Below are 288,358 nucleotides of genomic sequence, written 5' to 3' on the forward strand. Positions count from 1 at the left end.
CCTTTACATAGAAACCTGTGTTTTCTAATCAATGTCAAAGAGCTCATAAAGTGAAAACATATGGTAAAATTAGTGAAGGTGAAACTCATTCTTTGAAAAAATGCATCCCATATCAGGAAAGGCTGGCTGCCAATTTTTGTGAACTGGTCTCTAAGCACAGTGAGAGCATGTGTCATATCAACAGCATTGAACAGTGCTGGGCTGGCAAGGAAGGCCATGAACTTCAGCAAGTATCAGTACATAACTGTTGAGAAACTTTGAGAAATTGACCTGTGTCGATACAAGAACCAAACCAAACCAAACAAAAACTGGAAATAAATGCTTAGAAGAGTAATTACTGCCATTCATTCTATAAGCCTTTGTACAGACAGCTCTCTTTTACTTTTGCAAAAAAAGGAAATAATTGGGTGGGGTAGCCCCAAATCATCTGTCTGCCGTGGGAAAATTTCAGTAGATAATGTAGACTAATCCTGTTTTCCTGAGGCTACTCTATTAAAATCAGTTTGCATTTCTTGAACATCTGCTAGCTAACAATGAGTATTATGTAATGGAGCAGTCTCTTTAGAACATCTCAAAAACAGAATTTTTACACATTTTGCTCATATTTGTATTAAAAATGTAGCTTAACTAGAGCAATATATATATAGTATACCTAGTAGTTACAAAATACTAGGTACTATAGAGGATTCAAATTTGAGTGTGTAGTTTGGATTCTCAATCATTTGTAACTAAATACTATTTTTGACATGATGAAGTTTTATCCGTCTTGCTCTGTTCTCTCTGGCATGTAATAGGTTGGCTTGATCAGTATTACAAAATCAGTACCAGTGATTTTATTCTTCTTGCATATGATATAAATATATTTTAAATGAATGTTTTTTCACATTTGCATTTATCTTCAAGAGAACTGTTAGAACAAGTTGCAGAATTTGAAAAAGCAGAATTTACATCTTCAAATAAAAAGGTAAGTTTTGGCCATCCTAAGTCATATATTAACATCTAGTATGTAAAATCCTCAAGCCACTCATAGCATTCAGAGGTCAAAGTGAAAACTCTCTAAGTAAACCCTTCAACTTGAGAGAATTAAAAAAATTGCCTCTAAGATTTTCAGGCAAAAGAAAAAAGTTTTGGAAGCTTAACAATAAAAGACTCTTTCTGTCTATTATGACCTTCCCCCTACTCCCTCTCCTCCCCAACACGGTCCCTGCAGTCCAATCTCAATGCCAACCAGAGTTTGACTTTGGCCAAACCTGGGTGTACATCCTGACTCTGTCACTCCCTAGCTGTGACCTTGAGCACACAATTTGAGCAGGCTACCTGACATGGTTGAGTCTTGTTTTCCTCATCTGCCAAGTGGCCACAATACTAGTAGTTACCTACATCTTCTCTTTCTAATCTTTCTCATCATTTGCATAGGCCACTTAACTTTCCATTGTATGGATGCACCGTAAGTATTCCCTGCTGTTCCATATAAAAACTGCTGAAATGAAGCCAGATACATCCACATACAAAACAATTTTCCAGTGATTGCTTTGGGGATATATTTCTGGCTAAGCAATTTCTAGGTCAGAGGTATAGGATTCTTTTGTTTTTAATACATATAGCTAAACTGCCAAAATATTTGTGCTAAATTATTCTTCACCTGTATTGTGTGGTATGGTATGGTACGGTATGGGTGTGGTATGGGTGTGGTATGGGTGTGGTATGGTATGGTACGGTATGGTACGGTACGGTACGGTATTTGTCTAGACCCTCACTGATCTTAAAAATCTTAAAAGGTTTTTATGTTCCTTTATTCAGAGTCTGAGGTTCAGGCAGAAATCTGTGTTCCCCCAGATTATAATCCCAGGCTCTATATGCTAGGTTCTGCTTAGGTCTGGTTTTGAACTCCATCCCTCCTTCCTTCCTTCTTCCTTCCCTCCCCTTGTATATGTATTTTAAGATATATATGTAGAGGATTGGTTTCATTTTTATCCCTAATGTGTATTGAGCATTGTGGCCAGGAGTTGTCCTAGGCACTGGGACATAGGAGAAAACCAAACTCTGTCCCCTATTTGCAGAGCTGACATCCCAGTGGATATGTTTATGTACAGTGTCTTCCACTTAGAAAGTGCCCTTAGGAAGCACAAATGTTTAATGTTTATCAGTGCTTTATTCTGTGGTGATTTCAGTTTGGTTTCTTACTTTGTTTTAGCCTATCATAGATATTGTAAAGCCAAAACTTGCTCCACTCAATGAAGGTGCAACAGCAGAACTCCTAAACAAGGTAATGTCGTCATCATTTTGAGAGATGGCAAACCCTCCAATTTTGCCCTCTCATTGCCTACACATCTCGGTGATAGCAAAACAGAGGTGGAAAGACGTTGCTTCAGTCTTTAGTCTACTGAGGGTAATTAGTCCATTGCACTAGTTTTACTCACTGGCACCCAGAGGGGATGAAGCAGCTCTTGGTTGTACTTTTTTATGGTAAAGTGAAGAGTGTGGAATTTTGACATTTGAAATTTATGATCTGTGATAAGAGTTTTTTTTTAATAAAGAGGTTTGTAAAAAGTATTTATCATATGCAAATAGATATTTTAATACCTCCTGTATTCTCAACATTGTGCCAGGAATTATTAGAAATAAGAGGCAGTATAATACCTGATCCCTTGCCCTCAAAAACTTACAGTCTCATTGGAAAAGTGGAACTAATGTTCCTGAAACAGTATCAAGTTTAGCTTGATTCCTGGTGCCCTGGTCTCCAGCATGGCAGGTGAGAACTTTGCCTGCTGAGCCACTGTGGCCTGCCCTTTTTTAAAAAAAAAAAATTCATTTACTTATTTATTTTGACTATACCCTTTTAATTAAAAAAAAAATCTAAACAAAAATAATTCCCAATGCAGAGTTTTGAAGAGAATTCCTAATTATTCAAATGTTCCAACTTCAGTTATCACTGAGAATTAATTTGGTTCATTTCACACAGGGGAAATGCATCTAGGAAAGGGGTAACGATCATCATGGAGCTGCTTATACTTAACAACAGGCAGCTGGTCTAGGCTCAGTCCCAGCAGTGGGGTGGGGTGAGTACAGGGCCAGAGTATTGAAAATTTGAAGATTGTGTCTTCACACTTAGGATAAATGGCAGTAATGTGCAGTGTAAGCTGAGAATAGACCCAAGAGTCACAGGGTTAGCTAGGTGGGAGATAAGACAGGAGTTGGAAAAAAGCTGAGAACAGAGTGCCAAAGGAGGAAAGATATGTCTAAGAGACTGTGAGAGAAGGAACTAGAAATCTTAGAACTAAAGATCAGTCACTGGTGTTGAGGCTGGTAGGCTGGGGGAAGTTGGGATAGTACTAATAACCAGGGCATATAGACTTTTAAGCTATTATGTAATTTAAAAAGTGAGTTTTTAAAAGAAACAAGTAGTAGTTTAAAGTATTAAAAATATTTTGGTTGTGGGAGACCCAGGTTCAATTCCTGGACCATGCATCCCCCCCAAAAAATTTATTATGTATATATATTCTGGTTAAAATAATAAAACTCAAATTTGCTCACAAAGGAAATTTTAAGACTTCAAGAAGAGAATGAGAAATTGAAGTCAAGGCTAAAGACCATGGAAATACAGGTAACTGAGAAATTTTAACAAAATTATTGAAAGAGTTACACGCAGATTAAATACTGAATGTGTTTTGTTTAAACTTGATAATAGGCTACAAATGCATTGGATGAGAAGTCAGAACTAGAAAGAGCACTGCACGATTTACAGCTCAATCAAGGAAATCAGAAGGTGAAAAAGTTTAGCTATTTTTTCACATTTTTTAAGTAGAATAAAGTTTTAAGCTTAAAATTAAGTATTAGTTACTGTTCATTATGGCCCCCTCTACCTCCACTGCCATGCCCCAGACAGAAGCCACTGTTGTCCTGCATTGGGATATCCATGCCCAGGAAAGGCCAGGTAAGAACCAGTGCCTTTCTCTCAGATGCCCAAAGGCTGTCCATTCTCCAGGGCAGAGGGGCAGATTCACAGTTCAGATGCCTAACAGATCCTGAGATATCATTGCTATGCAAGATAATATGAAATTTTTTTTAAGTTTTTCTTCCTATCACTTTGACATTCTAATTACAATGGGAATAAAAGGAATAGAAGAAAGGTAAAGTTTTAGTTAATTGGGTTTATATTTGAATTTTACTAGACTGAATAATGACTAAAATATATTTAAATTTTGATACAAATTACATTGATTTCATTAATTTTTTTCCATCTGTATCATTTCAGAATTCACCAGGATTTTTTTTTTTAACTTAATTTTGCAAAATGAAACCTATTTACCATGCCACCTCTATAGAAGACACAACCTTTCACATTTAGGATCACACTTCACTCCTGCTCTTTGACTGGAATTTCAGCAGTTCATAAATCATTTTATGTATTTGAAATTCAGTAACCACTGGGTGTCTGCGAGGTGCAGGACCCCATGCACTGAGGATGGGCAAGGTGAAGTGATAGCCCCAGAGGAGCTAGCGCTTACCCCAGCTGGTAGCAGGGCTGGCATACAGGCATAGCACTGGACCTAATTTGTTTTCAGCTCCTATGAGGTTGACTCAGTATTCTAACCCGGTTATTTAGCATGTCAATGTGAAGTGATGTGTTTTTATTTTTCATAGGATTTTATAAAGGCTGAAGACTTAAGTGACTTGGAAAATACAGTTGCTGCTTTAAAGAGTGAGTTTCAGAAGACACTTAATGACAAGACAGAAAGCCAGAAGTCCCTGGAGCAGAATCTAGCGACAGCCAAGCATGACCTACTCAGGGTTCAGGAGCAGCTGAGTTTGGCTGAAAAGGTGAGAGGATCATGTTTAGGGGATTTGTCTGTTCATGTCCAATTAAATGAGAAATGTGGAGGGACAGATATAACTAAGGTAAATGCTAGACGACTGCAGATTCAGATTATTTTTTTCTCAAGGTATTAGCCAATATATATTCTAAGGATTTGTAATTTTTAGGCACAGGGATTTTTCTGTCTTTGGCACTATAATATCTATGATATAAAAAAACTCTCCTCTCCTTTCTATAGTGTGATAAGATACTCGCCCATGGCAGCTTACATCTAGTGCTCTGTGCTCCTGGGTTTTTCTTCTTGTTTCTCCCTCCTATGGCCTGGCAGAGAATTGGGTGACCTTTTTATTAAGGAATTCTAACCCTTTTTCATAATTTATATGTAACAAGTAGAAGGGAGCTAGGTTCTTCTCTTTAGGGATTTGATTCCTTGCCTCTTAAGAAGATGATAGTTAAAATTTAATTAAATTACAACTCCTGCTCCTAAAACTACCAATACTACTTTAGGATTGGAAAAAGAATCACGTTTATTTTACCTGAAAATTAGTTTAATATTTCAAATATTCAAATATTTCAAATTCATTTACAATTTCCCATGTCTAGAGCATGCATGTTTGAATTATTTGCTAATACTGGACTTGGAAAAATGTTTGTTTTTTGTTTTTGCTTCTTATTTGAAATAATGTATTTTTAAAACTTAGATTTTCTGAACTTTATATAAAAAGTGTATTTTAAAAATAAATTAGATGCTACTGTAGACAATGCTTCTGTAGAAAGCGCTTATGCAGAAAACACTACTCTGATAGAAGAGACTACCCCTAAAATGCCTACCTTTAGGAATTCTTCCCCTGCGAAATCTGCTATGACTGCAGACAACTTAATGTTAACAGTGAAACGAACCGGTGAAACACAATGGGAGTACCATAACTTGGGCATTGACTTACCCTCCAAGCCCAATGGCTCCACTCTCCCACTTCTCCCATCCCCAGGTGATAAATTTGAAACTCACCTAAACCAGCAGCTACAGAATCTCATCCCCAACAACAACATGAGAAGGCTCATTTCTCATGTTGTCAGGACTTTGAAAATGGACTGCTCCGAGCCCCATGTACAACTGGCCTGTGAAAAGCTCATCTTCAGAACAGGCCTCCTAATGAAGCATCTCAGTGAACAGCAAGAAGTAAAGGTGTCCAAGGCAGAGTGGGACACAGACCAGTGGAAAACGGAAAATTATATCAATGAGGGCACAGAAGTTCAGGGTGAACAAAAAGAGAAAGGGTTGAGTGAGCTTACAAAAGAAGTTCCAGGATATGGCTATAACAACAAACTCATCTTGGCAATATCTGTCACTGTGGTAGTGATGATTTTGATTATAATTTTCTGTCTCATTGAGATTTATTCTCATAGACTAGCATCAGAGGAAGATAAAGGAGCCCCAAGATGAGGAAGCATTTCTAGTACACACAGGAGGAGCCTTCATGAAGGCATTACAAGCCCAGAAAAAGAATACCAGCACTGAACTGACTATTGAACCAGAGAAAGCATTCTCTGACAAAAATGGCATCGATTTGTCAGTTTTCATGAATGAACAGCTAGCCTTTAATGATGAAAGTGATGTTATTGGTGCACTGAATTACATATTGCCTTATTTCTCAGAGAGAAAGCTAGAAACTATAGAATCAATATGATTACCATTCATTAAACTGCTTTTGTCAAATATACAAGAAGGAAATAATCCCCTGAACTCAATTAACAATACAGGGAAGTTCTCTCTTAACCATGCACCTGACAACGCAGCTTACAAAAATAAACTGAGGAAACTCCATTTTCTGGAAAATTTGATAGATGCAAAAATTCAAGAAAAACTTGATGAGTTTAAGAAGAGAGAAAAACTTGCCAAGCTTATGCACGTCAACTTACTAGCTACCAAATTGAAATGCCGAATCTCTCTAAAGAGATTGAAAACTGTCCAGCCACGGGAAAGCGGCCTGGCAAAGATTCAGAGAGCAATTGCAGGGAAAAGGCTGCAGCGAGTGGACAAAGTCATCAAGGGACCAACGGGAATCCAGAGAAGGCACTTGAAAGAAATGAGAAAAAAGAGCATCAGGAGGAAATTGGGTGCCCAGCCATTCGTGGAGAGTATCGACAAAGAAAGAAGCCCCAGGATGCCAACCCCAAAGGAGCTGGGATAGCTTCACATGGTGCAAAGGCCAAGGAAGTTGGTGGGAAGCTCCTTTGACACTGAGCCTTCATTCATAAAGGAGCATAAGGCAGCAGTCTCTTCTTTCCTGAAACAATACTTGATGGGCAGGCCCTCTACCTCTACCCCTCTAAGAACTGGACCTCAGGTTAGAAACAAATCAAAAGACTTAACCTACACCATTTTTGTTTTAGAAGACGCAAATGCCAGAGTCAAACACATGAAGGCTCCTGAACTAGTCTCCCATTCCAGAAAAAAATACATCTTTCATAAAGCTCGCTCTCGTATAGCCAACAGAACCCTCAAGGCCAGACAACGTCGGAAGTTCAGAAAGAAAGCTTCACTGTATAGACTTATGCTTAGAAAGAAACCTCCATTCTCTGCAGTGAGGAGCCTCATCAATTCCCCCACACGAGAGGCTTTTTCAGCTTCAGGAGAACTCGGTTCTCAGGAAAATCCTTTTTCAGAATTATTTGGTCTTGCAGAACCTCCTACAGAAAATGCTGCTGTAGACAATGCTTCTGTAGAAAGCGCTTATGCAGAAAACACTACTCTGATAGAAGAGACTACCCCTAAAATGCCTACCTTTAGGAATTCTTCCCCTGCAAAATCTGCTATGACTGCAGACAACTTAATGTTAACAGTGAAACGAACCGGTGAAACACAATGGGAGTACCATAACTTGGGCATTGACTTACCCTCCAAGCCCAATGGCTCCACTCTCCCACTTCTCCCATCCCCAGGTGATAAATTTGAAACTCACCTAAACCAGCAGCTACAGAATCTCATCCCCAACAACAACATGAGAAGGCTCATTTCTCATGTTGTCAGGACTTTGAAAATGGACTGCTCCGAGCCCCATGTACAACTGGCCTGTGAAAAGCTCATCTTCAGAACAGGCCTCCTAATGAAGCATCTCAGTGAACAGCAAGAAGTAAAGGTGTCCAAGGCAGAGTGGGACACAGACCAGTGGAAAACGGAAAATTATATCAATGAGGGCACAGAAGTTCAGGGTGAACAAAAAGAGGAAGGGTTGAGTGAGGTGAGAATAAATCCATAAACATGGGACTTGGACTCTTCCATCAGAGTTTGGGACATGCTGTTAGAGCATCCATGCAGGAAGTCCAGGGGTTCCCAGCCCATATCTTGTCTTGGCTATGTAACTTTGACCAAGACAGTTTCCTCCCACTTTAGAGAATTGGCACCACTATTCCTAGAGTGGATAGGAAGAGGATCCAACACATAAATTATAGAAGAATGCTTAATAATATTACCTAACACATTAAACTTGATACATTCATTAAAAAACTCGAAATTAGACTCACCTGGAAGAATGGGGTTTTTGAAACTGAATAGTTAGCTTCCATCCTTTCCATTGCTTCCCTTAAAAAAAATAAACGAAACTGTTCTTCCTTTTTTCTGCTTACAAAATAAATAAATAAATAAATAAATAAATTAGAAAATAATATGAGCAGAATATTTGTAATCTTAGAGCACAAAATATGCGTTTTCATTAATTTATTTCTTTCCTTAACTATTACTTAGTAATGCACTGACATTTTTCACTAAGCAGGAATTAGAGAAGAAATTCCAACAAACAGCAGCTTATCGAAACATGAAAGAGATTCTTACCAAGAAGAATGACCAAATCAAGGACCTAAGGAAAAGACTGGCAAAGTATGTCTTCACAGCTCTCAGACTGCATTGATTTTGTTCTCCATTCAATCTAAGCTGTGTTCAGAGAAGTCAGGCCAATGGATAGTTGCTCTGTCATTGAGGACAAAATGAGGAAAGCAAAGGAGCTTTGGCTTTCCCTAGCCTTAATACCAACCATGACTTCTTAGGTTCAATTAGACCTTTAGGCTCACTCACGACTTCAACAATCTTCTCCCAGCAGCAGATTAACTCAGCAGTCACTTGAATCTCTGTCCCTATCTTCACCTTACTCTCTCCTCTTCTATTTGGGTCTCCTCCTCTCTGTCTTTAAGGATGGGAAACACAGCAAACTAGCAGCGCAGCATTAGGTCTTACCCTTCTGGGGGTGTCCTCTCAGCAGTCCAAGAGCTAGTCTTTTTAAATATATATTTTTATTTTAATTTATATACATTATTAGAGAAGTTGTAGATTTATAGAAAAATCATGCAGAAAGTATAAAATACTTATCCCATATACCCCTCCCCCCATTATTAATGCCTTGCATTAGTGTAGTATATTCATTATAATTGATGAAGGAATATTATAATTTAGTTACTATTAACTAAAATCCATAGTTTACATTAGGGTTCACTGTGTTGTAAAGTCCTATGGTTTGTTTTTTTAAAAAGTTTTATTCTAGTAACATATATATAACCTAAACTTTCCCCTTTTAAACACATCCAAACAAGAGCTGGTCTTCTTGTGCCAGAAAAAGAGCTCCCTGCGGTTGGATGCCATAGCCAGCCTAGTTGAGCAGTCCATGTCCAGGACTGGTATCTCTTGTAGCAGTCACATGCCCAGTTAGGAACATGTCTAGTTATGAGGACTCACTGTACAGAGGGAAGATCAAAACTGTGGTATTATATTTCATTCACAGTTGTCCTGAGCCAGATATCATCAGCAATCAGGGTCATTTTTACCATCAGTGATACTGCCTGATAACTCAGCTGACATTTGTCATTTATCAGGGTTCCAGGGTATAGTAGTTTCTTGTGGCTGCTATAAAAAATCACAGACTTGATGGCTTAAAATAACAGAATTTTATTCTCTTACATTCTGGAGGCCAAAATCCAAAACCAAGGTGTTGGGAGGGCAATAAGGGCATTCTTGCCCCTTCTAGCTTCTGCTGACTGTCAGCATTCTTAGGTTGTGACTTGTCACTTGAATCTCTGTCCCTATCGTCACCTTACCTTCTCCTCTTCTATTTGGGTCTTCTCCTCTCTGTGTTTAGGAGACACCTGTCGTTGGATTCGGGCATAACATTTTGAGGGGCCACCATTCAACCCAATACACAGGGGAAAGAACTAGAAAGTGAATTCAACATCAGATTTGTCCTTATAGAGGAGGGCTTGTTAACCCTTTACTCACATAGCCATATTAGTTATTTGTTTTGATCTAACAATTTAGATAATTATTGAATTTCTACTATACTAAGCTTTCATGGATTTAAATGCCTAACTTAAAGATCTAAAAATCTGAAGATATTTTATCAGTAACCTGGTCCATCCTCCCACCCAATATAGGAATCCCCTCTAAGTCACCATCATAATGCCTTGAATGTATCTGACTTCTACCAATAGCTGTGATTTTAACTGAAAAGTACAGCTTTACTAGTTTGCCACTGGAGATGTTTCAAGTAAACTCATTTGGTAATGACAATAATAAAAACAACCAAAAAAAATTATCATGACATTATTTTAATTTTTATCTCTTTCCAGATATGAACCTGAAGATTAAAAATTGAGAAAGTTTCATTTGGAAGCAGCCATAATGTGAAAGTTTAAGCCATTTTTCACCTCACGCATGTATTTTGAAGCATTTTGTTATATTCCCTCCCTTTATTTTTCTAATATTCAGACTTTTCTCTTCCTTCACCCCCCACCAAAGAACTCCTGTTTTCATTTCCTAATTGTGAAAAGAGAAAACCCACTGAATATTGCTGATCATCTGAAATATCTCTCTGCTGAGTGCTTCAAAGTCTGTCTTTGAATAAACTGAGGATACTTTACAGTAACAGAGATTTTTGGAGTGGGAAGAAGTCATATCCTTTTGTATTAATAGAAAGGATATATACCTTTTTAATAAATGTTAAAGAAGCTTACAATGTTTATACTTGCACCTTCCCCAGGGTAAAAATAAATATAGTAGTATTGAAGATAGATGGTTCAAATAAACCTTATTTTTATTTCTAAAAACAAAATCTAATTCATTTTCTCTATTCAATCATCAAAAAATATATGAATTCATTGAAAATGTAAATACCATATATTATAGGCAGCGTTTTTACCAATTAGAAGGAAAATTAACAGCAGTGAACAGAGGTTTCAGTTAACTCCTTTGCTTTCTCTACCTAAATGCTGCATTTATTGGAGAAGGTTTGGACATTCTTTGTAGCATGGCTCATCATGAGTCTATATTACTGATGGAGAATCAGATCCATGCTGTATTTCTGTGGTTTGGAAAGCAAGTGGACTCAGAATAAGTGTAATCTTTATATTAATTTTTCCAGAATATTCTTTTAAATTACATGTTAAATAACAACACTTTTAAAAAGACATATTCCATAAAAAATCAGCCCCACCAATCCTTAGATTTGAACCTTTAATTAAAATTTATTTTTTATGTGTATCTACAATGACTACATTTTTAAGAGGTTTTAATTATATTTCCATTTTTTCTGCTTTTTCTTGGCTGATTTTGGGTTAAATAATTGGAAATCAGGCATCATACCTGCGCTGGGGTAATGCAATGATATAGTTTATACAGGGATAAACAAAAGTCCATAAAGCACTAATGCCTCAGAAGGAAAACACCTTTTTATTTGATAACATGTATCTATAATGTAAAATTTGCTTTTCAACCTTTTTTCTTTTTTCTTGTGTGCTGTATAGTAGGGTCATACTTCATTATTTTTCCATGTGAGTAACCCATTATTGCAGCACCATTTTGTTAAATTTTTGTTTGTTTGTTTTGGGAAGTTCATGGACGAGGAATCAAACCCAGGTCTCCTGCATGGCAGGTGAGAATTCTACCACTGAACTACCCTCATACCCCCGCCACTTCAACCATTTTAAAGTGTACAACTTAATGACATTAATTACTTTTACAATATTGTGCTACTGTCACCACCTTCCATTAATAAAACATTTTCATCTTCTAAAACAGAAATTCTTTACCATTTAAGCAATAACTACCCATTCACATTCCCCCCAACCCCTTGTAACCTTTAATCTATTTTCTGTCTCTCTGGATTTGGAAAGCACTTACTTTTTAAAAAAAAAGAAGTTGTAGGTTTACAGAAAAATCATGCATAAAATACAGAGTTCCCATATATCACCCTATTATTGACACCTTGCATTAGTGTGATACAATTGTTATAATTCATGAAAAAATACTTTTATAATTATCCAATTAACTTTAGTCCATCACTTAAGTAGAGTTCACTATTCATTATAAATGGTTATAAAATTTTTATTCTAGTGTTTTTTTTTAATGTTTTATTCTAGTAACATATACAACCTAAATTTTCCCCTCTTAGCCACTTCAAATACATAGGTCAGTGCTGTTAATTACATTCACAATGTTGTGCTACCATTGTCACCATCTATTACCAAAACTTTCCCATCAACCCAAATAAAAAGCATTAACTCCCCATTCCCTATCCCTACCCCAGCCCCTGTAACCTATATTCTAGTTTCTAATTCTGTGAATTTGCTGATTCTAACTATTTCCTTTCAGTGAGATCATACACAGTATGTGTCCTTTTGAGTCTGGCTTATTTCACTCAATATGATCACTTCAAGGTTCATCCATGGTGTCGCAAGTATCACAACTTCATTCCATTTACAACTGAATAATATTACATTGTATGCGTATACCACATTTTATGCGTCCATTCATCAGTTAATGGACATTTGGGTTGCTTCCATTTTTTGTCAATTGTGAATTATGCCACTATGAACATCGGTATGCAAATATCTGTTCCAGTCAGCTTTTTGGGGAATTTTGGGGAATGCCTAGAAGTGGATTGCCAAGTATGCTAATTCCATACTTAAATTTCTGAGGAACCACCAAACTGTCTAACACAGCAGCTGTACCATTTCACATTCCCACCAGTAGTGCATGAGTTTTCCTGCTGTTTTTCCACCTTCACATCCTCTTCAACTCTTGTTATTTTCTGTTTTTGGTTTTTTTTTCTCTTTTACATGGACAGGCACCCGGAAGCGAACCCAGGTCTCCAGCATGGCAGGCAAGAACTCTGCCACTGAGCCACCATTGCCTGCCCTGTTTTCTTAATAGTAGCCATTCTGGTGGATATGAAATGGTATCTCATTGGGGTTTTGATCTGCATTTACCTAATGGCTAATGATGTTAAGGCTTTTTTCATGTGCTTTTTAGCCATTTGTATAATCTCTTTGGAGAAATGTGTATTCAAGTCTTTGCCCATGTTTTCATTGGGGAGTTTGTCTTTTTATTGTTGAGCTGAAGGATTTCTTTGCGTATTTTAGATATTAAACCCTTATTGAATATGTAGTTTCCAAATATTTTTTCCCATTGAGTAGGTTTTTATTTTCTGGTTAAGTCTTCTGATACACAAAAATTTTAAGTTTGATGAGGTCCCATTTATCTATTTTTTTCTTTTGTTGCGTGTGCTTTAGGTGTTGTCTAAGAAACCACTGTCTAACAAGATCCTAAGATGCTTCCTTATGTTTTCTTCTAGGGGTTTTACTGTTCTGATTCTTATATTTAAGTCACTGATCCAGTTTAAGTTGATTTTTGTAAATGGTGTGAGGAAAGGGCCCTCTCTCATTCTTTTTCATATGGATATCTAGTTTTCCTAGTGCTATTTGTTAAAGAGACTGTTCTTTTCCAATTGAATGGTCTTTTCCCCCTGGTCAAAAATCAGTTGGTCATCAATCTGAGAATTGATTTCTGAACTCCCAGTTTGATTCCAGTGATCTATATATCTGTCCTTTTGTGTGTATTGTGCTGTTTTGATTGATTACTGTGGCCTTGTAGTAAATTTTAAGACTGAGAAGTATGATTCCTCCAACTTCATTCTTTTTCAAGATGGCTTTGGCTATTCAAAGTTCTTTACCTTTCAAATAAATTTAATAATTGGCTTTTCCATTTCTACAAAGGACTTCTACAAAGTCCTTTACCTTCCAAATAAATTTAAATTGGCTTTTCCATTTTTACAAAGAAGGCTGTTGGAATTTTTATTGGGATTGCATTGATATGTAAATCACATTCGGTAGAACTGATACCTTAACAATATTTCATTTCCTAAACCTTGAACATGAAATGTCCTCCCACTTATTTAGATCTTTGATTTCTTTTAGCAATGTTTTATAGTTTTCTGTGTACAAGTCCTTTATATTCTTGGTTCGAGTTATTCCTAAATAATCTGATTGTTTAGGTAAATGGAATTTTTTCTTTATTTTTTCTTCAGATTGTTCATTACTAGCATGTAGAAACACTAATGATTTTTGCATGAATTCCTTCACTTTGCTAAATTCATTTATTAGGTCTAGTAGCTTTATTGTGATTTTTTTCAGGATTTTCTGTATATAGGATCATGTCATCTACAAATAGGGAATGTTTTACTTTCCAATTTGGATGCCTTTTATTTCTTTTGAAAGCACTTCTTTTTTTTCTTTTTTCTTTTTATTTTTTAAGCATAATAACATACAAACATGAACATTCTTACCATATGATCATTCTATTCTTGGTATATAATCAATAACTCACAATATCATTACATAGTTGTATATTCATCATGATCATTTCTCAGAACATTTGCATCTATTCAGAAAAAGAAATAAAAAGAAAAACTCACACATACCATACCCCTCACCCCTCCCTTTCACTGATCACTAGCATTTAGATTTACTAAATTTATTTTAACATCTCTTCCCCCTATTATTTATTTATTTTTAATCCCTATGTTTTACTCATCTGTCCATAAGGTAGATAAACGGAGCATCACACACAACACTTTCACATTCATACCATCACATTGTGAAAGCTATATCATTATACAATCATCTTCAAGAAACATGATTACTGGAACACAGCTCTACAATCTCAGGCACTTCCCTCCAGCCTCTCCATTATACCTTAACTAAAAAGGTGGTATTTATATAATGCATAAGAATAACCTCCAGGATAAACCTCTCTACTCTGTTTGGAATCTCTCAGCCATTGACACTTCATTTTGTCTCATTTCTCTCTTCCCCCTTTTGTTCGAGAAGGTTTTCTGAATTCCTTGATGCTGCATCCCAGTTCATCCCAGGATTTCTGTCCCACATTGCTGGGGAGGTTTACACCCCTGGAAGTCATGTCCCACGTAGAGTGGGGGAGGGCAGTGATTTTGCTTGCTGTGTCCACTGAGAGAGAGAGGCTACATCTAAGCAACAAAAGAGGTCTCTGGGGATGACTCTCAGGACTAATTTTAAGTAGGCTTAGTCTGTCCTTTGCGGGGATAAGTTTCATAGGGGTGAAGCCCATTGAGGGCTTGGCATATGGATTTGGTTGTCCCCACCGTTTGTGAGAATATCAGGAATTCTCCAAATGGGGAAGTTGAATTTTCCCCCTTTCTCGCCATTCCCCCAAGGGGACATTGCAAATACTTTTTTTATTCAGTGTTCAAATCACTCTGGGATTTATCAGGGCATCACTCTGGACAAACCTACAAAATTTCTTGCTCTACTCAAGGTTCCATGTACTTATGGTGTTCAGTTAAGCTGTCCACAGAAGTTATATTAGGAAATGCACTAGTCGAAATATAAATTTTGTACCAAATAAACATTTTTGCTTTAGTCTCACACATAAGTTAAAGTTTTTAAATATTAATTACCATCTATTTTCAACACCCTGCATTATTGACATTCCTTTGTTCTTCCTCATGCAAAACATTTTAAAATTTGTACATTTAGTCACTATCATTATATACTCTAGGGATTCCTAGATTATACCATCTCAGTCTTTATCATCCATCTTTCCTTCTGATTTCATTTGTGCCCCCATCCCTCCTCCCTCTATCATTCTCACATTCAGCTTCATTCAGTGTACTAACATTATATTACAGTTAGGTAGTCCTGTGCTATCCATTTCTGAATTTCTACAATTAGTCCTGTTGCACAATCTGTATCCCTTCAGCTCTAGTTACCCAATATCTACCCTATTTCTATCTCCTGATGGTCTCTGTTCTTAACTGAAATTCTCCAAGTTCATTCACTAATGTCAGTTCATATCAGTGAGACCATATAGTATTTGTCCTTTTGTTTCTGGCTATTCTCAATCAGCATAATGTCCTTAAGGTCCATCCATGTTGTTACATACTTCATAATTTTATTCTGTCTTACAGCTTCATAACATTCCATCGTATGTATATACCACAGCTTGTTTAGCCACTTCATCTGTTGATGGACATTTTGGCTGTTTCCGTCTCTTGAAAATTGTAAATAATGCTGCTATAAGCATTGGTGTGCAAATGTCTGTTTGTGTCCTTGCCCTCATGTCCTCTGAGTAGATACCTAGCAATGGTATTGCCGGATCATATGGCAATTCTATACTTAGCTTCCTGAGGAACTGCCAATCTGCCTTCCACAGCATTTGTACCATTTGACATTACCACCAACAGTGGATAAGAGTGCCTCTTTCTCCACATCCTCTCCAGCACCTGTCATTTTCCGTTTTATTAATAATGGCCATTCTGGTGGGTGTGAGATGATATCTTATTGTGGTTTTGATTTGCATTTCCCTATAGCCAGGGAAGTTGAGCATATTTTCATGTGCCTTTTAGCCATTTGTATTTCCTCTTCTGAGAAGTGTCTGTTCATGTCTTTTGCCCATTTTGTGACTGGGTTATCTGTCTTTTTCTTGTTGAGTTGAACAGTCTCTTTATAGAAAGCACTTACTTTTTTAACGTTCTTTTATTATGAAATTTAACATATAGAAAGAAAAGAAAAAGCAATAATTTTCAAAAATATACTTCAACAAGTAGTTACAGAACAGATTTCAGAGTTTGTTATAGGTTACCATTCCACTATTTCAAATTTTGCCTTCCAGCTGAATCCAAAACACTGGAGGCTAAAAGAAACATCAATATAGTGATTCAGCAGTCACTATAGAACATAGAAATCCTATGTTCTCTGTTGTAACTCCTCTTTCTCCTTTGATGCTTCTCCCAGTCTATAGGAATCTTTAGGCAATGCCCATTCTAACTTCTTCGTGTTGAGAAGGGGTGTTGACACTTAAGGATAGGGGGATGTAATTAGTTGATAATCTTAGAGAGGCTGGTCCCTCTAGGTTTCAGGATTTATCTGGCCTAGAAAGTCTCTGGAAGTTAGGTGTCAGGAAAGTAAACTAGGTGCATGAAACTTTTTATAGAGTTTCAGTTACAGCCCTAAGTGTTTGTAAGAGTTAACAGGAGTGATGTTGGTTGGGGTTTGGCAAATCATGGCTATTAGCAATATCTAGCTGAAGCTTACATAATAGAAGCCTCCAGAATAGCCTCTTGTCTATTTGATCTTTCTTGGTTACTGATGCATTTTTTTTTTCTGATGATGATGATTTTATTACACTTCTTTCCCCCTTTTTGGTCAGGAAAGTGTTGTTGATCCCATGGTGCCAGGGCCAGACTCATCCCTGGGAATCATGTCCCATGTTGTCAGGGAGACTCTCACCTCTGAATGTCATGTCCCATGGGGGGGTCAGGGGGGATAATGATTTTCCTTGCAGAGTTGGGCTTAGAGAGAGGCCATATCTGAGCAACAAAAAAGTTCTCCTGGAAGCAACTTTTAGGCCTCATTATAGGTAGTCTTAACTTCTCCACTACAGAAATAAGTTTCATAAGGGCAAGCGTCAAAATCAAGGGTTTGCCTATTTTCTTGGGAGTCTCTAATGTTTGAGAAGGTACCTGGGGGTTCCCAGATAGGAAAGTGTAATAGTTACATATTTTTTTCCCTCAGTCCCTCAAGGAATCAACCAATACTTTTTAATTATTGACCCACTATAATCTAGGATGTATCTGGGTATTACATTATGCTATACAGAATTACAAGATCTTGTTTTTGTTCTGGGCTCTATGAGTTTGGGTTTTTTAAATGAGCTATACAAACAGTATGACTTAGAGTGTGAGTTACAGAAAATTTAGATTCTAGACACAATAAACCTTTGGTCTCATACAGTAAGTGAAAGTCTATAATATATACACTATCATCTTTTACCCTGTATTCTGATTTACCTTAATTCCAGCCAGATCAGCTTCGTTTTTATCTCTAATTGAAGCCTGATCTCTCAGTTACTTTAATTGTTAACAGTATGTAGCTATGTTAACTTTTAGGACTACAGAACTCTGAGTCTTAGGTGTCAGAGTTACTCAAAGTTCTAGGGAAATACTAGTTAGATCCATATAGCTCAGTGTCTCAGAATCTAGAAATACACTTAATAACTTCAGACTAAGTGTGGCTGCTATAAAAGCTTACAATCTAGGCCCCAATTTTCTTGTAAGTATTTTCTGAATGAGACCATAGCACTTTTGTTCTTTTGTTTCTGGCTTATTTTGCACACTTATTGTCTCCAAGGTTTATTTAGTTCATTGCATGCCTCACAACATCATCTTATTCCATCATATATATTTATCACAGTTTACTATTCTGCTTCTCAGCCATTGTACCCTTCAGCCCCCCCCCCCATCTATTGGGCATCATGGATAATGTCCAAAATAAACAGATCATGTCTTACAGTGTCCTCACTTAGTTGTACAATCAGCAGCACTCTCAATTTTAGACAGTTTTCATTGATCCATAGAGACAAAGAACCAATTAACATAACCTCACCAAATATCAAATCAAAACTTACCGTTATCTCATGTTCCTCCACCCCAATTATTTATACCTGCTAGTGCCGTGGTTTTGTTTATGTCTTCCTGTTAACTATTTGCCATTAGGACTCTTTGTACAATATCAAACCTTTGGAGTAGTTCATGTGAGAACTTATTTATAATTGTAGTTAATCAGTGGGATACATGGCACTATACATCCCCTTTCAATCATATTCACCTTCAACATGGAAACATTAGTTATAACCCCACTAATTAGCTTCCATCACTTCTATCCATTACCTTGCACTAAGTTCAACCTCACTGGGTAAACTTTCCCCTGTCTCTAGCTTCTGTGGACCTCTGAAAGCACTTCCTTTTTTTTTTTTTTTTTTTTTTTAAATTATGGGTTGTTTTAATGGTGCTTGGCCGGGAAGAGTCAGGGAAATAGCCGGAGCCAGAAAGGGCAGTAGTTGTGGGATGTAGCCTGGAATCCTGTGTGTGCTTACATATGCCAAGCACTGTTCAAAACTGTGTCGGGTGTTCTGACTCAAAAGTGAATAATTTAGGGTGCTTGGCACAATGCTGAGGAAAGCGTTCCATTGTCAGCACTTGTTCTTATGTTTTAAAACTTTTTTTTATTGTATAATAGAGCATACACACAAAGCAAAGAAAGAAAAAAGCAATAGCTTTCAAAGCACTCTTCAACAAGTAGTTACAGGACAGATCCCAGAGTCTGTCATGGGCTACCATACCATCATCTCAGATTTTTTCCTTCACGTTGCTCCAGAACATTGGAGGCTAGAAGGAATAAATATATTTTTTTTTATCACAGTAGACTTTTTTCCTGAAAAATAACATGTATACAAAAAAGCAATACATTTCAAAACACGTTGCAACAAGTAGTTGTAGAACAGATTTCAGAGTTTGGTATGGATTACAATTCCACAATTTTAGGTGTTTACATCTAGTTGCTCTAAGACACTGGAGACTAAAAGAAATACCTGTATAAAATGATTCAGCAATCATACTCAATTGTTAAACCCTTCCTTCTCTGTATAACTTCTCCATTACCTTTGATGTTTCTATCCCACTCTTTAGGGGTGTTTGGGCTATGCCCATTCTAACTCTTTCAGGGTTAGGGAGATGGAACTAGCTGTGAAAGCACTTACTTTTAACACATGTAGTACTTAGTATTTATTCCCATCCGCAAAAGCAGAATGCAACTCACCCTAAATGAACACCGCCTGCTGAGAGGTCATTCCACCTCCACAAATAAAGATATTCTTCCCAGAGAATAGTTAGTTCTTTCAAGTTTTTAATACTAGGCTTGAATTTATTGTTTTTCTTATAGGCTTTATGCTAATATATTGAAGAAAAATAATAAAGGGTAATTTCCTCCCAAAAGGACACAAAGGCATTCTTAAGAAGTTGAATGAATCAGAGAAGGAGAGAAAAAAAATCCAATAACAAGTCAGAATTACTGCATAATCTTTCCTCACCCATCCTTTACCATTTGGGTCACTCATCAATTTCTTTGCCTTTTAGAGCTTTCACGAGGGCTCCATTCCTACCCTATATCTCTTAAGCCCAAAACTGATACTTCCTCCAAAACTCTGTCCATTACTTGTGGACCAGGAAATTCTGCATAATTCAAAAGCAGATCTCTTGATTAAATAGTTAGCACATCCTTTGGAAACTATTTTCGCCCTACACCTTTCTTCATTTGATGCCAGCTGGGAAGGAAGGTATGCTGAAAAAACTTCACTGCTAAGGAGAATTTCAGCCTGTTTTTTTTTTTTTATTTTGTAGCAACTTTGAAATATTCTGTATCATATATAACTGTACCCAGCAATAAGATAAATATGATGTTCTTTGACATCAATCCACATGATGATTCTTTCACATATAAATACATTTGAATGCTTCTGGTTTTATTACTGTTGTGTTTGCTTTTTTTAACTTGTACCCTTAGCAGTTTTAAATTTTTAGGATTTTGTTTATATATTTTGGTTTCTAAGAATGTTGGTTCAAGTGAACTTGCAGTCTGCTAAACTATATACACAATGGGGTAAGCATTGGTGGCTGTCATAATGCAGCTTTGGCTTAATTTAAAAATTCAAGGCTCCTGCTAAATTATGGCTCAGACTTTTGTGGACTGAAATAAAATGTAAGGTTTTTTTTTAAATTTCTTCTGTTCATCATCTAAATGTTAATTTTGTTGCATTATGTATTACATTTTGAGTCTGCATTCATTAAGTGTTTAAGTGATCATTTGCTTAGGTCCTGTATAACTCATTATAAGGAAAACATTGCTGTACTATGAATACATAATCCTATTTGATAAAGTCTTTGCTATTTATACCCATTCTGATGAACTGAAAAAGAGATGTTCACATTTTAAATGCTTCGTGCTTTTACTGGATTGTAAAAAATTGACATTAGTGATTTTCCTCTTTATTTCCCTCTGCTCACCTACAGCTTTGCCATTAGAAATTCAAGACATGATTTCTCCTATATATTCAAGTCTCTCAGAAGGAAACACCATCTCAGAAAAATAGTATTTAGTGTTTAGACAAATATGTTTAGACAATAGTATTTAGGCAAAACAGTTTTCAATACCAGATAGGAAAAAAAAAGTTTCAGTATTTCCTATGGGACAATATTTAGTTAAAGACAAATAATAACCTCTGCCTGGAAGAAAAAAGATGTGTAGAGTGATGATAGCTGGTTTGGGTACTGTCAAGGGGGAAGCGGTCATGGCATCTTTCACATCATGTCACCAGCTCCTCCATCAAGTGAGTGTCAAGAGCATGAGTGGATGAGAGAATAGTGAGTCTTACATTCTATAAAAGTATAACTTCTCTTTGTAATACATCATTTAACTCTTACAATAAAAAACTGTTATTAAACCAAAATTGACATATGAAAATACTTTATAGTTTTAAAAAAGTAACCCTGGGCCTGCTATCAAATTAACTTAACAGTGTATTAAATAAATCTTTAAAAGCATGGGTCTCCCCAGCCAGAGGTCATAGCAGACTAAATTCATTTGTCTTTTAAGAGTATGAGAGACATAGTATATCAGAATTTCATCAAGGTGCTTGACAAAAACCTCGTGGTGACCTTATTAAAAAGGGTCTTAGTTGGGTTCTCCCAAATACAGACCCTTGGATAAGGATTTGCATACAACTAGTTAATTTGGGAAGTGATTCCAGGAAGTCCTGCGGGAGACTGAGAACTGAGATAGAAATGAGTGAGTCACCATTGTGGGAAACTGGGGTTCAGTCCTTCTGGGGACCCTCTGAGACACTGTGAAAACACTCCAAATTCTTTCACTGAGGGACAAGAAAGCTAGAGTAATTATTGATCACTTTCTCATCCCTCTCTTGTTGAGGGTCAATCCTGAGATGTTAATTCCTTGGCATGTCCAGCCTACCCTGCATAGGGACCAAGTACACTTTCATAACCAGAGACACACAAATATGGGACTGGCCTGAGTAGATGGGGTGTGGCCACTAATGGGTATTGGATTTCTTTGGGGGGTAATATATTCTAGAATTAGATAGTGATGATAGTTATACAACTTTGTGAGTAGATTAAACATCACTGAATACTTTAAAGGGTAAACTTCATATATGTGAATTTTATCTCAAAAAAGAAAAAAAAAACAACTGAGGTAGACTGAGGGACTATGTCGAAACAACTGTCAGCATCTCCTAGATATATATCAGTTATAACCCCTTGAACTCCTATACCAACTTGTTTCCCGTGTCAAGTCCACTTGTCCTGTCACTGATTCCTCAAGGTGGTGGTCGGTCACAATTCCTTAAAAGGTGAATAACAAAAAAGAAAAGTCAACAGGAAGGTTAGAGGGACAAGCTATAGTCCTCACTGTTGCAGCTGATACTGAAGCCATAATTAACATTTATCATCTCTCCTCAACCATTGCTTCTGCTGGTCAGCATTGCTCCCCCAGTGGAATGACCTAGACCTTCTCTGAAGGATCTGGGCCTGTGATCATTTTTCCCTTGTCATGCTATATAGTTGCTGAAATGTCCCATTTATTGCTATCCCCAGGCATAGAATCACACACCTGGGAATCCTAAGGCACATAATCCTCCTGCCCCCATTATACAGCAACAACCCTAGCTCCTCATGATAATTAGGGTCAATTACCCTTCCTAATATGGTAACTTCTTTCCTTTCCTGCTGCTACCCTGGCCTGAAGTGTCCAAGCAGCAGTCATAGCTTTAGGTTGAGTGGAATTCTTACGGAAGCACCCCCTTGGAACCAGAAACACTAACCCCACACAGCATAAATCTGCAGGAATAAGAAGCATATAATCCCCGGTAATAGAATGATGATGAGAGGAGCCACTCCTACTCCCACCCCTTGGTTCCCAAACCTGTGTGGTCTGATTCTTAGTTGAATGTAGATGCCATATCTTGACGGAGAGTACCTCACCCCCACAGGGCATCCCTCCTTTAAAAGGCAATTCCAACATTTAATAACCTGATTGTTTCCAGATGATGCAATATGTGATAGGACCAGTGGACCCCATGTCCATGTACCCATTGTCACATTTTCTTTGAACTTCAAGTGGGTCCCTTGGTCTGAGATGATGTTATGCATGATCCCATATGAGCCCTTGGATAGCAGTACTGGCAAAGGCATCATGGGCAGGCAAGACAAATCCATACTTGAAATATATATCAGTTACAACAAAGATTATATTGTGATCAACTTGCAACCAATTGGCCGTTGGTTCTCCGAGTGATAACACTTTAACAAGGGCTCAGCATAGATTGCTGCTGCTAAAATGTTGGACAGCAGCAGTTGCCAAATAAGCATGAGGTGAGAGCCCATGCTATGAGGTCCACGCATAGTTTCCATCCCTGCCATCATGACTACTGCACTTACAGGTTAATTGTGCAAGTACTGACTGAGATGGTTAAGGGTTGAGACTGGCTGACATGTATGGACAAGTCATTCTGTACACCTAGTAGTAGTTCAGTATCTTCTCTGCAGTGGATGTGCTCCAGTGGGTACTGACAAGATAAAAAGAACACACACACACACCCCCATACACACACACTCTTTGCTTACGCCCAGAGGTCTGTCCACATGCCTCTTCCTCAGATACACTTGTCTCTCCTACTCCAAACTTCTCACTCTAGGACCTTAGCCCTCTGGTCAAAATATTCACCATTCCCAGGAGGCCATATGTATATATTCTTACTTCCAACCCCTGCTCCCTCCACACTGAGCTGATCAAGTATACTGCTTGGAGTTCTGCCCACCAGGAGAATTTCCACACAACACTGTCTTCCAGCCCCTGAGTGGGGATGTATAGCAGCAGCAATCTATTTTCTGGTTGCACCCAGAGATTGAGCCCATTTCTGACTCAAAGTCTGCTTCCCGTGGGTCCTGATCTGCAACAGTCATGATGTACTGGCCTTTTTATACCTTGCTGGTTATTATTAGCTGATATATTATTATTTAGGGTTTTTGCAACAATTTTCATGAGATAGGTGGATCTGAGATTTTTCCTTTCTTGTAAAATATGCCATTTGGAAGGTACCAGTAGTCATTCTGAATCAATAACTGATTAACTTTTTAAAAGTTTGATCCTTGATCATACTCAATATTTGTTTAATGAGTGTTTACTTTGTAAATAAAATCAATTGTTTTTCATCATAAACAAGCCCATCCTAAAGGACATGGCAGTTAGGCAGTGAGGAGAGGCATAGATAGATAGATGAGAATGACAGACAATCACCAGGCTCACCAGGCTCCCTGTTACACAGGGTGGCTTTCTTGCATGACTGAGGCTGTGGATTTGTGTTCCAGGGGCTCTGTGCAGCCAGGGAGAGCTGTTGCTGTGCGGTGCGCAAGGTGGACTCCAACAGTATCTACTTGGGTATGAGTCCTTTGTAAATCTCCCAATGATTGGCAACTTCCTGCTTTCTGTTGTTTGGGTTTTATATCTTCTGCTTCCTTGTACTGTACACTCTTGCCACATATTTTGGACTCCAAAAGAGTAACTCTTGAGACCTTCTCCAGGACCTATAGTGGGTGTTTCCTTTAGATCATTATTACATTATTCCAAATAATATGCCACCTTATTTTGAAATAAACCATCTTATTTTTATCACCTTTTGAGATATCTTTTACCACACATTTATATACAATGACATGGAGTCAGTCTGATACATTTTGACAAATCTAGATAACCACATAGCTACCACCACAATCAAGATATGGAACATTTTCACTGCCCGCAAATGTTCCTTTATGACCTTCTGCAGTCTCCCCTACCATGGGCCCTAAGCTACCACTGGTCTGGTTTCTCGTTTTATAACTTAGATTTGCCTTTTCTAGAATTTCATATAAAGTCCCTCTTTTATGTCTGGTTTCTTTTACTTAGCAAAATGTATTTAATATTCATTCATGTCTTAGTTTGCCAGCACTGCCATGACAAATACCAACAATGAGTTGGGTTCAACAATAGGGATTTACTGCTTTGTGGTTTGGGAGGGCAGAAGTCCAAAATCAAGTCTTGACAGGCCATACTTTCTCCTGGAATTCACAGCATTCTCGGTCTGGCTTGCCACAATCCTTGGGGTTCCCTGACTTATAGCTCTGCCTCTGTCACAAGGTGATCTGCCTCTCTTTGTGTCTTACTCCTCTTGTTTCCAGTCATTTCCAGCTTCTACCTTCATATCTAATTTCCTTTGCTTGTAAGAGCTCCAGTAATGGATTAAGGCCCACTCTGTTGGTCTCATCTAAAGAAGTTCTTTGAAGATACTATCAAATGATCCATACCCTGATGATTTATCTTATCATATTCTAAGAAACTTTTCAAATGAGTTCACACCAACAAAATGGAGCTAAGACTTGAACATGTCTTTTGTGGGGGCATGATTCAATCCCTAACAATCCATATTGTTGCATTATCAGTAGTTTCTTTTATTATTTAGTAGTACTCCAACATATGGATATTACACAATTTGTTTATCTATCTAACGAAATCTTAGAATACTTTAATTAGTATTTACTCCACTTCATAAATAAAATCAATTATTTTTCAGTCTTGAGTACCTACCATGTTTCAGGTACTGGTATTTGAAATATATCATGAACAAAATAAAGATTTGTGCCTTCATAGAGCTTACAGTGAGATATAGAAATAAACAATAAATATTAATAAATTATGGAGTATGTGTACTAGTTTTCTATGGTTGCTATAAAAAAAATACTGCAAACTTGGTAGCTTAAAACAACAGAAATTGACTTCCAGCAAGATGGCGGAACAGGGGAGGCTGAGTTCACCCCAGCTCCATACAACAACGAGAAATGGAACTGAAAATGTTGCATCTAGGACAGTGGTTCCAGGGTACAAGTGATTATAGAGGGTCTTCCACCCTATGTAGGGAGGCCTTCAGAGAAGAACCAGGGAAACTGGGATGGAGAGAACAGGGTAAATGTACTCAGTCATGATTCCAACTACTGCCAAGCTGGCTTGGAAAGATTTCCCCTTGGGCTCCATATATGGGAGTTTCTGTGGTGAACCTGGAAGAAAACAGACATGGTTTTCCTGTACACAGACTCCACTTGGTCAAAGTGTTATGCCTACTCCCTACCCCTGTGACACGCTGCTGTGGGGGCACCAAGTTTTTTGGCAACGACTTCCTCCCAGGGAGGAAGGGAAGACATAGGGTGGTGCTGGTCTGACATCCAGCCAGTAAAAGAGACTTGTTTGGGTCAGTTTTGAGACGCCTCTTAGACATCCAAATGAGGATGTTGGGAGATGTTCGACATATGAGTCTAGGTCTCTGGGGCATGGTCTGGCTGGAGCTATAACTTTGGGAGCCATTGAAGATAGATGGCTTTAAATGATGAAAGAGAGCACCAAGGAGGTGAGCACAGGTGAGAAGCCCTGACATGCTCCAACATCATGAGATTGGGAGAACAGGAATCAGCAAAGCCCACTGAGAAGGAGCTATCAATTTGGCCACGTGGGGTCCTTGGGGCACTAGGCAAGAGCAGTGTCTTTGGACGGGTGGTGGCAAGGCCTGATTGAGAGGCTGTAAGAGGTAATGAGAGGAGACAAAGTATAGACATTTCTTTTGATGAGTTTTGCTGTAAAACAGAGTGAAAAAAACAGGGTAGAATCTGCCAGGGGAAGTGGAATCAAAATGGGAGAAATAACAGCATGTTTTTGTCCGCCTCTCCCCCTAGAATTTATGCTCTGTGAGGGCTAGGATCTGGGGTTGTTTTGTTACTACTTTATTCCTGATACCTAGAACAGAGGGTTCAATAATTGTCTTAAGTGAATGAATTGGATAAGATAAATAAGAAACACATAGAATGTGTTAAATAATGGTAAGAGCCCAGAAAAGAGGGTATAAACTGTTGGTAGAGATGGCAACAATTTAGAGAGGGCTAGCAGTAAGGCTCAGAGAAGGAGAGTTTTGAGCAAAGATCTGAAGGAAATGAGGAAGCTGGCCATGGGGTTATCTGCAGGAAGGGCACTCCAGAAAGAGGGAAGCACATTCCAGGAAGAGGGAACAGCCAGTGCAAAGGCCCTGCACAGGACCAAGCTGGAGTACTGAAGAAATGGCAGGGAAGATGCTGTGCTGGAGTAGACTGAGCAAGAGAGAGTAGGAGGAGACGAGGTCGCAGACACCATGGGGGTCCAGTCTGTGCAGAGCTTTGTAGATCACAAGGACTTTGCCTTTGGGGTTGAGTGAAGTGAAGAAGCCATCTCATGGCTTTGAGTAGAGGAGGGGTCTGATTTGATTTATATTTGACAAAATTCAAATCCATCCTCGATGATATGTCAAATGTTTACCCTTTGATCCTAGGATCACAATAAGGTCACCTGTCATCCCCATTTCTATTCAACATTGTTCTGAGGTCCAAACCAAAGCACTGAGGCCAAGGGGAAATAAAATGGTATCATATTGAAAAAGAAGAAGCAAATTTGTCATTATTCATAGATGTTAATAAGTGTATACATGGAAAAATATGCAAAAATTTGCAGATAAAGTATTCAAATAAAAAGGAATTTAGTACTGCTAGGGACAAAAAGGTCACTCCATACAAAAAAAATTTTAATTCTCTAGGACAATATAACAGTTTAAAGCTTGATTGGATGTTAATAGCTTCAAATTCTATAAAGATTCACAGAATTAAAAGAAGCGCTAAACAATTCCACAATCAGTGGAATATTTTAACATACTTCTCTCAGTGACTGATAAAACAGCAGACAAAAAAAAAATAAGATATAGAAGACAGGAACAATAGGATAGCAAACTTGTCTTAACAGACAGATTAAGCTCTGTCCCCAAACCGAAGAATTCACATCCTCTTTAATAAACACATACAATTTATGGAAATTGGCCATTCATTGCAGCACAAGGCAAATCTCAACAAAGTTCAATAGACTGAGTCACACAAAGTATGTCCTACTAAAACTTTCCATAATATTATCTTCATAAAATTGACTGTCAATGAACAACAAAAACACAATAATTATAGCTAAACAGAACATGGATGTGTCACACGAACAGAACATTAACCAAAAGAAGTAAAAACACACAAAAAAGAAAAGACACTATGATCACATGAAGTTCAAAGCCAGGCAAACCTAAGCTACATTTTTTTTTTTAGGATATGTGGATTGGTAGTAAAATTATAGTAATAGCAAAGAAGTATTTACCCTAAAAATTAGGATAGTGGTCATCTCTGGGGGAGGGTGAGAGAGGCTGAAGAACTGCAGTAAGAAAGGGGTTGAGTATACACTTGTGTGCTGGAAGTATTTTATTTTTGTCAGGACAGGCACCGGGAATCGAATCCGGGTCTCCAGCAAGGCAGACGAGAACTCTGCCAGTGAATCTCCGTGTCCCGCCCTGGAACTATTTTTATTTCTTCACTTGAGGGGTTAGACTGGGCACTTACTTTATAATCATATGTTAAACTATATGCATTCATGCACTTTTCTAGATGTATGTCATATATCATAGTAAAAAAAGTGCTAAATAAATGAAAACAAAACATGGCAGAAGGTGGCAAGTGTTTCAAGACTGGTTACATGCTAAGGAATGGAAACAAAAAAGACAGAAAAGAAACTTTAGAAGCAAGTATTAGAGGGCATAGACTTAGCAAAACTGCTCCCAAAGGTTTCCTGAGCTATTTTCAGGCAATGCAGCACCTTGGCAAGCAGGGAAAAGTTTGGCATCCTTAAGCTTATAAAAGTAATTCTTTGGAGCATATAAGACAAAATTATCTTTAAGTCCTTTTTTTCTGCTGACTCAATGTATTTTAGAGAAGAAATTTAAAAGGTGGGGAAAGAGGAGGCAGAAGTGGACCACAGACAAAAGGCACTGGGGAGGGAGCGGTGGAAAATGGAAAATGGGGGTGGGACCCCATGGGGAGAAGCTACAAAATGTTCATAAAATGAGCGGCAGAGCCAAGGTGCTGAGGCTTTTCTCGCCTAGAAAAAGTGAGCTTATGCCAGCCTTGATGGCAGCTTCTCAAAGCCGAACATTTAAGAGCCTCCTTGGCCAAGGACAGCTTTTCATCACCACCAGTGTTTTAAAATTCCATAGATGATTCTCCTGCACAGCCAGGTTTGAAAACCAAGTGTATTCCTGAGACTTGGACGTGCCGACAAATCCCCTGGGGGTCTTGTTAGGGCAGATTCTGATCCAGCAGGTCTGGCGAGGGGCCTGAGATTGTGCATTTCTCACAAGTTCCCCAGTGGCCCTAATGCTGCGGGTCCACAGACCGCATTCTGATTAGCGAGGAGTGCAAGAAGGCAAATAGAATTCCAACTACTGAGCTTGTGAAATGAAGCCTATGTGTTTTTTGGCAGAGGTAGATTCATACAGCTTCTCCTGTTATGAAATGAAAGAACAGGCACAAAACAGCACAGCAGGACACAGTCGAAATCCTTAGGAGGCTACTAATTGAGGCAGTGTCCCCCAGGTATACTCTGACCCTTGAAAATATTTTCACAGGGCTCTGACTGTGTTCCTCTACCAGGCTGTGCTTTCTAATGGGTCCTGACTGCTTGTTCCCAGGAAAAATACCTGAGGTGAAGAAATAAATTTAGCCAAAACTAACAAAAAATGCAGAAGGATTAATCACTGCTCTCTGGGCCCCGTGTTTTTCCAGAGCATGGCTGAACCTTACTTAGCACAGGTGATCAGCTGAGTGGTCATGGTGAGAAGCCTCAATATTTTCCAAATAAGCTCATTTCTGCATCTGTTCTCTCTGACCTGAAAAAATGCCTGTTTGGTCCATCTGGGCCTTTCTAAACCATATCCACTCTCTGCTGTTTACTCAAATTAGGTATTTTTGATAATATAAGCATAAATTTACAGAAAAGCACTCAGGCTACTCTATTGAAAGAGTCATCCTTTGGACGTGGACATATGGACAAAAGGACACAGTATATTCACTTCATTTTCTTTAAGCCTTACTCTGAGTTTGAAGAACTCCTGAGTATTTATCAAACACTTATTTCAGCATTCCCTACTTTGTTTTCCACACAGCCTTCTTGGCGTTAAAGTCTTAGATTTCTTTTCATTTTCTTTTCCTTTGTCTTGAAGCCTCCATTGAGGTCTTCCGTGTCCCAGTGGTTTGTTCCTGTCTTAGAGCAGAAGCAGGCCTGGGCGCAGATGTGTCGCCTGCAGCTGCCATCCCAGCCCCAGATCCAGGCAGCCACCTTGCTTTCGGTTCTGCCAAGTAATTCCTCACGGCCTTGGGGATTTTTCAGGTACTCCTAATTACATGGAAGTGCTCAGTAGAGAAAGCCAATATTGCCCGCGACTCCCCATTTTACACACGAGAAACGTAACCGCAGAAAGGTTACATACTCATTTTTTCCAAAGTCAATAAATAAGAAATACAGTTAATTGCCTAAGTACAGACACAAGGCTATAAAAAGTATATACGATATAAAGACAATTGAAAACATTCTTCTCAACTTACAGGGAAAAATGTCAGTGTTAAATAACACCAAAGTAAACAATCAATCAAATCCTGAATGCAGGACATTTTGCAATTCAGACACTTAGCTTGGTCTCTCTAGAAAGTCGGTGTCATAAAAATAAAAAGATGGGAAAACCGTTCTAAATTCAAAGCAATTCTTTTTGTAACAATCAAATGTAACATATAATAAGTCCTGATTAGATCCTGGGTAGCTACAAAAGGCATTTTGGGACAATTTCTTAAAATTTTTATTTTGTAAACTTTACAAAGTGTAAAGTTATTCACCTCCTCAAGTACATTTTTACTCTTATTCTCCTCCTAACTTACACATTGATTTAAATTCTACCTTCCCCCCCAATCCCACAAATTAAACATTTCTCTGTCTCTCCATGATGTTCTGGAGAATAAACATGATGCATTTTGATGTATGTTTCTTTCTTTTACTTTTTGACACAAGTAAGTGTCATTAGGCTTTATGAATTTGTGGTGTAAAATGCTTAGCTTTTAGTACTTTAAATACTGCCTCTCTCTCTTCTTCTTTTAGAATTCTAGGTAGACGTTTATTTGGTTTTATTGTCCTACATATCTGTGCTGGTTTGAAAGGAAGTATGCCCCCAAAGAAAAGCCATGTTTTGATATAAATCCCATTTCTTAAAGGTAGAATAATCCCTATTCAATACTATATATTTGAAACTGTAATGAGATCATCTCCCTGGTTGATGTGATTTAGTCAAGAATGGTTGTTAAACTGGATTAGGGGATGACGTGTCTCCACCTATTTGAGTGGGTCTTGATTAGTTTCTGAAGTCCTATAAAAGAAGAAATATTTTGGAGAATGAGAGATTCAGAGAGAACAGAACGACATAGCCCGAGAAGCAGAGTCCACCAGCCAGCGACCTTTGGAGATGAAGAAGGAAAATGCCTCCCAGGGAGCTTCACAAAACAGGAAGCCAGGAGAAGATGCTAGCAGATGACGCCGTGTTCGCCATGTGCCTTTCCAGATGAGAAAGAAACCCTGAACTTCATTGACCTTCTTGAACCAAGGTATCTTTCCCTGGATGCCTTTGATTGGAAATTTCTATAGACTTGTTGTAATTGGGGCATTTTCTCAGCCTTAAAACTGTAAACTAGCAACTCATTAAATTCCCTTTGTTAAAAGCCATTCCGTCTGGTATATTGCATTCCGGGAGCTAGCAAACTAGAACAATATCCCATCTATTTATCTTAACTCTTTTCCATATTTATACCTCATTATTTCTGAGTTATCAGATTTGAGTTCATCACATCTCTCCTCAGCTGTGTTAATCCACTTTTAAACATATGCATGGATTTTTAAATTTTGACTATTGTATTTTTCATTTCTAGGATTTCCAGTTAGTTCTTGTTCTAATAACCTAGATTGTTATTTCTAATTTCCTGTCCTTTTTATTTCCTGATTTATTTGTCAATAATAGGAAGGAATATAGAAATCCCCATCATGATGAGAGAGAGGTCACCTTCTTCTTGTAGTTTTATCAATTTTTGCTTTTTGTTTTTTGTTTGTTTGCTTTTTGTTTTTTGAAGCTATTTTATTAAGTGCATTCAAGTTTGAAAATGTTATACCTTTTTGGTAATATACATTCTCACTATCACTAATGACACTTTTGGTTTAAAGTCTTATTTGTCTGAAATAATCCAGCTATCCTTAGTTTTCTCTTGGATAGCATTTCCTTGGCATATCCTTTCCAACCTTTCACTGTAATTTTTTCTGTGATCTTATGCTTTGGGATGTCTCTTGCATATGGCTTGCACCTATGTATGTGAGTTTTTTTATTCCAGTATGACAGTTTCAGTCTTTCATTTGGTCTTTTTAATCCATTTACATTTATTGTAACTATGGATACACTTGGAGTTACTTATTCTACCTTAATTTGTGCTATCTATCATGAGTTTTAATAAATATCTCCTTTTTTGCCTTTTCATCAGCCATGCAAGAACGTAAGCAGCAAGTACTCTCACGTTGTCGTAGGAGTGTTGATACCCATGTGAATTGATGTGCCACTTTAGGGATCATCTACCAAAGTGGAGAACATATATACACTCTGTTCCAGGAAATCCAATCTACTGAAAGGTGTACTTTTCTATGTGTACCAGGGCACATTACCAGGATGTTCACAATAGCCCCAAACTGGAAATCATCCATGGCCATTGATAGTAAAATGAAAATATATATTTTTTAATAGTAAAATAGATAAGTAAATTGTGGTTATAATCATCTAAGGAATGTAATAGAATGTCAAAACAAAGTCACCTATAGCTATGCATCCCAACTTGGATGAAACTTAAAAATATATAATATGGGGTGGGCCATGGTGGCTCAGCAGGCAGAGTTCTCACCTGCCATGCTAGAGATCCGGGTTCAATTCCTGGTGCCTGCCAGCCCTGGACACGATCACATAGACGCTTCCTGGGAACTCTAAGACTTATGGGCACAGTTTGTGCGGCACCACTGGGAGGACAGAGTTGGCTTGAGGCAGCACTGAAGAGTCACATTTTTAAAAATTTTGATATTTATTGATTTATCTTAAATGCACTAGAAAACAGTAGCTTTATATTTAGGATAATGAGGTAAAGTTTCATTTTTAAATGTATTTAAGTGGAAGAAGTGAATTAAAGAAAAACACAAAGGAAGAAATAATACCCCCTGTGGTGCACAAACATGGCAAGCAGGACTAGTCTATGGGCAGGCCTGGTCTGGGGCTTCGGGGCCTTGGGGGACAGCATCGGCATCCCCTGGGGGCTCCTTAGAAAGGCAGAGTGTCAGTCCCTGCCCTGCACCTCCTGAATTAGAATGTTCATTTTAACAAGGAGCCCAGGGGATTCATGGGCACGCTGATACTGCAACTCGAAGGGTCTTTTCAGCTGTAAGGCTCCAGTGTTCTGAGGCCAGAAGCTTCACTCGCAGCCAAGAGAATCCCAGGTTTCAGGGAAAAGTGATGGGGTGCTCCCTAAGTGCATGGGAGCCCCAATGCAGGGGCTCACCTGGGCTCCTGGGAGGAAACCGCTCCTTCCCCACCTGAGCTGGGCCAGGATCCTCAGCAGCCCCAGCCTGCCCTCTGCAGAGTCACCTCTGTTAGCCCTGCTTCCACATTCCTCTTTACACTCTGTCTCTGTTCTCCACTCAGGAGAGAGAGCAGGTGTCTTGGGTGGCAGGGAGGTGAGAGACAGTCATGTTCAGAGATTTTGCCTCATGTTCCAGAACCTAGTACTCCTAGCACATAGTAGGTGTGTAATAAAAATTTGAATGTGTTGAAGAAATGTTCTGAAATGCAGATCTCTCAGCGCTGCTGATGCTACGGAACAAGAATGAATTCATACTTGGGTGCTCAGATGCTGGAGCAGATTTTTCATTCATCCAACTTTCAGCGAGACTCACCATGTGCCTGCTATTATGGAGAAAAGAATGAATAAGACATGACACCAGACCAGTGGGGCACACACATTGCACGCTCCATGACAATGCAGTCCTGCAAGCGTCCTAGTCCTGTAATTAGGCCTGTGCCAGGGCTTGGGGGGGCAGGGAAAAGAGCACAGTATATTCTGGCTGGGGTAGGGTGGTAAAGGCTGAAGGTGCCAGGCATTCTTATAAAGGATAATATTTCATCTGGGTCAAGAACGGTGAGGAAACTACCCGGAGGTATAAAAACACGGTATTTTCCAGAAGGTGAAGCCTGGCTTCTCCTGGAACCTAGGTGAGCAAGGGTCAAATTCCTCAGGGCCTTACACACCAGGCTAAGGAGTTTGGACTTTACCTTGTCAGGGACAGGGATCCACTGATGGTCATTAAGCAGCAATGGAATCACTTGGCAAGCAAATTATTGAAGGCTGCATGGCCTTGTGGCCTTCATAATTGGTAGATAAGCATCTGGAGTCCTGACCCAGGCCCACACAACTGAGTCAGGGCTGTTCCCTCTTTTCTCCACCCCTTGCAGAAATCAGATAACTCAAGTACATACCAACCTTCTATTCTTCAGAAATTGTGTTCTGACCGACAACATACTGGCACCGTGAGACAGGACAGACCAGCCCACTGGAAGGCCTCTTCCATCCAGTGGCGGTGGACGTCTCCGGGGAGCTCTCGCAGTGGGTTCGGCAGGCTGAAAGCCTCTGCTCCCCTTGCACACCCGACCCGCTGAGAACTGAACTGGCTCCCCTTGCCTCTGCCCCACGGAAGTGGCTTCCCCAGCCCCCAGCCCCCAGCCCCCAGCCCCTAGTGGTAAGTTGGAGCCAGCTCCCATACATGTGAGAGCCCGAGGACACATTTGCATGAATCGGTGAGCTGTGTTAAACACAGCTATTATTTAAAATTAGGTTACATAAACTTAAAATTAAATAAATGATTAAAAACAGAGGTAAAAAAATGTACCTCTTGCCAACTACGGACCAGAGTTAGCAGTAACATTTTAGTACTCTTTCATCAACAGTAACAAATATTCCACACCAACACTATGGGTCAACAATGGGGAGGGATAAGGAGTATGGGAAGATTCGGGTTTTATTTTTTATTTTTTTTATGAAGTAATGAAAATGTTCTAAAATTGATCATGGGGATGTACGCACAACTGCGAGCCAGTGATTGCATACTTTGGGCAGTTTGATGGGGTGTGAATATATGTCAATAAAATTGCCCAAAAACACAAAAACAGGGAAAAAAGGAGGTAGTAAATACTCAGAACCCACTACTTCCTTATTATTTCCACCCTTTATTGTTATCCATGCCCTTGAGGGTCTCTACACCTCTTGGGGCTGTCGGATGGAAATACTATCCGCAAGTGGGCTCGGGCACATCTCCCCCCAACCCTGCATCCCGTGAGGTCGTGTTGGTAACTTGAGTTTGGCATGTGTGGGAGGCAAACACTACAAATCAGAGCTTCATCTGCCAAAGCCGGTTGTTAAACATTTGCCAGCCCCTGGTCTCCACTGCCTGCTTTGCTGGCTCCCTATGAAGCCCACCCAGCCTTTCCCCTCTAACAGCCCCAGCAATGAACTTGGTCTTGTCGGGTGAGAGCTACTGAATGGGTTTCCAGAAGGCGCTGGGGCCTTATCAGGAGCCCTGACTGCCCCATTTGCATTGACTTAATCCTGCTCTGAGACTATCTAGGTGAGGCCTCTAGGTACCCGCAGTGCCCACAGAGCCTCACACACTGGAAGGGCTTCCGGGGAGACCGGCAGGATGATTGATGGGAGGCGCTGGCCTGACCCTTGGGGTGGGAGTTGAAGAGCAGCCCACGCCCATGTCAAACTCCTAGCACACTTGAACAGCGCTGCAGGAGAGAGGATATCAAGTGGCCCAATGAGCATGTGAAAAGGTGCACAGCCTTATTAATCATCAGGTAAATTAAAATTAAAAGGCACAATGAACTATCATGACACACCCAAAAGACTGGGTAAAATTTAAAAAACACAATGCTAAGTGGTGAGGTTACAGAGTAATTGAGACTCTGCAGGGAGTGTAAACTGGTAGCACTGCTCTGGAAAACAGTTTGGCAATGTCTACTAGAGCCGAGCCTACACCTACCTTATGCCCTAGCAACTCCCAGCAATGGGTGCATACATCCACTGAAGGACATACACTAAAACGTACATTACAGTTTTTTCATAACAGCCACAAACTGGAGACAACACAAACGTCCATCTGTAGTAGGACAGAGTAGGCTCACACTATACGGCAATGAGAAAGAACAATCTACAGCTACACACTACAACGTGAATGAATCTCACAAACAACGTGAAGCAGATGAAATCAGATACAAAACAGCACATCAAAGCAGTCAAAACTACCCTATGGTGAGAGAAGCCGAGATGGTAGATTCTTTTGGAGAGATGGCAGAGGAAAAGCATATAGAATCTGAAGTTTAAAAAGTAAAATAAAGTCTCCTGCATTGCAGGCTTTCCTCTGCTTAGTGTTTTGGAGGTAAAAAGTAGGAGGACAAGCAATGTTTGCAGGAGCACCCATCTTCCTCAGTACCACCACCTTTCTTCTTTGCAACCAGCCTCAAGTAAGATTTCCTCTAGCATCTCTGCTTTTTGTTCCTTTTAAATTTCTATTTACTTAATTTAACAAGCAGTTTCTTAGCTCTTACTATGTGCCAGACGTTGTTCAAAGTGTGTCATTAATATTAACTTCTTCAATGAGTTACCCATTCATTCAGCCCATTGGGGACTGATAACAATAACAGCCTCTTTGTTGAACACTTACCATGTGCCAGGGGCTGCCCTAAATTCTCAATTCTCACAAGAGCCCTTCAAGAGAGGTATGTTTATTCCCACTACAGATGAGGAAATGGAAGTTCAGAGCGGTTAGGTAACCTGCCCCAGATCACAAAGCTGCGTCAGTGGCAGAGCTGGGATTCAAAACTAGGTCCTGCATTACTCCAAAGCACCAGGAGTAGCTGGTCCAGAGGCCGCCTTCCCCAAATCACCTGGCAGGGTTGGGAGAAATATGAGGATTCTTAGGTTCTCAACCCACGAATGAGAATCTCTTGCCCAGGCTGGCTTGAGCGTTAGAATCCCCCACAACGCTAGTTGTGGACATATCCTGGAGATATCCTACAGATCCCTGGGCATATCCTACAGAGCCAGACTCCCTCGCTTCAGGGAGTGCCACGCAGGATGCAGAGGGCCAGGCTTTTGAGTAGAAGGCGGGAGGCGCCAGGGTCAGGGGCTGCCTGAATGGCGGGTTCTCCGCGTGGCGGGGCTGGGAGCGTCCCTTATTTCCTTCAGGCCTCTGGGAAACATCCTCTCCTCTGAAAAGTTATCTCAGCGTCCCAAACTTTGCTTGGCCTTCGTTGTCTTCCTTGCATTCCGCAATCCTTTTAATACGGATTAGGTTAAACCATATGAAATCGCCCTTTTTTGTTAATCAAAAATAGTCCCCAAACAGTTGAAAATGGGAAATTTCATCTAGTTCAACTTCAGCGTCTCCCTCTTCGAGCATGTCAACGCCAGGAGGGTGGGGATGTTTGTGTCATACACCCCAGGCCCTCGGACAAAACCTAGCACGCAATAGGCACTCAGTAAATGATTAAATGGATGAGGGAACGTGGCGGCTCCAAGGAGTCTCCCGGCCCACGTCGACTCCCCGCCGACATCGACCCGGAGGGCCCCGCACGCGGAACTGGACCCGGCAATCTCGGGCGCCTTCCCGGCCGCGGCGGCCGGGCGGGGTGGGGTTCGCCGTCAGCCATTTACCAGCCTCGCCCCTCCGACGGGCGCGCCGTTAATGAGATTAGCAATTAAAAAGCCGGCGAGCTGCGGCCGCGGCGGCGACGGCGGCGGAGGTGGAGGTGCGGGGGCCCCCCCAGGCCAAGCCGGGGCGGGACCACGCGCCTGGCGGCCGCGCACCAAAACCGCCGTGCCGGGCGTCCCAGTGGGAGCTGAGCGCGGAGCCCCGCGGCCATGGAGAAGGCGCGGCCGCTGTGGGCCAACCCGCTGCAGTTCGTGTTTGCCTGCATCTCGTACGCCGTGGGCCTGGGCAACGTGTGGCGCTTTCCCTACCTGTGCCAGCTGTACGGCGGAGGTGAGTGCGGATGCTCGCCGGGCGCGGGCGCGGGCGCCGGCACCGGCCGCGGGGCTGCGCGGGTCCCGGGCGGGGACGCGGCCGGGCGCTGTCCTTGCGCAAGTTCATTCGGGCCTGACGCGCTTGGGCCCATTTTACAGACCACGAAGCTGAGGCTTAGGGTGCGGAAGTGATTTGCCCCAAGTTACAGAGCCGAGATTCACATCCAGGTCGTCTCATGCCAGGGCCGGAGCTCCTGTGCAGCCCTCCCTTCCCCCGTGCCAGGGGCAGCCAAGACCCCCACCCACACTCTTGTTTGGCCAGGCTGCCCTCTTTGAGCTTGGGTGGGGGTTGGAGAGGTGGCGCGGGGGACATTGTTTAACCCCTCGAAAGGAGACCTGATTACGACTACGCTTAGTTGTAAGAAAGCGAGTGGGAGATTTTGTTCAACGGCAACACGTTTTACAACTCTCAGATTCCAAAGTTTGAAATGCAGGTTAAAATGGATCTTGAGCCATTTCTTTAAACTTTTTATTAAACGTTTGGTTTGCGTTTGGAATCATAGAAGGCAGGAAAGGCAAATTCGCCCTGTTTCTGTTTTTTACAAAATTTCCCTCTAAAGCATCACTGCACCCTGAGGAGTCAGACGGTGGCACACTGACACGTGTCCCCTTACACGGAGCTGGGAGCAGTTTCTGTGACATGCCAAAGAGCCTTGGTGAAGGCCAAGTTAGTCTGGCAGTCTATAAGTCGCTGGTGAATTTTTTTTTTTTTACCTCATTTCTAGAATTCTATCTTAAAGAAATAATTGGAGATTTAGACTGACGGTACAAAATAGAAGGATTGTTACGGTCTTTTAATAAGAGCAAAACACCGGAAACTACCTATACCATTAAGTACAGGGACTTGGTTCAATAAATTATGGTACATCCATGCAATTATGCTGCACCTTTGTAGCCGTTACAATAGTGCTTTCAGAAACATGCAGAAGAGTACTTTCTTGAATCATTATATATTAGGTGGAGGGAGGGGGAGTTGGATTCAAAGCTGTATAAAACGGTTGATCTCAGTTATGTTTAAAAATATGCGCAGAATAAAGAATGAAAGAAACCACCCTGTTAGCAATAGTTATCTGGGGGTGATTTTTGTCTGCTGCCTTCTACTGTGTGTGTCTTATGTCTTCTATAAAATCAGCATGAATGATTTTTTCATCATAAAGGACAAGAAATGTTAGACCAAAGATGACCAAAACCTAAAACCCTGCTCTCTCTTCCCCTTACTTCTACCATCTCAAAAATAACTCTACAAATGGTTAATCCACAGAGTTTTAAAACAGGTAGTTTTAATTCTCTGATTTCTGATTATAATTTATGCATAAATACTTTGCTGAGAGTGTTGTGAAGGGCACATACTTCACAACAGTGTATGCTCTAGCAGTTTGATGACTGATTTGAGAGGATTCCTTGTCAGGACAAAGTATCCACTTCATTCTGTGCTCAGCACAATTAGCCGTAATGCCTTTTTCCCGGATACAGGTTTCTCAAACATCAGGCCATGTGTGACTCCTGTCACATCATTGTTTAATTCCTAGTTTATAACAATAGCATTGCCTGAACAGTCTGCAGGTGAACACAGGTGGGGCTGAGTAGCTCTGACGTAGGACATAGACCAACGAGTTGCCAGGGAAACCTCAAGCCTTGCGGGCCTAGGCAAAAGAAACAAGAAGAGTCTTGTGCCTGGTACTGAGTATGCTTGACAGATTAGGAAGGCAGATAGATAGATTACAGCTAGATGCATGGATGCATGGAGGGATGGATGGTTGGATGGATAGACAGACAGACAGTCAGACAGAGGATGGTTGAAGGATGGATGGGTGATGGGTAGAGGATGGATTGGCAGGTGGGTGGATGGATGGAGGGAGGGCAGGTGGCACCCTCTAAGGGATAAGTGTCTGCAGAATAAAGACCAAAAGCTCATCCTGGCACACAAGGCCATTGACCGCCTAACACCTGCTCATGTTCCCACCTCATTTCCTGCTACTTATCCTGCTACATTTGCCCCCAGATCCAGCTATTCTGAACAGTTCTCTGGCCACGATGCCTACCTCTCTGCATCAACACAGTTGCCCATGTGTTTTGCACCTGGATGCTGCCCTTAGCTTGGAGACCACCCACTCCTCCCTCAAAGTCAGGCCAAACATCCCCTTCTCTCAGTTGCTCTCCAGATGAGCCACGCAGTCAGAAGCATTGCACATCAGTCAAGAGTGACTTTGTTTCCCCACTAGCCCAATCTCTGAAGTGGCAGGGTGATGATAGGAGGCACCCAGTACATCTTTGTTGAATGAACGAGCAAGGTCTGTTAAGAAGAGCCTCCAAGGAAACGAGGTGGGGGATGCTGGTGGTTTTCCTCAGCTTTTTGCTTCACTTCTTAATAAGTGATTTCTGTTGTCCGATTCCCAGTAGCTCAAACTCATCCTTTCCCTAAAGGTAAAAGGGTAAGCCAACCACACCAGGAGAGAGTCAAAGGGATGTATGTGACTTCCTGAGGAACAGAGCTGTGACCCATCACCCCCCGCAAACAAAGAGTTTGCTTATAAACTGCGGAGCCTGGGTGCGCCAAGGTGATTCCCAGAATAAAACGGATTAGGGCCCGTGCTCCTTTCCACGGGGCTCTGCCTGTGACTGGGGAGGCTTGTTTCCTTCCTGGTCTCTGGGCCAGGCCCAGCACGAGGAATGTTAATTCGGAAGCTTGCATTCCACGTTCCAAACATCGCTGCACGGCATGGGCTGCCCGCCTGGAGAAAATCCGAGGCAGCTGCAGGAGCCTCAGCAGATCTCTTTCTGACAAAGTCAGCAGGTCTGGGGCAGCCATGTCCAAGTCTAGGGCTGTAGTTAGCTCAGGAATAAATCAGGATGCAAATGGTCTATACACCAACGAGCAAACAAACAAATTTTACTTTTATGTATATATTCATAGGCATTTTATATCAATTTGTTTTATTTTTTGGATTTTTAACTTTTTTCATGATATAGTATAACATATATACAAAGCACAGAGATAAAAAAGCAATAGCTTTCAAAGCACTCTTCAACAAATAGTTATAGGACAGATCCCAGAGTTTGTCATGGGCTACCATATGATCCTCTCAGATTTTTCCTTCTAGCTGCTCCAGAGTATAGGAGGCTAGAGGGCTTAAATATTTTTTTATCATCACAATCGACTTTATTCCTTCTTTTTTTGTGTGAAAAATAACATATATACAAAAAAAGCTATAAATTTCAAAGCACAGCACTACAATTAGTTGTAGAACATATTTCAGACTTTGACATAGTTTAGAAATCCACAATTTTACTTCTAGCTGCTCTAAAATACTGGAAACTAAAAGAGATATCAATTCAGCCATCATATTCCTTTGTCAGTTTATTTTTATATAAACTTATGCTGAAATAGTGGAAGAGAGTGGAGAAATGAGAACGGTTGTGTGGCTGGTGGGAACATGGACATTTTTTTCCCTTAAATTTTCTCTATATGATTCTTGAATGATAAAGAGGGAGGAGTCAGGACACTTGACCGTGACCCTCTGGTTCCAGACCCTCCTTCAACACAAAGGCCCTTCTGCTCCTGCCTGGGACAGAGGCCAGAGCTTAGAGCGATGCCTCTGCATTTCTAACAGCCTCCCCCACAGTGCTGCTGCCGCTGGTCTGTGAACCACACTTTGAGAAGCCATGGCTCCAAGGAATTTTAAAGCTCCCCGTGGGATTCTACCGTGTCGCCATGGCTTAAACCCCCTGTCTTACCTCCTTTGTGAAATAGGAAGGAGCGTAGAGCAATTAAACAATAAACAATATAAGCCTTACAGGCACTTAGTTGAAGTCATTCATTCAAAGTTCATTGAGAATCTGCTACAGGCCAGGTCCTGTGCTGGTGGCGGTGGGTGCACAGAGACAGGGATCACCCTCAGTTAAGGTCAGGGCAGCTGTGCAAAGGTCCCTTCAGCACAGAGCAGGAAGAGCTTTAACAGAGAAACATTCCGAAGATTCACTGAAACATCTCTGGAAGAACTAACTGCCCAAGGGACTCCAGGAAGGCTTCCTGCAGTGGGAATGTTTAATCTAGGTTTTGACATGAGTTCAAGCTCATCAGGTAGAGTTAGGGGTGAAACATTCCGGGCGAAGGAAACCACGTGTGCAAACGGCACTGACGGGCGTGCACGTGGGAGGAGCGGCCCAATATTCTGTGTGACAGTGACGTGGGGGCTGGGGACTGGTGATGGCAGTAATGGAGACTGGAGGTGAGGAAGAGTCAGCATCCTGAAGGACACTGGGTACCAGGCTAAGAAGATGGAATTTTACTCGGAGAACAAAACCAGGATTCTAAGCAAGGAACGGCCTGGTTAGAGCTGTGATTTACTAATTGCCAAGTAGGAGACATGCTGGGTAGCTGGTGAGGTGGGGTTGGCCAAGGGATGGAGAGGGAGGGGAGAGAACAGGAGAGGAATTCTAGAAGTTTTAGACTAATGAAGTCTGGGGATCAGAGTGAGTGAGGATGACTTTCATTTTCCCACCTGTTTTTTCATTTCCAAAGCAGTGACTGGATGTGACTCCAAGGTGGAAGGTTGCGCATGAGGAAAAGGAAAGCATGAGGAGGCAGGGCAGGGCGGGGGGTGCTGGTTGTAGAGAATACAGCATTGGAACCCGCAGTGTGGCGGTCCCCAGAGCAGCAGCTTCACAGTACCTGGGAACTTGTGGTCCTCAAATTAAGCACACATACACATACCCCAAAAAAGAAAAAAAAAATCAGATTTTGAAAAATCCCTGTTGTGCTCTTTGTAGAGGAGAAAGGTATGTAAATGGAAGGAAGTTCGAAGCCCGAGTGTGTGCCGCTGATAGCAGCTGTCTCTTGGTTCTCAAAGCCCTTGCAAGGGATTGAAAGGGTAAATTTCATACAGAAAGCAATTTCTCTTCCAGAGAGATTCTTGAGTTTAGCAAGTAGATAAGGAACTGGCTAAGGTAATTAGAAAAATAAATAACAGTGTCCTCTAGAATAACATATTGTATGTGTTTTCAGGTTACACATTTAATACATGTTTGTGGTAGGAAATTTGAAAAATACAGAAATGTACAAAGGCCAAAATTACAAAATCATCCTAAATTCCACCACTCAGAGACAATGAGTGTTACCTTTTTTTTTTTTTTGCTTAAAAAAAATTAGAGGTACATTTTATATATAATTTGTTATCTGACTTTTTAAAAATTTAATCTATTATAAGCATTTCCAAAGTCAATTGATGTTCCCTGAAATACAAACTTAAGTAGCTCCATAGTATTGAATTTAAAGAGGTAACATAATTTATTTAACCATTCTCCAATTATGGAACTTTAAGTCATTTCTAGTTTTATGCTATTATAACCCAAAGGGTCATTATCTATTAGTGGAGGTGTTTGATCCATTTATATTTATCATCATGTTATGCTTGCCATTTTTCATTATGCTTGGTAGACAGGAATAAGAGCTTACATGCTAGTTTGGAAACAGACAATAACTGAATAAACAAATCAAATTATAGCATGATTTTGCATAGATAACTGCTCCAAAGGAAAGTTAAGTAGTGTGTATTGGTTTCCTATTGCTGCCAAATGCAAGATACCAGAATTAGAATGGCTTTATAACGGGAATTTATTTCAAGTTTACAGTTCTAAGGCTGTGAAAATGTCCAAATTAAGGCATCAACAAGAGATTACCTTCGTTCAAGAAAGGCTGATGCTGTCTAGAACACCTCTGTCAGCTGGGAAGGCATGTGGCTGGTGTCTACTGGTCCTTGTTCCCAATTCCCCTGTTTCCAGCTTCTGATACCAGGAGATTCCTCTCTAAGCATCTGTGGGCCTTCAGTTAGCTCTCCAGGACACAACTCTGGGTTCTGGCTTGCTTAGCACCTCATGGGATGGCACAGAGTGACGTCTGCTGGGCTCTACCCATGTCTAGGCCTCTACTCTCTCTGTTGGCACTGAAAGCATCTCCAAACATCTGTATGTCTGTCAGCTCTCAACCAACTCTTCTCCAAGTATCTGCATCTGCTCTGAGCTTTCTCCAAAATGTTTCCCCTTTTAAAGGACTCTGGGAAACCCTTCAAGAACCACTCCAAATGGGTGGAGTCACATCTCCATCTAATCAAAACGTCACACCCACAATTGGGCGTGCCAGATCTCCCTGGAGATAATCTAATCAAAATTTTCCACCCTGCCATGTTAGATCAGGATTAAAAGGGCATGGCTTTTCTGGGGTACATAATAGTTTCAAACCAGCATGCAGGGTAAGAAGTTAAAGGGTGACCCTTGGGGGCTGTTTCAGCTGGGGGAGACAGGGAAGGCCACTTGGAGGTGTACAAGTTTGGACAGAAACCTGAAGGAAGGGAGAAAGGATCCAGGCTGAGGGAGCAGCACGGGCATCTGTCCCGAGGCTGGAACAGCAAGAGGGGCATTGGAGAGGGGCCTGTGAGGGTTGGGTTCTGGTGTCAACTTGGTCAGGTGATGATACCCAGTTGTCTGGTCAGGTGAGCACTGGCCTGACCACTACTGCAAGGATATTTTGTGGCTGGTTGACAAACCAGAAGGCTGGTTTATTAAATTATCAGTCAGCTGACTGCGGCTGTGGCTGATTACATCAACGAGCCTCCCACAAACCAGATAATCTAATCAGCCAGATCTAATCCAATCAGTTGAAGACTTTTAAGGGAGAAGAGAGAATTTTCACTGCTTCTTCAGCCAGCGAGCCTCTCCTGTGGAGTTCCTCAAGACCCTTTATCAGAATTGCCAACCTCACAGCCTGCCCTATAGGTTTTGAACTCTTGTGTCCCCACGGTTGTGTGAGACACTTTTATAAATTTTATATTTACAGCTATCTCCTGTTGGTCTGTTTCTCTAGAGAACCCTAACTAACAGAGGGGTCAGTGGCCCTGTCCCCAAGAACCTCTGAGGCCCAAGGGACGGAGGGAGTGTGGCTTTTATTCAAGGTGTAAGGAAATGGGAGGGGAGTGCAACCAAGTGGAGATGTGAAGGTGGATGCTGGGGAGGTGGTGGTGAGTTAACCAGGCTGAGTTGGCTTTATATCTTCTGAATCCTTCTGTGACAGTAAATGTCCCCCACCCCACCCCCATGCCGGATTGCACAAACTAACACATGGCAAGGACACACTCACACAGGGCTGGGTGTGTGCGTCGGTTATCTATTTGAGGGGTGGAATTAGAGAATCACCATTTGGCAACCATCATAGTAATCATAGTTTCAGGCAAGAATCCTCAATGGATGCTAAAACTGGTGGGCAAAGTATGATGAGAAATAAGAAAATTGCCTACTGTCAAAATAGCTCCCTAAAAGATACTTAATAATTTCAGAGGGGGAAATAGTAACTTTCAGCAGAGAAACCTGGCAGACACCACCTTTACCAAGTGAACAAAAATTGACGTCACCAAGAATGGAAGAAATTGACTTCATATGCCTCCTGACAGGGATACAGGGTCACTTTAGTGGTATTATTGCTAAAACCCAAAATAAGGGCATTCTACAGAATAACTGGCCTATACTCTTCCGAAGTGTCAGAGTCATGAAGGACAAAAAGATGGAGGGGCTGTCCCAAAAAGGACACTGGATAACTGGATGCAATGCTTGATTGTGACCATGAACCAGAAAAAGTACTTTAGTGGGGCAACCAGTGAATTTTTAATATGACATATAGGTAAAATAATGCATTATATCAATCTTACTTTCCTGATTTTGCTAAATGTACTGGGATAGATAAAAGAATGCCCTTGCTTTTATGAAATACACAGCGAAGTATTGAGAGGTTAAAAAAAAAAGTAGTGGCTTCAAATGGCAATAATCATTTCTCAAATTCTGTGACTGGGCTAGATGGGTCCTCCATGGGGGTTCACCTGGGTGGGCTCATGCCACTGCATTCACAGGAGGGTCCCTGATGGCCCCCCTCACACCTGGCAGGTGGTGCTGGCAGCTGGCTGGGGCACATGGTTCCCCTCCACGTGGCCTCTCAGCCTCCAGGAGTCTGGACTCCTTATGCAGTGGTCTCAGGGCAGCACGAAGGTGGAAATGGCAAGACTGCTTGAGACCTACACTCTGAAATACGCAACAGCATCATTTTCACCACATTCTCTTGTTCAGAGCAAGTCATGGTCCACCCAGGTTCAAGGGCTGGGAGACAGACTCCACCTCTGGATGGCAGGAGCAGCAGAGAATGCGTGGCCGTGTTTAATTCACCTCAGTATGCCCATCAGGATACATGGCAATAATTGCATCCCTTTTCAAGCCCCATCAGCTTCTTCCTGATGCCAGTGTCTCCTCAGGCAGTGCCGGCATCAGCATTTTTATATCAAAAGGGCATGGCAAGGAGTCCAGTTGGGAGGGGGGTTGGTTAGTGCACTTGTTTTCAAACTGATTGCAAAACACATTTTTCTTTTATTGAGATATATTTACATGCAGTAAAATTCACTCTTTTTGGCGTATGCTTCTAAGTTTTAACAAATGCACATGTATTAATTTGTTATACTTCCAGAATGTTCCAGAAATGGAGTAGCTTTTAAAAAAGGAATTACATGAGTTGTAAGTTTATAGTTCTAAGCCTATAAAAATGTCCAAACTATGGCATCCAGGGAAAGATACCTTAATTCAAGAAAGGCCAATGGGTCTGGAACACCTCTGTCAGCTAGGAAGGCATGTGGCTGGTATCTGCTGGGTCTTTGGCTTCTGGTTTCAAATAGCTTCCCTGAGGGTGTTTTCTTTCTTCCTCTCCAAAGGTCTCTGACTGTGTGGGCTCTGTCACTTCTGTTCTCCAAGCATTTATATCAACTCTGAAGTTTCTCCAAAATGTTTCCCCTTTTAAAGGACTCCAGTAAACCAATCAAGACCCACCTTGAAAGGGTGGAGTCATGTCTCCAACTAATCAAAAGGTCACACCCATGATGATATTGTAAACCATTGATTGTACGCTTTGGGTGATTACATGATATGTGAATGTATAATATATATCAAAAATTTAAAAAGCAATAAAAAGAGTCTGTTCAATTTTGTGTTCTCACTAGCAGAACATGAGAGTTCTAAGTGCTCCACATACTTGTCAGCACACAGTATTATCAGTTTTTTGTATATTTTTATTTTTATTTTATTTTATTTTTGTATGCTGTATAGTGGGGCTTGCTTTTCATTCTATTTCCATGTGAGTATCCCCTTATTGCAGCACCATTTGTTGAATATTTTGTTTGGTTGGTTCTTTGTTCGTTTGTTTGCTTGCTTGTTTGGGAAATGCATAAACCAGGAATCAAACCCAGGTCTCCTGCATGGCAGACAAGAATTTTCTACCATTGAACTACCCTCGCACCCCCTTGTATTTATTTTTGTGTTTGTTTTGTTTTTTGCCATTCTCAGAGCTATGTAATGGCATATCATCATGATTCTAAATTGGATAAATACTGCCTAATAAGGTTGAGGCTCTTCATGTGCTTATTTGCCATCTATATGTCTTCTTTGTTGACGTATCATTCAAATCTTATGTCCATTTAAAAAATTTTTTTTCAAGGAAAAAAAAGGTCACATCTACATTTGGGCATGCCCCATTTCTGTGGAGATAATCTAATCAAAAGTTTCTGCCCTACACTATTGAGTCAGGATTGAAAGAAAAGGCTACCCCCACAAGATTGGATCCAGATTAAAACATGGCTTTTTTGGGGTACTGCCAATCAGTTTTCCAAAGTGGCTGTACCATTTTACATTCCCACCAGCGATGTGTGGGAGTTCCTCCACATCCTCACCAGTGCTTGGTATTGCCAATATTTTTTATTTTAGCCATTCTAATAGGAATATAGTGGCATCTCATTGTGGTTCGAATTTGCATTTCCCTAATGACCACTAATGTCAAGCATCTTTTCATTTCCTTCTTTTCATTCATGTGTCTTCTCTGGCATAATCTCTGTTCAAAACTTTTGCACCTTTTTAAAGGGATTCTTTGTTTTCTTTTTATTGAATTTTGAGAATCCTTTCTATATTCTGGAGCCGAAGTCCTTGTCAGATGTGTGTTTTGTAAATATTTTCTCCCAGTCTGTAGCTTATCTTTTTATACTCTTACAGTGTTTTTTGCAGAGCAGAACTTTTTAATGAAGTCCAGTTTATCAATATTTTTCTTTATGGATAATGCCTTTGATGTATCTAAGAAGTCTTTACCTAACCCAAGGTCATAAAGATTTTCTACTGGGTTTTCTTCAAGAAGTTTTATGGTTTTATAGTTTTAGGTCTATGATCATTCTGAATTTTCTTTTTCTCATTTTCTATAAAATGTGAAGCATGGATCGAGGTCCTTTTTTTTTGCATATGGATGTTCTCAGTTGTCCCAGCACCATTTGTTGAAAAGGTAATTGCAGAGCAAATTTACCTGGGTTGTCTGTATATTTGGATGAGTGGCGGCAAGGAGGGTGGGGAATGTGGAGTGGTGGAAATTACGGATGGTCAGGGCTGAAGTTCCCCATTCCGCCTTGGCACCAGACCCTCGGATTTCCACCTTAGGCAGGGGCAGTGGACAGTCTAAAGAGATACTCCTTCCCTGGACCTGGCCATCCCTCGTGCAGTTACTGTTTAACACCTCGGGTGAAAATGAGATTATATTATAACCACTGAGGGCTTGACTGTTGCTCAGAGGAAATTGTCAGAAATCTCACAGTGGTAGTTGTGATAGCCTTGCTCTTTGACAACCGAGAGGAACCTTGAAGTGGCTGAAACAAGTTTCTGCAGAAAGAGAGCATGCCTAGCAGAGCTTTCCAAACAGAATTGAGAAATGAGGGGACGTGATTTCATTCTAGGACTATACATGAGCCAGTGAAGACAAAGGTGGGAGAACAGAGCCCTGATCACCAAGGACCCACAGGAGACCAGTCAGCCAAATAAAATGCTGGGGGAGTTGAAACACCCTGCAGCTAGGCTTCTCCACTCTGGCCTGGCCAGCAATTTATAAAGAATGCCTGGGGGATGGGGACACGCTCCTAGGCACAAGCCAGTGACAGCCTTCCTTTCCAGGGCATGCTTGCTTTTTGCTTGGTCATTATCCCAGCACTTCTGCTTCTGGGATCTCTATCCTAAGGAAATAACCAAACCGGCGAACCAGACTTTGTCCCTCAACTTTGTTTATGATGGCAGTAAACTGGAAACAGTCTACATGCCCAGGCATCGAGTAAATTAATTCGGGGTTCATTGTCATAGAACAGACATTTAAAGGGTGATGCAGAGGTCCATTGCGTGTTGGGAGAGCGTGTTTGTGCAATACCGTGGGGTAAGAGAATTGGATCACAGGATGACACGTATGTACAATGGATGCATTTTGGGGAGCAGCATATATTTTTGTAAGCACATGTATTTCATTGTTTACCTTTACCCCTCATGTGCAGCCTTAATCCCTGCAGTTGTAGTGGCAGGGTTTTATTTTAATCAGAAGTCCTGCCTTCTTCTGCCACTGGACTTTTCTTCAGGTCCACTGCCAAGGAGCTGGGTACTGGGGGAGGGGTGGCCGAGGGGATGACAGGAGAAGGTTGGGCAGGAACAACAGGAGATGCATTAGGTCAGCCATCTGCTGGGGCCAGAAGTGGGTGGGTGACCCTGCCACAGGTGGCCTGCTGCCCATTGGCCTGACAATGGCGGGGATTTCCATAGCTCCATTCATTGTTCCTGGCTCCCCACCATCACCAAGGGCACTTGCCTGCAGATAGCTTGAAATTTTTATTAGTCATAGTATTCGTTATTAAAGTGAAATTTTAAGCTGTAGGCCACTATATAAAGCAAATACAAATGGATGTTCTTTGTAAAAGGAGGTAGGGGTTTGAAGCCCTGTCCATTGGAGACCCCTCGCCCTGCACACATGCACACCAAGTCCCAGTCTCATCTCTGAAGATAACAGGCCTGGATAATGAGGAGGCAGCTGAGATTCCTTTGCCCAGATGACCCATAAAGGGCAGAGAGGAGCACTGCCAATCTCCCATCCCACACCCAGCTCAGCACCTGGCCCAGAGTAAGTGCTTCATAAAATGGTTGTTCAATACATCACTTCCTTGTGGGGCACTATCAGGGCTGGGGGCAAAACCCAGCAGAAGTGTGCTGAGTTGGACAACTGGATGGACAGTTTCAGGGGCGATACTCAAAATATTTAGCAACTCAGTGACCCTGACTCAGATCAACCATTGATTACCGAAATATAAGATGGAATGGGGCTTCTTGGCAAAGGGGCTGGGGCACCTGAGGCATTGAGGAAGGCAAACACTCGATGGGGTTGGGAAACTATCCCCAACCCCATGCAGGATGGACATATTTAAATATTTTAGCAACTGACATGATTACATATAATCCATGGATGGATGGATGGATAGACAGACAAATGGATACATAAGTGGGAAGATAAAAGGATGGAAGGATGAATAAAAAATAGAAGGCTTGAAAAATGGATGATGGATGGATGGTGTGGTAGTTAGGTTCAGGGGTCCACTTGGCCAGGTGATGGTGCCTAGTTCTGTTGCTGTGGCCTTGAATCATTAGTATGTGAAACTCATCTATGGCTGATTACATCTGCAGTTGGCTAAGGGGAGGGCCTTCTGCAATGAATGATGTTTAATTTAATTAGCTGGAAGCTTAAAAGAGAGAAGTCAGAAAAGAGCTCAACAGCAGCACAGCTCAAGCAGTTCAGCCCAGATGTCTGGAAGTGCAAAAAGGAATTGCCCCGGGGAAGGCCTTGGAACCCAGAAGCCAGGAGAGAAAGCCAGCAGACATCGCCATGTGCCTTCCCATGTAACAGAGAACCTCAGATGAAAGTTAGCTGCTTTTCCTCTGAGGAACTACAGATTTTTAACTAAATAAATCTCCTTTTATTAAAAGCTGATCCAGGCTGGTGTGACAGTGGCTCAGTGGCAGAATTCTCGCTTCTCATGCAGGGCACCCGGGTTTGATTCCCGGTGGCTGCCTATGCAAAAAAAACAAACAAAAAAAAGCTGATCCATCTCTGATGTGTTGCATTCTGGCTGCTTTGGCAGATTAGAACAGTTTGGTACTGGAGAAGTAAGTGCTGCTGCAGTTTGCAAATACCAGGCATGATGGAATGGGTTCTTTTGGATGGATAAGGGGAAGATTTTGGAGGAACTGTGAGGAGCTTGATGGAGAAGGTCTGGAAAGCTTTGCAGAGACTGTTGGTGTAAAGAGAACCGCTGCCAGTTTGGACAGAAAAAGGACAAGTCGGACTTTGCAGAATGAGGACCATGGAAGCTAGGGTCTGAAGCCAAGAAACCTCAGGCCAGGAGAGTGGACCCACCCATATATATGGAGAGGGTGAGTGTGCCCCAGTTGCAGAGGGTGGTCTTTCTGCTGTTCCAGGCATTGGAGAGGGTGGAGCGCATAAATTGGGAATTGGGGGAAGCCTGCTGCCACCTCATTGTTCTGAAATGGTTGAGCAGGTGCCCGGAGGTGGCAGAGATCCCAGGTGCTGCCCTGAACCTTTGAGAGGCTGGAGCCAACAAAAAGGTGGTCTCCCCAATGTTCCCTAAGATTGCAGCCACTCCAGTGTTTGGAGAGAGTAAAGTCACTGTGTAGGCTCTTGGAAAGTGTGGGACTGCCACTTTCTAAAGCCTTGAGGATAAATAACTCTCTGGCTTTGAAATCCAGTGGAGTTTGCCCTGCAGGTTTCAGAACTGTTTGGTTCCAGTGACTTTTGTGTTCATTTTCCCTATGAATGACACTGTGTATCCTGTGACTGTCCCTCCTTTGTATGTTGGCAGCAGGTAACTAGTTTTGAGTTTCACAGGTCCAGAACCATAAGAGAATTTTTGCCCTAGAACAGACCTTGCTTGTAGCATACTTGGATGAGATTTTGTGCTATTATTGAGCTTGTATTATATTTGTATTGTGACTGAAATGATTTGAGGATTTTGTGATGTTGTGATGAAGTGAATGTATTTTATTAAGTATGGTCTAAGGTGACATGTATAGTTGCCAAGTTGACAAGAGGTGGACATGTGGTAGTTAGGTTCAGGTGTCAGCTTGGCCAGGTGATGGTACTTTTATTTATTTATTTATTATTTTTTTAAATACCAAAAATCATGTAACAAACACAAACATTCCTCTTTTGATCATTCCGTTCTACATATATAATCAGTAATTCACAATATCATCACATAGTTGCATATTCATCATCATGATCATTTCTTGGAACATTTGCTTCTATTCAGAAAAAGAAATAAAATGAAAACAGAAAAAAAAATTTATATATATCGTACCCCTTACCCCTCCCTTTCATTGATCACTAACATTTCAAACTAAATTTATTTTATTATTATTATTTTTTTATTAACGGAAAGAAAGAAAAAAAAAAGAAATTAACACAACATTTAGAAATCATACCGTTCTACATATGCACTCAGTAATTCTTAACATCATCACATAGATGCATGATCATTGTTTCTTAGTACATTTGCATCGGTTTAGAGGAACTAGCAACACAACAGAAAAAGATATAAAATGTTAATATAGAGAAAAGAAATAAAAGTAGTAATAATAGTAAAAAACAAAACAAAACAAAAAAAACCCTATAGCTCAGATGCAGCTCCATTCAGTGTTTTAACATGATTACTTTACACTTAGGTATTATTGTGCTGTCCATTTTTGAGTTTTTGTATCTAGTCCTGTTGCACAGTCTGTATCCCTTCCGCTCCAATTACCCATTATCTTACCCTGTTTCTAACTCCTGCTGGACTCTGTTACCAGTGACATATTTCAAGTTTATTCTCGAATGTCCGTTCACATCAGTGGGACCATACAGTATTTGTCCTTTAGTTTTTGGCTGGACTCACTCAGCATAATGTTCTCTAGGTTCATCCATGTTATTACATGCTTCATAAGTTTATCTTGTCTTAAAGCTGCATAATATTCCATCGTATGTATATACCACAGTTTATTTAGCCATTCTTCTGTTGATGGACATTTTGGCTGTTTCCATCTCTTTGCAATTGTAAATAACACTGCTATAAACATTGGTGTGCAAATGTCCGTTTGTGTCTTTGCCCTTAAGTCCTTTGAGTAGATACCTAGCAATGGTATTGCTGGGTCGTATGGCAATTCTATATTCAGCTTTTTGAGGAACCGCCAAACTGCATTCCACAGTGGTTGCATTTGACATTCCCACCAACAGTGGATAAGTGTGCCTCTTTCTCCGCATCCTCTCCAGCACTTGTCATTTTCTGTTTTGTTGATAATGGCCATTCTGGTGGGTGTGAGATGATATCTCATTGTGGTTTTGATTTGCATTTCTCTAATGGCCAGGGACATTGAGCATCTCTTCATGTGCCTCTTGGCCATCCGTATTTCCTCTTCTGGTAGGTGTCTGTTCAAGTCTTTTTCCCATTTTGTAATTGGGTTGGCTGTCTTTTTGTTGTTGAGTTGAACAATCTCTTTATATATTCTGGATACTAGACCTTTATCTGATATGTCATTTCCAAATATTATCTCCCATTGTGTAGGCTGTCTTTCTACTTTCTTGATGAAGTTCTTTGATGCACAAAAGTGTTTAATTTTGAGGAGCTCCCATTTATTTATTTCCTTCTTCACTGCTCTTGCTTTAGGTTTAAGGTTCATAAAACCACCTCCAGTTGTAAGATTCATAAGATATCTCCCTACATTTTCCTCTAACTGTTTTATGGTCTTAGACCTAATGTTTAGATCTTTGATCCATTTTGAGTTAACTTTTGTATAAGGTGTGAGATATGGGTCTTCTTTCATTCTTTTGCATATGGATATCCAGTTCTCTAGGCACCATTTATTGAAGAGACTGTTCTGTCCCAGGTGAGTTGGCTTGACTGCCTTATCAAAGATCAAATGTCCATAGATGAGAGGGTCTATATCTGAGCACTCTATTCGATTCCATTAGTCGATATATCTATCTTTATGCCAATACCATGCTGTTTTGACCACTGTGGCTTCATAATATGCCTTAAAGTCTGGCATCGCTAGACCTCCAGCTTCGTTTTCTTTCCTCAAGATGTTTTTAGCAATTCGGGGCACCCTGCCCTTCCAGATAAATTTGCTTACTGGTTTTTCTAATTCTGAAAAATAAGTTGTTGGGATTTTGATTGGTATTGCATTGAATCTGTAGATCAATTTAGGTAGGATTGACATCTTAATTATATTTAGTCTTCCAATCCATGAACACGGTATGCCCTTCCATCTATTTAGGTCTTCTGTGGTTTCTTTTAACCGTTTTTTGTAGTTTTCTTTATATAGATTTTTTGTCTCTTTGGTTAAATTTATTCCTAGGTATTTTATTCTTTTAGTTGCGATTGTAAATGGGATTCGTTTCTTGATTAAACTAAATTTATTTTAATATTTGTTCCCCCTATTATTTATTTTTATTCTGTATGTTCTACTCATCTGTTGACAAGGTAGATAAAACAAGCATCAGACACAAGGTTTTCACAATCACACAGTCACATTGTGAAAGCTATATCATTATACAATCATCATCAAGAAACATGGCTACTGGACACAGCTCTACATTTTCAGGCAGTTCCCTCCAGCCTCTCCATTACATGTTGGATAACAAGGTGATATCTACTTAATGCAAAAGAATAACCTCCAGGATAACCTCTGGAGTCTGGAATCTCTCAGCCATTGACACTTTGTCTCATTTCGTTCTTCCCACTTTTGGTCAAGAAGGTTTTCTCAATCCCTTGATGCTGAGTCTCAGCTCATTCTAGGATTTTTCTCTATCCCTTGATGCTGAGTCTCAGCTCATTCTAGGATTTCTGTCCCACATTGCCAGGAAGGTCCACACCCCTGGGAGTCATGTCCCACGTAAACAGGGGGAGGGTGGTGAGTTTGCTTGTTGTGTTGGCTGGAGAGAGAGGCCACATCTGAGCAACAAAAGGGGCTTTCTTGAGGGTGACTCTTAGGCCTAATTTTAAGTAGGCCTGTCCTATCCTTTGGGGGGTTAAGTTTCATGTGAACAAACCCCAAGACTGGGGGCTCAGCCTATAGCTTTGGATGTCCACACTGCTTGTGAGAATATCAAGAATTCAACTTGGGGAAGTTGAATTTCCCCCCGTTCTCACCATTCCCCAAAGGGGACTTTGCAAATACTTTTCCACTCTGGGATTCATTGGGGCATCACTCTGGACAAACCAACAAACCCCCTGTCCTACCCAAGGTTCCATGTACTTATGGTGTTAATTAAGCTGTCTGCATAAGTTATATTAGGTGCCTAGTTCTTTTGTTGTGGACTTGAATCATTAGCATGTGAAACTCATCTATGGCTGATTACATCTGCAGCCAGGTAAGGGAAGTGCCTTCCGCAGTGAGTGATGTTTAATTTTATTAGCTGGAGGCTTAAAAGAGAGAGGTCAGAAGAGAGTTCAGTGTAGCACAGCCCAAGCTGCTCAGCATACCTCATCTCAGCACTTGCAGTTCAGCCCAGATGTTTGGAAATGCAGAAAGGAATTGCCCTGGGAAAGGCCTTGGAACCCAGAAGTCTGGAGAGAAGGCCAGCAGACATCGCCATGTGCCTTCCCATTTAACAGAGAGCCTCAGATGAAAGTTAGCTGCCTTTCCTCTGAGGAACTACAGATTTTTAATTAAATAAATCCCCTTTTATTAAAAACCAATCCATCTCTGGTGTATTGCACTCTGGCAGCTTTGGCAGACTAGAACAGATGGAATATTGGATGAAAGGATAAGAGGAAGGGCAAAGAGTGAATGAGTGGGAGGGAGGAATGGTGTGTGTGTGGAAGGATGGAGGTTGAGTGAAAGATTGGAGAATGGATGTATGAGTGAGAAAATAAGGATAAAAAGATGGATGGATAGAAGGCAGAAGGCTGGAAAGATGGATGGATGATGGATGGATGGACAGATGGCTGGATGAATGAGGAAGATAAATGGAGGGCTGAATGGTAGACAGATGAGAGGAAAGAGAGAAGGATGGATATATGAGAAGCTATAACCGAGGACAGAAGGATTGAGAATGAGTAGAAAGAAAGGAGGAAGGATGGATGGAAAGATAGAAGGATGAAAAGACTAGTAGAAAGACTAGAGTATGGAGGGGAGGATGGGTGGAAGGATGTGGGCACAGAGGTCTGGTGGGTGGCAGAATAAAGCTAATCATGCTATCCTGGCTCTTGGCTCTGGTCACCCACAGGTAGCTTCCTGGTCCCCTACCTCATCATGCTCATCGTGGAGGGAATGCCTCTCCTGTACTTGGAACTGGTGGTGGGACAGCGCATGCGGCAGGGCAGCATTGGCGCCTGGAGGACCATCAGCCCTTACCTCAGCGGAGTGGGTATGTGAGGCCCTCTCTCACCTGGGGACCCCCACACTCCATCCTGGCAGTCCAGGGATGGGGCTCAGTGTCATTGGCAAAGCTACTGGAGCAAGGGACAAGCAAGAAGCCCAAGAGAGAGCTCTTGACCAGGGTGGACAGAGGGCTCAGCAGGGGTTGCCATTGAATGTGGGCAGAAAGGGTCTGGCTCTGGGACCCTGGGAACTGATAGTCTGGGCCTCAGTTTCCTCATCTGTATAAGGGAAAGGGCAATTCAACAAAGTGGGGCTATAACTCAAAGATCTATCTAGCAGCAGTTCTGCAGATTCACATAACTCTTCCTTGCTTATTAACAGCATCTCTCTCTCATAGCGAGCACCAGCTATGGACCCGGTCTATATAATATATATATATGCACGACTTCATCTAGTCCTCATAGCCCCACTGAGAGGATGCATGAAGTGTACGGAAGCAGAGACATACATGGATAGCAAGAGGGGTGCTGCTTCATCTCTGGCCATCCCTGACTTACCTGACTACCTAAGCTAGTGTCCCTGGGCACCTCCGGGAGATGGTTAACCTGCCCTGAAAGCTCTCACCATCCAAGGCTGCCTCGGAGGAACTTTGACCAGCGAAGGCCACCTTCAGTTCTGCTCCCCCTCCCATCCCCAGAAAGGAAGGCAGGCAGGAGAGCAGAGGAGCGAGAAGGTGTAAACTTGTACGTGAGGCAGGAGAAATGTGACCTGTGGCCTCCACAAATCATCTCCAAACCCAAACCGCCTCCTCATCTCTCAGGGCTGTTAAAACACAGAGGTGTGTGGTTCTATGATCTGCCCGAGTAAGCAATCACAGAGGGCTTCTCAAAGGCAGCATTTGTGCCAGTCAGTGGGGTGCTGGTAAATGTTTAACAGCCAGCTCTTTGGGCACAGTGCAGCTGCAGGGAGGAACCCTGGCAGATAGCATTTGCTGATATTTGTAGTATGAATGCTTCTGCCATGGCTGATTTCAGACTATTAACAAGATGACCAGGGTGTGGGGCTGGGAAGTGATGTGCGCAGTGGCTCTTGAGGGCCGGGATGGGCCAGTTCAGCTTACCACTTGTTTTCAGCCTTTTTCTACCTCAAGCCCCAACCCTGGCCTGACCAGAGGGTGGTGGCAGCCCCAGCCCTCCCTCCCTCTGCCCTGCCTCCTGTCACACACACCCACACCTGTAAGGGGTAGGGTTGGCCCAAGTGGCTCAACTTCAGGTGGACTGAGAAGGGGGCAACTGTAGTATCTGGCATGAGGGCAGCACTTGGCAGAGATGCAGTGCTTCTCACAATAGGTTTGAATCCTAGTTCTGCAGCTTACTAGCTGCGTGGTCTTATGCCTCAGTTTTCTCCTCTGTGAAATAGGGGTAATAGTGCCCACTTCACGATAGCATTGTGAGGTCCAAAGGCCTAGGAGGTGCTTAGCACAGTACCTGGTGCCCAGCTTTCAGAGACTGCCATCAGCCTCGTGCCCCAGAGGCTGGGGAGAGAGGCTGGAGAAGAGAAATAGCCCTTTCCATGCACGGCCCGGTGCCGGTCCCTGCTAACACTCACAAAAGCCTGGTGAAGTTTTTTTCCTTAACAGATTTTATAGAGGAGAAAACCAGGGCAGGCCCTGGGGGCACATCCTAGGGCAGTGCTGGCCAGTGGCTGTGGAGGGCAGGGAGGGGTGTGGGGTCTTCAGCAGCCGGACCTCTGCTCCCTCGCAGGCGTCGCCAGCGTCGTGGTGTCCTTCTTCCTCTCCATGTACTACAACGTCATCAACGCCTGGGCCTTCTGGTACCTCTTCCACTCCTTCCAGGTGAGCAGCTGCCGCCCTGGAGCAGGAGCAGGGGGCGAGCGCCCCACCCCAAGGGTGGGGGGAAAGGGGTGGAGGTTGGGGGAGACGGGAAGTGGTGAGAAAGGCTGGGGATGGGGGCGGCCGAGCACCCGGACTGAGTAGAGGACTTCAGAATCTGGGATCCACGGGCCCCCTGAAATGTGGGAGCGTGTGGAGGTTTCTGGGGAGCGGGCCATCATTTATAACAGGGTGCACTGTTTGTGCTGTATAGTCCTGTGTATGTTTTGTATTCTAGTAACATAGATACAACCTAAAATTTCCCCCTTTTAGACACATTTACATATATAATTCAGGGCTGTTAATTACAATTTCACTACTTTATGCTACCTTCACTACCATTCATAACCAAAAATTTGCAATCAACCTAAAGAGAAATTGTACAATTGAAGCACTAATTCCCATTTCCTATCCCAACCCCCCTGATCACTTATATTCATTCTGAACACTATGAGTTTGCTTATTCTAATTATTTCATATCAGTGACATCACGTAATATTTGTCCTTTTGTGCCTGGCTTATTTTAGTCACTAAAAACGATGTTTTCAAGGTCTGTCCATGTTTCACATGTATCAGAACTTCATTCCTTTTTTATAGCTAAATAATACTTTGTCATGTGTGAACCATCAGTTATCGGTTGATGGATACTTGAATTTTTATATCTTTTAGCAATTGTGAATAAAACCACTGTGAACATAGGTGTGCACGTATCTGTTTGAGTCCTTGTTGTCAATTCTTTTGGGTGTATATACCTAGAAGTGGGTCATGTGATAATTCTATACTTAATTTTCTGAGGAACTGCTAAACTGTCTTCCACAGTGGCTGCACCAGTTTACATTGCCACCAACAATAAATGAATGTTCCTATTTCTCCACATCCTCTCCAATATTTATTTTCTGATTTTTTTAAATAGCAGCCTTCTAGTGGGTATGAAATGGTATCTCATTGAAGTTTTGATTCACATTTCTCTAATAGCTAATAATGTTGAGCATCTTTTCACGTGCTTTTTAGCCATCTGTATAAGTTCTGTGGAGAAATGCATATTCAAGTCTTTGGCCCATTTTTAAAATGGGTTGGCTTTTTTGTTGAGTTATAGGATTTCTTTATAGATATTCCGTTTATTAAACCCTTGTCGCATTTGTGGTTTCCAAATATTTTCTCCCATTGAGTGGGTGTCTTTTTACTTTCATGATAATGTCCTCTGATCACAAAAATTTTAATTTTCATGATGTCCCATTTATCTATTTTTACTTATGTTGCCTGTGTTTGGGATATAAAGTCTAAGAAACCATTGCCTAACACAAGGTTTTCTTCTAGGAGTTCTTTAGTTCTGGTTCTTATGTTTATGACATTGATCCAATTTAAGTTGATTTTTGTATGGTGTGAGGTAGGGGTCCATCTTCACTCTTTTGCACTTGGACATTCAGTTTTCCTGGTATCCCATTTGTTGAAGAGACTATTCCTTCCCAAATGAGTGGATTTGGTACCCTTGTCAAAAATCAGTTGGATATAAACATGAGGGTTTATTTCTGAATTCTCAGTTAGATTCCTATGCTCTATATATCTATCCTTGTGCCAGTACCATGCTGTTTTGATTACTGTGGCTTTGTACTAAGTTTTAATATTGGAAAGTATCAGTCCTCCAATTTTGTTCATTTTTAAGATGGCTTTGAAGGTTGTCTATCCATGGCCCCTTACCCTTCCATATAAATTTGATGATTGGCTTTTCCATTTCTTCAAAGAAGAGTGTTGGAATTTTTATTGGGATTACACTGAATCTTTAAATGACTTTGTGCAGAATTGACATTTTAACGATATTAAGTCTCCCAATCCATGAATGTAGAATGCCTTTCTATTTATTTAGGTCTTTTTTACTCCTTTTTTTGCTCTTCAATTTTGATTTGTTGAAGCACATAAAACCATCTTTCATGACATAACTTGCTTTTCCATCCTTAAGGGTTACATTGCTTCTCTTGATCAATGACTTTGTAAAATGTCCATTTACAAAATAGTGTACTGTCTTCAATTTTTATTTCCTTCTTCAACACCAAAAATGATGATTCTACTTGTTCCCATGCTGCAGGAGTTATCATCCATGTAAAAGAATCAGTATCTTCAAGGGATGAAATGTACTTAAAAAAATTTTTTTTATTAATTTTTAAATTTTTAAAAAAATATGACAAGAAAGAAGCACAAACATTCTTAACATATGATCATTCTATTCTACATATATAATCAGTAATTCACAATGTCATCACGTAGTTGCATATTCATCATCATGATCATTTCTTAGGACATTCACATCAATTCAGAAAAAGAAATAAAATGAAAACAGAAAACAAAAAAAGGTTATACATACCATACCCCTTACCCCTCCCTTTCATTGATCACTAACATTTCAAACTAAATTTATTTTAACATTTGTTCCCCCTATTATTTATTTTTATTCCATATGTTCTACTCATCTGTTGACAAGGTAGATAAAACAAGCATCAGACACAAGGTTTTCACAATCATCACAGTCACATTGTGAAAGCTATATCATTATTCAATCATCATCAAGAAACATGGCTACTGGAACACAGCAATACATTTTCAGGCAGTTCCCTCCAGCCTCTCCATTACATCTTGGATAACAAGGTGATATCTACTTAATGCGTAAGAATAAACTCCCAGATAACCTCTCTACTCTGTTTGGAATCTCTCAGCCATTGACACTTTGTCTCATTTCACTCTTCCCCCTTTTGGTCGAGAAGGTTTTCTCAATCCCTTGATGCTGAGTCTCAGCTCATTCTAGGATTTCTGTCCCACGTTGCCAGGAAGGTCCACACGCTTGGGAGTAATGTCCCATGTGGACAGGGGGAGGGTGGTGAGTTTGCTTGTTGTGTTGGCTGGAGAGAGAGGCCCCATCTGAGCAACAAAAGAGGCTCTCTTGGGGGTGACTCTTAGGCCTAAATTTTAAGTAGGCTTGACCTATCCTTTGTGGGGTTAAGTTTCATATGAACAAACCCCAAGACTGGGGGCTGAGCTTATTGCTTTGGATATCCACACTGCTTGTGAGAATATCAGGAATTCAACTTGGGGAGGTTGCATTTCTCCCTGTGCTCACCATTCCCGGAAGGGGACTTTGCAAATACTTTTCCACTCACTGATCGAATCACTCTAGGATTCATTGGGGCATCACTCTGGACAAACCAACAAAATCTCATGTCCTACCCAAGGTTCCATGTACTTATGGTGTTCAACCAAGCTATCTACATAAGTTAGATTAGGAAATGCACTAGTCAAAATGTAAATTTTGTACCAAATAAACATTTTTTGCATTAGTCTCACACATAAGTTGAGATTTTAAAATATTAATTACCATCTATTTTCAGCACCCTGCAGTAATGACATTCCTTTGTTCTTCCTCATGCAAAAGCATTTTTAAAATTTGTACATTTAGTCACTATCATTATACACTCTAGGCATTCCTTCTCAATAAAGATTGAGATGGTATAATCTAAGAATGCCTAGAGTGTATGATAGTGACTAAATGTACAAATTTTAAAAATGTTCCTTTATCATCTTTCTTTCTGATTTCATGAAATGTATTTTAAAAGATAATGGCAGCTTGGAATATCTCTTCTTGTTCTTAAGTCATGCTGTCTCTTAAAAGAACAACCTTGGCATGTAAAGGAATACATTTTTGTCATTCTTTCTTTAATACATTCAACAAGTTCCCTGAAACAATGGAGTGTTTCAGATACACTGTTTGCTCTACTTTTGATGTTCACAATCCTATTGCTAAAGAGATATTGAAAACTGAACTAGAAATAAGTAAGCTTCACTCAATGGATTATTTTAAAAGCCAACAGGAATTTGGAGGAGTCTTTTCTTTAGAAATAATGTATTATTCCAGGCTCCAAATAAGCCAAAGATTCTCTCAACTGCATCTGTTAAAGAGAGCCAATGAGTTTTTAAATGTGAGAGAACTGAAGAATACTGAATGCCATCAAATTCACAAAAATCTTTTTATCACCCAGTTCAAAGCATATAAATGCTGACAGAAGAGGACAATTCATGACAATTACTTCATTGTCAGTGGAAAGGACATCAGCTGTTGTCTGGGCAGCCTTATGCAGAATAGCACATAGAGTTAACCTCTTCCCTAGAAACAGTCATGCTTTCAATAAGATTGTCTGCTCCTTTATGCGAACAGCCACCAAAATTTGTATTCGTATCACCTCCACCAAAAACAGTACAATTTTCCTCATTAGCTCCCAACTCAGTAAGAGAAATTTGCTATCATTTCTGATGTCTGAACTAGAAGGGATTTCACCAGCAATTGACTTTTTACTAGAAAGATACTGTACAAGCAAAGAGAAATTTTTTTTCTGTATTGTGATTACTTGCATCCATGGCTATGCTGTTAAAATACAAGGAATTTAGATCTTTGATAATCTCTGCAAGAGTAAGTGGATTGATTATATTTTTATTATTGCAATAGATTTTATTCTGGCACTTAAAAATTTGCTTGCAGTGTGTTCAAATAGTCATTGGGACTGAAAAACTAATGATGATATACAGTTTGGAAGTCCATTAAACTTCTCTCTTAATGTATCTTAATCTGAATTTCTCAATTAAAAATGTATTATTTTATCAGATTCTTTGGTACTAGTTGAGGAAATCATTTATCTCTTATGCTTAGCTGTAATATGCTGGCTTATATCTCTGCATTTCTATCATTTCCGATACTGAATGAACGAACTGCTCAAAGAGCTTGCAAAGAACTTTTCCTCGTTGAATATATATCCACTGTGCAGAAAATTCACTGCAAAATTCATGCCTGTGTTTTGGCATTTTGGGGGTTCAAACACAGATTAAAAACTAAAAACAGAAGGAGTGCCACCACCCTGGACCTGCCCAGGGGAGCACCAGAGGAGCTGCGGAGCTGTCGCTGCCACCACTGCTCTGCATGCTTTCATGCAGGTTGCCCACCCACCGGGGCCTTCCCTCTAGCTGCTTCTGCACCCCTCTTCCTCATCCTGCCACCCACTCTCCTCCCCAGAAAGCTGCCTGGCCCCCAGCAAACCCGCAGTGCCACCACGGCAACTGCAGCATACAACCACTCTTACATCTTTACATGTATTATTACGGAGGACATGGGGGTAGGAAAATCTCGCTTGCTTCATCAATTTATAGAAAAAAAATTGATGGCTGATTGTGCTCACACAATTGGTGTTGAATTTGGTACAAGCGTCACTGACGCTAGTGGCCAAAAAAACATCCCGAAGCAGGTCTGGGATGCTGCAGGACAGGAGCGCTTTACGGCTGTCGCACGAAGTTACGACAGAGATGCTGCGCGAGCCCTTACGGTGTCTGAACTCGCCAGGAGAAGGACGTATAACCGCTTAAGCAGCCGGTTGACTGAGGCAAGGAATCCTACTGATCCAAACGCTGTAGTAATTCTCATAGGAAAGAAAGCAGATTTGGAGGCACAGAGAGGTGTTACATATGAAGAAGCCAAACGGTTTGCTGAAGAAAATGGTTTACTGTTCCTTGAAGCAAGTGCAAAAATCGGGAGAGAACGTAGACGATCCCTTCCTTGAGGTGCCAAGAAAACCTATCAGGACATTCAGGATAGAAACCTGGATTTCAGTGCCGCCGAGGCTGGGCTACAACACACACCCTCAGCCCCGCAGGGAGGCCGGCCAGCCAGAGAACCCCAAACCCAGAGGGAAGGCAGTAGCTGCTGGTTCTTTGCTGTGGCCCCTTATTTGACCTTTCACCGCTCTCTGTTGGAAGCAGTATTTTTTTTACTGCCTCCTTGACTTCTGTACATCTTACTGAATTTAAGAAAAAAAATTCTTATGAAAATAGTTAACACTAAACCGTTAAACAACTAGATGTAATCAGGTTATCAAAGGCAAGTAGAGTAATAAATCTCTCCTGCATGGCACAGCTAAACTTTTTTCCCCCTCAGTTGTCCTCATGATAGGTATGTCACCAATACGGGATTTAAACTGAGCACTGATGCTGGATTTACTCATTTTTACCCCTCTCCACCTTTTTTGGCAAGGCTTTGTCTCACGGAACGGTTTAATTTGATGGTATTTTAAGCCTTTCTCCCCTTCTTTAACCGTTTATGTCTGTTGTAACCTATAAGCTTATTGCTGTGGAATGCTTCCTGATGGTAGAGAAGGGGTTCCTTAACTGCTTTTTTTGTTTTGTTTTTGTCGGATTAATTCCTTGTTTGGGTGACATTTTTGTTGAGGAGGTTGCTCCTGTCTTAGCCCTGAATAGGGAAAATATCCCTTTATCTTTTCTCTTGAGCTTTATCGATAGGCTTTATTCTTTTGTTTTACACTATTTTATCCTTTTCTCTTTAATGGAAAATAAATATAAATATAAAATTTGTAAATATAAAGTATAAGGTAAATATAAATATCAAATATAAAGTATAAAATTTGAAGGAAATGCTCTTAAAAAACAAACAAAAAATACAACAGCAAGAGTTGAAAAGATTGAATTTGATAATCTCACAGCCGCATCAGTGTGTCTGTTACTCACAAGTCGGAATTCATAATTAACCATGAACCATTGAAAGGACTGTGAGCTTTTGAACTAATAATAAATTGTACTCGATATCTGATGCAAAAAACAAAAAGGTGAACTTCCCGTTTGCCCGTTTGCCTGTGAAGTAGAGCCTTCCAGAGCTGAACCTTATATAAGGCAGAACTGGTCTTAATATAAGGTTTGGGAAGGTTGGTGTTCAGGGACTGGTGGATTTTCAGGAACCAAGGGTGTTTAGCGATCAATGGCTTCCCCTGTGCCCCGGTCTTTCTTCTTTCAGTGGAGTGTTTTTGGTCAAATGAAATCTGAGTTACCCCCAGCCAGAACTAATTCCCTCCCCCAGCTCATACCTCTATTTAGCACTTGGCCATGGGTGCTAAATAGTACCTGCACCATTTAGGCTGTTTTGTTCACGAGTGGCAGAGAACCTGGTTCAAACGGGCTCACGTAAAAGAATCTTTCTATCTCTGCTTTAGCAAGTCTCACTGCTTTGGGTCTGGCTTGACTGGCACAGAAAAGGAGTCACTAGTACAGGTTGTCTGCTCACAGGCTTTCTTCTCTTGGTGACGAGATAGCTGCATGGAGCGAACCTCATCTCCCTCTGGCTTCCAAACCCAGTGTCCATGGTGGGGAGTGTTGATCTCCACCAGTGGGCAGGAGCAGAGACTCACAACATCTCAGGCCTATGAATGGGATTTGTGGAAGTAGAGACCGCCCACATGAGAGCCTATTTATGCAGAACTTGCCAGTGAGTCAGCAACCAGCACTTGATTGGGGGATGAACTCAAAGGCAGGCAGAGGAGTGGGAGAGCTTAATGGCGGAAAAAAAAAAGGGGAAGACTTCAGGTGTGCCCTGTTTGGGGGCTCTGGGCCTGGAGAAGCCAGAGGTGGGCTATCTAGAAGTGGGCATTCTATCTGATTGGCTTGGAGGGGGCGCATATTTGGCTTTCTCCAGTTGGTCCTGAGTTTGAAGCAGAGGTAAAAATCAGGGAAGTTGTCAGTCAGTGACCACATCCTGGCTGTCCCGGGCTGGTTGCTGCAGAGGTTACAAGCCAGAGTTCTGTTGTCACGTATGGCCTGGCTGGTGCCAACTTGCTTATGGCCACTAGCCAGGCCATATGTGACAACAGTTCAGGAGACCTCAACAGACACAGTTCAGGAGACCTCAACAGACACATCTGTGGAGGTGCAGTGTGCGTGTGTGTGTGTGTGTGTGTATGTGTGTGTAGTCTCTGTTCCACATTCGTTCTGCACCTCCTGACAAATTCTCCAGTGCTCTCTCTGCTGTCTACTCTAGCTCCCTGCCCCTTGGGAACCAGTGCCCTTCCCTCCAAGAAGACTCTGACCAGGACCATCTCCCGTCTTCCCCAACCTTTGATCTCAACCCTCACCTCTCTGAATAATGCTTGTTTCAATACCAAAGGATCCCCTGCCATGGTCTTTCTGCCCGCTGAACGGGAACCGCACGGGCTATGACGAGGAATGTGAGAAGGCCTCCTCCACGCAGTACTTCTGGTACAGGAAAACCCTCAACATCTCACCGTCCATCCAGGAGAACGGGGGCGTGCAGTGGGAGCCAGCGCTGTGCCTCCTCCTGGCCTGGCTTGTGGTGTACCTGTGCATCCTGAGGGGCACTGAGTCAACTGGCAAGGTGGGATGACAAAGCAGTGGGGGCTTGGGGCTCCTGGGGGGCAGGCATGGAAGCAGTGGCCTCTGCTCCAGCTTTGGCCAATGCCAGGAGGTCGCCTTCTGCTTTGAGGAGCAGCAGCTGTGCTGGGGTGGAGAGCACAGACGGTGTTGCTGGCACAAGTCACCCTCTAGGTGACTAAGAAGGTGTCCAGGAGCAGTTGAAGTTACAACTCCAAATGTTGAAATGAAGACTTTCCCTCTGCCTAAGACATTGAGCATTTCTGTACCAGGCCAGCCCCCAAGTCCATGTAGCCCAAAGGGCACCAAGGAACTAGACAGCGAGTTTTCCCTTTACCATCCTGAGACACCCCTGCCACTGGTTCTCGAACGTAGCTGCGCATTAGTGTCTCCTGAGGAGCTTTACGACTACTGATGCCTCAGTCCTACTAACCCCCAGAGCTTCTGATCTAATCAGTCTGGGATGCCACCTGAGCACTGGGATTTTTAAAAGCTCCCCGGGTAATTATAATGTGAAGCAGAGTTTGAGAGCCTTTGCTCTAACCTGTTTTCAGTGACCCTGCAGAGCTGTCAGGCCTGATCTTTTGGTTTCCAAGACTCTGTAATGGCCCCCGGTTTAGCCCCCAAGGTGCACCCCCCATGGCCCTGGTTAGGGGCTGGAGAACAGAGGTGCTGTTCCCTGGAAAAGCTCCGAGCCCGATAGCTCACTCCGTCCCCCTGTGAAGCTTGGCCAATGTGTTTATGCTCATAAAACTGTTTTTGTAGTTCATCTTTGCCAGAGTATTATGAACATGATCTGAAAGATCTTAGGTGACATCTGCACCTGCACCTTGGGTTCCTTCAGCTCCTTGGCCATATGCCCTCTCTTTCTACTTACTCATTTCCATCTTGCACTTGGTTTATTTTCTTGAGACCTTGGGTTGATTCACTCTTCCCACGTTACAGCGATCCCAACTAAGAATCAGTAGTAAAAGACACACCTCATCTCCCTGCCATTCCCAAGGTGAGGGGGCATGGAGCGCCATTGCAGTTGTCTTAGGAAATTCATGGGAAGCTGGCACCCTGCCTCAGGGGCATGGAGGCCCTAGGGCAACCCAGGCCCATCAGGAAATGGGTCAGCAACTGTGTTTCTCACAGGAGGACCCAGACTTCTAAGGGAATTACCTACATATGCAAAAAATACAATCTTGCAAAACAGTTCTTTGCTTTACAGAAGAGGCTCTGATATGCATATGTGTCTCTTTTCAGAAAAATTTCCAGTTCTAGATGGGTAATTGAATACATGTACTTTAAGATCTCTGTATAAAGGTTTTGTTAAAGTTAGAATTGTTCATAATATGAGAGATAACTGCCAAAGTTACCATGCAATCCTAAGACAAAACATTATTGAATGTATGATGTGTTATCAGTAGGAAAAGAGAATTTAATTTAAAAATTTCTATTTATGTGCAGTTTTATAGCCATAGAAGTGAAGCCTTCTGGGAGGGTTGTCAAGTAGAAAAAACAAACAGATCATTGAATTTCCCACTGCGTTATAGGGACATTTTTCCCTTCACTACAAGTCACTGCTTTTCTTTTATGCATGCTCATGGCCCATCTTCTCTTAGGCCCCAGTCCTAGGAAAAGCTGTCCTTCCTCCAAACTCAACATTTTTTCTTTTAGAGACAATATATATCTTGTTAGTGGTTTGTGGTTCCTACTTTGCTTAGGCCACTAGGAAGCTCAGAGCTGAATCTGGCTCACTTCTGAAAACTGGATGGACCCTCACACACGTATTCTGTGAGCTGCCTCAACTCCTATTTGGAATAAAGGGAGGGTGGAGGGCAGAGGGACCCATCCTTGGTTCTCTCTTCTCTACCAAATAAGAGATTTCCTGGTGGTTATGGATATGTGGGCAACCACACCCTACCACCCTGTGTCCCCCAGTCCGAACTCAGAATCAGGGTCTGACCAGGAATTGATGCCATTTCCAGAGACACTGAGGTGTTTTCTGAGCATAGGGGGACTGTCCTGGGCAGAAGGGGGCCCTGTGGTCTCCATGTCTCCAGAGGCTGACTCTGCCCTCTGCCGGCCCCAGGTGGTGTATTTCACTGCGGTGCTGCCCTACTCTGTGCTTATCATCTACCTGGTCCGGGGCCTCACGCTGCATGGAGCCACCAATGGCCTGGCGTACATGTTCACTCCTAAGGTACCGGCTGGAGAGAAGGGAGCCCAAGGGCGGGCAGAAAGGGGGCAGGAAAGGCTGGGCAAACCCGCCAGGTTGGGGTAAGGGGTGTGGATTACTTACGGGCGCTGGATCACTTCCTCAGCCAGGCCGTATCCAAGCCCTGTTCTTTCTGGGGCCTTAAGTCCACCCTTCCTTCCCATTTCTAACCCCCACCCCCATCAGTTGCTGCTCTAGCCTCCTGTCTGGCCTCCCTGCCCCGAGTCTTACCCCAAATCCATCTTCCAGACCATAAACATCACTCCACTCATCTCACCCCCTCCTCACATGCTTCCATGGCAATCCCCTGTCCTTCAGGGGCAAATCCACACTCCAGGAGGGTCTTCCAGGCTCCCTCACCCCCCATCCATTCTCCAGGTGCCTGGTCAGTGTACCTCAGTGGGGGGTGCTATAGGGCAGCACACGTACTTCTTTTAGCAAATCTAGCTCCTGGGAACAAAATGTAGCATCCAAAAAAATCCCCTCCCTGCCCCAGCACCACATTTCCAAATGCTCCCTGAGGTCAGGGAGGGGATTCAAATCCAAAACTAGACCCTCCACTGCCAGCTAAATCACCTCCAACTCTGGATGCCCAGAGCCTCACAGGACCTGAGCACGGATCAGGGGCTTAATACAGTTTTGAATGATTTTACCCTACAGTCTTCAACTGGGCACCTCCTATGTGTGAGGTGCCATGGGGATAGAACAGAGGAATGCCTGAGTGTTTCATCTGCTGGGAAATGGACAAAGCCCAGGCCCAAGCCTGCCTCTGACCGCCTGTGTGACACAGGCATGTTCCTTACCCTCTCTGGGCCTCCCTTCCTTTTCTGGTCTGAGAGTTTGCCCAAGCCTCATGCGCCCTGTCCCGCCCTGGCCCTCCAGATGGAGCAGCTGGCCAACCCCAAGGCCTGGATCAACGCAGCCACTCAGATCTTCTTCTCGCTTGGCCTGGGGTTCGGCAGCCTGATCGCCTTTGCCAGCTACAACGAGCCTTCCACCAACTGCCAGCAGCACGCCATCATCGTGTCCCTTATGAACAGCTTCACCTCCATATTTGCCAGTATAGTCACCTTTTCCGTCTATGGCTTCAAGGCCACCTTCAACTATGAAAATTGCTTAAACAAGTAAGCCTGGGTATCCCTCTGAACGGTAGGCCTTAAGTAGGGAAGTGGGTCCCCAAAGCTCAGAGCCAAAGGGGTGAGTGGGAAGAGGTGGATGCCAGAGAGTCTAGGCATGGGGTGCAAAGAGCACCAAACTTGGAGTCCTCAATCCAGGGTTCAAATCACACACTCTCTCACTCACTCGCGCTCTCTCTCTCTCTCTCTCTCTCTCTCTCTCTCTCTCTCTCTCTCTCACACACACACACACACACACACACACACACGGCCTCTCCTGAGGCCCCTTGGGCAAGTCACGTGTGCCATACAGGGATGAGGGTTGGGTTAACATGTTCAAAGCACTTAGCAGAATAAGGCATCTAACAAACTTTAGTTCCTTCTGCTCCATCTCCTCCCTTCTCAGAAGTAACCAAGAGCTCTGTAGCTGAGACATTATAAGTGATTGATTATAGAATTTACTTTCTGCAGTCCTTTACCGAAAGACCCAAGAAACATTCCACTACAGATGCAAGAAAAAAGATCCCCATGTTTTCTGTAGCCAAGATTGAATGGGGGAATATGGGAAGTACTAAAAAAATGTGGGGGTGAGGGGTGAAATTTTTGCAACTCAGAAATAACCTTGTGAACATCAAAGAGCCTGTTTTACTCCACAAAAAGAATCTTAAAAATTGAACATACCTATATATACATGTATGTGTGTGTGTATATATATTACACACCCACACAAGAATCGTCTGGAAGTTAGGCCATCCAATATGGCAGTCACAAGTAGCTATTTATAAGCTTAAATTAGATAAAATGTTCACTTTCTCAGTCATATCACATCTCAAGCGCTCAATCACCATACATAGCTCGCAGCTTCCATACTGAATAACACAGGACATTTCTTCCATCACCGCAGAACATCCTATTGGACAAGGCTGGTCCAGATACGAAAATAACCTAGTTGTGTGTGTGTTTGGGTCCTGCTGTTATCACTGACCATATCTGAGGCCCTTCAAAGTCATTCAAGATCGCCCTGCCCTTTAAAAGGCTCACTGATCAATGAATTCCCTCTGTGGAAAGGAGAGGGGTCTAAAGTGGCCTCACCTGGTCAGAAAAGGAGTTGGGAATGGGCCGCCCTGACTCAGCACCTGGAGCCTCTGAGTTTGGCCATGGCAGTCTTTACACTCAGTAAAGTTCAATCTGATAGTCTGCCCCCACCCCCCAGGGTGATTCTGCTGCTGACCAATTCTTTTGACCTTGAAGATGGCTTTTTGACAGTCAGCAATCTGGAGCAGGTGAAGGGCTACCTGTCGTCTGCCTACCCAGGCAAATACAGCGAGGTGTTTCCACAGATTCAGAACTGCAGCTTGGAGTCTGAGCTAGACACGGTAAGGTAGCTGGCAGCTGGTGGGCTTGCTTATCTCCTGTGAAAACACAAGAGGCCACGAGCTTCAGTGGTACCTTTGGGACTGCCAATGAGAAAGTGTGACTTGGGGATAGTTGCATTCCTTGAAAATTAAGAAGACTCTGGATTATTTTCCCTGCTGACTTTGGAAGAGAAGAGAACCTTGAGCACCACTATCTTTAGGTACTGCATGGAATCCTTGTTACAGAAAGTTCCTTCGGGTTCTCTATGTCCTTTCTTCCATTTGCCTTTCCTAAGTTTACAAATTACAGGAAAGTATGGAAAATAAACTCCTATATATTTACCACCCAGAATGAGCAAGTATAAACATTTCATCATTTGGGGTTTATACTGTTTTACACAAACGTAAAGAAGATTTCAAGGAAAAAGCTGAAATTCCCTTTTTAAAAGCCCCAGACTACTAACTAATTCACCAGAGGCAAGAACCTCCATTTTTACATTTCTACTATGCATACAGGTATCCTTAACACATATTACTGCTTTGTAGGCATTTTTTATTGGAAATAAGAGATCCTCGGGGTTACTTTCCTCATTCAACATTTTATTTTTGAGATCTGTCCAAAATAAAACAAATAGAATTTCATTCATTCATTTTAAGTGCTGCATTTTATTCTATCACACAAATATGTCGCAATTTATTTACCCTTTCTAATAGACATTGGGATTTTTTTCAAATTTTGCTACTAAAATTACCCTTATTTATATTTTAAAGAATTATTTTTGCTATGTTAGGGCATTATGTTTTCACATGAATTTTAGGATCATTTTGACAAGATCTACTGGGGAAAAAATCCTTTTAGTAATTTTTATTCGAATTTGGATTTTGCCACTGATATTGCTTAGAATTGCTGGCTCATGATAATAAAAAGCAGATCAAATTTTAATAAATTTTATAAGTGTTTTAAACTCTCTGCAGGTAATACATCCCTTTATCATCTGAACCTAGGTTAGCATCCACTATCCCCCACAGTGTGCCATTGAGCTTCCCTATATTGTGTCTGACAAACCAACATTTGCCTCCCTGGGCGGGCAGGGGTGGTATTCTAAATAGGTTATTCTTTATATCTGCTCACTCTTCAAGAACAGTGGCTTGTAAATCTTTGTGAGCTCACTGCTCGAAGGTAATCTCTGGGAGCCCTGCATGCCTAAATTAGGGAAGGCTTCCCCCACAGTGGGTCTGCTTCTCCTTCTGCTGGAAGCCAGGGGTATCCCCAAGCCATGACACCTTTCAACCCCCATAAGGGATTCATCTTTAAGCAGGAATTCCAGGATCAGTTTCCCCAACCTGCACTATTCCACAGTTTGAAATACCCCCAAGGGCATACTCTAGGTATATGACCACTGAGCAACCCTGCCCCATCTGGTTGCTTGCTGGCCAGGCCAGCCCCCCCATCGTTCTGGTTCCTGCCACTCCAGTCCCACCATCCCATCTCAGCTCCCAGCCATCAAGACTTCAGAAACCCTAATCAGCCAGACATTGGAAGCTGAGTTACCCAAACAGTGTCTTACTATATTTTACCCAGAATTTATATAAATTGAGGAAGCAGAGGAGAACTCAGTGTTCCATGTTGACTGAAAGTTCTCCTCATATTTGGAGGGTATGTAAGTCCCTTGAGTGTGTAACCAATGCCTTCTCGCCATGGGCAGGCGGTCCAGGGGACTGGCCTTGCTTTCATCGTCTACACTGAGGCCATTAAGAACATGGAGGTGTCCCAGCTGTGGTCGGTGCTGTACTTCTTCATGCTCCTGATGCTGGGCATCGGGAGCATGCTGGGGAACACGGCGGCCATCCTCACCCCTCTGACTGACAGCAAGGTCATCTCCCGTTACCTGCCCAAGGAGGCTATCTCAGGTCAGTGGACCGGCCAGTAGAAGAGGTTGGGAGGGATGGGATGGGGCATGGAATAATGGACAAGCCTCCTCAGGAGCCCTGGGCTTGTTGAGGTGACCACAGAGGAGTGTGACACCCTCATGGCAATCCTGCCAGGGTCTTCTCGTCTCCGGCAATCTGGGGACTAGGGTGGGGGTGGTTTATCCTGCACTTAGTTCTCCATATCATGGGCAATTGGTAGCTGCCCCAACCTTGGGAAAAGGCCAAACTCCCTAACCTGACACTCAGAGCCCTCCAAGCTAGGAGAGAACTTGCTTTTGTTTTTGTTTTAATGGGGGTTACAGCAATTACAAAATGCATATTGCCCAAGTGCATAGCTCAATGAATTTTATACCTGAATCTGCTCAAGTAACCAATAGGTCAAGATGCAGAACATTTCCTGCACCCCAGAAATCTCCTTCCCTATCCACGTGTACCCCACTTAGACATTCAGAGAAGCAAAACCTTGACTGTTCTTCCAACCCATATGGATGAACCAATCAACCAGTCTACCCTCCTTAGAGCCAGCAGCTCCTGTTGCCCCACAGAAAGCTAGATGAGCAGGTTGGGGCTGAGGGGCTTCCCACCCTCAGGTGTCTACCCCAGGGCCCAGCAGTGGCATCTCAGGTGGGTGAGCAGGTGGTCTCGTGGCCCACAGGTCTGGTGTGTCTCATCAACTGCGCCGTTGGCATGATATTCACCATGGAGGCTGGAAACTACTGGTTTGACATATTCAACGACTACGCGGCCACGCTGTCACTGCTGCTCATCGTCCTAGTGGAGACCATTGCCGTGTGCTACGTGTACGGGCTGAGGAGGTGAGGCCACAGATGCACCATAAACCACGTGGGGAGGCCAACCCACCCGGGCCGCACCCACAGGGAAACCCTCTCAATGTGCAGTTCACACTTTTCCCTTTAAAGCTTGGCATTGTTTCTGAAGGTTTCTTTCTAGCCCCAGATTTCACCTAATTCTCCCTCTCACTTCCACCCTCACTTTGCCTTCAGCCACTGCCCTCTCTTCGTTTTTACATTTTATTATGCAATGTTTGCCGGTGACCCCAGGGGCTCCCAGGACAGGGAATCATGCCTCTAGGCATGAGATGATACTCTGTTCACTGGCCACCATCAGTGTTTTTCAGGAACCCTGACCATAGTCTAGTTGATAAACTGACGCCCTAGAAATTTGACAAATTCAAAATGTAGTCAGTATCTGTAGCATTGGAATGTTTTAAATCTCACCAGCTGGGGGACTGTGCAGCTGAGGCTGAGAACCACTGGTCCTGAGCCGCTTTGCTACTTGAGCGTACATCAGAACCACCCGGGGGGCTTGTTTAACAACTGATTGCTGGGCCTTACCCACAGTGTTTTTGGCTCAGCAGACCTGAGGCAGCGACCAAGGATTTGCAGTTCTAACAAGTTTCCAGGTGATGCTGATCCTGCCGGTCCATGGCCCACACCCTGAGAACGACTGGTCTGGGAAAGCCTTGCTGTTCCAAGCGTGTTTCCCAGACCAGTGAAATGGGCATCGCCAGGGACCTTGTTAGAAATGCAGACTCTTCAGATCAGAGCCTGCATTTCAACAGTCTGTCCAGTCTGTACTTCAAGGAGTGCTGCCCCAGTGGAAACCTGGATTAGAAGGGCTGTGCCAAGTTGTTTGCTCCTCCCACTTCCCCAGTCTTTGCTGTTCCCCAAAACCGGTTGGGGAAGAGGCTGGCAGGCTAGCTGTGGGCACTCTATAAGGTGGCAACCCCTGACCACTGTTTCCCACTGTACCCCATTGCTGAAGGATTTCCACAATCAAATAGTTTGAGGATACAACAAATTAAACAAAGCCAAATCGTTTTCTTTCCTGTAGGACTTCTCAGAGCCTTGAAGAGTGTTGTGAATCTCAAAAAGAGGGTTGTGATTTGCAGCACTTCTAAAACTTCTGATAAAGAAATGGCTTTTAAATCATTTTTTTAATTTTAAAATCCACCCCCCCCCCGCCCCTTGCCAATAAACATCTTCAGGACTCTTAAGTATTAGGGTGACTAATTGTCCCCATGTGCTGGGACTGAGGGGTTTCCCAGGACGTGGGATTTCACTGCTAAAACTGGGAATGTTCCAGGTAATGCCAATCTAGAAAGAGAAAGGGATTGCTCTTCTGTGGGGTCGGTGTTTTGGGTAAAGAGAGGTTGGGACAGGGAGGAACAAAGCCTAGGGCCCACTGAAGGCTGCTGGGGACAGGGAACACAATTTCCTCCAAGTGGTGGTCAGTGATGGGGAAAAGAAAAACAAGACTAGCCCTGAAAATTCTGTAAGCTGTGTGGTGGGGGAGCCGGTCTGGGACTGCAAATCCTTCCGCTGGCTTAGGGGCCAGCGCCATCTAGTGGCCGCCTGGTGACAGAGTCCTGCCCCCTTTTCCCTGCAGCCAGCTCTTTCCCTTTTTCTATGCAGGAAAAGTTAGACATGGAAAGTGAGGGTGAAGGGACAAGAAAGCCTCCGACACTTTTTGACCTGTGTAGTTTTGAGAATTCCAGGCGTTCACAGTATGTACATGGGTATTCCTGGCCTAAACCCTAGAGGCAGGCTAGGTTGGTAGCAGTGATCTCTAAACCAAGTCTTGTGTGGATACTCTGGATAGGAAGCAGGTACAAGTGAAGCAGGGGACTGTGGTGGCAACTGGTGACAGCCACACTCCCGCTGCACTCCAGCCCCTCCTGCCATAGCTGCCTTTCCTGCCATGGGGAATGGCATTAAAGGCCCTGGACTGGACTGGAGGCAGAAGACAGGTTCAGGTTCCAGGCCTGGTGTGTCCCTGGGTAGCCAGGTGTCTTGAGCAGGTCACATCACAGCCCTGGGCCTCGGTCCCTGACCCTGTAAAATGGGGACTGGGGCAGACCAGCATTTCCTAAAGTGCTGGAGATACCTCTCATATTTACTTGTATGTGTATTAGAAAAACACTTATTAGCCTATCAAGTCCAAAATAAAATGATGCCATTCTTATATTTAGTTTAAACATTCAGTTGAAAGAAAAAATAGTAAGCAGCGGGGTGGTCTGCAGACATGACCGAAGTCATGCAGGTGGTCTGTGGGCTCCTGGGGTTGGAAAGCACTGCTCTTGCTCCTCTCCAGGCCTGCTCCAACAGGACGTGACCAAAGTCCTGTCAGTCCAAGGTCTGGCTTTCCCTTTGCCCAGAAAACATGCTCTGGTTTCAAGAGACAAAAGAAATTCTCTGGGGACGTTTCCAGTGGGGAGTGGTGCGACTGATAGCAAAGGCAGCAGGGAGGGAGAGGGGTGGGGCGAAACCACCTGTGGCATCCCATCCTTGAGGACTCTTGACAGAGGTCCTGCTGTGCTCTCTTCCTGGAAGCTGCCGCTCTGGTCTACGCCAAGCAGCTTTTGCCAGACACTAGGTAGATGTCTTCTGAGGTTCCCTTCCCTGTGAGGGGTTGCTTTGCTGCCCCTCTGTGGTGGCCTTGGCCCTTCTCCCCTCTCTGTGCCCCAACAGACCTGTCTCCAGGAGGTGCCACGGAGGGGGCCCAGTGGTCTTATACAAACATCAGTGACCAGGACAGAATCTTCCAAAGCTAACAGGGATGGGCAGCCTGGAAAATGGAGACTTTCTCTCCCGTTTTCAAACAGATTTGAAAGGGACTTGAAGGCCATGACTGGCCGCAGCCTGCACTGGTACTGGAAGGTGATGTGGGCTGGAGTAAGCCCACTACTGATCATCAGCCTCTTTGTCTTCTACCTGAGTGACTACATCCTCACCGGGACCCTGCAGTACCAAGCCTGGGACGCCTCCCAGGTAACCAACTCCCCGGACTCTGCAGGGTGGGCCCCCGAGGTCACTTCTCAGCACAGGCCTTTATTTTCTGAGACCAAGGAAATATTTCATTTCAGTGATATGGGTAGGTTCTTTGTCACAACATGGAAACATCACTGAGGTCTTTAAAAATACTTCACCCAGGACACAAAGCAAGGCTTGGAGTATTTAAATGTGCGCTACCGTGAAGAGAGAGTAAGATTCCTTGTCAAAGCTTCACAGTGGACTTTTTTCCCAGAAGCTGAGAAAAAGCCTCCGTGCTAAGGCATTCTGCCTCCTGCACTAGGTGCTTTCCTCAGCCACTGCTGAACCTTAGCCCCCTTGGAAGGCCAAGCAAGCCTGGAGGGCATGGCTACCCCGACCCCTGACAGGGCTCTGCTGGGCTCATGTCAACCCGGAGTTGCTGGATCCTGGGGGGCTCTGAGCTGGCCCGGCAGTGAGGGGGGCAGAGTGGGCTCACCAGGGTGTCAGGGGGAAGGGGGCAGCAGCTGATCACCAACCAGATGGGCAGCGTTTCAACATTTTAATATGCAGGGCATCTGAGTGGGTGATTTCCTCTAAGGATCCGCCCTGACTGTGCTCACGCAGATATTTTCATTGAGGACATTTAATTTTTGAGGGAAGTCCTATCCACCAGCCAATGTGCATTTCTTTTCCTATAGGTTGTAGGTAGTGTGCTTGTGCAGAGAGGGCTGCTAATGAAGCAACCCACTAGCTTACAGGGCTCCAGGCAAGCATGTCACTGGCAAAGAACAGGAGAGGCTGAAAAGCCCCTCCAGGGTTTGGCTGGGAGAGTTGGTGTGGAGCAGGGCTCAGACCATCTGTGCGGAAGAATCAGCCCGTAGCCCAGGCTGACACTTTCATGAGAGAGGAGCAATAAAAAAGCCATTTGAGAAATGAAATACAAATGCCAACTTTTAAAATCATTATTAGATTCAACAGACAATAGATTACTCATCACGTTGCTGAGTAAGTTTCTAAATACTACCTCTTGACTTCTGTACTTAAGACAGAACAAAAAGAGTATCAGACAACAAATACAAAGTTTGTTGGCTGGTTCCCATACCACAATGTGTATGGTATTTCGGTTTACAAACCACACTTTTGTGTGGTTTGGTTTATAGCAAACACCTCCTCCCCTCGACATGGCTGTCGTAAGAGTCCTTCAGGAAAAGGGATTTGGCGAGATCAGCATTCATTGGCTTTTTTCCCTTATTTAGGTTTCTCATCTTAACAAAGTCTTTGCATTTAGGGAAACACCATTCCACCAACTAAATCCAAAAGACAGTCCATCAAGACTTCTTTGGAGACTAGAGCTGTGCCATCCAATACAGTAGCCACTAGCCACATGTGCCTTTAAATTTCAGTTACTCTAAATTAAATGAACTTAAGGGTGGGCAATGGTGGCTCAGTGGCAAAGTTCTTGTCTGCCATACTTGGAGACCTGGGTCCATTTCCTGGTGCCTGCCTATGTAAAAAAAAAGAACTTGAATTCAGTTCTTCAGTCACTCTGGCCACATTTCAAGTGCTCACTAGCCACAGGTCAATAGTGGCCACCATATGGACAGTGCAGATATGGAAAATTTCCATTACCACAGGAAGTTCTATCGGACAGTATGGGGTTAAAGGGAGGAACATTCATTTTGGGCCCTAAGTAGTGCTTCACATGGAAGGCTCTTGGTTATTCACTGTGGTTACCATTTAAGGGCAGGTCCAAACAATAACTTTAAGCACACTGGATAAAGTAGGTACTATTATTCCTAGTTTGTAGAAAAGAAAAAAGATGAGTGTTAGCTTACCCAGCGTGATTGCTAGTGAATTGCAGAGGGGGTAGCCATACGACTTCTCCACCATGCTGCAGGGCCTGAGACCTCTTAGAAGATGTGGCTTGGGGAGGTTCCTTGTTCATTCTGTGCTCCCTACTGACACGCAGTGTCTCCTTTCAGGGCCAGCTTGTGACCAAGGATTACCCCACATATGCCCTGGCCATCATCGGGCTGCTCGTGGCCTCCTCCACCATGTGCATTCCCCTGGTGGCCCTGGGCATGTTTGTCATGCGCAGCCTCCAGAGGGGAGACTCCACCCCGGTGGCCTGAGAAGCAGGCTTCCCAGAGACCGCACCCACTGCTCACAACTTGACAGCTACTCTTCGCAGGTGGTGCCTTCTCAGCTGCTTTTTAAAATATGTAAGCCAGAAGTACGCAGTCCATCAGCTTCCTGAGTCTTTTAAAGAAGAAATGGGAAGGTCTGAAGGAAGAAGACTCCCTCGAGAGAGCCCTGCACAGCTGGCATGCAGCGGTTTTTCCTGCCCTCCCAAGGTGGCGCTCTGCTCCCTTTCGGCCATCTGGGGAGGCAGCTTTTTCAAGACCATGCTTGAAGATGACTGCATATCTGATTCTAGAAGAGCTCTACAATTATGGCCACTGTGAGTTGAAATTTGACTATAATTTTTATGGAATCAAATTTAAGCAATTTTTTTTTTTCTAAAGAGACCCCAAAATAGTAGAGAGCACTCATTTTTGGAACAATCCAAGGAGTTTTTAAGTGTCTGAGATGACAAATGTGAATGTCATTGGTGTAAAATGAGCTTTCTTTTTTCATTCATAGTGAATATGCAATTTCAGTGCTCCTTGTCTCCTACCCTTTAAATGCTAATAGGATTGGCTGGCCATAAAGAGAGCAAGCTTTTGAGGCCCCCAGAAGGAGTCACCTTTTTTAATCTGGAGTCAGGGCCAGCCCTCTCTATAAAAGTTATCCCAAATATAGCTTGCGACCCCAAACCACCGCTGGTGTGGTTATGTGAGGAGTCTGTACAGCGAGGCCCTGCCCCACCGTATCTCAGTTCTGCAAAGGGGCCAGAAGCCACTATGAGGAGGACAGTGAATCTGACTTTCCCATAGACTTAATGTTATGTTTGGACATAATGACCAATTCTTCACAGGGAAGACCACAAACATCACCATACATCAATTTTTAATTATTTATCTGTATATAAGAGTTTTCTAAAATGTATATAATTCAAACAGAGCATCCTGTAACTGAACACATTCCATATTTATGATATACCATTAGTTCCCATGCAAATGTGTCTCCTTTTTTTATTGCCATAAAGTAGGTTCCCCCTAGCGACAGGATCCCTCCCTGCTGTAAGTCTGTGCTTCCTTGAGATCATGGAATGCAGGAAAGTTTCTCTGGGTACATTTGTACAGATATCTTTGAGGATACTTAAACACTCATTTGGGATGTTGAGCCAGAGATGTCTATTTTGTTTCTGTTTTGTTCATTCTTTTTCATGTTATAAATTTCTTCATAGCAAAACAGCTTTAGAAAGGTCTTCTGATGTCTTGGGCTGCCATCTTATCAACACTTCCCGCTTCAGTTGGTGTCCAGTTATAAAACTTGCCTTTTAAATGCATGAACCAGCATCTACTTATCACAAATATTCAGTCCTCTCATTTCTCATCAGATGATTCTTTAGTGTCAAGAAACCCTCAGACATCAGGCTTGAAGAGGGGTGCACTCAATGGCAAATACACAGCAGAGAGTCTGTTCCTGAATCTTTAGGGATCTGTCCCTTCTTTCAACAACCAGCCATGGTCACTGTCTTACAACAGCTCAGTCATTGGTCTATGTGTTTAAGCCCTGAATACCAGGTGGCCTATGAGTGAAAAGATGTTTGTTGTCCTAAGCCCTTACTTTATTGAGTTAGTCAATTCAGTGGTTCTCCACCTTGGCTGCCCAATAGAACCACCTGGAAGAACATAAAACTCTGCCCCAGAACCATTCCATCAGATTTTCTCTGGGAGGAAAACCCAGGCCTCAGTATTTTTTTTTACAACTGCCTACGTAATTCCAATGTCCTAACAAACGTTGAGAATCAGTGCCCTATTTGAGAAAAAAGAAAACTGTGTGGAACGAAGGAATTTATTTACATTAAAAATGACTTTTTTTCTTTTTAGCATTTCCAACTGAATGGAAAAAGCATGTCTACAGAATAATCTTTGCTCACTAAAGTCAGATAAATGAAATGCCACCATTATAGAATAATGTGCTCCAGAAGTAAATATCTCAACTTTCAGTTCAGCTTTATTCTGGTTATTAATGATGAACTTCATTAAAAATGGAACCTTTATGGGTTAATCATGTTGAATCAATACTATGTCCTGTCCCAATAATTCTTTGTTGATTATCTTCTAGGTATGGTGCCAAAGTGGCCATTTTGACAGTTATTTTCTCTCCTTTCAATAAAATGAAGAGAAAAAAGGGCTTTTCATCCCTATAAAGCTGACAGTAACCATTACATTATGGCCAGAGTGGGACTCTAGAAAGCTTTGTATTTATACTGGACACTTATGATCATTGACTTAGCACTAAGAAATTAAGTAGAGAAATATTTGTTTTTTAAACAACTGTTATCACAAATAAAATTCTATGCAAGTATATCTATAGTTTTTGGTCATTTATTGGTTACAGTTGTAAGTCCACTCTCAACACAAGTTTGCCTCTTATTCGGTAAGCACACAAGCTAATTTTGAAAAAAATAGGAAATAATAAAGGGGAAAAATCCATCTAGTCTCTTTTTTCTATCACCATTCTCCATGTTCACTAGTGAAACCACACCATGCGGTATATGAGAACTACCACAGTAAAAGATCCAACAGGGATACACCGACAAGGGTTTGCTTCTATAAGAAAATTAGAAAAAGAAAAAATTTCAATTTGCTGGATTAAGACAGAATATGAGCTCCCATGAACTGCTGCAGAATCTCTGCAATCCTTCAAAGAGTATCTCGAGCAGTCTGTCTATCTGTCAACATCTCTCTTTGGTGGGAGCCATGTGAAACCACAATAAGTCTGAATGTCACCTCAGAACCCCACCTAAGGGGAATGAGTATTTAAACTATTGCATTAGATTTTCTTGTATAAGTTACTTTATATGGAAAAGCAAATTTATGGCTGTTCCCATTTTATAAGTAGAAAAGCTGGAACAGAGAACTGACTAGCTTACCCATGATTGTCTGCTCTATGTCAGGGCAAGAAAAAAAAATAGACCTGTACTGTCCTTTGTAAGGCAAAAAGACCAGCTACAAATATGAAATTCTTGACCAGTCGCTTATAAGTGAATCATTTTTCCCTCTAACTATTGCCTGCTTGCGTAGTATCAGCCTTTTCACGGTCATCTAACTCGTATACTTAAAGCCAATTCCAAGGGTAGGTGCTGGGGACAGTATGGAACTGGTCAGACAGAGTCAGTTTCTGGCCTTTATGATGCAACCTGGAAGGGGAAACAAAAGAATAGGTATCAAATAAATGAGACGATTACCGACTGTGATCATTTCTGAAAAGAAAATAAATAGTCCAATGTGACTATAAAGAGAGGCAACACTTTAACTGAGTGATCAATAAGGCGCTTTGTGAACTGAAATTTGAAGGAGAGAATGAACTAGTCATTGGAATTCCTGGAAGGTTCTATGAAGCAGAGGCAACAGCAAGTTCAAAGGCCCAGAGGTAGGAACGAACAGAAAGGAGGCCTGTGGTAGGAATGGGGAAGACAGTGATTGAAGGGAAGCTTGGAGGAGTGGGCAGGGGCCCAATCATGTAACGTCTCATAGACCACAACAAGGAAAGTAGATTTGCTTCTAAAAGCTATGAACAATCCCTGAGGGCTATAATGTGGGGCCAGATATGGTCTTATTTACACTTCAAAGATCACTGGTTGCTGTGGAAAATGGATTGGAGAGGGACATATATAAAACTGAAAGCTGGAAAATCACTCCAGGTGCTACTTTTATTAGAACATGTTGGAGATGATAGCAACATGGGCTTGGAAATGGACATGAAGAGAAATAGGCAGGTTGGAGTTATATTTTGGAGGAAGAGTTATCCAAACTTGTTGACAGACTTGGATGGATGATGAAGAGAAGGCAAGTTCTTGACCTACTTACTGGGTGGCTGCTGGTGGCATTACTGAAATGGGGAAGACTGAGGATGGGACCAGTCTGGAGAGTGTAAATTAAGTGCTCTGTTTGATCTTAAGTTTGAGATGCCTGAGAACCAGGTAGAAATATCAAGTAGGCAGTTGAACACAAGAATCTGGAGCTCTGACAGAGGTCCGGGATAGATATAAATTTGGGAGCAACTACTTAAAGCTATAAGTCTAAATTTTATCATCCAGAATGAGAGTATACAAGGAGAAAAGGAGAACCCAGGCCCAAAGCCTAAAAATACTCCAACAAATATGGACAGAGATTCTTAGCCATCCCTCTCATCGAGAGGTGGGGTCTATGACCCTCTCCTGATTCTGCGTAGGCTTGTGACTGCTGTGATCAACTGAATAGGGTAAAGTGACACCATTTGGCATCAACTGTCTTCATAAAAGCGGAGCTGCTCCCACCTAGTCTGCTGGAACACTAGCTCTGGGAGCCCGAGCCAACATGTAAGAAGTCCACTGCCTATCCTGAGGCTGTGATGCCGTGGAGGCCACACATAGATGCTCCAGCTAACAGGACTAGCGGAGTCCACATCCCATTCATCACTGCTAAGGCACCAGACCAACTTGGACCCTCCAGCCCATCCATCACCTGAATACCACTGAGTAACCTTCATCAATGCCATTTGGAATGAAGCATCACCCAGTTAAGCCATGTCCAAATTCCTCACCCACAACCTTGTGAGATTACTTTCCAGAAATAGATAGCTGCTTGGAAAGACGAGATGTCAATGGGGAATGGACCCTATCCAGATGCAGATTTGTGAATAAAATAAATGTTATCAAGGTTCTATGCCACTAAATTGTGGGTTTACTTGCTATGCAGCATGAAGTTGGAAAAAACTGAGCAGAATGTGTGGTCCCAGGACAACAGGCACTATTCCAAACAGAAGCTATTCTATCACTCTGGGTTTGTAGCCAACCTTTCAAAGAGACATAGTATAAATCTTGTTTTTTTAAAACCATTTTGTTACCACAGCATACTCTAGCTTGAATGACTGAATGATAGAGACCCTCCCCTCACTCCATACCCCAGAGTCAATGTGGACAGAACAGTGACCTTAAAAGTAAAAGCAAAACTGTGAAAAGACTCCCCCTAGACTTGAGTCATGTGATCCTACACAGGCACAAAGGGTGCTAATCATTTAGGGAAACACTGGGAAAGTCAGACAACACTGAAATCATGCACATCTTTCATCAAAAGCCACCACAAAGAAAATGAAAAGACAAGACACAAACTACGAGAAAATATCTGTAGTATATATAACCAACAAAGAATCAGTCTCAAGGATATAAAGATTTTCAACAAATCCACAAGGACAATTAATCAGAACAGGCAAAATATCTCAATAGGCACAGAGCTGGAAAGCACAGATAGCAAAAAACAAAGCAAACAAAAAAACAAAAAGCCCTATGAAAATATGCTCGACATCATTAGTGATAAGGGAAGTTAAGAAAGAATGAGATACCACTTTAGACCTACTAGATTAAAAAAATTAGGAAGTCTGATAATACCAAGTGGTAATTTAGAGCTGGAAAGAAAAAAACAGACATTAACAGTTTAGAAAACAAGTTCATATTATCTTGTATATTTCAGGTTCATAATTCTACCACTTGGGTACACACCACAGCTCCTTACAAGAGTCAGCAAGCTACAGAAAACGTTCACAGCAGTACTTAGTACATTGCAAACAATCAGACAACTGAAATATCCATCAACATTAGACTGGAGAAAAAGTGAACTATAATACAGACATGCAATGAATCAAATAAATATATAGACTGTAATATATTTATTCAATGTAAAGAACAGCTAGCAGGAGTGGATGAATATAACAGTTCATCAACATGAATTACTCTATCTAAGATAGTGAGACAAGCTGCAGGGAGGTTGTGGCTTGGGGCAAACCGCTGCTGCTGCTGTGGGCCAGGTGCTGATCCGCCAAGATCAGAGGTGTAGAATAGAAAATGAGGTACAGAAAGATGGAAGGGTCTTGGATTGGATTGATGATGCTTGGCGAGAACACAAGCCACCCTATGAAGATACTGTAATAGCACTGAATGAGCCTCCTGAATCTGAGTGAGATAGTGGCGGCACCACAGAATCTATTAATGAGCAAGAAATGAAGTGGACAGACAGCCTTACTGATCCTCCATGAGAATGTTTTCCCCCCTTGGAAACTGACATCTGACTTCTTTTCCATGGACACATTTTTTTTTTTTTTGTAATGATATAAATTAGGGGTGGGTAGGTAGGGAGACAAGCTGCAGTAAGATATATGCAGAGTGATAGCCTTTTTATAAATTTCAAGAACAAGCAAAATAAACAATATGCTTATTTAGTGGCACACATTGTTAAGCGAAGAAGAAATGCAAGGTAATGTGACATAAGTAAGGATAGTGGTAATCTCCATGGGATGGCATAGGGATGGCATGGAGAAGGAAAACATGGAGCTTCGCAGCCTCAGTTTTCTGCACTCTGTTACAGATGCCCAAAAGCATAAGGGAGGGAAGCAGCCAAGCTTTAGATTGAATGGCTGTATGGAATTCTTGCAAACAAAACGCCTTTCTCAGTCCTTCTTCTGAAGAAGGGAAGGTGATCAGGGATTAAGGATGACAGCAGCATGAGTTATGCCCTGGCTCAGGGGGCTGGAGACAGTTGTCCTGGACAGGAAATGCATCATGTGCCTGCTGCAGCCTCTGGACCTTTCTAAGAGCCCTCTGGGAGAGCTTGGGCATTGTAACTATAAGCCTACCTGGTAAGAAAAGGGGTTTCCTAGGATAGGTTCTTGGTAGCTGAGTATATATAAAATCATACTGGTTGAAACTTACCCAATTACTGGCCCTCCATGAAGTCCTTACCTGACTAGAAAACACAATTCCCTCTGATGGACAGACAGATTCCACTCCTGTCGGTCTTCTGCTCCTGTGTATCTTATTCTCGCTTCTGATCCTTTACACAGTTGCTTCTCTATAACCTAGCATTCAGCATGCAGCTCTCTTGCCCCTGAGTTCTAGTCCTCCTCTTCCCTGGTGGGGCAGAGTGGATTCTGTCACTCTCCTTGAACCTGGGTGGGCTTGTGACTGCTTTGGCCAATGGAATCTGGCAGAAACAATGCAGGGTGACCTCTGAAGCTAGGTCATAAAGAAGATGCAGCTTCTCCCTGGTTCTCTCCCTCTCCACCACCCCCCACTCTCCTTTCTCCACTTTCCTCCCCACCTCCATCTCCTTCTCTCATAAGCCTTGGAAGCCCTGACTGAACACGTAATTACTATGACTATCCTGAAGTTGCTTTGCTGGGGAAACCACGTGGAGAAAGCCATAAAGAGAGATGCCTGAGGAGCCTCAGCTGTTTGCATCTTCCCAACAACAATTGCCAGACCTTTGAGTCAGCGAGCTACTGATAACCCTACCCCTGGTCTTTGGGCCACACAAAGGATGTCAAGTGGAACAGAAATGAGTAACTCCCACTGGGCTCTATCCAGATTGGAGATTTTGTGAACAAAATAAACGTTATCATGTTTCTATGCCACTAAATTGTGGATTCATTTGCTATGCAGCATTAGGTAACCACAACACCTTGGGCCTAGCATAAGCCTCACGTCCTCCAGAAAGTCTCATCTGCATCCTTTCCACACTAGCTCGGTACCACACATTTGGATTTTTCTCTCATTTACTGGCTATGGCAGGCAGCCTCTAAGATGGCCCTCAAAGATCACTGCCTCCGTGTATTCATGCCCTTATGTAACGCACACCCTCTTTAGTGTGGGCTAGACCTAGTGATTTGATGAGATGTCATTTTCAAGATCAAGTTAAAAAAAAGACTGTGACTTCCATCTTGCTGGCAGTCTCTCTCTCTTGCTTGCTTTGATAAACCAAGCTGCCATGTTGGATTGGCCCATATGGAAAGAACAGTTAAAAAGGAACTGAGACCCTCAATCTAACAGGTTGTGAGGAACTGAATTGTGCCAATAGCCACCAGGCAAGCAAGCTTGGTAGTGGATCCTGTCTCAGCTGATGCTTGATGGCAGCCTTGTGGGAGACCCTGAAGCAAGGGACACAGCTAAGCCATGTCTGAATTCCTGACCTACAGAAACTGTGAAATAATGAATGTGTGTTTAAGCCACTAATTTGGGGTAATTTGTTACAGAGCAACAGATAACTAATACACTGACTCAGAGGGCCATTCAGAATGGGTACAGCTTCTCTCATTCCATGCAGTCCCTAAGAGGGGTATGGTGGACACCTAATTAATTTTCAAATTAATCACCAAATTTTGCTGAAATTATCTTATTACTAAAAACAAACAGGAAGGGGGAATTCAGGAAACAATATTTTAAAGATTTACCTTACTCTATATTAAGATAATTTTTTGACATCAGTTTAAACCAATTCTAAGTTAACAGTTCATAAATAAGTCTTTCAATTCACTCAACTATCCAGTTTTCCACTGGATTTTAGCAAAATACACAGTTTTCTGAGGTAACATCCATCCTCATCCTGGGAAAACTAGAATATGTAAGACTAAATTATTCTCTGGCGAGAACATTTCCATTAATACCTAACAAAGAAGCTGACAGACAACATATAGCCAGGGACGGGGGCCCATCAAAGGTCATCTGCATATGCAAGCGCTCTGCATCCCTGATGGTATGTCCCTGATGGCATCTAGACTCCGGACACCAGGGCAGGGAGAGCTGTAGAAACAGCAGATGGCCACAAAAAGAAGTGATATAATGTTTTTAAGCAGTACAACCTCAGCAGAGAGCAAGGAGGAGGGATGCGGAAACCAAGATTGGCAGACATTTTACATTTCTTTAGGAAGCTGGACCTGTCATCTAGTCTTCTTTTGGAAATTTCCATCAGGGAAATTAAGGTAGAAAAGCTGGGATGTTTCTTTGGGTATGAAAACAATTCTAAATCTGGCTCTTCTTAAAATGTCTACCTACCTTCATGTCAGCTGTGGCATCCCTTGGAAAGCTACATTGGTATGAATATTGCTTAACTGTCAAACTTTCAAAAAATCTTTGATATTATTCAGCAAATCAAATATTTTCAGGTATATCTTCCTACTCAATTTGAAAGACAGAAAAATAAGATCTAAGTAGCTACACTTTACTGATTAGCACTAAAAGCACAGATAAAAGCATTAGTCTTTAAGATGGTTTGATCAGTCAGCAGGGGTCTTTTTGCTCTCCTCATTGTCTTCCTGTCTGGATACTGGGCTGGACATTATAGCTGAAGCTACAGCAGCTATCTTAGACCAAGAGGATGGAAGCCATATGGTAGGGACAATAAAACAGAAAAACAGAAGGAGCCTGGGACGTTGATGGCATTTTAGAGCCACTAGACTAGTCCTACAGGACTATCTGAGGACTCTTAAGCAAGCTGGAGGGAAAAAACAAAAACCCATTTGCTTAACTATTTCCCCCACCAATTAATTATCCTACCTTCACCCTTGCCACATACAGAGCCCCTATTTATCTTTTCCTTATTTGGATTCTGGGTTTGTCACATTACCCAAACCTAATTCTGACACAAAATGTAAATCCTATTACATAAGGACTAATGTTCCACTCAAATGATTTTGGGGATCACTTCCACCATTAGTCCTCCCCCAAAACCCATCCCTACTCAATGAATCCTGAATTGGACTGACTCTCATTTTGTAGCTCCAGATAAAAGACTTAGCACAAATACATGACTAAGGTAATAAAGTAACTAAATCTCATTCATATTCACCTATCAGTCAATCAGTCTTCTTTCCATGGAAAGAAAGGGGTTCAAAAGTGTCAATTTGAGGGAAGGACAGAAGGTCATGCAGGGGGAAGAAGGGTAAGAGATTACTGAAAACCCCCTTCCAGGATGTCTCTGGGCCATTTAACCTTTGCCACTGTTTACAGAGAAAGCAGTTTTATGTAGTCAAGCGTATGGAAGTGACAGCAGAGACAAGCACGGTGCAGTATGAGGCCATTCTACATGGTTCACGAGTTGGGTGTACATGTAGTACCCAGATGACATTTCTCAGAAATTTCATCTCACTTTCCACTTGTTTGAGGAGTGAGTAGATTGCCAAAATGTTTACATCAATATTTCCTTAATGCTCACCAACATCTTCTTGGGGCCTTATTATAGGTTGAATTGTGTCCCCCCCAAAAGTCCTGAAATCCTTATATAATACCTCACAATGTGGCCTTATTTGGAAACAGGGTCTTTGAAGATGTTACTCATTAAAATGAAGCCATCTGGATTAGGTGGGACCATAATCCAATGTGATTGGTGCCTTTATAACAAAAGTAGAAGAGACAGAAACACAGGAGAGAATGCTATAGGACAGAGAATAAAGCCCAAGGATTGCTGGCAAACCATCAGAAGCTAGGAAAAAGCAAGGAAGGATTCTCCCCTACAGAGATTTCAGACTTCTAGGCTCCAGAACTGTGAGACAACAAATTCCTGTTGTTTTAAGTTATCCAGTTTGTGATACTCTGTTATCGCAACCCTAGGATACCAAAGATGGGCCTGGCGAGAACATTTTCTAATAAGCAATATTTTCCAACCTATTTAGTTAAGACCCATATTGTTTTGAAACAAATTAAAATTTAGAGGTGGGGGAAACTTTTCTACTTTATTAAATATTGCTATAATATTTATATCATACTTTACTAAATATTTGCCTGGTTTTATCTATAACCAAAAATTAATCATAAGTATTTATATGATTCTTTAAGTGATCATAACTAGGAAGTAGGATTTCAAAAGTTATTGATTTTTTTGCTTATATTGTCTAATTTTTCTATAATGATCATGCATTACTCTATATAATTTTTAAAAGTTCAAGATAAAAAAGATCATCATCACCTTTCATAATAAAGCATGGGAACAACACCAGCAGTAGTAAGAAAAGAATATATGACATTTTATTTTCACTTATGGATGTACAGTACATGAATTCAGAAATAAAATCATTGCAGGGTTCTAAAATATTGATACCCTAAGCTCTAACACACCATAGGAGTCCATTCACTGCAAAGCAGGCACATTAGACATTCTGATTTGGTCTTTGTTGTAATTGTTGAAATATGTTCTTAAAGTGAAATGCCCAGTACATTTGAGTAATATATTACAATAGACATGAACTAAGTTTCAATATTCTAGGTATCTTTGGAACAAATTATGCTTATTTACATATTAAGAATACATAGTTCTATTTTATCTATTGTAAATTTTAATGTCTGATTTTACGCTACAGAGGATTTTCCAGCTATTATCTCCTTTAGAGTTTCTAAAAGCAACAACTCTTTTTAATGTTTATAAAAGATAATATTGAAAAAAAAGATAATGTTGAAACAAAGGCGCTTTTAAAAATATTTAAGGACAACATAAAGTATTACTATTGGAAAAATGTACATATTTTCAAGCACAACAAAATATTGTAGCAGTGTTTAATTGTTTTAAAATAGTGGCAATTATACTACCTTACATACTCTTCTAATATTTAAACCTCATAATTACAATTTGAATATACAGTCCCACTTACAATTAGAACTATGCACAGCTGCTAAAGCATATGTTTCAGGTTTTTTTTTTCTTCAGCATATAAAGTTTAAATTGGTCCTTGATTAGAAGAACTAAAAGTACCTGGAAACACTAAATTAAAGACACACATTGATAGCCAACACAAATGTCCAATGAAAAGCATCAACAGTACCATGCATGAAAAGAAACTGCTCCCGCCAAACGAAATATCAAATCTAGTACAAGACCCTCTCTTGGGCCTGCATTTCTCGACAAGTGATCCCCAAGGAAATAAAAATGTGCAGGAGAAGTAGCTGCCCAAACAAGAGTATTTTCCACACTAGGGCAATCCTTAAAACAGAGGACACTTTGACATTTAGCATTAGATACAGGGTTTATATTCTTTGATTTCATTTATATCTATTAAAAAACATAAAATAGATCTGAACTTTTTCATCATACTTAAAACTGCTGGTCCGACTGCAGAAATTCAAGCTGACTGAACTCACTGGGCAGCTCATCCAAAACTTCCAAAGAACACCAGACCCCATTCTCTTCTCTACCATGAAGTCACAGACTCTTTCATCACCACTTCATATATGAGAAAGACGTACATTTTATAAACATGGTAGACTTAGCTTATTATTAAACTTTTAAGAAAAGCCCAAAGAAGTGTGGAAAAGTATGCTGGCTAACAAGCAACTACTTCTACGTGACAATAATGAAACTCAGCCAGAAAAATAATTTTACTGTTTTAAATAATAAAAGAAGCTAGAGTTTTAATATATCTCTTATTATGCAACAGGTGATTTAATCGATAATGAATAGACTTCATTCATTCTGGTTAGCTGAATTTAGGTTACATTTTAATTACAGAAGAGCTTCATATTATAAATGTAACCATCCCAATTATAAAGAGATCATCAAGGCTATAACATCAGATCAATTATGTCATTACCAAAGCAAAGAGCACAGATACGTTTCTTCATAAGGTTTTAAAAAAACCTGAGCTGATGTGGAAAGCAGGTCAGTAAAGACTCCAGTTCTGCATGATGGAATCTTCCAAGCCAAGCCGCTTTCCACAGATACAAATTCAGTCTATCTTTTCTTTCTGGACCAATCTGGGAGCATCAACAAAATCTTTGCCATTGTAAATGATAATAAGAAATGTTCCAATACTTGCAATGCCCCAGAACAGAACATAGGCCAGTGTTTCTGTCCATGTGTCACCTGTTGATATTAAAAAACAAACAGTTGATAAATAAAAGCATTTTGTTACTGGATCCAACTTTCACCTGTTTAGTACATCTTGGCAACATTAAAGTTTAATACCACATCTACAGGAAAAAATACAAGAACCTCTTAATTAAGGTTTAAACATGTGGTTCTGAATCTCTGACTTGCATAAGAATCCCCTGGAGAGCTTGATGAAGCATAGAATGCTGGGCACCAGTCCCAAAGCTTCTGATTCAGTAGGTATGGGATGGGGCCCTAGAATCTGCATTTCTAACAATTTCCCAGAAAATGCTGATGCCACTGGTTCAGGAGGCCACACTTTGAGAACCACTGGAGTAAACTATTTCAGATTATATCACACAAATAATTACCACTTTTAGAATATATACTTTAATGTTATAAGAAACTATCACTAATAGTTTAATTCATAATTCTATATAGATTTAGCTACTATCAAAATATCTACACAAAGAGCTGTGTTCCAGTGGCCATGTTTCTTTAAGATGACTGTATAGTGATACAGCTTACCCAAAGTGACTGTGTAATTGTGAAAACCTTGTTTTGATGCTCCTTTTATCTATGGCATGGACAGATGAGTAAAAAATGTGGATTAGAAATAAATAAATAATAGGGGGAACAAATGTTAAAATAAATTGGGTAGAAGGAATTACTGCTGGTCAATGAGGGAGGGGTAAAGGGTATGTATGGTATGTATAAGTTTTTTCTTTTTATTTTTTTTTCTGGAGTGACATAAATGCTCTGAGAAATGATCATGGTAATGAACATACAACTATGTGATGATATTGTGAGCCACTGATTGTACACCAACTATGGAATGTTCCTATGTTAAAAATGTTCATGTGTATGTTGGTTTTGTTAATAAAAAATTTCTACACAAAAATAACATTGTACAAAATACACGTTTCAGAAAAGTTATGTAATAAAGTCAAATATTTAAAACAAAACCCAATAACCTATTTAATAACATTTTTAACACAATTTTGTAGACATGCATTTTTAAAAGTCTGGGTTCAAGAAGGCTAGCAACAGACCCATGGAAAAGGTCTATTTTGTTTTACTTCCTTGAATAGTAGAGCCTGGTATAAAGTTTTTTCCTGGCCTCATCTGCAGGTGGGAAAACATATGAAGACCAACAGCCCAGTAAGAGCATACCACAGAAAGAAAACCAGAGGTCTACACTCCTACCAAGCTGTCAGAGATCACACTTTTCATTGTTTTATGTTCTCTTAAAAACCACAGTAGAAGTTAGAAATCAGAATACATTGTCATACCCAAACACCACAAAGTTCATGATTTTACAATTAATTGATGTGAGATGTTTCCACCCAGATTTGCACAATTGCCATTTTCACAGTTCTGAGTCTTAAAATTCTTCTTGGGTAAAACAAAGGTAGTTTCTCATCTGCAAGAATCATACTCGAACTATTCTTATCACCTCTACTTCCGACCCAAGTTCCCAGTTCTTTTTCCCAGCTTCCCGGGAAATATCTGTTATCACTTTAACTTCCTCACTGGTCTCCCTGTCTCATTCCTGCCTGCCAAGATCCCATCTTAGCCAGACCCTCAGGATGTTTCAGTGATTCTCCCAAACTCTTCAGCAGCTAGGGATTAATGTTAGCTATTATTAGTAATATGTCTTATTTGTCTTCATGTCTCCCTTCTACAGTTTCAGTTCCTTAAGGATAAGTTCCATGTCTTATCCTATGGCCTTATACTAACACAGTACCTAACACGTAGTAGGCATGTAATAAATATGTACATTTAATCAGCAAACCTGAACACCTGGCCATAGCCTCACTATGCACAAACTCAATAAATCATCTCCCTGTGTGTTCTCCTTCCCAAAATTCCACCCCCTCTCCTTTTAGCTCAAACAGCTCTCTTCTAGGCACCCAGGTCTGATTCGTGGAAGACCCCTTGCCTTTGTCCCTGACCCAGGTGAATTCAGCCAATCTGTAGTCACCAAATGAGTTTGTTTCTATTCTCACTGCCACCAGCTGATCCAGGCCTATCTTTCAAGTCTCTATTTATATAATATTTATAATTATACGCACACACATACATGTATTTTCTATTAAATATTTTTCACCGTTCTCCCAATTTTGGACCTATTATCCCACAATTCAGCACTTAATTTCTTCATATTGAGGTTGCTGGGCCAAGGCTAAAACCTCCACCTGGCACTTGTAAGCCCACTCTGTTGGACACTCTCCAAAAGAATCATCCAGTTTGTTCAGGCTGAGATCCTGAACAAACTTTCTTTCCCTTCAAAGGTTCTACAGGTAAATGCGGGATGTTCAAGAAAAGACAAAGCAAACAAAACAATTTAATTCAATAGTAGAGTAGCTCCCAGAAAATGTGTATTAAAGAAAGACAATAGAGGATCTAAGGAGTGAATGCAACTAGCCGCAGGCCTCTGAAGAATAGTAGATAGCACATGCTGGCTGGGTGTGTCCTCTTTCTTCCTGCCCCAACATTTTGACATAGACCAGCAGTCTGAACATGCTATATATAGATAGGGGTCGGCAAAGAACAAATACAACCCTGAGCCTATTTGTGTACTGCTAGCTAAGAACAGTTTTTTACACTTTTAAAAGGTTGTAAAAAGACAAAAGCAAAAACAAAGCACATATGACAGAGACCACATGTGACCCATAAAGCCTAAAATATTTATCGGACACTTTACAGAAAAAAAATTGCCTATTACTACCGTAGAGTAACAACAGGATGATTCATTCCTCCTGCTCAGTACTCCAGCATTTATTCACAACTGTGCCAGTGACTATCTATGGTACTGAACACCAAGGGAGTACAGAGATGAGCAGGTACTGGGCCTCCCCTCAAAGAGTTGACAGATTTAGTTGGGGGTGTGGGGTGGGGATAAAAGTCCTTACTTCAGCAACCATGTGCTTCATACTTACTATATCTCAGATACAGGAGATTAAACAGTGAGTTAAGATAGTCTCTGCTCTCAAAAAGTTGCTCATCCAGTGACAAGATAAAAAATACTCAAATCATTGCAACACAATGAAATACACATTAGGTCCTTAAGAGACCCCAAACAGGTATACGACCTCTGAAAGATAAATCCCCAGATGTTTATGAGGTTAAAAGAGGAAAAGTGCGATAAGAGAGCTACAGAGAGTGCTATGGAAATCCAGAAAAGGGGAGATGACTACTGTCTGGGAGAGCAAAAGGATACTAGTGGTAGAGAAGCATCTGAATAGTGCCCTGAAGGACGGGAGGGATTCAGAAAGCAGATAAAGATTGGCCCAAGGAATTCAGGAGAGGGGATGAAGACTGGGAGGTGCCTCATTTTCCAGAGTACCTAAGCTGCGCATCCAATTTACTATAGTGCCAAAGCACTGAACATTACTTAATGGAGAAAGCACTCTTCTCACTTTAATCTTAAATGCTTATTAACTTAGTAATGCAGGGAAATATTAAGAGAGAAAAAGAAAACAAGTATAGATCTTGTCAGCTTAGGTTCTTAATTAATTTCACAGTCAATCTATTAAAATTTAATGATAGGTAATGTTTTATTCTATTAATAACATTTATTTATCCAACAAGAGTTGTTTGGTTAAACTATACATCTATAAACGGAATACTTTGCAGCCATTAAAAATGTGGAAGAACATAAAATTATATGGGAAAATACTTATACTGCTCGGTGAAAAGAGCAGATGAGGAAAAAAAATCACACACTCATAAAGACTAAAATATCAAAATGTTAAGAATGGTTATCTTATCTCTAGAAAGGAGGGTGATGCATAATCTTTTCTTCTTTTTTGCCTAACTGTATTTTCCGTAATTGCTATGTACTATTTTGGTAAGAAGAAAAAAATGTTTTAAAAATCTTTTCTTTTCAATCTACTCAATATATTTTAACTTTTGTTCTCCCATTACTTGTCTATTTCTTATTCATATTTTTTACTCATCTGTCCATACTGTAGATAGAAGAAACATCAGAAACTGTGATTGTGACACACGTTCTCACAATCACACAGTCACACTGCGAAAACTACATCCTTATACAATCATTTTCAAGAACCATGGTCACTGGAGCACAGCTCTGCAGTTTCAGGTACTTCCCTCTAGTCACTCTAATATACAACAAACTGAAAAGGCGATACCTATATAATGTGTAAGAATAAATTCTCCAAGTTCATTAATTAATGTTAATTCATATCAGTGAGACGATGCAGTATTTGTCCATTTGTTTCTAGCTAATTTCACTGAGCATAATGTCCTTAAGTAAAAAAAATACCACTTATCAAACTACTGGGCATATATTTTTCCTCTTGTCATATCTAAGATTGCTCATATTACTCATTAATTTAATACGAATAAAGTGTCAAGTGGACTCAAAAACACAATGTATAAGAAAGTTCAACAATTTAACTAAGATATGAAGGTAAAGAATGTGAAATAAGAAGAGACTTACCAGCCATAAGCAAACAGATAATGCACATTGAAAATGCAACAACCATGATAATAGGCAACTGGAAAAGAATATGGAGAAAGAAAAACCATTATTTAGGAATGCTAATCAATGGCTGCAAAATCAGTTGTGTATTGTGTTACAAGGAAAAGAATAAAACTCTTCTGCAATCTAATTAAACTCTTCTGCAGTCTAATACAGACAACATCATTTTTCAACAAAATACCATTATTTAGGGGTTCAATCAAGTTGTGAGACATGAGGAAGTGTGCCTCTGCTCCAAACCAAGGAGTGCTAAGAGGAAGGACACACAGGTGAGAGAGCCGAGGACACTTTCCCATTGGAATGAGACAAAAAAAGAGGATCTCGCAAAGTCTAGTGAACAAAAGGAATGAAAAAGGGAGAAGTATCAAAAGTGTATGCTGCCTGTTTGGGTGATGGAAAAGTTCTGGCAATGGATGATGGTGATGGAGGCTCAACTTTGTGTATGTAATTGACACCACTGAATTGCATATTTGAAAGGGAAAATTTGGGGTTGTATATAAGTTACCACACATGTACACACATATACCTGTGCACGCACACACACACATAAACTCAGAGAACTCTACTACACAAAGAATGAACTCAAATGTAAATAGTGAGTTAAAGTTAAATACTATAATAATAATTTCATGAACTGTAACAAAGGTATAAAACTAATGCAAAATATTAATAACAGGGAAACCTGTGCATACGAGGGGGGTTATATGGGAACTTTGTACTTTCTCCATGATGTTTCTACAAACTTATAATTACTCTAATAAAAAATAATTTTTAAAACCATACATTGCCTTACATATTACAAGCTTGTCTCTGTACTTCCTGAACATAAGAACACCGAATATTTTCTGAAATGAGAAATCTTCCATATTCCCTTTGCACATATATGTACTCAACAAAAATATGTAAGAAAGACAGCAGGAAAAAGAAAACAAATGTTCTAAAGTTATTTTACTCCTCTTCCTGCTCTTCTCTTTGGGGAAACTTTCATCCTTCCATATAGAAGTATTTATTTTCCAAATAGAGCAACATATACCGTTTTAAATCAAGGAGATTAATACCATCTATATCATTCAGACACAATGTTTTTAACAACTTGAAAAACATGAAGGTTTCTTACAGCCAGGAATTTCCAATCTCTTGGAACACTTAGAGGACTATGAGATTCCAATTCATCCACTGAATAGTTTCCAAGAAATAAGTCTATGGAATCCTAGAAGAGAAAGAAGGAAAACAATAACTTCTCACACCAGATGTGATTACATTATATTACCGAAGAACAAGTGCCACTACTAATGGCCAAAAAAGCGTCAAACTTACAAAATACAAACTTACTTGTCTAAATCCATCAGAAAAGTTGTTCTTATAATACCGTATAAGTGAATTCCAGCCATCCATTATAAGTCCCAACTGAGTTCTCTTCCCAGTTCTGGTTAAAAGATGTTAAGTTCTGAGTTACCATTTTATACATTAAATTCTAACACTGCTTTATGACCCGTAAGTATGTGTTACGGCAAAAACTAGTTACAAAAATTTTTAAAATCATCCCTGTACATATAAAGAGATATGTTATAAAAGAAATCTCCAACAGATCTAAGAAGTGTGTACTCTTTTTCGAAATATTACCAAAGTGGGACATAAAGAGGAAGAATACTCAATTCCAATTGAAAAAAAAGAAGAGGGAAACACACATTCAGGATTAACCGGTATGAAACAACACAGACTATGAATCCTATTTTGCTTCTGGGGAATCTACATAACAGACAAAGACTCAACTGCATTTGAACAAATCCAAAATGCTCTAATCCCTCACTACTCAGAATGTGGTTCTTAAAAGTAGCACCAGACAAAAAAAAAAGTAGCATTGGCACCATTTGGATGATAGACTTTCAGAATCTCAGAACCGGCCCCAGACCTGCTCCTTTTAAAAAGAGCCCCTGGTGATTCTGGTGCACAGTAAGGTTTGAGAAGCTCTAGAGCTGTGGCCCTCAACCCTCACTATGCATGAGAACCACTCGGGGAGGTTAAGAACCCACCAGCACCTGGGCCTTACTTCTCAGCAATCTTCACATGACTGGTCCAAGTGAGGCCCAAGTGCTGGTATTTCGCTGTTGCTGCTAATTGAGAGCTGCCCAAGCAATTCTAATTGCTTGGGACTGTGAACTATTGATCTTGAATGTTATTCTGAAAAAAGCACGGCTTGCCTGGTAAAATCAGTCTTTAAGGCGCCTGTTCCTGCATACTGTTTGGCACAAGCATTTGCATTGTCAGCCCAGGCTGTGGAAAGAAAAAATTTAGAAACAGCTGATAATGATTAAAATGACAACCAGAGTCCTAAATCCAAATGTCACTTTCTTCAAAATATAAGTACCTTTACCTCTATTAAATAAATCACCTACCATTTTTATAAATCTTCTCAAATTCATCTTGTTCTTCAAGCTTTTGTCCCACATGCAAAACTCCTAGTCTCTGGAACAAGAACCACACACATTTTTACGTGTAATGGATTTCAGCAAACGTAATTTAGGAAAAAAAAAAAAGCAGACAGTCCCCAAATTATAGGCACATGGTTCCCGGCTGATGGATGCAGGCATGAGATGTGTTGTTTACACACACAGGGTGCAAGCTCACCATAGCCCTCACCCACCTATGGCAGACAGTGAAGGCTTTCTCCTGAGGGCTCCTTTCCCCAGCAGGCCCTCCCTCTTCCCTTGAGCCCCAGTACCATATCCTGTACCAAGGGACAAGGGCAAAAGGGAAAGGAAAAGGGGAAAAGTGAAAGCTGCTGCTAAGGATCCTGGCCACCACTGCCTCCTTCCCTCCCATCTTTCACCCAGTGTCTTTACCCCTTCTACCCATTTCACAATTCACCATCCCCAGATTTCTTCATCCCCGAGATATCCCCAATTTTACCCCATTTAACAGAGACCCCTTTAAGAATTAGATGACTTCTACATATCTACCCCACAAATTGCACATGTACACAGGCTTCTGCATACAACTTCAGGGGATCCAGGGCTCCCTAAAGCCCCTTTATGGACTGACTTTTGGGGTCCACCAACTACCAGAATCCCAGAATTGGCCTTGATTTCAGACCCTCAACTCTCTCAGAACCACCATTCTATTGCTTACCACAGTTGACACCTCAGTAACTCTGCCACAGAATGGGTCTCCATTCCCACTCAGACACAGCACAAGAGTTACCCACTATGATGTTAAGCTTGAAAAAAACTCTGCTCTCAATGGAAGGGGAGAGGCACAACTTCCAGAGTTCCTGTAATAGCTGGCAATGCTGCTAGAGTAATTCCTGGTTTGTTTTGTTTTTTATAATATTATGTTTTACATGTAAAATAGTTAAATGTAGATTCTTCAACATAGCTAAATTAAGTATGTTTTTGGTAATCAGCCTTGGAACCAAACCATTACTAACATTGTTTCTATCAAAAAATACACTCTAAATTACGTTCAACAGATTGACAAGGATATATATATACCCAAACTGAAGACTACTCAAATAGCGAAATCACTTCTGTGGTTTAGAGCATATTTAACTTTAGGATTAAGAACAATTTAGTCTAAAGGAGGCATTTTATCCCCATAATTCTACCCTGGGTATCATAAAATTGTCATAAACAAAGCTGAATGCTAACTAAATGTCTAAGCAGGAAATCTTTGGGGTGCATTTTGTTTGTCACTCCCAACAAATGCCACAATTTGGAAATTTGGACTCTACACATTAATTCCAAATTACGAAACAGTTTATACCTCTTTTTCTCAACAGCACAATATAAATGGTAAAGCCAAATTGTGTCAAAAACTTTTTAGGTGAGATTTAATCTCTTACCAGTAATAACAGATATAAAAGAAAACAATCTTGAGGTACTACTTTACACTAGTAAAAGAGAAAAAAAAAAAGTTTAAAAAAATCAATGTTGGCAAGAATTCAATGAAATAGATTCACTTATTCATTGCTGGTATCAGGGTAAATTGGTAGGATCCTCTGGGTGAATACTTTCTTTATTCTCTTTAACCAATAATACCAGTTCTAGGTATTAACCCTAAAAAAATTTCAACTTAATAATTATACATACACACACACACACGTTCTTTACGGAGTTACTTATTAACCCAAAATGTAGTGACTTTAAATAGCTTAAAATGCAACCATTAAAAACTATGACTTTGGGGGGTGCACATGTGGTTCAGTGGTAGAATGCTCACCTTTCATGTGGGAAACCCGGGTTCGATTTGCATCCCCCCCAAAAAATTTTTCTTAATTATGACTTCATATAATGCTAGAGGAAAATGGAAAAGCTAAAAGTAGTGCGGTATGTATAAAGACCACGGTATGAAAAATGTGCAAACTCATGGATGGCAATACGCAAAAGCAAAAAGAGTTAAGTTAGTGTTGAGTAAGGTGAATGTTTTTATTACTGTTTCTTAAAGATGAAAGTTCTTTAATTTTACTATTACATTCAATAAAAGAAAAAAACTGCACCTGAAGCTGGGCCTGAAGTGAACGACGAGCTAACAAACTCTGGATCACATTGGTTCTGTCTAGACAATCCATGCAATTGCTGCGGAACACGCCTTCCTGGTTTGTCACCACCTTTCCAGCAGAGTCCACTAGAAAATAACTAAAACATATTTGTATAAACACTCTCATACCAAAGTCAGATGAGTCTACTTAGGACAAACCTCTTATCACATGAAAAGATTCTTGGCCTTAAGAGCCAGTGAATAAGCATTACTTATATCTGAAGAAAAGCAGATTTGAGTAATTGTAGCTGACAACTTCATACGTCTAAAAAAATATATATTTTAAAACCCAGCAAATGTCTACTAGAAAGGTTTTACTATATTACAATATAACTAAAATAATGACTGTTTTTTTGGGTTGCCAAGTTTAAAACTGTCACACAGTGGCAAGGCAAAATGGCATAATGGTATAGATTTCTTCTTCAGTTTTAAAATAAGTAAAGATTAATAAATGCACAGAATATAGTAAATCTGTAAACCAATACTACTTTGGAAAACAATTCAGAAAACACATACAGGAAGTGTCATAAGGATATTCAAACCCTTTAATTCATTGATTCTACTCTCAAGAATTTATTTTAAGAAAAAACATTTAACAAAAGTAAAATCATATATTTATTTAACAGAGAGTGATTCACTGCAGCACTATTTTTTATGGAAGGAAGAGAAAACAAAAGAAATCAGATGCTCAGTGTGAGGAAGAGCATTTAATTCAAACTATTACAGCACAATGAAATACTGATAAGCCATTAAGCACTAATGTTATAAAGACTATGTAGGGTAATGAAAAAATGCTTGTGTTAGAATGTTTAGTAAAAACAATGGAATATAAAACATAAGATGATTTCAAATAGGTAAAAATCTATAAATGTGTGCAAGGTAATTGATAAAAATATGAAAATATTTGGGCTTCAGTCATCTTTAATAATTTAAAAATATTTTTAAGTCTCCAAGTCTCATCCTTCAACAAAAAAATAAAAAATCATAAAACAGATATGCCCTGTTGATTCACTGAACTGTATTTGTAAGTTTGTTCACTAATGCATGATAAATGATTGATGTATATATATGCCTCTTACACTCCATTTCCACAGGAAAGAAAAAGTGCTTACCTTAATTCATCTTGCATTTCTGTAACCTGATCCAATAAAATACTTAGTCGATCCCATCTCATATTTCTACATTCTTTATGGAAGTCAAAGGCAATGTATCTACCAAAAGAAAAAGATATTCAGAAACTGACCAAAGATTACTCATTTCCCTTTTATTAATAACACCCTCATAAGCTGATTCTCTTCTTTATACCAGGCCATACCTATTTCTTTGGAACAGTGGAGTCTCCTTCTTTCTGTGTTTACCACTACACATACATACACACACACACACTCATCCCACCTTCTCACTCTCATACGTATGGGAGAGAGAGAGAGAGACAAAGATATATCTCTATATATACACACATAAATCCATACACATATACAAAAACAAACACACTTCTGTCTTCATATGTTCTTCTAGGGAGCCTCAGGGAGGAGTATAGGAAAAGCACAGGAAGGAATTACAACAAGATGCTAGAGAAGTGGGCTTATATATAGCAATCAAGTAGCTACTGTAAAGAGGCCTTACTCAATTGAATGCCTGGAATATATATATTTCCTACTCCCATGTGTAAATAATAGGGTTCAATCTGTTGTTTTAAAAAAATTGATTAAAACATTCAAAATGGTCAAACTTTATTTGGTCCAAGGAGGATTAGGCTGAGTATCTATCATGTACCAGGGGTTACGAGAAGCATAGTAATAGGATAGCTCCCACTCTGATTAGTTACAGTCCATCCTAAAAAAAAGTCACTTTCCTTTTATCAACATCTATATATCGCACATATACATGGTAGAGATAATTTTGTTTGCCAATCTGAAATGAATTGTTTAAAATTATCTAATATTTAAGAGGCATAATTTAAAAGTTAGAAGATATCTGACAGTGACAGTGTCCTACCATGAGCTGAAGAAAGCCATCTCTTGGAAGGGGAAAAAATTCTCAAAGTCAAGGAGAATGAAGAATGCAGAGAACTTGAGCACCATAGATACATGAGTTGTTCACATATCAAGACAAGTCATACAACAGGGGTACTGGGAGGACATTTCATTTTCATTTTCAAAGTAAAGATTCAGATTGAGTGACTGCTCTCATGTACTCCCTTGGCATCATGAGATTGAAGGCGCATCAATTAATGTGGGCATCTTGAGCAGATGGAGAGAGGGGTTCCTACAGTCTCAATGATTATCTTAGGTGAGAATAGTAGCCTTAGAAATTAACACAATGAGAGCAGAAATAAATGAAATTGAAAACATGAAAACAATAGAGAAAATCAATAAGACCAGAAGTTGGTTCTATGAGAAAATCAATAAGATTGATGGGCCCTTAGCAAGATTGACAAAAAGAAGAAGAGAGAGGATGCAAATAAATAAGATCAGAAATGGAAGAGGAGACATAACTACTGACCTCACAGAAAAAAGGAGGTAATAACAGGATACTATGAACAACTTTACGCTAATAAATACAACAATTTAGATGAAATGGACGTGTTCCTGGAAAGACATGAACAACCAACTTTGACTCAAGAAGAAATAGATGACCTCAATAAACCAATCACAAGTAAAGAAATTGAATCAGTCATTCAAAAGCTCCTTAAAAAGAAAAGTCCAGGACCAGACAGCTTCACATGTGAATTCTATCAAACATTCCAGAAAGAATTAGTACCAACTCTCCTCAAACTCTTCAAAAAAATCGAAGTGGAGGGAAAACTACCTAATTCATTCTATGAAGCCAACATCACCCTCATACCAAAACCAGGCAAAGATATTACAAAAAAAGAAAACTACAGACCAATCTCTCTAATGAATATAGATGCAAAAATCCTCAATAAAATTCTAGCAAATCGTATCCAACAACACATTAAAAGAATTATACATCATGACCAAGTAGGATTCATCCCAGGTATGCAAGGATGGTTCAACATAAGAAAATCAATTAATGTAATACACCATATCAACAAATCAAAGCAGAAAAATCACATGATCATCTCAATTGATGCAGAGAAGGCATTTGACAAGATTCAGCATCCTTTCCTGTTGAAAACACTTCAAAAGATAGGAATACAAGGGAACTTCCTTAAAATGATAGAGGGAATATATGAAAAACCCACAGCTAATATCATCCTCAATGGGGAAAAATTGAAAACTTTCCCCCTAAGATCAGGAACAAGACAAGGATGTCCACTATCACCACTATATTCAACATTGTGTTGGAGGTTCTAGCCAAAGCAATTAGACAAGGAAAAGAAATACAAGGCATCAAAATTGGAAAGGAAGAAGTAAAACTATCACTGTTTGCAGATGATATGATACTATACGTCGAAAACCCGGAAAAATCCACAACAAAACTACTAGAGCTAATAAATGAGTACAGCAAAGTAGCAGGTTACAAGATCAACATTCAAAAATCTGTAGCATTTCTATACACTAGTAATGAACAAGCTGAGGGGGAAATCAAGAAACAAATCCCATTTACAATCACAACTAAAAGAATAAAATACCTAGGAATAAATTTAACTAAAGAGACAAAAAACCTATATAAAGAAAACTACAAAAAACTGCTAAAAGAAATCACAGAAGACCTAAATAGATGGAAGGGCATACCGTGTTCATGGATTGGAAGACTAAATATAATTAAGATGCCAATCCTACCTAAATTGATCTACAGATTCAATGCAATACCAGTCAAAATCCCAACAACTTATTTTTCAGAAATAGAAAAACCAATAAGCAAATTTATCTGGAAGGGCAGGGTGCCCCGAATTGCTAAAAACATCTTGAGGAAAAAAAACGAAGCTGGAGGTCTCGTGCTGCCAGACTTTAAGGCATATTATGAAGCCACAGTGGTCAAAACAGCATGGTATTGGCATAAAGATAGATATATCGACCAATGGAATCGAATAGAGTGCTCAGATATAGACCCTCTCATCTATGGACATTTGATCTTTGATAAGGCAGTCAAGCCAACTCACCTGGGACAGAACAATCTCTTCAATAAATGGTGCCTAGAGAACTGGATATTCATATGCAAAAGAATGAAAGAAGACCCATATCTCACACCTTATACAAAAGTTAAGTCAAAATGGATCAAAGATCTAAACATTAGGTCTAAGACCATAAAACAGTTAGAGGAAAATGTAGGGAGATATCTTATGAAACTTACAATTGGAGGCGGTTTTATGGACCTTAAACCTAAAGCAAGAGCACTGAAGAAGGAAATAAATAAATGGGAGCTCCTCAAAATTAAACACTTTTGCGCATCAAAGAACTTCATCAAGAAAGTAGAAAGACAGCCTACACAATGGGAGATAATATTTGGAAATGACATATCAGATAAAGGTCTAGTATCCAGAATTTATAAAGAGATTGTTCATCTCAACAACAAAAAGACAGCCAACCCAATTACAAAATGGGAAAAAGACTTGAACAGACACCTACCAGAAGAGGAAATACGGATGGCCAAGAGGCACATGAAGAGATGCTCAATGTCCCTGGCCATTAGAGAAATGCAAATCAAAACCACAATGAGATATCATCTCACACCCACCAGAATGGCCATTATCAACAAAACAGAAAATGACAAGTGCTGGAGAGGATGTGGAGAAAGAGGCACACTTATCCACTGTTGGTGGGAATGTCAAATGGTGCAACCACTGTGGAAGGCAGTTTGGCGGTTCCTCAAAAAGCTGAATATAGAATTGCCATACGACCCAGCAATACCATTGCTAGGTATCTACTCAAAGGACTTAAGGGCAAAGACACAAACGGACATTTGCACACCAATGTTTATAGCAGCGTTATTTACAATTGCAAAGAGATGGAAACAGCCAAAATGTCCATCAACAGAAGAATGGCTAAACAAACTGTGATATATACATACGATGGAATATTATGCAGCTTTAAGACAAGATAAACTTATGAAGCATGTAATAACATGGATGGACCTAGAGAACATTATGCTGAGTGAGTCCAGCCAAAAACTAAAGGACAAATACTGTATGGTCCCACTGATGTGAACGGACATTCGAGAATAAACTTGGAATATGTCATTGGCAACAGAGTCCAGCAGGAGGTAGAAACAGGGTAAGATAATGGGTAATTGGAGTGGAAGGGATACAGACTGTGCAACAGGACTAGATACAAAAACTCAAAAATGGACAGCACAATAATACCTAAGTGTAAAGTAATCATGTTAAAACAACTGAATGAAGCTGCATCTGAGCTACAGGTTTTTTTTGTTTTTTGTTTTTTTTTTACTATTATTATTACTTTTATTTCTTTTCTCTATATTAACATTCTATATCTTTTTGTGGTGTGTTGCTAGTTCCTCTAAACCGATGCAAATGTACTAAGAAATGATGATCATGCATCTATGTGATGATGTTAAGAATTACTGATTGCATATGTAGAATGGTATGATTTCTAAATGTTGGGTTAATTTCTTTTTTTTCCGTTAATTAATAAAAAAAAAAGAAATTAGCACAAAAATTCAGAGGTTAGACAACTGAATATCTGATAACTTAGGGCAGCCATTTTTTTCAGGTGAGCATTTGTCTGTTTATATTCTATTTTTAAATTTTTAAACTTTTTTTACTGTATAATATAACATATATACAAAGCAAAGAAAGAAAAAAGCAATAATTTTCATAGCACTCTTCAATAAGAAGTTACAGGACAGATCCCAGAGTTTGTCATCGGCTACCATACCATCCTCTCAGATTTTTCCTTCTAGCTGCTTCAGAATATAGGAGGCTAGAAGGAATAAATATTTTTTTATCATCACAATTGACTTTTTCTTTTTTGTGAAAAATAACGTATATACAAAAAAACAATAATTTTCAAAGCACAGCACATTTAGTGGTAGAACAAATTTCAGAGTATGGAATGGCTACAATTCCACAATTTTAGGTTTTTACTTCTAGCTGCACTAAGATATTGGAGACTGAAAGAAATATCTTTTTTGGCATGGGCAGGCTCTGGGATTCAAACCCAGGTCTGCAGCTTGGCAGGCGAGAATTCTTGCCACTGAGCCACCGTTGCACCATCTAGAAATATCAATTTAATGATTCAGCAATCAAATTCATTTATTAAATCCTACTGTCTCTATATAACTCCACCATCACCTCTGATCTGTTTTTTTGCATGGGCAGGCACTAGGAATTAAACCCAGGTCTCCGGCATGGCAGGCAAGAATTCTGCCACTGAGTCACCATCACACTGCCCTTTCTATCCCTCTCTTTGGAGGTATTTGGGCTAAGGCCATTCTAAGTTTTTCATGCTGGAGGGAGCTGTCAATAATATGGGGTAGGGTGATGGAACTAGCTGATGTTCTGCAGCGGTTGGACCCTGTCATGCTCAGGTTCATGCCAGGTGGTGATACCTGTTTGTCTGGTTGGGGAAGTGCTGGCCTGTTTTTTGCTATGAGGACATTTCACAGAATTAAATCATGAGCACATTGGCTGCATCCACAGCTGATTCCATCTGTAATCAGCCAAGGGGAGTGTCTTCTTTAATGAGTGATACTTAATCTAATCACTGAAAGTCTTTTAAGGAGGATGCAGAAGAGACAGGTTCTCTTCCTGCTTCAGTGGCGACCTCTCGTGGAGCTCATCCAGACCGTATATCAGTATCGTCAGCTTCACAGTCTGCCCTACAGATTTTGGACTCTACGTTTCCACGGTTATGTGAGACACTTTTATAAATTTTATATTTACAAATATTTCCTGTTGATTCTGTTTCTCTAGAGAACCCTAACTAATACAGGCCCTCTAAGTTTCAGGATTTATCTGGTCCAGGGACCCATCTGGAGGTTGTAGGCTTCTAGAAAGGTACCATAGTGCATGGAGCCTTTGTAGAATCTTATATATTGCCCGAGGTTTTCTTTGTGATCGGCTGGAAAGGTTGTGGTTGTGGTTTTGCAAGTTATGATAGGTAGAAATGTCTAAATTGCTTAAGAGTGACCTCCAGAGTGACCTCTCGACTCTTCCAGACACTGATACTTTAGTTACACTTCTTTCCAATCCCCGCTTTTTTTTTCATTAGCTATATATTTATTCTTTTGCCTCTCTCATTAGATCTTTCCCCCTTTTGTAATTGTTGATCCCACAGTGCCAGGCCCAGAATCATCCCTGGGAGTCATCTCCCACGCCTCCAGGGAGACTTTTACCCCTGGATGTCATATCCTATGTAGGGGGGGCAGAATACTGATTTTACTTGCAGAGTTGGGTTTAGAGAGAGTGAGGCCATATATGAGCAACAAAAGAGGTCCTCCAAAAGTAACTGTTAAGCTTCTCTTCTACCTACATAAGTTTCACAAGAGTAAACCTCAAGATTAAGGGCTTGACCTTGATTTGGATGTTCTGAATGTGTGACACAGTATCAGGAGATTTCCTGATGGTAAAGTTTAATAGTTCCATATTTTTTCTTCCACTCTTCAAGGGACTTTGCCAACACATTTTTTTGTTTGTGTGTTTAAACATGGGCAGGCACCGGGAATTGAACCCAGGTCTCTGGCACGGCAGGTAAGAATTCTGCCACTGAGCCATCATCATACCACCCGCCAATACTTTTTGATTATCTGCCTAATATACTGTAGGATGTATCCAGGCATTACATTAAGGTATACAAGATTAAAGGCCCTCATTCTTATTCTGGGCTCACTGTGTTTCAATTGTTCAAATGAGCTATACAGATAGGTTGAGTTAGATTATGCGCTACAAAAAATTTAGGTCCCAGACAAAATAAACCTTTCTTTCTTTGGTCTCGAAGAGTAGGTATGGTTCTAAAATACCAACACTGTCTTCCTTACCCCTGCGTTCTGAATAACTTTAATCGCAACCTGATCGGCTTTGTTCTTATCTCTAAGTGCCAGGTTATCAATCTATAAAACGCCTCTCACAATCCAGAAACAATAATCACCACTCCGCACTACATGTGTCTGCTCTAAAAGCTTACAATCGAGGCCCCTGTTTTCTATTTTTTAAACTTTTTTTATTGTATAGTATAACATATATACAAAGCAAGGAAATAAAAAAGCAAGTTCTCACAGCACTCTTCAAAAAGTAGTTACACAGAGAATGGGTTCAGGAATGGAAGGGAAATGATTCATCGTATATTGTTTTGTACTTTTTGAGTTCCGAACTCAAAAAAATAAATAATTTAAAACTGAAAGAAAAGAAAAGTGGTTACAGGATAGATCCCAGAGTTTGTCATGGGCTACCATACGAGCCTCTCATATTTTTTCTTCTAGCTGCTCCAGAATATAGGAGGCTAAAGGGCTTATATACTTTTTTATCATCACAATCGACTTTTTTTCCTTCTTTTTTTGTGAACAATAACATATATACAAAAAAGCTATAAATTTCAAAGCACAGTACCACAATCAGTTTTAGAACATATTTCAGACTGACATGGGTTACAATTTCACAATTTTATGTTTTTACTTCTAGCTGCCCTAAAATACTGGAGACTAAAAGAGAGATATCAATTTAATGATTCAGCATTCATATTCACTTGTTAAGTACTATCCTCCATGTATAATTCTACCATCACCTTTGATCTTTCCATACCTCTCTTTGGGGTTGTTTGAGCTATGGCAATTCTAAATTTTTGCTATTGGAAGGGTCTGTCACTAATATGGGATAGGGAGATGGAACTAGGGATGGGATAGGGAGAGGCTAGTAGGCCATGTTTTCTCATAAGCATTTTCTAAAGGAAACCATATAATAATTGTTCTTTTGTTTCTGGCTTATTTTGCCTCACAGGGCAGCCATTTTCAAAGGCAACTCCAATGAAAGTACAGTATGAGTTATTTTTAGAGCGCTATGACCAGAAAATAGTCCCAGATTTGTTTAAACAATTTAAGTAACTAATTCACTAGCACCTAGCTGCCTTGGATTCTTAAGCCTGTGATCTTATTCTGAAATTACATTTATATCATCTAAGAAAGAGTTAGTTAAATTTTGATAATGATTTAAGTATATTTTTTATTTCTAAATTCTATAGTCAAGCAATTCTACTTCTTTCCACAATTACAAAGAAAGTCTGAGAGACCTATCACCTTGCACATCTCACTTTTATACCCAATTTCCAAAAGAATTTCCTATTACTAATACTTCCTACCACTTCTCAGAAGTACAACCAAATGACTTTTTTCTTTAAGGCCACTCACCAATCCATCAACTTTAATTCACTTAATTTACCCACTGCAACAACTGGTTAAAAAACCAAAGAGTGAATCAGCCCAATAGATACCTTAAAGACAACAATAATCTACCATTTAACTTCAGGCTTAAACTGAAAGACTGATATTTTCCCTTGCCAGAATACATATTAACTAAAAGTTATTCAAAATATACTTTTTTTCCTATATCCTCTATCTGATGGTATTTAGAAATCATAGAAAGGAAATAATAATAGCTTTGGGATGTTCACTCATTGGCAGTAGGTGTCCTCCAAGTTGCCTAGAACACCAAGGACTTACCTTGGTAATCTATTATTTAAGTTAAGTTCTCAAAGTTAGCTGCCTCTACAAACTCCAAATTCCTCAAGACTCTATCTTAACCAGGGTGTAATATAACAGCCAGTGGATGAATTTTTTCCAGTAAATACATGCCATGCTCCAATCCCAGAGATTCGATTTTACAAGCTTGAGGTACATTCTGAGTAAGCTCCTCTGATGACTCTGAGGCACACTCTGGTTAGGAATTCCTTCTCTGAGTTGTTCAAGGTACATTTGGGCAGGTTCTACTGTGAGGTGAAAGTGGATGGAGTGAGGGCCCGATGAAGTTACTACAGCTTCTGAGTGGACACAAAAGACAAACTCTTCCCCAAGGATTCATTATATTATTCTATTTTTGCATATGTTTGAAATTTCCCAATTTCTCCCAAAAGAACACAGTACCATTTCTTTGGAAAGTCTTCTCCCAACTGCCTGAGTCTACTTCCTATCCTATAATGCCATCCTCACCTCCCACCCCGGTTTCTGACTATAGAAAGTTCCAAATCAGATGATCTGTTATCTGGCACCTTTTCGCAGGGCAACTGTGGATATTTTAGGATTCCCATCTTTTGACAAGGCTGACTGCTGAATACATATACAGGGAGGCAAAGCTCCTCTCCAAAATAGATCACCATGTAGCAGATGAATTGTCCTAGTTTGTGTAAGGCTGGGACCACAGACACCACATGAAATAATCACAAGGAATTGACATTTGTGACCCAATGGCCATAGGGACATAAAGCCTCAATGAAGGAATTCTGATCAGGGACTCAACTTTTACTAAACTCAAATTCAAACTCAATGTTTAGAAGTTATTCTGCAAAATGAAATTATGCCAGTGAAAATTTCAAGCCAACAAAATCATGCCTTGATCTATTATTGAAAAAATTGCAAGCTGAAATATGTCTTGTAAGACCTATGGGTATACAACTTTCTATGTGCACAAAATATGATCCAAAAGGACCTGCAACTGATTTCGATCTAGTGGAGGTACCTGATCATTCCACTTCCTAAGGAAGACACCATTGTTGCAAATGTCTGCTCAAGTGGCTTCTCTGAGCCCTTCTGGTTAACCTGTAAGAAATTAAAAACACCAGTATCTTTCTGCAAATTTATTTAAAAGGAGATGGTAACTTTTTTTGTTTTGTTTTTAAAGAAACATACCAGATTGAGTATGATTTGTTTTCCATAAATAATTATTTGTGAATCAAAATGCCTTTGGAAACCATCCATCTGGGGGTGGAAAAAAACAGAATAAAGTATAATCTTATATACTTTATAAGAATACATCATAGGACTACTTATAAGATTTTTAAAAGGATCTCCTTAAATGTCTGATATCCATATTCAAGGGAATAAGATTACCATGGCTTCTAAATATTCTAAATACCACGTAGCAAGTAGTAATTGTAAGCCATTTTACTCTGAGCCTCAATATTACCATTTCAATTCTGAGTATAATCTCAAATAGAATTCATGAAGTACTCTGAACAGCATAAAAAAGCAAAGCTTACTGAGATCTCTAAAATCTAAATTTGTCAAGCCATTTAATTGGTTTGTTTTTTCACATTTCCGGCATGCCATCTATACAGCTTTCTGATTTAGAGGTTCCTTGTATACCAGAACCAAGGAGAAAGGTCTCAAAGATATTGAATTCTGATACATGGGGGACAAATATGAGTCCTATAAAAAAACTATGTCATTAAGCTTCATTTTTAACCAATGAGAAAAGCCTGGAAGATGCATACATGATTTGCTACTTTGTTGATCAGTGGCAGTGGTTTGTACTTGAGGTTTGGTCTTTGGGACCAGAAAACCGGTATTGATCCTCGAGTCTAAAAGGAAAGAGAGAAATGCGAAAATAAACGTACACATATACACACACACTTGTTTTTCTTAGCTTGTTGTCAGGGATACATATATCAACGTCTTTGCAAAGCAAAAACTAACACAACCTAGCAACTATGAAAGAAGTTACACGTACCCACTCTTAAACTTCATATTTTGTGGGAATACATTTGGAGAGGCTTTTTCTCCCTTCTGATTTTATATATATGGCGCTTGTGTAGTAGACAGCTCTGTGTTTCCCTAAATTCTAAAATAAATCAATTTCTCCATGGGTAGAAAATTAACAAGTTATATCTATTATATAATTTCCCACTATGAAAAACTTAAAAAATGACTTGATTCATTTTCAGATGAAAATGTTTTTGAACACATGAATATGTTTAACTACTATGCTCTGGAGCCATAAGTGATCCACAAGTTCTCAAAGAGGAAATGAAAGAGTGGTATTATCTCACAATGAAGTGCAAGTCAATCGTAAACCAGCATTCTGTCCCTTCATTTTTGCCCTGAACAAGTCTAAAGGGTTTAGGCAGATAGGTGGCATTTAACTTGTTTTTTTCTGGTGGTACTTAATTTTAAGAGCAGGAAACATAAGCAGATGAGTGCCATTTTAATGGATTAACCTTGTTTTATGGGAACTTTTATCCCCACTGTAGACAAGGCTATCACTAAACAACAACAACAACAACAAAAAGAAAGTAAAAAAAAAAGAGAAGGGAAAGGAAGGGAAGGGAATTCTGTGGTATTTCAACATGACAGAGAACTCTGATGCAGCAGAAAAGGCCAAATGGCTGGATCCCTGGCTTTGCCTAACAGACATGGTAACTTGCCTGTACAAATGAAGCCCTGCTCCCATTGTAGTGCACAATTTGTTCTGTTTCTACAAAGTTAGCTGCATGGCCTTCAGAATCAATCCCTAGATTTAAAAAATAAAAGTTAGCTATATTTATTACATAAGAAACATGTCAGATCTCACTAGTTCAGGTTAACTTGGAGAGAAGTAAATATGTTTAAATTAGTGGGAAAATATGTACAAAAATAAGTTTCAAACAAATGCATAGAATATGACCACAAAGCTAACAGATGCTCATTCGTTTAAACAAGCTTAAAGAGGTTTACCAAGGACCTATTAATAAACAGATGAAGTTGGTTGCTATTTATTATAAAAATTATTATACATATACAACGCCTCTAGAAGTGTTTCTCAAATTTAAGCCATCTTTTAAAGAAAAAAAATTGTCAAGGATCACTGAGAGTATGTCCATATATCCCAGTTTTTAAAGTTAAACCCATCAAATTTGGTGCTCATACTTAATAATGCAAATGGCACAGCAGACGCTTATATTAATTTTAATTATCAAAATGAAAATATAAAATTATATATGATGCTAGAACTTCTAAAACCCCAGTAATATATTACATCAAACTGAGTTTGGAAAGCACTGCTCTAGAGTATTATAGTCCTGATACTGGTTAATCCTTTAAATATTTGAAGGATTCCTTTACAATCTTGTTTACATGAGTCATTCTACTAAGAAAGAACTTGCTATGCAATGGCAATTCTCCAGCTAATCCCTAAACCAAATGACCTGATTAACAAAAAGAAATCAATGTGGTTCTAATTGTCCCAAACATTTCTTAACATCCTTTCTACCTATCTCCCAAACGTAATATTTTGAGGTAATACCAGTATTTCTGCTAATATACTATGGCAAAAAAGTACCAGCAGAGAACAAAATTACTCAGTCAAATCAGAAATGAAATGATTTCTCAATACTTTCTAAGATTACTTGTTAGAAGCATGGGCTATACTTACTTATTTCCTACCATAATTCCCATTAAGAAATAAGTTGCACTGGCCATTAGAGAAATGCAAATCAAAACCACAATGAGATATCATCTCACACCCACCAGAATGGCCATTATCAACAAAACAGAAAATGACAAGTGCTGGAGAGGATGTGGAGAAAGAGGCACACTTATCCACTGTTGGTGGGAATGTCAAATGGTGCAACCACTGTGGAAGGCAGTTTGGCGGTTCCTCAAAAAGCTGAATATAGAATTACCATACGACCCAGCAATGCCATTGCTAGGTATCTACTCAAAGGACTTAAGGGCAAAGACACAAACGGACATTTGCACACCAATGTTTATAGCAGCGTTATTTACAATTGCAAAGAGATGGAAACAGCCAAAATGTCCATCAACAGAAGAATGGCTAAATAAACTGTGGTATATACATATGATGGAATATTATGCAGCTTTAAGACAAGATAAACTTATGAAGTATGTAATAACATGGATGGACCTAGAGAACATTATGCTGAGTGAGTCCAGCCAAAAACTAAAGGACAAGTACTGTATGGTCCCACTGATGTGAACGGACATTAGAGAATAAACTTGAAATATGTCATTGGTAACAGAGTCCAGCAGGAGTTAGAAACAGGGTAAGATAATGGGTAATTGGAGTGGAAGGGATACAGACTGTGCAACAGGACTAGATACAAAAACTCAAAAATGGACAGCACAATAATACCTAATTGTAAAGTAATCATGTTAAAACACTGAATGAAGCTGCATCTGAGCTAAAAAAAAAAAAAGAAATAAGTTGCAGTTATTTGTAAAAGTGAGAAAAGGAGAGTGAAAGAGATAGATCTTCATGAAAAGATTTCTAAGATATATTAACATTAAAAAAAGAAAAGGAAAAATCAAGATGGAGAAAAGTATTCATGTTTTAGAACCACTGTGTACAAAAGGAGGGGAAGAAAAACACACACCTGCATGAAAATTATCCTGAAGGATGAATAAGAAACTAACAACTGATTAGATGGCAGGAGTGTGAGAAGTGAGCAGATAAGACCAGGAATGGGAAAGTTTTTTCATTGTATATTTTTGTAAATTTTTTAATATTAGAACTATGTGAATGTGTACTATTCAAATGACTGAATTAAATATTTTTTCACACCAGAAAATCTAGTTATAAGGGAGTTGCTAATTCTAATTCTGGTTCTGTGATCTTGACTAGGTCACTCATTCAAATGTCTTTCTTCCTCTGCTATATCACCCATAATGAGGAAGAGTAACCAAATAACCTCTACAATTTCCTGCTCAGAACTTCTGTAATTTATTTAATGGCCCATAGGATTTTATTCTGATATAATCCAGTAAAAAATAAACAGAAAGGGCTAGAGAAACTCCTTTTCATAATGAAAGTAACGTTTAATATTTAAAAGCTTAAGCTGACCAAATTAGCATGTTGCTAGTACAAAGGCTAGAGAGCAAATGTTCAAATGTAAATGTTTATAAAAGTGGCAGGCATAAAGTAAAATACTGAGCTTTAAGCACAAAGAAATAAGAACAATTCAAGAAAATACTTTATGATATCAAATTTAGGTTACTGAAAACTACAGTTAAATTCAGCTGTGCTTTCAGAAATCCAGCAAATGTGTTAGGTTTCTCTTTAAGCAGGAAGCGGCAGCCTATAGTGTCCCATTACCATTTGCAATGAAATTACAGTAGCAGGAGTAAAGAAAGCACAGAAGACCTATTTAATCATTATTTATGTAGTGAGGCCATCTATCAAATGATAATAAAAACAAATAAAATACAAAAGTTTACATGTCACCATGAGCGAAAAGGGTAGTTAGTTATAGATATGACCCAATAATGAAAATATTAATCTTACCTCTTACATAATACCGCACACCAGCTCTGAAACAACTTCTCCTTGATATGAGAATCCAATCAAAGTACTTCCCATTAATAGAACATGAATGCATAGTAATAACTTAACCCATTAAGAAAAATGTAACATATACAGAAATCATATGTATTTTTTTCAGATTCAATCTTATTTTATTTATTCTAGTAAGAATGACTATGTTTAAGAGTAAAAAGGTCAGAGAATATGCAAATTGTTTTGGATCTTCATGAATATTCATGATTTTAGGAATAATATTCAATTGTGTCCTTCTGTCAAGTCAGTAATCCTACAATGACATATACACAGTAGTTTAAATGGTTTACTATAGTGCTTCTATTTAATAATGTGGATTCCATTCCCTGATATCCACAACCACTTTATAAAAATAAATAAGTATTAACCACATCACCAGAAAACCTACTCCAAATGAAAAACATCAAATTAGATTAATCTTCAAATAGAAATGAAAAAAAAAGGGGAAAGACTAGGCTACTGAAAAAAAACACACCCAGAAATATGCATAATTACAAATGTAAATGAACTATAACAGTTGGTAGACATATGAACATTTACAGATCAAACTATGAATTAAAGATTATCCAAAAACATGCTAAAAACATCTTGAGGAAAAAAAACGAAGCTGGAGGTCTAGCGATGCCGGACTTTAAGGCATATTATGAAGCCACAGTGGTCAAAACAGCATGGTATTGGCATAAAGATAGATATATCGACCAATGGAATCGAATAGAGTGCTCAGATATAGACCCTCTCATCTATGGACATTTGATCTTTGATAAGGCAGTCAAGCCAACTCACCTGGGACAGAACAGTCTCTTCAATAAATGGTGCCTAGAGAACTGGATATTCATATGCAAAAGAATGAAAGACGACCCATCTCTCACGCCCTATACAAAAGTTAACTCAAAATGGATCAAAGATCTAAACATTAGGTCTAAGACCATAAAACAGTTAGAGGAAAATGTTGGGAGATATCTTATGGATCTTACAACTGGAGGAGGTTTTATGGACCTTAAACCTAAAGCAAGAACACTGAAGAAGGAAATAAATAAATGGGAGCTCCTCAAAATTAAACACTTTTGTGCATCAAAGAACTTCATCAAGAAAGTAGAAAGACAGCCTACACAATGGGAGACAATATTTGGAAATGATATATCAGATAAAGGTCTAGTATCCAGAATTTATAAAGAGATTGTTCATCTCAACAACAAAAAGACAGCCAACCCAATTACAAAATGGGAAAAAGACTTGAACAGACACCTACCAGAAGAGGAAATACGGATGGCCAAGAGGCACATGAAGAGATGCTCAATGTCCCTGGCCATTAGAGAAATGCAAATCAAAACCACAATGAGATATCATCTCACACCCACCAGAATGGCCATTATCAACAAAACAGAAAATGACAAGTGCTGGAGAGGATGTGGAGAAAGAGGCACACTTATCCACTGTTGGTGGGAATGTCAAATGGTGCAACCACTGTGGAAGGCAGTTTGGCGGTTCCTCAAAAAGCTGAATATAGAATTGCCATACGACCCAGCAATACCATTGCTGGGAATCTACTCAAAGGACTTAAGGGCAAAGACACAAACGGACATTTGCACACCAATGTTTATAGCAGCGTTATTTACAATTGCAAAGAGATGGAAACAGCCGAAATCTCCATCAACAGAAGAGTGGCTAAACAAACTGTGGTATATACATACGATGGAATACTATGCAGCTTTAAGACAGGATAAACTTATGAAGCATGTAATAACATGGATGGACCTAGAGAACATTATGCTGAGTGAGTCTAGCCAAAAACTAAAGGACAAATACCGTATGGTCCCACTGATGTGAACAGACATTCGAGAATAAATTTGGAATATGTCATTGGTAACAGAGTCCAGCAGGAGGTAGAAACAGGGTAAGATAATGGGCAATTGGAGTTCAAGGGATACAGACTCTGCAACAGGACTAGATACAAAAACTCAAAAATGGACAGCACAATAATACCTAATTGTAAAGTAATCTTGTTAAAACACTGAATGAAGCTGCATCTGAGCTATTGGTTTTTGTTTTGTTTTGTTTTGTTTTGTTTTGACTTTACTATTATTACTTTTATTTTTGTCTCTATATTAACATTCTATATCTTTTTCGGTTATGTTGCTAGTTCTTCTAAACCGATGCAAATGTACTAAGAATTGATGATCATGCATCTATGTGATGATGTTAAGAATTACTGATTGCATATGTAGAATGGTATGATTTCTAAATGTTGGGTTAATTTCTTTTTTTCCGTTAATTAAAAAAAAAAAAAGAGAGAGAAGGGGTAATTGGAGCTGAAGGGATACAGACTGTACAACGGGACTGGATATAAAAACTCAGAAATGGACAGCACAATACTACCCAATTGTAATGCAATTATGTTAAAACACTGAATGAAGCTGCATGTGAGGGCTAGGGTTTTTTTTTTTCTTTCTATTAATGTTTTAATTCTTATTCTGTTGTCTTTTTATTTCTTTTTCTAAATCGATGCAAATGTACTAAGAAATGATGAATATGCAACTATGTGATGTTATTAAGAATTACTGATTGTACATGTAGAATGGAATGATTTCTAATTGTTTTGTTAATTCTTTTTTTAATTAATAAAAAAAAACTAAAAAAAAAAAAAAAGATTATCCAAAAACAGAAATATTTTAACATTTTTTCCTTGAAATAGTAAAAGTGAACTTAAATATGAAAAACAGACTCTCTCCAAAAGCTTTTAATATAAAACTATTTCCTTAACTACTCATTAGAGCATATGCTGTAAGACAATACCATTCAATAATGTAACTAATTCTAAAGGCTGACCTGTCCATTTCATTCCTAGAGAAACAGCCGCACAAGTCTTTGGAGTCTATATACCTCTTACATTAAAATGTCTTTATTGAGAAATATAATAAACAGAGAAGATTATATAATGTATAAATACATTTAAAAAGAATAAAAATTACAAAAACACCTAGGTAACCCTCTGTCTGGCTCCCTTACTGCCTTCCAAGAGGTAACCACTATCCACTCAGTTCATTATACTCTAGCTTGTCTTTCTAGTTTTGCCATTAAATAATTCAGTGTTTAGTTTGAACAGTTTTTTACCTGTCTTTTTGAAAGGTCCTTTATAAAAGGAATTATATGTATTCTTTTCGTTTGCTTTATTTGTTCAACATTATATTCATGAGTTTCATTTGCTGCTATGGCTGTATAATATTCCACTGTATGAATACTACAGTTTTTCTATTCTACTGAACATGGACATAATTCATTTCCAGTTTTTGTTATTATAGAGGTTTACAACAAACATCTCTGCACATAAATATGTGATTGTGTCTCTAATGAAGGATCAGTACTGCTGGGTCACAGAGTCAGAGTACAGTCATCTCATTTTATTAGGAAATGCCAAATTGTCTTGAGGATTACTTTGGCTTCTCATCCTTACCAACATTTGATATTGTCTGTTAATGTTTGCAGACTGGTGGGTATGATATAAAGAGATTTATTTCATTGTTTCAATAGGCTTACCTTTTTTACTTCTTCATTTGTTTGGGTTTGCCCCATGGGTTGCTTTCTATATGTAGCATTTTTTCTTAATGTAATTTGATTCATCTATCATAAAGCATAATAGCATAATAAAATAAATATCTGTGAAGCTATCATCCAACCTAAGAATCAGAACAGTACCAACACCTGAATCCATTTATCTTTTCCTCCTCCATTTCATCTAACTGCCTCCCCACTCATAAGTAACAACTATTCTCTAGTGTGTGGATTATAAAAATTGTACCATGTTATTCATAAACTTCAAGCCCTTGATCCCCACCTCCACCATATTAAGTTTCTAAGGTTCATTCTTACTGCCTAGAGCAGTAGTTTATTCTCTTTAGTGCTGTGTAGTCTATGGAGGGGAGACACTACAAGAGATCTAATTTTTCCGCTGAGGGAACTTGTATTGCTTATATTTTTCTTCTAACAGTGGTGCTGTGAACATACCTCACTAAACCTAATATAAATGTATTCAATATACTAGAAGTGCCAACAAATTCAGAAGTAATGCCAAATTTTCAAAATGGTGGTACTGACTGACATTACCAATACAAGTTCTTAATGATGACACTTGGTATCATCAGACTTAACAGCTTATCTTGAGCTTCCAGTTTGCTCTTCTTTAAAAGCCTCAACACTAGGCAAGAATCTGTGGAGTATTTACTCATCCACTCACCTAACCATCTATTTTGAGCAAGGGCACAAACATGAATAAGGCATGAGCCTGCCCTTCAGCACTAAGTTTAGCAGGGAATATAACTGACTGCCTTATGAATCATCTTCCCCTGATTACAAGACAAATATATATACACACATACACACTTCAAAGAATTCAGAAAATATAGAAGAAATAAAAAATCTCAAATTCCTTCACGGCAATTAGAAGACGTGAATGTTTTTTGAATGCTTTTAAGAAGTTGGTATAAAAAATGATCGACGTGATGTATCATTTTTACTAAGAAGTAATCTGAAAGTTGAAGGTATTCCTATCATGCTGTAAATTTATCATAAATGTGTTAGATCATATTCTAGGTACTCTTAATTGCATATCTTTTATGCCCTGAAAATCTGAAGGCTAATTCAAATTGGTATGTTTTAGAACATTTAAGATGACAGAGGACTGCTTTTAATACAAATCCCTAAAAGCACTACCTAAACACATTTGTTCTTAGTTTATCTTTAGGAGAGCATGGAAAACTCCAGGGAGAAAATGAAAAAGACAAAAACAAAGACAGGATAAAGGAGCTTTCATCGTGAGATTTTTTTATTCCCTCACAGCAGCGGAAAATATTTCTTCTGTTACTTGTCAGTTTTTCTTCAAGTATAATAAGTACAATAATTTGAGATCATGTTAACACAATAAACAAACACATATTTCAAATTTAATTAATCTGTAACACAGATTTAAAAATATACAGTACTGTATTATCCCACCTAATACAAAACAACACAAAAGTACTCTGGGGGAGGATTGTGTTAAGAAGGTAGAGTAGGATGCTCCAAGAATCAGTTCCCTCACCAAAACAACTATTGAACTGGTAGAAACTGTCAGAATACATTATTTTGGAACTCTAGAGTCTAGTGAAACACTGGAAATGTATCCAAGGATCCAGGATCCAGGGAAGAGCTGGAGGAAGAGGCTGGTAAACTGCAGTTAATACTGGTGAATTTCACCATCCCTGTAGCAGCTAACATCCTTCATCCCCCAACTACATAGCAGGCAGCAGTGGGCACTAGAGCCTGGGCTCCTAGTGTTACAACTCCCTGGGCCCAGGGTGGAAAACAAAGGCCTACCTCTCCACAATCTGGGGGAGTGTGGTCTGATTACTGATAACTACCTGGGATCAGATACTTTAGATTGCTAGGGGCCTGGCTCGAAGGCAGCCATTGTACCAATCACCTTCAGGGAAAAGCAGCAATAACTTCCTAACGAGGTAGTACATGCTTCTTTTTTCCTTCTCCTTTTGACAATTTCCATTCTTTGTATGTTTGCAAAAGTCCAAATTGACATCTCCAGCCATAAACAATAATGACAGCCACTACCACCAAAACAAAAAAACAAACCCTTGCAACTTAAGAGGAGATAGAGAATTAGATTTCCAGAATTACAACTTAAATATTCAATTTTCAATATAAAATTACAAGAAAAAAAACATACAGAAGGAGGAAAGTACGGCTCATTCACAGGAAAAAAAGTATTTGCCAACAACCCTCCCTGAGGAAGTTCATACATTGGAACTTTTAGTGAAAGACTTTAAATCAACTATCTTAAATACCTTCAGTGAACTTAAGGAACCCATATACATAGAACTAAAAGAAATTAGAAAAACATTGCATAAAATAAAGAGGTGGAAGTTATACAAAGGGACCAAACAAATCTTGGAGCTGCAAAAGAGTAACTGAAATGAAGAACTCATTAGATTCAACAGCAGATTTGAAAAGGCAGAAAAAAAGGTCAGTGAACTTCAAGATAAGACAATAAAAATTATCCAGTGTGATTGGAGATAGAAAAAATAATGAATAAAAATTAACAGAGCCTGAGAGACATGTGGGAAGGACATCATCAAGCACAACATACACATCATTGGAATCCCAGAAGAGCAAGAGAGAGAAAAAAGGGGCAGAAAAAGCATTTGAAGAAATAATGGCCGAAAACTTTCTCAATCTGATGAAAGACATGACTATACACATCTAGGAAGTCCAACAAACTCCAAGCAGGACAAACTCTAAAATGTCTACACCAGGACACATTAAAGCAAAATTGTCAAAATTCAAAGATAAAGAGAGGATTTGAAAGCAGTGATAAGTGACCAGTCACATATAAAAATGCCCCAATAAGATTAACGCAGATTTGCCATCAGAAACCATGGAGCCCAAAAGACAGTGGGATGGCATATTCAAAGGTCAAAAAGAAAAAAAAACATCAAAACATTTCAGCCAGAATTCTATATCTGGCAAAATGATCTTTAAAAAATAAGGGAGAAATGAGAACATTTGCTGATAAACAAAAGCAAAAAGAGTTCATTATCAGAATACCTGCCCTATAAGATGTGATTAAAGGGAGGTTTTCAGGCTGAAATAAAAGGACACCACACAGTAAATTAAAGCCATAACAAGAAATAAGCAACACTGGTAAAGATAACTTCACAAGTAAATAAAAAATCTTGTATTATTGTACTAAAGGCTTATAACTGCTTTCTCCTTCATAAGACTTAACAGGCAAATGTGCCAACATTTTATAAAACTATGTTGATGAGCAGACAATGTATAAAGATGTAATCTGAGACAACAGCAATATAACAGGGGAGAAATTGAGATATTTGGAGCAAAAAGTTTGTATCTGCTAGAACTAGGTTGGTTCTACTGGAACTAGATTGTTATTAGTTTAACAAGTTCATTGTACTTACAAAGGTAACCACTAAGAAAATAACTAAAAAATATAGAGAAAAGGAAAGAAGAAGGGAATCAAAGTGGTACAATACAAAAAAATCAACTAAATACGAAAAAGAGGCAGTATTATTCAGAATAGTCAAAAGTGATAGCAATCCGGGACTTCCGGAGAAGATGGCGGCTTAGTAAGACGCGCGGGCCTTAGTTCCTCCTCCAGAACAGCAACTAAAGAAACAGAAACAATACGAAACAGCTCCCGGAGCCACGACAGAGACCAAAAGACAGCGTACCCCACTCTGGAACGGCTGAACGGGCAGGGAGAATCCGCTGCGGTGAGATACCCGAGGGGCGCGCGTTTTCCCGGCCAGGGCAGCTGGCGACTGGGGTCCCCCCCACGCACGTGGCTCCCCGGTCTGACTGGGAACATTGGATAGTGGGGCCCTCCCGCCACGCTTGGCGTCTCGGGCCAGCTGGGCAATTTGGACCGGCACTCCCACAAGCCGTGGCGGCTGGCGACCCCCCCTCCACATGCAGTTTCCCGGGCCGACTCCGAGATTCGGATTGGCAAGTTAAAGGAGCCACAGCATCTTTTACTGGTGGGACCCGCAGACAGACGAGCGCCACGAGCGCCACCTACTGGGCAGGAAAAGAAAAACAGAGCCCAGAGATTTCACAGAAAAACTTTTCAACCAGCTGGGTCCCACACCCAGTGAAATCTGATCAAATGCCCAGACACCAGCAGAAAATAATGGATCACGCTCGGAAAACTGAAGATATGGCCCAGTGGGGGAACAAACCAATAGTTCAAATGAGATACAGGAGCTGAGACAACTAATGCTGAATATACGAACAGAAATGGAAAAACTCTTCAAAAACCAAATCAATAAATTGAGGGAGGACACGAAGAAGACATGGGCTGAACAAAAAGAAGAAATAGAAAATCTGAAAAAACAAATCAGAGAACTTATGGGAGTGAAGGACAAAGAAGAAAAAATGGAAAAAACAATGGATACTTACAAGGGTAGATCTAAAGAGACAGAAGCTACAATTAGTGAACTGGAGGATGGAACATCTGAATTCCAAAAAGAAACAGAAACTTTAGGGAAAAGAATGGAAAAACTTGAGCAGGGGATCAGGGAACTGAATGACAATATGAAGCGCACAAATATACGTGTTGTGGGTGTCCCGGAAGGAGAAGAGAAGGGAAAAGGAGGAGAAAAACTAATGGAAGAAATTATCACTGAAAATTTCCCAACTCTTATGAAAGACCTAAATTTACAGATCCAAGAAGTGCAGTGCACCCCAAAAAGATTAGACCCAAATAGGCGTTCTCCAAGACACTTACTAGTTAGAATGTCAGAGGTCAAAGAGAAAGAGAGGATCTTGAAAGCAGCAAGAGAAAAACAATCTGTCACATACAAGGGAAACCCAATAAGACTATGTGTAGATTTCTCAGCAGAAACCATGGAAGCTAGAAGACAGTGGGATGATATATTTAAATTACTAAAAGAGAAAAACTGCCAACCAAGACTTCTATATTCAGCAAAATTGTCCTTCAAAAATGAAGGAGAAATTAAAACATTTATAGACAAAAAGTCACTGAGAGAATTTGTGACCAAGAGACCAGCTCTACAAGAAATACTAAAGGGAGCACTAGAGTCAGATACGAAAAGACAGAAGAGAGAGGTATGGAGTAAAGTGTAGAAAGAAGGAAAATCAGATATGATATATATAATACAAAAGCCAAAATGGTAGAGGAAAATATTATCCAAACAGTAATAACACTAAAATTTAATGGACTGAATTTCCCAATCAAAAGACATAGACTGGCAGAATGGATTACAACCCAGCAATACCACTGCTAGGTATCTACTCAAAGGACTTAAGGGCAAAGACACAGACGGACATTTCCACACCAGTGTTTATAGCAGCATTATCTACAATTGCAAAGAGATGGAAACAGCCAAAATGTCCATCAACAGAGGAGTGGCTAAACAAACTGTGGCGTATACCTACGATGGAATATTATGCAGCTTTAAGACAGACTAAACTTATGAAGCATGTAAGAACATGGATGGACCTAGAGAACATTATGCTGAGTGAGTCTAGCCAAAAACTAAAGGACAAATACTGTATGGTCTCACTGATGTGAACCGACATTCGAGAATCAGCTTGGAATATATCATTGGTAACAGAGACCAGCAGGAGTTAGAAACAGGGTAAGATAATGGGTAACTGGAGCTGAAGGGATACAGACTGTGCAACAGGACTAGATACAAAAACTCAAAAATGGACAGCACAATAATACCTAAGTCTAATGTAACTATGTTGGAACACTGAATGAAGCTGCACCTGAAATATAAAAAAAAAAAAAAAAAAGTGATAGCAATCCAAGAGTCCATCAACAGATGAACAGGAAAACAAATGGGGCCTACTATATAATACATTATTATTCAGCCATAAAGAGAAGTGAAGGCTAGATGTTGGAACATGCTACTACACAGATAAACAATGAACACATCGTGTTAGAGTGAAATAAGCAAGATATGAAAGGCTAAATGATTTCTCTTATATGAAATACACAGAATACGCAAATTCATAGAAATATTGTATGATTTCTCTTATATGAAATACACAGAAAGCAGAACAGTGGTTATCAGGGGTGGTACCCTGGCAGTTGTGGTACCAGGCAATTATTGCTAAATGACTATGAGTTTTAGTTTCGGTTAATGAAAATAGCCTGGAAATAGTTGTGAAAGTTGTACAATATTGTCAAGGTGCTTAATGTCAAGGAATTGTCCACTTAAAATGAAAAAATGGAAAGAAAAGGGGAAAGGTAGAGAAAGGAAGAGAAAGAAAAAGAGGTATTTTGGGAATAAAGAACAATATGGAAACGTGGGATTACTTCAACTAAGCTGTCCTTTCTATTTCTTTACTTGGTAAGATTTGCCTTCCTAGGCTTTAACCATTTCTAACTATCTCCTCATAATGTCCTCATAATCCCTATATCCCTCCTAAGAACAAATCACAAGCTGTTATGTTAGTAAGCTACTTGCGGCATATACTCAGTTTTTGTGGGACACAGCCCTGATTACAAGCACTCATCATCATATATTGTTCTATCTTTCAATAATAAGCTCACCTTGTTTCCTTCTTTTTATCATGAGGTCTATAATGAAGACATGTTTTAAAAATAAATTTACAATTAGATGATCATTACTCATCCTATACTTGTACTTCAATATTCTTCCTAGGCATTATTCTTTGTATTCCATTTATTTTCATTTTCCCATGGCTATTTCAAATGACAAATGTCTTTTTTAATTGTAATTTTCCTCTCTACCCTAGTTTCTGAGTCTGACTTTTATACTTACTGAGGAAGGTTTTCATTTCAACAGTCAGGTTCAAAATATTCTCGTTTAATTTATTGATGTAAGATAAAATCAAAAGGCTAATAAAGGCCAAATATAGTTTATTATACTCCTTCTCTTGATACCATCAACCCCATTATTCTTGAACAAAGAGAGAATAATTTGTTTGAAGAGTTTATTCTTCAAAAAAACAAAGTTGGTGGGCAGTGCAATGGTGGCTCAGTGGCAGAATTCTCGCCTGCCATGATTCCCGGTGCCTGCCCATGCCAAAAAAAAAACCAATGTTGGTGAAAATGAGGAGTACCCCATACAGGAACTGTTTAAGAAGTTGAAAAAGGGATCAGACTTCAACTAGAGATATGAATGAAGCTGATCTGGATAGGACTAAGATATACTAGAAGACTGGGTAAAGGGTGACATTGCCCATATTTTAAAACCTCAACTTCTGGGTGAGACTAAAGGGAGAGATGTTTATTTCATGCAAAATTGGCATTTTTGGAAGTACATTTCCTAATTTAAGTTGTATGGTCAGTTTAGTTGAACACCATAAGTGTAGGGAATCTTGAATAGGGAGTGAGAATTTGTTGGTTTGTACAGGTTAGTGTAACGCCCCGACAAATCCCAGAGCAATCTGGGCAGTGAATAAAGAAGTATCTGCAAAGTCCCCGTGGAGGAATGGGAAGAAAGGAGGAAGTATTCAATTTCCCCATTTGGAGAATTTCTAATATTCTTACAAACAGTAAGGACAACCAAATCAACAGGCCAAGCCCTCAATCTTGGGGTTCACCCCTTTGAAACTTATTCCTGCAAAAGATAGGCTAATGCCTAGTTAGACTTAAGCCTAAAAGCCACTCCCAAAGAACTTTTTCTCTTGCTCAAATGTTGCCTCTCTCTCTAAGCCAACTCAGCATGTGAACTCACTGCCTTCCCTCCTACATGGGATTTAACTCCCAGGGGTGGACATCTCCCTGGCAACATGGGACAGAAAGCCTGATAAGCCAGGCCCCGGCACAAGAGACTGAGAAAGACTTTTTGACCAAAAGGGGAAAGAGAGAAGTGACAAAATAAAGTTGTAGTAGCTGAGAGATTTCAAGCAGAGTTGAGAGGTTACCTTGGAGGTTATTCTTATGCATTAAATAGATATTGCCTTCTTAGTTTATGGTGTACTGGAGTGGCTAGACGGAAGTATCTGAAACTGCTGAGCTGTGTTCCAGTAACCTAGATTCTTGAAGACGACTGTATAAAGATATAAACATTTACAATGTGACTGTCTGTGATTGTGAGAACCTTGTGTCTGAGGCTCCTTATATCCAGGGTATGGACAGATGAGTAAAAAAAAACAAGGACAGAAATAAATAAATAATAGGGGGGACAAAGGGTAAAATAAATTGGGTAGGTAGAAACACTAGTGGTCAATGGGGGGGTGAGGTGTGTCAATGAGAGGGAGGGGTAAGGTGTATGGTATGTATGAGTTTTTTCTTTTTTCTTTTTATTTCTTCTTCTGGAGTGACGCAAATGTTCTAAAAAATGATCATGGTAATGAATACACAACTATGTGATGATATGTGAGCCATTGATTGTGCACCATGCATAGAAAGTATGTGTGACGATTTCTCCAAAAACAAAAATTAATTAAAAATAAATACCTGCACAAAATAAAAATAAAAAAATAATAAAGCTGTTGTGAACATGAAAAAACAACAAACAAAACAAACCAATGGTGGTTTGCAACGAGTAGCCTGATTTTACATTAATGACTTTTTAATCAATAGCAATTTCTACTAATACTGAAATGTTCTCCTTATGCCAAATCTGAGAATGTCTCTAAATCTGCCTTATAATAAAATTTAAATGAAGACTAAGAAAACTTCAGAAAATTAAAGAGCAATATTACATAAGGATACAGCCATGTAGCACTGGAAGAGCAAACCGATGGACCTGAAATGAAGATATATAGTATATTTAGGAAAACTTAAAAATTAAACAAAATAAGCACTATATTAAGAATATTTACATACAAGAAGGTAATATGCAAATATAACATAGTTAAGCTTATGGGTGGCTTTAAATTTTAAAAGAAATTCCTCCAATATAACTGCTTTTTAATTAAAATTTTTAAGTATGTATTGCAAACATTTGGGCTTGAAAATTCAAACTTTGGAACACTAATAAAACTACATGAAGTTGCAGAAGGTTTACCTCCCTCGTTTTCAGTCTTTGCCTGCAACAACTTCACTCCTCCATGGAAAAGATATACCTGTGCTAACTGTTTCAGCTCAAGCTACTTTTCCAAAATAAACAAAACAAACAACAAGAAATAAAGCATTAGGCAAGTGTTTTCTAGATTCAATATTTTGTGTTTCCCTATCTGTACCTCCTTGTTTATACCTCATTTGTACAAGCAAAGAACAGAGGAAAATGAGGTTTATGCATGTCTCTTCAAGGTAGCTGAAGGGAGTTATAGCCCCTTAGGAAGGCAAAAGCACAGCTCTTAAGCTCCGCTGAGGAACTTGGCTCTGGCGCCTCATTTCTCCACTGAGAAACATTCTGTCCCTCTTACAGAAAGTAATGTATTTTTACTTAAGGATGCTTTAGGAGATCAGATTAAAATAATTACGCTTCTTCAACCTGGCACAATGTGAAGGTAGACCTGACCAAAGTTTATGTCACGATTAGGGTTAAATCCATGGTGACTAGGTAGTCATTTTATAATATGTATTCAATTAAAACTTAACTGTAACAAGTAAGCAAACTTTATTTAGTGTGCATTACATTACCTCTGGCTGAGCAGAAAGTTCTCTTAGAAGATGACCATTCCATACAAATCGCTGATCTGCCTATGGGAGAAGTTTTTAAAATTAATAAAATATTACCTGTCAAGTTGATTGTCCACAGAAAGGAAAATACAACAGTCAGTATCTCTAACCCTTAGCTAAAAGCAGATTACACTGGTGTGTTCCAAACAGAACTCCTCTATTCCCCCACAAATCTATCATTCCTTTGGTCATTCCTGACTTATTATCTCAGAGGTTCTGCTGTCCTCAACTGAAACCTGAGATTCCTCTCGGAGCCTTTCTTTCCCTTATATTTTATTAACTGTCAAGTCCTAAATCACCTTTAACATCTCTTTTCTCTTCTGTAGTCCTATTCCCACCATCCCTGGCCAACAATTAGCTAACATGTCCTGTCTTCTACCTCCTCAAAAATCTTCAGTGGTTCTTTATAATCTAAAAAATGAAATCTTTGCACATTCTAAGCAGTTCTGGAATCTGGCAGCCCCAACTTAACTCTGTGGTCTCATCTCTAGTCACTCTATGAATTCCAAACTGTAAATACTGAAGAAATTCCCTCAACTAGCCTTCTTTTAATGAACTCAGTAGTTAACCAGTGCTCTGCATTTCCTCTGTAAGGCATTTCAACTGAACCCTCACAACCAAAAGTCACAGGCAATGGCTCTTGAACTTTGGCAACCACTAGTTGATCGGTGTACTTCCTGATATTCAGGTGAGCATTCCTGTGCTGGTTTGAAAGCATTATGTACTCTAGAAAAGCCATGTTTTAATCCTGATCCAATCTTGTGGGAGCAGCTGTTTCTTTTAATCATGATTCAATACATAGGTTGGAAACTTTGGATTAGATTATCTCCAGGAAGATGTGACCTTTGGACTGCATGGAGATGTGACTCCACTCATTTCAGGTGGGTCTTGATTAATTTACTGAACTCCTTTAAAAGAGGAAACATTTTGGAGAGAGGAGAAATGACAGGAGCCTACTGAAACGACAGAAGCCACAGATGCCGGCTCCTGGAGAACAGATACAGATGTATGGAGATGCTTGGAGCCCAGCAGAGATCGCCATAAGATGTTAAACAAGCCAGAACCTGGACAGAGCCCAGGGAAGTCAAGAGATGAAAGCCAGTCCCAGAGAAGAAAATTGGGAGAAAATTGGGAATCACCCACAGGAACAGAGGCTGAAAGCAGCAGAGCCCAGGAGCAAGAGACCAGCAGATGCCAGCTACATGACTACCCAGCCGACAGAGGTGTTCCTGACCTTTCTTGAGTTAAGGTATCTTTCTCTTTATGCCTTAGTTTGGATATTTTTTATAGACTTAGAACTGTAAACTTGTAATTTATTAAGCTCCCCTTTTTAAAAGCCATTCCAATTCGGGTATATAGTATTCTGACAGTTTGCAAACTAACACAGTTCCCAAATCTGTCTGTACTTGATATCCATTATTATATATTTTATAAACCAATGAAACATGACTAACAAAAAGCTGTTTCTATGAAGCTGAATGCTTTGGAATAACTCAATTAAAAAATTGCTTCAAAAATGCTGTCGAACTGTATAGGAATAACAATTATAAAAGACTAGAAAAATACAGTATTTTGCACCGATTGTTTTGAAAGTCTCAAAGTCTATAAAGTGATTCAAAGGGAAAGCATCATAGATGTAATTTATGCAGAAAAGCAATGTGGAATCAAGAACTGAAAACAAAGAAAAGTCTGTGGCCCTACTTAAAAAAACTGACAAGTGAATGTAGAATTAAATGTTTTAAGCTAAGATAAAATGTTTAAGGTACTTATGTTTCATTTATCACTTTTATGGGTCCCTACTTTAACTTTAACTTTTTAAATCAGTTGTTAACCTTCCATCTCCATCCCAACAGATGAGACATCTTCTATAGCAGTTTAGCCTAATACAGCTACTGCCTGTGCCTGGAATCCTCTCTCTTCCACTGTGACCTGACAAGCAAATCCTACTCATCAAGTCTCTACTCAAAAATTACGTTTTACTTGGTAAAGCCATCTCTGACCCCCACCCCCACCCCAGGCAGAGTGAGACCCACTTTCCTGTAGCATTTTACCACACTTTGGTATATATCTCTGTTACAGCAATCATCCCTTGTTTATTTTGTGATTCCTTGGACTTCTGCTTCTCCAGCGGAATACAGGCTCCCACAAGGCAGGGGGCCACATCTTTTTATTCTTAGGCCCCAGTGTCTTATACAACACAGGTATTGAGAGATAAACAAAAGGAGACCACAGTGACTGCTTTTAAAAGCAACAGTCTCTTTGTAGTTAAAAGCCAAAGTTCTTGATTCCTTAGCCAACCTTACATTTAAGCTTATACAGAGTTTTACCAGATTAGAGTATAACATCTTACCCCAAAGAGATAATCAATTAAAATATTGATTTATGCTAAACTATGTGAAATTATGATTTTTATTGGTCAAAATGATATATTACTGACAATTTTATGGTCCAACCTAATACGTAACTGAGCAACTTTTTAAATTGCCTTTCCCCCAAAACATAGCTAAGGTTTGTTAATAAAAAAATCAAGGCAGCAATCATCCAGGGTCCTGAACAGCACAAATTTTAAGCTGAGATCATCTGAGGCCTAGTTTTAAAGACACACCCATCTTAAAAAAGTTTTTTTTTAAAAGCTTAAACATATTTTTGAAGTTCTGTAATCAATATATTGTTACTTTTCTAATTACAAAAACTATAAATAACATCACTGCAGTGAAAACAACACCCTCTGTAACATTAACTTTATAAGCCTGATTATGTTGCTATTGGTGGTATCACAATAGAATACTGAGAGTTAAAAAATAACAAATGAATACAGTGTTGTTTTGAAGACTTGATACTTAAGAGCTACTGTTTGACAGCCCAGTGATATTTAGGTAAAAATACAAATTCTGAAAGGTTATCCTCTAACTATGTGTCTTTAGACTGGATTTCTGAATATGTATACCAGAGGTTGTCAATCCTGGTTGTGTAACAAAAAGATTCTGAGCTCCAAATCTGGGATTGCGATGCATTTTGAAACATGGTATGTTTTCAAAGCTCCACAGATGATCCTGATAAAGCCACATTTGAGAATAATCAACATAAATTTATATGGCTAAATGGAATCTGCTTCCCTTAAAAAAAAAAAAAGAAGTAAAAATAACTGAAAAGTAAGCTTACTCTTTCCAAGAGACTCATTTCTTGGAATTCTGGACTAGTATTGGACAGCCGCTGCAAAGTATGGGTCAAGTCATATGTCGTTGAAAAGTAAAAACCATCCACACTTAAGACATGGTTTATCATTGCTAGGAAAGTTTTATTATCTTGTAACTGTAAACAAAGAAAAAGAAAAATCAGTATATGGCACACTTGAAAAGGAACCTGTCAGTATGAGGAAAGAATGAAAACATAAAAACCTGTCAGTTCAGCACCATTGCATACCAGTGGCTAAGGACCTGGGTCCAGGAAGGGCAGAGGGTGCTCCCCATGACCTGGAACACTGCCTGACACATGTAAGATGCTCAATAAATGTTGTAGGGTATTATTACTTGATTACCTTTCCTTTAGAATCAATACCATCACAATTTTTACTCTAAAAGACAGCAAACTGGTTTTAACAAAACACCATCACCCTAGATTATAACCTACTAAATGCCAGATACTTTACATAGAATCTTTAATCTACATAACAATCCTGCTAGGTTGGTATAATTATCTCCACTGGACAAACTAAAAGTATAAATTTGTGAGGGACCCAAAAACACAGTGAATAAATAATGAGAACAGTATCATACTCATTCTTAAGAACTTTACTGATTTGGGTTGGATGGGAAGTCAAATAGAATTCTATTTTATTTAAAAAAAAAAGATTAAAAAGTAGAGCAAGAGCAATATTTATCTTTGTAAACATTTTCTGATAAACCTTTTAACTTGCTTTTCCAATAATACCAAGATTAAGGTTTTTATCCTTGTTCTAAAAATTAATTGTTAATGTTTAGCAATATTTCACATAATTAACATGTACTACAAAATTTTAAATTTGGGTTCAGGCATATTTTTTTAATCAAAGGCACAAGCAAAACATATTTAAGTAAGCAATGCTAAAGTTTGCTATATGACCTAATGACAAAAGTATAGCAATCAAAAACAAACTGTTCAAGTAAATATTATGGGGCTATTAAATGAATACAGCCATTTCATTTCTCCAAAATATAGTTTCATGGAGGACAAATAGAAATTCCTAACTTTTCATAGCTATAAATAGTAAAACAATATATTTTAAGTTTCAACTAAAATACAAAAATTATATTCTACTTTCATTTTTGTAAACTTGGTAGTAAAAATATTTAAAAATCTTAAAAACCAAACATTTTAATTAAAATACATTAGAAAAACTGTCAAAAGATATAAATCTTTAAATTTAAGAAATCTTTTTTTAAAAAAATAGACCAATTGCAATAAAATATTTGAAGGACTTTTTAAAAATATATTTTATAGCTAGAGACAAGGAAAGGCTTGTTTTTATTTTCGTTTTTTTTTTTGCTACTATGATAAAAGTGACTAGTAGGTTAAAATTACCCAGAAGCAGCATACTATATCTGTCTTCTCAAAATGAGCCCTATTTGACTGCTAACCAGAGCTACCTATTTTGTACCTTCCACCAGAGGTTGCTTAAATAAATAGGCTTAAAAGAAATCCATCAAACATTCTCTATCTTTTCTATTCCCTTATTATATCTCTTTGGGTTTTGCAGTTAGTGATCGCCTCCAGATCTTACCTGAATATCAGTTAAGTGCAACATTGTCTTCTTATAAGAAAGAACATCAAAATCTGTTGCTTTCCAGATTACATGATTGAAAAATTCACCTATTTTTGTCCTTTTGGTAATGACAATAAGATAATTTCCTGCAAAAATAAAAAACAAAGCAAAACACTCATAAATATTAAAAAGACAAGTCTAAAGCCAAAAATAGCAATCTCTATTGTTTAAATTTTAAAGGCTAATAGAAAGAGAATGTACTGTGCTGCAAAAATATAAGGCTCATGATTTTTCTTTTTAAATCTTACATTATTAGAAAAACCAATGTATTTAGAAAAATTCATATTGAAAAATCAAAGTCTTGTCAAAAAGATAAAAGCAAAGTTTTCACTAACTAAACCAGTCATCTTAGATGGAAAGTAGAGAGAGAAAACAGTTCTCTCTCTCTCATCAAGGTATATAGGCCTCTGTTACCCAGCCTGCAGTTTTAAGCCCCACAGGTCATGAGATGTTCCATCTACACCACTCCAATGTCCTTTATGTTATTCTAAAGGGTAGAGAAATGTGCTATAGCAGTATAACTAACTGGTTATTGCAATATTACAAAGATGAGTAGTTATAAATCAAGGAGCCTCTGTCTGATACTCCTTTTATTCAGGGTATGGAGAGATGAGTTAAAAAAAATAAGAATAAATAAATAAATAAATAATGGGGGGATAAGGGGTAAAATAAATTGGGTAGATGGAAATACTATCCAATTTATTGTGGTCAATGAGAGGAAGGAGTAAGGGGTATGGGATGTATGAGTTTTTTCTCTTTATTTCTTCTTCTGGAGTGATACAAACGTTCTAAAAAATGATCATGGCAACGAATACACAACTATGTAGTGATATTGCGAGCTACTGATCATATACCATTTGTACAATGTATGTGTATGAAGATTTGTCAATAAAAATATTTAAAAAAAAAATCAAGGAGCCACCACAGGACCACATATAATACATATACTAATTGTCATGGTTAGGTTCATGTGTCAACTTGGCCAAGTGGTGGTACCTGTTTGTCTGGTTGGGCAAGTGCGGGCCTGTCTATTGCAATGAGGACATTTCATAGAATTAAATCATGAGCATGTCAACTACATCCACAGCTGAGTACATTTGTAATCAGCCAAAGGAGAGTGTCTTCTGCAATGAGTAATGCATAATCTGATCACTGGAAGCCTTTTAAGGAGGATTCAGAAGAGATAGGCTCTTCCTGTCTCGGCTGGCGAGCCTCTCCTGTGGAGTTCGTTCAGATCCTCCATCGGAATCGTCAGCTTCACAGCTTGCCCTGCAGATTTTGGACTCTGCATTCCTGTGGTCACGTGAGACACTTTTATAAATTTTATATTTGCGAGTGTTCCCTGTTGATTCTGTTTCTCTAGAGAACCCTAACTAATACACCAATCCTGATCTTGACAACCTCCTCCCTACCATAGCCAAATGAAATAGGGTAATTCCTTCCCAACAAATACCTTCTTAAGGTCTGTTCAAGGTGTCTAACCATAAATGGCCACACTGGAAGTATTCCTGGGTATATCGTTCTACTAAAATTTGTTACACTGTGCTAGTAATTTACTACCTATATGCTTCTCTCATTAAACTGAATTGTAAGACAAAAGGGACTCTCATCTTTGATAACTCAGCATCTAGCACAGTGCCTGAAACGTAACAGGAATTTTTTAAAATGCAATGAAACAAAATTTAGATAAAAAAATCACCTTCTTAATAAATCAGAGCCAGGTAAGATTCCCTAACGTGCAGTAGGTCATATCAATATACTATTGAAGGTGTAGAATACCTTGCACCATCACTGCATTAAAATTTTTATTTAAATACTCTTGGAATTTATGAAAAATGCTTGACTAGAGATTTCAACTCTAACTGTAAAAATTTCATTTTTTTAAGTAGAGCCCTAGGCTGGTAAATTTAAGTATTTGGGAAGTATTGTTTGTAGAGATTAATGACAAATATTTAAGAGAATTTTTTGCTAAAGCATAATGTTAAGTATGCCTTCACCTTATATTAATATTGTCAACTAATTAACATCTTTGCCTACCTTAGCTTATTTTTTTCTTACCTGCCACCAAATGGATTGTGCCCAATATACCAAATATTGGTCTTGTGACAGCTGAAGGAGGAACATCTTTCTTGACTTAAAAAGAAAGAACACATAGAAAAAAGCTCACCAATAGAAATAGAAATTTAATGTGATTTCAATTAAATCAATCTGCTTGATTTGTTCTAGGAAAGCAGTATTTCTTCATTAGTATTAGGCCCCCATTGTGGCAAAACATAGAATAATAAAGATGTCAATGTTACACATAAAGGTCTCTCTGCCTGTCTAGAATATGGTGCCAAAAGTAACATGGTTCATTCATTGTTCACTCTGGATGATTATATGGTATGTGAATATATAATATATCAACAATAAAACTGCATTAGAAAAATAATCATAAATAAATATGTGTGGGCCTCTCACTTTTCTAAGCTCTGTCTTTGTGAGAGTGCCTGCATGTCCTCTCACATGTCTACCTAATAAGTTTTCTGCCTGCTTAGAAAAATTTTAAAAAACAATAAAATAAAACAAAAAGTAACATGATTCAATTGTGGGTCTTTCTTATGTCAATTTGCAACAGAATTTAATTCAGCCTCTCACCAGAAACCTATCCCTTTAAGAAAAATAGGAAGCAAGTGAAAGTAGAGATTTGAGTTAAGATTTTAATTTCAATAGGCAACTAAAGGTATTCCACAATTAACTAAAATGAAAAATGGGGATGCCAATGCAGTGACAATTATAGAGAAAATCCTGAATATACTGAAAGTATTTAATAAACTTAAATGCACTATTGATAGAGTTGCAAGTTGTATTAACTGGAATGTAATGCCAAAAACTATTATAATTCCTAAGAATATTTGTTAGTTTTCACGTAAGAAAAAAATTCCTCTTTCCGTGATCACAGTCTGGTTTTCTAATGGTAAGAAGAACTGGCTGAGAAACTCAGTCAATCAGCCCCTCATCATTGTTGGCTTCAGGCCATTGGTAGACACATCTCAAGCATGTGTCTACCAATGACTGCTTTCTATCATCATCTTCACATCCCAACAACTGTTCACCTTTAGCTTTACAGTCCACTCAAATGGGTGTACAGTGTCTCTAGGTACAAATACAATGTCACTGAAAGGTAAAAAATAACAGAAAATACAACCATACTAAGTTTTCATCAGATATTAGGTCGTATCAATATGCTGCAAGCCTATGAAGCAGTGGATTAAAATTTAAGGGAAGTGTACTAGCCTTGGATAAAATCAATCACCTATCTTGAGAAAATAGCCACCAAACAATAGACAAATAGGAAATACTAAATTATCAAACTAAAACAAATTTCTAACTCAATTTGGTCAAATGAAAAATCTATATAGTATATCCAGCATACCCAGAAAAGCAAAAAAAAAAAAAAAAGAAATCTTATAGCCATAATCTTTCTCACACTTTACTATCCCATGCAAAACATTTCCACATTTCACTTTATTCATTCAGAATATTTACTAAATGTCTACTCTGTGGATACTCAAATATTATAATTAAAGGAAAAATATAGAACTTTGGTGGTGAAATGGAATTTTGAAAGAAAGAAAATATGAAATTCTGAATGTGATAGCACATGATAAACTAATATGACAAAAGTTTTTTCAAATTAACCTGTTCAGCATGTACCACACAACTGAGGAAAATTCTTATTTTATATCCCAGAGAGGCAAAACCAAATGACTGAATAGGTAGATGAAGTATAAGAATATACTTTTCCAAAAATAAGTGCAAGTTTTAGTCAGTAAACTACATTTTAATTTTCATTTATTACATTATCTTCAAAGTCATGAGTATCTGCAAAACAAAAACAGCTGTTAAAAGTTCACACAATTAATGCTGAAACAACCTTCTCACACTCAAAGACCTACAAACTTAAAGGCTAGAAAGGTGCTTAGATATCAACAAAACCAATCCTGTTTGAGTACACAGATTAAGGGCACAAATAAAGAAATATTGTTTATAAATGCCCACAGAGCGCAAAATGCTACCTGGTTTTTCAAAATCTAAATTAAACTAAAAAGGAAGCAAAATTAATACACAAAAACTAAGTACGGTAGCAAGAATTAAATTTTTATAAGTCAGCTTTCAGAGAGCTACAAACTGACATACCTCTCTGAGTTATTCATTTTAATTATTGAAAATGCATAAGATCTTTCTCAGACACTCTGATTATAAAATACCTGACAAGTTAACCTCGGTGGACACACGATCAATGGTAAGTACATCATCTGTTCCATCATCACAAGCTTCCACATAAAATTTTTCAGGTGTGATATGCCTAAGAAGATATGTAAAACAATAAATAAGCCAAATGAAATGAAGATTTCTAAAAATCTATTTATTACAACAGTATTTAAATTTGACATCATTTCTAATTTCTAATCATTTCTAATACCTGCGCTCCTTGCAACTCTTTTCACTTGTGTATTAATGCTGACAAAGGTTTAATTTGCCTAAATTAATTAACTTGACTTACATAAGAAAATCATAATCAACTCTAATTTAATACATTAAATATGGTTCAGAAGGCAATGTAGTATAGTACTCAGGAGCAGTCTGTAAAACTAGACTAGGGGTGCTGTACAACCTTGGCAATTTACTGATCTTCTCTGTTCCTCAGTTTCCTTATTTGTCAAATAAAGATAATGCCAGACTCACAAAATAGGGTTATTGTGAGGATTAAATGACCTAATCTTTGATAAACATTCAAAACAACCCCTCACAAAAAGTAAGCAAGATGTAGATATTACCTAAAAATACTAAGAAACATACTTTTAATAAAACATTTTTGGGAAACTGCTTAAAATAAATTATATTAGGGCGGTGTGATGGTGGCTCAGTGGCAGAATTCTTGCCTGCCATGCCAAAAACCCAGATTCATTTCCCAGTACCTACCCATGCAAAAAAAGAAATTATATTAACATGCAGGTGTTTTTTCTTAGAATGACACACATATATGCCCATGAAAATAACTTTTCATTCTGCAAAATACAAAATTTAATTAAGAAGATAACTTCCGGGAAGATGGTGGAATGGAATAGGCTGAGTTCACACCTTCTCCAAGGAACAAACTAGAGAAGTGACAGAAAAACAACAAGAACAGCAATTCCAGGGTATGAGTGATCAGAGAGGGTCTTCTACACTATTTGGGGAGGTCCTGGATGAAAAAATGAAGGAGTTGGGATGGAGAGAATGGGATGAGTGTGCTCAGTGGTTACTCCACTGTAGACAAAAGGCAATGTGCAATAAAGTGTGGATCCTGATAAACTACACTTCTGCCTGACCCTGCAGTGAGCTGGGAAGATCTGTACCCACAGCTCTGCAGCCGGAAGCTCCTGTGGGAAAAGCAAAAGTATGCAGATTTCCATTCCCTGCACACAGAGACCATCTAGTGTATAGGACCTTCTGCTCTCCCTTCCCAGTGGAGGCCCAGAGCCTCATGACAGCACAGATGGAGAGACAGGGACAAGGGAACGTACTCTGCCATGCCCCTTGCCTCGCCCCACACCCGGCACCCAGCCAGCAGGTATTTATGGGTCAGCTGTGTGCAGGCGCAGTTAAAATACCCTGTTCCACTGCCCAAGATCATTTCAAGCAGGAGCCTGGGGTCACCAGACCCATTGGGTTGACAAGCAGAATCTCCGCCAAGGTACACAGTACCACACCAAGCCCTGGGGTTGGTGGATTTGAGCGCAAACTGGGACAAGTGGAGCTGGCTGGAATTGTACCAGGTCTCCAGCAACCTCAGCCTGTAGCCACAGTTGGGAAAGGGCAGGCCTGATGGAAATGGGGAGCCCAAGAGTACCATCTGCTGGAAAGAAATGGAAAGCACAGTCTGGCAAACTGTTTATCTGTCTAGCTTCAAACAGATCCTCAAATACAGTTGTATCCTTCATGAGGTCCAGGTCTTGGTTTGGCAGGAAATTACTGACCTTCAATGCAAACCCAAGCAAATACAAAACCTTAGAGGACCGAGGGAAATCAACTTCCAAAATAACCCTATCAAGATAATCAAATGCCTCAAAGCCAACAGAAAACCACAAAGTATATGAAGACACAGGGAGATATATCTCAGCCAAATGACTCACAAAGTAGGATTATTAATGACCAAATTAAAACACAAGAGACACACAATTTGGGAAAACTAATAAAAAGTATTCATACAAAACCTAAATGAATTCACTGGGCTAACTAATGACATAAAGGTTATCAAAAAGACACTAGAAGAGCACAGGGAAGAATTTGAAAGAATAGACACACAAAGCAAATCTGAAGAGGCAAAAGAAAGAAGAAGCACACTAAAGGACAGGTCAACTGAATTCAAATACACAAAAAGACGAATGGCAAAAAATATGGAAAAATCTGAATTGGATCTCAGGAAAATGATGGACAATATGAAGCATACAAACAAGAATCATTGGTGTTCCAGAAAGAGAAGAGTAAAGAGGTAGTAAGACTACCTGAAGAGATAATGGGTGAAAACTCTGCACAACCCCTATGACAGACATAAATATGAAAATCAAAGAAGCCCAATGAAACCCAAATATAATAAATCTAAACAAACCTACTCGAAAACACAAATTAATGAGACTGTCAGATATTGAAGAGAAGCACAAAGACCTGAACCAGCAAGAGAAAAACAACTCACCACATACAAGGGAAACCATATAAGACTGAGTTCAGATAACTCAAAAGGCACCATGGAAATGAGCTTTTAAGATCCTAAAAGAGAAAGACTTGCAGCCAAGAATTATTTATCCAGCTAAACTGTCATTCAAACGTGAAGGAGAAACTCTGGGGACGATGGCAGAATAGGATAGGTTGAATTCATCCCTGCCCGAAGAACAACTACAGAAGTAAAAGAAAAATGACAGAGGCAGCAGTTCCAGGGTGTGAGTGACCTGAGAGGGTCTCCTACACTACACAGGAAAGTCTTGGATAAAAAAGCTAAGGAATTGGGATGTAAATACTGGATGATTGGACTCTGTCAGGACTCCACTAGAACAAGGGGCTAAGCCCAGGAAACTGCCTGTGCCCACAGTCAACTTAGGATATCAGCCCCCAGAACTCGCATGGGGAACCCAGAAGCCAGTTTGCTTTCTTTCACTGCTCATAGAGACCAGCACACAGAACTTAGAGTTTCGCTTTCCATGTGGAGAACCAGAGTCCTAGGAGTACACAGATAGGGAGATAGGGAAGAGGAAACAAGTCATGCCACACCCATAACCTGCCTAATGATCTGGGGCCCACACGTGTAGTCCCCTGTGCATCCTACCCAGCAATCCCACACCCTGCCCCATGCCGCAGTCCTATGCCACCATGCCCTGCCCCCTTGACTTGCAACCCCACACTGTACCCCTAACACTGCCCATATTGCTGCACCCTGCTCCATGCTCCACCTTCCATGCAGCCTCCCATCCCATAACTGAATCATGCTGTGCCCTGCCCAGCATCACCCCAACACATGCCCCACACCCCTAGAGCACTGCATCCTGTGCCATACCCTACAATACAACCAGCGCCACCCACCCCATGCCACCGCTCCTTACAGCCCGCACCCCTGGACCTTGCCCTGTGCTGCATCTAGCCAGGAGGCATTTCCTGATAGGCTGTGGAAAGGGGCAGATGACATATCCAGTCACATAGCCCCAAGCCACTCCAAACAGAAGCCTGGGGGCCACCAGTCCCATTGCTCTCCATCTAGCTCACTTGGCTGCTGCAGTAGGGAAAAGGCAGGCCAGAGGGAAAAGGAGGCCCAAGAGCATCATCTGCTGGGAAGAAATGGAAAGTGCAGTCTGGCAAACTGCCTGTGTGTCTAGCTTTAAACAGATCCTCAAGTAGAGCTGCATAAGTTCTAGGCCTCAGTCTGACAGGGAATTATTGATGAACAAGGTGCAAAAGGAGACCTTCAATGCAAACCCAAGCAAATATAAAAACTTACATGATTGAGGGAAATAAAATCCCGCAATAACCCTATCAAGATAATCAAATGGCTCAAAGCCAAGAGAAAATCACAAAGCATATGAAAATGCAAGCAGATATGGCCAAGGCAAATAACCAAATTGAAACACCAGAGGAGACACAGACTTTGGAACAACTAATCAAAGATGTTCATACAACTCTCCTAAATAAATTCAATGGGTTGGTTATTCATCTAAAGGATATCAAAAAGACACCAGAAGAGCATAAAGAAGAATGTGAAAGAATAAATAGAAAAATAGCAGATATCACAGAGATGAAAGATACAGTAGTACATGAATAAAAAAATATACTAGAGAAACACAACAGCAAATTTGGAGAAGGAAGAGAAAGAATAAGCCATAAATCCAAATTGGCCCAGTCCAAGACACACACTAATCAGCCTGTTAAATGTTGAAGAGAAGCAGAAAGTTCCGAAAGCAGCAAGAGAAAAGTGACTTACCACATAAAATGGATATCAGATAAGAATGAGTTTGAAATACACAGCAGGCACCAAGGAGATAAGAAGGCAGTTGTATGATATATGTAAGATCCTGAAAGAGAAAGAGTTCCAGTCAAGTTGTCCTTCAAAAGTGAGGGAGAGAGCAGGCCACGGTGGCTCAGCAGGCAGAGTTCTCACCTCCCATGCCGGAGATCCAGGTTCAATTCTTGATCCCTGCCCATGTTAAAAAAAAAAAGTAGTCAGGGAGAGATGAAAATTTTCACAGACAGACAAAGGCTGAAAGAATGTGTCAACAAGAGACCAGTCCTACAAGAAATACTAAAGGGAGTTCTGCCAGCTAAAAAAAAAAAAGCAGATGGGAAAGGGAGGTCTGGAGGAAGTCACAGAATTGAAGAGTATCAGGAAGGGTTACTTAAAGGATAAAAAGAGAAAAAGGGAAAAGAATACATAGATCTGACAAATAAAAACCAGAAGTTAAGAAAGTAGATTCAAGAAATACCTTTGCAATAACAAGTTTGAATGTTAACAGACTAAACTCACCAATTAAAAGATACAGATTGGCAGAATGGATTAAGAAATAGGATCGATTCATATTTCTTAATCCTAGAAGATTCATCTTAGACCCAAGGATACAAATAGATTGAAAGTGAATGCATGGAAAAAGATGTTCCATGCAAGCTGTGATTAAAAGAAAGCAAGAGTAGCTAAAATTATCAGACAAAATATACTGCAACTATAAAGATGTCATAAGAGACAAGGGAGGCATCATTAAAAGGCAATTCACCAAGAAGAAATAACAATCATAAATATTTATGCTCCCAATCAAGGAGCTCCAAAGTATGTGAGTCAAACACTGGCAAAAATGAAGGGAGCAACAGACATTTCAACAATAATAGTGGGAGATGTCAATATATCACTCTCCTCTCTAGACAGAACAAGCAGGGAGAGGATCAACAAGAACGTAGGGAAATAAACAATTTTATAAATGCTTTAGACCTAAAAGACATATATAGGTCATTACATCCCAAAACACCAGTATATAAATTCTTCTCTAGTGCTTGTGCAACATTGTGAGACAGATCACATGCTGGGAACAAACAAGTCTTTACATATTTAAAAGCACGGGAATTATTCAAAGCACTTTCTGTGATCAATGAAATGAAGCTGAAATCAATAACCACCAAAGAACCAGAACTTTCACAAACATATGGAGATTAAATAATTCACTCCTAAACAATTCACGAGTTAAAGAAATTACTAGAGAAATTGGTAACTATCTGGAGATGAATAAAAATGAAAGTACAACATATCAGAATTTGTTGGATAAGGCAAAGACAGTGCTGAGAAGGAAAGTTATTGTCCTAAATGTCTACATTAAAAATGAATAAAGAGCAAAAATTGAGAACTTAAGTGCTCATTTGGAGGAACTACATAAACAACAGCAAACTAATGCCAAAGCAAATAAAATAAGAAAAGTAATACAGATTAAAGCAGAAATAAAGGAACTAGAAAAAAAAAAGGAAAAGAATGAGTAAAACCAGAAGTTGCTTTTTTGAGAAAATCAGTAAAATTGATGGATCCCTAGCTTGGCTGACAAAGTAAAAAAGGGAGAGAATGCAAATTAAGAAAATCAGAAATGAGAGGGGGGTCATTACCACAGAACTTGAAGAAATAAAGTAAATCATAAGACGATACCATGAACAACTATACACCAACAAACTAGACAACTTTCATGAAATGGACAAATTTCTAGAAACACATGAACAACCAACACTGACAAAAGAAGCAATAGGAGATCTCAACAAACCAATCACAAGTAAGGAGATTCAATCAGTCATCAAAAATCTTACTACAAAGAAAAGCCAAGACCAGATGGCTTCACAGGGGAATTTGAGCAACCATTTCAAAAAGAACTAACGAAAATCCTGCTCGATCTCTTCTGAAAATTTAAGGACAAAGGTACATTACCTAACTCATTTTAGAAGCTAACATTACTCTAACACCAAAACAAGGTAAAGATGTTCTAAAAAAGAAAAATTACAGGTCAGTCTTCCTAATGAATATAGATGCAAAAATTCTCAACAAAATACTAGCAAATCAAATCCAACGACACATTAAAAGAATTATACACCACGACCGAGTAGGGTTTATACCAGGAATGCAAGGATGGTTCAACACAAGAAAATCAATCAATATAATAGAGCAAATTTACAAGTTGAAAGGGAAAAAAAAAATCATATGATCATCTCAATTGAGGCTGAAAAAGCATTTAACAGAATTCAGCGACCTTTTCTGATAAAAACACTTTAAAAGGTAGGAAACTTCCTCAATATGAAAAACCCATAGTATCATACTCAATGGTGAGAGACAAAAAGTTACCCCTCTAAGATCGGGGACAAGACAAAGATGCCCTCTTGTCACCTCTATTATTCGTGTACTAGAAGTTCTAGCTAGAACAATTAGGCAAGAAATAAAAGGCATCCAAATTGAACAGGAAGAAATAAAACTTTTATTATTTGCAGACAATATGATATTATACTTGGAAAATCCTGAGAAATCTATGACAAAGCTACTTGAACCAATAAATTCAGCGAAGTGGCAGAATACAAGATTACCGTGCAAAAATCAGTAATGTTCCTATATACACAAGCAATGACTTAATTGAGGAGACAATTAAGGAAAAATTTGAAAATAACAACTAAAAGAATCAAGTAACTGGGAATAAAATTAACCAGGAATGTAAAGGACCTGTACACAAAAAAACTGCAAAATACTGCTAAAAGAAGTCAAAGAAGATATAAAAAGGTAGAAAGACATTCCTTGCTCATGGATAGAAAGATTAAATGTACTCAGATGTCAATTCTACCCAAATTGGTCTATACAATCAATGCAGTACCAATCAAAATTCCAACAACTTACTTTGCAGACTTAGAAAAGCTAGTTATCAAATTCATTTGGAAGGGAAAGAGACCTCAAATTGCTAAAAATATACTTAAAAAGAAGTAAGAAAGGGGAGGATTAACACTTTCTGATTTTAAAACTTATTACAAAGCCAAAACAGCTTCGTACTGGCCCAAAGATATAAGTATTGAGCAATGGAATAGAATCTAGAGTACAAAACAGACCACCATATCTGTGGTCAATTGATCTTTGAGAAGGCCCCAAATCTGCTGCACTGGGACAGAACAATTTTTTCAATAAATGGGCATGGGAGAAGTGGATATCAATAGCCAAAAGAAGGAAAGCGTACCCTTACTTACACCCTATACAAAAATGAACTCAAAGTGGATCCAAGACCTAAATATAAGAGCCAGTACCATAAAACTCCCAGAAGAAAACATAGGGAAATATCTTCAAGACCTAGTAATAGGAGGTAACTTCCTAAACATTACACCCAAAGCAGAAGCACTGAAAGAAAAAATAGATAAATGGGAGTTCCTCAAAATCAAATGCTTCTGTGCATCATAGGATTTGGTCAAAAAGATGAAGAGACAGCCAACTTAATGGGAGAAAATATTTGGAAATCACATATCAGATAAAGGTTTGATATTCTTTATCTAGATAAAGAAATCATACAACTCAACAACAAAAGAACAAACAGCCCAATTATAAAATGGGCTAAAGATATGAATAGATATTTTTCCCAAGAGCAAATAAACATGGCTAAAAAAGCACATTAAGAGATAACTCATTTTCATTGCCGTAAGGGAACTACAGATCAAGACTACAATGACAAAATCACCTCACACTTATAAGAAAGACTGCCATTAAACAAAGAGGAAACTACATATGTTGGAGAGGATGTGGAGAAATTGGAACACTTGCGCACTTCTAGTAGGAATGCAGAATGTTACAGCTACTATGGGTGACAGTTTGGTGGGTCCTTATAAAACTAAATATTGGGTGGTATGATGGTGGCTTAGAGGCAGAATTCTCACCTGCTATCCCAGAGACCTGGGTTCAATTCCCAGTGCCTGCCTATGCCAAAACACACTCACACACACACACACACTAAATATCAAGTTGCCCTACGACAGAGTAATACTACTACTCAGTATATATGCAGAAGACCCGACACTAGTAACACAAATAGACATTTGCACACTGATGTTTATATAAGCATTCTTCAAAATTACAAAAAGGTGGAAACAACCCAAGTGTCTATCAACAGATGATAAACAAAATGTCATATATGCATATGATGAAATATTATGCAGCAGTAAGATGAAATGCGGTCCTGAAGCATACGACAACACGGATGAACCTTCAGCACAGAATGCTGAGTGAAATAAGCCAGACACAAAAGGAGAGCTACTGTATAATTTTGCTATTACAACCTTGGTAAAGGTAAACTCAGAGGCTTATAATGTAGAATATAGGGGACCTATAGTTACACAGAAGCTAGACATGGGTAAATGGTTAGCTAATGAGGTTGAACTTAAATGTAAGGGAATGGATAGAAGTGAAGGCAGTTCATTACTGGGTGTATAAGTAAAATTGCATATTGAAGGCAAACACGATTGAAAGGGGTTATATAGAGCCATGTATTCCACTGAGTAACACTACAAATATATATAAGTTCTTGCATGAACCACTTCAAGGTATAAATCTTGCACAGAGTCAATTTGGAAAACTACTATTGTATGTGATGGCCTATATTTAATAGGAAGACATCAAAGTACCACAGCAATACCAGGGGGGGTAAATAATTAGGGGAAGGGACAAGACTTAAGGGAAGGTTTTGATTTTCTATTTTCTGAAGGTGTGTTTATCTTTTATTTTTTTTCTTTGGATCAGTGAAAAGGGTCTAAAATTGAGAGTACTGATGACTGTACAACTAAGAGGATAATGTGAGATATGGATGTTTACTTTGGACATTATCTATGATGCCCAATGGATGGTGGTGGCTGAAGGATACATTGACTGAGAAGCAGAAAGGCAAACTGTGGTGTATACATATGTTGGAATATTGTGCAGCAACAGAAAGGAATGAAGTCATGAGGCATGCTATGAGGTGAATGAATCTTGGGGACACGAGGTGGTACAAAATAAGCCAGAAACAAAAGAACAAGTATTTTATGCTCTCTTTTAGAAAAGTCTTATAAGAAAACTAGGACATAGACTGAAACTCAAAGAAGTCACATTTAGTCCAGAGCTATTAATGTTATTTCTAGATCTGTAACGATGTGCTATATTTGTATAACCTGGTATTTCCCTGGAACTTTGGATACCTGTATCACATCTAAGACTTAGAGTTGGAGTCATGCAGCTCTGAAAGTAAGCACTGCTACATCAGCATCTGTTAGGAAATCGAAAAAGAGATCAGATTTCAATTAGAGAATTGAACAAAGCCGATCTGGTCGGGACAAAGGTAAATCAGAATACAAGGTAAAGGATGATAATGTCGGTATCTTGGAACTTCACCTATCATGAGAACAAAGGAAAAGAGGTTTATCTTGTGCAAAATCTGAATTTTCTGTAGCACATAATCTAACTCAGCCTGTCTGGATAACTCATTTAAACAACCTAAAGACACAGGGCCTAGAATGGGAACGAGGGCTTATAATTCTGTATAGGTTAAAGTAATACCCAGATACATCCCAGCATATGTTGGGCAGGTAATTTTAAAGTATTGGCAAAGTCCCTTGAGGGACGGGAGAAAAAAATATGGAACTATTAAACGTTCCCACTGGGGAAACCCCTGATATCTCTCAAACATTAGAGACTCTCAAGTCCCTTGATCTTGAGGCCTGCTCTTATGAAACTTATTCCTGTAGCAGAGAATCTAAGCCCACCTTATAGTTATGCCTAAGAGTTACTTCGATAAAACTTTTGCTGCTCAGATGTGGCCTGCCTCTCTCTAAGACCAATTCTGCAAGGGAAATAATTACCCTCTCTGCTATGTGGGACATGACATCCAGGGATAATAGACTCCCTGCCCACATAGGACATGACCCCCAGCGGTGAGCCTGGCCCTGGCAACATGTGTTTGACAATGCCTTCCTGACCAAAATGGGGAAAAGAAACGTGACAAAATAAGGTATCAGTAGTTAAGAGTGTTGAAATAGAGTCAAGAGGCTATTCTGGAGGCTACTCTTAAGCAAGCTTCAACTAGATATTGCTAATTGCCACGGTTTGCCAAACCCTAACCAAAACCATTCCTGTTAACCCTAAAGAATACCTAGAGCTCTGAGAGTCTATAAAAGTTTCACCCATTAAGATTACTTTCCAGAAACCTATAACCTCCAGATGGTTTCTAGGCCAAATAAGTCCTTTGAAAACCAAAGGGGCAAGCCTCTCCAAGAACATCAACTAGTTCCATACCCCAATCTCATACTGTCAACACCTCTTTCCAACATGAAGAAGTTAGAATGGACATAGCCCAAATACCCCTAAAGACTGGGAGAAGTATCAAAGGAGAAGGAGGAGTTTTTACAGAGAAGATAGGATTTAACAAGTGAGTATGATTGCTGAACCATCATACTGATTATTTCTTTTCGTCTCCAGTGTCTTGGAGCCTTTAGAAGGAAAACCTGAAACTGTGGAAGGGTAACCCATACCAAACTTTGAAATGTGTTCTATAACTACTTGTTACAATGTACTTTGAAATTTATTACTTTTTTGTATATATATTATATTTCACACTAAAAATGTTAAAAAATTAAAATAAAGGGGGTAAAAATAGGGATAGAACAAACTACTAAATCTTTATCAACTTTGTAAATAAAGTCTAATAAAAATAACAGCTGGTTCTCAAGAGATAATTTGGATAACTCAGGTAAGCATCTCAGTATGGTTAAAGACCACCTCAGGAAATGTTAAAAATTAACAAAATAATACAGGAAAAATGAAGACTGAAGCAAAAATCTAAGTCATTGATTGAGGCTGTTGTTAAAGTGGACAAAGAAGGAACTAAACCCTCCAATAGCTGAGCAAAGCTAGGCGGGAAACACTGGATCCAGGAACAATATTTTCTCTTCCAGTAAATAATCTATAATGTTCTTAACTTAGGAAAGAATTTGTCTGTGCAGGAATCTGAGGATTGCTTCCTTTCCTTTTTAATTCTAGTACTACTATTCTGATTCCCCTTACTTATAAAAAAATCTTATATGAACCCATGCCAAACATTAACATCACTTTATTTTTACCAATAATGTATAAGCTATTTGGTGTTATAAAAACATCTTCAATAGCAGAACAGTTATCTGACATTTTTAACTACCAGTTTTCTGAGGAATAAGAGCTCTTAACTATCCAAATATAATTTAAATCCTTCTTTCGTGCTTCATCTGAAGTAACTTCTTGATATTAGGATACTTTCCTCCATGCAGGTAGGGATGGATACATTCAGAGAATGAAAACTAATTTTAGTATAAATTAAGCAAAATGCAATAAAGAAGGGACTCATGCTTCAAATATGGCAGTCTTCAGTTCAAAAGTAAATAGAAGGGCCCTGTCCCCAAGACCATGCACCCTCACAGCCACATACTCTCTGCCGCTGGGCGCCTATGCTCATAGGCACCAGCACAGCATCCCCAACATGCACCTATATGTATGCTACAATGCATCACTGCACTGTTAGGCCCGGCCCTGCACCCTGCATCCTGAGCCACATCCATCTCTCAAATAGAAGACTTTAGACTACTAAAGGGAATCAACTTCCATAGTAAACCAATCAAAATATTTCCATGCCGCGAAGACAACAGATCACTAGGCACATCATGATGCAGACAGATATACCCCAGCCTAATGACCAAATTAAAACACCAGAGGAGATACAGAATTTGGAACAAACTAATCAAAGATGTTCATATAACTCTACTAAATACAATAAATGGGATGGCTAATAACATAAAGGAGATCAAGAAGACAGTAGAAGAGCATAAAGAGGAATATGAAAAATAAATAGAAAAAAGCAGATATCACAGAGATTAAAGAAGCTGTAGACCAAATAAAAACATACAAGAGACACACAACAACAGATTTGAAGAGGCAGAATCAAGAATAAGTGAACTATAGGCAAGGACAACTGATTTTCAACACTCAAAACAGCAAATGGCAAAAAAGATGGGAAATTTTCCATTGGATCTCAGGGAAATCATGGACAAAACAAAGTGCACAAATAAAAGAATCATTGGTGTCCCAGAAGAAGAAAAGAAGAGTATAAGGGCTAGGAAGATTAGTTGAGGATACAATAGGGGAAAACTTCCCCTTATATAGGACATATAAAAGCAAATCAAAGAAGCCCAACAAACTCCAAATAGAATAAATCCAAATAGGCCTTTCCCAAGATACATACTAATCAGTCTGTCAAATGAGAAGCAGAAAGTCCTGAAAGTGACAAGAGAAAAAGCAACTTACCATATACAAGGGAAACCACATAAGACTGAGTTCAGACTACTCAACTGGCACTATGGAGGAGAGAAAGCAGAGGTATGATATATTAAATATCCTAAAAGAGAAAGACCTTGAACCAAGAATTCTGTACCCAGTCAAATTGTTCTTCAAAACTGAGGGAGAGATTAAAATTTTGACCGACAATAAAAATCCTGTAAGAATCTGTCAACAAGAGACTGGCCCTACAAGAAATACTTAAGGGAGTTCTGCCAGTTGAAAAAAAAAAAGACAGGTGACAGAGGTCTGGAGGAGGGCACACAATTAAAGAGCATAAGTAAGGGTAACTTAAAGGATAAAAAGAGAAAGAGAGAAAAGAATATATAGATAATGTTAACAGATTAAATTTACCAATTAAAATATTAGACAAAATATACTTTAAATGTAAAGATATCATAAAAGACAAAGGAGGGACAATTCACCAAGAAGTAACAACCATAAATGTTTATGCTCCCAGTTAAGGAGGGCTAAGGCACATGAGACAGACATTGGCAAAACATCAATGCTGAATAGATGTTTCAGCAATTATAGTAGAAGACTTCAATAAACCACTCTCCTCTACAGATAGAAATAAACAGAAGATCCACAAGGAAATAGAGAAGTTAAACAACTTGATAAATGAATTAGAGCTAACAGACATACATAGGCCACTACACCAGGATATACATTCTTCTCTAGTGCTCATGGAACATTCTCCAGGATAGATCATATGCTGGGGTACAAAACGGGTCTTTATAAATTTAAAAACACTGAAATTGTTCAAAGCACTTTCTCTGATCACAATGGAATGAAGTTGGATTTCAATAACCACCAAAGAACGAGAACATTCACAAATACATGGGACTAAATTACACACTCTTAAGCAAATCATGGGTCAAAGAAGAAACTGCTATAGAAACAAGTAGCTATCTGGAGACGAATGAAAATGAGAATACAAATATATCAGAACTTATGGGATGCGGCAAAGGCTGTGCTGAGAGGAAAATTTACTACCCTAAATGCTTAGATTAAAAAACAAGAAAGAGCAAAAATCAAGGACTTAACTGCTTACCTGGAGGAACTTAAGAAAGAACAGCAAATTAACCCCAAAGCAAATAGAAGAAGAGAAATAACAAAGATTAAAGCAGAGTTCAATGAATAGGGGAGTAAAAGAACAATAGAAAAAAATCAACAAAACCAAAAGTTGTTTTTTTCAGAAAATCAATACAATTGATGAGCCACTAACAAGTCTGATAGAGAAAAAAAGAGAGAGGATGCAAATAAAATCAGAAATGAGAAGGGGTGTGTTACCACAGACCTTGAAGAAATAAAAACAATCATAAGAGGATACTATGAATAACTATACACCAACAAACTAGACAACTTAGATGAAATGGACAAATTCCTGGAAACACATGAACAAGTTACACTGACTCAGTAAGAAATAGAAGATCTCAACAAACCAATCATAAGTAAAGAGATTCAATCAGTCATCAAAAATCTTCCTCCTAAGAAAAGCCCCAGGCCAGAAGGCTTCACGGGGGATTTTTTCAAACTTTCCGAAAAGAACTAACACCAATCCTATTCAAACTTTTCCAAAAAATTGAGGAAAAAAGAACACTACCTAACTCATTTTATGAAGCTAATATCATTTTAATACCAAAACCAGGTAAAGGAAAATTACAGGCTAATTTCCCTAACAAACATAGACGCAAAAATTTTCAACAAAATACTAACAAATCGAATCCAACAACACATTAAAAGAATACACAACCACAACCAAGTGGAATTTATACCAGGAATGCAAGGATGGTTCAACAAAAGGAACTCAATTAATGTAATACAACACATTAACAAATCAAAAGGGGAAAAATCACATGATTATCTCAATTGATGCTGAAAAAGCATTCAATAAAATTCAACATCCTTTTCTGATAAAAACACTTCAAAAGATAGGAATCAAAGGTAACTTCTTCAATACGATAAAAGCCATATATGAAAAACCAATAGCCAGCATCATACTCAATGGAGACAGACTGAAAGCTCCCCCACTAAAGTCAGGAAAGAGACAAGATACCGAAGTTCTAGCTAGAGCAACCAGGCAGGACAAAGAAATAAAAGGCATGCAAACTGGAAAGGAAGAAGTAAAACTTTCATTATTTGCAGGTGACATGATACTATACTTGTAAGATCCCGAGAAATCTACAACTAAAAGAATCAAGTACTTACGAATGAACTTAACTAGGGATGTAAAGGACTTATACACAGAAAGCTATATAACATTGCTAAAAGAAATCAAAGGAGATCTAAATAGATGGAAAAACATTCCCTGCTCATGGATATGAAGATTAAATATAGTTAAGATGTCAATTCTACCCAAATTAATCTACAGATTCAACATAGTATTAATCAAAATTCCAACAACCTACTTTGAAGACTTGGAAAAGCTAGTTACCAAATTCATCTGGAAGGGAAAGAGACCTCGAATAGCCAAAAGCATCCTAAAAAAAGGAGAATGAAGTGGGAGAATTAACACTTCCCAACTTTAAAACTTATTATAAGGCCACAGTGGTCAAAATAGCATGCCACTGGCACAAAGACAGAAGTATTGACCAATGGAATCGAATCAAGAGTGAAGAAATAGACCACCAAATCTACGGTCAACTGACTTTTGACAAGGCCCCCAAATCCACTGAAGCAGGACAAAATAGACTTTTCAGTAAATGGGTATGGGAGAACTGGATATCAACAGCCAAAAGAATGAAAGTGGACCCTTACCGTATACCCTATAAAAAAATTAACTGAAAGTGGATCAAACATCTAAATATAAGAACTCGCACCATAAAGCTTCTAGAAGAAAATGTAGGGAAATATCTTCAAGACCTGGAAATAGGAAATAACTTTCTAAACTTTACACCCAAAGCACAAGCAACAAAAGAAAAAAACAGATAAATGGGAATTCCTCAAAATAAAATGCTTCTGAACCTCAAAAGACTTTGTCAAAAAGGTGAAGAGGCAGCCAACTTAATGGGAGAAAATATCTGGAAATCACATATAGGGCAAAGGCTTGATATCCTGTACACATAAAGAAATCATACAATTCAACAACAAAAGAACAAACCACCCAATTATAAAATGGACTAAAGATATGAATAGGCATTTTCCTGAAGCGCAAATACAGATGGCTCAAAAGCACATGAAGAGATGTTCATTTTCATAAGCTATAAGGGAAATGCAGATCAAGACTACAATGAGATACCACCTAACACCTATAAGAACGGCTGTTATTAAACAAACAGGAAAATATAAATATTGGGGAGGCCATGGAGAAATTGAGATACTTATGCACTGCTGGTGGGAATGTATAATGGTACAGCCACTATGGTAAACAATTGGCAGTTCCTTAGGAAACTAAATATCAAGTTGCCCTATGACCCAGCAATAGCACTACTTGGTATCTACCCAGAAGAGCTAAAAGCAGTGACACAAACAGACATTTGCATACTGATGTTCATAGCAGTATTATTCATAATTGCCCAAATGGAAACAATCCAAATACCCATCAACAGACGAATGGATGAACAAAATGTGGTATATACATACGATGGAAAATTATGCAGTAGAAAGACGAATTGGCATCTTGAAGCACATACAAGATGGATGAGCCTTGAGGACATAATACTGAGAGAAATAAACCAGACACAAAAGGATAGATACTGTACAACTTCTCTTTTATGACTATGGTAAAAGTAAAATCAGAGGCTTATAATATAGGGAATTTAGAGATATACAGAAGCCAGAGATGAGTGAACGGTTATATAATGAGGTTGAACTCAAAATGTAAGGGAACAGACAGAAGTGAAGGCAGTTCTCTAGTGGGTCTTTAAGTAATATTACCATACTGAAGGTGAAAAAGATTGAAAGGGATTGTATAGACCTATGTGTCCCACTGATTAAAAGCAGAAATATAAATAAATTCTTTCAAGAACTATTTCAAAAGAATGATTCGTGTACAACAAAGAGTGTTTAAGTCCAGGATATGGGGGGATAACTGCTATTGCATGCTATGGGGTATGTTGAACAGGAAAACATCAGCAGTACCATAGCAACAGCAGGCGTAAAAAATGGGGGGAGGGACACGAGTTAAGGGGAGATTTAGCTTTCCTATTTGGTGAAGGTGTGTTTATTGGTTATCTTTCTCTTGGGCACAATGAAATTATCTAAAATTGAGAGTGCTGAGGGACTGTGGACTTTGGGCATTAAACATGATATCCAATGAACAGAGGTGACTGAAGGATACACTGACTGAGAAGTAGACTGGCCTATGATGGTGTATACATATAATCGAATATTGTGTTGCTACAAAAAGGAACAAAGTCATGAGACATACAACAATGTGAATGAACCAGTGGGACATTTGGTGAGAGACAAAATAAGCAAGAAATGAAAGAACAATTATTGTATGATCTCCTTTAGAAAATGTTTATAAGAAAACAGGGGGCTAGATTGTAAGCTCTTATAGCAGCAGAGGTAATTATTATTTCTGGATTTTGAGAGACTGTTTATATATCTATAACCTGGTACTTAGAGATAAGAATGAACTGATAAGGTCGGGATTAAGGTAATTCAAAACACAGGGGTAAGGAAGACATTGCCTATATTTCAGAACTGCACCTACTCTTTAAGACCAAAGGAAGAAAGATTTTTGTCTAGAACCTAAATTTTCGATAGCACATAATCTAACTCAACCTGTCTGGGCAGCTCATTTGAACAACTGAAATGCAGGGAACCCAGAATAATATGAAGGCCTTTAATCTTGTATCACTTAATGTAATACCTGTATACATCCTAGAATATATTAAGCAGATAAGCAAAAGGTATTAGCAAAGTCCCTCGAGGGATGGGAGAAAAAATACTGAACTATTAAACTTTACCATCACAAATATTAGGGACACCCAAATCAAGAGGCCAAGCCTCTGATCTTGAGGCTTACCCTTGTGAAGCTTAAGTAGGTATGTTTAAGAGTTACTTCTGGAGGACCTCTTTTTTTGCTCAGATGTGGCCTCACTCTCTCTAAGCCCAAATCCGTAAGTGAAATCATTGCCCTCCCCCCTACGTGGGATGTGACATCCAGGGGTGAAAGTCTACCTGGTGGCACGGGAGATGACTCCCAGAGATGAGTCTGGCCCTGGCACCACGGGATCAAAAATTCTATCCTGACCAAAGGGGGGAAAAGAAGTGTACCAATTAAAGTATCGGTGGCTGAGAGAGTTCAAAAAGAGTTGAGAGGCTACTCTGGTAGTTGCTCTTACACAAGCTTCAGTTAGACATTGCTACCTATCATAACTTGTCAAACCCCAACCAAAACCATTCCAGCCAATCCTAAAGAACATGTAGGCGAAATATAAGATTCTACAAAGTTTCAATATACTAGGGTAACTTACCAGAAACCTATAACCTCCAGATGGTCCCTGGACCAAATAAGTCCTGAAACCTAGAAGGCCCAGCCTCTCCAGAACATCAGCTAGATCCATCTCCCTCTCCCATTTTACTGACAGCCACTTTCAACATGAAAAAGTTAGAATGATCATAGCCGAAATACCCCTAAAGAGAGGGATAGCAAGATCAAAGGTGATGGTGGAGAAACGACCAATGAATATTGGTCGTAATATGGCGAATATTAACAAATAAACATCACTAATATTCACCATATTAACAACAAATATGATTGTTCAATCATTGGATTGGCATTTATTTTAGTCTCCAGTATCTTGGAGAAGCTGGAAGCAAAAACCTAAAATTATGGAATTCTAACCCATCCAAACTTTGAAATGTTTTTTTACTTAAAAAAAAAAATTGCTTTTTTGTATATATGTTATTTTTCAGAAAAAAAAGTTGATTGTGATGATAAAAAAATATCTATTCCTTCTAGCGTTCTATATTCTGGAGCAGCTGGAAGGAAAAATCTGAGATGATGGTATGGTAGCATATTACAATCTCTGGGAGCTGTCCTGTAACTACATGCTGAACAGTGCTTTGAAAATTATTGCTTTTTTCTTTCTTTGCTTTGTATATGTGTTATATTATACAACTACAAAGTTCAATTTTTTAAAAAAGCTACCATATGCTAAGTAATGTACAAATTGTACGGACTAGGGGGGTAGGTGGCAAATAAAAAGAGTCCCACCTCCATTAACTGATTTTTAAAAGAATGATTATAGGATTGATAAGAAACAGGCCATTACAGATGCTGCTTTAGTGTTAAGTTGGTTTTGGGTCCAATAATGCCAAACCACCACTTAAGAATCACTGTCAATAAACCCATGTAAGCCTATTCATACAAGAAGTCAAAATTCAACTCCCACATAACTGTTCATAAGCCTCTAATCAAAACACTACCTAAGGAGACTTCCGGAGAAGATGGTGGCTTAGTAAGACGCGCGGGTCTTAGTTCCTCCTCCAGAACAACTACTAAAGGACTAGAAACAGTACAGAACAGCCCCTGGAGCCACGACAGAGACCAGAAACACAGTGTACCCCATTCTGGAACGGCTGAACTGGCTAAGAGAATCCGCTGCAGTGAGGTCCCGGAGAGACGCGCGCTTCCCCGGGCCATGGCGGCTGGCGGCCGAAGCCCCTCCCTCCCTCCTTCCCGGGCCGGCTGGGAGATTTGGACCGGTGGTCCCACAAGTCACGGAGGCCGGCGCCCCCCCCACGCGCGGCTTCCATACACAGCGTACCCCACTCTGGAACGGCTGAACCGGCTAAGAGAATCTGCTGCGGTGAAGTCCCCGAGAGGCGCACGCTACCCCGGGCCGAGGTGTCTGGTGGCCGGAGCCCCTCCCCACTTCCTTCCCGGGCCAGCTGGGAGATTTGGACCGGCGGTCCCTCAAGCCGCGGCGGCCGGCGCCCCCCCCACCTGCGGCTTCCAAACACAGCATACCCTATTCTGGAACAGCTGAACCGGCTAAGAGAATCCGCTGCGGTGAGGTCCCCAAGAGGCGTGCGCTTCCCCGGGCCGTGGCAGCTGGCGGCCGGAGCCCCTCCCTCCCTCCTTCCCGGGCCGGCTGGGAGATTTGGACCGGCGGTCCCTCAAGCCGTGGCGGCCGGCGCCCCCCTCGATGCGCAGCTTCCAAACACAGCATACCCCATTCTGAAACGGCTGAACCAGCTAAGAGAATCCGTTGCAGTGAGGTCCCCGAGAGGCACGCGCTTCCCTGGGCCATGGCGGCTGATGGCCGGAGCCCCTCCCTCCCTCCTTCCCAGGCCGGCTGGGAGATTCGGATGGGCACTCCCCCAGGCCACGTCGGCTGGCGACCCTCCCCCACAGCGAGAGTCTTCCAAAGTTAAAGGAGCCACAGCATCTTTTACTGGTGGGACCCGCAGACAGACGAGCACCACATGCTGGGCAGGATAAGAAAAACAGAGCCCAGAGACTTCACAGGAAAGTCTTTCAACCTGCTGGGTCCCACACCCAGGGAAATCTGATCAAATGCCCAGACGCCAGCAAAAAATAACGGATCACAACAGGAAAATTGAAGATACGGCCCAGTCAAAGGAACAAACCAATAGCTCAAATGAGATACAGGAGCTGAGACAACTAATGCTGAATATACAAACAGAAATGGAAAATCTCTTCAAAAACCAAATCAATAAATTGAGGGAGGACATGAAGAAGGCATGGGCTGAACAAAAAGAAGAAATGGAAAGTCTGAAAAAACAAATCACAGAACTTATGAGATTGAAGGACAAAGCAGAAAAGATGGAAAAAACAATGGAAACCTACAATGGTAGATTTAAAGAGACAGAGGCTAGAATTAGTGATCTGGAAGATGGAACATCTGAATTCCAAAAAGAAACAGAAACTATAGGGAAAAGAATGGAAAAACTTGAGCAGGGGATCAGGGAACTGAATGACAATATGAAGCGCACAAATATACGTGTTGTGGGTGTCCCGGAAGGAGAAGAGAAGGGAAAAGGAGGAGAAAAACTAATGGAAGAAATTATCACTGAAAATTTCCCAACTCTTATGAAAGACCTAAATTTACAGATCCAAGAAGTGCAGTGCACCCCAAAGAGATTAGACCCAAATAGGCGTTCTCCAAGACACTTACTAGTTAGAATGTCAGAGGTCAAAGAGAAAGAGAGGATCTTGAAAGCAGCAAGAGAAAAACAATCCATTACATACAAGGGAAACCCAATAAGACTTTGTGTAGATTTCTCAGAAGAAACCATGGAAGCTAGAAGACATGGGATGATATATTTAAAATACTAAAAGAGAAAAACTGCCAACCAAGACTCCTATATTCAGCAAAATTGTCCTTCAAAAATGAAGGAGAAATTAAAACATTTATAGACAAAAAGTCACTGAGAGAATTTGTGACCAAGAGACCAGCTCTACAAGAAATACTAAAGGGAGTACTAGAGTCAGATACGAAAAGACAGAAGAGAGAGGTATGGAGTAAAGTGTAGAAAGAAGGAAAATCAGATATGATATATATAATACAAAAGCCAAAATGGTAGAGGAAAATATTATCCAAACAGTAATAACACTAAAAGTTAATGGACTGAATTTCCCAATCAAAAGACATAGACTGGCAGAATGGATTAAAAAACAGGATCCTTCTATATGCTATCTACAGGAAACACATCTTAGACCCAAAGATAAACATAGGTTGAAAGTGAAAGGTTTGGAAAAGATATTTCATGCAAATAAAAACCAGAAAAGAGCAGGAGTAGCTATACTAATATCCAACAAATTAGACTTCAAATGTAAAACAGTTAAAAGAGACAAAGAAGGATAAGATCTACTAATAAAACGAACAATTAAACAAGAAGACATAACAATCATAAATATTATGCATCGAACTAGAATGCCCCAAAATACATGAGGAATACACTGCAAACACTGAAAAGGGAAATAGATACATCTACCATAATAGTTGGAGACTTCAATTCATCACTCTCATCAATGGACAGAACATCTAGACAGAGGATCAATAAAGAAATAGAGAATTTGAATATTACAATAAATGAGCTAGACTTAACAGACATTTATAGGACATTACACCCCACAACAGCAGGATACACCTTTTTCTCAAGTGCTCATGGATCATTCTCAAAGATAGACCATATGCTGGGTCACAAAGCAAGTCTTAACAAATTTAAAAAGATTGAAATCATACACAACACTTTCTCGAATCATAAAGGAATGAGGTTGGAAATCAATAATAGGCAGAGTGCCAGAAAATTCACAAATACGTGGAGGCTGAACAACACACTCTTAAACAACAAGTGGGTCAAGGAAGAAATTGCAAGAGAAATTAGTAAATATCTGGAGGTGAATGAAAACAAAAACACAACATATCAAAACCTATGGGACGCACCAAAGGCAGTGCTAAGAGGGAAATTTATTGCCCTAAATGCCTATATCAGAAGAGAAGAAAAGGCAAAAATTCAGGAATTAACTGTCCACTTGGAAGAACTGGAGAAAGAACAGCAAACTAACCCCAAAGCAAGCAAAAGGAAAGAAATAACAAAGATTAGAGCAGAAAAAAAATGAAATTGAGAACATGAAAACAATAGAGAAAATCAATAAGACCAGAAGTTGGTTCTATGAGAAAATCAATAAGATTGATGGGCCCTTAGCAAGACTGACAAAAAGAAGAAGAGAGAGGACGCAAATAAATAAGATCAGAAATGGAAGAGGAGACATAACCACTGACCTCACAGAAATAAAGGAGATAATAACAGGATACTATGAACAACTTTACGCTAATAAAAACAACAATTTAGATGAAATGGACAGGTTTCTGGAAAGGCATGAACAACCAACTTTGACCCAAGAAGAAATAGATGACCTCAACAAACCAATCACAAGTAAAGAAATTGAATCAGTCATTCAAAAGCTTCCCAAAAACAAAAGTCCAGGACCAGACGGCTTCACATGTGAATTCTACCAAACATTACAGAAAAAATTAGTACCAACTCTGCTCAAACTCTTCAAAAAAATCGAAGTGGAGGGAAAGCTACCTAATTCATTCTATGAAGCCAACATCACCCTCATACCAAAACCAGGCAAAGATATTACAAAAAAAGAAAACTACAGACCAATCTCTCTAATGAATATAGATGCAAAAATCCTCAACAAAATTCTAGCAAATCGAATCCAGCAACACATTAAAAGAATTATACATCATGACCAAGTAGGATTCATCCCAGGTATGCAAGGATGGTTCAACATAAGAAAATCAATTAATGTAATACACCATATCAACAAATCAAAAATCACAGATGATCGCAGAAAAATCGCAGAAAAATCACATGATCATCTCAATTGATGCAGAGAAGGCATTTGACAAGATTCAACATCCTTTCCTGTTGAAAACACTTCAAAAGATAGGAATACAAGGGAACTTCCTTAAAATGATAGAGGGAATATATGAAAAACCCACAGCTAATATCATCCTCAATGGGGAAAAATTGAAAACTTTCCCCCTAAGATCAGGAACAAGACAAGGATGTTCATTATCACCACTATTATTCAACATCATGTTGGAGGTTCTAGCCAGAGCAATTAGGCAAGAAAAAGAAATACAAGGCATCAAAATTGGAAAGGAAGAAGTAAAACTATCACTGTTTGCAGACGATATGATACTATACGTCGAAAACCCGGAAAAATCCACAACAAAACTACTAGAGCTAATAAAGGAGTACAGCAAAGTAGCAGGCTACAAGATCAACATTCAAAAATCTGTAGCATTTCTATACACTAGCAATGAACAAGCTGAGGGGGAAATCAAGAAACAAATTCCATTTACAATCGCAACTAAAAGAATAAAATACCTAGGAATAAATTTAACTAAAGAGACAAAAAACCTATACAAAGAAAACTACAAAAAACTGTTAAAAGAAATCACAGAAGACCTAAATAGATGGAAGGGCATACCATGTTCATGGATTAGAAGACTAAATATAGTTAAGATGTCAATCCTACCTAAATTGATTTACAGATTCAATGCAATACCAATCAAAATCCCAACAACTTATTTTTCGGAATTAGAAAAACCAATAAGCAAATTTATCTGGAAGGGCAGGATGCTCCGAATTGCTAAAAGTATCTTGAGGGAAAAAAAACGAAGCTGGAGGTCTCACACTGCCAGACTTTAAGGCATATTATGAAGCCACAGTGGTCAAAATAGCATGGTATTGGCATAAAGACAGATATATCGACCAATGGAATCGAATAGAGTGCTCAGATATAGACCCTCTCATCTTAGGACATTTGATCTTTGATAAGGCAGTCAAGCCAACTCACCTGGGGCAGAACAATCTCTTCAATAAATGGTGCCTAGAGAACTGGATATCCATATGCAAAAGAATGAAAGAGGACCCGTATCTCACACCCTATACAAAAGTTAAGTCAAAATGGATCAAAGATCTAAACATTAGGTCTAAAACCATAAAACAGTTAGAGGAAAATGTAGGGAAATATCTTATGAAACTTACAATTGGAGGCGGTTTTATGGACCTTAAACCTAAAGCAAGAGCACCGAAGAAAGAAATAAATAAATGGGAGCTCCTCAAAATTAAACACTTTTGTGCATCAAACAACTTCATCAAGAAAGTAGAAAGACAGCCTACACAATGGGAGACAATATTTGGAAACGACATATTGGATAAAGGTCTAGTATCCAGAATTTATAAAGAGATTGTTCAACTCAACAACAAAAAGACAGCCAACCCAATTACAAAATGGGAAAAAGACTTGAACAGACACCTCTCAGAAGAGGAAATACAAATGGCCAAAAGACACATGAAGAGATGCTCAATGTCCCTGGCCATTAGAGAAATGCAAATCAAAACCACAATGAGATATCATCTCACACCCACCAGTATGGCCATTATCAACAAAACAAAAAATGACAAGTGCTGGAGAGGATGTGGAGAAAGAGGCACACTTATCCACTGTTGGTGGAAATGTCAAAAGGTGCAACCACTGTGGAAGGCATTTTGGCGGTTCCTCAAAAAACTGAATATAGAATTGCCATATGACCCAGTAATACCATTGCTAGGTATCTATTCAAAGGACTTAAGGGCAAAGATACAAACGGACATTTGCACACCAATGTTTATAGCAGCATTATTTACAATTGCAAAGAGATGGAAACAGCTAAAATGTCCATCAACAGACGAGTGGCTAAACAAACTGTGGTATATACATACGATGGAATATTATGCAGCTTTAAGACAGAATAAACTTATGAAGCATGTAATAACATGGATGGACCTAGAGAACATTATGCTGAGTGAGACTAGCCAAAAACTAAAGGACAAATACTGTATGGTCCCACTGATGTGAACCGACATTAGAGAATAAACTTGGAATATGTCATTGGTAACAGAGACCATCAGGAGTTAGAAATAGGGTAAGACAATGGGTAATTGGAGCTGAAGGGTTACAGACTGTGCAACAGGACTAGATACAAAAACTCAAAAATGGACAGCACAATACTATCTAATTGAAATGTAATTATGTTAAAACACTGAATGAAGCTGCATCTAAGCTATAGTTCTTTTTTGTTTGTGTTTTTTGTTTTTTTTCCTTTTTATATATTTTTTTGTTTTTATTTTTATTATTTTTATTTTTTTCTCTATATTACCATTCTATATCTTTTTCTGTTGTTTTGCTAGTTCTTTTCCTAAATCGATGCAAATGTACTAAGAAATGATGTTCATACATCTATGTGATGATATTAAGAATTACTGATTGCATATGTAGAATGGAATGATTTCTAAATGTTGTGTTAATTTTTTTTAACTAATAAAAAAAAAAACACTATGTAAGTAAATTATAAGCGTACTGCATTAGAACTGGTTACACCGAAAAGGCCTAGAGATTGACAACAAAAAATATAGGGGTGGGAACTTTCAAAATGGGGGATTAAGGAGAGAAAGTTAGGACCTATTTCTCACCCAAAGGCAGAGAGTAGCCAGGCAGAAACTGCCTGATTCAACTGTTTGGGGATCTGGGGACCACGGTAGGTCAGTACAACACCTAGGAATGACTAGGAAACCATGATAAGAGACTGAGTAATTTCATCTAAGGCTCCTGGAACCCACCCCCACACCCCAGAGGGAAGCAGCACCTAGCCACCAGATCCTTGGCTGCTGGTGGCTGTGGACTAGGATGGCTATGGGAGTCCTCTGCCCCAAGTCAGGAGAGGACAAAGCCCATTACTGAACCAGATATTGGCCCACAATGAGAAAACACAATCCTGGAAAGTTTCAGGCCTCTCAGTCACATGCCATTGGGAATGCTGAGCCACATGACAAGATGGATGAGCCTTGAGGACATCATGCTGAATGAAATAGTCCAGACACAAAAAGGATAGATACTTTATGACTCCACTTTTATGACCACGGTAAAGGTAAAACCAGAGGCTTATAATAGAGAATATAGGGGCCCTAGATATACACAGAAGCTTGAGATGGGTGACCAGTTAGCTACTGAGTTTGAACTTGATTGTAAGCAAATAGATAGAAGTGAAGGCGGTTCACTTGTGGGTCTATAAGTAATAGTACATATTGAAGGTTAACATGATTAAAAGGGGTTGTAGAGACTCATGTGTTCCACTGATCAACACTACAAATAGAAATAAGTTCCTGTATGGAAAAAAAAAAGAAAGAAAAAACATTGCTTTAATGAAGCAGGGTTTATTTTGAGCATCATTTTCTATACCATCCTATCCAAACATGATACTTTCAAAAGCTAGTAATAAAATATGGTGTAATAAAAATTACAGATTTTAGGCCCTTAAAACCTGGTTTGAATGTCAATTCCACTGCTTACCATCGAGTCTCTGTATGATGGTACAGAGACCATCTGTACCATCAAACCACTGAAATTCCAGGCTTAGTTTTTTTTGTTTGTTTGTTTTAATGTCTGGATAGCCTATATTTTCAAAAAATATTTTTTTAATTAGAGAAGTTGTGGGTTTATAGGACAATCATGCATAAAATAGAGGATTCCTATATACCACTCTATTATTGACAGCTTATATTGATGTTGTACATTTTTATAATTGTTTTATTAACTATAGTCCATGATTTAACTTAGGGTTCACTGCTGATGTTGTGTATTTCCATGGAATTTTTTAAATTTTAGTTTTATTTTAGTAACATATATATAACCTAAAATTTCCCCTTTTGACAACATTCAAATATATATTCAGCACTGCTAATTACATTCACAGTGTTGTGCTACCATCACCAAAACTTTTCCATCATCCCAAACAGAAACTCTCTATATTGTAAGCCTTCATTCCCTATTCTCTTTGCTTTCTCTCCATTAAAAAGAGATAACTGATAGGTAAGGATATATGAGACAATACACATGACATGTCCAGAAATAAGAAGAGTCTCCATGAAATGGCACCTTTTTTAAAGGTCATTTATTAAATGACCACCGGGTTTTAATGTCTGGTTTTCTCTTTATTCACGTCCATTGTCTTTACTCTCTTGACCAAGCCATTACCACCACTTTAGTTTTACATGTAATACAAAGTTAACAGGCTTTGGATAAGGTCTGAGGAGAGCTATACAGTTTTAACCACAGAATAAAGTCCATGGGTTTTATTACATCATTTTTCCTCATGTTGCTCCTGACCTATGTTCTAAGTTGACACCTATATTCTGGAGCATAGTCACCATAATTTATTTCTCTAGAGAAACAGTGTGTTACTTCTGTAATAACCAATATTAATCTTCATATACAAAGATGATTTTCAATACCTGGCCTCAAAAATCAAATTCCTCTCTTTTATCAGCACAAAGCTTGTTTCTAAATAAACAGCCAGTAAAGAAATGCATATTGCTTCCCCTCAATAGTTCAGCCTGACAAACCTGACAACCCATATTTATTTAAATGCATTTAAATGCTTCTCATCTGCAAAATTTCTAAAATGAAAGTAAATTATTTGAATGAAATCCATGACTTGAAAAGTCACACTTGTTTCCACATACAAATTCTGGTGTGTCACCTAAGAGATACCTTTCAGTCAGAAATAAATATTGTACAATCAAAAGCATTTATATAAGCAGGGAAAGTCTCCTAATAATATATAGACAACATATATATTTATACAGAGCTGCCAAACTATCCCCATTAAAAACAATTAAAATTGTATTCACCAACTTGGCATATCAATTTAAAACTGATCTCATGTACTTAAGGATACATCAACTGATGGAAGGCAAACGGTAGTTATAGATATGATGCAATATTATATGATTGCAGAAAGGACTTAAGTTGTGAGATATGCAACTAGGTGAATGAACCTTGAGGATATTATGTTGACTTAAATAAGCCAGAAACGAAAGCACAAATATTAGTATGGCATCACTAATATAAACTAATTATAATGAGCAAACTCTGGGAATTGAATTCAAGAGCATGGGTTATTAGGAGCAGAAAGTGGGCAGGAACTGGACAATCAATAATTAAGGAGTACAGAACGCTCAAATAAGGCTTATTGTAAAGATTCTTAGATTGTAAATTCTTACAGCAGTCATATTTATTCCTGAGTTTTAACTATCATTTCTAAATTCTGAGATACCGTGCTCTTTGTAAATAACCTGGTAGTTCCCTGGAACTTTAGGTATCTGCACGATACCTGAGACTCAGAGGTAGAGTTCTGCAGCTCTGACAGTAGGCATTACTCCATACAGCAACTGTTAAAGAAGCTGAGAAAGAGATCAAATTTTAATTAGGGCTATAAATGAAGCAGATCTGGTTAGGACTAACATAAATCAGGACACAGGGTAAAGGATGATATTAAATGTATTTTAAAACTCCAACTCCATGTGAAACCAAAGGAAGAAACGTTTATTTTGTCCAAAATTTAAATTTTCTGTAGCACATTGATCTAATTTAATGTCTCTGATCAGTATATTTAAACAACCTAATTTTACATAGAACCTAGAGAATAGGTAATGAGCTCTTTTAACTCTGTACAGGTTAATGTAATACCCTGATACACTCCTCTTTGGGGCAGAAAATTTAAAAATATTTGTGAACTCCCCTGGAGGGAATGGAGAAAAAAATGTAGATCTATTACACTTCCCCACCAGAGGAATTCCAGACATTCTCTCAAGCATTAGGGATTCCCAGTTTAATAAACTAAGCCCTCAACCTTGAGGCTTGCCATTATGAAACTTATTTCTGCAATGACGAAGCTAAGCCTACTTATACTTATGCCTAAGTGTCACCCCCAGAGAACCTCTTCAAAAATGTTTCAGGGGCACTCAAAAGCTGATTGGAAGCTCTATTTGTAGGGCAAGACTTGCCAGCTGAAGGCCCTCACTGTAGAGTGATAGTGAAGGAACACAGCTCTTTCACTGGGGACCCTTAAATCCCAGTATTTGAGGTTTTTTCCTCTTGGGTCAGTTTTTTTTAGAGACTGTCTTCAAAGCTCCTGTGCAGGTTGAGGGAGCCAGCATTTGTGGAGCCCATGCTGGTTATGCCTCTCTCTTTAAGTCAATTCTTCAAATAAACTCACTACTCTCTCCCACCCCACTACATGGGTCATGACTCCCAGAGGTGTCACTCTTCCTGGCAAGGTGGGACATGACTCATGGCTATGAGCCTGGCCCTGGCATCATGGGATTGAGAATGCCTTCTTGACCAAAAAGGGGGAAAGAAATGAAACAAAATAAAGCATCAATGGCTAAGAGATTTCAAATAGAGTTGAGAGATCATTCTGGAGGTTACTCTTATGCAAGCTTCAGTCAGATACTGCAAATTGCCACAGTATGTCAAGCTCCAAGGAATAATACTCCTGAAAACCTTAAAAAATACCCTGGGCTCTAAGACTCTATAAATGTTTTAGTTAGTAAGTTTAGTTTTTCAGAAACTTAAGGCCTCTATATTGTTTCCATGCCAGATAAACCCTGAAACCAGAGATACCAGTCTCTCCAAGAACATCATCCCATTTCATTCCTCTACCCCATAAGGTAGACACCTCATTCCAGCATGAAGAAACTAAAATGGTCATTGTCCAGATATCCCAGAAGACTGAGAAAATGATCAAATGAGAGGGAGGAAGGGTAACTAAGAAATTAAGATTTAACAAATGATTATGGCTACTGACTCATTATGTAGATATTTTTTTTTAGCTTCTAGTGTATCAAAATAACCAGAAAGAAATGCCTGAAATTGTTGATCTCTAGTCCAGTAGCCTTGATCTTTGATAATGACTGTATAACTATACAGCTTTTATCATGTGACCCTGTGGTTGTGACTGATACTCCCTTTATCAGCATAGGGTGGGTGAATAATAAAGACATGCATGGAAAAAAAAAACTTATCTGGGAGGAACACTGATAAAATATACACATCTTAGATTAAATCTTTTAGTCATATGCAAATAAATATACAGCAAGGTTCCATAACAGAGGAACTGGACTCCAGACACCAAGCAGAGCTGAGGGCCAGGGTAAGGAGCCAACTGAAGTCTGGAGGCATGAAGAAGTTATGCTTACCAATTGGTAAAATTATCCAACCCTTTTCTTCTGTTGGGCTCCACAAATGCTGGCTCCCCCAACCTGCACAGGAGTTTTAAGGACTGTCTCTAAAAAAACCTGGCCCTTCCCAGTGCCTGCCCATGTAAAAAAAAAAAAAAAAAAAAAAAAAAAAAAAAATGGCCCAAGAGAAAAAACCCTCAAATACTGGGCTTTAAGGGTCCCCAGTGAAAGAGCTGTGTTCCTTCACTATCACTCTACAGTGAGGGCCTTCAGCTGACAAGCCTTGCCCTACAAATAGAGCTTCCAATCAGCTTTTGAGTGCCCCTGAAACATTTCTGAAATGCCAACAAAGGATGACGATATTTAAGAAAAGCCTCCATCACAGAAATAGAGACCAAAACAAACATAAAAATAACTTTGGGTAAACAAATCATGCTGAGAGTTTAACCGAGAAATCAGGATTTAAGGGATAAATTACTGAATTTGATTACCGAATTATTATATAAATATTCCTTTTTGCTTTCTTGTATATTGGAGTAGACAGAGGGAGACATCTCAAATTTCTAAATTATAATCCAGCTACCTTGATCTCTGATAATGATTGTATAGCTTTTATCTTCTGCCCCTGTGATTGTAAAAACCATGTGAATAATGTTCATTTGTACCCAGTTATCCACTTTTTCAACCTGGAATCACTAAAGACAGCCCTAATGCTTATTAATGAAGGGTATTGGGTCAGCCCAGAACTAACCCACACCAAGTCCAAAGTTATCTTGACAACCGAGACTGAATCTAACCAAAGTGGGCCTGCCTGACATGCGCAATAGCTTAGACTTTAACCTAAAAGTTACCTATACATCATTCCACCATTTTCTTACATATGTTCTCTAAGCATGTAATCAAAATGCACATGCTCAATAATTGGACCACCTCTAATTACATCATGTGGGGCCACTTGCTCATTATCCTAAACCCTGCCCATCTTTTCCTGTAATAAAACAATCAAAATCACTGCAGTTTGTAGAGACAGATTTTGGGCCGGTAGGCCATCTGTTCTCTTACTATGCACCTGGTAATAAACTCTTTCTCTTTGAAATCCCAGTGTCTCAGGAATTGGTTATTGAGCACACTGGGAAAAGAGAATTCACAGCCTTTGTCTGGTAACAAGAGCAGAATAAAACTTCAAAACATATTTAAAATTAATAGCTATAAAAGAGAAACAGAAAGTAAGAATATATTCTTGGACTGACAGCAGAAATAGTAATTTAAAAATTCAATAACAGGGCGGGTAATGGTACCACACAGGCAGAGTTCTCACCTGCCATGCCAAAAACCTGGGTTCAATTCCCGGTGCCTGCCCATGCGGAAAAAAAAAAAATCACTAACAGGTGTGGAAGAAAAAATTGGGGAACTCTCCCTGAGAATAGGATAAAAAGATAAGGGCTCTAAAAAGGGAAAGCCAAAAGTAGGAAAGAAAGCAAGAAAGAAAATGAGAGGCTCAACCCAAGATGTTCAACATCTATTTAACTGGATTCCAGAAGAGTACATGAGAAAACAGAAAATAAATTATCAAAGAAATAATAGGAAAAAATCCTCAGTCTGAAGGGTGAGTTTCCAGACTGAAAAGGTCCATCAAGTAGTCTCACAAGCAGTGTGGACAACGAAAGCTACAGGCTGAGCCCCCAGTCTTGGGGTTTGTTCATATGAAACTTAACCCCACAAAGGATAGGTCAAGCCTACTGAAAATTTAGGCCTAAGAGTCACCCCCAAGAGAGCCTCTTTTGTTGCTCAGATGTGGTCTCTCTCTCCAGCCAACACAACAAGCAAACTCACCACCCTCCCACTGTCTACGTGGGACATGACTCCCAGGGGTGTGGACCTTCCTGGCAACGTGGGACAGAAATCCTAGAATGAGCTGAGACTCAGCATCAAGGGATTGAAAAAACCTTCTCAACCAAAAGGGGGAAGAGTGAAATGAGACAAAGTGTCAACGGCTGGGAGATTCCAAACAGAGTCAAGAGGTTATCCTGGAGGTTATTCTTACGCATTAAGTAGATATCATCTTGTTATCAAGATGTAATGGAGAGGCTGGAGGGAACTGCCTGAAATGTAGAGCTATGTTCCAGTAGCCATGTTTCTTGATGATGATTGAATAATGATATAGCTTTCACAATGTGACTGTGTGATTGTGAAAACCTTGTGTCTGATGCTCCTTTTCTCTACCTTGTCAACAGAGGAGTAGAACATATGGAATAAAAATAAATAATAGGGGGAACAAATGTTAAAATAAATTTAGTTTGAAATGCTAGTGATCAATGAAAGGGAGTGGTAAGGGGTATGGTATGTATAAATATCTTTTCTGTTTTCTGTTATTTCTTTTTCTGAATAGATGCAAATGTTCCAAGAAATGATTATGATGATGAATATGCAACTATGTGATGATATTGTGAATTACTGATTATATATGTAGAACGGAATGATCAAAAGAGGAATGTTTGCATTTGCTTTGTGTTTTTTGTATTTAAAAAAATAAAATTAAAAAAAAAAGCCCATCAAGTAAAGAAATGGGAAACATGCACATAAGCATATAAGGCATAAAAGTTCAGAATACCAGAAAGAGGCAATTCTGAAGTTTCCTCAAAAAAAAAAAAAATCAAGAAAAAGAAGCACTGAAGTAATCAATGGTCACTCTATTGGACAATTCACCAGCAACACATTAAACTATCCAACAGCAAGGACTTCAATTTTTTTTTTTTTAACATGGGCAGGCACAGGAAATTGAACCTGGTCCTCCAGCATGGGAGGCGAGAACTCTGTCACTGAGCCACCATGGCCTGCCTTTTTAAATTTTTGAAGGATAATAATTTCTAATTTGAATATTCTATAGCTAGCCACATTATCAAGCAAGTGTGAGGGGAGAATGAAAACATTTTCAGATATGCAATGTCTCAAAAAGATGTCTCTTTTGCATACTTTTTTATAAAGAATGAAAGGCGCATTCCACTAAGATGAGGGGGTAAACCAAAAAAGAATTAGACTTGGAATCCAAAATAGAAGAGAGCTGAAAGGTATTCTCATAATGATGGTAAAAGGAGGTCCCAGAACAATAGCTCTGTAACAGGCCTAAAGAATAACCAGCTCAGATTTAAAGCACAGAGACAGAGGTCTTCCAGAGGTGACAGAAAATCTTTCAATCAATAGTTACTTGATATGTTTCAGAGACATCTTATTGCTCTGTCAGAGATACAGAAGATTAATTAATGATAGGTACATTTTAAAAATCAAGCAAATAAAAGTACCAAGACAAATAAATCCTAGAGTATATTAAGCAGATAATCAAAAAGTATTGTCAAAGTCCCTTGAGGGACAAGAGATAGAATATGGAACTACTAACCAGAAGGGAATCCCCTGATACTGTGTGAAACTCTAGGGAGATCCAAATAAATAGGCCATGCCTCATATCCTGAGGCTTATTCTTGTGAAGCTTATATAAGCAGCAGAGAAGCTTACACTATCTATAGGCATGCCTAAGAGTTACTTCTTGAGGACCTCTTTTGTTGCTCAGATGTAACCTCAGTCTCTCTAAGCCCAACTCTGCAAGTGAAATCATTGCCCTCCCCGGTACGTGGGACATACCATCCAGGGGTGAAAGTGTCCCTGGCGACATGGGAGATGACTCCCAGGGATGAAGTTGGCCCTGGCACTGTGGGATCAACAATTCCACCCTGACCAAAAGGGGAAAAGAAGTGTAAGTACTAAAGTATCAGTGGCAGAGAGAGTTCAAATAGAGTCAAGAGAATACTGTGGGGGTTGCTCTTACACAAGCTTCAGTAGACCGTGCTACCTACCATAACCTACCAACCCCCATCCAGAACCATTCCAGCCAATTCTAAAGAACACCTAGGGCAATATATAAGATTCCACAAAGGTTCCTTATCATAACCTACCAACCCCCGACCAGAACCATTCCAGCCAATTCTAAAGAATACCTAGGGCAATATATAAGATTCCACAAAGGTTCCTTGCACTAGAGTAACTTCTCAAAAACCTTCAACTTCCAGATAGGTCTCTGGTCCAGGTAAGTCCTGAAACCTAGAGAACCCAGCCTCTCCAGAACATCAGATAGTTTCATCTCCCTACCCCATATTAGTGACAGACTCTTCTAATATGAAAAAGTTAGACTCCCCTTAAAGAGAGGGATGGAAAGATCAAAAGTGATAGTGGAGGTATACAGTGAAGATAGGATTTAATAAACAAATATGAATACTGAATCATTAAATTGATAACTCTTTTAGTCTCCTGTATCTTAGAGCAGCTAGAAGTAAAAACCTAAAATTGTAGAATTGTAACCCATGTCAAACTCTGAAATCTGTTCTACAACTAACTGCTGTGCTGTACTTTGAAATTTATTGATTTTTCGTATATATGTTATTTTTCACAAAAAAAGGTTTTTTTTTCATTGCAATGATAAAAAAATATTTAAATATTTAAAAATATTTAAGCCTTCTAGCTTCCTATATTCTGGAGTAGCTAGAAGGAAAAATCTGAGAGGATGGTATGATAGCCCATGATAACTCTGGGATCTGTCATGTAACTACTTGTTGAAGAGTGCTTTGGAAACTATTGCTCTTTTATTTCTTTGCTTTGTATATATGCTACACTATACAATTAAAAAGTTAAAAAAAAATAAAACATAAAAAAAAGAACCAAGACAGTTGTCTTCAGGGCAGATGGGGGGAGTTTTTGTAAGGAAAACTAAATATACTATATGGCTTCACTTGAACCACATCTACAGGACGATAACAATATGAATACTGAATATTTTACTATATATTGAAAGGAGAGGGGAAAGGGTTAGGAAAATTAAATCCTCATTTTCTAAAAGTACTAAATCATCAGATGACTTAAACCTTAACAAAAAAATCAAGAAATAGCAGTGTAAATGTTGTTCAGTAATATGGAGTAAATACCAGAAGACATCACTTAAAAATCTCTAGGGCAGTGGGAATTGGGAGTGCAGAAGGGTGCTCTCTTTTATTAAAAATTGTATATACTATTTAATTTCAAACCACACAGATGTATTAGTTTCAAATAAAAATTAAGTTTTAAAACTGTATTAAAATAAATTACAAAAATATGAGTAAAATTATGGCTCAAAGTGGACAGTTCTAGACCAAGGGCCTGGGGCCTTTGTTTGCTCTTATCCCTTGGACAGACGCTGTTGGAATCTAAGCTGCTGGTGCTATTAACAGGCGATTCATATAATGTCTATGAAAAATCATTATTTCTAGACTTAAGAACTGGAGAGATGTAGAACTGAACAGTGCCTGCCAGATAATATTTCTAAGGGCAGTAATTATAAGTAATGAACTCAGAATTCTATTTTTCATAATAAACAGCTTGGTGTCTCCCCTACTCACAAGTACCTACCTTTGGTGTCCTCCTCTTCTCTTTTCCGTCCTTCTACTTACAACTGCTTTTTTTTTTTTTAATATTTCTGTTGAGAAATCTTCATATACAAACAGTCCATACATGGTATACGATCAGTGACTCACAATGTCATCACACAGGTGTGCATGCATCACCATAATCGTTTTTAGAACATTTACACCCACTTCTTTACTGGCCTTAATATTGATCTGACATATATTTGGCTTCTATTAAATATTATTCTGTAAGTTTTATGCTTGCCAGGTTTCACTTCAAAACTTGGGAAAATTAACTTCAACTCTCTAACACAGCCAAAAACACTCACAAGGATACTTGAGTAAACATCCAGTGGTGTAATTCTAGCTGGTTTGTGTGACAGTGGTTGTTTTTTTTTTAAATCTTCACCAAACAGACTCCAAAGTTTCTCCAAATAAGGACTCTGCACTTATTCTAATGTTCATAGCAAAACCTCAATTTTGTTAGAGAATATAACATTTTTAATCAGCAACACCTACAATAACTTGTTTTTTTGCGTATGATATTTAATTAATGTTTCCTTTAGGTCATTGAAACAGTAAACAGAATTTTAAAAATTGTTTTCCTTTCTTCCAGCTAAGGAAATATCTTGACAAGTCAAACATTTTAAACTGGATTTGAGGTTATCCTGTAACTATTATGAGAGTTAAAAGACAGCAATGTAGTCTCTGATTAGAATGTCTACAAAGTGTCATTGAAGTCAGGTACTGCCTGGAGATTTTTCAAAATTAATCAGTCTGCATAGCTATCCTGCTTCTCAATATAATAAACACATGAAAACTGTTGAACTTCATGGAAATCAAGACAGAAGACTCAAGATAGTCAAAGAGTAGTTCAGCATGAACAACTTTCCAACTAGGGAAAAAAATCCTCTCAACTATAAAAGGAATGGTCCTCAATTCCTGTGATGTCCCACATATCCATAAAACCCTACCACATTACTTATTTTATAAAATAGGTTTTAGAAGACAGGAAAATTCCATCCAGGAAGATTATTTGGTCATTAACCATAATGTTGATATCAGAACTCTAAGGTTCAAAGTAATAGTGTACTATATACTAAAAAGAGCTTCTGGTTCTTATATAAACTATTTGTTGCAGGGATAGAATACATAAAGGTATCAACTGTTAACTAACTGAACAAGAAACTATCACGTTTCTTTAAAGACCAAGGGATTAAAAACCCAACCCAGAATTCTAGTTTCTGTTATGATGACAAATAATTTTGGGGGGACAGATCAAAATAACATAACATTTAAATAACACTTGTTTCCTACTTTGACTATCTTTGTTAGTTAACTATTTTTGCTTTTAAAAAAGGATTAGTGCAACCAAAGTATAGGGTAAAAAAGAAAAAAAAATCACAGGGAAGAGTAAAAGTTAAATTCAACACAGGTAATTCTGGGTATTATAGTTAACTAATTGCGTTTAAATATATACTCAGACAGAAGGCAGCTTAGTGAGGTGTGGGATTTAGTTCGTCCTCCAGCGCAGCTAGTAAGTAGCCAGGAACGGTACAGAACAACTGCTGGGGCCACGTCAGTGACTGGACACACAACGTACCCCAGTCTGGACTAGCTGGACCAGCTGCGAGCCCCCCGCCCCAGAACTGTGAGTTCCCCAAGCCTCGGTGGCTGGCGCCCCTCCCCCACAGACTGCTTCCAAGAGGGGAAAGGAAAGGGATTTTACTAGCAGCAGGGGCTGAGCACAACAAAACTCCAAATGTGGAATTAATTAACAAATTCTGACTAATAAATATAGGCCCCCCAGCTCAGCTGAAACTTGAGTAAAAGCGTAGGTCGCTGTTTTTTGCCCTGGTGCAGAGGGAGCAGGGATGACAGAAAAAAAGGTTTTTTTATCTGAAAAGGTCTGGACCGTGCAGGATAGGAGGGGGCACATAGGACCAGGAGATACACAGAGCAACATACCAACTTAAGCTCTCGGTTGGCAAACCTGAGGAATGGAGTCCTGCTCTGAAAAGGATTTTTCTTTTTCTCTTTTGTGGCTGTATGTCTATGGATTGATTACTCTTTGGATATAGCTGCAAGGCTTCTCGGGCTCCACCGCCCCAGGGATAGGCAGAATTGAGTTTGTTCGAGAGCTCGTCTGGAGCCTGTGCCTTCGCCAGGACAGGGTTCAGGCCCAGCTCGGGTGGATTTCCTCCCTCAAGGAATTCAGATCCCAGGGTCTGGAAAAGCAAAGCAATTAAAGCCAGCCTACAACCTCTCTTCTGTCTCCACCATACCCCCAGCAGGGAGAGTCTGCTGAAGGTAAAGGTACTGCATCACCTTATGCTGGTGGGACCTGCAGGCAGAAAAGCACCACATACTGGGCAGGATAAGAAAAACAGAGTCCAGAGACTTCACAGCAAAGTCTTTTAATCTGCTGGTTCTCATCCTCAGGAAAAACTGATGCAGGTGACTCCTTCTGAGAGGAGACCAGTTTGGTCTGAGAAAATCTGACTGGGGTCTATAATACCTAAGTAGACCCTCTTAAGGGATGGGGAAAGGCACCATACAGGCAGGGCAAGAAACAAAAAAACAAGAACTGAAAAATTCTGATCTACTAAATGAAACCTAAGATAGAGGACTAGAATAAGCAGAACTGAATGTCAAAGAACAGACAGACAACAAGTCATCCAGCAAGAAAATCCTAGGGGAAAAAAAAAGTGAAAACGATCTCCAGAATAAATTAGTTAAGGTAACTAAATGCCTAGATGCCAGCAAAAAATAACGAATCATACTAGGGAAATTGAAGAAACAGCCCAGTCAAAGGAACAACCCAACAATTCAAATGAGATACAGGAGTTGAAATAGTTAATTCAGAATGTCTGAACAGACATGGAAAACCTCTTCAAAAATCAAATCAATGAACTGAGGAAGGATATAAACACAAGGAATGAACAAAAAGAAGAAATCAAAAGTCTGAAAAACCAAATCACAGAACTTATGGGAATGAAGGGCACGGTAGAAGAGATGAAAAAAACAATGGAAACATACAATGTCAGATTTCAAGAGGCAGAAGATAGGATTAGTGAACTGGAGGATGGAACATCTGAAATCTGACAAGCAAAAGAAAACATAGAGAAAAGCATGGAATGACAACATGAAGTGCACAAATAAATGGGTTGTGGGTGTCCCAGAAGGAGAAGAGAAGGGAAAAGGAGGAGAAAAACTAATGGAGGAAATTATCATTGAAAATTTCCCAACTCTTACGAAAGACTAAAAATTACAGATCCAAGAAGGGCAGCGTACCCCAAAGAGAATAGATCCAAATAGATGTACTCCAAGACACTTATTAATCAGAATGTCAGAGGTCAAAGAGAAAGAGAGAATCTTGAAAGCAGCAAGAGAAAAACAATCCATCACATACAAGGGAAGCCCAATAAGACTATGCGTAGATTTCTCAGCAGAAACCACGGAGGCGAGAAGAGAGTGAGATGATATGTTTAAGATACTAAAAGAGAAAAACTGCCAACCAAGAATGCTATATCCAGCAAAACTGTCCTTCAAAAATGAGGGGGAAATTAAAACATTTGCAAACAAAAACTCACTGAGAGAATCTGTGCCCAAGAGACCAGATCTGCAAGAAATACTAAAGGGAGCACTAGAGACAGATAAGAAAAGTCAGGAGAGAGAGGTATGGAGAAGAGTATAGAAATGAAGACTATCAGTAAATGTAAAAAGAAGAAAAATTAGATATGACATATAAAATCCAAAAGGCAAAATGGTAGAAAAAGTACTACCCATACAGTAATAATACTAAATGTTAATGGATTAAACTCCCCAACCAAAAGACCTAGACTGGCAGAACGGATTAAAAAACAGGACCCAACTATATGCTGTCTACAAGAAATGCATCTTAGACCCAAGGCTAAACATAGGTTGAAAGTGAAACGTTGGGAAAAGATATTCCAAGAAATAACAATCAGAAAAGCGCAGGAGTAGCTATACCAACACCCAACAAATTAGACTTCAAATGCAAAACAGTTAAAAGAGACAAAGAAGGACACCATGTATTAATAAATGGAACAATTCAACAAGAAGACATAACAATCATAAATATTTATGCACCGAGTCAGAATGCTCCAAAATACATTAGGCAAACACTGAAAAGAGAAATAGATACATCTACCATAATAGTTGGAGACTTCAATTCCCCACTCTCATCAATGGACAGAACATCTAGCCAGAGGATCAATAAAGATACAGAGAATTGGAATAATACAATAAATGAGCTAGACTTAACAGACATATATAGAACATTACACCCCACAACAGCAGGATACAACTTTTTCTCAAGTGCTCATGGATCATTTTCAAGGATAGACGGTATGCTGGGTCAAAAAACAAGTCTCAATAAATTTAAAAAGATTGAAATCATACAAAACACTTTCTAGGATCATAAAGCAATGAAGCTAAAAATCAATAAGAGGCAGAGTGCCAGAAAATTCACAAATATATGGAGGCTAAACAACACACTCTTAAACAACCAGTGGGTTGAGGAAGAAATTATACGAGAAATCAGTAAATATCTCGATACAAATGAAATTGAAAACACAACATATCAAAATTTATGGGATGCAGCAAAGGCAGAGCTAAGAGGGAAATTTATTGCCTTAAATGCCTATACCAGAAAAGAAGAACAAAAATCAAGGAATCAACTGTCCACTTGGAAGAACTAGAGAAAGAACAGCAAACTAACCCAAAAGCAAGCAAAACGTAAGAAGATTAGAGCAGAAACAAATGAAATTGGGAATATAAAAACACAAGCAAAAGGTAAGAAGATTAGAGCAGAAACACAAATGTAATTGAGAATATGAAAACAATCAAGAAAATCAACAAAACCAGAAGCTGGTTCTATGAGAAAATCAGTAAAACAGATGGACCCTTAGCAAGGCTGACAAAAAGAAGAGAGAGGATGCAAATAAATAAAATCAGAAATGGAAGAGGAGACATAACTGCTGACCCCACAGAAATAAAGGAAGTAATAATGAGAGGATACTTTGAACAACTTTATGCTAATAAACTAGACAATGTAGATGAAATGGACAACTTCCTAGAAAGGCATGAACACCCAACATTGACTCAAGAAGAAATAGACGACCTCAACAAACCAATCACAAGTAAAGAAATTGAATCAGTCATTAAGAAGCTTCCCCAAAAGAAAAGTCCAGGACCAGATGGCTTCACATGTGAATTCTACCAAACATTCAAGAAAGAATTAGTACCAATCCTGCTCAAACTCTTCAAAAAAATTGAAGAGCAGGAAAGCTACCTAACTCATTCTACAAATCCAACATTACTCTCATACCAAAGCCAGACAAAGATATTACAAGCAAAGAAAACTACAAACCAATCTCTCTAATGAACATAGAACCAAAAATCCTCAACAAAATTCTAGCAAATCAAATCCAGCAGCACATTAAAAAAAGTTATACACCATGACAGGTAGGATTCATCCCAGGTATGCAAAGATGGTTCAACAAAAGAAAATCAATTAATGTAATACACCATATCAACAAATCAAAGGATCAAAAACCACATGATATCTCGATTGATGCAGAAAAGGCATTTAACAAAATTCAGCATCCTTCCTTGTTGAAAACATTTCAAAGGATAGGAATAGAACGGAACTTCCTCAACATAATAAACGGAATATATGAAAAATCCACAGCTGACATCATCCTCAATGGGGAAAAACTGAAAACTTTCCCCCTAAGATCAGGAACAAGACAAGGATGCCCACTATCACCACTGTTATTCAACACTGTGTTGGAAGTTCTGGCCAGAGCAATTAGACAAGAAAAAGAAATACAAGGCATCAAAATTGGAAAGGAAGAAGTAAAACTCTCACTGTTTGCAGATGATATGATACTATATGTCGAAAACCCTGAAAAATCCACAGCGAAACTACTAGAGCTAATAAATGAGTAATGAACATACTGAGGGGAAATCAAGAAAAAAATTCCATTTACAATTGCACCAAAAGAATAAAATATTTAGGAATAACTTTAACTAAAGATACAAAAGACCTATACAAAGAAAACTACAAGAAATTGTCAAAAGAAATCACAGAAAACCTAAACAGATGGAAGAGCATACCATGTTCATGGATTGGAAGACTAAATATAGTTAAAATGTCAATTCTACCTAAATTGACTTGCAGAGTCAATGCAATACCAATTAAAATCCCAAAAACTTACTCTTCAGATAGAAAAACCAATAACCAAATTTGTCTGGAGGGGCAGGGTGCCCCAAATAGCTAAAAATATCCTGAGAAAGAAAAATGAAGTTGGAGGCCTCATGCTACCTGACTTTAAGGTGTATTATGAACCTACAGTGGTCAAAATTGCATGGTACTGGCATAAAGATAGATATATTGACCAATGGAATCAAATAAAGTGTTCAGATATAGACCCTCTCATCTATGGACAACTGATCTTTGATAAGACAGTCAAGCCAACTCACCTGGGACAGAACAGTCTCTTCAATAAATGTGCCTAGAGAACTGGAGAGCCACATGCAAAAGAATGAAAGAGGATCCATATCTCACACCCTACACAAAAATTAACTCAAAATGGATCAAAGACCTAAACATTAGATCTAAAACCATAAAACTTTCAGAAGACAATGCATGGAAATATCTTATCAATCTTATAATAGGAGGTGGTTTCCTAGACCGTACACCCAAAGCACGAGCATTGAAGAAAGAAATAAATGGGAACTCCTCAAAATTAAACACTTTTGTGCATCAAAGATCTTCATTAAAAAAGTAAAAAGACAACCTATACAATGGGAGACATTATTTGGAAATGATATATCAGATAAAGGTCTAGTATCCAGAATATATAAAGAGATTGTTCAACTCAACAACAAAAAGACAGACAACCCAATTACAAAATGGGCAAAAGACATGAACAGATACTTCTCAGAAGAGGAAATACAAATGGTCAAAAGGCACATGAAAAGACGTTCAACTTCCCTGGCTAGTAGGGAAATGCAAATCAAAACCACAATGAGATATCATCTCACACCCACCAGAATGGCTATTATCAATAAAACAGAAAACGACAAGTGCTGGAGAGGATGTGGAGAAAGACAAACACTTATCCACTGTTGGTGGAAATGTCAAATGGTACAACCGCTGTGGAAGGCAGTGTGGCAGTTTCTCAGGAAACTAATTAAGTGTAGTATTGCCATATGATCTGGCAATACCATTGCTAGGTATCTACTCAGAGGACATGAGGGCAAGGACACAAACAGACATTTGCACACCAATGTTTATAGCAGCATTATTTACAATTGCCAAGACATGGAAACAGATAAAATGTCCATCAACAGATAAGTGGCTAAGCAAGTTGTGGTGTATATATAGACAATGGAATATTATGCAGCTGTAAAACAGAATAAAGTCATGAAGCATGTAACAACGTGGATAGACCTTAAGGACATTATTCTAAGTAAGATTAGGCAGAAACAAAAGGACAAATACTGTATGGTCTCACGGATATGAACTGATATTGGTGAATGAACTTGGAGAATTTCAGTTGGTAACAGAGACCATGAAGAGATAGAAATAGGGTAGATATTGGGTAACCGGAGCTGAAGGGATACAGATTGTGCAACAGGGTTGATTGTAAAAATTCAGAAATGGATAGCACAATACTACCTAACTGTAATACAATAATGTTAGAACACTGAATGAAGATGAATGTGAGAATGACAGAGGGAGGAGGCCTGGGGGCACAAATGAAATCAGAAGGAAACATAGCCAATAAAGACTGAAATGGTATAATCTAGGAATGCCTAGAGTATATAATGATAGTGACTAAATGTGCAAGTTTAAAAATGTTTCTGCACAAGGAAGAACAAATGAATGTCAATAATGCAGGGTGTTGAAAATAGATGGTAATTAATATTTTTAAACTTTAACGTACATATGAGACAAGCAAAAAGTGTTTATTTAGTCCAAAATTTATATTTTGACTAGTGCATTTCCTAACATAACTTATGTGGACAGGTTAAACACCACAGTACTTGGAACCTTACGTAGGGCATGAGATTTTGTAGGTTTGTCCAGTGATGCTCAGATAAATCCCAGAGCAATTTGAACAGTGAATAGGGAAGTATGTGTAGAGTCCCCTAGGGAATGTGAGAAAGGGGGGAAATTCAACTTCCCCAAGTGGAGAATTCTTGATATTCTCATAGGCAGTGGGGACAGCCAAAGCAATAGGCCGAGCCTACAATCTTGGGGTCTGTTCATATGGAACCTAATCCTGCAAAGGATGGGCTAAGCCTACTTAAAAATAGGCCTAAGAGTCACCCCCAAGAGAACCTCTTCTGTTGCTCAGATGTGTCCTCTCTCTCTCAGCCAACACAGCAGGCAAACTCATTGCCCTCCCCCTCTCTATGTAGGACATGACTCCCAGGGGTGTGGACCTTCCTGGCAACCTGGGACAGAAATCCTAGAATGAGTTGGAACTCAGCATCAAGGGATTGAGAAAATCTTCTCCACCAAAAGGGGGAAGAGCAAAATGAGACAAAATAAAGTGTCAGTGGCTGAGAGATTCCAAACAGAGTCAAGAGGTTATCCTGGAGGTTATTCTTACGCATTAAATAGATATCACCTGTTTAGTTAAGGTGTAATGGAGAGGCTGGAGGGAAGTGCCTGAAAATGTAGAGCTGTGCTCTGGTGGCTATGTTTCTTGAAGATAACTGTATAATGATATGGCTGTTGAAGTGAATGTGTGGTTGTGAGAGCCTTGTGTCTGATGCTCCTTTTGTCTACCTTATCAATGGACAAGTAAAACATATGGATCAAAAATAAATAAATAATAGAGGAACAAAAATGTTAAAATAAATTTAGTAGATTGGAATGCTAATGATCAGTGAAGGGGAGGGGTAAAGGGTTGGTATGTATGAATTTTTTTCTGTTTTCTTTTTACTGCTTTTTCAGAATTGATACAGATATTCTAAGAAATGATCATGATGATGAATATACAAGTATGTGATGATAATGTGAGTTATTGATTATATAACAAGAATGGAATGATCATATGATAAGAATGTTTGTGTTTGTATGTGGTTATGTATCATAAATAAAAAATAAATTAGATAAAAATATATATATATTTACCTGGACTACCTCTTAAGAGCACATTTTTAAAAATTTACCTATGTTAAATTTTTTAAAAAGCAATATATTTAATTATAACATACATCCTATTACTTTTATTTTCTCTCAGTGTTGGCATTATGATTTTCTAGTATCTGAAAACATGTTGCTTTTTTCCTATGTTAACATTTACAACATATTTTAGGCAACAAGTGACCTCTTCAAAATCCTATCAAATCATGAGTCAAATTAACCCATCTCAAAAAGACCACTATTTACATAGAGGCATAATGACAATCAAGTCACAAAACTGCAGTATGAACATATTTCCTCAAAAACTTACATAAGGCAGGCCATGATGGCTCAGCAGGCAGAGTTCTCATCTGCCATGCCAGAGACCTGGGCTCATTTCCCAGTGCCTGCCCACGAAAACAAACAAAAAAAAACTTACATAAAAAATTGAATCAAGGTTTCAATGATCAAATTTAATATTTGTCTCTGATTGAAAATATCCAAGCATAAAGTTTTACTAGGTTTCATCAGAGAAAAGAAAAAAAGTCAGACAGTAAAGAAGGTTCCTCTGAAGCTTTACACCGATGCCCAGACGGTACCCTCATCATCCCTCAACCATCCTCCCTCTGGGTTCCAGCAACCTCCCTACCTCACCGAACACCTCTTCAACAGACCCTATAGACCACAGGTTCATCACAGGCATACCCAGGGCCACCCGAACAACTCCAGCTGGTGTTGCTAGAAGGTCAATACACTTCAATTCTATCTTCTTCCTCAAACTCCAAGTTCCCCCACTTCAGACAGGGGGCCTTCCTATTCCCTTTACACCCTAAGATCTATTCTCTCTAACGACCAGACACCTTCATAGGCCCAAGCCCAAATGTTACCTAATCTGAAACTCTAATCCACAGCACAATGTTCCAGAGCACCAAACCACATACTCCCACCCCAAAGAATGCTCTTGGTCCTTACTTAGCTGCGTCCACTCTGAAAATACACTTCAGAGAACACAAAAACTACTAGGACCTCTGATTAAACCAGCAGATTCCCAGGCCCCATCCCCAGGTATTTTTACTCCTAGGCAGACTTCTGGAACATTCATTTAAAATAAGCACACCAAATCTCTCTCAAGTCTGAACCCTCACCACATCTCCAGCAACCTTAATGCCTTACATCTAAACCCCACATCATCTGTTTCCAAATTCATGAGGGGAATCTTAGGTTCCCTACACCCTTTCCTCCACAAAGAGCTGTGAGAACAGTCTGAATGTTCTATGTACTGGATAGACTACATATGTCTTAACAGAGGTTAGCTTACATCTGTTCTGAGGGTTGCACCACAGCTGTCCCCACTGACTTCAAAGCTATGAGAATCTTTTTAAGAAGAAAGGCAACTTCCTAAGCAAATATTATCTCTCCAGAAGCAAGCTGCAGCCTGATTTAATATCTAAAGGATTCCCCCCTGCCTTATACCCTGTTTCAGCTAACATTTTAAAAGAAAGGGAAAAAAAAAAAACTCGTTTAAATTTCCCCAAAATGGGTATTTCTGTTCCAATTATTTTGCAGTTTCAAATGTATCAGCATCTGACATTAGCTGGGCTTACACAAATGAATGAAAAAGCAAAAAGGAGTCTCAACATAGGATATTTACAAGTGGCTAGAATTTTAAAATTTATGAATTTTAAATCCTGAATAAATCTGTATTCTGCTCTCTATATTTAAAATTCATATAGAATCCATATTTATGGATATGTCAACTATTTTCAATTACACGTGATTCATTTCTACACCTGACATGTCTGAGGACTAAAGCAAGAGCAATCTGGTAAAAGAAAAGAAGGTAATTGGGATAATGCAGAGTAATGGAAAGATCAGGCTCTGGGCCAGTTGTGTTCCAAGGCCAGCTCTGCGATGGCTTGGCTGTCTGACCCAACTGCGTGACCAAGGGCAATTACTTGCCCGTTTTCAACAATGACGGAGGAGATATGTCAACCATGACCCCACAGAAACATCAGGAAAACAGTAATACACATGAAATGGCTTAAGGTACTGCTGCTTCAAAATAATACATTCCAAATTACCCCTGACTGTTCTTTTAGAAGTGTTGTTAGGTATACTATACTGGAAAGTTCTTTTCAGTTACTAAAGTGATTGACTAAGGAGCTGCTCTGCACAAGGCTCTATGCTAGGTACCGAGGGAGACTAGAGAAGAAATAAATGTTAGGGTATTTCTAATGTGTTCCAGATATCTGCAACCTGTTTGGAGAAATAAAGTTTGCACAATGATTTAATCATTTCTAGGAGGCAAAATGAGTGGTTCAAAAAGCACTATGGATGGATCATTCTAGCTTTCAGTCCTCTTGTCCATGAGACTGTAAATACACCGTAAATCAATCCTACGAGATAGAACGTGTAAATTATATGGACATTTGTGTCTAGTCCCTGTGGCAATATTTATCTTTTTAAATTAAATAACATCCTGCCTTTTAAAAAGACAGTTATGGGAGGGCAGACCATGGTGGCTCAGCAGGCAGAATTCTCACCTGCCATGCCAGAGACCCGGGTTCACCTCCAAGTCCATGCAAAAAAAAAAAGACAGTTATGGGAGCTCAGAAAAGGGAGAGATGTGGGAAGAAAATAGCTTCTCAAAAGTGGGAATCGGTGAATGTATATTCTCATTCAGTCCTTACAATAGTCCTGTGAAGTATTAACACTCCCATTTTACAGATGAAAAACAGATCAAGAGGGATTAAGTAATATACCCAAGGCTACAAAGCATGTAACAAGTCATGGTTTGCATCCAAGTCTCTTCTAACTGAAAAATCTGAGCTATCACAGCTCTACCACGGGTGTGGATGGTGTATACAGAGGGGAGAGAGGAAGGCATTCTAGATAGACGCATCTAAAAATAAGTCCTAACTTGAAGCTAGACAAGGGTGAGCCAAATCTGCTGAAGGGGGAAAACAAAAAAAAGCGGATAGTTATGGGAAATAAAGTTAGGGCCTAGATTATGAAGAGACTAGAATACACATGATTAAGAAATATATCGTGATCCTATAGGACAATATGATGAAATTGGAGACTGTCAGCAGGGTAGTAAGATGATGAAACCAGGGCATTATAAAGGTGAAATTCATAGGAGGGCAGAGATGGACTGGTGGAAGAGTATGGCAAAATGTAGAACAAATTATTATTTAAAATCTCATCACTTCAGTATTTAAATAAACCCAGTAATGGTACTTCTGTAATAAAAATAATCAACATATCCCTTTTGTGTGGATCTTTCTTAAAACTTTTATCTAGGCATATTTTTAAAACCAGCTATGCCTTTCTCTTATTAATTCATATATATGGTTCAGAAAAACATTCTACCTCCAAATGCACCTAAAAAAGAATACTCTGTAGTTATATCTATATATCCAAAACCAAAAGTCTAATCTAAAACTTTGAATGTCATTCCTCAGAGCAGGAAGAACCAAAAAAACACATAAGAGAAGAAACTCTAACTAGAAAACTCATCAATAAAGAAAAACAAAGTTGCAAAAAAGTTGTATCTTCACATTTACAGAAGCACTCAAAAAGTTCAGGGAAAAAAAGTTAAGGACTGAAAATGAGAGAATGGCTTTCACATAACCCTAGATCTATTTTTTCACCAAAACAAATGTACAGTTTTCACTTCTCACATAAATCAATACAAAAGCATTATCCTCACCACTTAAGAGACAAACTTCCTTTCCTCTTTTATAGATACAATGCTTTTTTCTCGAGGTCTGGACTGCTGATGATTAGTGCTCCAGCAGCTTAAAAACAATGATCACAATTCTCAAGTTCTCCATCCCATTCAATCTTTGCCACAGGAAAAATGCAGCTGCATTCTGTAACTTAACACTAGCTGCATGAAGCCAAGGTTCCATATTCCTTAAACACATTTGAGACGTGGTGTAGGATCACACTAACCACTTCAGTGACTATCAGATCTACAATAACCCAATTACCCAGCAAAGCACACGTGACACTAGTCCGGCCAGTACTCTAGTCAAAGAATGAGCGTCAACACATTCATCAGCAAGGTTATCACCTTGCAAGGAGGAATTGGGAGAGTATAGGAAAACTAGGGAAAGAAAGCGTGGAGAGAAGTTTACTATTGGGGTTCTCAAAGAGAATTACAATAAACAGAAATGACAGAGAGAGTAGGGTGAAGAAAAAGTAATCTACACAACATATGATGTCAAGTAGTTACCTCACTTCCAATTTTATACCCCTAACTTTACAGCGAAACTTCCAAAAGTTATTAGTACGCTTAAGGTTCTGGGGAGCATAAGCAAGCACCCAAACCACATTGTGATGTCCTCATTTCCCTGCAAAAGAAATGTGATATTTAAGTACCAAGATATTTTAACTTATAGAGATGGATAAGTTTATCAAAAAATTATATATGTTTCTGCTTCCAAAGACATTCCAAACTATTGCCAATGGATTTTCAAGCATCCTAGGGTAAAACAAGAAAGAAGTGAATAAAATAGTTATTCCAAGAATAAACTTAAAGCAATGGCATGAAAAGTGTGGTGACTGGTGGGAATGCTAAGGTAAAGACATGTTTTTATTTATCCAGAACAAGCCAAAAGCTCTACAAACATCTATTTTACAATTCTAACAACCAGAACTTATTAAAGCCTCAAGAAGTTGGATTTAACGAAAAGCGTATCTACAGCGCCAAGATTCTCAAGATTAGCCTCTGGCTGTCAACATGGATTCAAAAATCTGCTTTGTGCTGGAGTAGTACAAAACTTAAAGCAAAGTAAGTATCTTTAGGACCTTAAGAGTACTGATTGTGCTTTATACGGACCCTAAAGACTGTTCAGGGAGACATCGATGCCCACATAGACTGTAGCCAAGAAAAAGATTTGTCTATCAGTAGACTCTAAAGTACTGCTTATGGGACCACTAAACAAGAGAAAAGTCTTTTTTTCAGGTGACCCATACAAATAGAGCCGCCCCCATCATGAAAGTAGGAAGGTGCATGCCCTGGAGTGCTGCATCGTACGCCGGCCCCCCGCTCAGCTGGAAACTAGGCGCTTGCCCACCGCGGGCACCGAAGCTAGATCAAGCGGAGAAAGGCCAATGAGTCCATCATTCCTGGAACCTGGGGCGACTGGGGCCGGGCCTGGGAACTGTCGCGCGGCGCGAAAAAGTCGAGGACTAAAGGTTCCCACACCCGACACTCCGCCCCAGGCCCCAGGCGCGCTCGCGGTGGCCGGTAGCCCGCACCTGCCGCCCTTCCCCGCCTGCCGCCCCTCAAGTCTTTTCTGTCAGCTGCCTCTGGTCCGCGGGACTCACAGCTTCAGCTGCTCATAGACCGTCACCGCCGCCATCCTGCACCACCGCCTCCTTCCTCCTTTCTCCACCTGCCCCGCCCCGCGCCGCCACCTCGGCTACCACGCTACCGGTCACCCTGGTACGGCGGCAGCAGCGCCCGGCCTCGCCCCTCCCCCGGCCCGCCCCGTCCGGGTTGCGAGAGAACGGGAGGCGGCCGCGGACAAACTTAGTGCGCGAGCCAGCGAATGCGAGGAGACGCTATTCGATGCGGAGGATTGGAGCACGCGGAAGAGCGCTGTGATGTAGCCGCTGCGGTTTCGTGGAGTGCGTTTGCTGGGGAAGGTGGGGTGGAGAGAGCTGTGGGCAAGAGCCACTGCGCTCAGCCCAAGGGCAAGAAATGAAACACTGTTTTTCGGGAATCGAGTGAGAACTGCCTAAGGAGTGATGAGCTATTTTAGTGTGCGCTTGGCTAGTACGGGGCCAGTGGCGCAATGGATAACGCGTCTGACTACGGATCAGAAGATTCTAGGTTCGACTCCTGGCTGGCTCGAGGGGTACTTTTTTTTTTGTTTTGTTTTGTTTTGTAGAGTGTTGCAGGAATTTTCCCTGAAAAGGATTATGGCTAAAGCGTGAAGGTTAAATAACGTGAATTTTAACGTTCTTTTCTCCAAAATGACACCCTTTACGATATTTGGAACTCGCGGTTGTCTGATATGGTTTGTAAATTGCAAAGCGCCCTATTCTTAATGTTGCAGATGGGAACCACTTTAAATCGCGAACATTTGGGAAGGTACATCTGTAAAGGTGAAAGTTTGAAGTTGGGGTATGGTGTAGCTGGACATCAGCTGCCGGATGACCCAAAAGCGCATTTAAGACTGCGGTTCAGGCCTTTTTTTTTCCTTCGTAGTGCAAAGGTTCCCCTCTCCCGGCCAACACTGATGAAAAGGGGCGCTGTCTCAGTTTACCAGGATGAGATAGATTCCAGCTCTAACCCACCGCGGAGCAGGAAGCGCTGCGGTATCGTCACGCGCTTTAGTGGAGGTGTCCGTATAGTGTTCGGATCCAAAGCCAACCTCTTCCCCAAATTCCATCGAAGAAACCTTAAAACATGGGGGTTTTTACAGTAAGAAGGCCCGGATAATGTAGTATATTACCTCCCATTTTATAGGTGCCCGGTTTGGAGGTCAGAGAAGTCCTGAAACGTCTGCGGACTCCAGCTTGGGGAGTGGTTTGCATTACCCACGCTATCAGTCAATCATTGAATCGATCAATTAATTCCTCTAATATAACGTGTTTTTCTCGTAATTCTATTACAAAAAAGAATTGGAAAATACAGCAAAATATTGGGAATTTTAAAAACCTGAATTTCCATCCCGAGATAATTACTATTAATATGATTATTTCCTTCCAGAATTGTTTTTCTTTCCCCACTTATTAATGTGGTTATACTTAACACGTGTATTTTTCCAAATTTGTGGTTGTACTGGAAATGTCTTGGAGTTATTATTTTTTGCCCTTTAACTGTTTTATCTAAGATTTATGATCATTAAATATTCTTTGAAAATATTCTATCAGAGAACTATAATATTTTAAGCCTTAGCTTTTTGGGGGGGGATTTGGGTTGTTGCCAGTTTAACACTCTTTTAAAAATAATGCTGTGTCGAATTATTTATGTTATGTCTTATAAACGCCTAGAGGTGGAATGATCAGGTAGAAAGGTATGACATTTTAAAGACTTTTGAACACATATTTTCAGATTACCCTCAAGTTTAACCAATAAACACTTCCACTAACAGCATCTGCTTGTGTGCGGACCAACAGTAGGTATTACACTTTTATTTCCAATTTCTTTGCACTTTTCATAATTGAAAAATAGAACTTTCCTTTACATATATTTATTACTGGCGAATGATATACATTTCCTTTTGATGTATGTCATTTTTTTATTAGATTTGTTAGGCATTTTACTACATTAAGGATAGTGACTGGCTGTCTCTCAGTTATAGTCAAATTGCGATTACTTTTTCCCAATTTATCAATTAACTCTTCATCTTATAGTACTTTTTAAACAACAGTAATTTTTGCTTTTAAATATTCAAATGTACCAATATTTTACTTTATACTTCTATTATTTTTTGTTTGTTTGTTTTGTTGTTTTTGTTATTGTTTTTTTTTTGCATGGGCAGGCACCGGGAACCAAACTATTATGTTTTTTGAAGTTGTTTTTAAAATTGTTTTTTCTATTTACTTTAATGCATGTGTAAATTTTTTTGTTGCATATCCCATTGTGAAGATCAATTAGTCTTAAAATCTATCACACCAGTCACTGAGTATGCCAGCATTGCTCTAAGACCTTTACTTAGACTCAATCTTTACAACAGTCCCATCATATAAATTCCAATATTTACTCCCATTTTCACAAATGAGGAAACTCAATTCCCTGGTCATAGAGCAATTAAACGGTGGAGCCTGAATTAGAACCCAAGCCTGTGCTCTTGCCCTCACTGTTGTCCTGCCCCTTGTGGGTTGAGGGTCAGTTCTCGGTCTTGGAATTGATGGTCACACGTGCTACTCGCCCCCTCTCCTGCCGAGCGGCCATCAGCAGACCTTGTTTCTATTCCTGATCAGCCTCTACACCTTCTCTTAACTCTTGGCCATTTCTGCTCCTTTAATTAGATGGATATTGAAGTTGCAGTGTTTCTTAAGGATTTGGGAAAAGAATGCTCCAGCTGAACAGGGTTGACCTTCACAACAGGTCACCATGTAGAACGAACAGAGACACAAAGGTTGACCTTTCTCCTCCCAGTTGTGCAGTGTAAACTGAGACCATTGTGAACATTCAATGAAACTAAAAAATCGAAACGAATCCAGATAGAAACAGGCATTCCTCTGGGGTTTTTGAAGGCCAAACAAGCCAAAATCAAATTCTAAGGGAAGCACAGTTCAAAGTAAATCAGCCAAGGATGATAAAGTCTGGGTAATATAATGTCATCTTTGCCAAACCTTTCCTATACTGAAATTATGTTACTTATACAAACACAAACAGAATTTTTTTTTTTTTTTTTACAAAAGTTGTTGGTGACCTCCCCATGGAGACAATCCAAGCTGCTGATGAGGCTTGTTGACAACATCCAGGTGATTTCTGTAACTCACTCACAGATATATGCTTTTATGGGCTCCCAAATGCATACAGATCTTTTTTTTTTTAACTTTGTAATTGTATAGTATAGCATACATACAAAGCAAAGAAATAAAAAAGCAATAGTTTTCAAAGCACTCCTCAGCAAGTGGTTACAGGACAGATCCCAGAGTTTGTCATGGACTACTATACGATCCTTTCATATCTTTCCTTCTAGCTGCTCCAGAACATAGGAGGCTAGAGGGCTTAAATACTTTTTTATCATCACAATCGACTTTTTCCTTCTTTTTTTTGTGAACAATAACGTAAATAAAAAAAAACCTATAATATTCAAAGCACAGTACCACAATTAGTTGTAGAAGAGATTTCACATTTTGACATGGGTTACAATTCCACAATTTTAGGTTTTTACTTCTAGCTGCTCTAAAATACTGGAGACTAAAAGAGATATCAATTTAATGATTCAGCGTTCATATTAATTTGTTAAGTCCTATCATCTATGAATAATTCCACCATCACTTTTGATCTTTCCATACCTCTCTTTGGGGTTGTTTGGGCTATGGCAATTCTAAATTTTTTATATTGGAAGGGTCTGTTACTAATATGAGGTAGGGAGATGGAACTATCTGATGTTCTGGAGAGGCTGTGCTAGGTTTCAGGACTTATCTGGACCAGGGACCCACCTGGAGGTTGTAGGTTTCTGGAAAGTTACTGTAATGCCTTGTGGAATCTTATCTACTGCCCTAGGTCTTCTTTAGGATTGGCTGGAATGGTCCTGGGTGGGAGTTGGCAGGTTATAATAGGTAGCAAGGTCTAACTGAAGCTTGCATAAGAGCAACCTCCAGAGGAGCCTCTAGACTCTATTTGAACTCTCTCTGCCACTGATACTTTATTAATTACACTTCTTTTCTAACTTTTGGTCAGGATGTAATTGTTGATCCCATGGTGCCAGGTCTGGATTCATCCCCAGGAGTCATCTCCTACATTGCCAGGGAGACTTTCACTCCTGGGTATCGTGTTCCACGTAGGGGGGAGGGCAATGATTTCACTTGCAGAGATGGGCTTAAAGAGACTGAGGCCACATCTGAGCAACAACAGACGTCCTCCAGAAGTAACTCTTCGGCATCCAAGCTTCTCCGCTACTTACATAAGCTTCATAAGAGTAAGCCTCATGATTGAGGGCATGGCCTACTGATTTGGGTATCTGTTAAGTTTGACACAGTATCAGGGGATTCCCTGATGGTAAAGTTTAATAGTTTCCTATTCTTTCTCCCCTCCCTCAGGGGACTTTGCCAATACTTTTTGATTATCTGCCTAATATACTCTAGGATGTTTCCAGGCATTACAATAATCTATGCAGGATTAAAGGAGCTCTTTCTTATTCTGTGCTTCCTGTGTTTCAGTTGTTCAAATGGCCTATACAGATAGGTTGAATTAGATTATGCACTACAGAAAATTTCAGTTCCAATCAAATAAACCTTACTTCCATTGGTCTCAAAGAGTATGTGTGGTTCTAAGTCTGAGCTGAATGACTTGACTGGGGGCTCGTGCGCATGCGTGGGCCTGGGAGTGCCATAAAGGGATGCACTGACCTCAGTGAGGGCAGGGTATGACTGTGCGACACTATGGCCAGGAGCTGGGTAGCCTAGGTATGGAGATTAGTGCCCGCAACATTTGTGCACAGGCAACAAGCCTGTAGGGAACAGGGAGAGGGAGGTAGTGCTCGGGAGGTGTGCAGGAGGGGTGGGTTGGGCTGCACTTGGGGTGGGGGTGGGGGGCAGGTATATGCACTGGGGGCTGGGGGGGTATGCCTGGAGCTCAGGGAATGGGAGCAGGTGACAGGGTTCAGGTACGTGGGTTGTGGGGTGAGTCTCCAGTCACGGGGCTGTGCTGGTGAGAGTAGCGCACCCAAGGAATGCGGCCTGGCATACTTCCTAGTCCTGCACTCCAGTCGGTGTACTCCCACAGACTCCACGCCAGGCTCCAGCTTTCTGCCTCTCAGTTCCTTGGCCTCTGCGACCAGGGCTGCCACATGTGGTGCAGAAGCTCTCCCAGGTCAGCCACACTGCCGAAGCATTGCCTCAGTCGCCCTCCTGTCCCCTAACTTTTCTGGGGAGCAGGGCTAATTTCAAGCCACTCTAGTCAGCCATCTTCCCACTCTTATACAGATCTTTGATCCATTGTCTGCTGTGGCCTCTGCCTTCACTCAGTTTCCAAATTGTGTGCAATCCCTCACTGCCTCTCCATCACAGACCTGCTGTGGACCAAGTCCCATGAGGGAATGCAGGGCCCACAGCTGCCTGTCCTTCATCAGTTGGCAGAACATGTATGTAACCATGTGGTGGGAGTGCCTTGAGCTGCCTTATATACCTGGGGGACAGCCAGATAACTGAGGTCTTCTGGAAGTGGGAGCAGTTCCTGGACCAGAACTCTTGCTTCTTTTTCTTTGCACACAGGATCTTTGTATACCTACCCAGATTTTTGTCACCCAGAGTCCAAGGTCCCAGTCACTTTGACGTATGAAGCATTTCTGCTTTTATTCCAGGTAAGATGCAAATCTTACTTATTGTAATGTTTAAAAGAAAGACACTAATACTCCAGGGGTATTCTTTCATTTCCACCAAAAAAAGTTTAACCGTCTCTGTGGTAGGCCGAATAATGCCCACTTTCCCAAAAAGATGTTCCTGTTGTCATCCCCCAGACCAGTAAATTAAGGCAAAAGGGACTTTGCAGGAGTGATTAGGTTAAGCATCTTGAGATAGGGAGATTCTCCTGGATTATCTGGGTGGGCTCAGTGTAATCACCAGGATCTTTATAAGGGGGAGACAAAAAGGTCAGAGAGACAAGGAGGTATGACACCAGAAGCAGAGGTCAGTGATGTAGCCAAGAAGCCAAGGAATGCAGGTGGCCTCAAGAAACCATAAAGGCAAGAAGTGGATTCTCATTTAGAGCCTCCAGAAGGAATGTAGTTCTACTAACATCTTGATTTTAGCCTTATATGATCATTGTGGAATTCTGATCTCCAGAGCTATAAGATTTTAAGCCACTAAGTTTGTGGTAAGTTGTTACAGCAGCAATAGGAAACTAATACACATTCCAACAGAGAGCAGCTAAAAACTCTCTTAAAGCTTCACCATAGTTCTTAAGCCACATAGCTTTAATAAACAAACACACCATGTCATCTCCCAAGTCCAAGATCAGGATGCATGTTGGTAGCTTCAAATTGGCCATGGTGAGAGTAATTATATCATAAAAATTGGCAATCACTACAAATTAGCTTTTTCCATTTACCCAGAAAGCTAGTTTACCACATTCCACAGCCCAGACCACTTTTTCCTTGGTTACGTTTTCATCCCTTGTAGTCCCAGAGTCATAGGCAAATAGTGGCCCATGTTTGTAAAATCAGAGGAGATGCTCTTTCATCAACTGAAAAGCTTTATTTTGGTGTAATGCACGATGATCATCAGCACCTTCGCTCTCAGTTTTCCTTTTTCCTTGGCACACCAGACTGGCAGCCATGGGAACTAAAAGGAAGTCTAAGGTCTCTGGAGTAATAACTGACAAGTAGTTGCGCCATCTCTTCCACCACAGGTATTCTAACAACACACTCAGCCCCACATTTCTGCAAGCCCTGCCTTCCTACATGTGGCTGCCTAAAATCTGGAGGGATGATAGATTACTCCTGGGATTTTTATTTTTTGGTAATAACCTCAGAAGGAAATAACAATAACATATACAGAAAAAGGAAGGAGATAAAAGAACCACCAACCACTTCAGTATGGCCTTAGAAGTTGCAGTATTAAAGATCCTGTTGAAGAAACTGCTGATTCTTAGAAGGTTGACTCTACAAAGATCTCTCTCATTCCTACCTATCTTGTGATTATAGCACTGACTGCCTTACTTCCAGACTCTCTTATACTCATCCTATCTAAGGATGTTTGTATAGTGAGTAGTCTTGGATGATAGAGATCAGACTCTCTGAACAAAGTCAGGTAGGCTTACTGCCCATTATAAAATAATGGGGTTTCCTAAGATTGGGGTTACTCTTGTAACCCAGAACCCACAGCATATGCAGGTGTCACCTGGCTCTCTTCAAGGGGCCCTTTAGGAATTGGGGTTTGGAGAACTGACACAAATGCTGACATTAATTATAAATTAATATAATTTAACTTAATTATATTAAGTTAAAATAACAATTATTATTGCTGTAAGTAATAAACTGTCCTTTGTCTCCGATCTAGGAGTCTTATAACTTGTCAGGACCCATGAAACCATGGCAAGCCAACTTATTAGCTTACATGTAGGATAAAATCTCAGACCACCACAGTTCTTGACGCCCATATGTTTCTTTTTAAGAATCCAGAGCTCTAAAAGAAGACCAAATTCAGTTAGCAAAAAGCACCATCTGCTTACCACATATACACAAAAGACCCCGTAAACATCATTGTTAGAGAGCACTTTAATAGTCTACAGATTGATGCATTTTTATTGTCATGCTATTTTGAAAAACTTTATAGTAACAGTAAAATTTTGAATAATTTCATAGGCATGATATTTTGAATATTTTATAGTAAAAGAAAAAATACAGAGGAAAATTATTTCTCTGCACAGTGAAATTTCATACACTATTTGGAAATTTCCCACAACTGTCCAGTTCTGGCTCAGAACAATAGATAGCTAATATATTTTATTCATTTTTTTCTATTACTTTAAAAAGTCACTTCGGATAGTAACTGAGAAACTAGGGCTTAATCCTGGCAAAGAGTTTAGTTTCCTGCAGACAAGAGTTTTAACAAATACATCAGGCAACAATGCTTTGGGGTCGCCATGTGTTGCACACATCCTTGCAAGAATACCAGCAGCCATCGTGGCTCTTATACTTTCACTCACATGTGAAATGGCACAAAAAAATAGCCTTTAAAGGACTGCGAAAGACTGTGAATCCCAAATAATTCTCTCAAGTCCTAATGTTTCTGTTTTTCAATTTGGAAATATCCAAAGAAACAAGGTGGTAATGGCTCTCAAAGGTCATCAAAACTTGATCATCCCATCAGCCATCCAGGACCCACTGGTAAAATCTCAGTGGACACTGCTGAAAGAGGATTTCACTTACAACAAGGAGAAATGGAAAATCCTGCTGCCGTTTGCTGGCAATGACCTGAATAGGACTAAATGTCTTTGTGTGGTAAAAGATGAATAAATCACTCTTGACCCACCCAACAAGAGATGGAAAAATAACATCAGCTTGTATGAGAGAATTCTGGTACAGCAGGACAAACCGGATTATTGGCTTTTCTCAGACCACCCAGGCAGTTTCCAAATGCCCCAAACTGGAAGGGGAAGGGAAGAGGGAAAAACAGACCAGGAGATGGCAAAAAAAAAAAAAAAAAAAGCTACTGGGCAAAATGAGGGAAAGAAGGCTGGCTTTGAAGTCTGGAATCAGGCCACAGTACCCCTACCCACCCCCCTGCTCCTTTTCTCTAAAGCCCAACAGTTGGCTTGGGAGCCCAAGAAGGTCTATTTGCTCTAACTTTTAAAACAAACTCTGATTTACCAGGTCCTGTGTTTTCTTTCTCGGTAGCCATAAATAGAACCCCATTATAGTTCCATTTGGCTAATAATTTATTGACTGTTGAAAATAACAGATAAGCGGATATCCCTTCATGGCTTTTACGCAAAGGTCTGAGAAAGAGTGGCATGCTTATAATAGAAACAGAACTGGTGCAAGAATCCTACCTGTGTGCCCTCTCCAGGGAAGCTGACAGGGAGAGAAGTCTCCTTCTAGGATTTTTAGGACACCGGAAATTCTTTCATTGTTCTTCTTCAATGCTATAAGATGGCATAATTGCCAAGATATCTGAATCACCTCAGTCAAGGCCACTTTTAAAAACTCATTTCCAAAATTAAACACAGATTATCCAATTTGCAAACAAATCCCTGTTACTCCTAACTATGGCTCCAAGACAATTTTTTTCACTCTGCATAACTTGAAAGCAGAGCAAAGTTCTGACGAAAGCAGAAACGTTCCTAGGTTGGTGGAGACTGGGTAAGGCATAGCCCACTGGCTCCGTTTAGTCTACAGCCTTGACAACTGGTGGGAAGACAGAAGCGCGACCCAGCCCTGTGCGCTTTCGGGGTTTCACAAGCCTGAACCTGGGAAAAGGCATGGAAGAAAGCCCAGGCCAAAGTGACACCTGGCCAAAGGATTCCAAGAGAACGAATGTAATAAAAATGGAAAAAACAGTCCATCGTGCCAATAGTGGGCTTCCTAAAGGCTACCAAATGAGTCAAGCATGGCCTAGCAGTGGGACTGGGCCCAATAAAAAGTCTGAGTTCATGTGTGCCCATGGGCTCCAGGGACCACCCTCCGTGATCCCAGCTGCCTGGTCCTCTCACTCTGGGAGTGAAGTGAGGAGGCTGAGCGTGGCCTGGAGCACACTAAGGCTTGGCTAGCAGTGGCAAGTTAGTCCCCAGCCCTGTGCAACCAACTCGTGGGCCCCTCGGCAAAGGCTCAGGCAAACAGCAGTTGGCTTTTTATTTTTTTATGCTATGTCTAATTGAAATGCCAAAGGGTAGTGACCTCTGGCCTCAGGAGTGTGACTTGCACAAATTTTGCCTCTCCCATGTAAAGGTGGCCTTGAAATCTTACAGTGTATGGTCCCCCCTTGCCACCCGGGGAAGCCACAGTGAAATGTACAAGGCAACAGCATTGAATTTAAATCGGATCTATTCCCAGTTGTCCTTTAGTTAAGATCCCAGTGTCCTGATATGTCAGACCTACTTGGCTGAAGCCAGTGATTTCTAACAAAAAGGTAGGTGAGTCCAGTGTGATGGCCAGATCCCTCCTTAATTTGCAATGGGTGAAGCTCTGTAGGTGAGGTATTTTTGTGTGTGAAGACTGAAAGTGGAGGGAGACAACAACAACAATAAACAGACAAAAGCAGTGTACCTTATACTGGTTTCTTCCAACATAATGCCTGTGCCAAAAACTGGGCAAGACAGAAACCAGTGAAATGAGTAAGATAATTTATCCTGAGGCACTTCCTCCCATACTAGCTTAAAAATCTCACACACATAAAAAACTCTCCTCATTTATCAGGGGCTATCTCTGGGTATGAAGCAGGACTTACAGAAAGTCCATTATTAAATAAGTTAAACGAGCCACAAAGAGATGTTCCCAGATGGGATCCTAAGACCTGCCTTTGGGGGAGCAGCTCCAAAGTCGCAGACTCCAGAGAGCTCCAGAGGGGGGAATAAAAGCACAACACGGTAGGCAAAGGAGGCCTGGTGCCTGCACCAAGTTCTTCTCCCAAAGCCAGCTATGCTCAAAACAGGGCAAATCTCCTAAGGGCCCTCACTGCCTTTGAGGGAGTGAAGATTTGCAGGGTTACACACAATGCTGTCAGTGTGCAAGGGGAAAACTTGCCTCGTTTATCTCAAAACTTGGCTCTGATTCACCAAGTAAATTCTTTCCAAGATACAAATCACATGCAAGAGCTTCCCTCTTACCATAATGCAATTCAAATATACAGCCAGTCTACAGAAGAACTGAAGCTCTTGGGTGGAAGGAAGTCTTCAATCAAGCTCTATGTGTGTATGTATATTTGTGGGGTGGGGAGGTAGGGGGTTGTTGGGTGCAAGTATTTTCCTAAATGGGTAACTAAAGGGTTGAATGCATTGGCAGTTGAATTTTCTCTTCAGGGCATATTGCAAAACATGCTCAATGCAAACCTCTCCCTTTGAAGCATACAGTATTCTCAGAGGGGACAGGAAGGTCTGTTCAGTTTCACTGCTGCTATCTCGCTATCACACGCTATGTGCTTACTGGGGCATCTTCCTGAGTAATCTGATGATATAGCTACAGGAAAAGGCACAAGGAAAATACACATCCCAGACTGGTAAAGTTTCACCTCCCTAGACAGGCGCCCCACGCACACCCACAGGATCTCGCCCCACCCCCCTTTACTCTCCCCATCCCAATCCCACTCCAGGGGCAACTGCAAATTCGTCGGCAGATGTCTCATGGTGAAGGCTCCGCTTCGCATCCACCGTGAGGTCTGGGAGAGGCTCTGACTAGAAGTGGGGCTGGTGCAGGGCTGCAGACAAGGGGCCTTTCTCCAGCCTCTTAACGTGGCAGGAGTGACAGAACAGGTGGTCCTCTAATGGGTAGCAGCGGTGGCCGTCTTCATCATTGAGCTCCAGTCCGCAGTCCTGGTGGGAAGAGGCAGAAACATTCACTAGGAACAAAGCAAAACAAAACAGACTGCACAGCCAACCCCGAGGCTACAGGAAACACACAGCTCTAGCCCAGTGAGGGTGGGGCCTGTGCTACCCATACCGGAGCCACACGGCTGTCAAGCACTTCCAGTGTGGCCGGCAGAAACTGAGATGTGCTTTCAGTGAAAAACAAACCCTAGATTTTGCAGACCTAAGGCAAGACAGGGTATAAAATATCTCAGTATTCTTAATCTTGATTACATGTTGAGATGAGAATATTTTGGATATGTTGGGTTAAATAAAAGATCATAAAAATTAATTCCACCTGTTCCTTTTTACTTTTTGAATGTGGCTGCTGGGAAACTTAAAATGACGCATGTGGCTTGAATTTGTGGCTCTTGTAATTCCTGGACAGCACTGGCCTGGAAAGTGTGTATAGGACTGTTGAGCAAACATCTTCACCTCTTTTTCCAGGCACCACGGGGTCACTGACAATGAGTCCCACCTATTTCTTCAGTGCTGGCAGTAGGATCGAGCTGTGTCCCCTACACCCCCATCCTCCCCACCCACGGGGTCACAAAATCAATCTCCTTCCATGGGCAAATCCACTGAATTCTGGCTGGCACGCCACAGGAGCCTGAAGCGTGAGCACCCATACCAGGGCTGGTGGGGGGTGACCCTGGACTCCCTGATAGTCACTGGGCCCCTGTGGCTCTTTAGCCTGGGTGTGACAGAGGAGGGGCAGGCAGCCCCCCCCCCCTTCCCACCACTCAGCTGACATGCCTATGTCCAGGGGGTTTATGATTTCCAGGGCTCAGTTGGGAAAGGGGCTCCTTGCAGAGAGCACAGCCTACATGGTGGAGGGGAGGGAGTCTCTTTCCAAACTGCACCACCTCTGGCAATCTGACCCCCAGACAGGACCTGAAGTGCATTGGCTGCACGTGACCCCTCCTAACTCTGGAGCTAGAGGGAACGGCTATTGAGACAATTTCAGGGCCTGACAATTCCGAATGTAGAGAAAATCACGAACACCGTCATAGCCTAGACATCAGCATCCTCTCCTAGCCCACCCCACCCTCAGGCTTCCCCCGTTTTCTGCCAGCTCCCTGGGGCAAATGCTTGCCAGAGTCTCGTTGACCATCCTGTGCCCCCATCCAACCGGATGGCCTTTCTCCTGCCGTCTAAGTTGGCCTGGGCGGGAGGGGCCTACCTCGCAGTGGTAACACTCCACGTGGTAGTCTCTGTCCATGGACACAACACGGATGGTCTCATCTGAGCCCTGGGACCAGAGAAAAGCAACACAAAGGAGAGGGCTGGTCAGAGGCCCATTGGGCTCCACATGCCATGGGGTAAGGAGGGAGGATGGCTGTGAGATCGCAAGTATGCAGCCTTCCAAGGGTATAAATCCGCAAGTCTTTATACTGACAAGTGTTAGACCCTAACACTTGTCAGAAAAAAAACAGCAAATTTAGCCTCGGGGAGAAGAGGGGTGAGTGATGCTAGTCCTAACTTCTGGAGTGCCAGAGTCAACACTGAAAACCCAAAAACCTAAGTGGGTGTTTATTCTTCAGAAAAAATGAATAAAAGACAAGCTCTCCAGCTCATCTTTGAAACTAGGAGTTAGTATCAAGTAAAATGGTTTGACCTGAGCATAAAGACAAATAGGGTGTGAGGAAAGCACTGGGCCGGGCCAGCCAGCCAAGGAGAAAGGGGCTGCTCTCAGTGAGGACACTATGAGCAGTAAGAGTTTAGGTCGATTTTTAAAAAGGTATAAGAACAAGACAGCAAGCTTATAAATGACCCCAAGGAGACATTCATGTATTAGAAGATGCAAGGAACATATTTGAAAGAGCACCTTACCTCTGGTGGAAGGATGGGGAACCCACAGGCTGCACACTTAGGGGCCAAGACCCTGGGGAAAGGAAGCAAAGAGGTATTGAAATGGATACTACGGTGTTTCTGAGTGGCAAGGTCCAGAAAAAAGGCCCATATCTGGAGGCTTGGTGACGCCTTCTTGCTGGCCCCACTTCCTACCAGCTGCTCTTCTCCTGCAGTCCTTCAGACCTCAGATAACGACTAAAGACTCTGGCTCACTCTGGGACATCCTTCAGAATTGCTCTGGAATTGTTCCCCAGGCTCCCTCGACCTCTACTTAGGGCAGAGACCAAATCTGTTTACACAGGCCCGGGTCAACCAAGACCGATAGGAACCAACACCACCTGGGTAGACTTTAAAGTTAGGTGAAACTGGAGCCTCAAGGCTTGACAGATTCTCCAGAGTCTGGATATAGTTTTGTTTTGGCTGCTGTTTGGTTCTCTAAATATGATTCTTCAGCCAGTTCCTGTCTGTACTGCCGCTGCTCGACCGCCCGAGGCCCCTGCTGGAACCCTCCAAACGATTAAGCCTTTGCTGGACCTGTGGACTGACGGGGCACCCTTCGACATGCTTCCACCTTTCACTCTGCTGAGATCAAGGCGGTCTGTGCATGTGGTTCCTCTCTGCTCCTGACCCTCCTTACTTGTGGTAATCCCGGACACAGTAGATCTTGTTCTCTGAGTCCACTGTGAAGGGCACGCCATCCAAGCACTCATTACAGATAACACAGCGGAAACAGCCGGGGTGGTAGGACTTCCCCAGGGCCTGCAGGATCTGGGGACATAAGGGTAGAGAGGCCAGGACTCAGCAGGGATCACAAGGAAGGCATGTGGAAGGCAGAGTCACATGTAAGGCCAAAGGGTCATGTGAGCAGTCACGTGCATGGAGCTCAACTCCTGGCACGGCAGAAAAGGCCAATCCGTTTAGATGTATAAACAGGAAGAGAGAAAATAGGGCTCTTTCTCCTGTACTTGACAAACCTCTCACAGGGTCTCTGAGCCAGGAGCCAGGGTCCCTACCATCCCACTTTCAGAGCAGGAAGCTCTGTTATGGTTATTTCCTAAAAATCTATGTGCTGTGGTGGGCCTGGAGTCACTCCCAGGGCCAAAACCCATCAGGAAGAGGCAGGAAATAATGCAAAGCAGAGCCACAAAAGGATCCACTCCAGATTTGATGCACTCTAAGGACTGAGATCTGATGGTTTTAGTGAAAATAAGTCGGGGGTTTTCTAGAATTTGTAGTTGAAAGCACCTTCACTGACTCAAGAGGAGATTACTATGTGATGATATTGTGAACCATTAATTGTATACCTTGTAAGGAATGTTTGTATGTTAAAAATGTTTGTGATTGTATATTGTTTTGTCAATAAAAGTATCGAAAAAAAAGAGTGGTATCTGATAGTATCTTTCTCTGCATTATTAAAATTCTGGTGATACTTAAAGGTTCTGTCTTTAAAACAGGGTGTCATTACCAGACAGACATTTCCTACCAGTTTTCAAGTCCTAGGCAAGAGCTGTGAGAGTCCAGGGTCAACCTTGCCTTATACTGCGTGGTAGAAATCATTTCCAGAGATGGCCACCAAGTCCAGCGTCCCTACAGATGCCACACATGCTGACCTTCACATCCAGAGGTGGACAGGATTTCCCCTTCCCTTGAGTCTGAACTGGAATTGTGACTTTATTAATAGAACAGGGAGGAAGTGATGTTCTGAGACGTCTGAGGGCAGGACTCAAGAAGACTGGCGGTTTCCACTTCCTCCCTCTTGCTGTAACAAAGTCCACGTCAGACCCCTGAATGGTTAGGCCTGGATGGGAGCCGCCATCTGAGACATTCCAGTACAAAAGCACCACCAGCTGAACGCAGCTGCATAAGCGACCCCTGCCAAGGCCAAAAGAGGCAGAAGAACCGCCCCACTGAGCCCTGACCTAATTCCTGACCCACATAATCATGACAAATAATAAATCACTGCTGTATTAAACCACTAAGTGTTGGGATGGTTTGTCAGGTAGTGATAGATAAATGAAACACCCTGAGACCCAAAGAAGTCGGAGGATATCCAGAAGTAAAAGTAGGGCATAGCCATGCGCCTACTTTAGGCACTGTGGCCCTCATAGGCAGTGGGTTTGTTAAAAGGTCTCTCCAAAGAAGAGCAAATTCTGCTAAAGGAATGGGGCCCTAGAGAGACTGGCAGGCAGTCAGCAAAGGGGGGGTAAGGTGTATGGCTCCTGCCTGCTTTCCACTGAGACAGCGGGAGGAGAGCCATGTTCCCCGGGGAGGACTTGGATACTAATGAGGACACAGCTCTGTTAATGAGCTAAGCTCTGCCATGGTCTATCAAAGCCTGGATGACAGCAGGTGCTCTTTGCAAACAGGAAAGGCTCTGCGTCACTGTTGTCTCATAAGCGTTAGCATATAATCAACAGAAATGAGTTTTAAGTCTACCAAAGAAATGCACAAAAATGTTCACGACAGGTTTATTCATAAGTGACCCAAACTAGAAATCACCCAAATTCCCATCAGCAATGATGATAAATAAACTGCGGTATATCCACACAACAGAATTCTACTTAGCTCTGAAATGGAATGTATACTGGTAAGGTAACAACATGGATGAGTGTCAAAAACATTTTACTGAGAGAAAAGGCACCAAAAGGAAGCTCCAGAGCCAGCAAAATGAATCTGTGGCAATAGAGGATGGAACAGGGTTACCTTTGTGGGAGGGGATCTTGCCTGGGAGGAGGGCAACAAGGAACTTTCTGGGGTGTGAGAAATGTTCTTCCTCTTGATCCCCCTGTGGTGGCTACCTAGTTATGTGCACGTGTAAAAAATCCATCCAGTTACTTTTCAATAAAAAGGTAAAAGAAAATTTGCAAGGATTTGCAATAGCACTTCCTTTAGAGAAAAGAATAAACAAGTCAGCCTGGAAAGAGATTTAACTTTTTCAAAATAAAAGAATGCCATATAATCATTTCCTCTGACCAAGATATTGAAGGCATTCTTAAAAACTAGTCTCTGATGGTAAACAATGTGATTCCTAATTGGGATGGAACTCTATATTCATTAGCCTCACAATCTCATCGTATAAGGAGGCCAGGAAGGAAAATTCTATGGAAGAGATAAAGATACTGAGGCCTGAGAGGACTTCGGAGAGCCAGAGGCTGAGCAAGAATGGAATGTATAAAACCTGTTCTTTGTAGGTATCTACTCAAAGGACTTAAGGGCAAAGACACAAACGGACATTTGCACACCAATGTTTATAGCAGCGTTATTTACAATTGCAAAGAGATGGAAACAGCCAAAATGTCCATCAACAGAAGAATGGCTAAACAAACTGTGGTATATACATACGGTGGAATATTATGCAGCTTTAAGACAAGATAAACTTATGAAGCATGTAATAACATGGATGGACCTAGAGAATATTATGCTGAGTGAGTCCAGCCAAAAACTAAAGGACAAATACTGTATGGTCCCACTGATGTGAACGGACATTCGAGAATAAACTTGAAATATGTCATTGGTAACAGAGTCCAGCAGGAGTTAGAAACAGGGTAAGATAATGGGTAATTGAAACTGAAGGGATACAGACTGTGCAACAGGACTAGATACAAAAACTCAAAAATGGACAGCACAATAATACCTAATTGTAAAGTAATCATGTTAAAACACTGAATGAAGCTGCATCTGAGCTATAGGGTTTTTTTGTTTTTTTTGTTTTTTTGTTGTTTTTTTTTTTACTATTATTACTACTTTTATTTCTTTTCTCTATATTAACATTCTATATCTTTTTCTGTTGTGTTGCTAATTCCTCTAAACTGATGCAAATGTACCAAGAAACGATGATCATGCATCTATGTGATGATGTTAAGAATTACTGAGTGCATATGTAGAATGGTATGATTTCTAAATGTTGTGTTAATTTCTTTTTTTTTCCCCGTTAATAAAAAAAAAAAAAAAAAAACCTGTTCTTTGTTCCTCCACCTCAGACCTAAACAACAGGCCCCAAAACTCATCTTAGGAATGGCCTGAGCCAGCAGGACATGGGGGGAGAGACAACCATGTTCACGTGAGTTTCTGCATCTAACTTCAAGTCGGCTGAAATTTCTGTAGTAAAAAAATAAAAAGGCGCCATTTGGCATCTCACTTGGGACATTAAAGGGTCACAAAGAAATCAGAGAGGAGATCAGCATGATCCAAATAAACAAAAGGAGGCGCATTACCAGAAACATCGTGCGGTCTGACCCTCCTGCATCAAGGATGCTAATGACAATAAAGGTCAACAAGGCAGACTCTACGAAGAGCAAGCAAGCTGCATGCACAGGGTTCTTCTTTAAACAAACCATAACCACAAATTAGGATAAGAAACACAGTTCTCAATTTTTCCTTTTTTATCTGAATGCATTCCCCTCCCCCTCTCCACCACGCTTTTATCTTGTTCAGCTGGCACTACTCACCATATCCATTATCAGATGACCACAGAGAAAACACCTGTCAGCAGACTGCTGGAAACCAGAGTACTGCGGAGCAAAGAGAAAACAAAGTGAAACCCAGGGAAGGAGGATGACTCCAACCACTTCTCTGCCAGTCAAAAGGCTAACCAGAAAGTTCTCAGAGACATTCCGTGAGGAATCTGTCCTCCCCCCGAGAGCAACACTGCTGTGTGTTGATTCATGGAGTACCTTCTGTCGCAAAAGCCATTACAAATACTGATATCACTCACCATGACAACAACTGAGGCTGGCCACCCACCAGTGTCATGCTTGGTGTAAGAGACAGTACACAGAAAGCTTTCATCTCTAACCCAGTCACTTTCAAAGAGAGATTCTCTAGCATCAGCTACAGGTTGCAAGAAATGCAAATTATCAGACCCAGTCCAGGCCTAGTGAATCAGAAACTCTGTGGGTAGGGCCGTGTGTTGGTTAAGTTCACCTGTCAACTTGGCCAGTTAGTCTGAAATACAGGAGATCCCCCAGGGCATCTCTTAGTACTGCCAAGCTCTGTGATTAAAGTCAATGGAACAATGCAGCAACCCAATCCTGGCAGAACTTCTAATGGCTTAGAAATGTCAGGAATGAAGGTTTGAATCCCCTATCAGGCAGAGAACCACAGCCACGTAGGGTCCTTGCTGAGGGTATAAGGGAACATGGAAAGGGCAGTAGAAGGTAGTTATAAAACATGACCAGTTACAGAAACAAGGACTATAATAGTTATGAATATTTCTTGTTTTGAGTATGCTTGTATATAAACATAAAGCAAATATCTTCATTTTTTCCCCTATCTTATCACTTTATCATGTGACAAGCTGTATTAACTTCTTTTCTCAGTATTTAAACTTCAATCAAGTTTAAGAGTGAATATTGATGGAGGTGGCCTAAGGGTACATGACTGAGGAATGGAAGAGGGAACTGTGGTGTGTACATACAATGGACTACTGAGTGGCTGCAAGAAAGAATGAAGTTGTGATGCCTGCATCAAGGTGACTGAACCTTGAGGACAGTATGTTGTTGAGTGACATAAGCCAAAAATGAAATGACAAATATTCTAACACCTCACTAATATGGACTAACTATAATGTGCGAACTCTGAGAATTGAATTCAAGAGCACAGGCTATCAGGTGCAGGCCTATTGTAAAGGGTCCTAAATTGAAAGCTCTTACAGCAGTCATATCTAGTCCAGAGTTGTAACTGTTATTTCTAAATTCTGAGGTGCTAAGCTGTGTGTATAACCTGGTCATTCCCTCAACTTTTGGGTATTTTGTGTAAAACCTGAGATTCAGAACTGGAGTTCTGCAGCTATCAAAGTCAACACTACCTAGCGAATTCTAATAACTGTAACTTTTCTTTAAATTGCAGAAATAAAAAAAATAAAAATAAAAAATTAAAAAAAATTAAAAAGTCAACACTACCCCAAGCAGCAACTGTTAAAAACACTGAAAAAGTGATCAGACTTCAACTGGAGATATGAATGAAGCTGATCTGGGTAGGACAAAGGTAAATCAGACTAAAGGATAAAGGAAGATACTGACTGTATTTTAAAACTTCAACTTCTGTGTCAGACCAAAGGAAAAGATGTTTATTTGGTGCAAAATTTATATTTTTGGTTGCACGCTATCGAATTTAAGTTGTATGGTCAGTTTATTCAAACACCGTAATTACAAGGGACCTTGACTAGAGAGTGAGATCTTCTTGGTTTGTACAGGTTGGTGTGATGCCCCCGTACATCCCAGAGTAATGTGAACAGAAGATTAAACAGTATTTGCAAAGTCCCCTTGAGGGACTGGGGAAAAGGTGCAAATATTAAACTTCCCCACCTGGGGAAGACTCGATATTCTCGGAAGCATTGGGGACTGCCAATTTGATGGGCCAGGCCCTCGATCTTGGGGCTAGCCTTTATGAAATTTCTTCCTGCAGAGGAGAGACCAAGCCTACTTCTGATTATGCCTAAGAGTCACCTCCAGAGAACTTCTTTTGTCACTCAGATGTGGACTCTTTCTCTCTCTAAGCGAAGTTGGCAGGTGAAGTCACTGCCCTCCCCTCAACGTGGAGCATGACTCCCAGGGCTGTAAAGCTCCCTGGCAATGTGGGACATAAACCCAGGGGTGAGCCTGGCCCCGGCAAAATGGGAGTAAGGAAGCCTTCTGGACCAAAAGGGGGAAGAGAAATGAAACAGAATAAAGTTTTAGTAGCTGAGAGATTTCAGAGAGTCAAGAGGTTATTCTTATGCAGTATATAGATACCCCTTTTCAGTTTTTGTTGTATTAGAGTAGCCAGAGGGAAATACTTGAAACTGTTGAACCATAATCCAATAGCCTATCACTGAAGATGACTGAATAACTACAGAGCTTTTAAGATGTGTGATTTCGTGTGATTGTGAAAACCTTGTGACTGGCACTTCCTTTATCCAGTGCATAGACAGATGAGTAAAGAAAAAAAAAGACAAAAAATAAATAAACAATAGTGGAGGATGGGGGAATGGGATGTTCTGGGTATTCTTTTTACTTTTATTCTCATTTTTATTTTTTAGAGTAATTAAAATGTTCAAAGATCGATTGTGATAACGAATGCACAGCTATATGATGATACTATGAACCACTGATTGTACACTTTGGATGATTATATGGTATGTGAGTGTGTATCTCAGTTAAAAAAAAAAAAAAAAAAAAGAGGGACTATTACCCAAGGACTTGCATCCTACTCCGGAGAAAGTGTATTTCCAGTTGTAAGCAGGACAGTTGAGTATTATTAGGCAAAAATATGTTATTGTTTTCGGTTAGAGAATAAGAATGGATTTAGGAGATGTGTATGGGTGCCAAGTTGACAAGGGGTAGACTGTGATAGTTAAGTTCATGTGTCAACTTGGCCAGGTTTTGAGGTCCAGTGGTTTGGTCAAGTGAGCACTGGCCTGACTGTTACTGTGAGGACATTTTGTGGATTTAAATCATCAGCTAAGTTGATCACATCCATGGCTGATTACATCTACAGTCAACTGAGAGATGGCCTTCAGCAATGAGACGTCTCATACATCCAGCTGTAGGCCCTAAAAGAAGAAGTTGATGATTTCAGCAGTTAGAGGAGAGAACTTCCATCTTTATTTCAGATGGCCAATTTCTACTGGGGAATTCACTGAAAACCTCATCAGTCTGCTCTACAGAATTTGAGTGTCTGCCCAAGACCACAGCTGTGTGAACCAAATCCTACAAAATATCTCATAAAATTTACATTAGATAGATAAATAGATACAGATGGATACCCTGTTGGTTCTGTTTCCTTAGAACTCTGACTGATGCAGGCCCTCACACTATGTTTACACAAGCCCTCCAGGAGATAGGGCACTTTAATTTTAACGGCCACTGCTCTAATCCTTAAAACAGTTTTGCAAAGTATGTATTTCCATCCCCATTTCTCAAATGGAAGCAAATAGAAGCTCAGAGAGGTTAGGTGACCTTCTCAAGGACACACAGGTTAAAAGGGGTCAAGTCAGGATTCAAATTCAAGTCTGGTTCTGCTCTCAACTCCAGTGCCTTTCATACTTAGCTTCAAAGAAACTTGAGAAATACTATGTACCTTATCTTACCATAACACAGGCAAAAAATACCCACAGCTGGAGTTTTGAAAAAAATGGGTAACTCTCTTCAGAAAACATACTAGGTACTACACACTGGAAGGTAATAAAAGCTTAGATGTTGCAAACAAGGGACAACATAATGGAAAGGGAGACGGATTAAAAAAAATAAATAGGGAAAATTTTCTGCAATTCTACACCACGTAGGTGTAGGTTTCTACTGTCCAGCATCTACTCCTTATTCCTGTGGAATTAATTCTCTTCATTTGGGATCCAACCTCCACAACCTCCATCTTGTGATCCCATGATTCCTGTGGGGCTGACCTCATGCCAGTTTCAAGGTGGGGCATGTGATTCACAGCAGCCAATCAGAGCATCCCATTCCTCTGGCAGCAATGATTTGTCCAGGGATGGGCATATGACCCAACAAGAGCCAATGAGATTTCAGGAGACTTCTGCTACGGCTTCTGAAAGCAAGACAGGCACTTTTCACTCCTCAGATCGGGAACTGAGAATACAAACTCTGGAGTGTTACCACTCTCTGGCCATCACACAGTGCCTGAGACCAAGGTTAACACTTTGGAAGGCAGAACCAAGAACTGAAGAGCTAATGACTCCTGTTGGCATTGCTGGAATGAATTTCCTTTTTGCTTCAGTGAGTTTGGGTTCAAGAGTTATAATGAATCAATTCTTTTCCGTGAAAACCAAATAAAACTTTCCTCCAAGGTGGGGAGGAGAGGGCACTGTACATCTGCAAAGAAGCTGGCCCATCACTGGGTCTCACATCTGGGAGATGGCAGACACTTACAGTAACAGGTTAGCTCAACTACCATTTCCCAAGCACCCCCCCCCCCCCACTTGGTGTATACTATGCTCTTAAGATGTAAAAGTGAAGAAGCATCTTCTGCCCACACTAGGAGTTGACAGTTAAGTGGAGGAGGAAGACCTGTAAGCGGCGCTGAAGCAGTGTGCTAACTGCTCTACCAGGGCAAGCCCCGGGCCAGGTGGCAGCACAGAGGAAAGGTATGTGATCATGGAAACAAGCAGGGACAAGGAGGGCTGTCCGAGTTATCTGGGCAAAGAAAGGGGTGGAGACATTCTAAGCAGGGGAAATGGCACAAGCAAAGGCATGAAGGACGTGAAATTACATGGGGTAGACAGAACATGGCAAGCCACAGAGAATGAGCAAGAGACACAAGGCTATAGAGGGAGTCAGATCTCAGAGTGCTCCCAAGCCTGTTTTTACCCCTGGAGATACTGGGGCCTAAGCAGGTCAGATCCACATTGTGTATGGCCTCCTCATGCAGGAGTGTGGGTGAGGCTGTTATGCTTGTCAGGTAGAGCCATGATGAAGTTGTCAGTTAAGTAGACACACGGAGAGCCCAGTGCACAAGGCTTGATGCTTGTCTGCATTCAGGGAGAGATGTGAAAGGAGGACAGGTACGGCATGAAGCCCAAGATTCTAGCATGGGGGGAGGGGCCTGGGAATAGAGGTCAATCTCAGAGATAAAGAAAATATGATGATGCTTTCTGCTTCAGACAAGTGGAGTGTGAGGGCTGGGGGACAGCCCGGGGACATGACTGGTGGGCAGCGAGATGTCAGTAGCTGGTTCTCAAATGTGCTGGGAGGGCTGGAGCTCAGATCTGGGAGTCACTGGTTACATGGAAGGACTTTCAATTCATGGGCAAGGCTGGATTCCAGGGAGAGCAGGCAGGATGAAAAAGGAAAAGGGCCCAGGGCCCAGTCCAGGGATGGGGAGAGGACACCAGGGTTTAAGAGATCAGTGGAAGAGGCAGAATTGGGGAAAGCAATGAGAAGACAGGTGAATGACCCTAGAAGTACAAAGCTCTACAGTTTGTCATTTGCCTCAGGAACCTGGCCTATCCCCCATGCACCTACGGAAAAAAAGCCAGGGCCCCTCTCAGGCAGTACAGCTTCCTAAGGCCACTGGCAAGCACAAGAGACCACCCTCTTCTTTCTGCTCGCAGCCTCTCTTCATCCTCTTTCCTTCTGAGTCTGGTCAGGGCTGGGGGCAAGGGAGGCATGGCTGCATACTCACCAGGAAGTCTTCCTCACAAAACACTTTGCCATTGACAAAATAAAAGGCTTTTCCCCTCAACTTCCGGCCTAAGGAAAAAACACAGACAGGGTAGAAAGGAAATGTTAGTGTGCAGTGAAAAGAGATGGAGAAGAATGGTGCTGGGGATTGAATCATGTTCCCCAGTAAAGGCATGTTCAGGTCCGAACCCCTGGTCCTGTGGTGTGAACCTATTTGGAAGCAGGACTTTTGAAGATGTTATTAGTTAAGGTGTAGACACACTGCACAAGGGGTTGCCCTAATCCCATATGGCTGAAGTCCTTTTAGGCAAAGGGAGTTGGACACAGAGAGAAGACACAGGGAGCAGCCACAAGCCAGCGGAACGCAGAAGAGAAAGGAGACGTTCAAGGGAAGCCCGTTCCAGGTCAGCAGGAGCAGGTTTATGGCAGTCTCTGGGTCAGCTACTCAGCAGCGCTCACAGACCTGAGAGCATTTCCAATGCCAGGGACAGAACACTCAACAGACTCCGTGGGATTTCCAAAAGCAATGGATTCTAAACATGGACAATATCAAAATATGAAAGCAAAATCACCAACATCACAAACATGAATGGTGCTCGAGACGCAGAGAAACCCACTAGGCAAATACTGACCGCCCTGCCTCGTGATGCCCCAAGTCAGGCAAAGCAGGGCGAGGCAGGTGGGAGAAGGAACAGCCATGAATATTCGTCTGATCTCAGAGAAGACCCTGACAGCACTACAGCGGAAAAAACCCATAAAATAAAAAGTTAATATAAAAAACTCCAGATGGACTAAAGACCTAAATGTGAAAAACAAAAACTATTAATAAGAAAATACAGACGACTATGTTTGTCTTTGGAAAAGTATTTCTTGGGTAAGACAAAGTGCACCTTATAAGGGTAAGGCTTGATCAGTGTGACATAAAAAAATTAAACTTTTGTACAACAAAGTTTAAAAGAAAAGACTGTTTAAAAGTCCAAAACTGCAGACAGGTCAAGTCCCCCTGCAGGAGGAGATGGAGAGACAGGGTCAGAGGATGAGGGCGTTGGTGCAGAAAACTCGGGAGAGAGGGGAAGCGGGAGGGCAGCTCCCGGCCCTGGCGAGGACGGCCGCAGACAGGGGGCCGGAAGGAGGCTGAGGTTAAGAAAGGAACAGCAGCGGCTCTCGGGCTGACCACCTGTCTTTGTGCCTCTGAACTGTACTTATCTGGACAGTCCCGCCCTTCTCCAGGGCCCAGGCAAGCCCTTCTTTGCTGTAGTGCCTGTTGCTGCCTGATCCACCGAGGTCTTGGTGTCTCCCTGAACCTCCTACAGTTTCCTGTAGAATTTTGTAATACTCTGAGTATATGCTACATCCCTTGAGGATAAAAATGCAATTTCATTTAGCTTCAGAATATAAGGGTTTGGCCATGTGCAATATTGTACAATAAATATGGAGCTGAAGGAGGGGGCAGGGGGAGGAAAGACAAGCCAAGGATCTGGAGATGACTACAAGACATTTAGCAAGGTATTAGTTTTTAGCAGGGTATCCATATCTAAAACATAAGAACACCAGCACATCAGTAAGAAAAAGACAAGTCATCCAGTGGGAAAAATGAGCAAGGGATAAGAGCGGAAGGTGCAGAGAAGAGAAAAGCTGTTAAAGCCTGGGCAGGAACCATTTCAAAATGTAGTCATCCCCACTAGCCATCAGGATAATGGAAATTTAAACCACAAAAAGATGCCATCTCATTCCCATTCCTCAGAGGGCAAGGAGACCGGAAGGACACAAACTGCCCACCCCTAGAGGCACTGCACAACCAGAAAAGAAACACAATTCACACTGTTTGCCCACAAATGAGGACCAGGTCCAGCCCCACTAGCAAAGGTCCCTTGTGTCTCTGCTCCCTTCTTGGAATTCCCACAGGATGACGGTTTCTGACACGAGGATCACATGCAAGGCCTACTGGGAGGGCCTCCACGCTGCAGCCCTAGATGTGGCCACTAGAGGGGGCGAGGAGGCCACGTGGCAACGGTACAGGCCCTCCCCCCAGCACGGGCTTCTGGCCCACCTGGGAACCAATCTGTTGTATTAATAGATTACTTCTGTCCTAAAAATCACAGAGGAAGATCATTAAATATGCAAAAACGTTTAACCCCTGTATTCTAAGAAACCCAAATTAAAACAAGTTTTTTCACTAATGACACCAAGTTTTTTTGGTTTTTTTTTTTTTTTGTAAGTTTGCAGTTGCCTGTCACTGCATATATCTGTAAGCTGCTGCTGCTGGGGGTGTAAAATGATAACTCTCACCAGAGGGGGTACTTTAAAATGCTTACTTTCGGACCCAGTGGTAGTGTCTGGAACTTAGTTTAGAGAGAGAATCAGAAATGTGGATAAATATTTACTTAGATCCCAAATGGCAGCCTTCGAAGAACAGTTGCACAAAGCAGGACACATCTAAATGATGGACTGTTATGTAGCCATTTAAAATAACAGTGTTTCAATGATATTGGAAAATGCTTATACTATAGAAGGATACCCACAATATATGGGTAACTGGAAAGAAAAAAAAAAAACAAGCTGAACAATAGTATTCTTAGTTCAATTCCATTTCAGTAATTTCCACAAACATACACACACCACTGGCATGCAAAAGGGGAAAAAAAAACAGGAAGATTGCACAGTGAAACTAACAATGGTTAGCAGTAGTAGATAGTATTACTGTGAAATTTCACTTACTATTCTATAAATTTCTTTTTAAAAATTTTCCAATACACTATTATGAAGCACTGGCAGGTTTTATTTTTAAAAATTTCACTTTGTACTTTATACAAGTCAACCTTTTAAAAATTTTTCTAATATTAGACAGTATTAAAATAAAATTTCACTTTTTACTTCATACATTTCAATATTAAATTTTCCTAGAATTACGTGCATTATAATGTGGAAAAACAAAATTTTTACATTTCTTAAAGAATACCCTTATTATAATGTGAGAAGTTAAAAAAAAAAAAAACCCAGATGTAAAAACCGTATATGCCATATGATCTAAATATATAAAGAAGAAATTCAAAGTAGAAAAAGAGTATAGAGGAAATCTGCCCAAGAGTTACAGTGCATCTCAGTGGACACAGATGGAGGGGGTGGTGGTTTGTTTGCTTCTTTATATTTTCCTACATTTCCACAAACTTTTAATGATGAGCAGGTATTAGTTTGATCATCATTTAAAAAACTGCCCCGTTGGCAAACCCTCCTGCCTCCAGCTCTCAAAGCTGGAATCCCACGTGTACACAACAGTAGCCAAGGACTCAGTAGCTGCATCTGCTACACCTTTATTCCAAGAAAAACAATTAACTCCCCTACAGACCCCTGAGGACGGGGCCTCAGTCTGCCCTGGAAGACTCAAACTCCAGTTTTCACTTCAGTTTAAAAGGCCACCTGAGTTTAAAATCCAGATCCCACACTCAAACCTATTAGTCTGTATTTTGTTAGAATGAGAGGGAAAAATTGACATCTACTGAGTGCCTTCCATGTCTCAGGTACTATATTTGGAGCATTTGTAAATAAAATAAAATTGAAAAGCACTGCTACATGTCAGTACATCATCAGCCACCTCCCCACCCCACCCCACCCCACCCCATCCCTGTACTGCCACATGATTTTATAGAGAAGTCCACAAAGTCATTCCCTGTCACCTACTCTAGGTTTCAGTGAACATGGAAAGGGCTCACCAAAGAGTTAGGAAGAAATAAAATATTTTATATGTCAATATCATGGAACAGTCCAAGGATATGGGAATTGATTATTCTTGGGACTTACAGGAAATGATGCCCTAAGATGGCTTCCAATTTTCTGGGTTTCCCTTTCTCTTCATGCAAACACACTACTTGGGAGTTAAATGTTATCATCTCCGGGAGGAAATGAGGCTCGGGGAGCCTAACCCAGGCAGTAGGTGCATAGGATGGGAACCCAGGTTTGTCTGACTCTGCAGTACACACTTGTTCCACTGGGTTGTGGGGCCTCCAAGCACTATTAAACGCTTGCTGAATACACACCTATGTGTGGGATCCAGTTTCTCTCTTCCTACTTGGAGAAAGAGAACTGTTACTTTTTAAGGCACTTTCTATAGAATAGGCACTCTACTTACATTAAATCTCAATTGTCATGACAATTGTGATGACACAAATTTGGATACAATTTGACTGTTGACTGGCTCCCATCTTCCAAACAGACATAGGTCAAAATTTGTGTCTTCTATGATTGTATAATGATATAGCTTTCACAATGTGACTGTGTGATTGTGAAAACCTTGTGTCTGATTGCTCCTTTTATCTACCTTATCAACAGACGAGTAAAACATACAGCATAAAAAAAAATAATAGGGGGAACAAATGTTAAAATGAATTTAGTAGATTGAAAAGGTAGTGATCAATGAAAGGGAGGGGTAAGGGGTATAGTATGTATGAATTTTTTTTGTTGTCTTTTTATTTCTTGGTCAGAATTGATGCAAATGTTCTAAGAAATGATCATGATGATGAATATGCAACTATGTGATGATATTGTGAATTATTGATTATATATGTAGAACGGAATGATCATATATATATATTTTTTTAATTTAAAAATTAATTTTAAAAAATATGCCTAGGGTGGGTCACGTTGGCTCAGTGGCAGAGTTCTCGCCTGCCATGCCGGAGACCCGGGTTTGATTCCTGGTGCCTGCTCATGCGAAAGAAAAAAAAAATTGTATCTTCTTTGGAGAAGAGGGATGGGCATCGAGGAGGGAGTGAGGCAAAGCAGGAAAACAGCAAAAATGCCTCCTATTGAAAAGTAAGGGGATAGAGAGAACGTATTCATCAGGTTGATTCTTTTCAGATCTGGCCAATGAAATAGACACCCAACTAACCTGGAAATTCCTATAATCACTGCCGCTGTAATGCATGTTCCAATCACGTACAGGATCCAGAATCGTCTTCGTTGACATCTAAGTTGGAACAGCCAACTCCCAGCAGGTAGCAGCAAACCACAACCAGGGCCAGGAAGATGGGGACACCACAACCCCACGCTCAGTTGAGGCCGAGGGTGGCTTGGTCGTGGAATGAATCTTGTAATGATGTGAATCTGCACTTGAGGCAGTTGAATCTCACTTACAACACTGTGGTGGAGTTTTGATACATCTTTATTTTATAGATGGGGAGACAGAAGCTGAGGAGGCCAGGCAAACTTGTCTATGTGGCTAACAGTAATAAGAGCTGAGATTAAAACCCAAACATCTCAGGTCCAGAGTCAGCATACTTTCCACCATACTATTCGGTCTTCCTCTCTGTATCAGTTCCAAAAGGAAGATCTCTAAGACCAGGGGGAATAGAGTGGATTTCTCGGTCTTCCCAAACCTTCCCCCACTCTACCACCTTCAGTGGGGATCAATTTCCTCATCCTCATTCACTTCTTCACCTACGTGGATGACCGCTGGGAAGTAGCTGCAGCCCTGGCAGAGCTCACCCAGAGGACAGAATGGAATGAACACCTACAAATTAGGTTCCTGCATCAGCAAGCACAGATTGCTGGGCCCCATCCCCAGTTTCTGATTTAGAAGGTCTGGGATGGGGTTTGGTATTTTCATTTCTGATAAATTCCCAGATGGTACTGGTGGTGCCAGTGCAGGGAATGCACTTTGCGTAAGGCTCTGCCTTAGGCTTGTCTCTGACCAGCATTTCCACTCCATACCGCTCATCTTGGTCAAACAAAAGTGCCGAGACTTTAGCCATCCCTGCACAATTAGCATCAGATGTAAAACTGTTGGTGGGGGAGGGGAGCATTAATGTTCTATCCTTTAAATCCCGGTTTTGGAACTGTCCTGCTTCTAGCAGAAGAATCCCCCCACCAGGGAATAGCTGCTGGTGTGTACACTAATACACCAAACAGTTTTCCCAGGGCAGAAATGTGTCTTACAAAGTTATTAGAACACTGGAGTCAAAGTCACTTTTTACTTGCCTCCTACAACAGTTTATAAAATATTGACTAATAAGGGCACATACTGACTCATGGAAAATCCACACCAAAGAGACACTCCGCATATGGAGTGTAGAGAATGAATATTTTATTCGCCTTCAGGGGACCTTCAGTTGAAATGAGAAAAATGCATGTGCTAAAATTTAAAGCCTGTGTAGCTTGATGAAGAAGCAGCAACTGAGGGTGTCACAGAGAGAGGTCAGCCATTTAATCTGACAAATCTAAATTTTCAATACTCCAATGCCAATGCTCATTCTGTCTGGAAATAGAAATGACTTATACTCTATTTTGGAAAAGTAATTGGCCCTTAGATGCTATGACTGGACCACAAATTACAGTTCCAAGATATCTCCCTGAAAAGTAAAATATACAAGGTTTTCCCGACAATGAGAGCAGTTTCAGAGAAAAGGAAGGGAAAAAAGCGGCCATCATTTAGACTATGTTTTCTGGTGCTGTTCCCATCAGTAACTTCATTCCACCCATGCTGGCCGCGGTGCCCACTGGCAACATGCAGCTATTTATATGTAAATTTAAATTAAATAAAATTAAATGGCATTAAAGATTCAGTGCCTCAGTCACACTAGCTGCATTTCAAGTACCTGTGAGTCACCTATCGTGGGAGACCCACCTACCAGTACTGGACCGTGCAGCAACAGAACACTGGAATTATGGCAAAAAAGTTCCACCTCTTCTACTTCTTCAAACAGCTTTTTCCAGAATAGGCTATTTTAAAAAGTATTACTGGGTGATGCAGCAGCGGTGGCTCAGTGGCAGAGTTCTCACTTGCCATGCCAGAGACCCGGGCCCGATTCCCAGAACCTACCCATGCCAAAAAAAAGAGGATTATTAATAACAAAACAACAGAAAGAAACTACTCAAATTGGCCCAGCTCAAATAAAAGAAGTCTGGTGGGGCGGGGGGGTTGGCAAGGGTCGTTCAGTGGTAAAATTCTCGCCTGCCATGTGGAAGACCTGGTTCGATTCCTGGTCCATGTGCTTCCCCCAAAACAAACAAGGAAAACAAGCAAACAAACAAAAATTCAACAAATGGTGCTGCAATAACAGGATACTCACATGGAAAAATAATAAAATGTGACCCTACCATACAGCATACTAAATTAATTAATTAATTAAAAAGTCCAGGTTCATGCAGCCTCGGTGAGCCCCCAGGGCCATCCATGCCCACCTGAGCAATCCCCAGCCCTCTGTGTGCTGCTCCCGAGGGGCCAGGCAGAAAGGCAGGAAGTGGGAAAGTGCTCAGCCCGGGTTCTCCTTGGCTTGCCACTTCCCAGACATGAGACCTTGGCCCATCCCCTAACACCTCCAGGTAACTGGGAAAGAGTTGTGCAGGGGACAAAATCAGGGATTGCGGTGAGGAAGCGAGCACAGTGCCACCCGAAACCAGGCAGCTGGCGGGAATCACTTCACCAGCACCCTTCAGTGTCTTCAGTTTCTGCAACCGAAACCGCCCTGAGCTAAAAATCATATCCGTTTCCAGCTCCACCTCCCACACCATCTCCTATCTCTCAAATCCTCCAGGCCACTACTTCCTTTTCAATTTATCAGTACTAAAAGGCCAGGTTTGTGGGGCTTTGTTTTTAATTTCCATCTGACTTATTTTCTTGTAAAAGAGAATAAAAAATTAGTAGAAAAAAGAAACATAAAATCCAAGCCCGGACTGTAGTTGTTAGCCAATTCAACTGACACAAAGTTACTCTGTCAAACTGTTAACGGAAATTACAAACCACTCTGAATTTCCGTGCTTATCTCATCTTGGACCAGTAATGGTCTGAGGACACTTCGAGCAGCACCAACCCACACTCCAAATCTCTTCATGCTTGCTACTGCTACTCCCAAGGCTTTTCTTCTTACAGTTCCGCAACTCCACTCTCTTTTGCTTCCCATTCCCTCTACGCCATTATCATCTGGGTGCGAGAAGAGAAAACCCGGGAGACCTGGAGCGAGTCCCCTTCAAGTATACTGCAGAATTCCGATCGGTACATACATACGTGTCGGAAAACCAGCCAAGGGGGACAAAACGTCAGGAAGGAGTCCAGTGACAGCTGCCTGGTGCTCACACAGGGCTGGACACGGTGCCTATTCCCACCAGCGAGACTGGGGAAACTCAAGGTTTACAAGCTATTGAGTAAAATACTCAAGACGGTTTTGCTCTGGGAGTGAGGAATAATTAGACTTAGACTGAGCTCTGCTCTGAACTTGCCTATCAAATCGTAAAAGCAAGACTGGAAAGGATCACCTTTTCCAAATAACTGCATCCCAGAACAAAGCTCGAAAAGAATAAAGGAACACAAATATATAAAGGACTCCATAAGGTAAAATTCACAATATCTGGCATTCAATTAAAAATTATCAGGCATGTAAAGAGGTAGGAAAGCATGGCCCGTAATGAAGAAAGCAATCAATCTATGGAAATCCACCCAGATCTGACACAGATGTTAGAATTAGCAGAGAAGGACATAAAAGACTGTTACTGTGTTCCACATGTCCAAAAAGCTAACAGTGAAATGGAAGATATAAAAAGACCCAAATTGAACTTCTAAAAATAAAACCCAAAATGTCTGAGATGAAAAGTACACTAGATTGGGTTAATCATCAATTACACATCACTGGAAAAAAGCAAAAGTGAATTTAAAGGTATAGCAATAGAAACTATTAAAAATGAAACAAAGAAAAAGAACTTTTAAAAAACAATAAAAAGAGGTGTGGAGCTACTTCAGAATGCCGACCAGCAGGGTAAATGGGAGTCACTGAAGGAAAGGAGAGACAGTACAGCAGAAAAAAATTAGGTAATTTTTCCCTCTCATGTGTATTTCTTTGCAATATGACTATATTGCTTTTGAAATGTACAAAGTAGTAAAAATTAGAAATGTCACCGATCATTTCTTATTAGTAAGTGAACTCTGGTTAGAAAACATTCAGGAAATGGACACTTACCTGCACTGTGCAGTACTAGCAGCCACTAGCCACATGAGGCTATTTAAATTCTAATTAACTGAAATGAAATAAAATTAATAACTCAGTTCCTAAGTCATATTAGCCACATTTCATGTGCTCAATAACTACATGTGGCCAGTAGCTGCTGTACTAGACCAGGCAGGTCTATGGTTCAGGAAAAAGGCCAGAGAGATGGGGGTCCAGATGAAGGTATAGAAGTGTGAGTGGTGAGGCCAACTGCCCAGCCACAGACCAGCACCCAGCCGGCTGCATCAGTACCCCTGGGATGCCTGGGGCTCGTTCCAATAGACCTGGCAAGCCAGGATCTCTGCAGTAGAATCTGCCTACTAACAGGCACCTCATGGGTGGGATAGAAAGGATGAGGACCACTGACTGGGGGTAAGAACACAGGCTACGAGGACACCTGGGCCTGAGTTTGAATCTCAGATCCCCCACTCACCAGCCGGACGACTGCCCTGAGACTCTGCTTAGTGTTATGGTGGGAAGGATGGAAGGAGGGTCGTGAGAAGAGTGCTGGTACACAGCACATACTCCATAAATGAGCATCTCATATCACCAAGTGTTAAGAGGCATGGAAGTGCCCCTGGAAACCATAGGAGCAAGTGAAACTCTCAGTGAAAGGAAAAAAAGAGAAAGACTAGGGAGGGAAGGGGAAGTAAAAGAGAAGGAATATGAAGGGCGCCAGAGTTAGGGGACAGAAATTTAAGAGAACATTTGGGAGAGAGAAGAGATAACTCTTGTGAGATGAAAGAGCTAAGGAGACCCAAGTAGTGTCTGCGATGACAGAATAAAGTTTAGCCCTCTGAAATCCAGGGTTCCGGCTCTGCACTGAGGCCCCTTAGCACACACAACTTCGTGCAAATTAGGGCGTAGTGTACCTGGTACATCAGAGCGCTCTTCATTCTCCTCTGAATTGAGGAGACAGGTGGCATGTCGGGCATCACCAGATATCACCCTTGGTCTAGGATGACCAGTGGAAAAAAGGCAGATTTCTATCCAAAAGCCCTTTTGGTAAGGAATCCCTGTTTGGTAGTATAGACATGGCTATAACCAATGCAGGTGACACCGGAATTACCCCTACAGCACAGTTCACAAAACCCAGACTCTCTTAATGTCACAGGCACAGAGAAGGCAATGTTCTCCCACTGCCAGGAATGTCATGGCCTCTGACTGGATCAACTAACTTTGACTGATCTGGAAAACCACGTCTGGCCCCTAATCAAGTGCACCAAGCTAAAGATGGGTACGCTGTACCCAAGAGCCCCTTTGACAACACACTACATCAGTCACCCCTGTGTTCTCTTCTGATCTGCACAGCCCTTTGCCCAGATCCAGTCTATCTGGGTTCTTTCCTCATCAAACCCTTGCCCACTGATTTCCTTTGGTCTCTGTCCACTCTTCTTTTCTTACACTCTAGGTCTTTCTCCTGAGGTCCCCTGACTCATTCAGCTTACACATAAATGCAGAATATGATGAGAAATACTGGGATGACTAAATGGCTCAGAAATTTAGGCATCAGGGACCTAAAGAACGCCTTCATCCATTTCTGTCCGATGGGGCATCTCCTGGTTGAAATTCTACCTCCAGAACGCTCTCCTGCACTTAAAGGATGTATCCAAACACCCAAGACCCCCCTCAATTCACTGTTGTCACGCAGTCAGCCCTCAGGCAGCAGCTGAACCCAAGAAGTCAAGGCAAGCTCCCATGCACAGAGCATGGAAGAGCCCAGTTCCCTTCTTGTGCATATATTTCATCAAAGCAAAGGTCATTTAATACAGTGGCTATGGGCAAGCGTTGTGCATCCACATGGTCCTAGGTTTAAGTGCCAACTCTGCTACTTCACAGCGATGTAACCACAAGCAAACTAAACTCTCAAAGCCTCTGTATGCTCATCTGTAAAATGAGGATGATGATAATGCTGAACTAACTGGATTGCTCTAAAGATTTAGTGAGCTACTGCAGGCAGAGGGCTTAGCAGGGTGACAGGCCCTCTGTGGGTCCCAGAGAAGTTTACTTATAAAATCATCTCTTTTTTTTTTCATATTTTTACTGAGATATCTTCATGCGTCACACAGTCCAAAATATACAATCAGTGGTTCACAATATCATCACATTGTTGTGCATTCATCACCATGATCATTTTTAGAACATGTGCATCACTCCAGAGAAATAAGAAAAAAGAAAAAACCCATACATCCCATACCTCTTACCTCTCCCTTTCTTTGACCACTAACCACTAGTATTGCAATCTACCCATGATAAAATCATCTTAAATGACTGTTTTAAGGAAGCAGGCCCACCGTGCTTCCTTAATTCAGGCTCAAAACTAATTCCAAGCCTGCGAGCATTTTCAAAGGCTGAGTTGAGGAAGCTGTTTGCAGAGTCAAAGAAAAAAGTAATATGATTTCAGAAGTCGTGCTTAGATAAGAACCCTCCCAGACTTCAGATATGGGCTCACTGATAGTCGAAGTACCCATTACTTATTTATCCTCTAATAATCTCTGTCCTACAATGCTGGGCTTAGTTCTAGTGGTTTTATTTACTTGAAGGAAATGCAATGGCATTTTTTTAGTGCTCTTGATGCAGTCTTTTAACGAATTCAGGCAAACTTTCCCCTAATTGGGTCTAAATGGCAGATTTCACTATAAAATCCATTCATGATCTTTAACAAGCTGGGATATTTAGTTCTTGAAAGGTAAGATCCACAGTGGCTTATATTCTTAGTTCTTTTTCTCCCCTAAGGTATGATTAGCAGATCACAACACGTTCCTTCCATCCAGGAAAATAAACACTAGATGACATTCCTGAAATAATCTTTTCTAGCTTTGACTTGCATACCCCAGCACTGACCCCTGGGACCAGTCTGAGCCTGCTGCAGCCTCCCCTGAGCTCAGGTCTGCACCTGCACATAATTCCCAACAGCCTCGAGACTGGCTGCCTCCCCAACTCCCACCCCAAGACATAGGCACCCTCCTGTTCTTAGGGACATTTCCAAATCATACAGCTGTAAACATAACAGGAGCCATGAGAAGTGACAGCAAACAGGTTTCACCTTGCAAAACTCCAGGATGGAATGTGCTCAGTCTTTACAAAATGAGCAAAATCATACTTTTTGAACCAAAAACTGCCTGGAGTGAGGATATAACAGCTTTGCCTTCTTTTTAAAAATTTCTTTTTAATTTAATGTATTTTCAGATTGGTCATATCAAAAAATTACAAATATAAAAGCTGTGAATGCAAAATAATTCCTAAGATAATGAAGATAAATGGGTGTGTTGCAAGCTAAAATTCGCTATATTTGATTCTTCTGAACATTAAATATTTTAAAGTTTCATAAATTAGGTTTTATGACAACATAACATTGTTTTACATGTATCATGTGAAATAATGTTTAAGAAGAATGAAATTTCCAAGATCATAAAAAATGTTTTTTATAAGTTCTATAAGTACTCCACCTCCCAATTTGATGTGGCATCTGGACATCAAGGATATGTAAATAAACATGAAGTTTCAGAGAGGTTAAATGCTAATATTCTTCAAAAATATCCTAAGTGATCAGATAAGGCTTCCTCCTCTTAGGTTTCTAAGGAAAATACTGTAACATTTCTTGCTATTGAAATAGGGATAATGTTTTCAAACTATTCACCTGACATATCCTTGATCTCCTGAAACTCATATTCTCCAGGAAGCTGAGCACTGAGAATCAACTGTCCTGCCGTGGACCAGTTCTGGCAAAGGGCAAAGTCCTCCTGCCTTAAGAACGCACACACCTGGCATTGGATGGACACCACAGCCAGCCCTCACATGTGCAGGGCCCACCAGAACCAAGATGGGGTAAGTCAGCCTGGGGACCACTGGTTCTAGAGTTTGTGGAGAGGCCTGGGCAAGAGCCTTGCCGGTCTTGGACTTCGAGGAGATGGCCAGTAGGGTGGTCAGTGACATCTCCACCGAGGTGAGGGAAGAACCACACAACCTGTCTTTGGACAAGCTGAGCTGTCCTAAGGAGGACATATATGCTTTCCCGACACCCTGACAAGAAATACCTTCATTTGGCCTGGTTAAGTGCCCCAGCTCCACTCGTTATTAGGGGTATGGGAACATGTAAGATGTAGACCAGTTACAGACAGAATCAATGATTTTTGCACATCCAAGATGAAGTTTTTCACTTCACCTCACTATTATTTAGTCAAATAGAATGGCAATTCCATGAAGGTAAGGATTTTTGTCTGTTTTGTTCGTGCTGTATATCCTCAGCATCTAGAACACTCTCTGGCACACAGCTGGTGCTTACAAAGTTGGTATTTGTGGAACACACCAAGGAACGAGAATCCAATTCAAATCAATGCGCATGGATTACACTACTGCTATATTGTTGGGCCACAGCAGTTAAAATTCCACAATTTTTAGAACTTGACTTATGTGGAGAGAAAAAAAAAAATCTCAAATTTCCAGCTCTTTAGAAAGGAAATTTAAAAAGGTCTGGGACTAGGGAATCAGAATTCAATAACAGGATTTCTCAACTGAACTGAAGACAGGCAGTAGATGGCATGAGTCAAATGCCTCCTTAGCAGATAGAAAGCATTCCTACACAGCCCCAGAGGGAAGAAAACATCAGAAGCTGGCTAAGGTTTCAGACCTGCCTGAGGGAATAGGCTGAATTCATTTAGGATGTGGAAGAGTCCCTGGTAAATGTTGGTAAGGTAATAATCTATATCTCCTCCCAGTGTCTGCTCTCAGATACTGAGCTGACCACACTTTTTACATACTTTATAAATTCCATCCGGATCTCTTCAGGGTCATCCTGAAGATTCGAGGGTACCAGCTTCAGCTCGTTCAAGAGTGGTGGGAAAGGCAAATTTCCTTTACCACCTCTGGAGCCTGGTTTCTGATACACAATTAACAGACACTGATTATCCTGTAATGGCTGCCACTGAAGGTAGGGGAAGCACCACATTCCCATTGCCTTCAGGGGCCTTGGGACGTGGGCACTGAAGATGACGGCCACCCCACGAGACCCTTCGTCAGGGCCGGCCAGCAGAACTCGCACGTTGGCTCACCGCCACATCCCACACCTGACCACACCCTGGGCCTCTGTGGCTGCTGGTAACATGTGGGTTCTCAAATTCCAGGACCCTCACTCCTTGGGCTGCGTTGTATTCTGTGATGCCAGAGCTGGCCAAAACTTTACCCACTCCCACAGAGCACTCCAAGAGGATCTCGGCCTTCAGGATTGCAGTGGCCACCAGGAAGCTCTCTGGTGCCCACCCAAGCACAGCTAAAGCCGTGCCCTTGTTGGGCAGAGGGGCACCGGCACGCTGACTGGGGGCCCTGGTTTCCACGAAGACAGGATCTGCACACTTCACCCAGGGACCGTTGGTTCCTGGTGCATGGAGCTGCGGCATTCAAGGGCCCATGGGGTGGCCGGGTGGTCGTGAGACCACAGGGAAGTGGTGGCGGCAGTATCTGCCTGAAGGTGGGTGTACAAGGACGGGGAGGGTGAGGACAAAGCAAGCTTGGGATGCAGGCTCAGCTCTGAGTTGGGAGGACCGCAGAGCTCGTGAGACCGGAACCCTCTTTGTAGATATGCAGAAAGTGAGAAGTGAGACTCCAGGAGGAGGCCTAATTCTTGTCTTTAATCTTGGTTAATCCTCCCAATAACCCCAGGCCATGTAATCCTGAGCTGAGCCTGGAACCAGCTCTTCTGGCTCCTGTCACTCTGGCACGACGCTGTGCACCGGGAACGGATTTATCACAGCCCTGGCGCCATAGTTTTGAGGTCTGAGAATGTCCAAATCAAGGCATCATCAAGGCCATGCTTTCTTCCTTAACCCCAGCTACCGTGATCCTGGACTCCCCTGTCAAACGGCAAGGCACATGGTGGCATCCGCTGGTCTCTCCCCTTTGCCTTCTTTTTCCATCACAATCAGTCCTGGAAGGTGCCAAGAAGCACTCCACCTGACCCCTTAAATCCAGCCCACTCTTTCTTCCTTCTCGTTCTGCCTCTCACTCAAGCCACAGATGGGCGCCAGCTTCTCCTCAGGCCAACCACTCGACACAGGGTAAGCAGACACAGAATGTGCGTGGCCACCGGCCAAGGCCACTCTTGCCCCCTCCACTGACCCTCCTTCCCAGCCAGTGTGTGCCAACAGCTTCCTGAGCGCATCCAATCAGGGTCCCTGGCGACCTGCAGTGGGGGACGTGGACAGCGGAGGAGGGACCTGCAGCACACATCTCCATGACAACCAAACACACTCGATGCCTGAAGAGCACATCAGGAAAGAAGGGAACTTTAACAACCCATATAAACGCCACACACTGGGCTCTGAATGCTTACTTCTGGGAATGAACGCCAAGGAAACAATTTGGCAAAGGAAAAGTGATCAGTGCACAAAGACATTAGCATTAGCTGGGGCTGAGTGTAATAACCAACCAGCCAGAACCACGCCAAAAGTCATAAACTGTGGTGCAACTGGGTTATTTTACCTGTGAGTGTTACAACAATTATTATAAAGATTGCAGAAACATGGATAAATTTGCAATATAATGCAAAATCAAAAAGGATGCAACATAATTTATACCCTATAACCCCATCTCTAAAAACATGTTTTTAGAGCAAAACTGGAAGGGAAAAAAAAAGTGAAAAGAACTGTGATAGAATAAAGAAATAATAGATTTCTGTCTTTAAAAATTTCTTTATGGCTGTCATTTAGTTCTCACAATTAAGAATGAACTCAACATTGTTGCCCCTTGTCAGCAGAGTGAGGAAATGCACCTACGGGAGCAGGGGACTCTGCCAGGGTGTCCGCCAGGGTGCTGGGGCAATGGGGTGGCCTTGCACATGTCCACGCCAGCAAAGAGTTCTTAGGGTCTTGGCGAACACCAGGGGATCGTCACAAAGCACGAGAGGATGGGAGGCCTTTAAGGAGGCCAGCTCTCACATGCCTCCCTCCCTCCCCGGGAGGCCGTCACCAGACAGCTTCTCATCAACTTCCGTTCTGCCCTGCACCCCCCAGACAGAGTTGTGGGACATGAAACTGCTGGCTGCAGGATAGAACTGGCAGAGGGGTAGCCACAACCTGAGTTGCAGTCAACCCACACCTTTTGCTCTGGAGTCATCCTTTCCAGCGTGTGGGACCAGGACCCCAGGAGCTGGCACCCTTGGAGGATCCTGCTGGTTTATGTAAGTAATAATCTGTCTGACTCTAAAAGTGAATTACTGTGCTTTCACTATCTGAACCAGTCAGGCTCTGGCTTGGCTTTGCCTTACCTTGTGTGAGTTTGACAGGCTCCAATCGTTATATTTTACAGCAGTTTCAATAAAATCCAAGCAGTGTGTGTGTGTGTGTCTGTGTGTATAAATACACATATATAGTTTTTAAAGTTACATTATCTTCAGAAATGTAACAGGAAACCAGTAAACACATACTAACCAGGCTCTCTCCATCCACAATCAAAATATGATGAAGGAGGAGTTCCAGGAAGATGGCAGAATAGGATCACTTGCCTTCACTAGAGAAGGGACAGGAAGGAGACTGAGATGGCGATTCCAAGGTATAAGTAATATGGCAGGGTCTTCTACACCATAGAGGGAAGCTCTGGTTGTGAAAGCTGAAGAACTGAGATGCAGAGAACAGGAGACCGTCCAGCTACTGGAAACAGCCTAACACACCCCTTTCCAAACAGAAGCCCGTGGTCCTCAGGAATGCACGGAGGGGGAGACAGGGCCTAGGAAGTCAGCCCAGCCACGTTCCTTGAACAGGCTACCCTTATGTATGCAGCCCGGCGACCCACAACTCCCCCACACCCCAAGCACCTGAACCCGTCACTGGCCCCCTCAGTGTGCTCCAAGCATCCCCGCCCCAACACCACCCCGCCCCCCACAATGTGTGCGTACCCGCCCCACACCCCCACTTCAAGCACCTGCCTCAGCCCAACCCACCTCTCCTGCACAGGCGCACAGCCTCATCCCACCCCTTCTGAGACCCTCCCACCGGTGCCCAGCCCTGGACTCCCCCCGTTCCCCAACCTGCCCCCTGCAGGTGGTTGCCTTGCAGGCACTTACCTTCATATCCAGGCTACATCCACCCCCAGCCCATGCAGTTGGGCAACCCCACCCCACTCCTCTTGAGCTCTGCACAAACGTACATCAGTTTACAGCCCTCCCAGAGATATGTGCACGTGCACGCCACTGTCCCCGTCATATCCCCCAGCTCTGGGCAAGCACTGACATGGGCCACATCCACCCCAGGCCTGCTGCTCCTGAGCTCTGTGCATGTGCAAACAAGGGCCCCACCCCACACACCCACATAGCTGCAGAGCCACATCCTCCCTGCTGCTATCTGGCACCCATGCATTTGTGCACTGACTTATTGACCCCTGCACCACACCCCCTGTCCCACACACGTCCACCCTTTCCCCACCCCCCGGCACAGGTGCCCTGCTCTCATACCTGGCTGGTGCTCATATATGTATCTGTGCTATATAGCCCCTGCCATTGCCAATGCGAGCACACCTTTTCCAAACCACTCCACCCCTGCGTACCTGTGCCAGGGCCCCGCCCACCCGATATCACCTCCCCTCCCTGACCCATGTCCCGCAAACCCTGTGACCTGTGCCTCGCCGTCATACTCCCACATCTGCATCCCAGGCTCTCTGGACCCCTGCTGTGCAAGGACACACCCGTGCCCTGCCCACCCTGTGCCTCAATATCTGTGCCACCTACCCTCCACCGATACCCATGACCCCCATACTCCACGTGCCCATCCACATCCTGCCAGCCCCCCATGTATCCACACAGCACTCCCCATCTAGCTCCCACCACACCCTACCTCTATGTCCCTCAAAATGTATCCTGCTCCTGCACTCCAAGGCCTGCCTGAGCTACACACTTGCACAACCTGGTGACACGCACCCCATGCTCACAGGGACCAGAAGAGCATCCCCAATCTGTGCCCATACCTTTACTATAACCCATCACTGCACTGTTGGGCTCTGTGGCCCGCATCTTGCGCCACATCCATCCTGCAAAAACAAAGCCTTAGGCTACTGAAAGAAATCAACTTCCAAAATAACCCTATAAAGATATTTGCATGCCTCAGACACAATAGAAGATCACTAAGCATGTCAAGATGCAGGCAGATATAGCCCAGCCTAATGATCAACTCAAAACACTGGAGGAGATGCAGACTTTGAAACAACTAATCAAAGATGTTCGTATAACTCTACTAAATAAAATCAGTGGGATGGCTAATGACATAAAGGAGATCAAGAAGACACTAGGAAAGCATAATAAGGACATTGAAAGAATAAATAGAAAAAGAGCAGATATCACAGAGATTAACCAAATAAAAAATATACTAGAGGCACACAACAGCAGATTTGAAGAGGCAGAAGAAAGAATAAGTGAACTAGAGGACAGGACAATTGATTTCGAACACTCAAAACAGCAAATAGCAAAAAAAAGGAAAAATTTGAATTGCATCTTAGGGAAATGATGGACAAAACAAAGCACACAAACGTAAGAATCATTGGTATCCCAGAAGGAGAAGAGAGGAGTAAAGGGCTAGGAAGATTAGTTGACGATATAATGGGGGAAACCTCCCAAGCGTTATAAAGGACATAAATTTGCAAATCAAAGAAGCCAACAAACTCTAAATAGAATAAATCCAAATAGGCCTTCCCCAAGACACATACTAATCAGTTTGTCAATGCTGAAGAGAAGTAGAAAATTCTGAAAGCAGCAAGAGAAAAACAATCTACTACATACAAGGAAAATGACAGGAGACTGAGTTCAGACTACTCAACTGGCACTATGGAGGCGAAAGGCATTGGTATGATATATTTAAGATCTTAAAAGAGAAAGATTTCCAGCCAATAATTCTGTACCCAGCCAAACTGTTCTTCAAAACTGAGGGAGATATTAAAATTTTCATAGACAAACAAATGCTGAAAGAATTTATCAATAAGAGACCAGGCCTACAAGAAATACTAAAGGACGTTCTACTGGCTGGAAAAAAAAAAAAAAAAAAGGAAAGGGAGGTCTGGAGGAGGGCACAAAATTGAAGAGTACCAGTAAGGGTAACTTAAAGGATAAAAAAGAGAAAAAGGGAAACGAATATATAGTCCTGGTAAATAAAATCCAAAGGGTAAGATGGATGATTCAAGAAACCCCTTTACAGTAATAACTTTGAATGTTAACAGATGAAACTTACCAACTAAAAGATACAGGTTGACAGAATGGATTAAGAAATATAATCCAGCTATATGCTGCTTACAAGAGACTCATCCTAGATACAAGGATACAAATAGATTGAAAGTGAAAGGATGGAAAAAGATGTTCCACAAAGGTGTAACCAAAAGAAAGGAGGAGCAGCTATACTAATATCAGGCAAAATAGACTTTAAATATAAAGACATCATAAGAGACAAAGATAGACAATATATATTAATAAAAGGGACAATATATGAAGAAGAAATATCATAAATGTTTATGCTCCCAAACAAGGAGCTCCAAAGTACATGAGGCAGATATTGGCAAAACTGAAAGGAGCAACAGATTTAACACTAAGAGTAGGATAATTCAATACATCACTCTCCACTATAGACAGAACAACCAGACAGAGGATCAGCATGGAAATAGAGAGGTTAAACAGCTTGATAAATGAATTAGACCTAACAGACACATATAGGTCATTATACCCCAAAACACCAGGATATACATTCTACTTTAGTGCTCATGGAACATTCTCCAGGACAGATCATATGCTAGGGCACAAAACCGGTATTTATAAATTTAAAAATACTGAATTTATTTAAAGCACTTTCTCTAATCACAATGGAATGAAGCTGGGTATCAAAGAACAAGAACTTTCACAAATAAATGGAGATTAAATAATACACACTTAAACAACCAGTGGGTCAAAGAAGAAATTGCTACAGAAATTGGTTGCTATCTGGAGACAAAAGAAAATGAGACTACAACATATCAGACTTTACAGATGTGGCAAAGGCTGTGCTGAGAGGGAAATTTATTATCTTAGCGCCTGTATTAGACAAGAAGAAAGAGCAAAACTCGAGGACTTAACTGCTCATCTGGAGGTACTTGAGAAAGAACAGCAAAGTAATCCCAAAGCAAAAAGAATAAGAGAAATAATAAAGTTTAAAGCAGAGTTAAATAAATGGAAGAATAATAAAAAGAATCAATAGAACCAAAAGCTGTTTCTTTGAGAAAATCAATAAAATCGATGGACCACTAGCAAGACTGACAAAGAAAAAAAGAGAGAGGATGGAAATAAACAAAATCAAAAATACAAAAGGGGTCATTACCACAAACTCCGAAGAAAAAAAAGAAATCATAAGATGATACTATGAACAACTATTTGCCAACAAACTAGACAACTTAGATGAAATGGACAAATTCCTGGAAACACATAAACAAGCTCCACTGACTCAAGAAGAAATAGAAGATTTCAACAAACCAATCACAAATAAAGAGATTCAATCTGCCATCAAAAATCTCCCTACAAAGTAAAGTCCAGGGCCAGATGGCTTCACAGGGGTATTTTATCAAACAGTCCAAAAAAACTGACGCCAACCCTGCCCAAGCTTTTCAAAAAAATTGAGGAAAAAGGAACACTACCTAACTCATTTTTATGAAGCATACATCACTTTAATAGCAAAACTGGGAAAAGATGCTATAAGAAAGGAAAACTACAGGCCAGTCTCCCTAATGAACATTGATGTAAAAATTCTCAAAAAAATATCACCAAATCAAATCCAATGGCATTAAAAGAATTATACACCATGACCAAGTGGGGCTTATACCAGGAATGCAAAGATGGCTCAAAATAACGAGAAATTTAATTAATGTAAAACACTGCATTAACAAATCGACAGGGAAAAATCACATGCTCATCTCAGCTGGTGCTGAAAAAGCATTTGACAAAATTCAACATCCTTTTCTGATTAAAAAAACACTTCAAAAGACAGGAATCAAAGGTAAGTTCCTCAATATGATAAAGGGCATATATGACAACCAATAGCCAGCATAATACTCAATGGCAAGAGACTGAAAGCTTTTCCCCCAAGGCTGGGAATGAGACAAGGATGCCCTCTGTTACCACAATTATTCAATATTGTACTAGAATTTCTAGCTAGAGCAATCAGGCAAGAAAAAAACATAAAAGGCATCCAAATTGGAAAGGAGGAAGTGAAACTTTCATTATTTGCAAATGACATGACACTTTACTTGGAAAATCCTGCGAAATCTATAACTAAGTTTCTTGAGCTAATAAACTCAGCAAGGTGGCAGGATATAAAATTAACAAGCAAAATTCAGTAACATTTCTATACACAAGCAATCTATACACAAGCAATGACCTAACTGAGGAGTCAGTTAAGGAAAAAATTCCATTCAAAACAGAAACTAAAAGAATCAAGTTCTTAGGTATGAACTTAACTATGGACGTAAAGGATTTGTACACAGAAAACTATATAACATTGCTAAAAGAAATCAAAGAAGACTTAAATATGTGGAAAGTCATTCCCTGATCATGGATAGGAAGGTTAAAAATAGTTAAGATGTCAGTTCTACCCAAATTGACCCTACAGATTCAAAGCAGTACCAATCAAAATTCCAACAACCTACTTTGAAGACTTGGAAAAGTTAATTACCAAATTCATCCGGAAGGAAAGAGACCCAAAATAGCTAAAAGCATCCTAAAAAAAGAAGAATGGAATGGGACAGTTAATACTTCCTGATTTAAAAACTTATTATAAAGCTACAGCGGTCAAAACAGCATGGTACTGGCACAAAGACAGAAGTAGAAGTACTGACCAGTGGAATCAAATCGAGAGCAAAGAAATAGACCACCAAATCTATGGTCAACTGATTTTTGACAACCCCAAATCCACTGAACTGGGACAAAATAGTCTTTTCAATAAATGGGCATGGGAGAACTGGATATCAATAGCCAAAAGAATGAAAAATACAAAAATTAACTCAAAGTGGATCAAACACCTAAATATAAGAACTAGTACCAAAAAGCTCCTAGAAGAAAATGTAGGGAAATATCTTCAAAACCTAGTAATAAGAGGTAGCTTCCTCAACTTTATACCCAAAGCACAAGCAACAAAAGAAAAAAATAACTAAATGGGAAGTCCTCAAAATCAAATGCCTTTGTGCCTCAAAAGACTGTCAAAAAGGTGAAGAGGTAGCCAACTCAATGGGAGAAAATATCTGGAAATCACACATAGGACAAAGGTTTGATATCCTATATACATAAAGAAATCATACAACTCGACAACAAAAGAACAACCCAATTATATAATGGGCTAAAGATATGAATAAGCATTTTTCTGAAGAGCAAATACAGATGGCTCAAAAGTACATGAAGAGATGCTCATTTTCATTAGCTATAAGGGAAATGCAGATCAAGACTACAATGAGATACCACCTCACACCTATAAGAATGGCTTCTATTAAACAAACAGGAAAGTACAAATGTTGGAGAGGATGTAGAGAAATTGGGATACTTATAAACTACTGATGGGAATGTATGGTAAAGTTGCTATCGAAGACAGTTTGGTGGTTCCTTAGGAAACTAAATATTGAGTTGCCCTATGACTCAGCAATAGCACTACTTGGTATATATCCAGAAGAGCTGAAAGCAGTGACACATACGGACATTTGCACACCAATATTCATAGCAGCATTATTCACAGTTGTCAAAAGATAAAGACAGTCCAAGTGCCCATCAACAGACAAATGGATTAACAAAATGTGGCACATACATACGATGGAATATTATGCAGCAGTAAGAGGAAATGACATCCTGAAGCACATGACAAGATGGATGAGCCTTGAGGACATAATGGTGAGTGAAATAAGTCAGACACAAAAGGATAGTGTATGACTTCACTTTTATGACCATGGTAAAGGTAAAATCAGAAGCTTATAATACAGAATATAGGGGACTTAGAGATATATAGAAGTTAGAGATGGGTTAACAGTTAGCTAATGAGGCTGAACGCCAATGTAACGGAATAGACAGAAGTGAAGGTGGTTCTCTAATGGGACTATATAGTAATATTACCATATTGAAGGTGAACATGATCGAAAGGGGTTGTATAGACCCTTGTGTCCCACTAATTAACATTACGAACATAAATAAATTCTTGCATGAACTACTTCAAAGGCATGTTTCTTGTACCAAGAGTGTATAAGTTCGGGGTATGGCGGGAACATACATAACAGGAAAACATCAGCTGTACACAGCAACAGCAGAGATAAGTAATGGTGGGAGGGACAACAGTTAAGGGGAGGTTTAGATTTCCTATGTGCTGAAGGTGTGTTTGTTGGATATCTTCCCTTGGGAACAATGAAATTATCTAAAATTGAGAGTGTTGATGGACTATTGACTTTGGACATTATACATGATGCCTAATGAATGGAGGTGGTGAAGGATGCACTAACTGAGAAGTAGATTGACCAAAGATGGCGTATTCACATGATCGAACACTGTGCTGCTACAAAAAGGAATGAAGTTGTGAGGCATGCAACATTGTGAATGAACCTGTGGGACATTTGGTGAGGCAAAATTAAGTGAGAAACTTATGGTGTCCTTTAGGAAATGCTCATAAGTTAACAGGGGCCTAGATTGTAAACTCTATAGCAGTCACATTTAGTTTGCAGTGGTGATTATTATTTCTGGATTTTGAGAGGCTGTTTATATATGTATAATCTGGTATTTAGAGATAAGAATAAAACCAATCAGGTCGGGATTAAGGTAATTCAGAACACAGGTAAGGAAGACATTGTCTGTATTTCAGAACCTCATCTGTTCTTTGAGACCAAAGGAAGAAAGGTTTATTTTGTCCAGAACCTAAATGTTCTGTAGCACATAATCTAACTTGACCAAACTTTATAGTTCATTTGAACAACTGAAACACAGGGAGCCCAGAATAAGAATGTGGGCCTTTAATCCTGTATAGCTTAATGTAATGCCTGGATACATCCCAGTATATAGTAAGCAGATAATCAAAAAGTATTGGCAAAGTACCTAGAGGGATGGGAGAAAATATATGGAACTATTAAACTTTACCACCAAGGAAACCTTTGATACTGTGTCAGCATTAGGGACATGCAAATCAATAGGCTAAGTCCTTGATCTTGAGGCTTGCTCTTGTGAAACTTACATATATAGTTAAAAAACTTAGCCTACCTATATGTACACCTAAGAGTTACTTCTGGAGGACCTCTTTTGTTGCTCAGGTGTGGATTCACTCTCTCTAAGCCCATCTCTGCAAGTGAAATCATTGCCCTCCCCACTACGTGGGGCATGACATCCAGGAGTGAAAGTTTCCCTGGAAGCATGGGAGATGATTCCCTGGGATGAGTCTGGCCCTGGCACCGTGGAATCAACAATGCCATCCTGACCAAAAGGGGGAAAAGAAGTATAACAAATAAGGTTATCAGTGGCTGAGAGAGTTCAAATGGATTCGAGAGGTTACTCTGGAGGTCACTCTTATGCAAGCTACCTAACATAACTTGCCAAACAAATCTCAACCAAAACCATTCCAGCCAATCCTAAAGAACACCTAGGGCAATATATAAGCTTCTACAAAGATTTCATGCACTAGGGTAACTTTCCAGACACCAAGAACCTCCAGAATGGTCCCTGGACCAGATAAGTCCTGAGATGCAGAGGGGTCGGCCTCTCAGAATATCAACTACTTCCATCCCCTTTTCTCCCTTATTTTGATAGCCCCTTCAACATAAAAAAGTTAGAATGGTCATGGCCCAAGTACCCCTAAAGAGCAGGAGAAAGATCAAAGATGATGGTGTAGTCATATAGAGAAAGTGGGATTTAACAAATGAGTATGATTGCTGAATCATCATATTGATATTTCTTTTAGTCTCCAGTTATCTTAGAGCAGCTACAAGTAAAACCTAAAATTGTGGAATTGTAACCCATACAAAACTCTGAAATCTATTCTACAACTAATTGTTGCACTGTGCTTTGAAATTTATTGCTTTAATTGTATATGTTATTTAAATATATGTATATATGCTTTATTTGTATATATAAGGAAAAAAAAGTTGATTGTGATGATTAAAAATATATATATTCCTTCTAGCCTCCAATGTTTTTGGAGCAGCTAGTAGGAAAAATCTGAGATGATGGACCGGTACCCCATGACAAACTCTGGGGTCTGTCCTGTAACTACTCGTTGAAGAGTACTTTGAAAATTATTGCTTTTTTCTTTCTTTGCTTCGTATATATGTTATGCTATATAATTTTTTAAAAAGTTAAAAAAATATGATGAAGACGTGAGGCACGCAACTAGGTGCATGAAACCTGAGGACAGTATGTTGAATTAAATAAGCCAGAAATGAAAAGACAAATGTTATCATGCCTCACTCATATGGATTAGCTATAATGTACAAATTTAGAGAACTGAAATCAAGAGCATAGGTTAGGGTGGGCAACGGTGGTTCAGTGGCAGAGTTCTCGCCTGCCATGCCCAGGTTCATTTCCTGGTGCCTGCCCATGTTAAAACAAAACAAAAAAAAGCATAGGGTATCAGGTTATGGCCTACTGCAAAGGTTCCTAAATTGTAAGCTCTTACAACAGTCATATCTATTCCAGAGTTTTAACTGTGATTTCTAAATTCTGAGATGCTAAGCTATTTGTGGATAACCTGGTCACTCCCTGGAACTTTAGGTTTCTGTGTAACATCTGAGTCTCAGAGCTAGAGCTCTGAAGCTATGAAAGTCAGCATTACCCCATATAGAAACCATTAAAAAGGCTGAAAAAGTGATCAGACTTCAACTAGAAATATAAATGAAGCTGATCTGGATAGGACTAAGGCAAATCAGAATACAGGGTAAAGGATGAAATTATCTATATTTTATTAGGTCTAAGAGTCACCCCCAAGAGAACCTCTTTTGTTGCTCTGATGTGGCCTCTCTCTCCAGCGAACAAAACAAACTCACTGCTCTCCCCCTGTCTACATGGGACATGAGTCCCAGGGGTGTGGACCTTCCTGGCAACATGGGACAGAAATCCTAGAATGAGCTGAGACTCAGCATCAAGGGATTGAGAAAATCTTCTCGACCAAAAGCGGGAAGAGTGAAATGAGACAAAGTATCAATGGCTGAGAGATTCCAAACAGAGTTGAGAGATTATCCTGGATGTTATTCTTACACATTAAGTAGATATCACCTTGTTATTCAAGATGTAATGGAGAGGCTGGAGGGAACTGCCTGAAAATGTAGAGCTGTGTTCCAGTAGCCATGTTTCTTGAAGATGATTGTATAATGATATAGCTTTCACGAGGTGACTGTGTGACTGTGAAAACCTTGTGTCTGATGCTCCTTTTATCTACCTTATTGACAGACGAGTAAAACATATGGAATAAAAATAAATAATAGGGGGAACAAATGTTAAAATAAATTTAATAGGTTGAAATGCTAGTGATCATGAAAGGGAGGGGTAAGGGGTGTGGTATGTATGAATTTTTTTGTTGGCTTTTTATTTCTTTTTGTGAATTGATGCAAATGTTCTAAGAAATGATCATGATGAATATACAACTAAGTGATGATATTGTGAATTACTGACTATATATGTAGAATGGAATGATCAAAAGTTAAGAATGCTTGCATTTGCTTGTTGTTATATCTGTTATATTTTTTTAAAAAAAACTTATATTCCAAAAAAAAAAAAGGAAATGGTTTATATTTTAAAACTTAGCAACTTCTATGTGAGAACAAAGGAAGAGATGTTTATTCGGCACAAAATTTATATTTTTGGTAGCATACTATCTAATTTAAGTTGTATGGTCAGTTTATTTGCACAGGTTAGTATGATGCCCCAATATATCCCAGAGTAATCTGGGCAGAGAATAAAAAAGTATCTGCTAAGTCCCCATGAGGGACTGGGGAGAATGAAGGAAATAACTAAACTTCTTATGTGGGGAATTCATGATATTCTCGCAAGCAGTGGGGACAATCACTTTAATAGGCCAAGACCTCAGTCTTGGGGTACACGTCTATCCTGCAAAGGAGAAGCTAAGCCTATGTATAATTACGCTTAAGAATCACCCCCAGAGTACCCCTTTTGTTGCTCAGATATGGCCTTCCTCTCAAAGCAAATGTGGCAGGTGAATTCACTGCCCTCCTCCCTGTGTGGGACATGACTCGCAGGGATGAGCAGGGATCCGGCATCAAGGGACTGAGAAAGCCTTCTTGAACAAAAGGGGGAAGAGAGAAATGAGACAAATAAAGTGTCAATGGCTGAAAGATTTCAAACAGTTGAGAAGTTATCCTGGAGGTTATTCTTATGCATTATATAGCTATCCCTTCTTAGTTTATGGTGTATTGGAGTGGATGGAGGGAAGCACCTGAAACTGTTGAGCTGTTCCAGTAGCCGTGATTCTTGAAGATGACTGTATAAGGATATAGCTTTTACGGTGTGACTGTGTAATTGTGAAAACCTTGTGGCCGATGCTCCCTTTATCCAGGGTTTGAACAGATGAATTAAAAAAATAAGGACAAAAATAAATAAATAATGGGGATAAGATAAAAAAAAATTGGGTAGACAGCAATACTAGTGGGTCAGTGAGAGGGAGGGGTAAGGGGCATGGGATGTTTGAGCTTGTTCTTTTATTCTTCTTATGTCTTTTTCTAGAGTGATGCAAATGTTCTAAAATGATCATGGTGATGAATACACAACTATGATATGAGTCACTGATTGTATATTTTGGATGGACTGTAAGGTGTGTGAAGATATCTCAATAAAAATATTTTAAAACTATATATGATGAAAAACAAAGAAAACATCTTTCTTTTTGGCTCAGCTAAATGGAAATAAACCATAGGGAGAACCAGAAAACTGGGAAAGTGCTAGGATAATCTAGACTAAAGAGCCCTGGCTTGAGCCCCCAATCTTGGAGTTGGTTCGCCCCTATGAAACTTATTCCTGCAAAGGATAGATTTAGCCTACTTAAAATTACGCCCAAGAGTCACCCCCAGAGAACCTCTTTTGTTGTTCAAAATGTGGCCTCTCTCTCTAAACCAGCATGGCAAAGAACCCACTGCCCTCCTCTCCTATGTGAGACATGACTCCCAGGGGTGTCAATCTCCCTGGCAATGTAGGACAGAAATCCCAGGATGAGCTGGCACCCAGCAACAAGGGACTAAGAAAACCTTCTTGACCAAAAGCGGAAAGAGAAATGAGGAAAAATAAAGTGTCGATGGCTAAGAGATTTCAAACAGAGTCGAGAGGTTATCCTGGAGGTTATTCTTACACATTAAATAGATATCACTTTTCAGTTTATGGTGTATTTGACGGGGTAAAGGAAGTTCCTGAAACTGTAGAGCTGTGCTCCAGTAGCCTTGTTTCTTGAAGATGATTTGTATGAACATGTGTTTACAATGTGACTGTGTGATTATGAAAACCTTGTGTCTGATGTTCCCTCTATCTAGGGTATGACCAAATGAGTTAAAAATATGGATAAAAAACAAACAATAGGGGAACAAAGGTTAAAATATATTGGGTAGATGGAAATACTAGTGGTCATTGAGAGGGAAGGGTAAGGGGTAGGGTATGTATGAGTCTGATTTTTTTTTCTTTCTTTCTCTGGAGTGATGCACATGTTCTAAAAAATGATCATGGTGATGAATAGACAACTATGATGATATTGTGAGCCACTGATTATACACCATGTATGGACTGTCTGTTAAGAATGTTTGTGTTTGTACACTGTTTTGTAAATAAAAATATTTTAAAAAAAACAAAAAGAGTCCTGGCTTCTGGTGCCAACTCTATCGCTATGGACTCCATTTTCTCTCCTACAAACAAGGGGCTGACTGGGTGAGTCCCCGCCCCTACAGCCGTGTCGTCTCCATGGTGCGGAGGCTCACAGACACGTGCTGGTGGGCCAGCAGAGCCAAGACACAGACCCCAGGGCCTCCTTTCCCTGCCAAAAGTCAAGTTAAAGGGGCAGCAATCAGTTAACAGAACAAAGGCAAATGACTTGGACTATTCAAGAGAAACTGCTCCGGCACACGTCTGGGTCTTCAACCACGCCGACTGGAGAGGCAGCCGTATGTTCAGAAAACCACGGCAATACGCTGGGCTTGTATTTGGCAGTCCCAGGTCTTCGGCAACTCTGCTCTAGCACCTGGTTTGCTGGTCCCAGCGTCCCAGGGAGTGTGGTTCACTGGCTATGTGACATCACCAAGAAGAAAGCATGGCATGCGAATTTCAGGAGAAAAGGTTCCTTCCTGTGAGGGGAATGGGGAGGGCTTCCTGCAAGAGACATTTGAGTTGACACTGCCCTCCCCTTCCCTTTGTGGGCCATGACTCCCCAGAGTGTGGACCTTCCTGGCCACATGGGATAGAAATCCTAGAATGAGCTGGGACTCAGCATCAAGGGATCGAGAAAATCTTCCAGACCAAAAGGGGGAAGAGCGAAATGAGACAAAATAAAGTGTCAGTGGCTGAGGATTTCAAACAGAGTCGAGAGGTTATCCTGGAGGTTATTCTTACGCATTATATAGGTATCACCTTTTTAGTTAAGGTATATTGGAGAGGCTGGAGGGAAGTGCCTTAAAAGGTAGAGCTGAGTTCCAGTAGCCATGTTTCTTGAAGATGACTGTATAATGATATAGCTTTCACAGTGTGACTGTGTGATTGTGAAAACCTTGTGCTGATGCTCCATTTATCTACGGTATGGACAGATGAGTAAAACATAAGGATTAAAAATAAATAAATAATGGGAACAAATGTTAAAATAAATTTAGTAGATTGAAATGCTAGTGATCAATGAAAGGGAGTGATAAAGGGTATAGAAAAAAATAGGGGAAATAAAGGCTAAAATATATTGGGTAGATGGAAATACTAGCAGTCAATGAGAAGGAGGGGTAAGGGGTATGGTATGTATGAGTTTTTTTCTTTTTATTTCTTTTTGTGAATTGATGCAAATGTTCTAAGAAATGATCATGGTGATGAATATAAAAACTATGTGATGATATTGTGAGTTATTGATTATCTATCAAGAATAGAATGATCAAATGGTAAGAATGTTTGTGTTTGTATACTGTTATGTTCAAAAAAATTTTTTTAATTAAAAAGAAAAAAATGGAGACATTTGAGTTTGAGTCTTAAAGGTCGAACAGAATTTAAGTATATGAAGTGAGTGGAGAGAAGTGGTGGAGCAGGAGAGGGAATGGTGTGATCAGAGGCACAGAAGTGGAGAAGAGAATGACTGCAACATGGAAGAAAGAAGCAAAGAGGAAGGGACTGGACTACCAGGGCCTCAAATGGCAGGCCAAGCAAAAGAAATGGCTCAGTCTTCCTGAAGTGAATGTGCCGGTCACAGACTAGAACAGATAATTATTCATGCAGCTACAGGTGGGAGCAGATATAGGTAAAACCACCTGGTTCACTGACAGGTTTGCTTCTATTTTCCAAAAACTTTCCCAATTTGTACAAGGGTAACGCACTGTATTAAACATGTAAGGGTCTTATCTGCATAGGTTTGATTACAGAAACTTATAAAGTATTCTCTAAAAAAACAAAAAAAGGTTTCCTAGTTCAAGTGGCCATTTCCTCAAATGAAAAACAGACTCTGTTTAACTATTTCTTTTTCCTGGAAAATAGAACAATAAACTGACAAACAGCTGCGGGAATCAAAGGTGTTAAAAGATCATTTTTAAAGGAATGTATAGGCCTTCCTGCTTCCGGTCTGATGAATTTAAACCTTCTCTAGGAACTGTAGGATCAGATTAAAGAAGAAGACAACCAAGGGTCATGTGAAGTTGTAACTGGCTCTCTACTAACCCCAGGACCAAGTCAGAGATCACAACTCAAGCACAAGCAAGTGCTGTGCTGTCCTGGAAATTGGCCAAGATGACGCTGAGGACAGGGAAAAGGAGCAGAATAAGAAGCAGAAACGTCAAGAAAATACTGCAAAAGCCAAACGACTAAAAAAGGATTGAAGATAAAGAACAGGCTCTGAAACCAGGAGAAACTCATCTGGAAAATTCTGCAGCTTTGGAAGGACTCACCAAGGTTTCTTCTTTGGATTTGATGACAGTATTAGACAGTATTACACAGTAAACAAAGTGCAACCACATGCAAGAACCATGTTGGCGCTGACCTCAGTACTGATTTCTAGGCTTGGACAGAGAAGTATGTTGGTATCTGTGACAGTTATTGGGTAAATCAGCACTTATTATGCTACAAAATCTTTATAACTGACTTAGTTGTTTGACATTTTGTAGCCTCTCTACAAAATGAATTAAAAATATCCTAGGAGAAAAAAATGACTTTAGATTATGAACTCTACTCAAATAACAGTTTAAACTGGGGTTCTATTCTGGACAAAAAAGTTAAAAATCACAATTGTCCGCTCTGATGAAAAATATATTTGGGCTTAAAACAGTCACAATAATCTATTAATCACATATTTTGTCATTATTGCTCTTTTCTTGGAATATAATCATCTCTAGTTTTCTCAGAGAAAAATATTAATCATCTAATTCTTTATCTTCTGTATAGTTTATCTGGTTTTTAGCCTTTATACTGGTAGTATAATTATCAGACATTCTGCATTTTTTAATCTAATTTTATAAAGCGTTTTCATCTTGACTAGTAAAATACCACCTGCTGGATATCACAATTTTGCATTTATAAGCATAGTCATTTTCTTAGAGATGATTTGTGGAGCAGAATGAAATTATAATTTAAAGCTTGCAGCACAAATGCCAAGCATTGTAGTACCTTGGAACATTTTTATTTTGCTTGTGCTAAGTATGTAAAATAGTTAAAATTCTTACCTGTAATTGCTTTTAGATACCACTTTTGTTTTTATTCCATTTTTTATTTAACTCGTGTGATAGTGATATCCTATACTTTTTTTTTTTTGATATCCTATACTTTTTAATCAGTTCAAGGTGAAAATTAGAATTTCAAGTTTCTTTTAAGGAACTCTTAAGATGAAAAGTTAAGTCATACTTCATAAGTGGTAACAAAAGCTTGGAAAGGTTTTGTTGGATATAGTAATTGGGCTGAAAATAGATAAATTATGTCAAAATAAGAATGTTACATTTAGAAGTAAGGAGCTAAAGAATATTCCTCAGTAAGTAGTATAATAGGAATTTTTACTATTAAACATGACTTTCGTAAATATGTGGCCTTTTTTTCATGGCCAGACTTTAATAGCTTTTTCCCAATTTTTATATGAGTTTTTTAAGCTACAAAATAATTGCCAATAGCTCTAATTTAAAAATGAAACTAGATATTGAAACAAATTTGTAAAGAGTTTCCAGGTTTTTGTTTTTGGTGGTGTTTGTTTTTTGCGGGGGGTATAGTTCAAGTTAGATATGTTATGGAAGTTAGATTTTCCAGGGTGTTCTTGTAAAAGTTTAGAAAAGTGTTTCTCAAAATTGAGAACGTCAAGGACCCCTGAGAATGTTTAGGGACCAGTTTGAACCCCTAATGCTATTATTTTAGACTACTAGTTACTATTGGTACCACTTCTAGTAAACACGTTGTTACTCCAGGCACTGATAGAATTCAAAGTTATTCACATTCAGGGATCCAGAATATGCTTCTTTTTTTTTTCCTATTACATTGAAATTAAAACAACGCTTTAAAAAACGCTTACCTAAAACCACTTGCCCCCATTAGTCTGCAGATTCTAAATTTAAGGAAAACTACCTAAAGATATGTCTAAAATGTTTTGGTTTCTTCAATCAAGCTTTTCATGGAAGGAATTTATCTTGCTTACGGCCATATTTTAAAGTAAAAGTATTGAAGAAAGGGATGTATTGAAAAGGACATATGTATTCACTGTAATTCTCACTTATCTACTAAAGCTGTGGTTTTACTGCTTATGTTGTGGCAATTTTAGCTATTTAACAAAAGTTAGTTTTTCTCCAATTTTTGATAAAGCCTTAACACTTTAGATACAATTAGCAACTTTTGTGGGGTTGGTTTTGAGGAAAAATGAAACAAACTGCTCCCAGGCTGTCTGTACCACAAATTTTATAATAAAAACAAGTTTTATATGTCAGGAAAAAAAAAGTGTATAATCACAACTCTCATATAGATATAACACAAACATGTGTCAAAGATTTTATTAAAACTCATTTTAACCATTAAAGAAATCAGTAAAATGTTACATTCAGAGAATTCAAAGGACCACACATAGATAGGCCATCAGGGATGCTGAAATAAATTTTCTTAATAGACGCAAAACTGGTCAATACCCACAGGGCAATAATCAACTGCATTTTCACCAGTCACAGTTTACTCTGCTATAGACAAAAATAAGCTGCATTACCGTCAGCATTTTACAACTTACAGAGGGTAACAGCACCCAAAGACAAATGAAAGGGCCAGAGAAATCAACAGACTCAGATAACCAATCACTCCTAGGTTTCCACTGAGGCTACTCAGTAAACTTTTTGATCCCTTTCAAAATCTTTCATAATTTTTCTGATCTTTTCACAAAGGTAAATGCTGATTGGTGTGTAAACCATAAAGTTCCAGGCATGTGTTTTATGGGAACTGCAGTGAGGATGAAAGTGTGAGGTTAGGATCTGGGGCATATGCCAAGGCCATCGAGCTGAGGCAGCTTAAGGAACAGATCTGTGCCCACCCGATAATCAGGGAGCTGAGGGTTCAGGAGCTCTCTGGCTGTTTGAGCCAGTCCCTCCCTTCTCAGGGAGACTTCTAAAATGAGGAGCCTAGCCTAGCTCAGCCCTAACCACACACTCAAGGTACCTGGAGAGCTCTGCAAAAGTACACATGTCCTGCTCTAGAGATTCCACCCCGAGAGATTCAGATTCCACTGGTCAGTGGTGGGACCATGGCATCATTGGTTTTTAAAATCTCCCCAGGAGACTGTAATGAGCAGCCAAGCTTGAGAACCACTGGGCCAGATGTTAAGTGAGACCTCTTTAGTCTCCAATACTCTGCAGCTTTGTTATACTTCTTAAAAAATGGGCAGCTGTTTGCCTTCATGCAGAATTTGTGAACATCAACAGGACATTTTCCAAAAATGCTCCCCTGAAAGTTAATCTTTGGTAGACACCAGAAAACATATGCACAATTCATGGTTTGGTCAGACTTGACCAACCAACATCCTGCAATGCATTAGAATTTTCCACTGGGGGCAGCTGCCATCAATTCGACAATCAGTTTGCTGAGCTCAGTACAGGCCCAGTCTCCCGATTTTCTGCTTAACTCATAATGCACGTCCCTGAGCAGAAAGACACCCCAGGTGTGTGTGCTAACAGTCAGGAACACGAGTGGTAGACACTAGCATTCATGCACATACTCACACACTCATACACTCATACACTAGTCTCCAAGCCACAGGTTGAGGTCAAAAGTTAAGTGGCCCCGGCTCGGGCTGAGGGTAATTGTGACTGACTGATCACCCTTTGGTTGGCTGGGCCCTACAGTGAAGCAGATAATAAGCTGGCAGTAGGGCAGATGATGGGAATCCCAGTGCTCTCCCTTCCCACCAGTCTGAGACCGCTGGTGGGTAATACAAATTTGATGTTACTGGGATGGCTCTGAACTCACTCCAACTTATCACCAAAGTATGTCATGGGCAATCTTTGTTACTCAGAAATAAGTTGCCTTACCCTGGTTGGCCTCACGTTAGTAGTAAGAAACTCAGCACCCAAGGACTGCCTTTTAGTGGGGGTGGGGAGGGCTGTGGCCAGGTAGCCATGATCTTCCCTCTCCTCCCTTTCTCCATCCCCATGTCCCTCCACGTGACAACTCACACCCCACCCCAACCCCCGCCCCACCCCACTTACTGCAGGCTGCACAGGTGAAGCACGCATCGTGGTAAAGGTTCCCCATAGCCTGGCAGGCCTGGCCGGCCCCAAAGACCCCTTTGCTGCATTTTACACAGGCTCCTGCAAAGGCAAGAACACAACACTGAATCAGGAGGGAAAGTGAATAAACCAGATCATAAAAAAGTCATGCAAAATGCAAGGCACCCATAGGTCCCCAAAACTGGCCCATCACCAACTCCCATGCATTGTTCCTTTGAAATGTCTTTCCCTCACTCTATCACCCTTTCCACTACTATACCTTTCCACTGCAGGAATTGGCCCCAGGCTGGACTCTGCACTGTCATGTGCTAATGTTCAGGATACCTGGACTTCACTGGCTCACCCCCTTGCCCAAAGCCCTCACAGTCTCAAAAAAAAACAGGTAGTGTCTATAATAAACCAAGAAATTTCAACTATATTATCTCATTTAATCCTCAGTGAAAACATACCACTTCTGAGAAAAGGCCACCAACCCAAAGCCTATAGCTTGAGCAGACGTCTAAGCCAGGGCTCTTTCTGGACCCTCCAACACCCAGCCACACTCCTGTCCACCCACCCTCCCTGGGTCTGCGAGGTTGCTCTTCTTTTCCTCCATCCCCAAACTAGCCCCACACAACCAATGGGTCCCAGGGCACTTAACCTTTGCTGCTGGGTTCCCTACAGGTAGGTAGAAAGTGCCATGTTTTGGAGTTCATACAGTTTCCAGCTGATAAACTGCATTGTCTTTAAAGGAAATCCAAACTAACACATCTTTCATGAAATGCCCCCCATACCAATCACGACAGGACCCTCAAGCCCCATCACCAACACCAGGAAACAGGGCAAGGCACCCAGTAAGAACAGTATTGTATTACCCAAGAAAACTGACGCTTAGAGGGTATTCGTTTATGGAAAGTTCAAGGGAGCACAGATATTGGTTATATGCAGTTTTTCAGTTTCAACATTGTATTATGAAAATTTTCAAACATGCAGAAAAGCTAAGGGAATGATCCAGTGAGCTCACATAACCCACCACCTCAATTCTACAATTGTTACTATGTTGCCTTCCATTCCGCTATCAGCCCATCTTATTTTTTGTGCTTTTCATAGTACGTGTTAGATATCAGTCCACTTCACCCCTAAATTCTTTGGGTGCATAGAATTAACTAGAGTTTAAGATTTGTTTACTGTTCAATTTTCCAGGTAGAGATTACAAACAGTGAAATGCATAGATGCTAAGTCTACTATTCAAAGAGTTTTAATGAATGATCTGTGTAATACAAACCCAAATCAATACATAAAATATTTCCAACACTGCAGAAAGCTCTTCCATACCCCTTCTTTCCCTTTTCTTTACTGCCTAGGAAATCGTGTGTGTGTGTGTATGTGTGTATTTGTGTAGGCTGAGGCTACCTGACAGCTGATGTTTCTATACCTAGCAAGCAGCAGACGTAATAGAGCACAACACTGCTATAAATTAAAACTATCAAGTAATTCATGGGCAACAGCATTTCTTTCTAATTATTTCTTATACAATCTAGCCTGCTCCCAAGCCAGGAAATGCATCAATTCTGGGCAAACTGCATTCTTTTCCTGGCATGGTCAGTAATTTTGGCACCTACCTAGGAGAGACGCATGAAGGTAGTAGAGTTCTGCCATTATTACTTATCTTTAAGGTGCATTTAAGAAACCAACCAATGGTGCTGATGGCTGCTATTGGGAGTCAGAAGACAGCCATCGTGGTGGGGCCAGGTGGGGCCTCTGGCATCTAGGAGCAGGTGGATGTAGAAGCGATGGCATTGGTGAGTTCATCACAGGCATGACACCTATCATGCTGTGGGATGTACTGGCTACCTAGGCATTTATCTACTGCCGGTGAACGTGGAGTGCCCTCCAGGGAGGGGCCATACCTTAATCGCGGCCTCCACAAGTGTTCAACAAAGCAATGTTGAATTGCATCACATTCCTATGTAGCTTTCCTCCTTCCCTCTGGAGTGGCACTCATTCCCTTACACCCTAGGCACACATGTCTTGTCTTCCCTGGAAGCTCCTTTTACAAAGGTTCAGAGACTTATTCATTTCTGAACATCCTTGGCCACTGACCAAAGTGCATTGTAGTGTGCCCTCAACACATTTATATAAAAAGAGGGAACTGAATTCCATGGATGTCTGTCGAGCACTGGGCTATAGCATAATTCAAATGTGATGATCGGTGAGAACACATTCTGAAAAACAGTTGTGCCAAACAATAACAAGGAATTAATTACACTATTTGGTGATGCCAAGTACTTCCCAGGCCACCATCTTCTAAGTTCCCTGGTTGACCTGACTCTAAACAATTACAACAAGCAACAAAGGCTAATTTGTCAGATAATAACCAAAGTGCACTCAAACCAGACTGGGTGTAAGGTCAAAGCAATATGCTCACAGATATAATTCTGCTCATGAACATGGAACAAAATCACTCCCAAACTCAAAATCATTTCGTTTGAACTTTTAGCCTCTTTGTACAACCCTCTGTGGAAAGGTCGGCTGAGTGATGGGGCTCCACAGTTTAATATGGCATGATCACCCCTTTCCATCATCCACAGGATGAACACAAGAAGGCCAGCCTTCAGGACAACTCACCAGAAAGGAGAGGCTAAATAAATCTCCTGGGTCAATGGGATGCTACTGGCTCAGAATGAGGACATGAATTCATTTTGTTCAGGCTTAGGGAATAAAATGAGACAACCTCTCCCACTCCTGCTCAGACAGTAAATGCAAGATGGATAGCATCTTCAAGTGGACATGCTAGTACTTTAACAGCCCAGACTTCTCTGGACTTCCTGCTACTTTATTTCTCAGGCTTTCCTCCTCTCTGTGCCCAGAACAGTGGCATTGCTCTTCTCTTTTGTTTCCCCTTTATATGAGGGCTGTAACCCACCAACTTTAGCCTCCCTCTAATTCTCTCTTGATTCCCACAGCTTGAGTCCTTTGGCCTGCTGACACCCTTTCTCATCACTCTGACCATCTAGAGCAGACACACAGCAAGAAAGAAAGCTACTTATGTACTAAACAGTCAGTCACTGAGCAAGGAAGATCCCATAAGAAGCTAAGTAAGTAGGAAAATATTTTGTCCTTGGGACTGGTGGTAAAAATCCTTCATGGGGAAAAAGCTACAGAGCCCACAGAGCCAGAGACCTTTGGAGATGCAGAAGGAAAATGCCCCCAAGCCTTACGAAATGAGAAGCCAAGAGAGAAAGCTAGCAAACATTGCCATGTGCCTTTCTAGCTGAGAGAGGTATTCCATTTGCCATCAGCCTTTCTTGAGTGAAGAAAGGTGCCTTGTTGGCGTCTTAATTTGGACATTTTCACAGCCTCAGAACCATAAACTTGTAATAAATTCCCTTTTTAAAAGCCGTACTGTTTCTAGTATATTGCATTCTCGCAGCTTTAGCAAACCTAAACAGATTTTGGTACCAGAGAAGTGGGGTGCTGCTGTCTGCAAAATACAAACATGTTGGAACAGCTTTTTTTTTTTTTTTTTTTTGATGCTGCATGGTGGGGTCACATTTCATTCTTTTTCCATGTGAGCATCCCGTTATTGCCACACCACTTGCTGAACTTTTTGTTTGGTTGGTTGATTTTTGATTGTTTTTTGGAAAGTGCATGGACTGGGAATCAAAACTGGGTCTCCTGCATGGTAGGTAAGAATTCTACCACTGAACTACCCCTGTACTCCAGAACATCTTTTTAAATGGAAAAGGGGAAGATTCTGGAAGAGCTGTGCAGTGCTTGATGGAGAAGGCCTAGAATGCCTTGAAGAGACTGATGGTAGAAACGTGGACTCTAAAGATACTTTTGATAAGGCCTTAAGCAGAAATGATAAATGTGTTATTGCAAACTGGAAGGAAGGCGATCCTCGTTTTAAAGTGGCAGAGAATTTAGCCAAATTGTGTCCTGATTTTGTATGAAAGTTAGAATTTAAAAGTGGTGAGCCGTGGTACTTAGTTGAAGAGATTTCCAAACTAAATGTGGAAAATGCAGCCTGGCGTCTCCTTACAGCTTACATTGAAACAACACAGGAAAGAGATAAGCTGAGAACTGAACTCTCAGGTACAAGAAACCAGAAACCGATGGTATGGAAAATTCTGGCTTCCAAAAAGGGAGGCCCCAGAGAATAGTGCCCCATGAGAGGATTTAAACAAACATGGAAGCAGCCAGCCATTATAGGACAAGTGAGGATCTGAGACGGAGTTATCCAGAAAGGATCTGTGGAAAGTCCTATTGTTTGATGGACATGATCCCAGTATCCTGCACAGAAAACTAGCAAGAGTGTTGTGGAATCTGTATAAAAGGAACCACTGCCAGTCTGGACAGTAAGAGAAGAAAAGGGACAGATTGAAGGAAAAATAACCTCAAAAGTAGAACTTTTCTACAAAAGTAGAAAAAGTTCAGCTACGGTCTGAACGCAAGAAACCTCAGGCCAGGAGAGTGGACCCACCCATGCAATTGGAGAGGGTGGTTTCCATGGAGATGTACCTCCACTCATTCATTAACCCCACCTTGAATGGGGTTGCTTACTGAAGTCCTTTAAGAGAGAACCATTTTGGGAAAAGATTCAGACCTGACCCAGATAAGCAACATTTGGAGATGAGGAAAGAAAATGCCCTAGGGAAAGCTGTTTGAAACGAGAAGCCAAAGACCCCAGCAGATGCCAGTCAGGTGCCTTCCCAGCTGGCACAGCTATTACAGATGGCATCAGCCTTTCTTGAATGAAGGCAACCTCTAGCTGGTACTTTAATTTGGACATTTTCACAGCCTTAGAACTGTAAACTTGCAACTTAATAAATTCTATTTTAAAAGCCAAAAAAAAAAAAAAATCCTTCATGGACAGAAAGTAGATCTATTTCTCCTTAGGTAAGAAAAAAAAAGTAAATTTCACATTCTAGGAAATTGTTTACTTACCCTGTGCTAGGAGTTCTCACTCAGTAAAGGAACTACTGCCATCCCTTTCCTAAAACTCAAGTTCGAGAAAGTTCCTGTATCTTGCTGGAGGACAAATGGTTGGTAGGCTTGAGAGATGAAACCTAAGCCCTGGCAGTAACTCATACATGCTGTTACTTCTTTGGTTTTCAATGGTGGCTATCCCTGCTGCATACAGGGAATTCCAATAAAGAGAGTGGACCTCTTCCTCACTCCCAACACACTACCTGCTCAGGGATTCGGACCCAAAACCAGCTCTGCCCCAGATCTGATAGTGACCAATCTGTCTCCCATTGTAACTCACTCTGTGCACACAAGACCATCTCTTTGACTGTGATCTCAACCACGAGGGCACTTCACCCGACACAGATGGGCAACCCCTAGTTCCTCCTGTCCTGCCAGGTTCGTTGCAGCTGAGTACTTTTTGACAGGCTTCTGATGAGTCAGGAAGCAATTCACTTACCCCACTAAGACTCCTCTTTCACTCACTTGAAGCCAAGCTTTCTCCCAGACACTGGTAATAGGATGGTGCACAAGATGGCTCTACCTTGGCCTTTCCTCATGGAATGGACCTCCAAGGAATTAAGAAAACAGAATCTACCACCACTGATGGGTGAGCTGACCAATCTCCCCCAGAAGCCTGCTCTGTAAATTTACTAAGTGGCCAGGGCTGAGGAGGGCTTATGCCCACCGAGAAGAAAAAGTCATCAGGCCTTCTCTGCTCTCAAATAGCCTTCTATGCTATAGGAGTCTAAAGAAATGTCCTGCAAAGGAAAGTATGAAAATGTGATTACATGAAGGAATTAAACATTAAGGAGAAGAGAGCAAAGGATGGGCATTTTCTCCTACATTTAGACTTAGTGCCCTTTAATTCATTATCCAAACTGTAGCCAGAGTGATTTTTTTACAGCTTTATTGGGGCATGTGACATATAAGAAACTGCACATATCTACAGTGAGCAATTCATATGTTGTGATGTTTGTATTCACCTATGAAACCACCACCACAATCAAGAAAGCGAACATATCCATCTTCCCTGAAAGCTTCCTTACATGCTCAGGCCCTTTTGTAATTCCCTTCTCCCTCCTTCCCTTCCAGACAACCACCAGTTTGTTTTCTGTCTTCATAGATTAGCTTGTATTTTCTTGAGCATTATACAAATGACGTTGAGAGTAAGTACCATTTTTCATCTGGCTTCATTCAGCATAATTTTTTTTGTGATTCATCAATGTTGTGTGTATCAGCAGTTTAGTCCTTTTTATTGCTAAGTACAATTCCACCGTATAGAGGGACCACAGTTTATTTATCCATTCACCTTTTAAAGGACAGGTGGGTTGTTTCCAGTTCCCAGTTATTATGAATAAAGCCTCTATCAACATTAGTATGCATGGGCTTGCATGGGTAAATACCTAGGAGTGGACTGGCAGTTGGTGGGTGTATGTTTAACCTTTTAAGAAATACCAAACTGTTTTCCAAAGAGCTTCTATCATTCTAGATTCCCACCAACAGCCTATAAGAGTTCCAGTTCCTCCATATCCTTGTCAACATTTGGGATAGTCTTTTTAATTTTATCCATTCTGATAATAGTATCTGATTGTGGTTTTAATTTTCATTGCTCTAATGAGTAATGATGTTGAGCATCTTTTCATGTACTTATTTGCCACTCCGAATTTTCTTAGGTGAATTTTTTGCCCATTGGTGGTGGCAGGGTGGGGGTGTTTTATTTTGAGTTATGAAAATTTCTAATATATTTTTTGGACACAGTCTCCCATAATATATATGCTCTGCAAAGATTTCGCTAACATCCTATAAACTCTAGCTGCCTTGGTCATCACAAACTCTCAGCTCTATTCTCAACTCAATTCACTGAGCTCAACCTCACTTCTTTCCTGGGCCAAGGCCTGGAAACTCTCTTACAGTAATCGTAGGGCTCAGTTCATTTGTCTCCTCTCAAGGATCACTGTTCTGCATTTCCTGATATCCAGTGTCTTCAGAAACCATTAGTTCATGTACTTTTCAGGTTGTTCTTTTGGTTGTTTCAGGTGGGAGGGTAAATTCAGTTGCTGTCACTCCATCTTCAGAAGGGGCGTTTATTAAGCATCGCTTGTGCCACGCACGTTGGAAGACAATTTAGTGCTTCCTCATTTAAAAGCAATCCCACAAGTGTTTGTATACTGCTACGTTGAATAAAAAAAAAAAAAAACAATCCCCACAAAACAGGTATTATCACTGTTTTACAGATGGAAGAAAGTGAAATTCAAAGATTAAATAAATACCCAAGGTCTGACTTACACTACACCTCTGCCCTTTCCAGTAGGCCCCACTGCATTTATAAGAGTAAAGGGAGGAAAAAAAGATCCAAGGGCCCGATTCATGCCTAAAACAGTGAACTCGCATTTTCTGAGCACAAGCAATTCCACAGACAACGCCCGGCCGGCAGGAGCAGAGCTCCAACAAGGAGGCCAAACCCCTACCCCACCAACTCCCCTGGGAATGGGGCCCGGGGCACAGAGGGACCCCTGCAGAAACTACATGTGTGCCCAGGGGCTCTGCCTCACGGATTACCTGAGGAGCCTGGGAACTGAAGGTGGGTTTTTAAAAGCTCATTACTAGCCAACAGAGTGGGGTGAGGATTGCTTTAATAATCATAACACTGCCAAAAGAAAGGGCACAGACAAGGGATAGCTTAGAACAGGAGACAGAGAGCCACAAAGCTCTTGAAGCCCCTCACACCTCTCTTCGGTGGTTTCTGATTATCTGCCCAGCAGGGCCAGCAGGGCACATCTCCTCATGAAAAGAAACTGAGTCTGCTGAGGGCAGACCTGGCTGTATATATTTTGTAAAGCAGAGCGCTTTACACACAGCAGGCACCAAACAGGTACACAATACACTGGAAAGCCAGAGCTGGGGGTGTGTCTAGGTTCAAGAAAAAGACAAGCGAAGGCACAGAGATGGGAGAGCTGGAGGCATGTGCACGACTATGGGAAGATGAACGCAATGGCAGGGAGGAGGGACTTGGCGCAAGGAAGCTTGGGAGAAGACGGGGGGACGCTGGAGGTGATGGACAGTGATAGCCAGAGCCTGGAAGTGAGGGGGCTGGAGAGGCGGGGCCCAGAGAAGGGGGACACTGCACACCTGGACCCGAAGGCAGGGCTCAAAGGGGGCACTGGAGTTTCTACTCCAAGACTAACTCTTGCTGACAGGACCCAGATCTGCTGGGCAGCGTCCAGCTGGAAGATGGGGGCCCCACCTCACCCTCCATTCGCCCCACCCAGAGTCTGGGGCAGTGCAGGACACAGAAAGAATCACTCAGTGACTCTCTCTACTGACCAGTTCATTCATGAAGCTCTGGCTGAGTGGACCAGGGCCTTCGGAAAGTGTCTGGAACATCATAAGCAGCCTTCCATGTAACAGAGAAGAAAAAGCTGTGATTCAATGTAACACTGTGATTCAATGTTGACGTCATACCCTTTAAGAGGCCAAAGTGATATAAAGGGCCTTCCTGAGAGCTTTTCAATCCACCGGAAGTAAACACAAAGCTTTACTACTAAGGAAGTTTGACATCTTATCATCATCCCTGTTCCTGCGGACCTGTACCAATGGTGCTGGTGAAATACAAACCAGGCTGGTCTGATATTTCATGCACAACAGTAGTTTTCAAACTGTTTAAAGGGGCAGAAACTTTTCTCAAACCTCAAATATGTATAAGATACAAGAGGGAAGCCGCTCCGGTTTAGGGTGGGATGGAGCCCACTCTGCCTCCTGGCCCTGGCCCCGCCCCCGGCAGCAGTTCCAGGAAGATCATTTGAAAACCTGTAACACACTGAAAACCAATAATGAAACGGATCAAATGCAGACACCATCCACTCTAGCCTGGGCAGCGCTCCCATGTGAGATAAATTATCCCAATTTGGTATTAAATTATCTTCCGCACACACAAAAGCAAATTTGGTATAGAGCCACGGTACCTCCCTATTCTCTTGTGAAAGCAGAAGTCACAAACAAGGGAGACCATCAAAGAGGCCTCAGCATGAAGTTTGGCAAGAACCAAATTCCTGTCCCTTCCTGCAAAGCCTCAGTTGGGCAGGGGATCCCAGGAGTCCTTGGTTAAATGAGTCTGCGGCCAGCCTGGGTTAATGACAGTCAGCATCTTTTCTCGTTGTGAAAAGGGCTTAACTGAAAATGCCCCATGAGGCTTGCCAGTAGTCTGTAGCCCCACACAGCCCAGCTCACACCTCAGCTTGGTTTGGGTGGCAACTGAACTCTCTGGAAGGAAGGAGGGCCTCATGGGGTGGCCCCCTCCCCTGGACATCGCAGACCACTCTATTTGGCTCTGCATGGGCCATGCAGCCACTGATCATCGAGGTGAGGGTGAGGGCATTCAATCTAGGTTTATGGAAAGGCTGGAAGGGAACAGATCTGCCAGGAGTGCATTGGCACAAATCAACCCAGGCTCAAATCAAGCAAGGCTCTTCCTCAGCCAAAGGTTGCCGCTCTGGCTGTCAATGGGTTCTGGAGTCAAGAGAAGCCAAGCTTTTGGGTCAGAGCTAGACCAACTGACCCCTGCAACGGTCCTCCACCCAGCCACACTCTAAGGTCACAAAATATCACTAGAGGTGGTTGGTGCTGGCTGCCTACTAGCACAGAGATCACCACTTCTCAACCTGGCAGTACAGAACTGAGGTTCAGATGCTGAACACTACCTGCACAGACTGATGACATCTTCAGGGCTGGGGCCAAAGCTCCCCAGGCGTTTTAGTTTCCTAGGCTGCTCAAGCAAATACTGTGCAATTGCTTGGCTTAAACAATGGAAATTTATTTGCTAACAGTTTTGAGGCCAGGAAAATGTCCAAATCAAGACATCATCAAGGTAATGCTTTCTTCCCAAAGAATGGCTGCCAGCAATCCTTGACTCCTCTGTCACATGGCAAGGAACATGGCAGCATCTCCTGGTTCCTCCCTTCTCTTCCAAGTTCTGTTTCAGCTTCTTGCTTCTGCTGCTTTCTTGCTCTCTGTCTGAATTTCATTCTCTTATAAAGGATTTCATTAATAGGATTAAGACCCATCCTGATTGAGGTAGGCCACCTCATCAACAGATCCTACTTATAATGGGTTCACACCTACAGGGACAGATTAAATTTAAGAACATGCTTTTCTGGGTAATGCAGCTTCAAACCACCACACTAAGTGATTCTAATGTGTAGCCAAGGTTGAGTACCATGGATGAATTAAGGGAACAACCTACCCTCCCTGGGACTCCAGGCTTCCCCTGCCTCTGCCCTCTCTCCTGCACACCCTGGAGTTGCTGAAGCAATGAGTGAAACTATCACCAAAGCCACAAAGGAAGTATTTAAGGCCATTCTGGGCTATGGGGTAATTGTACCAGTGTACTTTTTTCACTCTGAACCTGACATTAAAACACAGTGTCTCAAAACCGGTGATGGCTTACTTCGGTGGAAAAGGAAGTTTCTAACAGAATTTTCCAATCACAGTAAACCTGAGCTTGTCCTAGTGCAACTACCTGCAGGGAGGCTTCTGCATGAGGGTGTGCAACCCTTCCCAAGGGCACTACCCTTGTCAGGCCTGAAAAGCAATTCCCTGTCTTCTGCTCCCCAGAGAAAAAGGAGTTCAAGGTTTAGCTGGGCAGCTCTGCAGCCCACCCCCAACTCCTAGAAGGCCTCATAAGGCCACAAGCGTTCCTGCTTTGCAGCTTCTGGGTATACCCTTCTCTGCGTCCTTCCCCAGTCTCTCCACACAGAGACCAGTTAGCTTTCTCAACTCGATTGAAATAGGAATGGCCAGTCAGCATACAAAAAGATGGCCCATGGTGCTAAGAGATTAATACAAAGATGTGCTGTCACTTGTCACTTACCAAGTGGCAAAGATGGAAAATAACAGTATTAGACAGTAACAATAAAAACAATTAAGGGAATAGAGAAAAGGGTTGCTTTCATACACTGTTAATAAAAATGTGACTACTGACTCCAGCGTTTTTTTTAACTTGTAATTCTAATTGTTATTTTAGCTTATTCCCATTCCCTTACCTGTTACTAAGATTGTTACCGTATGTTAACTGAGCAATCTATAATGCTGCTGAATGCTTAAAGTTTCCTTCACCGTAACCAAATGCTTACTCATCTTTACAGCTTACGACCTATTTGTTTAACTTATTTACATGCATTTAATTTGTAGCATTGCTGTAACCAAGTGCTGACCCTTCTTTACAGTTTACAACCTGTTTGTTCTTAGCCTCAACTAGCTTTTATCAGTTTTCAAGGGTTTCACAGGCCACTGCTTGTTCACTCCGTTAACTATAACTGCAACATTAAATAGCATCACTACATCTGAATCTCATAAAAACCTAAACCCTTTAGACTCAGGGCTTTCTTTTAGACTTATTTGGGCTTTCTTTTCTCCTGTCTTCTTACCTGGCTGAAATGTAATAAAACTCTTTGTTTTCTCGAAATCCTGGAGTCCCAGCCTTGATTTCTGTTTGCATCAGGCAGCAAGCCCTTGCTTGGTAACAGAAGTATAAATGCATGCAACCTTTCTAGAGGGCAGTTTGGGAAAATTTATCAGAAGCCTTTTAAAACACTCACATCACTAATGGAACTTTTCCTTAAGGTAAAAAATCAGAGCTGCTCCCCAAAATAGATATCCACAGAGATGAAAGTAGCTTAGTGGTCGTCTCAGGATGGGGAGACCCTGCTAATGGGTACGGTGTTTCTTTTGGGGCTGATAAAATTCTAAAACTTGGGGTGATGGCTGTACGAGTCTGTGAATATATTAAAAACCCTTGAATTGCACACTTTAAAAGGGTGATTTTTAGGATGTTAATTATATCTCAATAAAGCTGTTATTTTTTAAAAAGAATATGAAAGAATACTCATTGAAATACTATTAGAATACTTAAATATGGAAAACTGGAAACTATAAATACCCCAAAATAGGGATAAAGTGAAATAAATCATGGTTTGCCATACAATGAAACATTATACAACTTTAAAAAGTCATATTCTGGAGTGGTGTTGTCCAATAGAGCTTTTTCTGTAATGATGAAAACGTTCTCCTCTGCATCTTCCACCACAGCAGCCCCTAACTATGTGTGGCTGTTGAGCACATGAGATATGGCTAGCACAAGTGAGGAACTGAATTTTTAAATTTATTTCACTGGAATTAATTTAAGTTTAATTTTAAATATTCACAGTTACTGAATGACACAGTTCTAGAGCATCATTCTATGGACTTGAAGAACATTCATAGTACAATGGTAAATGAGAAAAAAGGGAGGGGACCACCATGCAGCATGTATCACACTGTTCTCTTTCTCTTTTTTTAAGTATATTTATAGCTAAAGAAATGACCACCAAGGATGATTATTGTCCATGTTTATTGCTGAGAAGTAGGGGTTATGGATGATTTTGATTGCATCCCTTAAACTCCTCTGCATTCTTCAAGTATTCTACAATGAAGATACACGTTGCTGTTGCTTTTAAGATTTAAAAAAATTATTAAATATAATGAAAATCTTCCGCATTACACTCCTGTTCTAAAGTCCTCACCAGCCCTCCGGTGCCTACAGAAGTACAACCCCTTAAAGCACCCCCCACACACACATCCAGCCTCCTGGCGATGGACAAAGGTAGCTTTCCACCCCCAACCCACCTCTAGTCCACTCACTTTTCAGGGTCCTTCCAGGTAATCTCACACTCACCAAAAAAAAAAAAAAGTTGTAAAACTTAGTCCACAGAATTCCTGAATTCTCCATCCAGATTTCTCCAATGTTAACATCTTGCACAACCACCGCAAATCACCCAAAATCAGGAAGTTAACACTGATAAAATACCATTAACTAATAACTTACAGACTCAACTTCAAATTTTACTGGTTGTCCTACTAATGCCCTTTTTTTCTGAACCGGGAACTAAATCCACTGCAGTGAGCGGTTGTGTCCCCTTGGACTCTAATCTGGGAGACCTTCTCGGCCTCTGTTTTTCACGACTCGGATATTTTTGTAGAGTACCGGCCAGTTCTTTTCTCAAGTCCCTCAGTTTGGCTTTGCCTGACGTCTCCCTGGGATCAGGCTGAGCTGTGCATCGGGGACAGGAAGACCCCAGGAGGGACGCTGTGCCTGCTGCAGTGCATCAGGGGAACAAGCTGCTGACACGTCTCATTACAGGTGATGTGAAACCTGCTCACCGGGTTAAGGTGGCGACTGCCAGGTTTCTCCACTGCTAAATCATTAATGAGAACTTTATGAGAAGATGGTCTGAGATGAAATATCCTGTTTCGCATCATAATTTTGTCCACTAATTAGCATCCATTGGTGATTCCTGCCTGAAACAGTTGTTACAACTGTCTTTTGAAATAACCTGTTTTCCATCATTCTATCTACATGTTATTGGAATTCTCTATACAAAAGAGTTTTCCCTTTTCTCCATGTATTTATTTATATCAGTAAGGACTCATGGATATTTACTTTATTTTATGATTATTATTTATTTTGTTGCTTAGTTTTTCCAAATTTTAAAGACAGTTTCTCAAGTTAGCTCACTTATCTTTTTTCCTTGTGAGAAGGCTCAAAATTGTTCCTGTTTCCCAGGATCTCTGCATCAAACATAAACGACTAGAACAAAAGTCAACCTCCAGCCAAAAGAGTCTTGAACCCATTTTGCAAACTGAGTGGTATAACATTTACGTCTGTGCTTCCTTTCCTGCCAGATTATTCACCTAATCCCTTCCTGACATTGGTCCAATTTCCCCCCAGTTCTGCACAATCCCCTTGACCAACGTCCTGCTTCTCTCCTGGACTGTTTCATTCCATCTACTCTCAGAATCCTCTGCTCCCTAATAAGACCCCGTCGCACATGACACCAAGTTACACGTGACATTCACTGTCCACCCCGTTGGTGCCTACTTTAGGTGAGAAGATAAGCAGTTAAAACATTTATGGATTTCTAAAAACATTACCTCACCATCCTCTTCTGGGATGTATTGTTTTTTCAAGGAACATCTATACTAGAATATAAAATATATAAGAAAAGTCCAAAAATCTTAAGTCTACAACTCACTGGTTTCTCAGTGCTGTGTAAGCACTAAATAGAACAGGAGACAGAGCATCGCCAGCCCCCAAAATAGAGGGTCCCACCCCTACTGGGTGCCTGAGGATGGCCCAGCAGTCTCGGGGTTCCACGTGGCAACCCCTTTTTAACCCTGTCCACACCCTCCCTCCTGAAGGGAACCGGAGGTGGTTTTGGCATAAATATTCGGTTCAAATCCCACCTCAGGCATTATTTTAGTTTCCTCTCCCACCAAATGGTTTATAATCATATCCACACTTCATGCAGTAACTCAGGATTAAATGAGATCATATAACAGGCCCCAAACTGCACCTGGCACGCAAGAGATACGCAATACAATTTCATTCACGCCCTCTCTTTCCAGAAAAGGTGTGTTGTGTTGTTGTGTTGTGTTTTCATCCTCCCCTCTTTTCCTGTCTTGTTTTAGGATTGTGAATTTATGAAATGACATCGACCACTCTCCCGACAGACACCCACGTCCAAACACCTCACAGGCCCACCTTGGCATCCTTTCCAGGACCCGCCTCTCCTTCTGGGCCCCGCACTTGCCCTCCCTGCTACTCTTCTGGGGAACAACCAGTCTATATTGTAACCGTCTCCTCACAGGACGGCAAGGGCCCCGAGGCCCTGGCCACACCTTTCGCCTGAGCAGATTCTGCTCAGTCAACGTCTGCTGAAGGAATGAAAGACCCAACTCAAGGAGGCCTTGGCTTCTCCCTTTCAGCTTGGCGCTCCCAGTTCCCTGTCCAGCACTATCTCATCTGCCCTCTTGCCCTCGTCTCAGGGCCCATAGCCCAACCCCACCTCAACCCAGAAATGCCACCTCAACCCAGAAACCGCACGCTCCGGCAGGGGGCTGCATACACCTTCCCGCCAGAGAGGACGTTTGCGGTGCGGGAAGGCTCTGAGATGGTGACCGCAGGGCAGGGGCCGGCCCCCCTCACACCCCAGCCCACACCACACCCAAGGCTGACCAGGGAGAACCAGAGAGGAACTAGAATGAAAATCCATTTTCTATGAAAAAAAAAAAAAATACTGAATCTTCTTCCGAAGTGAAACAAGGTTCATTTTAGAGACACCACCAAGGAGTGGGAAAAAAGAGGATGTGATGGAAGAGGAAGTCAAAGCGGAAAGTTGCTGGCAGAACCTTAAAGCCGAGGGGAAATTCTGCACTAGCAGCCCTGCTCCTCTCCGTCCGCCACTTGCCTGAGGAGTTAGAAGCAGGAGACTGGATCACTCACTCCTAGGCTCCCTGCAGCCTGAGGCTGGCCAGACTCTCCAGCATCCACAGCCACCAAGTGACAGGGGGAGGGTAACAACACCCACAATTTTTCCTTAGACCAAACAGGAAGTCCCAAAAACCCACTCTGCTCCATTCTGTCCTTTCCCCATCACCAATCTTGCACAAGCTACTGAATTGCTCCTTTCCTTAGTTTCCCCATCTTCAAAATGGGGGAAATAATAAACAGCACTTGGCAGGATTGCTGGATGAGAGATGGTGCAGGTAGAACACCTGGCCCAGCAGTGCTTAATAAGCAGCCACGAGCCCTGAATGGGAAGATGGGAGACCAGGCAGGGCTCGTGTCACAAAACAGAAGCTCTGGCATCAGGTCTGCCTGCCTGAGAGTGCAGCACTGGGCAAATCACGGATTCCGCCTTCTCAGAAAAGATAAGCATACTGCTTTTCAAGACTATCTCATATAGATTCTGCAGAGCAAAATGAGTTGTCTGCCTTGCACACGCAGGCAAGATTATCCTGGGATCTCAAAGAACTAGACATCTTTCAGGGAGGGGTCAGGGCAACTAACTGATGTGCCCATTGGAAAGAAAAGGTTCAAAGCCGAGTGTGTGCTGGGCCGCCCTGAGGGGGGGAGGAGGCGGCTGCAGTGGGAGCAAATACAAGCCCTGCCACTGCCAGGGTCCTGTGCGTGGGCAGTGAGAGGTAGGAGGGTGGGGAGGGCCACAGGATCGAGGCCCAAGAGTGACAGGACCTGCTTTGTTTAACTTTTTTTGGTGGGGGTGGGGGGGTACGCACGGGCTGGGAATTGAACCCAGGTCTGCCGCATGGCAGGCGAGAATTTTACCACTAACTACCCGTGCCTTCCCCTGGTTTTGTTTCAGCTGGATCAATCTGGCTGCTGGTAGGTTCAGAAAAAAAGACTCCTAGCTGTATAGAAGGTAAACTTTCTAACCGTCAGAGACTCCTACTGTGGGGGGCGGGGGACAGCATGTAGAAGGTCCAGCTTTAAGTTCTATGATTCTAAAATTATTTATATACAATTAAAGCTGTATGTCCCAGCAGAAAACCAGGACAGCACGTGGGTGACATAAAGACTCCCAGGAAGTTCCAGAAACCAAATGGAAGTGGCAGTTTCACAAGTAACTAAAAGAGAACTGCTTTATTCATTGGCTTCTGAATTCTGGTTTTTTGCCACAATTTTCACTAACGACGCCAATTCTCTAATGAAGTTCATCTTAATTCAGTCATATAATAAAAAATAAATATCAATGCAATTTAAAAGTCAGTCTTAACAGTAATTATCCCTAGAATAAGATGATGGATGACTTGTTATTCTTTTGGCTTATTTATAGTTTCTGACTTTCCTACAGTTAACCGTGATTAAGTCAGAAAAAATAGAAAGGACGAAAAACACTCCTGAAATATGAAAGGTGGTACACAAAAAGTAAACCCTTTAGAGAGCAGAGTAACTACTAAAAAAAAGATAGTATTTAAACAAAAGAAACCGGAAGTGTATCAGCTAAGCACGACCAACTCAAGAGAGCAGGTATCTAGAAAGCAACGTGCAAGGCAGAGCCGAAAGAAAATTTAGAAACAGTTTGAGTCAAGAATCAAAGAGGAACTCTCGTAAACTGCCGGTGGGAGTGTTAAATGGTACAGCCACTTTGGAAAACTTTTTGGCAATTGCTTAAAAAGTTAAACATATACCCATTCTATGATCCAGCAACTCCACTCCCACGGGCAGTGAGCTGTCTATGTCCACACAAAGACTTGTGCACAAGCGACCACAGCAGGCTTAGTCACAACAGCCCACACCTGAAAGAACCCAAATGTCCCTCCACAGAGGGATGGAAAAACAAGCTGTGGCATATTCATAGAATGGAATACCACTCGGCCGAAAAGGACAATTGATAAATGCAACAACATGGATGAATTTCCTCACACTATGCTGAATGAGAGAAACCAGACAAAAGACTATACACTATATAAATCCATTTATAAAGTAGTCTATAACAGGCAAAATTAAGAAATGATGAAAAATATCAGAATAGTGGTTGCTAAGTGGTAGGGGTGGGCACTGACAAGTAAGAGGCATGAGAGAACTTTCTGGGGCTGAACTGTTCTATATCTTGACAGGGGTGTGGAGTACATGGATGCATACGTTTGTCAGAACTCATTGAACTGTACATTAAACAATACATAAATGTAACATTTTTAAAACTTGGCCACAAATTCTTTGACACTCCACCCATCGACAAGTGGGGGGTTGAGGGGGGGCTTGTGACTCTTCCACCAACAGATTACAGCGGAAGGGATACACATAACTTCCAAGGCTGGATCAGAAAGAGCTTTGACCCTGCCCTGAAATATCCAATGCAGAGATTAAAAACCCTGTAAACAATAGGCCAAGCCCCGATCTTGGGGCTCACCCCTATGAAACTTATTCCTACAAAGGAGAAGCTAAGCCTACTGATAATTATGCCCAAGAGTCATCCCCAGAGAACCTCCTTTGTTGCTTAGATGTGGCCTTTCTCTTGAAGCCAACTCGGCAGGCGAACTCCCCACCCTCCCCTACCCTACACAGAACATGACTCCCAAGGGTGTAAATCTCCCCGGCAATGTGGGACAGGGCTCCCGGAGATAAGACGGCATCATGGGTTTGAGAAAGCCTTCTTGACCAAAAGGGGGAAGAGAGAAACGAGACAAAATAAAGTGCCAGAGGCTGAGCAATCTCAAGCAAAGGTGAAAGGTTATCCTGGAGGTTATTCTTATGTATTATATAGATATTTCTTTTAAGTTTATGATGAATAGGAGTGGCTAGAGGGAAGTACCTGAAACTGTTGAACTATGTCCCATAGTTTTGTTTCTTGTATAACTATACAACTTTTACAATGTGACAGTGTGACTGTAAAAACCTTGTGGCTGATGTTCCCTTTATCCAGGGTAGGGACAGATGAGTAAAAACATAAGGAAAAATAGATAGATAAATAATAGGGGGGATAAGGGGTAAAATAAATCGGGTAGCTTAAAATACTAGTGGTCAATGAGAGGGAAGAGTAAGGGGTAGGGGATGTATTTTTTCTTTTTATTTCTTTTTCTTGAGTGAGGCTAAAAACGATCTAAAAACGATCATGGTGATGAATACACAACTACGGGATGATATTGTGAGCTACTGATTGTATGCTGTGGATGGACTATATGTGCTAGTGAAGATGTCTCAATAAAACTTTTTTTTTTCAAGCTGCAAATGAAAAAAGCACAGCTGGGCAGAGGTCCTGCTAATGTACTCAGCTTTACCTCTTTTCTTCCTGCCCACCCCCACTTCCTCTGCTCTCTGGGCAGGATCTATACATACACACATCCTCATGACCACTGGAAGGCACGGGTAACCCAGAGAGGGGCAGCCTGGGCCGCGGGGCTGCAGCTCAGGCCCTGAGACTGGCCTCCATGGCCGGCCAACAAAGGGCCTCTGTTTGAGCCCCCGCCACCTGAGCGGAAAGCCTGGGCTACGTCAGGCCAAACCCCAGACAATCAGGTCTTTGGAAGCTGCCTGGAAAGCTGCCTCCCAACCTTTTCCCCCTCGCAGGCCCACGCCCAGGCCAGGGCCTTGGAGAGCCTGGCCAGAGGGGCAGGGCGCAGGCGGGCCTATCAGCCCGGGTTCCCCATGGGCCAGAGAGAACCTTCCCCCCACATCTCTGGACAGGAAACACAGATTTTCACTTCTGCTCTAACTACCATCAGAGGGATGAGCAGCCTCTTTGAATGCTCTGCCTCACTTACCAAGCTGGGAGTGTGTTTTTGAGGTACTAGAAAAATTGGCTTGGCTACAGGTACCGACAGACCCGTCAGCTTCCAAGCTGACATCAGCCTGAGACCAGCTGGAAGGATGCCCTCTTCCTTCGTCACTCCAGCTGGCTGTCTAACAGCAGCCGTGCCACCCCCTGCATCTGGCAGGGCCTTGGTGGGGGGGGTGGCAATCGTGGCATCAGTCTCCCTCAGACAGAGTGCCAACTTTCTGTTTAAGCATTTGTGGGTCTGAACAAACCAACCGGGCTTGGTTTCCAGTGGGACAGGGTAAAGATAATTTCGAGACAATAAGAGCAAGTGTTTGTACAGCAAGTGGTTACTACCTGCCAACACTTGTTTGAAGAGCTGGAGTTCTGCAGAAAAATAATGAATGCCACATGTGTAATTTTACATTTTCTAGTATAGGAGTCACATTCAAAAAGCAAAAAGAAACAAATGCAACTAATTTTAATAATATATTTTATCTGGCCCAATGCAGCCAAACTATTATCACTTCAACAATATAATCGATACAAAGAAAAATGCTGAGCTACTTGGCGTTCTTTTTTCCACCCCAAATATTCAAAATCCAGAGTGTATATGACATTTATGACACATCTCAATTCAGACAGTCATATTTGAAGTGCTTAACAGCTGTACCTCATCAGTGACCTCCATAAAGGACAGATATATACAAACTAATTTAGTCCTCCTCCCCCCTACCTACATTTTACTGGTAGAAAAATCGAGGCACAGAAATGCTGAGTAGCCTGCCAGCGTCTCACACCTCGTGGCAGACCCAGTGTGCTGGTTTGAAGAGGTTTACATACCCTATAAAAGCCATGTTTTAGTCCCTATCAACCTTGTGGGAGCAACGGTTTCTTCTAATCCCTATTCAGTACTGTATGTTGGAAACTATAATTAGCTTATTCCACGGAGATGTGACTCGATCAAACGTGGGTATTAAACTTGATTAGGTGGAGACGCGTCTCCACCCATTCCAGGTGGGTCTTGATTGGTTTTACTGGAGTCCTTAAAAAGAAGAAACACTTTGGAAAAAGCTAGAGAATGACAACAGCCATGAGAAAGCTTTAGAACGACATAGCCATGAGAAGCAGGGTCTACCAGCCAGCAACTTTTAGAGATGAAGAAGGAAAACACCTCCCGGGGAGCTTCATGAAACAAGAAGCCTGGAGCGAATGCCAGCAGATGCCGCCATGTTCGCCATGTGCCCTTCCAGCTGAGAGAGAAACCTTGAACTTTATCGGCCTTCCTGAACCAAGGTATCTTTCCCTGGATGGATGCGTTTGATTGGACATTTCTATAGACTTGCTGTAATTGGGACATTTTCTTGGCCTTAGCACTGTAAACTAGCAACTTATTAAACTCCCCCCTTTTAAAGCCGTTCCATTTCTGGTATATTGCATTCTGGCAGCTAGCAAACTAGAACACCCAGGGCTGGCAGATGCAGAGCCAACATACTTACGCAGCTTTTCATTTCCCAGAACAGCTCAAATCCTGATTTGAGTGTAATATAACATGTCTTCTCAGGAAAGGACATGCGTGCCTGCCAGCATGTTTCCCTGCTTACCCAGGTTTTTGGTCCCTGGGAGCTTTGCAAAAGTTTCCACCAAAATGGCTGCATTCCAACCCCTTCGAACCTCTCTGACCTTCTACTACCCAAGGCAACTTCCACCACGTGGGAAAGCTTGGCTGAGTTACTCCTGAGTCAGGATAAAAGATGTGGAGAGCTAGCCTGGCCTCCCTGACTTCCTAGCAAGTGGTTGCATGTTATGAGTTGACCCTGGAGTGTGTGCATGTCACAGCAGTGATGTCTCCAGTCAAAGCACCGGCATTCAGGAAAAAGTCTGGGAATATCTTCCTCCCACTATTTGGCCAGGACGTCTGCTCATTTGGTCAGCAAATATCTACTGAGCACTTGCTGTGTGCCAGGCACTGCCCTGGGGATATCACAGGACGCAAAACAGAAACGATACTGGCGTGGCGCTCAGATTCCAGCAGGTTGTGTTGGACAATAAATCTTCATACAACAGAAGCCTTGTTAATCCTAACACAATCTCTTGTCCACAGGAGGCACTCAAAGCTATTAAGGTAATAAATCATTCTGGCTTGGAACTATTATTTTTGGATGTGGTAATGGATGGAGTTGGGTAAAGGACCCAGGGTAAGGTTGGGGGAAAAGGCAGGTGAGAGCCCTAGAACCATCAGGAAAGCCAGTGACCCACTCAGGGTTCATATCCACACCCCTCAGTTTCCACCCTGCTAAGCAAGACAGGAAACCATCCAGGAACCCCCCAGTTATATGCTGTCTGACTGAAATTCCCTTCACCTCAAAAGATGGTCAACTTTGCCCAGCAATACCCATTTTTAGGTATGTACCAAAGAGAAATGAAAATATATCCATGCAAGGCTTGTACATAAGCATTCATAACAGCATTATTCAAAATGGCCAAAAAGTGGAAACAACGCAAATGTCCATCAACTGGTGAATGGATAAAAAAAAATGTGGTATATCCATTCAATGAGATGCTTTTGCGGCAATAAAAAGGAACAAACCACTGATAAATGCTTTAACATGTATGGACCTCAAAAATACGCTAATTGAAAGAAACCAGACAATAAAGACCACAGATTGTACGATTATATATGAAATAGAAAAGGCAGAAAAGATAAATCTGTAAGCCAGAAAGTTAAGTGGTAGTTGTCTGGGTCTGGGGGTAGGAATGGGGAGTGACTATAAATGGGCCCGGGCACAAGGTTCATTTTTGGAGGGAGCGGAACTATTCTAAAATTAGATTGTGGCGATAATTGCACAACTGTGTAAGTTTTGTAAAAATAAAAGGAATTGTACACTTAAAACAAGTGAAACTTATGGTATATAAATTGCACTTACATAAAGCTGTTAAAAAAAAAAAGAAAAAGATGGTCAACTATGAAGCTTATCCTAAGGACTTCTCCGAGCTGACGGCACCTCCAAGACCAGCTTCTGCCCTGTGTCTGGCCCACTTGCTGCAAGTCTCTGCCCAACAAGCTCATCCTTCAGCTCTGACAGAAAGGCGGGGTCTGATAAACAACAGCATGGGGGATGAAGCTACCCACTGGGTCTAAGTTATGGAGAAATTACATTTTTTGGCATCTGCTGATTCTCAGCCCACTACTGCTAAGCAAACAGCGGCACTGTCACCATTTCCTTTTTATTCATTGCATAACTATAACTCATTCAACATGATTCATTCATTCACCAAATACTTAACAAGTAATTTCTACAAACCAGGTCCTGTCTTTTGCAGTTTGAATCTTACCACTAATTATTAGAGCAGTTGTAGGTTTACAGAAAAATCACGCAGAAGGCACAGAGCTGCCATATAGCCCCCCATCACATATCCAGTCTAGTCTGGTACAGCATTTAACGTTCGTATGGTATCGTTGTTCCAACTGATGAAACAATATTATCTGAATTATACTATTAACTACAGTCCATAGCTTACATTAGAATTCACTCTTTGTGTTGTACAGTTCTACGGGTTCTGGGGGTTTGTATGTTTGTTTTTTTTTTCATTTTCACTCTGGTAGCATAAATAATACCTAAAATTCCCCCCACCCCCTTTTCTTTAAGGTTTTTAAAATAATACCTATCTTTTAAAAACTTTTAAGGTAATTGTACAACATAGAAAACGGAAAAGCACAAAAAGCAAAGAACACACAAGTCATCTAGAATCACAAGCAGTTTACAGTTTGACATATCCTTCTAGGTCCTCTGTGTACACACACAACCAAGCATACATTTTTATGTGGTTGAGATCACACAGAAAGTATCATGCTTTTTCAAGAACATTAACCAATTCAAAGGCCCAAAGCCATGAGTATTGTGATAATCAAGAATACAAGACACCAACCCAATCAGAGGGAAAAAATGTTTTCCTGCCTTTTTGAGGTACAAAAGTTTCATAAAAGACAAAAATGGCAAGAGGCCTCTACAGCTATTGGCAGTTGCAAATACTGTGCTCCCTTCATGCTCGATTTAAAATGAGACATAAAGCAAAAGCACAAAAAGTATAATGCACGTAGGAGAATTCACTGTCAGATCTATATCAAAATAATAGCAAGGTGTATTAGTTAGATTCAGTTGCCAACTTGGCCAGGTGAGCATACCTAGTCTTGTTGCTGAGGACATAAGCCAATGGTACGTGAACCTCATCTGTTGCTAATTACATCTGCAGTCAGCTAGGAGGCGTGTCTGCTGCAATGAGTGACTGGTTTGACTTAATTGGCTGGTGCTTAAATGAGAGAACGCAATGTAGCACAGCCTAGCAGCTCGGCATTCCTCATCTCAGCACTAGCAGCTCAGCCCAGGCCTTGGAGATGCAGAAAGAAGTCACCCCGGGGAAAGTTGTTGGAACCCAGGGGCCTGGAGAGAAGACCAGCAGAGACCATCTCGTGCCTTCCACATAAGAAAGAACCTCAGTGGAAAGTTAGCTGCCTTTCCTCTTAAGAACCAACAAAATAAATCCCCTTTTATTAAAAGCCAATCCATCTCTGGTGTGTTGCATTCCGGCAGTTAGCAAACTAGAACACAAGGTATGTTTCCATTGAGTTATTTAACAACATTTTCCCATGGTACAGTCACGTTATGTGCACATACAATGGTTATATCAAAATGGAAATATGAGGAGTGCACAGGTAGTTCAGTGGTAGAATTCTCACCTGCTATGTGGGAAATCTGGGTTCGATTCCTGGCCCATGCGCTCCCTACCCAGCTCCCCAACAAAAAAATTCAACAACTGATGCTGTGATAATGGGATATTCATATGGAAAAAGAATGAACTGTAACCCCCATCACACAGTATACAAAAAAAAAAATGAATACATCTGCATACATCCCTCCCCTTGCACTTCCTTCTGTCCCTCTGCAGCCAACCTAATGAACAAGTCCTGACGACGCATGCCGCTCAGACGTGGTCTAACAATTTCACGTCAAAGATGCTTCTGTTCTATTAGCAAAAAGATATTTACAAATTCGTTAATTAACTAGCTCTACTTTTTAGCATATGTTGTCACCTCAAGATATCTAAAAAGCTCAGACGCTGTGAAATAAAGATCCCACTTTGTTCTCAATTATGCAACTCAGTGGTATTAATTACCATTCACAGTGCTGTGCCCCAGTGTTTGGTTTTATTTCATTTTCTTTATTTTGTAAGTGCCACTTCATACAGCTTAAAAATTTTTCCCCACAAGAATGCAGTTCCAATTTCACGAGTGCAGCCAATGATAATCAAGCAATGTCGGTGGCAGAAGTGCATTTTGGAGTTCCCTGTGTGGGGACGTGATCCCACTGAAGGGACCTGCCAGGCCGTTTTAAAGCAGTTCCTGCTGCCCAGCGTGTGGCAATTTAACACGTGGGAACTGGAGAACACAAAAGGTTCATGGTGCACCATGGCAAACACAGCTGCTGGCTCGGATCCTCGTCTATCCCAATCTGAAGCCTTGGGTCTGAAAAAAATCTACTTTCACTTGGCAACAGTGGACTGGGAAGGGGGGGCCAGGGTGGAAACAGCTGGCCCAGTCCAGGCCCCCCCAGTCCTAGAAGCTCACCTGGGCACACAGCAAGGCCACCGTGGGGCTCTCGCTTCAGGTGAGAATCCAGATCTACCTGGCCAGGGTGAATCAGAAAGTGAAGCACACTCAGCCCAGCGACATAAGAGGCAGAACTACCCACAAGCAAACAATTAAAATGATTTTGAGTCATTAAAAATCCTCATAAAAAAAGGTAAGTCTCCCCACCTGTGTGGATCAGCTGGGAGAACGCATCTTCACCACCAACAAGCAGATACAGCATTTCTCAGAGCTACAGGAGAAGTCACCTCCCCAGACAGGGGAGTCTGGAAGCCCAGTTCCTGGGCCTGGACAACTCGGGGTGCAGCTTACACTCCAGAGCTCTCCACGGGATTGGGCTGAGCTATTCCCCTGGGACTTTGCAGAGACCAACTCCATTCCACTCCCCCCACTCCCTTACAGGTCTCTGGGAGGAGCACATGCCTCATAAATCACTTGTATATGGATTCTTCTCCCATTGCCTGTTTCGAGGGAGCCCAGCCTAAGTAAGACACGCAGCTCCAGGATCCTGGCCTAAGTTTGCTTACAAGACCTTAGAGGCAGCCAGGGTGTAGTGAGAAGAGCACTTGTTCTGGAGCAGCTGAATTCTGGATCTGCTAGTCACCCCCAGCTACGAAACCCTTGGCATGTCACCTCACTTCTCGGAGCGTCAACTACCTCAGCTGCAGGACATTAATCAGTGATAGGACACCTAAAGTCAACGGGAGGGCAGGCCACGGTGGCTCAGCAGGCAAGAATGCTCGCCTGCCATGCCAGAGGACCCGGGTTCGATTCCCGGTGCCTGCCCATGTTAAAAAAAAAAAAAAAAAAAAGACTGTTAAAGTCAACGGGAAGGCAAGGGTGGCTGTTAGCACTTGGGAACAGGATCCCGTCTTACGAGGCCAGCACCTCTGGTGCCAGTGCCAAGCAGCCCATAATAAGCATGCTTCCACTGAGCGACCCTGCAGCAGGGCAGCGCAGGCACGCCATGGGGCCCCACTTGCTTCCAAAGAAAACTTCGTTAAGCCACATGCATTTTCACACTGTCCCGCCCCGGAATTTTCTGTGCGCACCCAAGGGGAAGCTTCCAAGTTCAAGGGACACATGCGCCCCACCACGCCCCGCAGGCCCTGCCTCTCGCCACCGTCACCCTCCAAGCCAACGGCCCTGAGTCCAAAGCTGGCTCTGCTGCCTCGTGGCAAGGGAGAGGAGACAGATTTATAATAAGCACGGGACATGCAGTCCCGCTAAGACGAGAAAACCCAGGGCAGAGCACAGCAGCGTGCCTGAGCTCGCACAGGCACCATCAGGCCGGCAGCGTGATCTCCTTTCTCACAGCACGTTCCTGTGAACACAACGCTGTCAACAAGCTCCCCAGAGCGCCACAGCTGTCAGCCCGGCTGCCCGGAGTCCATTGCCTCTAAGCTCACGGAAGCAATGCGAACTAAGGGAGCTGGTGGTGGGGGGGGGTGGTGAGGGAAGAGGTGGGATGTGGCAGACACAGATGCCCCCCCTCCTGGCTACCACCCCTCTTCCCTGCGAGCCTGACCAGCGTGTGAGCAAATGCAGCCACGACTTGGCTCCACCCTGGCGAAAGGAAAATCCACAAACTCAGCTGACAGGGAGGCGCAGAACAGGGAGGCTGCTGTGCTGTGGTCAGAAGGGGCTTCAGGCAACAAGGGTGCAACAAGGGAGGCTGCTACTGTCTCATCAACGCTGAAATGACCGTCCCCAGGGCGCTCAGACCTCAAGCCTGCTAGGCTGCTGTGTCCACACACACCCCTCCCACAGACTCGGGGTCTGCCTTATAAGAGGGGTGCCTTGTCCCCTAGGTCCCCTCAGAACCCTGGTCACCACAATTCCCAAAGCAGGCTGCAGAGCAGACCCACGCTAAACACAAATGCCCTCCTCTTGAATGGCAGCGTTATAGCAGGCTTCCGGAACTTTCTATCCATTACAAATACATGTTTGGAGGGAGAAAGGTAGAGCCCCTTATGTGCTCCCAACCACCTTTCAGTAACTGAGAGTAGAAACCCATCCTCACTCTCCTGAACACACAGAGACGAATCACAGAGCAAGAAAGACAAGGAAGGAACCTGGCCAAGGCTAGACTTTCAGCTCCCAAAAGTTAAAAATGACCTAGCTGTGGAACTTAAAGTATTCCCTTTGAAACGCACAAGCCAAGTCTCCCACCTTCCAGGATGACCCTGAGATCCTGTGTGCAGATGGTTTCCCTATGAGGGGAAAATGAACAGAAAATACTCAACTAGATATAAATATTTGCTGGCAAGCACCCTGCCACTGACGTGCCTTGGAAATTTGGTGGCCTGTTTTATTTTAGGGTAAGGTTTCTGTCCGGTTTATCAGACAGACTCAGAGCATAGTTCCGTCCAGCATTGTTCTAAACATTTATGCACCCAGCCTGGGGTTGATACTGACCCTCAGTCCAAGGCATCCTGGGTGCCCCCAGGGCAAAGTATAGGGTGACACATCCCGTCCTCACCCACAGCACTTGGGGTTGTCAGACCCCCCCAATCCACACCCTTCCAATGACGATGAGAAGTCAAGAGACTGAGGGGCTGGGGTAGCCACTGAGCTGCCACTGAGCAGGCCATGTGCCTCTGAGCCTCCTGGTTCCACCCCTTCCCTGCAAAGGGCTCACATGGCACAGGCTTCTGGACATAAAAGGAAACTGAGAGGGGGCGGGCCACAGTGGCTCAGCAGGCAGAGCTCTCACCTGCCATGCAGGAGACCCAGGTTTGATTCCCAGTGCCTGCCCATGACAAAACAAGTAACAAGGAAACTGGGTGGGATCCAGCACCTCCGGCTAGCTTAGGTGCCCCTCCATGCCCTGCCTGCCTCGCTGCTCCCACATGGCCCTGGCTGCACCAGAGAAGGAGGGGACCTCAGCCCTGGCCTTCCTGTGGCCACAGCATCTCTTGAAGTTCCCTTTGTAAGTCGCTGCATCTCCAAGAGCGGAGAGGCAGCACAGCAAGGCAGTGAAGACCTCGGATGCAGAAGCTCGACTTCCTGGGTTCAATTCAGCAAAACTATTTAGTAAATGTTACTTAGCCTCTGTGTATCTCACTTCCCCATCCATAAAGTGGTCATAGTGAAGAAGGAATTGTTGGGAGGATGAAACAATACATGTGAGATGCTTAGAAAAGTGCCTGGCGCAAAGTAATTGCTCAACAAATGTATCTTAGAGCCATAATTCCTGCTATTTTAAAAATCACTTCTTCCCCCTTGAAACCACAGCTGGAGCTCATCCAGCCGTTCAACAGGCATCCCCGGAGCCTAGCTGAGTGGGGCTCCCAGACCGAGAAGGGAAAGGCCAGCCTGACAGCACCAGGCCCCGAGGCCACAGTCCCATGCAGGGGACCAGGTCTGAGACCCAGTCTCGCAGAGGGCACCACAGGGGCCCACAAAGGACGCTGCGACATGCCAGGAAAAATGAGGACACTGCACACCACCAACCAGTGCTCCCAGCCTTAAGGACACTAGATTTAATTCAAATGAAACCCTCAAAAGGCTTTTAAGGGTTAAAGATCATTGTGATATCAGCGGTTTGCCATGTTTGGTTGTTTCTTAAAAGAGACATTTAGTCTCTTCTAATCTCACTTTAATTAGACATACTCTTCAGAGCAAACTGGCCACTAGCTCGGCAAACAATTCTACATTTGATGAAAGGCTCAAGAACCACAGTAGATGAAGAATCCCGCATTACCAAGAGGCTCTGGCCACTACCTGACCCTTGAAAACCTTCCGAGGAAAATCTTAACACAGACCATCTAAGGGTGGCTGAGGAATGAGTAATCGGTGCTTCTTCTTTTAAATGTATGTACTCTCCAGAATGTCTGAAATAAAAATGATTACCATTTGCATTTGAAAAATGTATCTGTAATTTTAAAAATTGTGGTTTGATTCTGTACAGGTTTCTAGAGATCTGGCAGGGAGACAGGGTGCTTGGCCGCCGGGCTCCCTGCCTCTCCAGCCCTTGTCACTCGCTGAGTTGAATTCAGGGATCTCGCTGGAGCCAATGCAAGAGCCACAGAACGGTGGGTGAGCAGAGCCCTCAGTGTCGCCCAGCGCAGCACAGCGACTGAGGTGTTCGCCCAGCGCCAGCAACTCCCAAGTGTGCGCCTTTCCCTTCCGTCTCCAAGGTGGGAGCCATAAGACAACAGACGTGAAGAACACAGAACTGGGGTTTATAAAACCTCCGGCAGGAATGGCCGTGGCAAAAGATCAGTTTCATGCTCTGGATTATTAATGGAAAGAACAGGAAGACTGGAGGAAGGGGAAAAAAAAACAAACCAAGACATTCCTTCCTGGTCACAAAGGGAACAGAGCAGAAACATATCACTCCAAGAACATGCGGACTCCAGGGAGAAAGTGTGATGGGGTGTGATGAGTGCGGGGAGGGGGCGCAGTGGGTGCGGGTAGGGGGCGTCATGGGCACGGGGAGGGGGCGCGGTGGATGCGGTGGGAAACCCGTGGGCGCAGTGGGTGCGGGGACGGGACACGGTGGGAAACCTGTGCAGGGCTTGCAGCAGGCCTGAAGACGACACGCAGACCCGGGCAGCCCCAGGCTGGCCAGAAGGGCACAGACTGGGGAACGGCAAGGACAGGGATCCCACAGTGGGATGGAGCTCAACCTGCTCAGGGACCAGCAGGAGGCTGGTGTCACAGGAACACCGCGAGCAAGGCAGGGAGGGAAAGGAGACGTGCTGGGGGTCAGGGCCAGGCTGGACAGAGGCCATGCTGAGGGAAGTCTAGTTTTCACTGTGAGTGCAAGGGCTGAGTCCGGCCCTCTAGCCACTCTTCTGCAGCATCAAGTCAAGTGCTAATGGCAGAGGGGGCACCTGAGCAATACGCCGTGCCCATCAGTGGACTGCATAGAAAGATGAACCATTGTGAATGAAAGTCGGGAACTGACCCACTTTTTCCCTACTGAACCTTCAGAAATCTCTGAAAAGAGAGGCTGGTGGGGGGAGCCGACCAGTGGGGACGGCATTGGCTCCCTGTGATGACCGCAATGGTGTCTGAGTCCTGACTGCTGAGCTCACAGGAGCGGCCGTCACTGTAGAGGTGAGCTGGGACAGCCCAGGGGACATGCAGGGGAGCTTGCCCTGTGCTGACAGCACAACGTCTTGCCATGCCCAGCATGAGCTCCACTCTGGTCACCCAAGCAATCTGCATTCACCTAAAAACGTGCTATGATATATATATATATTTTGTTGTTGTTGTTGTTTTAAAAGTTACTTCGAATTATGTTCTCAGTCAAAACTTATTTATGCTGTTAGAAGGCAGAACTGTGGTTACCTCTGAAGGGTAATGGCAATGGGTAGGGGGCTCAAGCAGGGGCTTCTGGGGGTGGGGGAGAATGCTGGTAACACAGGTGTGTGCACTTTGTGGAAATTGGTCAAGCTGTACACCTCTGAGAAGATTTTGAAAGAGAATGTCTGGCCCATTAGGAAAAAAAAAAAGCACATAGCCTAGCCAATTTGCAAAGGTAGACGTGCCCCCTCTCCCAAGGTGTGCACCTGCAGGGCTGAAGAGGCAAAATCATAGTCTCAGATGGCACTTTAAAAAAGTTACCCACAGTGGCAGAATCCCTGCCTGTCCTGCAGGAGACCCAGGATCAATTCCAGTCCATGCACGCATGCACATACAAAGTTACCCAGAGAAGCAGAAATTTACTCCCATGGCAATGGACGCCTCAACTCACTAGGTCCAAACTGCAGCACAACATCCTCAGAAGGAATCTGGTAGACATTCCCCAGTAAGCTGGCCACAAATCACTCAGACCAAGCCAGATGGCTGAGCTGCCACCTTCTTCTGAAGTGCCCTCTATGTGGGGGTAACTGGGGCTCCTGGGGTTGCAGAGACAGGCCCCTGTCCTGGAGGAGTAGCTCAGTTATAGGATTGGTCCGTGTAGCTTCCTTTTAATTTGAAAAATGCTCTGAAACCACTCTCAATCTTCCATTCAAGATCGGGATTAAGTCTCATATTCCAAGCATCTGTGGCTAATTAAGTCAGACAAGAAGTGCTTAAAGGCTCATTAAGACAATGTGCAATGTTTAAGGAACTGTCAGACAGGAAGGAGCAAAGAGTGGACATGCTCTCTGTTTGGGCTGTTGATTTAAACTCGCACGTTGGCCAGTCCAATGAAATCGGGTGGACGAAATCCTTGTCAGGGAGCAAGGCCATTCCCAAGAGGGGTCACACTTCTTTCACGTGCCCAGGCTAAGGCACTTCCGCCACTGCTGATTTCTAGATTCAAAACCACAGCAAGAATGTCCAAAAAAGACAGGAAAACTAAAGGCAAAAACAGCTCTTCTCTCTCCATGCAGGGTGCGGGGAGAGGACTTCAACTTGCTGGGAAAAGGAGACCCTGAAACCAACTTATTGCTGTGTTTCCACCCTCTCGTGACTAAAGGAGTCTGGCCGAGCCCTCTCTCCTCTAGGGAAGGGTGTGGATCGATCCTGGGTAGCTATGGCTTCCCCTCATGGTATTCAGGGGGTCCAGCAGTGACAGATCACCCAGAGGGTACAGAGGACACAAAAGTCCAGATTCCTGAACAAGAGAAAGATAACCAAAGAATACTTAATTTGGAAAGGGCAGGGCGCCCACTGATGCCTCCCACAGCAGCTGGGTAGAAAGTGAATCTGGAGGGGCAAACAGAAGGCGTCCAACTCAGACTCTAAAGATGACCTCATTCCACAGTCTGAGTCAGAGATAAAGAAGGAAAAGCCATCAGTGCTCTGGAGCCCCTAATGGCATGGAAGCTTGTTACAGCACCACCATTTATAGCTGTGTGTTCTTGAGCAAGTCACTTAACATCTCTGGGCCTCAATTTCCTCCACTGTAAATGGAGGATAATAGTGCCTATATCATCACTGACTGTAAAGAGTAAATGACAACAATGCTCACAAAGTGCTAACCCAATGCCTGGCACATCATAGGCACTCAACATGGTGGTTATTGGTGTGTTGGTGCCCAAGGTCACACACTGCCCCAACAATAGGGGCAGTGGTGGACACAACAACGCACCACCCAGATCCCCCTTTAATGAAGGAGCCGTTGCCCTGGCTGTCCCTTCAGTGACTGCTCAGGTTGCAGAGGGCCACTCACCCCAGTTCACCACCTTCCCAAGGCAAGCCATATCCAGTGATGATCCATGTGGAATAAGAAAGCTGGACCATCTCAACCCAACTCGGGACAACTCCAGAGGGCAATTCTAGCTCCAGACCTCACTGCGGGGCCAAGTGAAGTTTGTTAGGTCTACACTGCAGCATATATTAAAACCCAAGACTGGGATTCTAAATGTTGGCCACAGGATTTGACAAATGCAGCATGTTGGGTAGACAAAATCTTCTAAATGATACCAGATCTAGGGATGGGGAGAAGCATCAGTGCTGGTGAGCCCTAAGCTGTCAACCGCTTTGTTCTACAGACGAGGGAAGGCCTGGATGAGCATAAAGCTGGTTTAAGGTCCCCAGCAGGGCTAGGCTGAGAACTGACTGTGGGGTGTTCGGACAGACACAATTTCCTTCTCTGCCACACTACTGGAGAAGAGCAGGACAGAAGCTCTCCTGCCAAAGCAGACGTGGGGCAGCCTCTCTTCTACAAGACAAGTGGTGTGTGCTCTGACACAGGCTCCACGGAGAGCAAGTACATGACATCTAAATGCGCTAAGCCCCCAGCACCAAATCTCTCCCGGAAGTTCATCCTACAGCTATGACAGCTCCACACAGATGGACACATTCTAAATATCCATCAGTGACGGCTGCTTACCTGACCCCAGCACATCCACACAGCAATTCCCATGCAACCGAAAGAGACACTGAGGCGACACTACAGTACCAATGTGAGACAACTACCAAAACACACTGTTGGTGGAAAAGGAAAAGAGCAAGTGGACACCAGCATGACACCAATAAAACCCACAGACAGACATCTAGGGTAGATGCACACCCACGCACACACCTACACTCAACACAACCAGGGCACTCAACTAGTAACAGGAGTGGGAAGAAGACTAATTTTTTACCATACATGCATTTGTATCTTTTGGATTTTCTACATGTAAATGTAGCACTTAGTGAAAAAATAAATAGGTTTTCAGATCTGCGTTTGGGAGGCAGTTTGGCAATGCTGGCTACAGGATGGGCACTGGGGCTAAACTGTCAGATTTAACCCCCAGTTACTCCCAATCCTACCTGGAAGACCTTGGATAAGTCATGTAACTCCCTGAGCTGCAGTCCCCTCATCGGTAAAATGGGCATGACAAAACCTGCTCCCTAGGGTTGTTGTGGCAAAGAGATGAAAAAACGGGCACCAAGTGCCCAGCACAGAATCTACACAGAACAAGCCTCCAGGGCCACCATTCTTGCTGCCTCCCCTGCTGAGAACTCTCTTGCCCCCTAGCAGACACCTAACCCATTCCTCCCACCTCCTTCAAGCCTCTGCTCAAAGGTGGGTCTTTCCCTGAACCTCCCCACGCCCCTGCCCCAGGACGTCATCCCCTTCTTTCTCTCTCTCCCTAGTACTTGCTTATTTATTTTGCCGATTTCCTGTCTACCACAACGCCTGTTCCAGGAGACAAAGCTTTTGGTCTGCCCTGATCATTGCTGTATTCCCAGGGCCTAGAAGAGAACATGGCACAGGGAGTAGCACAGTAACCTCTACGTCCCTGGAATTCCTCCTGGTAGAAGCATTTTGTTATTCATGGTGGGCCCAAGGACCACAAGTTCATATACTAAGGAGATGACAGGGTGGGGCCGCCACACTCCCCACCTTAGGTGACCAGAAAGCCCAGCCATGTGATCGGTGGGGCTCTGAGTCAGCCTGGCCCCCCACCTCTGGAAGGGAAAACGAGTTACAGAATGAGTGTGACCATGTGGGCACGGACTCCATCAATAATACCCCAGTAATGAAACCCCATACAAACCGGGGACACTGATAAGCCCTGGTAGGCGCCATGTTCGAGAAGATTCACTGCTGCGTCTGGTTCCAGGTGGAAAGATTAGGAAGCTGGCCTTTGAGGCCCAGTCGACACCCTGACCTAAGTGTCCCTTTTTGTGGCTTCTTATTCACATTCTGTTATTATAACAAAACTTTATATATATAATAATATATATAAAAACTATAATATGATGACTGTAAAATCATCATAAATAGAGCACTTTCAGTGAGTTCTGTGAGTCATTCCAGCCATTGTCAAACTCGAGGACGTGGTAGGAACCCCTGTTTGGAATCCAAGTCAAAGTGGGGGGGGCCTGGGCCCCCCCCCCCAATTTGCAGCTGGTGCCTGAAGAATAATCTTACCCTGCAGGGTCTGGCCTAACTCCAGGGAGAGACAGAATTGAATTGAATTGAGTTACTGCAGTTTTTGGAGTTGCAGTACAGAAATTACTGAAACTGTTGCACTTATAGTGCTCAATAAATATATGTGGGGTGAATAAAGTACAAGATTGGCACTCTGATCTGGCATGTAAATTTGTACCCCTGAATATATCTGCTGTTTTCTTCTTTAATAAGCCTAAAATTAAAAAGCAAAGAAAAGTTTAACTTCAAAGATCCACACCATTTCCACCTAAATGTTTCCATCCAAAAGGTTGAATCCGCAAGAAAGACAAGACAGGTCAGAGTAAGATGGTGCAATGTGCATTAAAGAGTAAACTAGCAGACAGGAGCCCTGACCTCAACTGCTGAGTGTGGTATGAAAGCTCGTTCCCATGAGGCTCCCGTCAAGAACAAGAACACAAGGCCGCTCTGGGTTTTGACCAGGGGCCCCACTCCTTAAACACCTGTCCCTCCAAGTACGTAGGGACAGAACCATTTACTCATGGAGATGAGTAGACTGAAAGCCGCAAGCCAGCCATCTTCCCCTTCCAGAACCTTCCCTGCCCCCCCCCACCCTCCTCCATTTGGCACAGCTGCTACCTCAATGGGACTAGAGCTTCCCAGGACTCTCAGGCCTCATGTGGGGAAATCATGACCCAATCATCCAGGGTTCAAAAGGGAAAATACAAAACCCTCAGACTTCTCTAAAAATAGGCTGTCTCTCGAGTTAGGTCTCCCATGAGACCCCCTACATCATTACACAACAGAAGAATACAGCTATCTTCTCACTGTTTCCAAACCCTGGTGGGAAATGAGAAGCCGAAGCCAGCTATCTCCAAGTATTTGTGTTTTTTAAAAGAGATTAAAGCAAAAACTGAACTTTTACATAAAACCAACAAGCATCCTCCAGCCTACCATGAGCCATGTCAGGTCAGCTGTAGATGTGACGTGTCTGCTGGCTGGTACCTGGGGAGAGGCGAGTAAGGAGGCACCTGTTCCAGTGATTTTCAAAGCTCCAGGAACATCAGGATCACCTGGCCAGCTCCCTAAGCACTGCCTGGTCCTACCCTACAATTTCTGATTAGGTTCGGGGTGGGGCCCAAGTGTTTAAATTTCTAACCAGTTCCAAGGTAAGAAATGCTGCCAGTCCAGAGACCACACTTTGAGGACCACTATTCTAATTCTAAAACAAATTCTTCCATGTTCAAGTTTTACCTGCCTTAACTGCACACAAGTAACCGCTTGTTGACACATGCACACACTCACACAAACACACCCTGCCCCATCCACTGGTCCTCAATTAGCCAGACCTGCCTGCTACTGATGGGATGCTCAGGGGCATGTGACCCTGAGAAAGCTGCTCCCACTCAAGTCCTACATGAGCCTGTTGCTGCAAGAGGCTCTAAAATCACACCCCAAACCCTTCAAGTCCAAAGCCATGACACTTCCCTTTTTGACAGTAGTCATGGCAGTCCCACCCTGCTTCAACTTCATACATGGGTAACCCCCAGCTGTAAACTCCTCTATCTGCCCAGGGTGGCTTTCAATTTCTCAATCAAAAGCTGCAGAGAGGAAGGCAGGGAAAAAAAAAAAAAAGGCAGGTCCCTAGAGGAAAGCTGCAGCATTCCTGGTGAGGGCACTGCACATCCCCAATCACAAGGAATCCACGAATGCCCTCTGGGCAACCCAACCAACCTCTCACTCACCAAAGTAATCAGCTTTCGGATGAGCATCCATCTCGCGCTCCAGACGCTGGGTGAGGGCTTCTAATTTCAATTCAGCAACCGAGGGTCCGAGCTCAGGGCCTGGGACAAGGGTCTGGCAGGGGAGCTTCACCCTGGGGGGACTAGGGCTCCCTGGGAGCACAGGCCCCAGGCTGCTGTCAGGGGACCAGCTGAGGGGCCCCTCTTCACAAGCTAACTCAGGCAGGGTGGACATCACTGGAGGGACAAAGCCGGTGGGGCTGAGCTTGGGACTAGTTCCAGGGTCTGAACAGCTAGGCTTGGGACCCAGCCCACAGGCCACACCCGGCTGTGGACAGTCCAGGCCGGCAGGCGAAGAAGACGGGGCGGAACTACAAAGGTAAGCTTTGGGCCCATCCTGGAACCAGGCCTGAGGGTCCACAGTGGGTTTGCTCATCACACCCAAAACTTCACTCCCCACTCCTGAGTTTGTTCTCAGAAGAGCTCCTTGACTGGGGCAATTGAGAGTCGGAGGTGCTGAGAAAGAAGGGGTCCTGGGCTGAGAGGCCTCCAGGAGGGGCCCATTCTCCAGACACGGGGAAGGAAGGCCAGGGCTCACCCGCTGGTTGGAGGCAATGGGCCAGGGGCCCGATGGCTTCGCACTGCTACGGCCACCTATGCCACCATCTTGGCCACTGAGGTCACTCTCAAATGACCTGCTGGAGATCGGGGATAGCTGCCGCTGATATAAGTGATAGTCCCCGGAGGCTTTGGGAAGCGGCAGGTCACTCTCTGGGGGCCCAGGCCACACATTCTCTATACCTGACCTGATGCTAGGGGACACTCCCAGCTCACTGCCCCACTCTGGACTTGCCAAAGAGAGGTTGTCATAATAATCTCCATGAGTGAGGCAGGAAGAATCCTCACAGGGGTCCAGCTGGTGGAGGGCAGAGGTTTCGGAACTCGCCAGGCTCTCCTTGGAATTACAGTCCTGGCTGCCACATCTCGCGCCACGGGTGTGCTGCCTGGCCCTCTGTTCCTGGGATGGGTTCAAAGTCTGCCCAGCAGCAACGGTGGTGGCTGCCCCAGGTCCCACCGTGGAGGTGGCACGAGGGGGCTTGGCGGCACCATCCAAGACCAGCTTGCTGCCCACGCCAGCTTCCCGGTGGGCCTGCGGGCCCAGGCGGCTGCCTCCATTGATCGGCCCTCGGCCCCCCCTAGGTAGGGTCTCCTCCTGCAAGAGCTGTTGTTGCTGCTGGAGGTGGATTTTGGCCATCTTGGTGGCAAACACCCTGCGTGTCTCCTCAAACTCTGGGTTGTTGCTTGCACCCTTGTCCACTCGGAAAAGCCCATCCTTGGAGGCCTCGTACATGTTCAGGTCCTCGATGAATTTACTGGCCTCTAGTCCCAGATCGTCGTACTTATCCATGTTGCACCCACGTGCTCCGGCCCAATCCAGGTGTCCGTGGTGAGGAGTTGAGGAAGGGGAAAGGAGGATGGCAAAGGGCAAGGGTTCAAGTCCAGTCCAAAACAGGTAAAGACTTCGACCTGCCCAGCGTGAGGGTCATGGCCCCAGGCCTTAGCGTCCAGCTCAAGTGGAGGCCTGAATGCCAGAGAGACCAAGTTTGCCTCCAACTCCCTTGACTCCGGGCGCGTCCACGTGGGGCCAGCTGGTGGAGCTTCTCACAGTCCCCGACTTGCTGTGCGGAGTTCTTTTTCAAATCATAAAAAGAAAAATAAATAGGCACACAGAAAAAAAATCACATCCTCCTTGAGCAACCAAACTCGGAAACCCACAACAAGGCAGGGAGCGTCCGCTGGGCGGGGCCGCTGAAGCCGGGCGGGCGGGAGAGTGTAGAAGCCGCCGGACCGGCCCAGCGAGAGCAAAGGCGCGGCGGCCGGAGGCGCAGGCACGTCCCGGGTCTTCGGAGCTCCTGCCGCTTCCTCCAGCAGCCCCGGAGCCGCGATCCCGACCAGCGCGGAGCGCGAGCGCGGTTCCGGACCGACCGACCGGCCAGGGGCCGAAGGACTGACCGGCGGGCGCACGGGCCACGGCAGGAAGTTCACGGCAGCTGGGGCGGGCGGCCCATTGTCCGATGGCAGCGGTGGCTGGACGCGCGCGGGCCCGAGGGGGCTGCGGGTTGCGGAAGTGACTGCGGCGGACTAAATCCCAGCCGCCCGCTCGCTAGCCGGACGGGCACGTCCCGGGCCCGCGAGAAGGCGGAGGCGGAGGTGGTGGCCGAGGGGCGGGGGCGCCGCCGAGGGGCGGGGAGACGCGCGGGCGGGCGCCCCGGGGCAGGCCTGGGCCTGGTAGCGTGGCCGAGCTCCTTCGCCGGGGGGGTCCCGTGCTCTCGCGCGGGGACTGGGCGGGAGGTCCCCGCTGCCACCACCGACCTCCACCCTGCGAGCCCCGGACCGGCTCGGGACCCCTCCCCTGTCTTCCGGGCCGGGTCCCGCCCCTGGCAGCGCTGGGCTCGGGCCTACGGGCGGAGACCGCCTGCCGGGAGGCCTGGCAGCCTCGGTGGGCTAGAGTCAGGCCGCTTGGATTTTGCCGGTGTCAGGAGGGTGCAGGCTCCCCGCCCTGCTGTGACTCAGTTTCCCTAGTAGGAAGCCAACCCATATACCGCTCGAGACCGCCCTCTGCCCGGGTCTTGCCTGCCTCTCGGCTTGCCCGACGTGCGCGACAGAGGGTCGGGGGTGTCATCCGTGGGCTGGCCAAACGTCCTCGCAGGACAGTGGGGAGACTGAGGCACAGAGGGGTAGTATCCAAAATGCCAGCGTGATCTGCAAAGGACAAAAGTCCTCTTGGGCCCGGGACCGCGCGAGTTTGAGGCCCTCGGTGCAACAATAAAGGCACGTGCCCTCGTGGGCTTGTTATTCTTAGGGAGACTCCGGACCCCCAAGTAGATCCACTGGACTCCGGCGGCTCCAGGTCTGACTCCTGGGCGCCCCCGTATGGCCCGGCACTCCCAGCACCAGTTCCGAGATGCCCTTAGGGAAGCTTCTTTCCCACACAGTAGCCTGAGTGATCCTAAGGTAAATCAGTATAACAGACCAGTCACTTCCCTGCCTCAGTTCTAACCCCGAGCTTGTATAAAAATCCACCTCCTACCATGGCCTTCCTCGCCTGGGCGCCCCCTTCCCGACTTGATTTAGGGGTCCTTCCTCTCTACACGGCCCTCTAGGAGTTTCTGGGTATCTGCTAAGAGCCCTTCCCATCTCCACTGAAATCACCTTTTCCAAGAGGCCTTTCCAGAGCCCTCGCAGTTCTTTTTCAGTCCCCTCTTTTTTTCCTGCTCTGCCTCGTTCACCATTTATAATTATCTATCTCTTTAGATGGCTTCTTTGTTTGATTGGTTGGCAGGCCCTGGTACATTGTAGTATATAATAGTTGACTAAGTGAATTAGTGAATCTGCCAGGGTTGTGAGGAGAAAGGAATACGATAAAATACATGAAAGTGTTCTGTAATCTGTAAACCCAAAGCAGAGCTTGTTTAAAATGCAGAATCTCAGACCCTATACCCAACCTACTGAATCTAACAAGATTCCCAGGTGATTTGCTTGCACATTAAAGTCTGAGAAGACCTGTTGTGAAGCACTATATTAGACTGAGGTGCTTTTAAAAAAAATCTTAATGTTTTTCATCTACAGAAGTAATACAAACTTGAAAATGCATCAGAATCTCCTGGGGGAGCCTGTTAAAACGTTGATTGCCAGGCCCCACCCTCAGAGTTCCTGATTCCACAGTTCTGGTGCAGGGCCTAAGAAATGACATCTCTAACAAGTTCCAGATGATGCTCATGCTGTCGGTTGAGAGACCACACCTTGAGACCCACTAGTCTAGAGTCCTGTATCCCCTGCTTTCCCAGGCACTGTGGCAGTGGTCCCCTCTGCCTGCCATGCCCCTACCAGCAGAGTGTGAAACATGCAGCGGAGGGAGTTCTGGGAACACTCGGCTGTCCCTGTGCCTCTAGGAAGCTCAGAGCCCAGCTTCCTGGGTGTTCAATTCTAACATCTGGGGCCCTGATGCAGGAGCTGCAGACACCAGCCAGGGGCTCTTTGTGTTTGTCTTCTCTTTTCATCCCAGCTTGGCACCCGCCTGGCCCCATGATCCTTCATTCCTTCTTGCTTCCGTACATCTTAACTTGCCTGAGTTCTCAGCCTTCCAGAAGCTACAGATTTCGCCCTTCACCTCTGCTGCAGTTCTAGTAATAGCTGTACCATCTCCACCAACTAAGCACACACACCTAAACCCACAGTCAATGCATTTCCTACCCCAACTGACTTGTCCCTTAGATGGTGGACCACCTTACACTTCCACAAAATGGCTTATAAAGATGGTGTCCGGGCGGGCCACGGTGTCTCAGCAGGCAGAATTCTCGCCTGCCATCCCATAGGCCCGGGTTCGAGTCCCGGTGCCTGCCCATGCAAAAAAAAAAGATGGTCCCATGAGAATCAAACCACTGAGAAAGGATACTTAGAACTGTTAGACATGGCCAGGAGACCACTGAATATATTACTCCTGCTGTTTATTTACTTCAGAGGCAGAGTTGCTTTCAAATTCTGTGCCCCACATTTAGAATCCTAGCTTTGGTTATTATAATATGCCTGTTTTGTCTATTTCATGAGCTTGAAAACACTTGGTTAATTTCTCAAAAAAAAAAATGTGCTAATGATGTACACCAGTTGTTTTATCGCTAAGTAGGCCGAGCGTGATTTTGTTTGAGTGTTTACCAATAATGTTTTGCTTTGTTGTGTGTTTTGAGTGAGAAACATTCAATGTTCTATTTTACTAATAAAGTACAGAACCACCCAAAGCATTAGTCATTCCCCCTAGCCCGTTCTCAACACACAGCTTTCTTTCAGTCCTGAAATCTACTTTCATAAACACGTGGATGTAAAAAATGCCTGCCATGCAAACACGTTCAGGGGTTATGGAATTTTGTACTTGGCCTGCCCAGTTCCTCATTTAATATCAGTAAGATCATATTCCTGATCAGCTTGAAACTCTGAGAACATCCCGAACCACACCTGGAAGAAGGTTCTTCTCTTGGCCTCTGTCGGGTCTCTTACCACCTCTCTGACCAAATCCCCCATTATCCCTCCCTGCTTACTTCACTCCAGCCACACTGGCTTCTTCACTGTTCTTCACCCTAATCTATGCATTCTTTCACTCACTGAACAAATTGCTCCTGAGCAACTGTGATGCCCCAGCCCTTTACCAGGTGCCGAGGATATGGCAGTGGACAAAATAGACAAACAGCCCCCCACCCCCCATTTGGGCTTGAATTGTGCCACCTTCTCCACCCTGAAAAGATATATTGAAGTCCTAACTCCCAGCATCTCAAATATGATCTTATTTGGAATTAGGGTCATTGCAGATGTAATCAGTTACATTAAGATGAAGTCATACTGGAGTAGGGCGGATCCTCTAATCCAGCATGGTTGGGGTCTTTATAAGAGGAGAAGAGATGTACAGACTCAGAAAGGAGAACGCCATGTGAAGATGGGACATACACGGAGAAGACAGCCACATGAAGATGGAGGCAGATATTGGAGTTGAGCTGCCACAAAAGCCAAGGAACATCTGAGGCCACCAGAAGCTAGGAAAAGACAAGGAAGGATTCTTCCCTAGAACCTTCAGAGGGAGCATGGACCTTGATGTCAGACTTCTTGCCTCTAGAACGGTGAGAGAATAAATTTCGGTTGTTTTAAGCCACCAGTCTATGGAACTTCGTTACAGCAACCCTAGGAAACCAGAATGGGATTAGCCAAGTGTGAGGTGGGGGAGGTGCTGCTTGGGGGCTGCCTGTCCAGCGGGGCAGGAACTGCACGTGCTGGGGAAGCATGCACGATGGCAGTGTGGAAGCTCCCCGCCCCCAAGGGTCTGCGCATGCGTGTCTGCGAGGCCAGCCAGCCTGCTCACCTGTTTGTCTCTGGCTAAGGTTCAGCTGCACAGGTGCACGTGTGGAGTAGGTAGAGAGTAGGGTCCCACCAGGGCTGGCTATTGCCAAGTGAGCACAGCATATTTAAAGTGGACAAGCGACTGCCCGTTTCTTCTGCCTAGAACCAGTGCCCACAGATATTCACAGGATTCCCTCCCTTACAGCCCTTCAGTCTCTCATCAACTGTCACTTCCTTGGGAAAACCGACACCCCTCTCTCCATCACTGAAACCACAATGAACGTTTATTTGTTTAATTGCTGTCTGAGAATGCAAAACTCACAAGGGCCATGGATATGACCATTTTTCATTGCTGTATCCCTTGAACCTAGAACAGTGCCTGGGACATGGTAGTGTTCAAAAAAAAAAAAACTGTTAAATGAATGAATGAATCACATCAGAAAAGGAAAGAGGTGTTGCCATCTATAGATGGAAAAATTAATTTGGCTTAACTG

General features: G+C 41.2%; 4 protein-coding genes, 1 long non-coding RNA gene, 1 other non-coding gene and 1 pseudogene across 10 annotated transcripts in view; 4 read left to right on the forward strand and 3 right to left on the reverse strand.

Annotated features, from left to right (window-relative positions):
* Positions 1 to 10,731, forward strand: part of LZTFL1 (leucine zipper transcription factor like 1) — an 18,588-nt gene extending 7,857 nt beyond the window's left edge. For all 3 annotated transcript variants that reach the window (XM_077129563.1, XM_077129564.1, XM_077129565.1), the window contains 7 exons: positions 904 to 964; positions 2,195 to 2,266; positions 3,539 to 3,604; positions 3,689 to 3,766; positions 4,645 to 4,821; positions 8,590 to 8,693; positions 10,430 to 10,731. In XM_077129563.1, the coding sequence (XP_076985678.1) occupies positions 904 to 964; positions 2,195 to 2,266; positions 3,539 to 3,604; positions 3,689 to 3,766; positions 4,645 to 4,821; positions 8,590 to 8,693; positions 10,430 to 10,448 (577 nt within the window). In that variant the 3' untranslated portion in view covers positions 10,449 to 10,731. The remainder of the gene's footprint in view (positions 1 to 903; positions 965 to 2,194; positions 2,267 to 3,538; positions 3,605 to 3,688; positions 3,767 to 4,644; positions 4,822 to 8,589; positions 8,694 to 10,429) is intronic.
* A 27,203-nt stretch (positions 10,732 to 37,934) lies between these two features.
* On the forward strand, positions 37,935 to 81,318 carry SLC6A20 (solute carrier family 6 member 20). Of its 2 annotated transcripts, XM_077129567.1 has the most exons (11): positions 37,935 to 38,098; positions 56,285 to 56,425; positions 58,143 to 58,234; positions 66,249 to 66,476; positions 68,550 to 68,660; positions 69,558 to 69,799; positions 71,004 to 71,166; positions 72,852 to 73,056; positions 73,733 to 73,892; positions 76,703 to 76,868; positions 78,833 to 81,318. In XM_077129567.1, exons 1-11 carry the CDS (start codon positions 37,978 to 37,980, stop codon positions 78,980 to 78,982), a joined length of 1,779 nt encoding a protein of 592 aa, XP_076985682.1. In that variant the 5' UTR covers positions 37,935 to 37,977; the 3' UTR covers positions 78,983 to 81,318. The 2 variants fall into 2 exon arrangements, with proteins under 2 accessions (XP_076985682.1, XP_076985681.1); XM_077129566.1 differs by lacking the exons at positions 37,935 to 38,098; positions 56,285 to 56,425; positions 58,143 to 58,234 and adding an exon at positions 63,574 to 63,862.
* An 8,450-nt stretch (positions 81,319 to 89,768) lies between these two features.
* On the reverse strand, positions 89,769 to 188,230 carry SACM1L (SAC1 like phosphatidylinositide phosphatase). Its single transcript, XM_077129568.1, has 20 exons — positions 188,107 to 188,230; positions 138,038 to 138,135; positions 135,846 to 135,920; positions 133,746 to 133,873; positions 132,149 to 132,298; positions 128,948 to 129,007; positions 128,075 to 128,108; positions 115,804 to 115,905; positions 112,949 to 113,034; positions 112,019 to 112,105; positions 111,435 to 111,503; positions 111,265 to 111,344; positions 101,786 to 101,884; positions 100,633 to 100,771; positions 98,534 to 98,603; positions 98,339 to 98,411; positions 97,470 to 97,563; positions 97,255 to 97,347; positions 96,096 to 96,153; positions 89,769 to 91,621 (listed from the first exon to the last, which is right to left on the reverse strand). The coding sequence occupies exons 1-20, from the start codon at positions 188,139 to 188,141 to the stop codon at positions 91,485 to 91,487; spliced, it is 1,767 nt and encodes a 588-aa protein (XP_076985683.1). The 5' UTR covers positions 188,142 to 188,230; the 3' UTR covers positions 89,769 to 91,484.
* A 332-nt stretch (positions 188,231 to 188,562) lies between these two features.
* TRNAR-ACG (transfer RNA arginine (anticodon ACG)) lies at positions 188,563 to 188,635 on the forward strand. Its single transcript has one exon. It is a non-coding gene; the product is annotated as a tRNA-Arg (tRNA).
* A 6,782-nt stretch (positions 188,636 to 195,417) lies between these two features.
* LIMD1 (LIM domain containing 1) lies at positions 195,418 to 283,959 on the reverse strand. 2 transcript variants are annotated; one of them, XM_077129569.1, is made up of 8 exons: positions 281,985 to 283,959; positions 246,243 to 246,344; positions 211,439 to 211,506; positions 205,771 to 205,833; positions 201,960 to 202,090; positions 201,302 to 201,353; positions 200,652 to 200,720; positions 195,418 to 199,435 (listed from the first exon to the last, which is right to left on the reverse strand). In XM_077129569.1, the coding sequence occupies exons 1-8, from the start codon at positions 283,387 to 283,389 to the stop codon at positions 199,298 to 199,300; spliced, it is 2,028 nt and encodes a 675-aa protein (XP_076985684.1). In that variant the 5' UTR covers positions 283,390 to 283,959; the 3' UTR covers positions 195,418 to 199,297. The 2 variants fall into 2 exon arrangements, with proteins under 2 accessions (XP_076985684.1, XP_076985685.1); XM_077129570.1 differs by lacking the exon at positions 281,985 to 283,959 and adding an exon at positions 270,930 to 271,109 and having other exon boundaries at positions 195,420 to 199,435.
* On the forward strand, positions 209,797 to 224,824 carry LOC143657311 (uncharacterized). Its single transcript, XR_013162798.1, has 3 exons — positions 209,797 to 210,194; positions 210,296 to 210,401; positions 224,089 to 224,824. It is a non-coding gene; the product is annotated as an uncharacterized LOC143657311 (long non-coding RNA).
* Positions 225,067 to 228,197, reverse strand: LOC143657745 (intraflagellar transport protein 22 homolog pseudogene; annotated as a pseudogene).
* Positions 283,960 to 288,358: the final 4,399 nt, after the last annotated feature.

This window comes from Tamandua tetradactyla, chromosome 15, assembly GCF_023851605.1.
Source record: "Tamandua tetradactyla isolate mTamTet1 chromosome 15, mTamTet1.pri, whole genome shotgun sequence".
Lineage (NCBI taxonomy): Eukaryota > Metazoa > Chordata > Mammalia > Pilosa > Myrmecophagidae > Tamandua > Tamandua tetradactyla.

Bases quoted from the DNA above. Each gene is read 5' to 3' on its own strand.
- SLC6A20 (XM_077129567.1), top strand. From the start codon at position 37,978: ATGGAGAAGGCGCGGCCGCTGTGGGCCAACCCGCTGCAGTTCGTGTTT. The intron at 38,099-56,284 runs GTGAGTGCGGAT...GGTCACCCACAG, and splicing joins GTGCCAGCTGTACGGCGGAG to GTAGCTTCCTGGTCCCCTAC. The intron at 71,167-72,851 runs GTAAGGTAGCTG...CGCCATGGGCAG, and splicing joins TGGAGTCTGAGCTAGACACG to GCGGTCCAGGGGACTGGCCT.
- SACM1L (XM_077129568.1), bottom strand. From the start codon at position 188,141: ATGGCGGCGGTGACGGTCTATGAGCAGCTGAAGCT. The intron at 128,109-128,947 runs GTAATGTAATGC...TCTTCATTTCAG, and splicing joins AACTTTCTGCTCAGCCAGAG to GTCCATCGGTTTGCTCTTCC. The intron at 115,906-128,074 runs GTATCCTTATGT...TAATGGGTTAAG, and splicing joins TCTTCCAGTGCTACATGGCT to TTATTACTATGCATTCATGT.
- LIMD1 (XM_077129569.1), bottom strand. From the start codon at position 283,389: ATGGATAAGTACGACGATCTGGGACTAGAGGCCAGTAAATTCATCGAG. The intron at 205,834-211,438 runs GTGAGTATGCAG...TTTGCTCCGCAG, and splicing joins TTTGTGAGGAAGACTTCCTG to TACTCTGGTTTCCAGCAGTC. The intron at 202,091-205,770 runs GTGAGTAGTGCC...TTATGTCCCCAG, and splicing joins GTCATCTGATAATGGATATG to ATCCTGCAGGCCCTGGGGAA.